The following is a 288358-nucleotide window of genomic DNA, read 5'->3' as shown; positions in this document are numbered from 1 at the left end:
TCTCAGAAAAGACCTATTCAGTTTTAAACTCCCATATAACTGCCGGCTCCAGGTTGACTCAGCTTTCCATCTTCCCAAGGTCGGTAAAATGAGTACCCAGCTTGCTGGGGGGAAAGCGTAGATGACTGGGGAAGGCAATGGCAAACCACCCCATAAAAAGTCTGCCATGAAAACGTTATGAAAGCAACATCACCGCAGAGTCGAAAATGACTGGTGCTTGCACAGGGGACTACCTTTTTTTTTTTATATAACTGATCTGGCTTCCAAACCAGTCCCTTAAGGAAATAATTGGGGATGCCAACTGAAAGAAATAATTTGAGATAATACTTCCTTTGTAAATCATCATTGGCTAGAGTATCGAAGATCATATCCTTCCAGTGTTGATCAAGATAATTTTGCCCAAACCATGACACACATTTAATTACCATATTGTTTTCATTAAATTAGCAGAAACAGTTACTTAATATGCTGCAATAAGGAAGTGCAAACAAATCACAATAAGAAAAGTGAAACTTAATTTCTGAAGAGTAAGTGAAAATATATATCCTATATAGAGCATATCACCCTGAACCAGAAGCTAAGCAGGGTTAGGTCCACTTAGTACTTGGATTGTAGACTGCCTGGGCTGTAATCCTCTTTATATTAAGTGACTCCTTTAAAGAGAACATAGCATTACATATGACTACAATTTCATATTGCTGTATTCATCTTACTTATAAGTATTACCAGCTTCAAACAGCACATTTAAACTGATTTCAAAACAATTCAGTTTTCCTGGCTTCCAACAAAACAACACTGGGAATTTTAGTTGCATTATATCTCTAATAATCAATGTTTAGTATGTCACAAGATGGAAAGATTTTTTCTTCTAAATTTCCCCCAGTATTGTCTGAGGAGGCCCTTGTCTTGTCTCCTATTCTTCAGTTCATCGTGACCTGAAGAACAGAAGGATTCTAGAGTCTTTGCAGCAGTGGCACCCCATCATGGACCTTTCCACTCTGGGAAATTCTACTGGCATCCTGCCTACTGGATTTTAATTAAATCTATTTTTAAAAGGAAGAAGAAGATATTGGATTTATAGCCCATCCTATACTCTGAATCTCAGAGTCTCAGAGTAGTCACAATCTCCTTTACCTCCCCCCCTCCCAACAACAGACACCCTGTGAGGTGGGTGGGGCTGAGAGAGTTCTTACAACAGCTGTCCTACAAGAGCTATGGCTGACCCAAAGCCATTCCAGCAGCTGCAAGTGGAGGAGTGGGGACTCAAACCCCATTCTCCCAGATAAGAGTCCACACACTTAATCACTACACCAAACTGGCTCTCCTACACTTGAAGTCTTTGTGTCTTAGGCCTTGCCCTTGTATGTTGTTTTTATTTGCATATGATATTCTGTTGGGTTTTTTTTAATATTGCACTTTATTAGATTTCGGTGTAAATTACTCAAACACTTTTGTTGTAAAATGGTACATAAATGAATAAATAAAACTATGATCCGATGGTCAGAAGTAGGCTTCCCAATCCCCAGGTCCCAGCGGGGGATCCCCCGTTTTGACAGGCTTCTCCTTGCCCCCCGCCAGCTGGCCGGCGGGGGAAGCCCCGCCCCCACAGTCATTCTGTAGATTTAGAGCTCCTGCAGGTTTAGAAACCTGCAAACAGTTTTTAAAATGTGTGCCTTTAAGGCTGAGCAGGAAGTAGGGAACAGGAAGGGCTTAATGGGAAAGGATCTGTAACAGTTTCCTCAGAGAACGGCCCCTCCCTTTGTTTTGCTTTCGTTTTCAGAGCCAGTAAAGTTCTGCAGGAACAAGACCCAGTAAGTATTTGTGTGTGTGAGAGAGGGAGGGGGCAGGGGATTCCCTGGTTTGGAGGCCCTCAGTGGTGGGATTCAGCAGGTTCGCACCAGTTCTATGGAACCGTTACCTAATGCGCTATCAGTTCTATAGAACCGTTTGTTGGTTGGGCACCCTCGGATCAACGGGGACTTTCCCCTCTAAGTGCCTAAAACTCACCAGTTTCTTTTCCCCACCAGACTGCAAAAAAGCCCAAGCGAACAAGTTAGACGTGCGCCCTGCCAGGAATTGCGTCTCACTCTCTCCAGCCCCTTCCAGCTTCACCACTCCCACGTGTGATTAAAACCCAGGCGCCGAGGAAAAAGCAGCTCAAGCTAACCACTGCGGCGCCTTCTGGGACTCGTAGTCCTTGCGCTCGGTAGCGCAGCAGGCAGGAGGCTCGAAAGACTACCAGACCCGGCAAGCCCCTCGGCAAAGGTCTCCGCTCGCTCGTGCGCGCTCGCGGAGTTAGGAAGCCCCGCCCACTTTCATTCCTGGAAGGATGAGTAGGCGAAGGTCTGTGGGCTGCAAACGCTTGTGGGGGCGTCGGGCTTGTTTGGTTTTTTTGCAAATGGCAGTCAAATTAGGTGACAGATTTTTCTTTTTGCAGAGAGATAAATATTGGAGCGTGTTGCCATGTATGCAAAACAAGGCTTGATAGCCGGGCTTTTCCCCAGCCAACGGTTGATCTGTTCAGATGGGTTCTGTGGCATGCGTTTTGGTGCCCCAACTGTAGTAGCTTTCAGGTGATGGTAAAAAAAAACCTCTGCCTGGACATGTGAGTCCTCCACCCGTGTTTGCTCAAGCTTGTATAACCAGCTTTGGTTGGCACACTGCTTTTTTAGGGAGGCCAGCCTTTTAAGCTCACATTGCCAGAGTGACACTTCGTTCTGCAAAGCCGGGGTGTCAAACATCTGGCCTGGGGGCCGAATCAGGCCCTCGGAGGACTCCTATCAGGCCCCTGAGCAACTGACTGTCATCTGCTTCCTTCTTTCTCCTTTCTGTATAACAGCTTGCTTTGCAAGGCTCTCTCAATTGCACAGGAACTGCAGAGCAAAACTTCTATTTTCTCCATTGGCTGAGGCTCCTCCCTTGGGGAGGAAGGAGGAGGAATAGCTTGCTTTGCCAGGCTCCCTTAATCGCACAGCAGAGATACTGAGTGAAGCCTCTCTTCCTTCTATTTGCTGAGGCTCCCCCCCCCCAGTCCCCTGGGGAAGGAAGGAAAGAGCCAGAGCTTCCTTTGCCCAGTTCCCTGGATCCCGTGGGAGAAATACAAAGAAAGCACCTTTAAGACCAACAAGTGCTAATGCTTTTAGCATGTTTTAAGTTTTTTAGGAAATATATTTGTGTTTGTGTCCTTTATAAAGTTTGTATCTTTGCTACCTAATCTTTAAATAGGAACACACATGGCCCAGCCAGACAAGGTCTCCTTTATGTCAGATTCGGCCCTCATAACAAAATGAGTTTGACACTTCCATAGCAGTCTGTACACTGGTTGTAACGGGCTTGAACCTCCCACCCCCACCCCGCTTCAGGTTCCACTGCAAGATTCTCTGGTTTGATTTTGGTTCTCTGGCTTGACACATTGGTTTGTGGTTCCTCTGGGATTACTGAGTTCTGTAGAAGTTCTGCTGAACTCGCTGTCTGTCAGTGATTCCTACTTGCAGACATGGGGAGGAGGCGGGGTTTGCCCTGGAAGCAGCTTGCAGGGTTTTCTGTCCCCCCCTCCACTGGAAATAACGTTCAGAGACCCATAAAATTGGACTCACTCCTTGGTCCAATCAACTTGAAACTTGGGGGTTATTTAAAGCAGGGGTCCCCAACCCCCAGGCCATGGACCGGTCCCGGTCCGTGGTGTGTTAGCATCCAGGCTGCACAGAGACAGCACTCTTGGCTTCCTGGGTCACAGATCTGGGAAGCTGAGAGCGGTGGGATGGATCAGCGGCGTGTGCTCTCCTCCAAGCCCTGCTTCCCAGGCATAGAGGAGAGCAGGCTTGCTCCACCACCCCTTTTGCCCACCCACACAGCCTCACTCCAAAGACGGTGGTGGACGAAAGAGGCAGTGTGGCCTCACTCTGAGGCTGCCTCCCCTTCCAGGGGAGGTGGCCAGAAGCAGCCCCAGTCTCCCCCGTATTTAAAGACCCCCATGGGGGCAGGGACATGGGAGCAGGGTGGCCTGGGGCAGCAAGAACCCCTGCACCACCCCCCACAGTCCGTGGAAAAATTGTCTGCTACAAAACTGGTCCCTGGTGCCAAAAAGGCTGGGAGCCACTGATTGAAAGGACAGGCACCAGCAGCTTCCCTGCGATTGTGGTGCTTGTGCCTCTAAAAGCCAGTTTGGTGTAGTGGTTAAGTGTGTGGACTCTTATCTGGGAGAACCGGGTTTGATTCCCCACTCCTCCACTTGCACCTGCTGAAATGGTCTTCGGTCAGCCATAGCTCTGGCAGAGGTTGTCCTTGAAAGGGCAGCTGCTGGGAGAGCCCTCTCCAGCCCCACCCACCTCACAGGGTGTTTTTTGTGGGGGAGGAAGGGAAAGGAGATTGTGAGCCCCTCTGAGACTCTTCGGAGTGGAGGGCGGGATATAAATCCAATATCTTCTTCTTCTTCTAAAAACAACTCCCCCGGCCACCTGGAAATCTTTCAAAACAACTGTTCCAGTTCCCCAGCCATTCCCCATACAGAATAATGGTCCTGAAAAAACTGGAAATGGGGGGGGGGACCCTCCAAATCCAATTACCATACAGGTATCTGGAATTCAGGAATATTGGAATTACCAATATATTCCCAGTCCAATATACCTGAACCTGAAAAGGTACTTTTTTGGCACGTCCCACCCAGGACCCTGGGAATTATATTGTTATGGATAGTTGTTGGTATTTATGGCGAGAAAATGGTTGGATCCAACACTGAAGAGGGAAAAAATCAAACATTACTAAGGACATAGGTGTATTAACAGCAGTTAGTGACTAGTTTACCAGGTTTCTATCCTGTTTATCCTTTCTATCAAGAGCCAGTTTGTTGTGGTGGTGAAGTGTGCGGACTCTTGTCTGGAAGAACTGGGTTTTATTCCCCACTCCTCCACTTGCAGCTGCTGGAATGGCCTTGGATCAGCTATAGTTCTTGCAGAGGTTGTCTTTGAAAGAGCAGCTTCTGGAAGAGCTCTCTCAGCTCCACCTACCTCACAGGGAGTCAGTTGTGGGGGAAGAAGATAATGGAAATTGTAAGCCACTCTGAGACTGATTCAGAAAGAAGAGTGGGGTATAAATCTATGGTCTTCTTTTTCTTCTTCTTCTTCTCTTCCTCAAAATTGTTCAAAGCAATTGTTCAAAGTTAGGAGCAATCGTGTTTTATTTAATTGGCCAGAAGAAGAAGCCAAGATTTGTTGCAATCAGAATTCTGGACTGGGAAGACTGAAGGTCAGATTCCTGCAAAACTCACAGGCTGATTTCAATCAGTCACTATCAGTGCAATCCTAAAGGCATTTCCCTATGCAGCCCAGTTGCATAGACCTGTGTGAGAGTCTGAGTTAGATCTCCTAAGGATGGTGCTGTGTCTGTCAGCCCCACCTACTGCACAAGGTTGTGCGGATTTAAAGGGGAAGGCTAGTAAACCATGTATAACATCATGAGTACCTGAAAACAAAGATGGGCTACATCAGGGGTAGGGAAATGGCTGAGAAGTTGAATGCATTTTTTGCCTTCACTGTGGAAGAAGAGAAGTGTTTGCCCGCTCCAGAACCACTAATTTTGGAAGGGGTGTTGAAAGACCTGAGTCAGATTGAGGTGACAAGAGAGGAGGTCCTACAACTGATAGACAAATTAAAAACTAATAAGTCACCAGGTCCGGATGGCATACATCCGAGAGTTCTGAAAGAACTCAAAGTTGAACTTGTTGATCTTCTGACAAAAATATGTAATCTTTCATTGAAATCTGCCTCCGTTCCTGAAAACTGGAAGGTAGCAACTGTCACCCCCATCTTTAAAAAGGGTTCCAGAGGATTTCCGGGAAATTACAGGCCAGTCAGTCTGACTTCAATACCGGGAAAGTTGTTAGAAACTATTATCAAGGACAGAATGAGCAGGCACATTGATGAACACGGGTTATTGAGGAAGACTCAGGATGGGTTCTGTAAGGGAAGATCTTGCCTCACTAACCTGTTACAGTTCTTTGAGGGGGTGGACAAATAGATGTTGTTTACCTTGACTTCCAGAAAGCTTTTGATAAAGTTCCTCATCAAAGGCTCCTTAGAAAGCTTGAGAGTCATGAAGTAAAAGGACAGGTCCTCTTGTGGATCAAAAACTGGCTGAGTAATAGGAAACAGAGAGTGAGTATAAATGGGCAGTCTTCGCAGTGGAGGACGGTAGTGCCTCTCCCCAAAATACCCTCCCAGTTTCAAAAAGATTGGACCAGGGGGTCCAATTCTATGAGCCCCAAAAGAAGGTGCCCTTATCCTTCATTATTTCCTATGAAAGGAAGGCATTGAAAAGGTGTGCCATCCCTTTAAATGTGAGGGCCAGAACTCCCAATATGGAAATATCTTCAATAAATCTTTCTTTAAACATAATCTAGTTGTCTTTACCTCTTTTACTGTTCTTATTGCAGTATTTAATGCGTGAATTATTAAACTACCTTTCGGTATATCTTTTGATATAGTTAAAATGGTCATTAGGACATAGAACCTGTTGTTAATTTATTTGAATCCCACCACTGGACGCCCTCCCCCCGCTTTAGAAAGTGAGGAGGAGGGAAATGTCTACTGGGCACTATTGTTCCCTATGGAGAATGATTCCCATAGGGAATAATGGGGAATTGATCTGCAGGTATTGGGGGCTCTGGGGGGGGCTATTTTTTGAGGTAGAGGCACCAAATTTTCAGTATAGCATCTATTGCCTCTCCCCAAAATACCCCCCAAGTTTCAAAACGATTGGACCAGGGGTTCCAATTCTATGAGCCCCAAAATATGGTGCCCCTATCCTTCATTATTTCCTATGGAAGAAAGGCATTTGAAAAGGTGTGCTGCCCCTTTAAATGTGATCCAGAACTCCCTTGGAATTCAATTATGCTTGTCACACCCTTGTTCCTGGCCCCAATGTCTCCTGGCTCCACCCCCAAAGTCCCCAGATATTTCTTGAATTGGACGTGGCAACCCTAGTCAGAAGACATGGCAGTTAAACTGGTTTCAAGCTGTATCAGAGATACGAGGGAGGGGTCTGAACTCGAGAAAGGGAAATACTGCTAATTGCTGAAGGGAAAGGCACTTGTGATTAGAAGGTAGTGTATTTATCAGGTTAGTCTTACAGTGAGACTTTCATGAAAAGTGCAGGCAAAGCAATTCTGGAAACCTGAGATATAGCATGATAACCCATTGTGTCCCTGATCAAGAGGCATACCTTTGGCCTAAAAAAAAATCTGTAGAACCAGATATGGTTTATGGGGAAAGACATCACATTTACTTGTAGCTTATCCTTAGTTTTCATGCTTGCCATCTGAAATCTACCCCCACCCCCTACCACCACCAACACCCTTTCCAAACAGTACTTTGAGAGTGATGGTTTAGATCAGGGGTGTCAAACTCATTTGTTATGAGGGCCGGATCTGACATAAATCAGACCTTGTCGGGCCAGGCTATGTATGTCGTAAGATGTAATGCCAGGTAGCAGAGATATAAACTTTATAAAGGACATAGACAAACACAATTAAAGATTTTTTTTAAAAAAAAAATTAAAACATGCTTAAAGTATTAATACTCTTGCAATATTGTGATCAGCAACAAAGTAAGCTCCCCCCCCCCCCCACTTCCTCTGCAAGAGAGAAGCCAATGGGAAAAAAAAAATAGAGGCTTTTGTGCAATTGAGAAATCCTGGCAAAGTAGGAAATCCTGCAGAAGGAAGCATGAGGGAGAAGGAAGCAGACTTGCTTGTGGGCCTAATAGGAGCCCCCTGGGAGCCTGAGCCAGCCCCTGGGCTGCAGGTTTGACACCCCTAGTTTAGATTGTCAGATTTAGAATGTAGATACATGATTCCAAATCAATGAAGTCTGGTCCTCAATGCTATCCCACAGTCAAATCCAAAGTCTCCTGAAGTTCTTCCAGATGCACATGTACACAACGTTAAGAGCATCTGAGTACAGATGACACACCTGCCACCTGTTATTTTAATGATGGCACTGGAAAGTGACTTGCCCAACACATAAAGGCCAGTGACTAAGTTCATGGCTGCTTCACTGAAATGTTATTTTAAAGCCCTTCCCATTGTATCTTTATTTGCCACTGGGACAAATTTGCTCAAATATTTTATAGATTCTGGTCAGTGACATAAAAACCCCACCTTCTTTGCAGTCTGCCATTCAGCAAGAATATTTTTGTAAAGAAAGAGATGTGGAAATGTAGGCATTCAAGTGAAAATTCAATCCTTCACAGTACAGAGCTTCTGCGAAGTCTTTTAAATGACCCTTTTTATCATGGTGCCATGTCTTTACCTTTCTGAATAGTGAGACCTAGTAAGAAAAATAGATGTATGTATACAAGTGGTTGAGTAATGTATTACTTATGTGCACTTTGTTCTTTTTGGCAAACTGACCTTATTAAAGGGAAGAAAGCCATACGTTGTGACAAGGAGAGCCTTACTGGAAAGTCTAAATTAGAAGCCGGGCAGATTTTGCTGTTATCTTGTTTCAAATCATGATGAGTGAGAACCATCTTTTCCTCTTTTGAGAGGTGATGAGGCTACAGCAATCTCAGTCCTTTCTTAAGTGAGAAAAAAATAAATAAATGCCAGTATGGATATGAAAAGTAGACACATGCATATACACACATATTCCAGATATAATACGTTGTAGTTTCACTTTAAATACATTCAAATAATCTAACGATGATACAATAATGATAAGGAATGTGCATCCAGACATTAACCATTTTTTATAAAAATCAAATGAAAAACCATTGTTGTTAATGTTGTTAAGATACCCAAACAAGTGTATACATTAATAACATTTGATTTTAGGAGATATTACTTGGATCATGCCATTATTCTGGCACCTGGCTATCTGCTTTAAAGGTCAATGAGATTAGATGGAGGGAAAGAGAAGGCAGTGAGAGTGGAGATAATGGTCTGACTAGGAAATTCTTCTCTTCTTTTCCTCACCACCTGGTCCCAGGGCCACAGCTTAGTCAGCCCAGGTAATTTTTACAGAACGGTAATATCTACCTTCCTACATGCATCTTCCTTCATTCCTTGGATGCTGTCTGTGCTGTGCCTTGATGTGCCTAGATTAATGTACTCCCATACTGCCTGAAATTATCAATAATGGAACTATACTCTTGGGGAGTGCAGGGAGGCATGGTGTCTTGGACATATAAGAAATGACATCTCAGGCACTGTGGAGCTGACTGTGAAGGTCTTAGGGAAGGGGAAAGCTATACATAGTCAGACTTATAAGTTGGACTTCAGAAAGGCAAACTTCAATAAACTTAGAACTATGCTGGGTAAAAACCCATGGTCAGAAATACTTAGGAAGAAGGGGGTCCAGGAGGGGTGGAAGTTTCTTAAAAGCGAAATACTGAAAGCGCAATCACAGATGATTCCTATGAGAAGAAAAAATGGAAAAAGCGTAAAGAAGCCAAGTTGGCTCTATAAACAACTCTCTAAAAACTTGAGAAATAAAAAAGACTCCTTTAGGATTTGGAAGGAGGGCCTTATAACAAAGGATGAATATAAACAAATCACCAGTGCTTGTAGAGAAAAAGTTAGAAAAGCTAAAGCTCAGTATGAGCTTAGGCTGGCCAAAGATGCTAAAAACGACCAAAAAAAGGGTTCTTTTATTATGTTCAGAGTAAGAAAAAGACCAAGGACATGGGAGGCCTGTTGCGAGGGCAGGAAATTGAAATTGTAACAGGTAATGAAGAGAGGGCAGAACTGCTCAATTCCTACTTTTCCTCAGTCTTCTCTTCTGAGGGAAACGGTGCTCAATATGGCAAAAACAGAACATATAAGGGTGGGAAGTTCCAATCTAGGATCAGCATAGGGGTAGTAAATAAACACCTAGTTTCTTTAAATGAAACTAAGTCCTCAGGGGCAGATGAACTGTATCCAAGGGTTCTAAAAGAGCATGCAGATGTAATTTCTGAGCCTCTGGCTATTATTTTGAGACTTCTTGGAGAACAGGAGAGGTGCCAGAAGATTGGAGGCAAGCAAATGTTTTCCCCATCTTCAAGAAGGGGAAAAAAGAGGATCCGGGTAACTACTGACCCGTCAGCTTGATGTCTATACCTGGAAAAGTTTTAGAACAAATCATCAGTCAGTCCTGGAACATTTAGAAAGAATGGATGTGATTACTAAGAACCAGCATGGGTTTCTCAAGAACAAGTAATGTCAGACTAACCTGATCTCTTTTTTTTGGGAAAGTGACTACCTTACTGGATCAGAAGAATGCTGAAAACATCGTTTATCTTTATTTCAGTAAGGCTTTTTATAAGGTTCACATACTATCCTTGTTGACAAATTCGTAAAATGTGGTTTGGATCCTGTTACCATTAGGTGGATCTGTAACTGGTTGACAGATCGCACCCAAAGAGTGGTTGTGAATGGTTCTTCATCCTCTTGGAGAGGAGTGACAAGTGGAGTGCCTCAAGGATCTGGCCTGGGACCTGTTTTGCTCAACATCTTTATAAACAATTTGGTGAAGGAATAGAGGGAATGCTTATTAAATTTGTAGATGATACTAAATTTGGAGGAGTTGCAAACACAGTAGAAGATAGAAACAGGATACAGGAAGACCTTGATAGGCTGGAAAACTGAGCGAAAACCAAGAAAATGAATTTTAACAGGGATAAATGTAAAGTTCTGCATTTGGGTAGGAAAAATCCCATGCATGGTTATAGGATAGAGGAGACTTGTCTTAGCAGTAGTATGTGCAAAAAGGATCTAGGGGTCTTAGTGGATCATACACTGAACATGAGTCAACAGTGTGATGCAGTGGCTAAAAAGGCAAATGCAATTTTGGGCTGTATCAACAGAAGTATAGTGTCCAGATCATGTGAAGTGATGGTATCGCTTTACTTTGCTCTGGTAAGACCTCACCTGGAGTATTGTGTTCAGTTTTGGGCACCACATTTTAAGAAGGATATAGACAAGCTGGAATGGGTCCAGAGGAGGGTGACGAAGATGGTGAGGGGTCTGGAAACTATGAAGAAAAGGTTGAAGGAGCTGGGCATGTTTAGCCTGGAGAGGAGGAAGCTGAGAGGTGATATGATCACCATCTTCAAGTACTTGAAAGGCTGTCATATAGAGGATGGTGTGGGATTGTTTTCTGTGGCCCCAGAAGGTAGGACCAGAAACAATGAGTTGAAATTAAATCGAAAGAGTTTCTGGCTCAGCATTAGGAAGAACTTCCTGACCGCTAGAGCGATTCCTCAGTGGAATAGGCTTCCTCAGAAGGTGGTGGGCTCTCCTTCCTTGGAGGTTTTTAGACAAAGGCTAGATGGCCATTTGACAGCAAAGAAGATCCTGTGAATTTAGGGGGAGGTATTTGTGTGTTTCCTGCATTGTGCAGGGGATTGGACTGGATGACCCTGGAGGTCCCTTCCAACTCTATGATTCTATAAGATGGAAAGTTTTTCATTCATGTTAACCCCTATCTGGATCAACTGCAAGTACTGGTCATAGTAACCCAGCCACCAGCCCTAAACCACAAAGTAAGGGGAGCCGGAAGAGAAGGAAAACCAAAATAACAAATGTATGGGATTAATAACCCATAAAATGAAGATAGCAAACTTTTAAAAAACAAATGAGGAAGTGCACTAACATTTATCAATAGATTTATTCCTAACAGGATATATTGTGACAAAAGTAACAACTGCTCTGTTCAGCTATGACTGACATAAGAAAAATCAAATATATAACATAGATATGAAAGATTATAAGAATAATGGATGCTTAGTATTTGTGAAGACCTTAATATGTGCAAAAACTTCATGGTCTTTTATATCTATATACTATTAGTAACATGTGGCCTTCATCTGTGGATTCCTAAATCCATGGATCAGGGCCACATAGCTGTTGAGCAGATGTTTCTGTAAACTTGGGTGACCCCCTAGGTTTTCAGAAAAAATCTGACTTAAAAATGGAGGGGTTAAATCCCCCCTCCAAATAAAAATGCGCAAGGGGGCCCAGCAGTGGAGGCACAGCAACCAAGGAGCTGCACTGCTCTGGTATTGGTGGCACGGCAGCCTGGACCCAGCAGTAGCAGAGGAGGATGCTGGGTTCAGGAGCAGCATTAGCCTTGGCACTGGGGTATGTGGGAATTTCCCCCAGCTTGCGGTGGCAGAGGACATCAGCAGCTGTGCCAGGCCCATCTGTGGCAGAGGAGGATGCCAGCAGCCATGCCATGCCCAGCAGCAGAGGAGTAGGAGGACTTTGGGCTTTGGAACTGCTCAAGGTCCCCCCTCTGCAAGTCTCCCCTCACTGAGCCAAAGGGGAATCAGCAATGATGGGGAGAGGGATTCCCCCCATGAATATCGCAGGTTCCCATTTAATCCAGTTTCCCATCCAGCCCTTCTTTTTGTCTTCATATAACCTAGCTATGCTTCAGAACATAAATTATAAAATTGAAAAGAAAAGCCGCACCCACCCCCAAACAGCAACATCATGCATTGAAATTGCAGGCATGATGATGTCATACAGAAGTGACATCATCACGCTGGGGACATTGTACAGCAACACTCTGGTATGAGTTTTACTGAAAATACAGATTATCACTGTGTGATGTCCCCAGCATGATTATGTCACATCTGCATGATGTCATCATACTGGCGATGTCACACACAGTGATGTTGCCCTGCCCACCCCACTTCCAGACAGCATGTAGTTTGATAAAGGGCCAAACAACAGGCTACTGTTTTTAAAGAGTGGGGTATGGGTTCTTTGGGAAAAAAAGGAAAGCCTAAGTGGGCTCAGAATGGCACTGGGGGCATCGACCTCCCCCCCCCCCCGCAGTTTTCCTGCATAAAAACTGTGCTGGGGTTTTGTTATTTCACATGGAGCAGCAAAATCCATGAAACAACTTGCCACTTGGTGCAGTTTTCATGCCAGAAAATTACTTGGGGGGGGGGGGGAGGCCGGAGCCTTCTTACCTCCACTATGCAGTTCTGAGTCCATTTGTGTTCCCTCCTTTATTTGGAAGCTATTTCCTGCAGCTGCTGCGTGGTTGCAAAGAGCACAAGTTGTGTCTGGGAAACTGGACAACTCTCTAAAAATAGGAAAACATAGTTTGGCCCTTAGCTACAGTGGCCTGGACTCTCCACCCATAGTTTTGATTCAATTTACAATCTAGTCCTGCCCTTTGCTATGCCAAGAGGTTATTTTAGATGAAGTCAATCAACGGAAGTATATTTCTAATGGCAAGCTCGTGCTATTCATATGTAAAAACACTGCTGGAAGCAAGAAACTCACTGATTTCACTCAGGTTACTCCCACGAGAGATGCTTAGAAGACATCTGGGAAATGAAGATTTCTTCAGGACATGAAAGTTTCATTTCATAATCCTGGTTAATATCCACTAACAAAAGTTTGAGTCCAGTGGCACCTTTAAGACCAATAACACTTTATTCATGGCATAAATTTTTGTGTCAGACAGAGTGTGCTTGCACATGAAAGTTTTTACCATGAATAAAACGTTGCTGGCCTTAGAGCTGCCACTGGATTCAAACTTTGTTCGGTTGCTTCAGACCAACACATCTAGCTACCTCGCCTGAATCTAATACCCATTAATGTCATTGATTCTCCATGAATGCATCTAGTCTTCTTTTCAAGTGATCTAAGCAAGTGGCCATTGCCATGTTTTGTGGCACAGAATGCCACTTACACATTGTGGGATGAAAGACTTTCTTTGCCCTGTATCTGTTGCTCAACTTTTTATTGGTGAGACTGACAGTACAATCCTATGTAGAGTTGCTGCAGTCTAGGCACATTTAGGGTTGCCAGCACTGGGTTTGGGAATACCAGAGATTTGAGGGTGGAGCCAGGGATTATGAGGGGAGGGAGGGGAGGGAACTTTGTAGGGTATTCACTTCCAAGTAAATTTGTTTGGAATGAAGATTCTCAAACACTAACAAACACGAACTTTAATTCAAGTGCTTCGGCCTAATAAGACTGTAAACTAGGTTATAACTCATCTTAAATTCTAAACTTAAAATTAAACAAGTTATGGATTGAGCTGTGGGATAGCATTCAGATGAGGCTGATCTTTTCACTTAATCAACATAAAATGAATGCTAGTAATAGTCAGTTTTATAACTGGTTATTGTTATTATTATTAGTAGTAATTTTATTACTGATTTAATGCAGGTCATTAGCTTTTTTGAAGAGCAGGAAAAATGTTTTAAATAAGTAAATACATTTTTTAAAATTTATCTTCTGTTATGGATGGATTTTAAATATGTACCTTTGTGAGAAAAATACCCCTAATTCCAGAACATCATACTCACTTCGTTGCCAGGGTGCCTGGAGACTCAACACACACACATCTGCCAGGAGAATGTGGGTTTTGTCTACCAAACTGGAAGGGACTTATGAGTACTAACAGCCACAATGTTGCAGCAGCACTCCGTGTCTCTTGAGGAGTGCTAACCAGGAGAACAGATGGTTTCCAGTCGCTCCGTGCGATCCCCATCTCGGACATAGCAGCGGAAGAAGGTGCGCTGCCAGGAACTGTCCAGGCAAGCGGTTTCCAGCCTCAACCATAGAATCCATCTCAGGAGGCTAACTTCACCGGCAGCTATCTTCCTGCAGTACCAGACTCCATCACAGCAAAGCGGGAGGCTCATGTACTCAACAGATGTCACCTATGCATAAAGCCATCAAGCTTATCTTAGGCGTGGATCCTGCCAGATCGCCTAAGCCTTTGTCCAATGGAACTCAAGACAAAGACTGGTGCCAATAGAAGATCGAAGAGGAGGAAGAACATCTTCACCCAGAGCCAAGTTTCTATGTATAGACTGGGTGGTACCTAGGTAGCAATTTGGCCATCGTCACCTTTTTAGATAAGTTTGATAGACTTAAGTACCCCCCACCTTAATAATTTTTCCCATTCTTTCCCTTAATGGTCATCCTGGAGCCTCCCCCTTGGCCCATTGTTACCTGGAAGTCCAATCAGGTAACTAAGGCCAAGTCTGCTCATTGGCTAGCTATGAGCATCCAATCAGGGACCGCCAATTAACTGGCTATTAGCTACTGCATAAGTCCAGCCCTTATGGTCATTGCAGAGCCTCCCCTTTTTTCTGAGGTCATGTACCAGCTGACCACTGTCATCCGCCCCTGTACCTCCCATCCCCTAAGGGCTCAAGGTAGTCCTTAGAACCTGTGGTCCAGCTCCACACAGGTGTGCATCTAGCAGTACCCCAGTTCTGCTGTCTAGATACATCCCCGATTTCTGATCAGTTGAGGGTCCCCTCCCCCTAGTCCTCGTTCGTCGCCATTGGAGCCTTCCTTGAAGACTACGATAGGTAATTATCACCCTGTTTGTCCATCCTTGTGTTATCTCTGAATCTCTCTCTATTTTTCTTAGGACTGTATGTATATTTTTGAGGTTATTATCTTGTACTTGTGTCTATATTTTTCTACAATAAATTTTAATTGTTTTACTTAGTGTCCTTGGCAAATTTAAGCAATAATTTCTGGACATGTATCCTGTATACATAGATTAAAAGATCCTTTTTAAGCCAGGTGCCCACCTGTCAATTCCCCAACCTCGTTTTGAGGGCATTTTGGCTTACACCTTCTTTAAGATGTATCTTCTGCTTATGGATGCTCATGGAATATATTCTTTGAACAGAAAATCTGTCTTGCAAATGAATCCCACACAGTGTTGCTGAAACAGAGCTTATTGCCTTTGCAACATTAGAAATAACTGAAAATATCCTTCCTGTAATATTTTACTGTAGCATAGCATGAAGCCTTATGTGTTGAAGTCTGACATGCTACCACAAAAGGGGGGGGGGCAATCTCTCAGTGATTCATCAATTTAGAAAGTAGTGGTTATAGAGCAGAGTTTCTTGACAAGGATTTGGAAGGAATGTATTACTTTTTCAGGAAACATTTGGGCTTAGATTTTGGATGGGATTTTTAAAAGGTAATACTGCTCTTGGGTACCTACTGATGCAGCTTGGTAAAATTAAGTTTTTTATGCCACCTTAAGCTTTGGCCGAGGCTAATCACTTGTTTTTTAAATAGATACATAAATCTGAAATCCAACTTGAAATAGTCATCTGAAGTATCATGACTCAACTGCTTTAAGGATTAAGTTTTTTATAACCTTTGCTGACTATGTTTTTGAAATCAAATGCTTTTCTGACCACCTTGAAATAAAGTTCTCTCACAATCCTAATATGCTTCTGAAGCGTTAAGGAGGTAGAACCCACAGCAGATGAAGAGGGATGGACAACATCCATCCAAATACTTTTTTTAAAGTAAGACAAATTAGGGTAGTTTTTTTGTTGCCTCATTCAGATTGAAATAACCCAAGAGTGCTGACTGGAGCCCCTTGTAGTTTCACTACTGTTATCATCAAGAATTTCCCCAAATGTCTTGCCTGCCTCCACTAGATGGCAGAAAAGCACTGCCCTGAGATTTCTCTCCTACGGCACTCTGTAAAAGGTTTGCCTTTTTTGATATGTGAACAATGTTTAGTCATATATGGATCACTTTCTGAAAGAGCTCTCCTTCTCATGCCTTATTTTAAAATCAGACACACACAAAAGAGACCTTTTCACCACATACATAAAAAACTGGATTCAATTTGAACTATTAATTAAATACACATTGTTTTACCACCTTACTAGTAAAGGTAGGAAGCTGTGATGTATTTAGCCATATTTTTTTCTCAGTGGCCCATTTTATATATGTACATTGAGATACAAAGATAAACACACATATTCCCATGCCCTCCTACAATGACTATATATTTTTCTCATTAAAATTATGGGGAAAAAATCTATTAGTTTTTTTTTTAAATGACAGTGTAATCCAAATTATAATTTTCAACCTGTTGTTATCCCAGAACAGTTCAGCTAATTTCTCAGAACGTAGGTAGAATTAATTCCATGGTCTACATGGGTATCAACCCATATATTTTGTTTGAAATGGATTGTGAAATGGCTATTTATCATCAAGGACATATGAAGCATAAAGTTTGTTGACAATCTTGCATGTAAAGATGGGTGCAACTGGGCCTTTTGTGAAAGCTCTGTTTGGGAAGCATTTTGCATGATCATGACGAATACCTATGGATATCCCATTACAACCACACTATTCTTTCCAAGTGTCACATTTTAACTTCAAAATTATACTCCCAATCCAAATTTCCAGTTGGAAATTGACAGTAGGGTTCTTAGTATGCTTCTATCACACCCTAAACTGAAACACACTATAGGCTAGAGGTGACAGATTTATCTTTCCAGAATCCTGGACAATGATATTTAGAAAGGATTAATTTGGTCCAATCGAGGTTTATATTCAAAGCATACCTATCAGCTCTTTACCAGTCTCTATCTTTACTTCCACTGTAGGAAAAAATTACCATATTCTTACACATATTATCATTTCCTCATCACAAAAATGTCCATTTAAAAGCTGTTTTGATCTTTTGGATAAGTGCCTTGATTTAAAATAATAGCAAAAAAAAGTAAAATTAAGGCTCTATGCTCAGCAGTGCATGAATGACAAATCTGTTGTAGTTTGGAGTATATTTTAAGAAACTCTTTTTAAACCTCTTAAAGCAAATTTACATATGCTCAGAAAAGATATTACACCCTGGGAAAGTGAGCAGCATAATTTATTTCCCTATGCTACTGATATCGTTGTGTTTATACAGAGACTGCATAATAAATTCTACATTTTTGAACCGGTATCATATGAATTCCTTGAGTCTAAGATTTTTACAGAACATTTCTATATGAGGAGTCTGCATGCAGTTCAGCTCCCATCCATCCCACCTAGGGATTTAAGCTAATTTTCTTGGGTTCAGGTTACAATGGTAAAATCTTGTTAATTTCACCTTATCCCAAAATAAACCATAAAGTGTGTGTGCTCAAGATTTATGACTATTTTTAGGATGTTCTTTAACATTTCTAGTTACATTTCAAAACAAAGAAAACTTCTTACTGGAGCATATTCACATAGGATATGCTGAATTAGACCAATAATCTCTCTGGCTATTATTACAATGTCTGGCACTGACTCCCCAAGTTCTCTGGAAGAGTGACTAATACAGCAAAAAAAGTGGTTTAGAATCAAAGCACTTTGGTGGGTTATTGCCTAAAACCAGAGATGTTAATCACTGCAAAAGTGGTGGTGACTCTGTGACCAACCATCCAACCTGCACCACACTCTTTTATGTCATTTTTCTGTAAGAAATGTTTTGCAAAGGAACAAGTACAAATATACAAGCAAAAATATTTTCTCTAACTATAAATTTGTGCAGAAAGGCTCAAAACTATCCCAAAAGTTACAAGCTTGTGTGCCTAATTTTAGTTTAATGAATCTACAGTAAGCAGTAATGAGATCAACCCAAAACTCTTTTATAAGATTTGTTGAGAGGTAGGACATGCAACAATATTATTCATTTTCTTTAAAAGCATCTTATCATAACTACAATAATGCATACAAACGTTCAATATAAGAGTGCACTTGGGTAGCTTGCCAAGTATCCTGAAAGGATCCATCAGTTACGTTTAGTCCTCTATGTTCCCATAAAACTGAGCAGACCTCCATGGCATGTCCCCCCAGCCTTTAGCATGATCAGAGCTCTCCATTATTACCACATTATTCCCATATTGATGGGAAACTAAAACTGAGTGGAGGCCCAAGGATGGAAAAAAATACATGGCATGTACATGTACAAAGACTTTATGGTGCAACCATGAACAATCAATCTCAAGGATGTTCTATTGTATGCACAAAATTATGAGAGAAATGGGGATGAGATACAGAGGGCTAAGAGTGGGAGCATTCCCTTATTGTAGTAACATTCAGTGACCCCTGGTTTACTTATTTGTCCACATTAGGCAACAAATGTCATCATTTTTGTCAATTTCTGCTAATCAGAGCTTGAAATCTTCCATGTATAAGTCAATGGTAGTAAATCAATGCTTACATAATTTCAGTGTATTTGATATTCATACTGTAATCCCCAGTTTCAATGAGTGTAGTATAAGTAACTAGGAATATATACTTTAAAAATGATTTTTTGGGGGGCTGAGAGGGGATTCAGATCTCAGGGAAGCTTCCATACTGGTATCTTGAGTTTTGAATGCCAAATACTGTTTCAGAATTCCCAAAAATATTGTGTCTGTTATTCCTTATGGAGGACGATTGGAGGGGGGGGGCTGGATTGGCTGTTTTCAAGCAAATTGGGGAGGGACAGTGGCTCAGTGGTAGAGCATCTGCTTGGGAAGCAGAAGGTCCCAGGTTCAATCCCTGGCATCTCCAAAAAAGGGTCCAGGCAAATAGGTGTGAAAAACCTCAGCTTGAGACCCTGGAGAGCCGCTGCCAGTCTGAGAAGACAATACTGACTTTGATGGACCAAGTGTCTGATTCAGTATAAGGCAGCTTCATATGTTCATATGTTCAAATTATATCAAACTTAAAAGGAACATAGTCTGTCCACTAAGACCCCAAGCTTCAAACAAATGACAAGGGGTCCAGTTCTACAGGCCCAGAATAAGAAACTTGTCTCCATTGTCCTATGGGGAAAAATTATATGCTTTCTCTGAGGCAAAAAGACCACTAGCCAAAAACACAAGAGCAACCACTGGCCAATACCAGAAGCCATCCAAGCTAGATGAAAAGAACTCAGAGATAGGAGGTAAACAGTGGGCATCAAGAGGGCACAGCACTGTCTCTTAAACACCCCTTTTGCTCTTAGAATTGGAGACTCACCTTCTTTTCATACATGTAGAGTAATTCCAAGTTAAACATGCAAAACTGACAGATATAATTAGAGCCTTCTGGGGAACTAGTTGCAAGTCTATATTCCCATTTAAACAAACACGTTTCTGTTTTGCAAGATGATTAAGGATAACAAAAGAATTTGAAATTTTAGAAAGTGAGGGGATTTGGAAAGGCTGAGTCAGTTCAGGATAGCTTCTTTCTCTGATGCTTTGAAATGCTTTGGAAGACTGCAAACAGAGATAATCTTAAAACAAAATTCTAAAGGATTGGCCAAGGAAATAATGGGTACTCATAAAATATTATTCTGATGAATTCATCTTGATTAACTTTTTATCCAAGAATGTAGGTCTGTGAAAATGCAGTGGCTTCCATGTAATCGTTTTTAATGTATATTTTATTGCAAATGTAATTGCTGTTTATGCTAAGAAACCGAACTGTGTTTATAAGAAAAAGGCCAAAGGGAGTGGCTCTTAACCCCTTTCTGGATCAGCATGAATAGGTGAAAATGCACTGTAGAATTTGCACCACTGTACCATAGGTTAGTGGATAGCAAAGCACTATTGTGTAGTGCATGTCCATAAGGCAGTGAGGGTTACATGTCTGTAGTGACAAAGCTGGCCTTTGATTAGAAACCACTTTCTCTGTGGCATAATCTACTCAAGAATTTGCCATGCCAACAACTACTTAAAGTGATCTCTCTGTGTGTAAAAGAGCAAAAGTCACTGTTGTAACCCTATAATTCAGTTTTATAATCTGAGATTCAGCATGGAGAGGAATAAGGAATGAAGCTGATTGTATGGGAGGTCACACACAGTAGGCTTCTATGCTCCTCTTGTGAATCCCTATAAAATACATGGATATAGAAATTAGAAATAAAAATCTTTTAGGGGTCAATTTCCTGTATAGCAACAAGTGTATCTTATAGGACTCCCCGGGTCCCAGAGTGTTGTATGCTTAGTGCTCACTCTCTTCAGTACTGTGAGGAAACTGCACTTTGAATCCAAGCTGTAGCATTTGGATTGTAATTCTTTAGCAAAATAAATGATTTTTCATATTCTAAAAGAAAAAAGTGGGCCCCTTTGTTGAAATATTGTGACATGTAGCTGAGTAACTTCATGCAATTTACTCAAGCACATTTACTCAAATCACTAGAGGACCAAGGAGTCCTTGAATCCTGAGAATGTGAGCAGGGTCTCACTGCAGTGTTCTAGCAGCATCTAATCAAGTATCTATTGCATATTCTTTGGAATGTGCAGGGTGTCCAGTGTTGGTTTGTGGACCTGAAGGGGCAGTTGGCAGACTTTCCTCATTGAGTGGTGGACACTTCCACTCTTGCCAGCAGGACCAGCTCTTATCTAGCCACAGTCTTTAGTAACAGAATCCAAGACATCATCAAGAGTCCCCCAACTCTTAGGCATGGCTTTTCAGATCCAGCCTTACTCTTTACCAAACGATTATCTGATTTTTTGGGGGGGAGGGGGGCAGGATAAACAACGGTGTTTCACTTTTGGCAAAGAAGTATCTGATGCCATTTGTTAGTTGAACTAAACAGCTGCATAAAACCAAGATCATATTTGCCTGTGTGCTTTCTTCTGGAGCAAAAGGAATGTTTCCATGAAGCAGTTCCAGAAACAACACATTTTGTTGAACTGGGCAAAATCCTGCAACATATTCCAAAATTTTATATATAGTACAATTCACAGTTAATGAGACATGTAGAAGAGAGAATTAGGGAGGGGGGAAAGAAACTAAATAGGAATAAGTGTTGTGAATACTACCTTCCCCTACTGTGCTGTTGAAAGAAGTTTTAAAAAAAAAAGTGAATGCCTGAAGGAATGCAATTTGCTCCCTATGCAAGATAATAGCAGCTCCCAGAAACTGTGTTACCTTCTAGAAGGCCAATTGTATCAGCAAAAAAAAATCTGCACAACATGAAGGAAGGTCTATTATCCTTTCTCCCATCTGCCTCTCTAAACTGAATTAACAGTAAAATTTGACTAACAACAGCACTTGGTCTCTTATGCCTCAGTCTGAAGCAATCTGCCAATCATTTTTTGTTGAAGGGTACAGAATCTGACGGATTTAAAGCCAGTGTTGGGATGAATGAAACTGAGACCATGGCATGTCTTGCATCCATCATGACAGCAGTGTATGGAGGAAGGCTGTTCTTGCAAACATCAATGAACACTAGTAGAGGCTATATTACTGAGGAGATAATTAGTTGCAAGGAAACAATGCCCTTCCATTACAATGTTGTCTCATTACTTCCAATAAGAAAAACAATTATTTCCCCCTAAATTGTGTTGGCAATGAATAAAGTGACAAATTCAAAATGAATGACTGTGACCTTATACTGGGACAGCATTCCCATGTGTCTATTTGTTTGGAGAGTGGCTATTCTGACCTGAAGCCCTGAAACCCTAATTCCTAAATCTTCACACATGATGTTGATGTGTCCCCAAGTCTGGTAGCACAATGGCTAAACAAATGAACTATGATTGGGGAGCCTGGCTGTGCTGGTTTCATCATCAGATATCCATAGGAAAATCCCTTTCTCCTGATTAGCCTCTATCTTTCTTTTGAAAGTTGGGAATAATTATTTGGGCCTTACTTACTGGCCTGTTTTAATCACAGCAAGGTACAGTATATGTACTCTGAAAGTACTCCATTCATTAATTCATTAATTAATTCATTCAAAACATATTTATGCTGCCTTTTCATCCAATCAGAGTCCACAAAGCAGCACACATTTAAACAAAGATTAAAACATTTGAACAATTAAATAAAATCAATAAAAAACACATATACAAACAACACCAGGACCAGGGAGGAGACTCAATAATCATTATTAGGGCCCATTATGCACTGACATATTCCTCCAAATAATCCCAACAGACAAACCTTTAAACTTGACTTTGGATTTGTGTGCATGCCATATGTACCATGCTTCCCCCCCCCCATTGTATTTATTCTGCAGTCTGTGTATTTATTCAGCATCTACAACCCAAACCTGCATTTTTTGCTTAATTAGGGTGGGAATATAACTTGTGATGTGTGGGGGGTGCAATCCAAGTTTTTTTGTTAAATTTATGTAATTGCCCTGCTTCAGCTATGTAGTAGTGACCAGTACCCATGTTTCATTTAAATTGTTCAGTTCCATGAATGAAACTGACTAGAGTGGCTACTAAGCTCCCTTTTCTTAATGCCAGTGGATTCTCTGTTGTGACATCAGCCACCATGAAAACAGGGAAGGAGTCCACCCGATTATGCTGGTTTTTCCCCACTCCTGGAAAACCATCTTCAAAGCCCTTTCTTATTGCCAAGTTGTAGTGGGAGGTGCCAAGCCAAGGTGGGAGCCCACTGACTAGCAGATCAGGTAGCATATGAAGCATGAGGGGGGGGGGCGGGATCTAATGGGAGGTCTAGTGCAGGAGGGGGTTGAAAGTTGGAAAACCAAGATGATGGGCAGGCACAGCAAGGGCAGTTGATGATACTAAACCAGGGGATTGGGTGCCTAGCGGCATGGAAGTTGAATATCCTAGTGTCCAAATTGCAAAAGGGATCTAATGGGAGGTCTAGCACAAGAGAGGGGTGGAAAGTTGGAAAACCAAGAGGAGGGACATGTGTAACTGCACACATACACACAGATGATACCTCTAGACACACCTTTAAAGCATTTCCTGCCAATGATTTTTTTCATCAATCCAATTAGTGAAAAACTAATTTTGCTCCACTAAGTATGCTTGTTTAAAAAATTAAAAGATGAAAACCTAGGCAATAGTGGAACTTGTACAGTGATGAAGCAGGGAGAACCACTAACATTTTGCTATAAGTAAATACAGTAAATACAGATTGAAGATTCTCCCATTTTAAGAAAAATGCCTAACAGGGGAGGTTGAATGTATGGCCTGGGCCCCCAGGGGCTCCACTCTAGCTAAAGGCCTGAGATGTAGGGGAGAAAAATCCAATGGAATCTGTACGCTTTTGTATTATCATTGGGTTGAAAACAAAGCAAGATGGGATGGAATTGTCACAAAACCACTCTCAAAAGACCTGGGTAAAGAGCAAACCGAAATAGAACTGAGTACTGAAGGAAGGATAAACAATACAGAATGAAAAAAAAAAATCTGACCGATATGCAAGGGGAAAGCAATAGTAATGCAGAACTGCAAAGGAAACCTGAATGACATGCATGGTGAATGCAAGGCAAAACACCAGTGCACGATAGTATCAGTTATGCCAGAGGAAACAAAAAAGTTAAGATTTTTGCACATGCGCTTTACAAAGAAATAGTTAGCAATGTTAACTCTGCCATCTCCATCACTTCTAAGAGAAGGACTAATGGCTAGATTCTGTCTCATTACTACAATGTTCAGAGATGACTGCACACCACTGTCTGTTGTGGATGCCTTTTGCAAAATGTCTTTTACTATTTCCCCAGCTGCTTTTGACAACAAATATGGTGTATTTTTTACATAACTTTCAACTAAATCCAGTAGCTAGTTAAACTGAAGGATTGGATTCAAACATATTCCTACCCTTTCAACAAATATGCATTCATCTTTCATCAGAGCTGGAGCAACATGCTAATAATGTGACATGTCATTGTCTGTACATTTATACTGAGCAGCAGTCACATCCATCTGTCTCTGTGTGTGTCAGTTTGGAGAATATCTATCCTGACCCTTACCCCAAAGGCTATCAAGGTGTCTCAAAGCATAGATCAATAAAAAATATAATAGCGTAATCTTTAAAACTTACCAGGAAATCTCCTTAGGCTGAAGAAAAAGTTCCAGCTGTGCTGATAAGTGTGGGCGGAGACAAGCCAACATCAGCAGCATTTCACAACTTAGAAATTCTAAAGTATCATTAACAGTAAAAGTGCACTAAAATATGATCCAAAATAAAAGCAAAACTGTAAAACAACAGAACAATAAACACATCAATTAAACAGAATAAGATTAAATAATGAACACAAAATATTGATTGTATGAAGCAGTAATCTTATAGAACAGGGTTGTTAGACAAACTGAATGTACTGGGACAAGCTCTCTAGTTCATAATCATTTAAACCAAAAAATGTAAATTTAGGTTCTAAAGTTACACTGAAATGAACAACAGTTACTACCAAATAAATATTCTATTACAAAATGGTTGGCATATTCAGTGGCTTAAACTGTTTTCAGAGATTGTTGTTCAGAACAGGAATGAATAAACAAATCCTAGCATTGTTATTTACGTAATTAGGACATGGCTAAGTTTGCCAGGTCCCCCCTGGGCAGCCAGCAGGGGAATGGGGAGTGGGCTTACCAGGAGCAGGGAGTTTCACTTGGATGTTTCAGTGACAAGCCCACAAGACTTCCAATGTGACCTGGAAGTGACATGGTCATAAACCTAATTCTACCATAGAGACCCCCCCCCAAAAAAAAAAACCTGTGTCACCCCAATGTCCCCAATGTGCCTACATCACTTCTGGGTCATGTTAAGGTCACATAGAAATGTTGCTAAAAAGTTGGGTGCTCTTCCATTTTTTTGAGGTAAGCTCCCCTGCTGGCCAGCTGATTGGTGGTGGAGAGGTGAGGCCTGGGAGCAGAAGACACTACCCCCACTGGGGGAGGTCTGGCATCCTTGTTGCCAAGCAATATTGAGTTATTAAAAAATAAGACTACAACAAATATAAGACATCCTTACATGCTCTTAGTATTCTGGCTCTAGAAAAACACTGCTTGGGCAGCCAAAAACTGATGCTACCTGCTTCCCAGTCCATTTTAATGTCTCTGCAGTGTAAGCCCAAGCACAAAGTACTCTTTGGGAATGTAACAATCTGAAATAATTCTGGAGTTTAAGGAGGCTGCTATGGCTTATCTGTGAGTGACAAATAGTCTTTTGCTCAAATGAATAGTCTCATGAGCAAAGAAACATTCCCACTATACCATATGATAAGACGATAAGACTGGCACATCTTCATTATAATAGAATTGGAGTTCATAGCTTAGTGGTAGAGCACTGTTCAGTTCCTGGCCCAGCCTTTCCTACTAAAGAGTTTTTATGAAGAAGAGCTAGGAATGATTTCTACAAGAGACCTTTGAGACCTCACTGGGCTAGACCAGCCAAATGTTTAACTCCATAGAAGACAACTTCATATGTCCAGAGGTCATTTTGTAGAAAAATAGATGGTGGAGCTCATTAGCAGAACTCATAAGCATATGCAGCCCCCCCCCTCCAGCCAAAAGCAACCCAATGAAAGAAAGGAGAGCCCCAGGCAAGTGAGGCCTGCTTGGGCTGGTTAAAGATCCAAGCAGGCCTCCCTCACCTGGAGCTCTCCTGGGCTACCCCCTCCCCAGTCAAAAGGACAGTAAGCCACCCACCACATAAAATCACATAAGAAGTGGAGAAAGGGTGGCACAAGCTTCTCCAGGGGTTAATGAGGGCTGCTGGGGGCGTGGCAAAACTGATGGCTGACTGGCTGCCTGCGCTCCTAATCCAGGGATTGTTATGCAGCTGCACCTACTATTCAATGGACAAGGTAGGTGGGGAGGGAGAGGGGGAACCCTCAGAAAGATAAGCTCCTTCTGAATCTGAGGCCTGCATATGTCCACATGAAAATTAGAAACACTAGATTAAAAAGTGTAGTTTTAATAGTCTACATGAAGTGTTTATTTACCTTATTAAAGTACTTGTGATATACACTAAGATTTTCTGCCAGTTGTTTCATGTACAATATTTTATCTCCCACTATGAATAGTTTCAGACCAAATAACAGCCTGACTGTGACAAAGTATTTGGACTCTAGCCTTATTAAACAGAGTATTTCAGTTCAAACAAATTTATGGGAAAGGTTTCTCAAGAGATAATGTGTGTGTATACACACAAACACCGTATTTCTCTTCCTACCTACCTACCTACCTACCTACCTACCTACTTATTTGTTTATTTATTTGTTTCCACTCTGCCTTTCTCACATAGATTTACTTTAGCATCATCCTTGGTGATGAACTGTGCTGCTAATTTTTTGAGATGGAAAAATACATAGAACAAGGAAGAGTTCTGCATGGTATGCAAGAGAGGCTTGTTGATGAATGCAAATCTAAGAGTGCCGTGTTGCTTCAAACCGTTACAAGGTCTCTTTTGACATACAAGCAATTCACTTGGGAGAAAATACTCACATTTGAATGCGGCCAATCCAAATGAAATTAACACTAAATTGGTTGTCACACTATGCTGAAGTTAACTACGTAAACATTTACTGTATATAAAGATGAAGTCAGTTTTTAGAAGGCAATAAAATATCATATTAGAGCTGATTTCAATTTCTTTGGTGCTTTTTTAATATGAATGTTTTAAAACTTGTATCAAAATTATTCTCCTCTTTTGCATCTTTTGGAAAGCTGCATTTTAGCTCACCCGTACATTTTGATAGTATCAGTCAGTAATGATAGGTCACATATACTGTAGTTTAATACAACCATAAAGGATACCCCCCATCACAAAGCAGTATCCCATTACATCATTGCTTCACATGCATTCATTCTCTTCAATATTGTTGGCTGTTTCAGGTTAACTACCAAAATTATTTGCCTGAGAAGCAAGATTTAATTGTCTTACAACTACCTCTGTGAAATACAATAGGGATAACAAGTACCCATTGATTATACTATTGGATAGAATAAGGGTCTCTTATTCTTGCATTTCTCATTCATTTTGTCATTGCATTCTCTTTGAAAGAGACCAAATGGGTCCCAGCAGGTGAAATCAAAGAAATGTGAAAGGACCCCTTTGATGAATGACAATAACACAACAGCCCTCCCTGTTCCCTTCATGCTACCCTAAGCACACACACACACAATTTTGGGAGATTATAAAACCTTATTAAAACATGGCCTGTTAGATATTGATTGAGAGAGAGCTAAAGTTAAACCCACAATTGCATGGATCAGAGAAAAGGACTTTCCTCAATGGCCACTAAAGCCAGCTAAGCTTACAAGTTGGGGGGAGGGACCTTCTATAACAACATTTACGTAACTTCAAATCATTATTTGAAAAAAAAGCCTAGATTAACACCAGTATTGACAGTTACCATGCTGTTGGTTACTTGTGGAGATATCAATATACAATAACAGTAAGAGCCTTAGCATACATAACATCTGTAGTAAAGGTCTTGGCCCAAGGGAAATGGAAATAATTCTAATACCTGTTGCTGATTTCAAGACAATAACAATACATGTTTAAAATATAATGCATGAAGGGTTAAAATTAAATTTGAAAGGTAATCCCAGAAACTAGTCTGTTATGACAATATTTGATGTTTTCATGGTGATTTTTGTATTATTCAACCTTCCTGCAAATAATCACTTTATGACAACCATCCAGCCTACCATAATATGTCAGCTTAAGAGAACACTCTATAATAACATTGTGTGTTAATTAACTGTCAGTGGAGGGCTTTTCTTTTTATCACAGTGCAATTCAAATGGTAGCTGGAAATCACATCATTTTTTTTTTAACAAAAAACAAAACCTCCTACATTGCAGTAAAGTCATTGCCAGTCTTCATGGCTGATTCCAGTGTTTCTACATTATGCTCAAACTACATTAGACCATGAAGATCTTTGTCAATGGTTTACATTTGCTTAATCTGAATACTTTGCCTCTGCATTACTCTCTGCCAGAACTCTATCGATGACCATGACTGTTCTCCACCAGAGGCAGATTCTGAATTCAGATACATGGGGTGGGGGAAAATAGTGATTAAAACAATCCATTTCCAAATAGACACTATATTATGCCATGATAATAACTGATGGTTAGATTCAACAAACTGCTGAAGTGATACTTCTCAAATTAACCATTACTGCAGAATGAAATAATTGTCTAGATAATAATGATACTGATATTAATTCTGTTCCTAGTCTGTAAAGATAAGGACTTTTGCTATTTATTATTAATAGACTGATTTAAAGGAACAGCATACACACACACATAATATGGGGGGGGGGGAGTCTTCTTTGGTAGTCAGCAATTCAGTTGTAAAAATTATGAAAATTAAGCAATGTGGTCAGGCATTCAAAGACAAAAAATGTGTCACCTTTCTAATATCTACACTATTTTGATGTCTGAAGGTTTAAAAACTCTCAAATGTTTGCTAATCAAGGAGGTGGGGTCTGTTATCCATACAGAAAATATATTAGGGCTTTTGTTGTTGCTAACATGCAGCATGTTTAAAATATTAGTATCAAAAAACATCTGACAGAAGAAAATTCTGGAAGGATAGAAAATACTGCCGTGATAAAAGAAATCTGATGAGACATGAAAGGGATGCATACAAAGTGAGAGGCTTTTTGAAAGAAAGGACTACAAAAGAAAAGAATTAATTATGTTTTCCCATATGTTTATGACTATATTGATTTTTGATGGATCTATATGCATTTTAGTCTAATAGTTGCTTTGCCTCGGTTTATTTTCCTTTCCCCCTTGATGTCTGTCAGTGTTCACCTTTGATTTCACACAATTCCTGTTGCAATTCTCCCATCCACAATCCAGTGATGCATCTCTATCTCTATGTAATGTATGTCATTAATAAATATTTTGATTATGATTTAAATACCATGTTCGAAACCATTTGTAATCTCATTGGGATCTAAGTGTTGGGGGAAGCACACATATCACAAAGCAGTGCTGTTCAGCTGGGAAGCTTTAAAGCCCATCTAGCTTAAACTGTGGCAAGTAGTGCTCCATGGCAATTTTCTGAGCAAATTCTAAAAAGACAGCATGCCAGCTACAGAGCTTTAATTTTTAAAAATGCCACTCAGGATGAACTGGTTGAATTATAATGCTAATTGTATCTTCATTCAATTTGGCTTTTCAAAGATAAAATACTGCATGTTCAGTTTACATTAAAAATGATCTGGTGGTTTTGCAGCCTCATGTTCTCTAGATGACAATCATTGGCTCAAAAATGCGCTGATTCACCCAAAATTTGCAAAATTTTACCTCACTTCTACCTAAAGATGCCAGCCCAATTACAGTACACCATGGATAAAAGAAGACTTTCTTCTTGTTCATACTTCCTTGTTTAAAAATAGGTTCATGCATACCTTTGTTCCAAATTACATTATGTATGCAATTACATTATGTATACAGTTCTCAACTAATTGAAGATAAGCCGTAACAAACTACTGTACTTGCCCTCATTGCCTACCAATTATCTACAGTGATTATAATTAAGACTAATATTTTTTTCATATCTTAAGAGCTTATGAGCAATCATTTGCTTATGGTTATTTTATTGTTGCTATACATCTTGACATTGTTCTCCAAATATGGTTAAAGTAAAAACAGTCTTTCTCAGATATCAAATTAACCACAAAAGATCATAGAATGAATACATGTTTTATTGACATGTACCATTATAAATGATTTATAATATATTTAAAAACACAAAATTGCTAGTTTACCATGTAACACATTCATGATTTCTTCACCTTTTTTTTAAAAAAATGCTGATTACAGATCATAATATATGTTAGCTAGAGAGGGTATTACTTATCAGTACAAACACATGAATAATAAAGTTCTCTTCTCTTTCAGACAGCCTAGCTGGAGCAGCCTGTTGGATAAAAACAGCTGGAGCAGCCTGTTGGATTGGAGCTGAAGCAGCCTGTTGGATAAAAACCCAAGTACTTGACAGAGTTGTGTATTGGACAACAGTTTTACCAAAGAAAAAGATGTCTGTGTCTAAAGTGCTGTGACTTATTACAACTTATGGTAATGCCAGCAAGGGGCTTTCAAGGCATATGAGAAGCAGACATGGTTTGTCATTGCCTTCCTCTGAAAAGTCTTTCTTGGTGGTCTCCCTTCTCAGTACTGGCCTTGCTCAGCTTCTGAAATCTGATGGTATCAGGCCATACCATACTGCCTTCCCTCCCTCAAGAAAAAGATACTGGTGTAAATGTGCATTTTGCTATTTGAGGTGAGAATTAACAAACCATCCTGAAGAAAATGAAGTCATTGGTCTACAATTGATTCTCATTTATGTGACAGATAAAGCTCACATAAGTGTCCTGAAGTGAACTGGTTGAATCCAGCACAAAATTTCTGCTTGCATTAAAACTCTTGTTCAAGAGGAAATCCAAGAAGAAGACTTGAACAAAGTCAAATGTAACCCCACATACATTTCCACTTGTGCAAGATCTTATACAAACAATTTCTGGGCACCATAAAATATAGGAGTAAAAGTGCTAGTTGTTGCACAGGCTCTTGTGCCAATGGAACTGTGCACTTGGAACATTTATGTTTTTGCCTGCACATCACTAGATCTGTAATGTTTGGTAATGAAACCTGTAATTCCTCTTCCTCACTGAACATGAGTTGACTGTTTTTATAGCCATGGTTCAAGGGGAAGGTAATGTAAATATCAGGGTGTAAATTATCTTATCAGGGTGTAAATTGTGTTAGATTAATGCCCATCTGAATTGATGATCTTGTAGAATATGAAACTACTATTGAAAAGTACAAAATAAGTTCACTAACACAAGTTTGATCAGGATTTCTAATCAAATAGGTCCATAACTGCTGACAGAACATCTTGAGTTTTTTTATATTCATTAACAATATTATTTCACTTTTGATTACACATCTTCTAGTTGTAGGTATTGTATTTAACTCCAGATTAATTAGTTTCTACTAAAGGCTAATTTGCACTTGTGCATGAGAGGGAAATTCTTCCTTATAGGCCAATTAGCATCTTCTCCTATGGAAGAGCTCAAACAAAGAGGTTGTGTTCAAGGTGGCATGCACATTTGTGCATTAAGAAAGAACCTTTCTAACCACAAGGAATAACTCTTGAGAGAGAGATAAATGCTCCACATCTACTATATTGTATCAGCATATATGGATAATTTCCTATTCACTTTTAACCCCTTCTTGCAGTTTGCCTGCAATCCTAAAAATACTGTCCTGGGAGTAAGCCCCAGAGAGCCAGTTTGGCTTAGTGGTTAAGTATGCGGACTCTTATCTGGGAGAACCGGGTTTGATTCCCCACTCCTCCACTTACAGCTGCTGGAATGGCCTTGGGTCAGCCATAGCTATCACAGGAGTTGTCCTTGAAAGGGAAGCTGCTGTGAGAGCCCTCTCAGCCCCACCCCCTCACTGGGTGTCTGTTGTGGAGAGAGAAGATATAGGAGATTGTAAGCCGCTCTGAGTCTCTGATTGAGAGAGAAGGGCGGGATATAAATCTGCAGTCTTCTTCTTAAATAAAATGACTTACTTCTAAGTAGATCTGCTTATGCTTTGAACCCCTTGGCAATTGCTCAGTTATTCCTGCTTATAAGCCTAATTGTTATTTCATCCTCAAGACACTGCAAAAATTCACATCTGTATTACTACTGTTTCATATGTCACATAAGACAGTTTTATCTGGGTCTTCTGTATTGGTCTTCAACATGCAGAATATCATCTCTCGGCTTGGCTTCGCGAACGAAGATTTAAGAAGGGTGCAATAGTCCACGTTTGCTGCAGGCTCGCTGGTGGCTGACAAGACCAATGTGGGACAGGCAGGTCCGGCCACAGCGGCTGCAGGGAAAAGTCTGATTTAGCGTTGGTCCTGTAGCAGTGCGATTCTTCCTCAATCTCCTTTTGTCTTCAAGACCAGCTATGCGTGTGTTCTCAAAGGAAGAGACAGCCTGGTGGATGGTGTGCCTCCATGCTTTGCGATCTGAGGCTAGGTCAGACCACTGGTGATGGTTGATGTGACAGGTGCTAAGGGATTTCTTCAGGGAGTCCTTGTACCTCTTCTTTGGTGCCCCTCTATTTCGATGGCCGGTGGAGAGTTCGCCATACAGGGCAATCTTGGGAAGGCGGTGGTTTTCCATCCTAGAAATATGCCCTGCCCAGCGCAGCTGCGTCTTCAACAGCAGTGCCTCGATGCTGGTAACCTCCGCCCGCTTGAGGACTTCAGTGTTGGTCACAAAGTCACTCCAGTGGATGTTGAGGATGGTGCGAAGGCAGCGCTGATGAAAGCGCTCAAGGAGTCGCAGGTGATGACGGTATAAAACCCACGATTCGGAGCCATAGATGAGGGTTGTCATCACAACCGCTTTGTAAACATTGATCTTTGTGCCTTTTTTCAGATGCTTGTTGCTCCACACTCTTTTGTGCAGTCGGCCAAATGCACGGTTTGCCTTTGCCAGCCTGTTGTCAATCTCCTTGTCGATCTTGGCATCTGAGGAGATGATGCACCCCAGGTAGCTGAACTGCTGGACTGTCTTCAGAACTGATTCACCCACAGTGATGCAGGGAGGGTGATAATCTTCCTGGGGTGCAGGCTGGTGGAGAACTTCTGTCTTCTTCAGACTAACTTCTAGGCCGAATAGCTTGGCAGCCTCTGCAAAGCAGGACGTCATATGCTGCAGAGCTGATACCGAGTGGGAGACGAGTGCAGCATCATCAGCAAACAGTAGCTCTCGGATGAGTTTTTCCATTGTCTTGGAGTGTGCCTTTAGTCGCCTCAGGTTGAACAGGCTGCCATCGGTGCGATAGCGGATGTAGACACCATCGTCCTCATCTAGATCTACTGCGGCTCTTTGAAGCATCATGCTAAAGAAGATCGTAAAGAGAGTTGGCGCGAGAACGCAGCCTTGCTTTACACCTGTGCCTATTGGGAAGGGCTCCGAGAGGTCGTTGCAGTGTCTGACTTGGCCTCGCTGGTCTTCGTGTAGCTGGATGATCATGCTGAGGAACCTTGGGGGACATCCTAAACGTTCCAAGATTTGCCACAGGCCTTTCCTGCTAACGGTATCGAAAGCTTTGGTAAGGTCGACAAAAGTCACATACAGACCCTTGTTCTGTTCCCTGCATTTCTCTTGGAGCTGCCTGAGAACAAATACCATGTCGGTGGTGCTCCTGTTAGCTCTGAAGCCGCACTGGCTCTCTGGGAGGAGTTCTTCTGCAATGGTGGGCACCAGTCTGTTCAGGAGTATTCTGGCAAGGATTTTGCCTGCGATGGAGAGCAGGGTTATCCCCCGGTAGTTGGAGCAGTCTGACTTTTCCCCTTTGTTCTTGTATAGGGTGATGATGATTGCATCGCGAAAGTCCTGTGGTAATTTGCCTTGTTCCCAGCAGGTGACAAGTACTTTGTGAAGTGAGCTATGTAGTACTGTGCCCCCATGCTTCCAGATCTCTGGTGGAATTCCATCAACTCCTGCTGCCTTGCCACTTTTCAGTTGCTTGATGGCTTTAACAGTCTCTTCTAGGGTGGGGATCTCATCCAACTCTGTTTTCACCGGTTGAAGTGGGGTGAGGTGGATTGCTGAATCTTGAACTACGCGGTTGGCACTGAAGAGAACCTGAAAATACTCCGACCACCGGTTCAGTATGGATGCCTTGTCTGTGAGGAGCACTTGGCCGTCTGCACTATGCAAGGGACTCTGAGCCTGATATGATGGACCATATACTGCCTTCAGGGCTTCGTAGAACCCTCTTAAATCACCAGTGTCTGCACACAGCTGGGTTCTCTCTGCAAGCTTGGTCCACCACTCGTTCTGAATGTCTCGAAGCTTGCGCTGGAGGTTGCTACATGCAGCGCGAAAGGTTGCTTTTTTCCCAGGACAGGAGGGCTGAGCAAGATGTGCTTGGTAGGCAGATCTCTTTTTTGCCAGTAATTCTTGGATCTCTTGATTGTTCTCATCAAACCAGTCCTTGTTCTTCCTTGTGGAGAACCCGAGGACTTCTTCAGAGATCTGCAGGACGGTAGTTTTTAGGTGTTCCCAGAGTGCTTCTGGAGAAGGGTCTGTGGGGCAACTGAGGTCCTCAATTCTTGACTGGAGTTTTGCCTGGAAGGCAGCTTTAACTTCGGCTGACTGGAGGCTGCCAACCTGAAACTTCCTCCGAGGGATACCTCCTCTCCTGGGTGTGGGTTTAAAGTGAAGACGGAGATTGCAGCGTACAAGACGATGATCCGTATGACATTCTGCGCTGGGCATTACTCGGGTGTGTAAGACATCTCGAAGGTCTCTCTGGCGCACCAGAATGTAGTCGATAAGGTGCCAATGCTTGGACCGTGGGTGCATCCAGGTTGTCTTCAGACTGTTCTTCTGCTGGAAGATAGTGTTGGTGATGGTGAGCTGGTGCTCCATGCAGAATTCTAGCAGGAGGCGCCCGTTGTCATTGCAGTTGCCAATGCCGTGTTTGCCAAGTACTCCTTTCCAGGCTTCCGAGTCTTTACCTACTCTGGCATTGAAGTCGCCAAGGATGATCACCTTGTCCTCTGTAGGGGTCTTCCGTACGAGGTTGCGTAGATCAGCATAGAACTTGTTCTTTTCTGCAGGATCTGCTTGAAGGGTTGGGGCATACACACTGAAGAGTGTTGCATGCTGCTTGTTTTGAAGTGGGAGGCGCATGGACATGATGCGATCTGAGTGACCTGTTGGAAGGTTTTCGAGTTTGGAGGCAATGGAGTTCCTGACCATGAAGCCAACGCCAGAAAGGCGGCTCTCAGCCTTTGACTTACCCGACCAGTAGAGGGTATAGCCAGCACCGTGTTCTTGAAGACTACCTTCCTCAGGGAAACGGACCTCACTGAGAGCTGCTATGTCGATATTCAACCTGAGAAGTTCGTGGGCAACTAGAGCAGAGCGTCGTTCAGGGCGACCACTGCCTACTGTGTCAAGCATGGTTCTGATGTTCCAACACGCTAGCTTTAGTCTTTGCACACTTTGTGAGGCAGGTGCATGCCTTTTCTTTGTTGTTATTTTTCGACCGCAAGTAAGGATGCCCGTTGACCGCGGCTAGCCAACTGGGGTGGGGGAGACGAGCTTTGTTTAGGCCACCTTTTCTAGGCCCCTCTCCGTGTGGAGCAAGCAGTGCTGTCCCTAGATAAGGCTGCTTGGTCGTTCAGGGTGCTGCCGAAAGATGCTTTCGTCTCCGGGTTAGCATCAGGCGACCAATATCCTGAACCGCCTACATGCAGGATCGGGACTGCGGCTTCCAGTGGCACCTTCCACCTGCCGTTTCGCCCCTTGCCTATCGCTGCAGGACTTGATGCGTTGTGGGTTGTGTGTGTGGATATGCCCTTCAGGCCTGCGCAGAGGAATTTTTTAGGTGAAGCGCAGTGTGCGCGGTACTGGCTCCACCCTTTCACCTGGGGGTCATCTGCCATGGCCCAGTAAGCCGGGACGCCGGCAGTGAGTCCTCCAGGTGGTAGGTGTTACATTAACGAGCTCTATCTGCCCGGGTTTGATGTTAGAGTTTTCCTTCTCTTAGGCTGACGAAGTTGGTGGGCCCAGCCTGCCCATCCGGTTATACCGCCGGACAATTCGGTCGCACCATGACGTAGCAAACTCTGTGAAAACGGGGGGGACCAACGAGAAGGTGTTGCTACGGATGCAGTAATGCAGGAGAGGCCATTGCAGTGACCATCTGCCAGGCATAGCCAGACAGTGACCACGCGGCGTTCACTACACCGGGAGAGGAGAGGCTATGTATTGCGCATGCACTTTCCCTGGGGGGGTAGGATTCCCAGAGGGAGCCCACCCCCCACCCCCAGAATATCATACGAACTATAAAATAAAACAATTTGGAATGTCAGTTATTTCCAAGGAAAGTGTTAAAAGTGAACAGGAAAACATCCTGATATATTCATAAAGTGTCTTTAATTCCTGAAGGGTTTCAGGTTTCCATGAAATATCATCGTGGTGAAATTGTGGAACAAGGTTCATTTAGTTTCTTTTACAGATTTTCATTCAAGCACAAAACAATGATAAATAGCAATTAAACTTGCACTAAAATCATCTGGAAGAGAGTATGCTTTTTTTGAAAACACTATGGCTAATTGCTCACAGGCCTCCACACAGCTGTAATTGTGAGATGGCCCTGGATCCTCACTGGCATTAAAAATTCAGTGGATTTCCAATACGCATCATGATGTAGATGAAATAAGATGCTAATATAGATGACTCTCTCTTGCTTGAAAGTGAATGTTCCTTTTTCCACAAGGTTGTTTGCTCCAGGTTCAAGGATATTGGGAAGAATTTTTCTCCACTTTCCTGTAGCATCATGGCACATTTGTGTACTTTCTGAGGTTTTTACCTACTTTATTATGATGTTTTGGGAAACATTGCAGCAAAAACTGGGTGGCTTGTAAGAAAAAGCCCCCTACTTTTCATACACATGGACATCGTGATCACCAGTATGGTTGCCAGGGTGCCTGGAGTTTTGACTCGCACACATCTGCTCTAAGAAGTGGACTTTGCCCATGGTTTCTAAGGCTTATGTGGATACTATAAGCCTCAACTTTGCAGCAGCATTCTACATCTCTGGATGGGTGTCAGCCAGAACTACAGACGAGTTTCCAGCTGCTCCTTGCGTGCCCAGTCTTGGCCATTGCAGTGAAAGAAGCCACGCCACCATGCACTGTATAGGCGAACAGTTTTCAGTGTGTTTCCATGAACCAAAGGCTAACACCACCAGAATCCATCTTGTTTTCCTGACTCCATTACAGCAAAGCAAGAGACTCACATATCCAACAGATGTCACTCATCCATGAGACCATCAAGCTTATATAGGCATGGACCCTGCCGGATCACCTAAGCCTTTGTCCAATGGAACTAAGGACAAAGACTGGTGCCAAGAGAAGACTGAAGAAGAGGAAGACCATCTTCAGAGAGCCAAGTTCCTTTGTGTAAACCGGGTGTTACCTTAGGTAGCAATTTGGCCATCTATTGTCACCTTTTTAGATAAGTTTAATAGTCTTAAGCACACCTCCACCCAGTAATTTCCCCCATTCTTTTCCCCAACAGTCATCCTGGAGCCTCCCCCATGGCTCATTGTTACCTGGACAGCCAATCAGGTAACTAAGGCCAAGTCCACTCATTGGCTAGCTATGAGTGTCCAATCAGGGGTTGACAATTAACTGGCTATTGGCTACTGCATTAGTCCAGCCCTTATGGTCACTGCAGAGCCTCCCCTTATCTGAGGTCATGTAACAGTTGACCACCTGTCATCCACCCCTATACCTCCCATCCCCTGAGGGTCCAAGGTAGTCTATTTAACCTCTACCCAGCTCCACTCATGTGTGCATCTAGCAGTACCCCAGTTCCGCTGTCTAGATCCATCCCCGATTCCTGATCAGTTTTGGGTCCATTTCCCCCATCCTCTTACGTCACCATTGGAGCCTTCCTGGAAGACTACGATCGGTAATTATCACCCTGTTTGTCCATCCATGTGTTGTCTCTATATCTCTCTCTATTTTTCCTAGGACTGTATGTATGTTTCATGAGCACATTGCCTTGTATGTATGCCTATATTTTTCTGGAATAAATATTAATTGTTTTACTTAATTAAGAGTCCTTGATAAATTTAAGCATTAATTTCTGGACGTGGATCCTGTATACACAGATAAAAGATCCTAATTAAGCCAGGTGCCCACCTGACAATTCCCCATCCTCACTTTGAGGGCATTTTGGCTTACAGGCTGTTGTATGGATAGGAAAGTTTGGATTTTCCCATCCGACCTCTTAGGCAACTATTTCCCATGTCCCTATCTCCATGGTAGCCATTTCCCTGAAGCACCAGGAGAATTTTTTTTTAATTGACAAATTATTTGGCTCTCTGAATCTCAGCTTTCATTTTTAAATAGTCTCTAATGTCTTCTGATGCAGAAATATGAGGGAAAGGGCATATCTCTGCCATGAAAGGGTATAAAGACTTACTTTATATAAAAAAAAATGAAAGCTGGGAATTCAGTGAATGTGACAACCAGATTGCTCCAATATTATACTGACTAAGTTACATATTAGCAAACTTCTTGGGTTACTTTCAAAACAAGTGAGGAACTGGTAATAAATCCACAGCAATTGTAGGATTTGAATGTGCTTTCCAACCTAACATGAGATTCCATCAACGGAGCTGAATGCCAAACTGAACTCTAGGAAGTAACCACTACATTTGTCTGTGAAAGAGGGTGGAATGAGACATAAGCCGATTCTGATTTTTGCAACTTCTCTGTTCCGCTTCTTGAGCTACACCATTACATTAACACAATTTGTGCATTTAATTTTCTCTGTTAAAACTAAAATAAAGTTGATGATGCTTTTATAACACACATTTAATGTGAATGCTAAATTATACACTGTTACATAGAGTTAACATGTTTCACATTGATATATTTTTATTCACTTGTTAAAAGTCCCTCTTCCATGAATATTTGTGACGATGAGGCATTTATCCACCACTCTTACATGCTGGAGAGATGGTTATTCTAGTCAAGAAACCCAATTTCCATATATTACAATTATTTGGGATTGTTACTAATGTATGATAATGTAAGGAAAGTGTAGGCTTTCTTCCTCAATTTCTAGGGAGGAGTTATTTTATATCATTAAGTTACAGTACTCTCACTTTGAACCAAATTCTCTAGATCAGTAAATTTATTGCTGGATGATTATTCAAACAGAAAAGAACAGGGGAAATCCAGCTAGTTTTTCTGCTACATCTAGAAAGCATATTTAACTCCAAAGTGGCCACCATCCTGACATTCACAATGAAATCGTAAACATAATTACACTTTCTAAATCCATTGAAATAAATGGGATTAAAAGGGTGGAATTCTGTTTAGGATTGCACTGTTAGGCCCTAAATTTGGCCTGAAATGTTCTCAGTGGCAAAGCAGTAAATCTCTAAGTGGGTTGGTGCTCCAACCCATAATAGAAACCCTTTTTAAAGCAAAGTGGAATACTTAAATTGACTATAGATAACTATTGAAATATGACAAAGTTAAATAATTAAGAAATAGGAAAAAAACTCAGAGTCCCCTTTCACAAGCTGTTTCAATCGTGTGAGAGGAATACTTGCAGAATATATTCAGGGAAATGTGTTCTACTGTTCTCAAGTTCAACTCATGAACCTAGTGGATTTTTTTCTGCTTATATGAATGAATCAAACCGATCAATGTTATGCCCTTCAAAAAGTCCATCTTACACTCTATGCTGATGAAGAAAGGTGTGAAAGTCAGTTTCTCAGGAGTAAAATCCACAAATGGAGTAAAACTAATGGAAAAGTCTGCTATCCAGAAGACACTAATTTAGATTCCAAAGGATCATCATTGAGAATCTTAACAGGCCAATTTAGTGACTGGCCATTGTGTCTAGGTGGACAACCCCTTTGGTTTGATGCATTTCTCTTGAACATTTTTTTAAAAAAATACATAACATGGAAGCATCTTTCTCGGTGTTTTTCTGTTTCCCACCTCTCTTCCTATTGGGGTTTTCCTTACTTGTCAACAATAAAGGGTCCACAGGAGGTAACAGCACAAGATCTAATCTATTTTAACAGGGTTCTCATTTCTATAATCAGAGGTTTATTTTCACCAAGATGTTTTGTATCCCTTTGTGCTTTCACAACCAAACTTGTGTTCCTTTACCCATTAAATTTTACTCCTTTGGGTTTTTCTTGTTTCTTTATGTATTTTTAAGGGAATGTCATATAGTTTGAGAAAAGATCAAAATAACTTTGACTGGAAGATCTTTTGAGTGGTTGTCAATAGGGACATTTATAACTCAAATGTATGGGAATAATCCCATACATTTCCATTAGAATATCTAAAACAACTAACAATATATAATACATTCAAATTTCAGATAGCAGCATATTTAAGTAAATCAGAACAGAGGAATAGAAACTTCAGCTAGTAAAATGAGGTCCTGAGAGAGACCCAATCCCAAATGCCTTCTAATCTGAATCAACCCCCCCCCCCAATTTTAACCAGTCATTGAAATGGTGAAAAGAAGAGGGTCAGACAAGCCTCTTGAGCAGTGACCTCCATGATATAGATGCAGTAGGAACAAAGACCCTCACCTGCAGAAAGTTGGCTTACTCTCACCATTTTCTGTTTCACTCAGGTTCACTCTCTTGGATGGCTTGGTAATCCTTACTTAATCAAGAACTATAGATGCCATTGAATGGAGATCCCTTCCCACAAACAGACATGAGACCCAAGTATGTGTCTGAACACACAGGAATTCCTGGATCATAAAGAATTTGTAATGCTTTTCTTAATTTTTGAAGGCTGCTGAAGCTATCTCTGAATGCAGTCAAACTATATTATATCCCATGACACAGCTGAATAGATATCAAAAAGTGCATCATGTTTGGTGGCACTGTTTCATCCTTCAATTTAGTTGAATATACGAATCATCTTAGTAGCCATGTCCATGCACCCTTGTTAAATGTGCTTAATCATCTACCAGTTTCAACTTCTGATGAAGTTATTATACTTACACACATTTGGACAAGTGATCTAGACTGTCTGATTCTATCCAATTTCATTTCCATACCAAAAAAACTACTGGCAGCTGGGTACATAAGCTTCTCAAAGGAAACAAAAGGTATATATGGCTGGAAGTAGAACGTCTTGCTTAGCCTCTGAGAACTGTGCACAAAGACTCAAAAAGCTACAGTTGAAAATCACAACACTCCCTTCTCCTCAGCAAGGCTAAAAAAATACAGACTGTAGGAGGGAAATTCACATAATATCTGAAATCTGACAAGGGTCTATTAAAACTGACAAGGATTCTCAGATTCTTGGTCAATTTCAGCTGTGCACAGAAGGGACTCCTCTGGGCTTTGAGGAGACAAAGCTTGTCAATTACTGCTGTTGCAGACTTGGCACAGAAGCTGCTGGAACAATTCAATGAATTTAGAACGTGTGACTTTGCTAAAGATTGCGCTGTAAATAGCACTGAGATGTGCAGAACTGGGTAAGGCTGAGCAAGTAAATACAGAGAGGAAAATAACTTGGGGGGGGGGGGAGTGACACATAAACAAAAAGTCAGAAAATTCACAGGTATCAAAAAATGGAAGAACATCTTTATGTGCCTGGTTCTATGGGACAGAGCAGGAAGAAAATCAGCAGAAAGGGAATAAAATAGGTTTCTCATCGGTTTGCACTAGGAGTAGAATAATGTTAAGTGGCAAGGGGCTGGCACTGACACAGAGGTCTTCTCAAACTCCTAATCAGGTCTACTCAGTGGGGCTTACTCTCAGGAAAGGGCTTGTAGGATTGCACTGTCCTAATTTGTTTGTGGTCCACTTACTGATGGAACCACAGATATATTTAGCATTGTTGGCTACTTTTGTGTAGGCAGACTATTTTATTTGTTCATTCATTCATTATTATTTAGATGGGTATATGATCACCATCTTCAAGTACTTGAAGGGCTGTCGTATAGAGGATGATGCAGAATTGTTCTGTGTTGCCCCAGAAGGTCACACCAGAACCAACAGGTTGAAATTAAATCAAAAGAGTTTTCAGCTAAACATTAGGAAGAACTTCCTGACAAAGCAGTTCCACAGTGGAACAGGTTTCATTGTGAGGTGGCAGGCTCTCCTCCCTTGGAGGTTTTTAAAAGAGGCTAGATGACTATCTAACAGCAATGCTGATTCTGTGTATTAGGCAGATCATGAGAAGGCGGTCAGGAAGGGTTGCATTTGTACTTAGTTCTTGTGGTCCCTTCTTACACACCCAGAGAAATGCTGATTGTCACTTTGGGTCAGTCAACAATTTATCTCCAAGCCAGTTTGGCAGGGGATCCTGGAGGTTTTTGCCATCTTCTGGGCAGAGACCAGGGGTCACAGGGATGTGTGTGTTGGCAGGGGGGGGGGGGATTTGTGAATTCCCTGCAATGTGCAGGAGGTTGGACTAGATAAACCTGGAGGTCCTTTAAACTTTACAGAAAAGGGCAACTAGAATGATTAAAGGGTTGGAACACTATCCCTATGAAGAAAGGTTAAAAAGCTTGGGGCTCCTTAGCTTGGAGAAACGTTGAGTGCGGGGTGACATGATAGAGGTTTACAAGATTATGCATGGGATAGAGAAGGTAGAGAAAGAAGTACTTCCCTCCCTTTCTCACAATACAAGAACTCATGGACATTCAATAAAATTGCTGAGCAGTTGGGTTAGAACAGATAAAAGGAAGTACTTCTTCACCCAAAGGGTGATTAACACATGGGATTCACTGCCACAGGAGGTGGTGGAGGCTACAAGCATAGACAGCTTCAAGAGGGGACTGAATAAGCATATGGAGCAGAGGTCCATCAGTGGCTAATAGCCACAGCATATTGTTGGAACTCTCTGTCTGGGACAGTGATGCTCTGTATTCTTGGTGCTTGTGGGGAGCACAGTGGAAGGATTTCTAGCCCCACTTGTGGACCTCCTGATGGCACTCTTTTTTTGGGCCACTCTGTGACACAGTGTGTTGGACTGAATGGGCCACTGGCCTGATCCAACATGGCTTCTTTTATGTTCTTATTATGTTCTATTATTCTGATTTATTGAGCTTTTATCCTCATCCCTGCACTGTAGGACTCAGGACAGGTTATAACAAAAATAAAGCAATCTGTTAAAACATCATCTGATATTAAAAACAATAACAACATGTGTATGTGTGTGTGTGTATAGAGAGAGAGATTTTTAAAAAGAGCTTTTCCAAATATTTCTTTCCATTTCCCCAGATTTTCCCCATAAAATGAAGAGACTGGGACTACTACTGGCTTCCCCTAGTCTGAATCCATGAGCTATTCTTATTGACATGTTTATAGTTTGTAGTCATTTATAGCATTTCATATCCTGGCTTTCTCCCCAATAGGGACTCAAATTTGACTTACAAAAATACAATTTAAACAAACAAATCAAATAAACAGCATTAAATTTAAATAGAAAAAAAAGTATCCTAAACAACATCCCAGCCTAGTCTTGCATATGGGATTGTCATTCAAGCCTCAGGCTGTGATTGAAGGGCCTTTGGATCTTAAAAAAATCACACTCTGGTGAGTAATTATTTGATATACTTATACCATGGTGCATCTATTTCTCCTATGTAATTGTAGATGTTCTCTAAAAAACAAAGAGAGCCAGTTTGGTGTAGTAGTTAAGAGTGGAAAAGGAAAGGAAAGGTCCCCTGTGCAAGCACCAGTCATTTCCAATTCTGGGGTGACGTTGCTTTCACAACGTTTTCACGGCAGACTTTTTACGGGGTGGTTTGCCATTGCCTTCCCCAGCCATTACACTTTCCCCCAGCAAGCTGGGTACTCATTTTACCAACCTCAGAAGGATGGAAGGCTGAGTCAACCTAAGCCAGCTACCTCAAACCAGCTTCCACTGGGATTGAACTCAGGTCGTGAGCAGAGTTTAGGACTGCAGTACTGCAGCTTCAACACTCTGCGCCATGGGGCTCCTAGTTAAGAGTGACCAGACTCTAATCTGAATAACTGGGTTTGATTCCCTGCTCCTCCACATAAAGCCAGCTGGGTGACCTTGAGTCAGTCACAGTTTTCTTAAAACTCTCTCAGCCCCACCTACCTCACAGGATGTCTATTATGGGGAGAGGAAGGTAGGATTATTGTAAGCCACTCCAAGACTCCTTTGGGTAGTAATGAGGTATAAAACCAACCCTTCTTCTAAATAGAATTTCTACTAATTTTTAGTGGGTAGTTGATTTTTTCCCTTTTATTTAGGGTTGCCAGGCATGGCTGGTGGGAAAGGGAGAGGCAGGAACTGATGGGGGTAGGATGATCATCCCCAATGCAATGAGACAAATTACAGTGTGACTGAAAGTGACATCATCATGGGGGGAGGGGTGTCAATAATATCTCCATTTCACCAGTTTCATCTCACTATCCAGCTGAGTGGTGGCAGGTAGCATCACTTGGGGCGGGGTCAGGTGGAATATCTCCCACAATAAGCAGGAACCTACTTCCACTGCTATTGTTATAGATCCTGGCACTGGGTATACAGAGACAGGCTGCTGAACTTGTAGTTCCTTGGTTCACAGGCCAAAAAAGCAGACTAACACAAAATGCAGATCTGTTTGCGAGGAAATGTGTGGCTATGATTCCACTTGCAGGATTAGGAGAACGAGAAAGCAAGATGAAAAAAACAACAAAAGTATTTGGATGATTTGAATGAGTCACTCCCATCATTTCTTCGTTAATGAACAAACTAGAGTATTGCCTTGAAGCAGCATTAGTAAAGTTGTATTTTATTTTTCTATGGCTGGTCCTTCTCCCAGAGGGTGTGATCCTGAGCTGTTGAAATCAGAGGAGTTTCTGCTCAAGCCACTAATGGGATATGGATTGCACCCTAACTGCTTTTTCTTTTGGACTTAACTTGGACTTTTTGAAGAATAGTATTAATTCTTGTCTCAAGGGCCACTTGCTGAATAATTTCTGCCTTATTAAGATAGTAAGGAGAAGAAGGTAAGCAGGTCTCTAGTTAATGTTGCCCTATTTTTTGTCATTAACAGTGTTTGACACATTCAGATCTTCCCCATACTTCCACATTATTTTCTGTTGCAAAGACTCCTCAGCTTTCAAACTCCTGCTGTTTTCTCTGTTCTGCTAGCTAATTAAACACACAAACCTGTGAGAAAGGCCCAGTTAAATCCTCCTTGCTAACAAAGCAGATTTGTCAGTAGGGTTGATGTCAAATATATTTTGAGATGTCTTTTGAAACTTCTTCATGAGCAAAATGTTTAGCTACGTTTGTGTCATTTGAGGTTTGTGAATTTCAAGGAAGGTGCCAAAGACATGGACAACTATACAGGTTCATAGCAACATCCTAAAGCAATTACTATGCAACAGGGCCTTTTTTGTAGCAGAAACTTCTTTGCATATTGGGCCACACACCCCTATGTAGCCAATCTTCCAACAGTTTACACGGCTCTTGTTACAGGGCCTACTGTAAGCTCTTGGAGTATCAGGGGTGTGTGGCCCAATATGCAGAAGAATTCCTGCTACAAAAAAGCCCTGTGTATAACTATTAATACCAACAAAATAACATGGCACAATGTACACATTTTTGTATTCTTCAGAATGCTTCATCAGGCCAAATGTTCAAAAACCAAAAAGGGGGGGGGGATCTTGTGTCACTCCCATTCATTTTATTGGGGCTTGCTGAGGACTGCAATGGTATATTTATTACTGGAGAATAAGCACCTTCAACTAAACATGTAGTTTAGTCGTACAGTTGAGTCCAACTCTTTGCAACCTCATGGACCAAGTCATGCCAGGCCCTCCTGTCTTCCACCATCCTCCTAAGTCCACTCAAATTCATGTTAGTTACATCAGTAATGCTTCTTTTGCCTTCTGCCTTTCTCAGAATCAGGGTCTTCTCCAGTGAGTGATCCCTTCTCATTTGGTGGCCAAAGTATTTGAGCTTCAGCTTCAACTAAACATACATTAGGCCAAATACCATATTAATTAAGATGTTGAATTTAACTGAATAAAGAAAAGTGCTATGAAAATTATGTTGGAAATATATTCAGAATCATTTTTATCAAAGGGAAAGCTACTCAGAAAATGAAGTTCTGTTTTTGGTCTTAATTTTTTAAAAAGAAATCTACTTAAACAGCTGCTTAAACTCTTAGTTTCATATGCTAAAGAACTGAACACAATGTAATCCAAAGAATATACAAAGCATTAAAATCTGGTGATTCAATTTGATCAAGTGTAGTTACGATCCATTTCTAGTCACATAGTTCTCAAAATGAAAATCTGATCACCACTCATCACTGTATCTTTTAAAAGAGGCCTTTATTGTGTCATAATCTTGAGAACCAGAATGGTGTAGTGCTTAAGAGCAGTGGACTTTAATTTGGAGAACCAGGTTTGATTCACCAGTTTTACACACAAACCCTGCTGGATGACCTTGGACCAGTCACAGTTCTCTCAGAGCTCTCTTAGCCTCACCTACCTCACAAGATGCCTGTTGTGCGAAATAAAGGCCATTGTAAGTAACTTTTGAGACTCCTTAAGATAGAGAAAAGCATGGTATAAAAACCTAGTCTTCTTCAACTGTATGGGAAGGAAAATACAGAATTTTGCTAATTCAAGCTTTTATGATGTATAAGCTGTTATGGGGTGGGGGGAGAGAGATGTGGAATAGTCGCCCTAAGTTGCTGGGATCACCATGAGGTGGTTGTGACTTGACAGCACATATGTACATATATTTATCAGGGCCTTTGCAGTCATTTGTATGCCAAAGGATTTAAATAATCCCCATCTTTCCTATCAGCCTGATAATTTTTCCTGGCTTCTTAGCTTTCTTCTAGCCCATCCCCTTTCTACATGATGGACATTTCAACAGATTGTATCTGGTTTCTTCATTACTCCTATTGCATGGTGGAATGCTAGCAGTACAATCCTAAACAGGGTTACACCCTTCCAAAACCACTGACCTCAATTTAATAGGAGTATTCAAAATTACCCTGTAAATTCCCCTGCTCTCATTCCTCTATATACAGAATTTCTGCCTGGGAAGAGGTGCTACCAAGGTACTCAGCCATCTTTGCACCACTGCAGCTCTTTAGCGCCCCTCCCTTTGTAATCAGTTCTGTACTCCTCCATCCTATACAAATGTCCACCAATTTATTTCAAGAATGGCCAAGGTAGTTATGACTGTGTTGGTAAATATTTATTTAAATATTCCTCCTTGATCTTTCTAACATAAAACTGCAAAGGCTAAAGTTATCCTTACTTTATGGATCATGTAAAACTTTCCACGCCTTACCCCAAGATCATCTCCATCTTATGTTAAAATTATACCAGCTTCCAGGTGGGGGTCTCCCAGAATTACTACATATCCAGACCTCAGAGATTAGATCCCCTGAAGGAAATGGCCACTTCAGGTGTACTCTATGGCACCATACCCAGTGAGCTCACTTCCTCTCCAAACTTCCCTTTCCAAGCACTACCTATGAAAACTCCAGGAAATTTCCAGAGCAAGAATTGGCAAGCCAGTTTTATGTATTGAACCCAGATAGTTCTCATATGCAGGTGAAACTGTAACACTGTTGAAAAGGCTGATTTGTAAGGATGCTGAAATCTCCACATCCTTTTACACCATTCTTCTCTGATTCTAATCTGCGCTTCCAAGTAATTTTTTAAAAAACATGTTGCAAGAACTAACCAATAATTGGTTAATTACTTAATCAGTAATCAGACTTCAACAGAACCATAATATGTCATAGTCCACTACCAATCTGATCCATAGTTCATTTAAAACATACAGCTGCATTAGTTGCTGTATTGGTAGCAGCAATTGGTTACAGATGCATTGGTTGCTGTAATGGTTGCACACTTCATAACAGTTTGCAGCCATGAAGTATCCTGTACTATCAAGAAAATGAAGGTGCATGTGAAGAAGACCTAACAGTACAATATGAGGAACACTCTCCCCATAGAATAGAGCTCATAGGCAGGGAATTTTTTTTGGTTGGGGGGGCAACTTTTTTGTTACGGGGCAATTTAGCACAGCAGAGAGCAGCCCATTATATGTTTGTACAACTGTCATCAGTATACTTCTAAATAATTAAGTCTCAAGTGGTATATCACACAAAAATGTTTCAGATTTATTACAAAGATATTTACATGTAGAACATATTGTGTACTCTAACAAGTAACAACCAACACACATTTTCAAATTGTTCAACTCTGAAGTTTAACATGACATGTTATAAGAAGTAGTATGCAAGCTAAATTGGGTAAAACCACATAAAAAAGCTTTCTCAACAGATGTCCCACAAAGTCCCCCATCAAGTGTTTTGCCAACACACACAACAATGAAGATACTTTTTAGAGGTTTTCTCTTGCATTAACACCAAATGACTTTAATACAGAATATCTGATCCTTCCAACATTGTTTGCATTTACCCTGCAATTATAATGACAAGGGGCTACATATGGACCTTGTCATTATACCTTGGCTATATCCTCTCTGCTTTTCAGCCATCTGTAGTGGAATAAACCCACCATTCTTGCTCCTGTGAGGCATTCTTCTCCTGGCATGGAAACCCTCTTTGAACCCCTGCAGCAGGGCTGCCTCTCAGCAGGAAGCACAAACATTTTTTAAAAGGAAATCAAAGATTCCTATGCAAGAAGCCAGGTACTTAGCCACATCCTTACTTTAAAACAAACTTTTTTTCTTTGCAGACTTTTCTGCGCAACCCTGCAAAGCTGGAACTTTGCTCCTGGCACTGAAATTCAGAGCTGCACTCAGTGAGCCAAGCCAAAAGCAATGACTTGTTGGTTTACGCTCTAAATGTAGCACTGAATAGAGGAGAGAGCTGTAGAGCAGGCACACAAACTAGCCCAACATACACAAAAGGAAGTGCACCTCTACATGCAACACATCCTGAATAAGAGACACACACAATACATACACTGCAATTCGCATCTAACACATTTTTCCTTGGAAGCAGCTCCTGTGCAGCATGCACTCCACAGCAGGCACCTTGCCCTCTGCTGGTGGCCAACTCTCAAGGAAGCCAGCTTGGGCCCCCCTCCTCTACTTCTGCTCACCTAGGTGAAGAAAGACTCCATTGGCAGTGGTGACAGCCTCTCCATGGGCACTTATGCCCTTGCTCTGGCCATGGCCACCTGATGGCTTCCCACTTGTGTGTGCCTGGAGACAACCCCTGGCCAGGCTTTGTCCCTCCATGTGATCACCCATGCCCACCTCCAGCTCTCTTTCCCCACATTTATAAAGTTCTGGCTTGGCTTGTGCCTGGCTGGGAATAGGGTTGCCTGGTCCAATTGAAGAAATATTTGGGGACATTAGGGGTGGAGCCAGGAGACACTAGGGGTGGAGCCAAGAGCAAGGGAGTGACAAGCATAATTGAACTCTAAAGAGGGTCCGACCATCACATTTAAAGTGATCGTGCTCCTTTTACATTCCTTCCCTCCATTTAGAATAATGAAGGACAGGGGTACCTTCTTTTGGAGCTCATAGTATTTGGCCCCCTACTCCAATCTTTTTGAAACTTGGCAAGTGTTTTGAGGAGAGGCACCAGATGCTATGCTGAACATTTGGTGCCTCTACCACAAAAAACCTGCCCCCCCATAACTTTAGATATCCATGGATCAATTTTCCATTATACCCTATGGGAATCAATCTCCATAGGAAATAATGGAGTGCCCCAGCAGACATTTCCCTCCTCCCTCCCACTTTCTGATGACCCTGAAGTGGGGGGAGGACCTCTAAACCAAGTGATCTCCTGCCCCACCTGGGGGGGAAGGAAAAAACCAAAAAGACATGGCTGTTTTGTGCAGGGCACATTTAGGAGGGGGCATCATCCTTGTCAGCCCCCTTGTGGTTATGGGCCACTCCAGATAGAATAGTATTCTTAATAGGCCTACTTAGAATTGCTCTCTAAACCCACTTAAATTTGGTGATGAAACATGTATTTTCTCTATATCAGACACATGGTATGAAGCAGAACAGTTGCCAACACAGGAGCCTGGATTAAAAGATAGTTGTCTTCCCAAACCATGCCAGTTCCTCCTTTCTTGTATTCATATTTAGCACATTGCTAACGGGAAGAAAATTATTGTTTCCTATTAATTTTTGTCCTGGATTTTAAAAAATGCAATTGTTAATTCTTTTCGGCTTATCCCCCCCCCCCTCCCCAAAATCAGTTATAGAAGCTTTGAACAATATAACATTTCAAGTACTTTGGGATGGCTAATGAATTACAGATCTCTTGATTAATGGCACTTGCTCAACATCACATCAGTGGAATATAAAATGTAAAAGAATATATGGTTAGTGGTGAGATAAGGTCCAGTTGCTTCGCCATGACCTCCCCGCCAATTTTGATACAGTAAGCGAACTTGAGGCTCTGAGGACATCTTCTGACTTGATCCTGGATCATTTCACTCCACTTGGGGGAAGTTGACAAAGCTTGGGGGAAGTTGACGAAGTCCTCTGTACTGTGTGTCCCACTACCTGCAGTTTGGATCCATGTCTGTCCTGGCTGGTGCGTGCTTGCCGGGCAGAACTGTGAATCCCATTGCAGGAGATTATCAACAGGTCCTTAACTGAAGGAACCTTTCCCACGCCCCTTAAAGAGGCAGTGGTTCACCCTCTCCTCAAAAAACCATCTTTGTAACCAGACATATTGGCAAACTACCAGCCGATGTCAAACTTGTCTTTTTGGGGTAAAGTCATTGAGAGGGCAGTGGCAGTACAGTTACAGGGGTTTTTGGATGATGATTCCATGTTAGACCCATTTCAGTCTGGCTTCCGTCTTGGTCATGGGATGGAGACGGTACTGGTCACCATCATGGATGATCTTTTGAGACATCTGGATTGGGGTGGCTCGATAGTGCTGTTGTTGTTAGACCTGTCAGCTGCTGACCATCAGCTACTGGCCCGTCGCCTCGTCAATATGGGGATTCAGGGGTCTACTCTTCAATGGCTTACCTCTTTTCTCCAAAGCCAGGGACAAAAGGTGGCAATAGGTGAGCAATCATTCCAGAAACACCCACTTGTATGTGGTGTGCCTCAGGGGGCAGTTCTCTCTCCAATGTTGTTTAACATTTATATGTGCCCCTTTGCTGGGATTGTCCAGATATGTCACCAGTATGTAGATGACACCCAGCTCTATCTATTGATGGGAGGCCAGTCCAGCTGTGCCCTGGAAGATCTGGACCTGGCATTGCAAGCTGTAGTGAAATGGCTCAGGCAGAGTCGACTGAAATTGAATCTAGCAAAGACAGAGGTCCTATGCCTTAGCCGCTGCAGCCTGGGTAGAGAGTGTCACTATTATGTGTAAACAGACAGCTTATAGCATGTGCTGCAAAACAGAAAGTAGATCTGAGGGCTTAGATGATCTACCTGACAGCAGGTGGCTGGCTGCCAGAAGTCTTGCATCAGCCAAGCAGAGTCAGCATGACACAGCAAGTTGCTGATTGGCTGTCCCATGTATAAATGTACAGAGCAACAGTGGTGATTGTGGGTTTATGGAGTTGGAGTGCAGCGGAGCATATTGTCAGTCAGGAGAGTGAGTTGGTGTAAATAAATGTATATAGTGGTTTTACAGCTACTGTGTACAGCCTTCATTCTTGCGTCGCTAAGCGTCACCCTCTGGGTCTCTCTATGCGCATCGACAGGGTTATGGGCCCAGCACGCTTCCGCTGCGCCTAGAACCTGAGACCTGAGAGAGAGGTGGTAAACTGACTTGCTCCAGAGGCTGCCTATGAGGTGAGACCAGCAGTGGCTGAAAGGAGTCTGAGCAGGATGGCTACAGCAACAGCTACAGTGCTGGTGGATAAGCTCACCACTACCAACTATAACACCTGGTCGCTGAGGTTAGAGCATTTCCTGAAGAAAGAGGGGCTTTGGGACTGTGTGTCAGCTCCTCCAGCTAATCCCACAGCAGCAGAGGCCATCAAGGATCAAAAAGCTCTAGCAAACATCATTCTAAGTGTTGCAGACGACCAGCTGGTGCATGTCCGTGGGCACCAGAAAGCAAAGGAGGCTTGGAAAGCTCTCAAGGCTGTGTATGTGCAGAAGTCAGCCGGCACGCTGATATCCCTATGAAGGAGGCTCTACAGGAAACGTATGCTGGCCGGGGAGTCGATGAGGGACCACCTCGATGGTATGTCTAATTGTTTCCAAGACCTTGAAGCAAGAGGGAAGGCCGTGGCTGACGAAGATAAGGTGTACATCTTATTGAGCTCTCTGGACGAGAGATATGACATGCTGGTGTTAGCATTTGAAGGGCAGGATGCTGACAAGCTAACTTTGCCTTATGTGACCGGCAAACTCCTGGCTGAAGAGCAGAGGCAGCTGGAAAGCAAGAGAGAGCAGACTCGAGCCAAGGGAGAAGAGAAGCCGAGGTCTGTCGGGGCTGGTTCCAGCTGGCAAGCCAAGGAGGAGGAAAAAGCCTTCCAGGTGCGGAGGAGGCGCTGCTATCGGTGTAATCAGCTCGGACATTTACAAAGATTTTGTCCTCAGCAGCAACAGAGGAAGAGCCGGCAGCAGTCTTCAAGGACTCCCCAGGTGACTCTAGTAAGAACTGGTCCGGGACTGCAGAGTCAGCCTTGGGTTGTGGATTCTGGGGCTACTCAGATATTCTGCTGCTGTGAAGAGGAGCTTCAAGACTGCAAGCCAGCTGAGCAGAAGACTGTCAGCTTAGCTGATGGGAGACAAGCTAGTGTTCTTTGCCAAGGTGCAGTCTATTTTCCTGGACTTAAACACAGGTTTGAAAATGTGCTATGTGTCCCCGAGCTAGAAACTAACTTGTTAAGTGTCTCTGTTCTAGCAAAAGCTGGGTTTACCGTAGAATTTGATAAGCAGGGCTGTGCAATTTTGAAACAAGGTAAACAGCTGGCTAAAGGCACTCTAAGAGCCAATGTGTATGAGCTCATGCAAAATGTAGGAAAAGCTCATACTGTGTGAAATAGACAGCCACACAACAAGTGCATACATAGGCTGCATAGAAGGCTGGGTCACGCCAGCTACAATACAATAAACAAAACTCTAGAAATACTAGAGGGAGTGAAGGTTGACAAATGCAATGCCTTTTTAGATTGCAATGTATGTAAAGAAGCCAAATCAAGGGCAGTTCCATCGACCAGGAAGAGTGTACGTGTGTCGGAGAGACCACTCCAGTTAATACATGCCGACCTGGTGGGGCCGTATGCACCCAGTGTTTCTAAAAATAGGTTTGGCTTAATTTTGGTTGATGACCACAGCAGGTTTGCGTGGGTATATGCCATTAAACACAAAAGTGATGTCTGTGCCACCTTCAAATACTGGGCAAAGAGAGTGCAGAAACAGTTAAATGCTAAGATTGCCTCAATCCAGACTGACCAGGGGGGTGAGTTCCTGAATAAAGAGTTTGCCAACTATTTGAGGCAAGAAGGCATAGAGCACAGGGTGGCCAATGTTTCCTCCCCGTGGGAGGATGGGATTGTGGAACGGAAAGCTGGAGTACTCCAAGGTATTTGCCATGCTTTGTTGCAAGATAGTGGTCTCAGGCAGGCATATTGGGGTGAAGCCTTAAAGGTGTCCTGTTATATTTTCAACCGTTTATGGACAGAGGCTATAGACGATATACCCTACAGGGTTCTGTATGGGAGAAAGCCATCCCTAGATCACCTAAGGATATTTGGCTCAAAGGCTTGGGTGAACATCCCTCTGGATAAGAGGAGAAAGGGAGGTCCCAAAGCCAGAAAGCTTGTGTTTATAGGGTACCAAAATGGCATGAAGTCCTGGAGGTTTGTGGACAATAATGATTTGATAAGGCTGAGTAGGTCTGCCTCGTTCTGCGAGGATGAAAACTGGTCAAAGATTCATGCCAATGAAATGCCTGGGGAAAATAAGCTGCAACTGTCTCTAGCAAGTGAGGAGGGGCAAAAGCCAGAAAGCTCACTGAAGCAGGAGGAAGACAGTGACAGCAGGGCAGGCAGCAGTCAACAGCAAGAGACTTCTGAGGCTGTAAAAAGGGAGCCGGTTGAGGTCCGAGTCTCTGCAAGGGAAAATAAGGGTGTGCCGCCCAAAAGACATGGTTTTGATACTGATGTTAACTATCTGGGCAAGAGAAATAGTTTGCCAGATGGAAAGCCAAGAGGCTGTGTAAGTGCACCACAGGTACATGTGGATACTTCCTTCACTAGGGAGGAAAATGGTTATACTTGTGTATACGATGACCATCCTAAAACATATCCCAGTGTGTTGGAACTGTTAAATGAGATGTCTCTTGGAGAGGAAGGAGACACCTGAGCAAAGCCTGGAGGAAAGGCTGTAAGCAAGAACTGATTTTAAAAAGTTGCAATGTGCAAATGTAAGGTGCTGGAAAAAGGAATGCTGTAAAATAAAACAAACTTATTGTTTCAAGATGTATGATAAACTATGTAACTAAACTATGTGACTATTGTAAAATTAAACTGGACTGAGATGTAACAATTTCTAAAAAACTGTAAATGTCATGCTATGTGTAAAAGCTGTGTTCTGTAAAAAGTCTGTAAGAAATGTAAATGTCCATCTACATGAAACTCCACGGTAATGTATGTTACTAACAAGTCTGGGAAACAAGCCAGAAAAAAGATAAGGCAAGTACTCAGTCTGGGCAGAGAGCCAACTGAGGAGATATGGTCAGTCTGGGCAGAGTGCTAACTGATAACAATGTGCTTGCAGGTTAATTGGCAAGCGGGGAAAAATGTGTGTGTGTCCAGGAAGAATGGAACTGTGCCGTAACAGTAACTGAACTGTAATGTATATATGGAAAGCTATGTAATCAATATATTGATGGTGAAGTAATCAATATGTATAAGCAATGTTGTAATGGATGGATGTCAGCACCGCTATAACCTGAGGAGGGGTGTCACTATTATGTGTAAACAGACAGCTTATAGCATGTGCTGCAAAACAGAAAGTAGATCTGAGGGCTTAGATGATCTACCTGACAGCAGGTGGCTGGCTGCCAGAAGTCTTGCATCAGCCAAGCAGAGTCAGCATGACATAGCAAGTTGCTGATTGGCTGTCCCATGTATAAATGTACAGAGCAACAGTGGTGATTGTGGGTTTATGGAGTTGGAGTGCAGCGGAGCATATTGTCAGTCAGGAGAGTGAGTTGGTGTAAATAAATGTATATAGTGGTTTTACAGCTACTGTGTACAGCCTTCATTCTTGCGTCGCTAAGCGTCACCCTCTGGGTCTCTCTACGCGCATCGACAGAGAGATCCCTTTGCCAGCCTTTGATGGGACACCACTGGTGCCAACATTGAGGGTCAAGAGCTTAGAGGTGCTCCTGTAGCCTTCATTAACAGTGGAGGCCCAGGTAGCAGCCACTGCCAAATCTGCATTTTTTCATCTTAGGCGGATAAGGCAGTTGGTTCCGTACCTGGAGTGTAACGACTTGGCAACAGTGATCCAGGCAACAGTCACCTCGAGAATAGACTACTGTAATGCCCTCTAAATGGGACTGCCCTTGACTCAACTCCGGAGGCTGCAACTGATGCAAAACACAGCAGCCAGGTTATTATTGGAGCTACCTGTGTGGGAGCACATCCAACCTGTGCTGGAAATGTTACATTGGTTGCCTGTGGCATTCTGGATTTGTTTCAAGGTGCTGGTCATAACCCAAGCCCTATATGGCCTGGGACCTGTCTACCTTTGGGACTGCCTCTCCCCATATGTGCCCCAGAGAGCACTACATTCAGTGTCCCAAAATCTTCTTCAGATTCCTGGACTGAAAGAAGTTTGATTGTCCATTGCTAGAGCCAGAGCATTTTCGACGATAGCCACCGCTCTGTGGAATACCCTCCCCGAATACATCAGGGCCCTGAGGGACCTGCCACAGTTCTGGCGGGCCTGTAAGACCAAACTATTTAAGCTTGCCTTCAATAGTTAAGGGGAGGTAGCAAATGTCCCACAGCACTGACAATCCCACTAGATATTCAGAAACTAGATAAAGATATTCAGAAACATTGATGTGCATCTAGATATAGATATTCAGAAACATTGATGTGCATCTTGGATTTTATGGTTAAAATGTTTGGATTGATTTTATTGTATATTGTTTTTAATATTCTATGTGGTTTTTAACTGTTGTTAGTAGCCCTGAGCCCGTTAGGGGAGGGCGGGATATAAATTTGATTAAATAAATAAATAACTAAATAACTGATGTATTGGACTTGTGTGTTATCTCCAGTGAGACAGGTCAGGCATCATCCAAACACATCTTTTTTATTATCTTCTTTTTCCGTTCCTACAGTGGTATTTTTTTTTAATTTTACAAGCGTAGGCATCTGTCTTGGGCTGGTGCTCCCTATCAGAGTCCTTATCATTCAAGTGGCTTGCTGCAGAGTCTGCTGAAGTGTCAGTCATGAGCACTGACTGTTGCAATCAGTAAACCTCAATCCCCCAGCCTGGCATGCAGCATGGAGGAGGGAATGGAGAGGTGGAACTGGAAAAGCTGAAAGAATATGAGCCATCATCAAACAAGTAAGCAGCAATGGCATATCTATCACAACACCGCTGGTGAATTGCAGTTGATGGAAGACATACTTCACCCAACTGTACTGGAGTTTATGTATTTTACTAACCATATTTCATTGGGTTGAAGTCACCTAGTTTTATGAGACCCCCAGTCTTCCTCCAGTCTGAAATAAATTCCTTCTAAGCTTTATATCGGAGCTTGACAATAGTTTTTGGGCCAAACATACACTCCTGTTCACTGATATTTCTTTCTGTTATTATGGGCCTAAAATGATAGTTGGCTGTTCAATGACAACAGAGGTGAACATAGGACTTACCTGTGCTCTCCTTTGTTTTGTTTGAAAATGTCATTGCTATCTGTGGAGGGGGAAAATAAGGGAGATTATGCTGACTTTCTGCAGACGAATAGCAATTGAGGTCCACCTGGGCTAACTTTTCCCTCTTTCCACAGGTATTTTATCTGGACAGATAATCAGCTTGTTAGGCCTGGCTAAACCTAGATTTGCTCTTTTTTTGTACACTGAATTTATTGCAATCTAGAACTCTTTCTTCTTTGTAAACTGCTTTTCCTCTGGAGAGAACAGTAGCCTAAAAAGACTTAAATAAACAACAATATTATCAGCAGTCAATCATCTCTGCTTTTTCTTCCTCTCCTTGTAGAAAATTGAATCTATGGGGTAGGGGTTACTTCAGCACTGCTAATCTGGGGCTCATATTGAGAAGTTATTCAGTCCATATGTTTGATTAATGGACATCATGAAACTGTAGATGACCATGGACCTGATCTAGAGAAAAAGAGCATATCTAAAAATTGCCATACCAATGGTGGACACTGCCCACTTGAAATGCACCAATTGTTTAGTGACTAGGGTTGTAATTTGAGCTGGATTTCTAACCCAGCAATGAGAATTGTGTTCCCAGTCCAGCATTTATATATCAACTTCTGAGTGTATTAGGTGACTTTTCAAAATGACATTATAAAAACCAAATCACCACCAGTCTCTTACTCCTGCTTTTTCTTTTTTTCTTTTTTTTGTCAAGTCATTAGGGCAACCCTATAAGCTTTTCAAGGCAAAAGCCAAGACAACAGATGGTTTGTCATTGCCTTCCTTTGCGAAGTGACCATGGTAATCCTTGGTTGTCTCCCATCCAAATACTGACTAGGGTCAATCCTAGTTAACTTCCACGATCTGATGAGATTGGGCTAGTCTGGACTATTGTTGCACACCATCTGTGCCAAGAGTTAAGTCCCTCCAGCCCAAATTAAGAGACTCAACAGCCAGAATTCCAAGTGAGTTGATCCAGAGATTCCTTTATTACCACTAGTGGTAGAAGGAAAACCCATATCTCTCTATACCACCATTCCTCCTGTGTTTTTCCTCAAACCCATCTTTAAAAACATAGCATATTTATGCAATTTCTGATAACAAAGTAGATCTCGTTGATTGGTTACAAAGCCTCACTCTTAGACTTTTGTGGTGTCTCATTGGCTTAAAGAAACCTGTCTCTACCTGGGTGAGGTAATTCCTTAGGGAGTTCTTTGTTCCCTACTCCCAATCTCCCATCTTCCTGGCATCCAGCATCCTCCCCGGTTTCTGGTTTGTTCCAGAGAATATTATATATATTATGCTTAGCAAGGACTCTTAATAGAGGCCTTGTTCCATTGTTCCAGACCACTTCAGGCCTGGGATAGAGCAAGATAAAGCATTATGTACTTTTAAAGCAAGCCCTGCAAATATAATACTCTGAAAGTAACAGTTCAAATGCAACAGTAGTGCAAGGTAGTTTAGAGCAAATGAGTTCAGTGATCTGGATTAGTGCAATTCTATTTGGCACTCTGTCCATGCTCTAATGCAGTGTTTCCCATTTGCAGGGTTGTGACCCAGTACTGGACCACGGAAACCTCACTACTGGGTCACAAGAAAAGCCAAAGCTAGCCCCCACCTCTGTGTTGTGCAGAGAGAAGCTAGGCTGCCTCTCCTTCCTTCTCCGCCGCTCCCAGTGTTTGAGAGAAAAGCTAGCATCCACTTGCACTTTAGACCCATGAAATGTTCTTCAAGGTATGAGCTTTCATGTGCCTTGCAGTATGTTCTTTTGGGGAGATTTCTCCGGGAGGCCTGGGTGGCAAAGAAGGGTGTGTGTGTGTTTTTCAGTCGGGAGGGGCGGGGAGTGGGCATTCCAGTAGCTTTTTTTTTTTTTTTTTTACCAAATGACCCCTGGACAGAATTTTTGCTAGATAGGGTCATCTGATGGTGAGGAAGGCTCTTTCTTTCTTTCTTTTTCCATTTCTGTTTGCTCTTTCCTTATTTCTTCAGGCTAGCCGGAGGACTTCCGGGGTGAGGCAGGAGGGCCACCCCGGCGGCTTGTGTCGAGCTTTGAAGATTACAAACTTAAAAGGTGCTAAATAACTTTTCTTGTTAAAAACTGCTTATCTGCTACTCATGGACTGGCTGAGACTCAAGGTTGCTGGCTAATTGAGCTATTGGGTGTTTCAAATAACAAGAAGGAATGTTAATGGGAGAATCGTAGCCGGAGCCTGCTTGAGTCGGTAATCATTAGCAGGGGTCTGCTGAGTCAACAAGGCACGGAGATAAAAAAAAGTTTCTAATTCCCGGACAGCATTTGAAGTTGTATGGAGTGTGTCAAAAGAACATTATAAGCTATTCTACTAAAAGCACATACTGTAAAACTACAGGACTTAAGTGCAGGATTTAAAGTGGCAGAAGTGAATGTGGAAGATTTGCAAGGAAATTAGAGGAGCTTCAGTTCTCTTTGGGTAATAAATGGGGCAGAAGAAAAGACCATACCCTTTTGAAGGAGAGAATGTATCTCCAACACACAAGCAACCTAAGCAATTCAAGCTGGAGGACTTTTTTGCACCAATTAAATTACAAAATAGATTTGAAGTTCTGAAAGTACTGGGAGAGGAAGAGGGAGGAGAAGTTTTCCCTGTGAGCCAGCCCTCTTGTAACCTCAATGAAGCCCAGAATGATAATATGAGCCAGCCCCCTTGTAACTTTAATGAAGCCCAGAATGATAATGTACCTTGCCAACTAAGTGAGAAACAATTAAATAGGCATGCGGAGGGGCTGGAGTTGCTAGCACAACAAACAACTCTGGTGGCAGAAGCCTTGCAGACAATCTTTACTTACTTACGAGAAATAGTATCCTTGTTAAAGAAGGGTGGAGAATATGCAAAAGAAAATAAAGAACAGGCACAGGAGGGGAATAAAGCAGATGCTGCTAAGAAAGGAGGTCTAAGAGGTCTAATAGGTACTAAGACTAAAGCTACTACGACATTAAAGAAACCAAAGGATGTTAAAGAAAACTTATTTTCACTGGTATACAATCCAAAAAGCATTGTTATAAATATTTTCCCATTGCATGGGAGATTCATCGATTGGAGCCCCAAATTGAAGGCAAAAGGACATCTAGCCAACTTACTTGGGATAGCTCCCCCTTTGGTTGACCTCATACAAATGGAAAGACTGCCAGGTCCCATACGATTTGAACGCTTTTTACTTCATTTTAATACAAACAAAATTCCCTCGTACTTGTTTGCTCATGCCAACAGATATGTGGCGCTAGGGATCAGACTACAAAGACATTTTAATAATTCTACAACTTGGAAAATAGTTTCAAAAACAAAAGATGTTGGCACTAAGAAGGACCATAAAAAGCAGTCGCTGGTGGCAGAATTGAAACCTACCAACTCTGTATTAATCTTAGATCAACCAACTCCTTCCAATTTACCCCCTCCATTGATGGAATCTGCGCTGAAGCCCAAAATTGCCTCGACTAACTTAAACAAAGAGGTACCCCCAACAGGAGATATTGGGATCGGTCAGAAAAATCTGGATGCCAGTTGGCAGGAGGAAGAACTCGAGAAACAACTGCTTACAAAATTTATGTTGTTACAAGACTGTGAGCAAGAGTCCTTGATAGACCGTTTTGTACAACTAACATCTACCCTGAAGGGCCTCAGAGGTTCTACGGATTGCAGAGAAATAAAATGAGGGAAGTACTAAGGCCTGTGAGCTGAGCAAGAGTGAAGGTGAAGGGATCCACTCTGCAGAGGAGGCCCATTATTTCCCACTGGAACCAACTGTAATAATTAACAAAGGAAAGCAGAATTCCAACCTGATTGTTGCAGCTGATGATCCCGAAATATGTGAAATAAGGGATGTCACCCATGCTCCGGATGGAGGAAAATGCTCATGACTGTCCTCAATGGGGATCACTAACAAACCTACTGAAATTTTGTCATGGAATGTGGTGGGATGGCTAAGATGTATCCATTCGTACATAGAGGTTCCTTTTTTTCAGAGAGATTTTGATATTATTATATTGCAGAAAACGTGGATGGCAGAAACTCTTTGGTTGGATAGTTATTCCTCCTATAATTTACTGGCAGTTCCAGGAAAGGGCCCAGGGAGGTTAAGGGGAGGCCTGGGTATCTTCATTTCTAATGCCCTTAAGGTTCAATGCATGTTGAAACCCTTGCTGTCCCATTTAGCTATGGCTCTATTGGTGAGGTGGGACAGGGGAAGCCTGATTATCCTTCGCCATTTATCAAATTGTTTGCCATCCTTCAAAATAGGAATAGTTTGAAATAAATACATTATTCTTGGTAAGATATTCATTTTAATTGCAGCTATTCTACCCAGCAATGACAACTTAAGCTTGCTCCATTTTAGCATGTCTCCATCCATTTTACGCCATAACTTCTCATAGTTATTTTTAAACAAGTCAATATTTTTCATTGTAATCTCTACCCCTAGGTACTTTACCTTAGAAGTGACTTCACAGCCCGTTAGTCTCTGTAGTTCTTGTTGCTTATTCATCTGCATGATTTTTCTCTGTTAATACAAAGTCCCACCAACTCCCCATATTCTTGTATTTTGGCTAACAACAAAGGTGTAACTTGTATGGGGTTTTCATTTATAAACATTATATCATCAGCAAAAGCTCTGTATTTGTAAGTAAATCCTTTTATTCTTAGACCTTCTATCTCTTTTTCCTCTTGGATCTGCATCAGTAATATTTCAAGAGTCATTATAAACAACAATGGTGAAAGCGGACAGCCTTGTCTGGTACCTTTGCTGACTTTCATACCTTTGGTAAGGTCTGCATTTATACACAACCTTGCACTTTGTTCAGAGTATATTGCTTTTATCATTCTTATAAAACTTTCTCCCAGCTCCATTTTTTCCATTACTGCAAACATAACTGTGAGGAAAAGACCCCTCTTTCCCCAATATCATAGTCACCAGCATGGTTGCCAGGGCGCCCGGAGAAGTGAGCTCACACACCTTTGGCCAGAGGGTGTGGGCAAAGCCATTCAGGAACTTAAAGGGACTCATGTGTACAAACAGCCTAAGTTTGCAGGCATTCTAAACCGGTATAGAGTGCTTGCCAACGTGCACGGACGTTTCCCCGTCACTGCGTGGGTCCGCCATGGTAGGGAAGAAGCTGCGCCGCCACGGAGCTATCCAGGCGACCGGTGATGAAGCGCTGTACATGGAATCCACTGTGTATCGCTAACACCACTCGTAGCCATCTTCCTGCCAGGCTGGACTTCATTCCTTCATAGTGGAAAGCTCACGTACACACCCTGAGTCACCCTTAGCCCGCAAGCAACCCATTCGCCCCATGAATGGATTAACAGCTCAACTGTTGGTCCTGATTGTCTGGCAATACCCTAAACAATGGTTCCTGCCCAGAAGATGATGGGAAAAGAGGAAGAACATCTCCTGTCTCAACCAAGTCTTTTGTCTATACCGGGGATACCTAGGTCAATATTTGATTCCCTATTGTCACCTTCCCAGATAATCCCATTTAATCTTAAGTACCCAGCCATTCCCATTCTTACCCCAGTCTAACACCCTGGAGCCACCTCAGGCCATGTGGCAACCTGGAAATTTCCAGGTGCCCAGGACTAAGGTGAAGTTCATTGGTCAAAGCAAACACCCAATTAGGTGTCACCAAGGGACTCGCCATTGGCTCTGCTAATGTCCAGCCTTCATGGTCACCACAGAGCCTCCCCTTTCTCCTCCCCGTCACCTCCCATCCCCTAAGGGCTCAGGTGAGTCCTTATAACCTGTGGACTAGCTACCCACAGGTGTGCTTCTATCAGCAACCCACATTCCGCTGCATAGATCCATCCCCGATTCCTGATCAGTTTCGGGTCCTCCCCCATTCCCTCAATTGTTGCCACCGGAGCCTTCCTTGAAGACTACGAGAGGTAATATCGCCCTGTCTGTTTACCCTTATATGTTCCCCTATCAATCTATCTGTGTTTCTTAGGCCTGTGTGAATGTGTGATTGTATTGTATTTTTATCTTGTGTGGAAGAACTATATTTTTCTAAATAAATTACAATTGGTTTTATTAAATTAGAATCCTTTTATTGAGCATCACCCTCTGGATGGTTGAGCCTGGTATATATTGGTAAAAAGATTCCTAGTGAGCCAGGTGCCCACCTAACTAATTCCCCAACCTCGTTTTGAGGGCATTTTGGCTAACATAAAGTCCCAATTTAAATTGTCAAATGCTTTCTTTGCATCTGCAAAGAACAATGCTACTTCTTTTTCTGGATGTCTTTCATAATATTCTACAATATTTACAAGAGTTCTAATATTGTCTCTTATTTGTCTTTTGGGAAGAAACCCTGCTTGATCTTCCTTTATAAAGTTTATCAAAAGTTGTTTAAGCCGTTCTGCCAAGATTCTTGTAAATATTTTATAATCATTATTTAATAGCGAAATAAATCTATAATTTTTTACATTCATGACATCTCTATCTTCCTTGGGTATCAACGAAATAACAGCTTCTTTCCATGTGTTTGGTACATTCCCTCTTATTCTTATCATGTTCATCAACTTCTACAGTTTTGGTATTAGTTCATCTTTAAAAGTTTTAAAATATTTAGCTGTATTTCCATCTGGTCCAGGTGCTTTTCCATTTTCCATTGCATTAATTGCTACTTCAACCTCTAATTTTTCAATCGGATCATTCAAAATTTTTCTCATATTTTCAGTTAAGGGCTCTATTTTTATCTTTTGTAAATACTTATCCATCTTCTCTTTCTTTATTTTAACACCTTTAAACAATTTGGCATAGTACTTAAAAATTCTCTTTTTATTCCCTCTTGGGTAACCACTTCTCTTCCATCTACCACAATTCTGTTAATTATTCTATTTTCTCTCTTTTTCTTCAATTGCCAAGCCAAATACTTTTCCAGTTTATTTGCTCCTGCAAAGCATTTCTGCTGAAGTCTTTTCAAACTCCATTCCACTTCTTTATTTAACAAATGTCTCAATTGAGTTTGTAATATTGTAATTTCCCTTCAAATTTTCTTTTTCCCTGGTCTTTTTCTCAACTCCCCTTCCTTTTTCTTTATTTCATTTTGAATGTCCAACAACTGCTTTTCTTTCATTCTCTTATCTTTATTATTCAAAGTAATCAACACTCCTCTCATTACTGCTTTATAAGCATCCCAGACTGTCTGAAAATCAATATCCTCTTTATCATTTACTTGGAAAAAAGCTTTAGTTTCATTTTCTAGGTATGTCACTGTTTCTTTATTCTGTAGCAAATCTTCATTCAATCTCCATCTTCTCAATTTCTTGGACAATTTTGTAATCCACATTATCGGGTTATGATCAGCCCCAATTTTAGGTAAAATCTCTATCTTTCTTGTTCTATCAAAGACCTAAATCTTTGGTTCCCCACAGCATGTCAATTCTATAAAAAGTTTTGTGTCTTGCTGAAAAAAAAGTATAGTCCCAAATTTCAGGGTTAAATTTCCTCCATATATCTTCCAAATTTTCTTGTTTAACCAATTAAAAAAAAAAGACTTTGGCAATTTTCCTTCTTTACAATTGTTTTTTTTTCCCCTCCAGATCTGTCCAATGAGTTCTTAACTATTCCATTAAAATCTCCCATTATCAAAACTTGGTCATAGGTCAGTTCATCAAGCTGTTGTGTAATGTCTTTAAAAAAAAAACATCCTTTGCACCATTAGGTGCATACAATCCCAATAACAACGGGTTTTTTTCATTTAATATTGTCTCTACTGCAACAAATCTTCCATCTTTATCTTTAAACACTAATTTTGGCTCCAATTCTTGTCTAATATGCAAAACCACTCCCCTTTTCTTCTGTTCAGCTAATGAAAAAAATTCTACTCCCAATTGTATGTTCCATAAAAATTTATAATCCTTTTGTTTAATATGCACTTCTTGCAAACAAATTATATTACAGTTTTGTTTCTTAATCCAATGAAATGTTGCCCTAATTTTTTTTTGATGAATTTAGTCCATTAACATTCCAAGACAATAATTTGTAATCCATCATGGTGCAAATTCTTTATTTTCTTCAAAAAATCTACGCAGCTCCTGAGGATTTGTAATTGTGATTCTCTTCCCCTGGAGTTCAAAGCTCAAACCTTCAGGTATTATCCATCTAAACCTCATTCCATTGTCTCTCAATTTTTCTGTCAACTTTTTATATGTTCTTCTGTCATTTATCACTTGCCTTGGCAGCTCCTTCATGATTCTCACTTTACTGCCTATCACTATCAATGTCTTTTCAAAGTTTTTATTTATGATCCTTCCCACCATTTCCTTTGTCATATATCTTATAACAACATCTCTTGGTAAGTTATTTTTCTTGGCAAAAAGTGAATTCACTCTATACATATAATCATACATGTTTTTAGTATCTTCAGGGTCTAAATATTCTGCAATTATTTTTATTATATATCCTTTTAAATCACCATCCTCCCCTTCAGGTACTCCTCTCAGATGTATCTGGGTCTCCATCAATTTGCAGTCATGGATTGTCACTTTTTCTTGCATTTTCAACAAGGTGGAATCATAAACTTTCATTTTGCCTTCTACCTCCTGCACTTTCTTAGAAGTTTCCTCAGTTTCCTTTCTGAGATCTTCCATGTCTTTTCTAATCTCTGCAATAATATCTTTTTTTGATTTATCTATCATCTCTCTCACCCCTTTCATCCTGCATTTTTGGTCCTGCATTTTTTCCAGTGAAGTAGCCCTTGCACGGGGCTGCTTGTGTTCAGACATTTAAAAACACCAAAAATTTTAATCTCACAAATTTCAAATTTAACTATCAGATTCAAAAAATTAGAGCTTGCTTTTTATAACAAGCCTAATTTCGCCATCCCCTAAGCTTCCTAGACCAAGATATTAATTTTTAAAACTTTAAAACCCTTTAAAAAACCCTGAAATTTTGGACCTCACAAATTTCCAATTCAACTATCAGGTTCAAAAGAGTAGGACTTGCTCTTTATAACAAGCCCAATTTTGCCATCCTCGGAGCTCCCAAAGTCAAGATATTTATTTTTAAAGTTTTTAAACTGCTCCTTGCAATTTTTCCCCCTTTTAAAAACTTCCGAGGACCACACAAATAATATGACCAATAGTATTTATCTTCTTAACCTCTTATCAATTAAATCCAATGATTTTTAATGTCCCGAATTCTTTAAAAAAAATTATTTTTATTTTGGCCTCCCAGCAATGGCCGCCAATGTTTCTCAATGGTATATATTCCTAGGGTAGGTTTTCTTTCCACTACTTCCTGCTTTTGTTGCCACGAAGTCTCATTCACACTGGTAAGGAGATCTCACGATACTTGACGTATTTCCTGTCTTGCTCAGATGTACTGCAGGTCTGTGCCAATATGACGATGGTGCTTTTTCTTCCAAAACTGCAAGTAGACTAAACAATAAATTCCTTTCCACTTTTGAACCGTTTTTAACACTGTCCTTTATATTTATAAAGTCCAAATTTCACCTCTTCCTCCCCTCTTCTTCCAAACTCTCTTAATTTTCCTTTCCCACCTTTTAAATTTGTATCTTTAAGCTGTAAATAGTTCCAGAATGAAAGATAGTCATCTGTACCTTTTCTTCCAATTATCCAAGTTTCCACTGGTCTTGCAAAGCTTTAGATGTTTAGCAATGTCCAAGAAGGTTAGGATCCTGCCGAGTTTATGTCAAATAAATAACTCTGAAAAACTTCTGCAGATGATGAAAATGCAACTCTTCCCAGAGACCCCTCAAAGCCTCAAAGAAGCCCCCCCCCCCAGGACTTCTTTTAAGCCAAGGTAAATCTTCTCAAAGTTTCCAAAGTTTCTTGGACTAATCTCCGACTGAGAAAAGTAGGCAGTAGGCATCAATTTGCCTTCCACTACCCCAAACAGAAGTTCCAGCCTGCTCTCGTTGTGAGAAGCAGCTCAGCTCGACATTTTCCTCCCCCGGAAGTCCTCAACCAAAGAAAAGTATGAAAAATAGCTTTCAAAAGATTTTCTTGAAATCAAGCAAGCTTGGTTGTAGCTTGAGGCAGGGTTCCAGTAGTAGCAGCTGAAGTAAGGGCCTACTAAATGTGTCAGCATATTTTGAGGTAGAGCAGCTGCCAGGGCCCAGTGTGGGTGGTACACAGTGCTGACATTCTTGATGGCAATGGCAACAGCACTCCCAACTGCATATACTGGCCAGGGCTGTTGAGGAAGGGATGTGTAGGTGGTGCAGGCAATTGAACATGGGCATTAGGAGTGCTTGTAAGCTGAAGAAGAATACACAAACAGATAGGTGCATGCAGGTGTGAGAGTGGAAAGAGAGGACCGCCCACGTTCCACCTCCATTTTGGCTCAGCATGAGTTTCAGAGATTTTTCTGAAAATGAATTTACTTCCAAAGAAGAGGTAGGTTTGGGGGAGTGCCCTGGAAATGACATCACAGAAAAGGTGGAATTTTGGTTCAGTGTGCCCCGGAAGTGACAGCATTTGGTCCTTGACACCATAGGAAATGACATGATTCCTGTCTCCCAGCTCTACCCCCAAAGTCTCCTGGCTCCACCCCCAAATTTTAGTGGGCCACAATGGAGAAGTGTAAAAATAATCGGGCCACGGGAAAGAAAAGTTTGGGAAACCCTGCTCTAATGAAAATCTGGATCTGCATCCTACGGCTCCCCCCTTTTGATCAAAATGGAGGGGAGTTAACTACACTCCACTTTCATCAACTCCAGACCTTTCTCTGTGCATATTTCTTTCTCTTCTTCGTACTTTTCCCCTGTGGGGGAAACCTCTGGTAATTGCTTTCAAGCATGATATGAGAAAGGCTATACATCGAATACATTGAATGCAGGTGCAAAAGCATACATGCATGGCAAGCATACATGAGGACAAGTTTGACCCTTGACCCCAGACTTTGGAACCATGCCCAACACTCTCAGTAGGTCCCAAATACTCCTTTACTGGTGGTGCCTCAGTTAACCTCTGTTGCTCTTTCACGTGTGCTTCAAGGGATTTGGGAATGGTCACTTGAGTTTAGACAGTGAACTGCAGTTCAGATAACACTTTCAAACTCCTCACATCCATGATTTGCTCTGAGGAGCAAGCCATCTATGGCCTTTTTGAACTGGCCCTCTCTGCTGTTCTGAGATCTCACCCATGACCACTTATGGCTTTTGAAGTTTCATTTACTCCTGTTATCATCAGGCAAGCTAACCCATTTATGTTTATCCCATTCTGCACTGCCAAGCCTGGCAGCCCAAACAAAGAGACATCTAAGGCCATATATTCGGTATCTGCGAGTACACCGACTCCTGGTAAACAGCTCCCATCAAGGATTGGGCTCCTCTGAGTTCTATCCCCTTTGCATGTTTTCTTCCCCCGCTCCTGTGTGTGTGTTGTTGTTCCCTCTTCCAGGGAATAATCAGTCTAGGAAGCTTTCCAAATATACAAGAACCTTGGTAAACCCTTCCTGGAATGTACCAATCCACATAAGAGAAACTGACCTATAGTCAGTTTTCTGTTTGACTCTGGGGAATAATATACCTTTTTTCCCCATTTCAAATGTCTGTGCTTCCAAACTCAAACACTTCCCTTCTTGGTTTCGTGTTACACCTAATAAAGGCGATAATTTTGGAAAGCCCAATTGTCAGTTCTTGTGAGGGAGGTCCCATCCACTGATAAACAAATTCCGAGCTAAATACCTCTGCAATCTGTTTTGACGGTTCTCTTTTGACCATTTTGGGCTCCCCACAGGCAGGATGAGAAGGCCTCATCTCATAATAAAACATGGTGCATTAAAAAGTTAGTGAGAGTCAGACCTTTTTGCTAGTCCCACCTCATTTGTTCTCATTCTCCATTCTGTCCTCCCCCCAAAAAATACAAATTCCCAAGTGCAAAATTTGCTAAGAATCACAAGGCAACCTACAGTTGCTGCAAAACTCAAGTTTCTGAAGGAACGCCTCATTTTCCTTTTCCTTTTTAACCTTTTCAGATCCCAGTTTTGACCAACCCAAGTGGACCAGGCTGGTCTGCTTCTCCAGTCAACAATCCCTCCTAACTGCTTCATGTAGGATCCCTGCCATGATAGCACTCAAACCTTCTCCCACTCCACGAGCCTCTTGTTCACATGACGGAACCCAATCCCAAGGTGGTGAGCTGGGTTGTGACTCAGTTCATGTTTCCCAAAACACACCTTCCATGAACTTTTCAAACCTTCCCCAATCACCCTGACCCTTCACAAGGACCCACAACTTTCACCCTCCCCACGTTGTTCTGCGATATAGCCTTTCACACAGCTGCACAGTCCTGTGAGTGTTGTGTCTTCTGGACAATTCACACTTGGCATATGGGCAAGGAGTCTTTATCTGGATCAGTTCTTCTTAACTGATCTCCTTCTGGTTTTGCCAAAATGTTCTTCTGGCCAAAATCAGCCTGCAAAATACTGGTAGATACATTCAACTGGTGGCTGCAGGCAGTTAAAGTCAGTAGTGAATGACACTTCAGAGTCTGGGTCCTCTGCATGTCTCATCCGTCTGGTGTTTCCAGCTGGACCTTGCTGGGTGTTGGAGATTGGAACAGTCTAAGGGGCACGCTTTGCAACCACACACCTTCCCTGCTCTTCCTTCCAGAGCTCGACTGTATAGCTACATCTCTTCTTCTGGTGTGCAGGAGACTCTTACAAGTTCATCTCCTTTTAACAGTCACTTGCTTCAGAGGTAGGATAACCACTCCCTGCCTCCTGAGAGTTCATGCAAACTGTGCTGTTTCAGATCAGCAGTGAAACAGTAGACTGAGTAATAGGCTGAGTAATAGGAAGCAGAGAGTGAGTATAAATGGGCAGTCTTCGCAGTGGAGGACGGTAAGCAGTGGGGTGCCGCAGGGCTCGGTACTGGGTCCCATGCTCTTTAACTTGTTCATAAATGATTTAGAGTTGGAAGTGAGCAGTGAAGTGGCCAAGTTTGCGGATGACACTAAATTGTTCAGGGTGGTGAGAACCAGAGAGGATTGTGAGGAACTCCAAAGGGATCTGTTGAGGCTGGGTGAGTGGGCGTCAACGTGGCAGATGCGGTTCAATGTGGCCAAGTGCAAAGTAATGCACATTGGGGCCAAGAATCCCAGCTACCAATACAAGTTGATGGGGTGTGAACTGGCAGAGACTGACCAAGAGAGAGATCTTGGGGTCGTGGTAGATAACTCACTGAAAATGTCAAGACAGTGTGCGTTTGCAATAAAAAAGGCCAACGCCATGCTGGGAATTAGTGGGAAGGGAATTGAAAACAAATCAGCCAGTATCATAATGCCCCTGTATAAATCGATGGTGTGGTCTCATTTGGAGTACTGTGTGCAGTTCTGGTCGCTGCACCTCAAAAAGGATATTATAGCATTGGAGAAAGTCCAGAAAAGGGCAACTAGAATGATTAAAGGGCTGGAACACTTTCCCTATGAAGAAAGGTTGAAACGCTTGGGACTCTTTAGCTTGGAGAAACGTCAACTGTGGGGTGACATGATAGAGGTTTACAAGGTAATGCATGGGATGGAGAAAGTAGAGAAAGAAGTACTTTTCTCCCTTTCTCACAATACAAGAACTCGTGGGCATTCGATGAAATTGCTGAGCAGACAGGTTAAAACGGATAAAAGGAAGTACTTCTTCACCCAAAGGGTGATTAACATGTGGAATACACTGCCACAGGAGGTGGTGGCGGCCACAAGCATAGCCACCTTCAAGAGGGGTTTAGATAAAAATATGGAGCAGAGGTCCATCAGTGGCTATTAGCCACAGTGTGTGTGTATATATAAAATTTTTTGCCACTGTGTGACACAGAGTGTTGGACTGGATGGGCCGTTGGCCTGATCCAACACGGCTTCTCTTATGTTCTTATGTTCTTAGACAACCCAAAGTGACAATGGGAAGTCTTGGAGACTAGTAGTTTTTATACTTGACTTCTAGACTTGACTTTATAGTCCTTTTCCCAGAATAGGATGAAAACTCTCATTTCTGGGACAGGATTGTACAGAATTTACTCCTCTTGCTCACGGCAGTTGCTTGTTGGCTTCCCCCCTTTTTGATACCACTGCTGCTTCTACTGCTGAGGTCAAAGCCTTAAGTTGTAGCAAGGCTTTACCTCCTTCTGCTGGTCTTCTTTGACATGTAGACTTGCTTCCTCGCTTGTCTGCTTTGTCCCCCTCATCTGCTGATAAGGCACAGGATCTCCGATGTCTGCCGTCCGCTTCTTATCCTCGCTCCATGGCCCATCTGCTTCTTTTCCTGGTTCACCTTGACTCTCATCGTCTTCTGGAGCTGTGGTTCTTCTAACCCCGGTGCGATGAATCCACCCATCAGCTGCTGTCATCTGGAATCACAGGCACTTTGGATGTCCTCCTCCAGTTCTCACTTCCTTGTCAGGACCCAATCTTCCCTCCAGAACTCATATACTGGACCCCAGATGATGCCCTGTACAAAGACTGCCCAACAGACACTCTCCCTACCTAACACCTTATCTCTTCCTTTTTTTTATGTTAGCATCCTCCTCTCCTGGGTAGAGGATAGGGTCTCTCATATAAAACCCTTAATAGTGACAACCCCAGCTTGCCCCAGGCTGCTACCATTCTATATGTGAGTGCAATCAACAACAGCTTTGTCCATTTCATGCTAATCTTCCTTAACACAGTCTTTAATGTCCTGTTCAGATGTCTCACTTAGTGCTTCTGGAGGACCTCTGGAAGTAGGGTGTGTCCTGTGATCTGAAATCAAAGTCCTGGTCACTTAAGCAACACATATTCCTTGCAGTTAGGATTATGCACAGGGAACCTTGCACTGGAGTTCCTTTACCCAACCTGTGAGTCAGTCCACAGATACTATTAGGTATTCATACTTTCCAGCCCTTGATAACTCTGTGTCATAGAATCTCAAAAAAAGTCTCTTAGTCCATAGTCTCTGCTCCTGGTACCACTCCATCCATCTTCATCGATTGTCATGTTAGACAAGCTATTTCTGCTTCCTGGTTTAGCCCTGTGTGTAAATGTCCAAAATAGTGTCTCTGCCATATTAGTTCCCCCAAGTATATAGATGCATAAAATATGTATTACCTTTCTCAGGAGGGGACATGTACCTCTTGTCCCAGAAACCATCCTGCTTGATTTTCTTCTGCTCCTTCTCTCTGTGCAGCCTTCTTTCAGGTATGTACCTGTCATGCAATTCTAGTGCCACTTGCTTTGGAAGGGGTGGGGTGCCGATTTTACTGCTCCTCTTTGCTGCTTTATCTGCTCAGTGCATTCTTTGTTCCTCAGGTGTCATCAGGCACTGGTGTTCTTTCACATGGACCACCTTTGGCAACATCACATTCTCTAAAAACAGTTAGAATCTGTCTCTCATGAGCTATTGGTTTCCCATTTGCATTTAGAAGGTCCTTCTCCCTTTCTAGAGTGTCTCACAAGCCATGAACCATCCCAAAGGCATACTTAGAATCTGTATACTTAGAATCTGCTTTTTTGCACTTTGAAGAGCCTTGTTTAAAACAAAAAAATCTCCTCTGCTCCTGCTGAAACTGTCTTTTCTGTCCCTACTATGTAACAGTGTACCTTTAATGAAACTGTTTCCATCAATATAGAGTTCCAAGTCTGCATTCTGGATGGGGATTTAGGTCATGTTACCTCCCGTTGTGTGTTAGGTCTCCCTCTGGCAACAAGGTTCTGTGGGTTGCAGCCTCAAAAGTGATGTCATGAGTCAGCCACTTTGCTGTAAAAGAGATGCTATAGAATTCTAGATAATAAACATTGCAGGCCATGATTTCTCTGCTCTTATCTAGGTTGGGAATCCTTTTCTCTCATGTACAAATAGCTGGATGGTTTCCTGATAAAATTGTCCTTATTGAAATGTTAGAAAAGGCCTAGTTTCCCTTTTCCCCACCATATGCCTGTTGTTAAGTACTATGTATAATCCTGCTTTATTTCACTTTACACTCCTTTAAAGGCATGGAAATCATGTTTCTTTCTACTGAAGGGGGGGTAAGGAGGGGGCAGCCAGAATTTTTTTTTTCTTCTGTCAGTCGGTTTGCAAGCCATCCGTTTCCTCCCCTCTCCATTATCTCCTTTTTTTCCTTCTGTGAAAGTATGTGAAAGTGCAGCCTTATCAGTATCTCCTGGCTGGCTCGCCAGTTATGGATGCCTCTCCCATCCATTTTTTTTTCCTCTCAGTCACTGGAATCCCTCCATGGCGGTGGTAAGTCTGTGGGTATTTGTCTTATAAAAGTCCTAACTGCCTCATGTTGGGGTAAGGGTTCTTAGGTAATGCCATCTGGGCTTAAGATGAGTTGTTTTCCTTCTTTCTTATTTCTGGAAATGTATGGATGCCTAAGTACTTAACAGTTTGTGGATCGCTTATTTCTCTAATTAAGCTCCAATTCAGGCCTAAAAATCACTTTCAGGCTAGTCCTGTAGCTAAGCTGTTTCCACAGGTGTTATGCTATTTACATGAATCTTTAATTAGGGATGACGTGGAGGTCTGTATGTACTATGGCTGCATCTTGAACTGTGAACCATCTATAATTCCCAAATCTAGCAGAGTGCCCCCATTCTGATTTAATTCAAATTCCCAGGAGTTCCCTCTCTGCATCCAGATACTAGGGCGTTCCCCCTTCCCTCTGTAAATCCCTTTTCAATGCTAATTGAATTGTTATTCAAGCTGGAAAACAAGGCCTGCTGGGATGCCTATGGCCTTTTTTCCTCTAGTGACTTCCTTTCACTGAACTGCAAATCTGCCTTCAAAAGTGTTATAGGGCAGTCAGGAGTTAAATCTCATGGTCGCCGTCTGTAGATATTCCTGAACGGACTCCTGTGTATTTGGACACCCACCCCTCTCCTCTCAAGCTTTCTCTATTTGAGTCTGGGGGGGGAGGGGTAATGCATTTCTTTACTGCTGGCAAAACAAGCTGCGTCCGCTGTGTCTACTCTAAGCCTTCTTCATGGTTCAGGACCATTCCTGTCAGGGGAAGGGAGAGGGAGGGGTTTTTGTCTTTCCGTTTACTATACAGGCACTGGTTTGGGGTCTGCTTGAGATATCCTGGAACTCTCTAAGTTGCCTCTCTGAATTGGCCCTTCTTCCCCATCTTCTTGGTCCTGCCAAATTCCCTTTTCTACCCACTCTCTGAGGATTTTCTTTTTCTCTTGTATTTGCCCTCCCACTGCCTTTCCTCCTTAAGCATGTGAGGTGTGCAGGAAAGTCAATGTTTTCTCCCTTTCCTCTTTGGAATTTCTAAAAGCTTTTCTGGGGTGGGGGGTGGGGCGGCTCTGGCTGGATCTGCTATCAAGTGTTCTCCTTGACACTCAAGACTGGCTCAGTGAGCCTTCCTTTGTGTTTATTTGATGGTAGCTGTCCCTAAATGCCTCAGTGTGTGTGATTGAGTTAATGTCAGGTATGTCTTTCCCCCAACTTTTTGAAGCGAGAAAGGCTAGCTTTGGCAGTGTTCCCTCCCACCAGAGTCTTAGAAGTCCAGGTGCCCATAAAGGCATTATTTCTTTGTCTCTTGCCGAGGGGGAGGGAGGGCAGTGAGTGATGTTATTCCCACTTGACCTTCTCTGCTGGCCTCTGCTCTGTTTCTTTCTCGCTTATTTTTTCTTCTGGCAGGATCTGATCTAAGCCTTTTGCACTAGATGAGGTAGCAGCCTTCCCCTCCCTGGAAGAAGGGCTAGCATAACTTTCCATTGATCACTTTCCCTATTTCTGAGAGTCTGTCAACTCTCTCATCTCTGATTTGTTTGTTTGTTTTCTTCAACTCTGCTCTCTTAGCCTGCTTTCTTAACAACATTATACCACATTGTAACATTACTCTGTTTTGGCAACAATCCCTTAATTTTGGTTATCTCATTGAGAATTTCTTCCTCTGGGCCAAATCACTCCTGCCAGCAAGGAGCAAAAGGGCACGTTGCAACAAGTGGAATAAGTTCTCCTCAATGGAATAAATTCTATGGCTCATGCTCCCATTGCTCAGATACCTCCCAGTTAGTCTCAACTGTCACCACCTCCCTTTCTTTTCTGGTTTCTCATCTGTTCTTTAATTACAGCTATCTTCCCTGACAGAAACTTGCAAATGCTCAGATTTCTTACACCTGTGATACCAAATAGCAATTGCTCTTGTACTCACATTAACCATTTATTCTTTTTATTGCTTGACTGGGAGAACCCAAATAATGCTTTTCCCCTCTGCCCAGCCACAGCAGAGACAGGAATTTCACAGAATCTCTCAGTGAAGCAATTTTACCTCTCTTGAGCTCAAGTTACCTTTTAACCATTTAATTATTTTATTGACCCCCCCCCACCCAGGAGAATTCACAGCTTTCCAACAGTGCCAAAAAGACAGACAAGGAAGGGTAGGGGTTTGCAATACCTGGCCATTCAAGGGTGCATTCTATCGGTTCTCTGCCAGGGGCAATTACACTTCTGTGGAACTCTGACTTCGCTGCATAGCCCAATCTCTCTCTCTCTCTCTGCTTTACAGTCCAAAGCGAGACTCCACAGATTAGGATAGGAAAATAGGTCCTGCGTACCAGGGTGCTAAATCCCTCCTAATGAGGAGACCTTGCAGCCTTGGGATCCAGTTCTAAACATCTGACACACAGACAAACAAATTCAACAATTCTCAACCTTCTCTTTCCCATTCTCCTGGGTCCCATTCTCCGGGACTTCTCTTGTCCTTCCTTAGGGTTTTCTCTGGCACCCCTCCCGCCATCTTTTCTGAAGGAGCACTGCCCTGGTCTCTTGCCAATTCAAAAGGGCTTACTAGGGACTTAGGCACTCCCCTTTTCCCAGAAAAGTTACCTGTCAGCCGACTCTTCTTCTTTAATCTCTGGGCCCACTCCTCGGGACCTCTGGCCTGCTTCTGCTGATCCATGGAACCACTGCATGCTGGAGATGAACCAAAGAACTTCAGGGAAGCTGAACTCAGCCTCTTGGTGCCTCTGGGTCCCCAAAGGTTTATTTTCTCCCATCCTGGTAGAGCCTCCTTGGACAGCAGAAGTCTATCGGTTCCATCTGGGTCGCCAATTGTTGCACACACCATCTGTGCCAAGAGTTGAGTCCCTCCAGCCCAAATTAAGAGACTCAACAGCCAGAGTTCCAAGTGAGTTGATCCAGAGATTCCTTTATTACCACTAGTGGCAGGAGGAAAACCTGTATCTCTCTATACCACCATTCCTCCTGCGTTTTTCCTCAAACCCATCTTTACAAAACATAGCATATTTATACAATTTCTGATAACAAAACAGATCTCATTGATTGGTTACAAATCCTCGCTCTTAGCCTTTTGTGGTGTCTTATTGGCTTAAAGAAACCTGTCTCTACCAGGGTGAGGTAATTCCTTAGGGAGGTCTTTGTTCCCTACTCCCAATCTCCCATCTTCCTGGCATCCAGCATCCTCCCCGGTTTCTGGTTTGTTCCAGAGAATGAGTCAGTAAGTACAATCTCTACTGTGTGGGCGAGATGGCCCCTTTCAGACTAGGAGGTCCTTCCTTGAGGCAGGGAGGAATGCTTCCCTTATCAAAGGGTGCTAACAGACCTCTGATAACATTCTCTTGCTAGGGAAATGTGTTTCCTTTCATTATATATATATATATATATATATATATATATATATATATATATATATATATATATATATATATATATATATAGCTTAGCAAGGACTCTTAATAGAGGCCTATTGTCCATTGTTCCAGACCACTTCAGGCCTGGGATAGAGTGAGATAAAGCACTATGTACTTTTAAAGCAAGCCCTGCAAATATAATACTCTGAAAGTAACAGTTCAAATGCAACAGTAGTGCAAGGTAGGTTAGAGCAAATGAGTTCAGTGATCTGGATTAGTGCAATTCCATTTGGCACTATGTCCATGCTCTAATGCAAATCTGAATCTACATCCTACACTATCCATGTCAGGTATACCTGCTTAGAGATTAGGATTTATTTATTTTTTTAAAAAAAATAGAAAATATCTTTTGAACTCTTCCTTCATTATCTACAGGACTCATGCTCTCTTTCACAGATAGTTTACCTTACATTCCTTACATTTCAATTATACCTTATTAGAATTTCTTTGAGATGACTTGGTAAAGATACAGACTAAGCCTGGTATGATAGCAGCAGACCAGGATGTTTAAAACTAGATCTGCCATCTGCCTTATTCACAAAGGGGTAAGTGGTCTGATTTTTAGAGCAACTGTGGTGCATGAACTATATGTGTCATGCCTTCTCCCTGGCATGTCTTCTTATGAGGTGTCTTCCCTTTTTTATTCAGTCATGTTCTGATATGCAGTCAGTCTCTCTCAGAGAAAAGGTAGGTAAGTAACAAGGTAAAGAACTCCATGGAAACTGGAATGAAGGCCAAAACTAGACTTGACCCATAATTGGGTCTTCAGCATTTAAATGTACAAATGGTATTGGCCCCTTCTTCTCTGTCTGGTTTTCTCTTCAAAACAGCCCACTTTTATGGGAAAATATGTGAAGAGGGGCCATAGCTCAATAGTAAAGCATCTGCTTAACATGCAGAAGGTCTCAAGTTCAACCCCTAGCATCTCCAGCTAAAAGGATCAGATGGTAGTTTATATGATAGACCTCCATCTAAGATTTTGGAGAGCCACTGTCAGTATGAATGGGCAATACTGACCTTGATCAATAGTCAAATTCAGTATAAGGCAGCTTCATATGCATTCATGTGAAGGGGGAAGATTTTAAGCTGAACAGCAGCTATAATGTGAAGGGTAGAGCTACTAGCCACTGCCCTTGCTCTTCATCTGTTCAGACTGGCAACATTGCTTTTGATTTTTGTAAAAAAAAATGCATGTCTACATGCCACATTTAAATTGGACCACTGCAATGGAAGAATGAATTCAACAAAAATAAATTTGTATGCTGGCAAATACATAATTCATAAAACATTTAAGACTGTAGGGTGATTGAACCCTACAATTCCACTATGTGCTCAAAAGCGTATACTATTACAAAGCTCGAGTAGTGAAGTTCAAAGAGGCCCTAACTTTTCTAACCCCTAATAGGGCTCTGTACTTCAGTATTAGTGAGCTGCAGTAAAATACTTTGCTAGCTACTGACACAGCTCAGATATGGCAGTAAAGAAATTAGGGTCCAGCTACTTCCAACTACCTACAATGTGGGAGAAAATTGCAAGATGGAGATTCTATTAAAGCCACATTATTTAACAACCCATAATAGCATTTGACAAAAATGAATTATGGCTGTTGCTGCTGGTAAATGGTCTCCTTTTACATGGCACAGGATGGTAGCTGGTTGCACTTTTACAATAGCAACAACAATTTGCTTTAGCAGATAATAGAATAACCTGCGCTAAAAGCATAGTCTGTGCTAAAAATAAAATGCTTGTCATGAGAACAAGCTACAACAACCTGACTGTCCCTTGAACAAGTTATAACATTGTTTTATTTTGTAGTATAGATGGGACCTTGGCTGTATTGTATATCCAGACTTGAAGGTCAAGGTACCATCTGCACAGCACAATAAGACTGTGTTGTAACTGGGTCCCTTGGTACAGCTGTATTTGTAGTGAAGCAGAACCTTCTATACACTGACTGCTACAGATTACATTTGCTCTTTTCTCTTTCTTCATGCACACACGCACACAGACAGACACAGACACACATATAAAGTGTGCCCCGAGGACATCTCTAGAGAATCATGCTTTCTCGTTTTCTGTTAAAGGAAGTGTTTTGATTTAATGACAAAGTCATTGTCAGTCAAAATCAAGAGATCTAAAGAATCACAGTTAACTTTCTGCAAGTAATCAAAAGTGTTTGGAGGGGTTGAGAAAAAGAGCAAGCCCATTTATTCATCTCAGTAGGCATTTGGGGAAGGAGCAAGCCTCAATGCCATTATCTGCAATGTAGCTGGGTGTTATTAGTTTTCTAAGTTTAACGCACCTGATATTTAGTTCTTTGCAAATACAGAAAAGCACGATTGTTTTATCAAGTGTTGGGTGGGGGGGCAGAAGGTTGGCTTTGCAAAAAAAAGGGCATCTGTTTAAAAGAATATATTTCAATTAATCAGCTTTCAGATGGGAATGGACAGCAGGTTCCAAGGGAGGATATATTGTGAAATTACAGCTTGTAATATGATTAGGGATGGGCATGTACTGGCTCTTGAGTTAAAGTTTGTCACAAATTTTGGCCAGTTCATGGTATGTGAAAGAATGTTTGTGAAAGGACACCCAGCACAAACATTTCACAAAGTTTGGTGCTGTTTGTGGGGGTTTGCATTGGTTTGTAAATAATTATAGTTATAGGCAGACTCTCTCTGCTCAATTAAACTGTTTTCAAAACTTCAAGGCAATAGTGTGGGCAGAATTGTCCAGCTTTGGAAACACCAATAGGAGCTCTCCAAAGCTTAACAGGCACTGATGGCTGCCAATAACAGAGTTCCCATTCTTATCTACGGGATTAGAATGTGTGTGTGTGTGTGTGTGTATGCTCGGAAGAGCCCTGTGGCACAGAGTGGTAAAGCTGCAGTACTGCAATCTGAGCTCCCTGCTCACGACCTGAGTTCAATCCCGGCGGAAGCTGGGTTCAGGTAGCCGGCTCCAGGTTGACTTAGCCTTCCATCCTTCCAAGGTCAGTAAAATGAGTACCCAGCTTGCTGTGGAAAGTGTAGATGATTAGGGAAGGCAATGGCAAACCACTCCATAAAAAGTCTGCCGTGAAAACGTTATGAAAGCAGCGTCACCCCAGAGTTGGAAATGACTGGTGCTTGCACAGGAGACTACCTTTACCTTTTATATATATGCTCAGTTCAGCTTCACACCCTCTCATCTGTTGGCTGGTGGCAGTTACACAGAGAGGCTGGCTACTTGTTATAAGCAGACTAGCAGATCAGGTTATCTCCTGATTGTGAACTCCCTGCTGGGGTTTGGGGATGTTAGATGGACTCAGGGCTCTGAGTCATTCCATCTCTCAGCTCATGCCAAGTAGAGGGGGCCAGCTAGTGAGTTCCTCAGCTGAGGATCCACATTTTGATTCTGTTTTCTCTCCCCAGCTGGGGTTTGGAGGTGCTAGGTGGACTCAGGGCTCTGATCCATCCTGTCTCTCTATTCAAGCCAAGCAGAGGGTTCTTCAGCCCACATTTTGATTGTGACTCTTCTCTCCTGCTGGGGTTTGGAGTATTAGGTGGATTCTGAGCCACCTTGTCTTTTGGCTCACACCAGGCACCAAACCCAAGCCAGCCCACTTAGCTACTGGGTGCCTTGGCTGAGGACACAGATTTTATATCCCTCCACCCTTCCTGATTGTGAACCCCTCTGTGCCATATGAGTGAAAGTGGGTACAAAGCATGCTCATCGTGAGGGAAAGACATCTTCCATCCCTGTACCACAGGCTTCTGCCCCCAGGCACCAAACCCATCCTTCCAGCCCACTGAAGCCTGCACAGTCTTGAGCCTCCTTTTCCTATTCTGTCCTAGAGGCTCCCTGCAGAGGCAAAAGAGCTGTTAACACTACCCAGAGATCAACAGTTGCTAACTCTTTTGGAGAAGAGGACTCTCATAGCAGTGAGGTTGCCTGTACATTTGGTGTGTGTAACTTTCAGGGGATCCATTCTATACACTTTTGTACCTGTGACTGACATTTTCCCCAAAAACACTTTCCTGGCTTGACTGAGCCCTGTTGGGTTTGCACTGCCACAGTGGCATAGGTTCTGATGGGCTTGCAAAAATGCCCCCCACCTTCAGTTTCTACTGCTGAGATTCTCTGGGACTTTGGTTGTATTGGGAGCTTTTATTGTCCTTGCTTTTTCCTTTCCTTTCCTTTCTTTTTTTTTTTTTTACTTTTCCTTGCTATTGGAAACAATGAAGAGTGGGGGCACCTTTTTGGGAGGTGTAACTTGTACCCTATAAATCCAATCTATGCATGACTTGGAAGACATGTAGAAGAGAGTCAGCTGGAGGTCTGTTGCCAGTTTGGTATCTACTTTGTACAGGATCTGTTCTATATACTCCTGAATCTGTGCTTGTCATTTCTTCAGAAAGCACTTACCTGGGGGTACCTTCTTTGGGGAGCTGTAGCTTGGACCCTGTTAATTCAATTGTCACCAAATTTGGAGGGCATGTAGAGGAGAGTTCCTGTGAGTTTGGTTTTTCTGTCATGCTTAGGGACATTGTACCGTATCATGAACCTCATGAACTGAAGCAGTTCATTTAGTACCAAAAAGTTCTTGATGGTCTGTGGTTCATGATGCCATTAACCATGAATAAAAATGGACATGAACTGAAAAAACCGTGGCTCATGTTAGTTCAAACTGAACTGGGAGGATCGTTCATGAACTGAACTAGTTCATGGCCCCCTAAAGCCTGTGTAAAGGGATCACAGTTCCTTTAAACAGAGTTTGCAGAAAGCCCAAAAAACAATTGAGCCATGGAGAGTAGCCTGCTCCCCTCTGTTCAGCTGTTTTGAGCTGTCTTGAGCAGTGCCTTTAAACTTTATAGAGACTGTAGAATACAGCCCAAAACAGCTGAGAGGTAGGCAGTACCTTACCACCACTCAACTGTTTTTGTGGCTTTCACAGGAACAGAAAGCAGTGGTTTAAATGAACTTAAATTCCTTTTAACCCCCTGCTTTCTGCTCTATCCACAAAATGCTTCAAAAGGTCATGAAAGTTTGTGACAGTAGACCCATTACAAACTTTAGTTTGCTAACCACAGATAGGGCAAAATTGTGATAAATTTAACTTTGTGGTTCAGTTCATACTAGTCCCTAAGCATGAACCAAACCATGCTTTCCTGATTTATTTCAATCCCTAAATTTGTTGCCTTCAGAAATGTATCCAGCTTGCTTTTTAGGGCTATGTTTTCACAATAGTATTCTGTGAACACAACTCCAGCAATTCACTTCTTTGGTAGTTAGAAAGGTGCTAGATTCTGCTCCATGTACAAGAGAAGCTTCTGTTCTTGCATTCTCCTACAGTTCTAGGAGTTTGAACTGGTACCATAATCATGTTACACACATAACTATCACTCAGTCACCCACAGGTCAACCCAAAGCTCCAAATCACATTTTTACATTTAGAGAGAGCAAAAGGCAGTAATGCTAATTTTCATATGAGTAAGGCAATAATACTACCAAGTCACAATTTGCAGTCCTTCTTTTCTTCTTAGAGTGCATTTGAAAATTAACAGAAAACACAAATTTGAAAGTATGATTGGCTGTGCCCCTTGGTCCCTCCAATCCTGCCTCCCCCCGCCACCCGGAGCGATCACCTTGGCCCTTCCACTTCTGCCTCCCTCCCTCCTGGCAGAATTGGCTGTGTCTCGGCCCTTCCGATCTCGCCTCCCTCCCTCCTGATGCAATCGCCTTGGTTTTTCCGCCTACCTCCCTCCTGGCATGATTGGCTGTGCCTTGGCCCTTCTGCTCCTCACCCTCCCACCTCGCCAAAGCTCCCTGCACCCTGCCCCCAACTTTGCCGCTGCCATGCCCCTCCCCCCCCCAGTGTCAGCAAAGTCAGGGAAGGTGCCGTGGCAGTGAACACACTCAGAGCTGGTGACTCTGAGTTCACCCGCTGTCTCCCCACCCTCGCCAAGGCTTTGCAAACCTCACAAGGTTGGGGGGGGGGGTTTCCCGGCCCTCTCCCACTTTAAAGTGCAAGAGAGCCGAGAATGGGAGGGGGCATGCACTGCATGCAACCTGATGACGTCATTTATGGTGACTTCATCGGGACACGCACATGCGAAAAAAGGGGGGCTAGGGCAGATTTTGGCCTGGGGCACTGTAAAGGCCACTGCCAGGCCTGAGTAAAGGTGGATTTTAGAGAGATGTTTGAAGTAAGGCAGAGCTACATTCCATAGGTAACCTGGGAAGAAATTTCAGCCATAAGAAACAACAAAGGAGAAAGGGTGGAGATGACTAAAGAAGCAGGAAATGCTTGGTGGCTATGTAAGTGTTTTGATTATTTGTTTTGCTGTCAAGTCACAGTTGACTTATGGTAATCCCATAGAGTTTTCAAGACAAGTGATATTCAGATATGCATTGCCATTGCTTGCCTCTGTGTAGCAACTCTGGAGATTCTTGGTAGTCTACCATCCAAATATTAACCAGGATTGACCTTGCTCAGCTTCCAAGATCTGACAAGATCAAGCTAGCTTGAGCTATCCAGGTCAAAGACAGAAATGGAAGAATAAAAGTCATGAGATAGAATGTATTAATAGTAGGTAGAGACATGCAAAGGATCCATGGACAACCTGGAAAACAAGGATAAAGATTTTGTACTAGATGGAGAAAAGCCTTATCATTAGTGTATGGCAGCAGCAAAGCATTATCTCTCACATTTTATTCTGACCTTCCACCAAATTGTTCATCCTCAGTTTTATCCTCACAACAATCATGTCAGTTAGGTAAGGCTGAGAGAGATTGACTGGACAAAGGTAAATGTCGAGAATCATGAATGAGTTAGGATTTGAACCCATGTCTGCCCAGGAGTCCTAGTCTAACTGGTGTGTAATGTTGTTTCAAGATATGAAGCAAATGAAGAAGATGTAAAGCATAAAGAGCTAAGCCACCAACCTGGAATCTAAGATCTAGGCTTCTCCATGGAATCATCTCAAAGGAAAAGTAATTTCAGTTCTGTCTATCTAATATTCTATCTCTATTGCTGGAGTTTAAGAGGGGTTTTAAAAGGGAAAAATGGTTACCTGAGTTGATAAAACTGCCAGTGAAACATGACGTTAAAATTTGTTACATGATTCCTATCAGAAATGTATGCAACTGTTTTAAGGCTAAACAGTTGCTCCAACAACAATTCTGAGAACACAGTTCCAGCAGTTCATCTCTCTGGTACTAAGCCATTAGATTCTGCTCCATCCACTGGAGAAGCTTCCATTCTTTCATCAGGCCAGCCTGGGCACAAATTTGGAAGTGACAGAATTTCTTAAAAAATGAACACCCTAGCGTCACAAATGGGATCTTCCTAATGTATTAACATCTTCTCTGGACTTTAAAAGATTTTTCTCCCTCTGGGCCCTAATCACATCATCCATTCCAAATTTAATTCCTTTAATGCTAAATAATGAACTAGGCCTATGTGAAAAAGAATTTGCAGCCTTTGGTGCTTTACCTTTTGAAACACCTCTTGGAGCTTCACAATGTTCTGTTCTATATCGTGTTCTTAGACTATTTCTACATGCAACAAATCTACAGACCGAGATGTAGCAGGTCAGTTCACTATTTAAAAAAAAACAAACTTCTCCAATTGCTCCAGTTTCCTCAATAGGTTATTACTTAAGAAAATCCATATCTAATCCCCCTTTTTCTTTAATATATTTAATATAACCAAAATGAGCAGCAATTTGTTGTCTCTGAAAACGTTTGGAAAAGATTGTTATTCTCTCTGTGTGTCATAGCAGAATGAAGTGAGGACAGCAAAAGGGGCAGTGAGGGAAGAGAGTGACTCAACGTATAATCTATCTGACAGGAATTTCTACCCAGAAAAGGAAGCAGGTGTCTCAATAAAGTTTTATTCCAGTAGATGCTCCTGTGCACAGCATTCATGATTTTTGGCAGTTGTTGCCTTCTCTCAGTGGTTTGACAAGAACATTCTGTATCCTATTTGCTAGTCACTTTCCCACACTTTGGCTTTATTACCTTTGTACACATGGGCATATGTTTTGCATGATTTTTTTGAAGGCAGGAGCTGCAGACTGGGAAAGGCAGAGCTAAATCCCTCTACCTTGCAATAAGCAATTTGCCTGCAGGTGTATAAAACAACCTCCAGGTGGTGGCTGGAGATCTCCTGGGATCACAACTGATCTCCAGGCAACAGAGATCAGTTTCCATTGAGAAAATGGCCAGTTTAGAAGGTGGACTGTATGTCGTTATATCTTAATGAAGCCCCTCCCCAAACCCACTCTTCCCAGATTCCACCCCCAAATCTCCAGATATTCCCCAAACCAGAGCTGGCAACCCTAATTATTACTTATATCCTCTGGAAGACAGACACTGTGGGAATAGAGGCAATCCAGGTCATCCGCTACTACACACAGTAGACACAATATCTCTAGGCAGAAAGTGTTTGTTGTATCTTGTGGAAGGCAGGCAAGTGGGCTGCTGCATAGGCAATGGAATGAAGATAGGGGCAAACATCTTTCCATAACAGAACAAAACTGAAAAAGATACTAGTGGGCTCCTCCAGAAGACCTGGGTCTTGGCAGCTGCTTCACTTCAGGATATGCTGACACCAGCTTTGATGTACAAGTATGGAGCAAACAGCTGCAAATCAAAGTTTTGCCTGGATTGTACCCATCAATCCAGGCAAAATTGAGGTGCTGTTGGTCAATAATGAAGCCATTCAGGGAATGAGGAGATAGCCTGTTTTGGAAGGGGATGGACTCTCCCTGAAACACCAGGTTTATGGCCAGGGGATGCTGCTGAATCCTGGTCTAAGGATGGAGGTTCAGGTCTCCAATGTAGCATATAAGACTTTTTATCAGCTTCAACTAATATGCCAACGACAACTTTCTTTTGAAAGGCATTTTTTTGACTATGGAGATCCATGCAGTGATCTTATGCAGCTTTGCACACTCCAATGTACTTCATATGATGACTTACTGAAAACTTACATTGGTCAAAATGTGGCAGTCTTGTGGCTAAGGGCTGGATCCATATCACCCCCATGTTGAAAGTTATGTACTTTCTATTTGTTACTGGGCACAATTCAAGCTATATTTAAAGCCCCTAAACAGCTTAGACCCAGGCTACTGGGACTGCCATCTCTCATTCTCCAGCTCAGCAATTAAAGTCATTATCTCATGCCCTGATCTCTGTGTTCAAACATACAGAAGTAAGGCAAGTGGCAACCAGAGATAGGGTCTTCACAGTGCTGATATCTCATCTGTAAAAGCCTTTCTTCTTTAAGCTCACCTGGAGACTTCTCCTTAGAATTTAGATGACAGGCTAAAACATTTGATTCATCCAAGCTTCTAACTAACAAGCATTTTGTTGTTCATCATATTGATCCTGCCTGTTTTCTCCTTTCTGAAGTACATGTTATGCTGCTGTTTTTATTGACTGCTGTTTTTAACACATAGTTGGTTGTACTGTGAAGAAATTACATTTAGTATTTTTTCTTAATAGTTTCATTTATATATATTTCAATGTGGCTATTTGTTGCTTTATTTTTGTTAGTTGCCTCAAGGAGAGAAGGGGTATAAATATGCTTACTCAATTAACAATCAAATGTGCCTACATTCTTCAATCAAGTATGGTAAAGATATTGCTGTGGTTTTTAAGTGGAATTTGCTAGCTAAAAGCTATCATTGCCTGTCATGATGCTGTCTTACCTTATTATTTCATCTCTGAGCCCACTGCTATACTGATATATAGAATGTGTCCAATTGAAACCACTGCCTGTGACATATATGTTATTTGTTTTATTGTATTTTATGGCTTTAGCTTGTAGTTCTTAATTGTTTTAACTTTTGTTGTTATCCACCCTGAGCCTGCTTGCAGGAAAGGAAGGAATACAAATTATCAAAAATAAATAAATAAAAAAACAAGACTATATGCTATTTATTTGAAAACAACTCCTGTGGATATGTATGGAAAGAAATGTTATTCAGACCAGTATTGTGATGAAGTTACAGATTTATCATTAGTTTTTTAGATGAGGTTTATATGGATGTAGCTGAAACTTACCACTTTTAGTTAGTTCTTTTCCATTGTTTTTAGAGCAATGCTAATGAACTGCAATGTATTAGTTCTGCTATAGTAGTTCTCTGGCACACCTATTAATTTCAAGGAAGTCTCAGGATGAGCTTGTCCCCCACCGAATGCACCCTTAGAATTTTAACAGGCAGGAGACCAAAAGCACCAACTTCAAATGGGACATTCAAAAACAAAAGGTTGAAATAAGTTCTTCAGGGCAAACTCCTCAATGGTCCTCCTGACTTCACAGGAAAAGTTTTCAAAAGAAAAACTGACTTTCATTTGCTGAAAAACTTTTCCAGAGCAGTAGAAATCTAGTGCTCAGAACTGGGATGGGATCATTTGGGGTTTCCATTTTTGTAATGAAATAGTCTTCTAGAAATTAGCAAGACACAGATCCTCATCCTCCCTTGGCATTTAAGTAATTGAACCATCTTAAATGTTTCTAATAGAAATGGGTTATAAGGTATGTCATTAAATGTAAGGGTAATTTGTTCAGTTTCTTAAATGTCCCTGAAGGATTTTTATGAGGGGACATTCTCACAGCCTGTGTGAAGAACCAGTTGTCCACAGACCATTCTTTCTTGTAGGTATCAAAAGTGCCCTTTTGAATTAGGGCTGCTTCACACAATGCAGAAAAAGATGCATTTTTGGTATACCCACCACATATCCCAGAGGGAAACTGTAATTTCTAAAGCAGAGATGTGTGATGTTAACATATGGCAAATTTAAGCCTAGTAACTACAACTGGTCAAAGCTCCTTGGTAAAAGTTTGTTACAATATGTTGAAAATGTCTCTCCTTCAAGCTGTACAATTCTCACCAAAGGGGGACGTTCCACAAATCCGTCATATTTACATAAAAACTTGGCCTATTTCTTTTCTGGCTTTGGATCTATATGCTTCTTCATGCTTCTAAACAGTCTCTGGAGTGGATTTTCTGGGCATAGCTTAACTATTTTGTGACTCTTTCTGAATGGTTCCATCTCCCCCTATTCCTGTTTCCACCTTCTCGATAGTTTAAACCTCATTTTAATCTTTTGATTATGATCCAAAGAAGTGAAAATATAATTATAAATGGAATAGAAGCAAGAATTGCTGTGGCAGTTGGGAGACACAGTAAATGAAGTTCTCATTGCGCTTGCGGTTCTCTTCCCAAGTACATAATATTCCTTTGGAGTGTAGCCTGTGGCTGAAGCTTGAGTTAACAGATTGCCTTCTTTTAAATGTTATATCTTATTCTAGAATGTCACATCTTCATAAGGCATAATAGTACCTATAGAAGACATTTAAGAAAAGTACAGGCCTATATATAAGAGATAACCCTGCTCTGGCTAAATTTTTATATTAAGTTTTCTCTCTGAATTGGCTGCACATTTCAGCAAATAAATGAAATCTCTGTTACCATACTTCTGTAACTGCAAGCTAAATGCTGAATGATTTTGCTTGCATATATGTGCATTCAGTGTACCTCTTTATCATTATAGCGTTAAATTCCAGTAGCTGCTACAGGATCTTTCTACCCCAGCTGTGGGGAAACCAGTTAAGAAAGGCATAAAACTCATGGCCGGGTAATATTAATTAAATAAATGACAGACTTGTCACACAAGGCCAACATTTCAGTATTATCTGAGATAAAACAGCATCTTAAACAACATGGGTCATGTAACAGCCAGCCCTAGCACAACCTGCAAACTGCCATCTGTAAAATAAAAGTGTGTGTGTGTGGGGAGGGGGGGAGTTCAGATCACTCAAAGTGTTTTAAAATTAAATAAATTTTAAAATTTAAAATTTCTGTGAAGCCCTACAAGAAAATATTATTTATTTGCTTGTGTCCTCAATATTTTTTCCAGGAATAAGTGGGAAATTCTTGAATGAAATTTTCTTCTGCGTGTCTATTCTGTCAAAGTATTCTTATATTTCTGTCTCATCCTTCCTCCAGGCAGGATTGCACGCACTGCTGTGACAAATAGAAAACTGTGGAATAGTGGGGAAGGAGTTTGTGGAGGATGTGATATCACTTCTTGGTGATTATATAGACTGTCATCTAGAGTGTGAAGACCACTTTTTATCTCCTGCTCATCAGTTCCTTGAGGTGGTAAATTGGTGCTGGGGGCTGGTAGTTTCCAACTTTTCCCTCTCATCCTTTTGCAGTAGTTTGGTCTTAGAGAAAGTGACACAAGATCACTCAATGAACTTCATGGCTCAATGCAGACTTGCACATGTGTCTCTGACATCCTAGTCTGGTGCACTAACAACCCCCTGCCACACTGCACTTTTTCATTGACTATACTGCAGCCATTAGTTTTTCACACTTACATGGATACACACCAGGTCTTCTAAAAGACCCCAGTTATTTGTCCGGGCTTGTGAGTGGACACTTGTAGAAGATATTGCAGCCCATATTATCAATATTGTGGCAACTGGAGGCTTGAGTTCCTGTAAGGCAGAAAGTGGCTAATAAATGTTTTAAATAAATAAATAAGAATATGCAAGAAAGTATCTGCAGTTTAAATCTAAATCAGCCCTGAAAAAAGAAACCACTATTGTCTCAGCTGCAGCTCTCTGTGGACGATTTGTACATTATGATATTGTCCTTACTAACAGGCCTGTTGTATGGTTTCCCTAGGTAATATCTATGAAATACTGCAAACATCGATACATATATGCCTATGACTGCCAGTCACTTCTAGATAGGGTTGCCAAGTCCAATTCAATAAATATCTGGGAACTTTGGAGGTGCAGCCAGGAGACCTTGAGGGTGGAGCAAGGGTGTGACAAACATAATTGAACTCCAAAGCGAGTTCTGCCCATCACATTTAAAGGGACTGCACACCTTTTAAATGCCTTCCCTCCATTGGAAATAATGAAGGATGGGGCACTTTCTTTTGGGGCTCATAGAATTGGACCCCTTGGTCCAATCTTTTTGAGACTTGGAGGGTGTTTTGAAGAGAGGCACCAGATGCTATGCTGAGAATTTGGTGCCACTACCTCAAAAAACACCTCACTGAGCCCCAGATAACCACAGATCAATTATCCATTATACCCAATGGGAATCGGTCTCCATAAGGAATAATGGAGTGCCAAGCAGACATTCCCCCCTCGCCCCCGCTTTCTGATGACCCTGAAGCAAGGGGAGGGCCTCCAAACCGGGGAATTCTCTGCCCCACCTGGGGTTGGGCAACCCTACTTCTAGACCTCCTTAGCTAGGCATGCTATAATATGCTGAGGCCAAGGCCTATCCACATGTATCTATTTTTCAGGGGCAAAGTCTGAGTATTTTTGTGGTACACTAAAGTTATGTCAAGATGCAGTCCAGAACAATCTCCTTGTTAAGGCTATTTTTATACATAATAGAAACGGCTTATTTGTCGAATATGTACATGCTGCAAGCAGCTTCAGCCAAGTCTGGGACCTTACAATATGTTTCTATGTGATCCCCAGATTTTATATATATATATATATAGTATATAACTGAAATAATAATAAATTAGATAGCCCTAAAATTACTGCTACACTTCAGACTCTCATTTTGCAGTGTGGTTCAAAAGCCCACATATTACTTGAACTGGAAAAGTCTTTTCTCACGCCCCCTCCTGACCAAAGCCCCTACAAATAGTTATGTGCTACCTACAGTACTGAACTCCTGCTGTTTTGCTCTTCACCTGTGACCCAGAAGAATCACCACCATCCCTGCTCTCTCTCTATCTCAACAGCAGTAGGTGCACAATTCTGTGCTCTCTGTAATCACTCAAACCACAGGTGTGCATGAGGAGTAGCCAGGGCCAGAAGTAGATTACGTGACAGAATACCAGTAGGTGATTTTAAAAAGCCATCCTCTGCCATAACTTTTTTTTTTGCAAGGTATGCAAAAGCAAAGGAAGTTTGAGCTCTGCTGAAATCTACTTAGTTTCTTTCACAAAAATATTAATTTTCCTCCCATATAGGATTGCCAACCTCCAGGCAAGGCCTAGAGATCTTCTGAATTACATATTCAGATTATCAAGATCAGTTCTTCTAGTAGGGATGCCAGATGCCCTGATTGAGGCAGGGGTCCCCTGACACCAAGCCCTACCCCCAGCTGCCTGTCAGCTGGCTGGCAGGGGGGGATTTACCAGGAGAAAGGAAAAGAGCCTAGGCCTCATTGCTTGCATTGCACAGGAAGTGATTTAATCACACCAATGACATCCGAGTGATGTTCTGGTATTTAGACAAAAACTCTAAGGTAGAAGCCAGTTTTGCCCTAGTATTTTTGCCCAAATACTAGTGCATCATCTGGATATTGTTTGTATGATGACATCACTTCCTGTGTGATGGCAGTGATGAAGCCTAGGTCTTTCTCTTTCTCCTAGGAAGTCCCCCTGTTATATATGTGATCGGTAATGTGTCTATTATATGGAGTTCTTGCCTGGCTCATTGGAGCCTGAAGGACCAAGCTTGGAGACTTAGGAACAATGGGCAGTAGGATCCAAATCCCTGCTGCCCTGCTCCAATCACGGGTCCGCTGCTGATTTGAATGGTCCAATAGGATGCTAGCGCGGGAGCCTGGAATATATATATAGTTGGCCCTGTTGGCCCAGTAGTTAGTCTTCGAGTGCAGCCCTATATTATGTTGGACTAAATAAAGAGCTATGTTCACTGCCACCTCACCTCATCATTGCATGGAACCCACTATATTATAGTTGTGACAAGGATGGGATCCTGGTGAGCAAGCCCAACAACTGGCACCACACCGTGCCTTGCTGCATCCGTATCCAGCTCTGTGCCACACACCACCATTGCTGATGAAATGGCCGCTATGCCAGGAACGATTCCGACGTTTGATATAGCCAAACTTGAGTGATGGGAGACCTGACTGGAGGTACTGGAAAACTACATAGAACACCATGAGGTTGAGGGGCCCAAGAAGAAGGTGCTGCTTAGCTCTTGCAGCATGAACACCTTGGAGTTGGCATAGGGGCTCTTGGCACCTGTCACACTCAAGGCAGCAGCCTTTGATTACATCATCTCAGCCCTCATGACCCACTTTGCACCACAGCCAATGGTCCTGGCATGCCTCTTCGACTTCTTAGAGTGCCTCCAGCAATCCAACAAGTCCATGGGAGACTATGTCACTGCCCTACGCCGGCTGTCACTCTGCTGTGATTTTCCCCAGTTGGACAAGGCTCTGAGGGACTGGTTCATCTTCAGCCTGCAGGACAAGAAGCTTCAGTGGAAGCTGCTTGGTAAATGACACCAACCTTGCCAAAGCCATCAAGGAGGTGACCACGTATGAGAAATCATGGAAGGAGCAAGCGATGCCTCCACACATCAAGCAGCATCCTCATCTTCAGACTCAGAGGACTTGGGGGGAGACGACACTCTCAAGCTCCACCATGCAGCTTCGAAGCGCCAGCTGCCACTTGAGACTGAGACTACGCCTTCCTGGGAGTGTGCCAGCTGTGGGGAGCCACATGACCACCACTCTTGCAAGTTCTGGGACTCCGTCTGCCACCAGTGCAGAAAGAAGGGGCATCTGGCGCACATCTGCCACTCCAAATCAACTCGCCCAGCCCCAGAGAGTGCAACCCAGGCAAGAATGGACAATGTGTTACTGAGAGGCTCTGCCTGATAAAAACGGAGTACCCCAGTGCAAATAAAGAGAGAGGGTCTCCTACGTCTGTTAAACAAAATGGAGTCCGACCAAAGACAGGCCAAGAAAACACTCCATCCAAACAGGTGGAGTGGACCCAATAGAAAGCTTGTTTTGGTTGGTGCCTGAAGTCTGTTTCCCAGCATAGTTTCAACCATTCCCCCCCTCCAGTGCCTTCGCTCAAACGGGATGCATAATAACATGGGAACTGCGGGTAAGTATTACTCTCACTCTGATCTTCTGCTACTTGCCAATTGTCCCTTCCTCCAGTTTATCACCTCTACCTTGCTAACTCCAATCAAATGCATAATTTGATTGATCTTTCCATTAAAGGTCTTTGATCCTTTTTCAAGTGTCAGCCAAAACTGGTAACAAATTATTCAATTGCTCCAAGCTTATCATCCTAGCAAAATTCCCAACATAGCGATTCAAGATAGCCATCAATGGAACATCAAAGCCCATTGGTAGCTAATGACCTCCATCCGTCGAACCCCTATATTGTGTGGGTCAAAAACCCACCTCGGTGTGCATTCTGTAGGGCGCCATTTGCAGTCTGTACTACCCGTTACTCCAGTTATTGGGTCTATAGGGCACTACGCTGGTCGTTCGCGTTCCTCTCCATGTACTTCCCATTGAACAGATGTCTCCTCTTCTGGATCAGGTGAATATTACCCGCTTCAACAACCCTTGAATTCCTCTATTTATAACCTCTATTTTTCTTAGTCTCTTGATTGTTTGTACATAGATCTGTGTGTGTGTAAATTCTTTGTTACACATCTTAAGTAAACACTATAAAATATAATTGCTTGGACTATTCTTGGCTGAAAACCCGAACTCCGTATTATGGAAAGCAAAGATCTTCGCTCCTAAATTCGCTCTACCAAGTCTCTTAGCTAATTTCTCCATTAAAAATAACTTAAAAGCATTGCCTGTAACAAATTGGTGTTTGAACGCAGGCATTTCCTGAACATCTGAATTACACAAGTGCACACGTGTCTTTTGGTGCTAAGAATGTAGAGAGAAGGTTTTCAGCGAAATAGGTCCAGAATTTGGCCGTAAAGATTGATATTAAAACAGTGTAAATTCGTGTGAGTGAGTGGCTCTAGTTGAGCAAATCTGTCTTGTGGGTTGGCTTCCCCTTTCACCTCTTGCGAGGATCTTTAGCAAGACGCCCTGACTATTCCACAAGGATTGAGGTCTGCCCCAATCTGAGAGTATAGTTTGAACACAAGTGGCTAAAGATCCCCAAGTCCTTGGCCACCCCCAAGACCTTCTAAACTAGGCTATTTTGTGGGTGGAAACAGGCTAGGACCTCTGGTTAGGAAAATCTGCACAAACACACATAGGCATATATAAAAGACTGTAAAAGAAACACTATAGCCCCCTTTCCCTGCCCACGGTTTTAAAAGGCAAGAGAAAAGGAAAATCTTGCAATAGCATTGTCCACCTAGGGTCGCTCCCACAAAGGCAAGAGGCCAGAGTGAGCAGCTTGCCCTCTTTTGGTGTTATTAGGGTTAGACATTTTTTTCCCTGGACTGTGGAGACTGGTACCCCTCCCAGCCAAAAAACCTTCCAAGCTCTCTGAATAGTGTTTAGAAATTGCATAGCACGCACCTGAGCTGGCACGCAAGTCGGAACAGTGTGATTGTAGTTGGATATGAAGTTAGATTGTTGCTAGACTGCTTCCCAGGATTCTTCCTCCCCCCTCTCTTCCCAGCACCCGAGCTGATGCACAAGTCAGAAAGGTGTAGTTCCAAGATTGAGAGTTGTTTCCAGATTCCCCACCCCCTTCTCTCGCTCCCTCCTTGGAGCTGACATGAGGTCAGAAAAAGGTGGACCATCCCTTAGAAGCAAGAAGGAAAAGTATTGTTTAGAGCAAAATTTGAAGCTTTGTGAAACCCCTGCTGAAAGTTAGCACGTAGAGTGGAAAAACAGTGGGAAATTTGTGTGAACTGTCTCTCTCGCACCGGGGCTGGCACGGGGCAGAAAAGAGTGGAGTGCGAGACTTTGTAGAGTAGTTTACTGGATTACATTTAAACTAAAGTGTAAAGATAGAGCTGTAGACCTTGGGTTTTGAGAATAAATTGGGTAGAGTCAACCCTGAATATGCCAGTTCTCCCTCCCCTTCAAGCAAACCAGTACAGCCACCCCAGCCAGAACGGAGAATATGGGCCATCTCCAATCCAGGGTCAATACATGCAGCAGCCAAACCCATATAATCCTCATGTTCCTTCAGCCCTGGCACCTCCTCCCCAAGGAATGTATGCACCTCAGCAGCTCCAGCGGTGCCCTTGCCTCCCCCTCCTCCTCCCTCCCTGCCTCAACCAGGTGGAAATACAGGCTTCTGGGAGAAGGAGCACACCCCGGACACCTCTAGCATAAGGAATTATGCATGGAGATGGCTCAAGGATATGGGAGAGGACATGAGCCTATATGTTAAGAAGCCCACCCACATTTTCCTGGCAGCTGCGCAGGAATGGGAAAAGATGCTTGGTATGCAGTGGGCCCATGCAAATGCCCCTTCTGTGGCTGCCATTACCATTTTTTCCCCTCCTCAGCAGCTGTTCCCTAATCTAAGCCAGTATAAATAGGGGTGCCCCGGGTCCCATCCTCTTCCTACTGGAGTCATGGCACGTTTTAAGCCTGACGACTGGGGAAGACCGATGGTACGAGCAGGCATAGGGACCCTGGGGAATATCCAAACCACAGATCTCCTAGTAGACACCGGCCCTGCCTTAAATGTGCTTCACCCAGATCTTGTGGTAGCTGGAAACCCTGCCCATGTGCCTGTGACCCTTTCAGGCTTTGCTGGAGGTTCCCATGCATCCAAACTCTGGGAGAAAATTCCCATTAATGTTGAGGTACTGCATACAAGATTACAAGCTTGTGAGGATGAGGAAGAGCCTGGTATTCTGGGAATGCCTTTTCTGGGAATAAACAAGCTCACTGTAGATTTAGGTAATGGACTGCTGTGGCAGCTGGAAGATGGTCCTCCTCTCATTAATGCCGTGCATAGATGCGCCACCCTTAAGGCACCACTCCCATTGGTGCCTATCACCTCAGACCCATGGACTATCGAGTTTCCCAACATTTGGACTAAGGACAAAGCAGAGTGTGGCTTGGTTAAAAATGTGTACTGATTGAAGGAAGTGATCCCCCACCACAAAAACAGTATAAATACCCGGCTGAGGCCGAAGTCGGGATCACGAAAACAATTGAGGGTCTTTTGAAGTGGGATGTAATTCTCCCCATGCAGTCCATATGTAACTTGCCTGGAGGATGACAATAGACTACAGAGAGGATGACAATAGACTACATGGAGGATGACAATAGACTACAGAGCGCTAAATGTCATCACTCCCGCGGTGGCGCCTGTAGTGGCAAAGTACAATGAGATCCTGGCAGCCATAACGGCAGGGTCAAGGTATTATACCGTTTTGGACGTGGCCAACACGTTTCATTCAATTAGGCTCCATGAATCTTGCTGGTACAAATTTGTCTTTACATTCCGTGGACAACAGTATTCCTTCAAACGGACGCCATAGGGTTTCCATTCCAGCCCTAGAATCTGTCATGCGCATGTAGTTAAGATATGGGAGAACCTAAGCCTCTCCTCATGCGACCACGTGATCAGTTACGTGGACGATATCCTGATCCATTCAGACAAGCAGGAAAAGACACGTGAAATCACGCAGGAAATACTGAACTTATTGCAGGACACTGGCTTCAAGGCTAGCCGAGAGAAAGTGCAACTGGTAAAAACAGAAGTGCAATACCTAGGACTGACACTAGGAGCCAAAGGCAGAACTCCAGATGCACAAAGGGTGGAAGTCATCGCAAAGCTCCCTGCCCCCACCCATTTGCATTAACTAAGAGCTCTGCTAGGAACATTTAATTTCTCGCACGCCTTCATAGAGAATTTTGCCAATAAGGCCCATTCTCTCTATGCACTACTTAAGTAAAGGGCACAGTGGAAATGGGGAAAGGAACAGCAGGTAGCTTTTGCTGACCTCAAGAAAAGCCTTCTACAAGCCCCTGCGCTAGCGCACCCTGACATGACTAAACCATTTTACATTCAATTGGCCACCTCTGAGCAAAGTATCGCTGCCACCCTGAGCCAAAACCAAAATGGGGCTATGAGAGTTGTGGCTTATGCATCCCACAACTTGTCACAGCCAGAGAAACATTTCACCCCTTGCAAGAAGGTATGCTTAGTCCTAGTATGGAGTCTGGAACACTGAGAATTCATTATTGGAGAGCAAAGGTTATAGTACAGACCACACACACCCTGCTGAAGTATATACTGTATGGAAAAATTCAGAATGGGCAGGTCACTAACAGCAGAATTGCACAGTGGACAATAGCCTTGGTAAGCAAAGGCGTCGACTTTCAAAAGGAGTCAAAACAGCCGCCCTCTCCTTATGGCCTAATGATTGTAGGAACAGAACATGAATGCCCTATACCCGAATTTAAAAAGAATACATGGCCTGCGGTGTGGGAAGGATCCCTAGAGGAAGCACTGCAGCAGGGTTTCACATGTTGGTTTTGTGACGGCTCCTCATTACATGTAGAAAGGAGAGCAGTGACTGGATTTGGAGCAATTAGAACCTCGGACGGATATGAGCTTTTAGGCTCCGCACGTCCTCGCTCCAGCCAAGCAGTGGAAATAGAGGCTCTCCGGCAAGTCCTTTTCTTTATCATTTAGAGATCTCCTTAGCAGTATATACAGATTCAGAGTGGGTGGCCAAGATCGCCACCATGTGGCTCCCTAGATGGCTTGAGAACGGCGGGGTGAATTCAGGGGGGAAATCAATACCACACCTGTCGGTGCGGGTGTTAGCAGAGAGAGCTGTGTGATGTGCTCAACGGTGAGCCCCAGGAAAGAAGTGAGCCAAACACCTGCAGCTAGTGCTAAAACAGTGTATTTACAATATATACAGTTCGTGCTCACTAGTGCAGATAAATATACATTAATCACAGGACCAAAGTGCTCCGCCAGCAAGTATACTCTCGAAGAGAGACCTGTGCATTGCAAGCACAGTCCATATATAGTTCTGTCAGCCAATCCTGGCAGTCCACAGTCATGCTGACTCAGCAGGTCCTTTCCACCTGTCTTCAGCCGGCTCAAACTGGCCTGTAGATAAGGTCACTGTGACCTAGCATGCCAGCTAGATTACCTGCTGTCATAACAGAGCTGTCAAACTGTGTTCAGATAGATTCAATTACTGACACACCTCCTAATCTATCGTGCACAGTAAACCCAAACATTGTACACAGTTTTCATACATACTTTTGATAACTGTATATCACATGCAATGTTATGCCATGTTACATTCACATGCTTTTACATTGCTTCCTTAGACAGCAGTATTACACACTTATCCCATTCACAGGTTTACAGTTTCCAATCCAGGAACTCATCACCACTGTCCTGGTCAGCCAGTTCCTTCTGGCGTTTGGCTTCAGCCTCCTTGTTCCGTGCCTCACACTCTGCCACCCAGACCTTCCACGCCTCAGCCTTTTTCCTGAGCGTTTCTTGGAACCCTGGTGGGTCTGGTTTAACTACCAGTGTTACATAAGGCACCTTGTACCTGGCAGGAGGGATACCCTTTGTGGCTCTAGCAGATACTCTGGGTCCTGCACTCGGACCGGGCTCGACTCCTTCAAGCTCACTGCTTGCCACCTCCTGGGCTGGTTCTGCCTCTTGACTCAGAGGTTGCACCTCCTGACTCTGCACCTGAGGCTCTGTGCCAACTTTGGGCTCCCCTTCTCCTGGCCTACTGCTTGCCAGCTCCTGGGCTGGAGATCTGGGCCGTGTTCCAGCACTGTTATCAGTACTTGGCAGCAGTACAAGTTCTCTTTCTGTAGAATGTAATTGAGGCCACCTGGCGTGCTCATTAAATCTGGCAGTTCTACTGAAAGTTAGCTTGGCCCTCTTATCACAAAAGCGATAACACCTAGCTTCTGGCTTGTAGCCCAGAAAAGTTAGGCTCACTGCCCGGCCAGCTCCCTCCCTCCTGTTCTCAGAGGGGATGTCAACCCAAGCCTTCGTCCCAAAGACTCTTAAAAACTTTAAGTCTGGAACCTTATTGTACAGCCTTCTGTAAGGCAAGTCATTCACAGCTTTACACCAAATTCGATTGTGCAAGTACACTGCTGAATACATGGCCTCTGCCCAATAAGAAATTGGCAATTTGGCATCCTCCAACATGCTATACATTAAAGTCTGCAATCCAGCTCCATGCCCATTTTCCAGCCCATTTTCTTGGGGCGTGGCCAGGTTAGCTAATCTGTGGGCAATGCCCTTGTTCGCCAGCCAACGTTTAAACTCATTAGAGAGAAATTCCCCACCGCGGTCGGTCTGAATAGCTTTGATATGCGTATCCAACTCCCTTTCCACCGCTTTTGCCCATTTAGTAAACACCTTGTAAACCTCGGATTTGTGCATCATGGCAAACACCCAGGAATACCTTGTACAGTCATTGGTAGCCACTAGGCAATACCGCCTCCCCGACAGACTCTTTGGCAATGGGCCAATAACATCAAGATGAATGAGCTCTAAGGCACGCTTACTCTCTCTGTTGCTTTGCTTAGCAACTGCACAAGCCCTGCTCTTAGTCTTTTTGCAGACCTGGCAGTCTAAGTAACACCTGCAGGGCTTTACCTTCAGACCTGGCACCAACTGTAGGGTCTTTTTCAATGCGTTAAACCCACAGTGCCCGAGTCTTCTGTGGAACAGATGGATGCATTGGTCAAGCACTGGCACATTTGACACTTGTGCAACCTGGGCACAATGACTTTGAACCACATACACATTCCCATCTCTTTTCCCAGTAGCAAGCAGCTTCCCCCCACCTCCTAGGATTTTACAACAAGCTTTTTCAAACTTTACCTGATAGCCATCATCAATTAGCATGCTTACACTTAGCAAATTTGATCTTAATGAAGGGACACACAAAACATGCTGCAAAGTGCAATCCAAAACAGGAAACTCTACACAGCCAGAACAAGTAACAGCCGCGGTAGAACCGTCAGCTAATCTGACATGACTGAGTTCAGGAATGTCAACATCTCTCAGCAGCTCCTTGTCGCAGCAGAGATGGCTCGTTGCACCAGAGTCTAATATCCAGGCAGACCCGGTACTCTCTCCTGCAGAAGTGACCAGCTGGGCTTCTTCCTCACATCTGCTGGTGGTCCACTGCCCTCGCTGCCTCCGTCCACACCGCTTCCCTTTCTCCGGGCAGATGCGTAAAAGGTGCGAGGATGATCCACAACCAAAGCAATGCCTCACAGACAGTGCAGTCGGCTCCACTTCAGCCTTTGGTTATCTGCCAGCAACACAAGCCGGCTCGTTCTTGGACGCCTTCCCAGACGAGCCGATAGCCACACGCTCCCCAGCCGACACTCCCGGAAAGCTCACAGCTGCAATCCTCTCTTGGAAATCAAGCAGGTGGGCACACACGTACTCCATAGTCAGAGTCGCCACATCAACTGTCTCCAGGGATGTAATCAGGGGAGTAAACTCAGGCGGCAACAAAGACAGCAAAATATACACCCTGTCATCAGGAGCTACAGTTTTGCCCCTGGCTTCAAGCTCAACAAAGCAGTCCGTCAGCTTCTTGATGTGCTGCCTTACACACCCTCCAGCCGGCATTAAAGTGCGGAACATCTTCCTGGTCAAGGCCATTAGGGAGCCTGCAGTGGTACTAATGTAAACCCCACTGAGCGCGTCCCAGGCAGCTTTGGCAGTGTCCTTCCCATGCACATATATCAATTGGTCATCTCCCACTGCTAGCACAACGTTTGCCAGCGCCTTCTCGGCTAACACAGTCTCGGCAGGAGATAACACGGCAGGGGGATTACTTACAAACAGCCATTGCCCTTCACGCTTAAGGTAGTGTTCCATTCGCAGGCTCCACACCGCGTAGTTGGCTGAGGTAAGCTTCTCGACGGCCACTGCAAGCTGCTGCTGAGCCATAATGCCGACTCCTCCACACAGCTGGCTGCCGTTCTCCCTCTGGCTCTCAGAATGAGATAGCTGGTACTTCTTTGTCCTTCAATCGGCGTTCCTCGCCTCCGGCTCCTTCACAACTCTCGGTCAGCTCAACACTCACGTTGCTCCTCCGCGCAGCGGAACCGCCCTGGGCCCATAACCCTATCGGTGCGGGTGTTAGCAGAGAGAGCTGTGTGATGTGCTCAACGGTGAGCCCCAGGAAAGAAGTGAGCCAAACACCTGCAGCTAGTGCTAAAACAGTGTATTTACAATATATACAGTTCGTGCTCACTAGTGCAGATAAATATACATCTTTGTCCCCTGTATTATATCAGTCTATTTCTCCCGTCTCCCTTGGTTTAGAACTCATCCACAGCCTGCTCACTCACCCTCTCTTGAGTCAAGCATTGCAAAAGTTCAAAGAAGCGGGGGAAGATGTCGCACTCACTGTTTTGCATAATGGAGCCCAAATAGCTAAAATCTCTGCCGACATCATTTCTGATGCAAAACATTCTTTGTGGGAGGTATTTCGTGGATGGAGCCCTACAGCCAGGGGCATTCTTAATGTCATGCTGCACGCTATTGTCGTAATCTTAATTTTTCAAATCTTGGTAGTGGGAGCATTCATAACCGTGGTCTGCTGGGTTCATAAGCAAATCAAACGCATTGAAAGCTTCTCATACTCCCCACCCCTGGAACTGCTGCAAACGAGGAAATGATACTGTGGGGAAAATAACCCACCAGTTTCATTCCCCCCTCTTTTTTTTTTTGTATGTTCAAAATCTTTTCTTTACTATATTGGGTGGTTGGGATCCCAACCTGAAGACTGAGCCTTCAACAAAAATGGGGGTCATTGTGATCAACCCAGTGCAGTTTCTGTATTGTAGTGGCTCCACATTATAGAGTTTGTAATCTCTGACCTTCAAGCGGTCTATGTGGAAAACTTAGACTGCTCATATGCATGGCCACACAAGAAAAAGGTCACTAGTTTGACAGGCATTCCCGCTTTCCTGTTGGGCAAGCCCGGGTCAGGATAGACTCACTGGAGGCCATAGCCCCAGATACTGAAATGTTGCTGACACTCAGAACCTACCTTGCAGAGACCTACTTTCATAATAACATGCTAATGTGCATTTGCCTAATGCTGCTACCAATCAATAATGAAACAGCACACCTTCGCATATTTGATATATATGTATTATAACAGTACCTGGTAATAAGGATCACCGCCAGAATAAGCCTGGAACGTATTCCTCATAATGCCTTTAGGCAACTGTTTTACATATGCACAGCCCCTGTAAAAGATGGAGCATGCTCTGAAGAGATAAGGAAAGACACTGAGGGATTGTGGGAGTAAGGTCAGGAGGCTCCATCATGCAAGGAACCTCCAAACCCCTCCTAAAGTCATGTAGATGGAGCTGCACAAAGCACATTTTCTTTTTACAATTTGTTCTCCTGGGAACAAAAGGGGGGAGGAGTGGGCCTTCCCTGGCCTGTTACTGGTTAGGATTTAGTCTGCGTTAGTTGTAGGAGCCCCTATCGAATCGAGACCCACGCAGGCCCTGATCGATGGCGGGGGAAAGTGAAAGAGTGCGGGCTTGCATTGCCGAGACTCAGCCTTACAGTGTTGTCCCTTTTGGTTTATAATGAATATGGGTATGTTGCACCAGCCCCAGAAGAAGGTTGGGGAACTGAGGGAACCTTGTAAAATTGGGGTTAGGAGTTGTGTCTTTCAATGAATAAGATAGGGGTAAATTTCTTGTGCTCTTCCAACAGTGTACCCATGATGCTTTAGTCCATTTTAGCATATTAGGGGCCTCTCGCCCTATCAGAGTTTTCTCCCATGTTTGTGTATTATTGCTGAGCAAGACTCCATGCTGTTCAGGAAGGAGTGCAGCCCAACTTTATTGATGAGCCCTGCAGCCATAAAAACTAGTTTTTCCCTAAAGCTATGCTTTCTCTGAAAATGAGCTAATCTTTGAGTTTGCTTTATGTTTCCAAGTGCCTTTATGCAGAGTCGTGATTGTTCTCCCAGGAACCTGGGGATCTGCATTTGCTCGCTCCCCATACTGATCATGAGGCCTTAATATTGTTTTAAGAGAAAGAGCAATTAGTCACTGGGGCAACCATTTCAAATGCCTGAACCTGAGCCTCTCACCCCAGTGCAAACACAATGCATTATGGAGAAGAGAAAGATGTCTCTGTGCCAACAGGCACAAAGGAATATGTAAAGAATGAAGAACTGTGGGTATAGATAGAAAAAAAAAACTATGTTAGATAGACGAGTGTTATTTTGTAACCTGGGTCAAGGGCAGACTGCCTGCCAGACCCACCATGTATTTAGCCTTTGTATATAATGTGTGCACATTTAGCATTAATGATTTTGATGCTTCTGGTAGACTGATTTAGTAAGCACCCTTTTATTTCTTGTATATAGACTCGCCCTGTCGCATTGTATTTATGCAGAAGTCAGTTTGGTTCACCATTATTATTCAAATGTATCCTCTTATTAGCGCAGATCCAGAAAAGGAAAGTGCCTTTCAGCCCTCCATTTTAATTTGGTATTTTTGGATTTGGTCTCAAGGAAGAAACGAGTTCTCAGAGAGTTGGTGTCCCATTTTTTTGGATGACGTTCCTATCCCTGATACTTTTGCTGTCTCGTTCTCTGTTGTATGTGCCTTTTCTCTGAAAAGTGCAGTTCCCCAATGGCAGCGCTACCTGGCATCATGAATGTGCACTCATCATATCCATGCATAAGCACGACCGCAAAGGGGGGCAATGTTACTGAGAGGCGCTGCCTGATAAAAATGGAGTACCCCAATGCAAATAAAGAGAGAGGGTCTCCTACTTCTGTGAAACAAAATGGAGTCCGACCAAAGACAGGCCAAGAAAACACTCCATCCAAACAGGTGAGTGGACCCAGTAGAAAGCTTGTTTTGGTTGGCACCTGAAGTCTATATCCCAGCATAGTTTCAACCACTCCCTCCTCCAACGCCTCCACCCAAACAGGATGCATAATAACAAGGGAACTGTGGGTAAGTATTACTCTCACTCTGATTTTCTGTTACTTGCCAATTGTTCCTTCCTCCACCCTATCACCACTTTGTCCCTTCCTTCACCCTATCACCACCCTCCACCTTGCTAACTCCAATAATATGCATAATTTGATTGATCTTACCCTTAAAGGTCTTTGATCCCTTTTTGAGTGTCAGCCAAAACCGGTAACAAATTATTCAATTGCTCCAAGCTTATCATCCTAGCAAAATGTGCAAAGTTTCCCAACATAGCAATTCAAGATAGCCATCAATGGAACATCAAAGTCCATTGGTAGCTAATGACCCCCATCCATCGAACTCCTATATAGTGTGGGTCAAAAACCCACCTCGGTGTGCATTCTGTAGGGCGCCATTTGCAGTCTGTACCACCCGTTACTCCTGTAATTGGTTCTATAGGATGCGTTACGCTGGTCATTTGCGTTCCTCTCCATGTACCTCCCATTGAACGGACGTCTCGTCTTCTGGATCAGGTGAATATTACCCGCTTCAATAACCCTTGAATTCCTCTATTTATAACCTCTATTTTTCTTCGTCTCTTGATTGTTTGTGCATAGATGTGTGTGTGTGTAAATTCTTTGCTACATATCCTAAGTAAACACTATAAAATATAATTGCTTGGACTATTCTTGGCTGAAAACCCGAACTTCGTATTATGGAAAGCAAAGATCTTCGCTCCTAAATTTGCTCTACCAAGTCTCTTAGCTAATTTCCCCATTAAAAATAAGAGACTTAAAAGCATTGCCTGTAACAAATGCCATGAAGTCAGCCTCGTTGAGAATATCCACATTCCCACTTTATCTGTTGGACAGGTATGCAAAATTGCCATGCCATCCCCAGATAAACATTAGACAATGGTATTCATCGAGGGCACTCCATGTAAAATGCAGATTGAGTCAGGGGCTACCCATACAATCATCTTGGCCCAGACACTTAAGAAACTGTGCCTGAAGGGGGGACCCAGGTTGCAACCATCCCCCATTGTTGTCCGTGACTTCCAGAAATGGATAATAGGTGTTCTAGGGGCCAGGATGGTCAATGTAAAATACAGGAAACTCTAGGGAACTCTTCGGTTGTTGGTGACCAAGGGGAACCTCAGTAGCTTGTTAAGCCAGGCTTGGTTTGCTCCCTTGAGAATCCGGGTTTTGGGAATCCATCACACACCCACTAGTATGGATTTCCAGAGCACCTGTGTGGAGTTCCCATCGGTATTTGAAGGAACGTATACCGGACCCCCCCATGTCACTACAAATTAACCCCAATGTGCAGCCTATATGGCTGCTGCTGTTGCTGAAATGAGCCTGGCTTGAATAGCTACCTGCTGTACCTCTGAAGTGAGGGGTCAGAGTATCCTCAAAGACAACTCCAAGGGACAGTGGCTAGTGCCTGCCTATGAACCACTTGAACCTCTGTGTGATTAGACACAGATATCAGAAATACACAAAAATATTCAAATGAAAATCCCTCCTTAAAAACACACACAACGCAACCCAGTATGTTTTAACTAACAGATAAAAAACTGGGTTGTGTTGTGTGTGTGTGTTTTTAGAGAGGCTTTTCATTTGAATATTTTTGTGTATTTCTGATATATGTTTCTAATCAAATATATATTTTCACCTATTAACCTCATAGCTAATTAATCACAATTTTTCTTTCTCATTTTAATAGGCACAGATATTATCATAGTTCCTTTTTTTAAAAAAAGAGTCCATATCAGATTTTTCTCTAGTTTGAGAGAAATTGCAGTACTGTTTCTATTCTGCACAGATTGTAGCCCACTGGTTCAAATCAATACATGGAGTTTCAGTTTCAAGGACCAGCTTTCTGGCTCTCATCTCCTTTAGAGTTGCTGTGTCACAATGCTGCAGTGATGAGGAGAAGCTATAACTGGCCTATTTCCCCTTTCAGGGGATGTGTGAACCAAGGGATCCTATGATAGAGCTTTCCCATACCTTCTCTTGGAGTCATTTCATAGAAAAAGAGTTGCTGGAGCTCATTAGCACAACTCATTTGCATAACTCATTTGTATATGACATATCAGCTCAGCATCTACCTTTAAATGCTTCTTGAATTATAATTGTCATAATAAAATCTTAGTCCTATCATACATTCTAAATTAGTTTTTCCTATGTGGCCACAGTGGCATGATGAAGATTTCCATCTGTTTGCTTTATATGTTTTGGGGTTGTTGTTTTTTTCATTTTTGTGGGGGGAAATATTAGAGAGTTTGTCAAATCTTAGAGTTCAGCAAAATTCTCACAGAGGATTTGGACAATGAAGCCCAGAAGCCAGTGGGGAAAGGGGTGCTTAAGAAAGAAAGAGCACAATAAAATTGAGAGGTTCTGGAACTCTGCTTTTGTGAGTTCCTGTCCAAAATGAGGCCTGCTTTCTCTAGTCCCCATATAGTTGCCAACCTCATGGTGGGACCTGGAGTTTTCCTGGAATGACAACTGATCTCCAGACTATGAGGATCAGTTTCCCTGGAGAAAATGGCAACTTTGGTTGGTAAAGTCTAAGGAATCACATCCATATTGAGCTCCCTACCCCCACAACTCCCCAAATTCTGCTACCGAATCTCTAGAATTTCCCATTCTGGGTTGGCAGCCTTAAGTCACCCTGTATCTTGATCTTATATGCCCTTATAATATGCTTTCTGTGAACACGAATATTTTTATATGTCCTGGGTACAGTGCGGACTGTCCAGGGTGTTAGCTTGCCCAATGGCAAGTGGGCCCCTTAAACATTAGACAATATGTTAAAAACGTTAATGTCCTTTTAGTAGCTTGAAAATATAATAGAAGTTCTAATATTATTACTGTAATGCAACTAAAATTTACATTGTATTCAGGGTTACCAGCCTCCAGGTGGGGCCTGGGGATCTCCCTCTATTACAACTGATCTCCCCCGGAGAGAATGCGACCTATATTTACATTTAGTATCTATGGCATACTGCCAGTAATGATCATGATAGTCCTTAAAACAACTCTGTAAGGTTATCAGTTATTATTATCACAGATAGAATCAGGGGTGCCAGTTTCAGAATGGGAAATTCCATGAGATTATGGGGGCACCTGCACATGATGACTATTACCTCGGGAGTCTTGTACAAAGTTTTTATCACCTGTCATTTCAACTGTGCCATTACAATCCTTTATTTTCTAGTCTTTATTATCTGATCCTGGTCAATCTTTGTAGTGGGTCATTCCACAGAACTGTTTTTACCATATGATAACAGTGGCTGCCACAGGTTGTTTAAAGCAACATGATAGATGTTAAATGTAGGCTGGCCCTTTATCTGTGCACACCTTTGCTGGATCAAGACAGACATTTCACATTTTAATGTGCAAAAACAGCAGAAAAAGAAATAGCAGGATGATGGCTGCATGTCAGAAAATGATATAACCATTGGCCTATGACTGACCTGGTATCAAGCATCTAGGATTGAACAATATACTGAAAAGAAAGACATGATAAAAATTATGAGAGCTGTAAAACCTTAAGAGACTTTCATGAACTGGAATGTAGACTTTTATGAGGGAGGGAGGTATAAAATGACATACAATGTGAAAGTGATACCTTGGAGATTCAGGTTAAACTCAAACATAAGTTGCACCCTGAAGGAGCAAATACCTTCCCCTACATTTGCACATATCAATTTTAATTTCTTTAGCTGAGTTCCAGATTGGTAGAATTAACTCCATTCCAATTAGACTTGCCCTTAAAATAAAATGTCCTTGATCTTTGCTAATATTTGTAATGGAATCCAAATCCCCAAGGATAAAGATTTGAGGATTCAGAGGCACGTCTATTTTCATTATTGTATTTACTCTTTATTACTATTTCAGGGAATTAATTCATATATTCAAGCAGCAGCAAATCCTGGAAGACTAAGCCCCACCTACTCCTCATCACCTCCACCCCAATCACTGGTAGGCATTTTAAAATGGCACACAAATTACAAGAGAAATGTGATCAGTAAGTGATGCAGTTGGTCAGGGGGAAGGCTGGAGTCACTGGGCACAATCTAGCGACAATGAGTTGGGATTTTGGGGCCTTTTGCGAATGTGACAGCAAATCAGACTTTGCACTGAGCAAGTCAACAGGGAACAGAAAGCAACCTTGGCAAGCTGGCAGTTAAAATTATTAGGGTGGCTTGGAAAGATGTTGGAGAGCAGGGCATGTTAAAATGACCCAGGAGCAAGCCAAGTCTAGCCAGTCGATAGCATTGAGAATAAGATTGCTTGTTGCCTCCTCTTGCACTGCTACACTGAATCCTATCCATGTGACCTCTAGGGGTAGTACCATGGAGGTAGCCACGCATAGACCCAGCCAGTAACTGTGCTTGAGAATGCACAAGCCTATGCTAAGTTTCAGAGCTTCTGGTCAATGGCTGAGGGCAAGCTGAGAAATCTCTCTACAGCACTGGCAGGACCACTGGGGCTTTCTCCTAGCCACCACCAGCCTTCCAGGAAAGTGGTGCTCCAGGAATTTTCCAGGTAAGTTAAGGGATGATTCCACCCCTGCTGGAGAGATGCCAGGAAATGCTCCGGGCTAGAGACAACAATTGGTGTGTATCAGTATAAAAGATATTCACATATTCCTATGGCAATAATGTAATAATAGTGGTGGTTATGATAATAATAATAATAGGACATATGAAGCTGATGTCAGAACTGAGCACCCCTTGTAAGATTCTACACTATATTGACTGCTTATATGTGTACCAATTAAGATGAGAACCTGAATTTACAATCTGTCTGCTTCTTGGAGCATGGGTGACTGTTTAAGAATCCTAGCTTTTCTCTTAAACCCAGTCTTTTTTTATTCTATAATTGTAATTCATCAAACCTGTACATTACACAGCTTTCACTTGTACTGATGGCCTTATACCATGTATCCAATAAAAGGGCATGAGAGATCAAGGCCTGAGAGACAGGGTGACCTGTTGCTTCCTTCTTACTGCAGAGACCATTGTCATTAATTTTCTGCCCTTTCACCTCTATAGAGGTGTTATATTCACTGGGGACGTGGCTAATCAGTGTCATTTAGTATATATACAGATGATCTATCATTCCTGGCTACAGAACCATCCCTCTTCTTTCTGTTTTCTAAGTATTAGCAGCTAGGGCAATGGCACAAAAAAGGTTACATTGTTAAAAAAAGAAAACATAATGCTGCCTGAGAAATATCTACTTATTTCAACAGCATTTCAGATTCTAGTCAATAGAGAAAATATGTTTTCCCCCAGTTAAATTTTCTATTCATGTTCCCTCCCATCAGATAAACTCTATATCTGAAAAAGACATGTGGATGAATCCTTTCATATATTTTACAGAGGTTATTGACATCCTTTTAAAGTTTGGTGATTGACACTGAAAAACATTGTCACTTACAGTAGTAATGCCAATCTGCATTATGACTACCAGCCCTACCCTTTTTCCAATGAAAAAAATTCGAGTCTATTATATTAGATTACTTGTTGCAGCTTGAAGTAGTTCCAAAGAACATAAAATCTTTAATTTTAATATATTTGCATTGTAAATAATTTACAAAACATGATGTGTGGTTCTGCTTTATTTCTATAGATTTGGTGTTTAATGATTTATTCTGATAATTTGTAAACAGGCTTATTTTGTTTTAGTGTTGTTATTATGTTATATTGTGCTGTTTCTGATTCAAGAAAGGGAAATTGCTGGACAACAAGTTATTACAAAAGTCAGAACAATACCCCCACCCCCAGACTTAACAGGGATATTGATTCCTTCTCTCATTACATATGCTCAACTCATTCAGTCCTTACATATGTATACTTACTAAGAAGGGTTAAACATCTTGTGTATATTAGTGCATTTTTTAATAGTAAATTGGAATAGTGAATGTAATGTAATGCAACGAATACTGGAATATGTTCCTTTGACATAACACAGAACCCCAGCGTCAAAGGAAAGGATGCTGTCAGCTGTCTCCATGCATGAGAAGAGACAATGGTGCATAACAACACAATCTCAATTATTCTTAGCAATTATGAAAGTAGGGTTGCCAACTCTGACTCTGGAAATATCTGGGACTTTGTGGTAGAGCCAGGAAACTTTGGTAGTGGAGCCACGAGCAAGGTTGTGATAAGCATGATTGAAGGGAGTTCTGAAGGATTGTTGTTCAGTCGCACAGTCAAGTCCGACTCTTTGTGACCCCATGGACAAATTAATGCCAGGTCCTCCTGTCTTCTACCATCCTCCAAAGTCTGCTCAAATTCGTATTAGTTACATTAGTAACGCTGTCCAGCCATCTCATCTTTTGCTGCCCCCTTCTTCTTTTGCCTTCTGTCTTTTCCAGCATCAGGATCTTCTCCAGTGAGTGCTTCCTTCTCATTTGGTGGCCAAGGTATTTGAGCTTCAGCTTCAGCATCTGACCTTCCAGGGAACAGTCAAGTTTGATTTCCCTTAGGACAGACTGATTTGATCTTCTTGCAGACCAAGAGACTCCCAAGATTCTTCTCCAGGATTCTTCTGAAGGGAGTTCCTTCTAAATGCCTTCACTCCATTGGAAATAATGGAGGATGGAGGCATTTTCTTTTGGAGAAGAAGAAGACTGCAGACTTATACCCTGCACTTCTCCCTAAATCAGAGACTCAGAGTGGCTTACAACTTCCTATATCTTCTCCCCCCACAACAGACACCCTATGAGGTGGTGGGGCTGAGAGGGCTTTCACAGAAGCTGCCCTTTCAAAGACAACTCCTGCAATAGCTATGGCTAACCCAAGGTCATTCCAGCAGGTGCAAGTGGAGGAGGGGGGAATCAAACCCGGTTCTCTCAGATAAGAGTCCGCACACTTAACCACTTCATCAAACTGGAGCTCATAGAATTGGACCCCCTGGTCAATTTTTTTTTTTGAAACTTGGTTGGCGGGGCAGGGGTGAGAGTCACCAGAAGATATGCTGAAAATTTGGTGCCTCTGTCTCAAAAAGCAGGCCTCCACACAGCTTGATTCTCCATTTACCCTATGGGGACCAGTCTCCATAGGGTGTAATGGAGCACCCAGTGGACATTCTCTCCTGCTTTCTAATAACCTTGAAGTGGGGGGAGGGCCTCCAAGTCAAGGGAACTCCTGCTCCCAACTGGGGATTGGAATGCCTATATAATGAAAGATACTTTTACACATTAGTCTCCTACTTTGACATATTTATTGCTCCACTGGTTCCGCCCCCACCCCCAATCAAATCCAAACATATTGTCACCTATAACCTTAGGTTGCTATTGCTACTTGGTCTTTGCATATGTCAAAACATCTTCATTAAATTGTATGCTAATTTGCTGTTTACCTATGTAAAGGTATCTGCCTATATATATGAAACGTTAGCTTCCTTTTCTCTGTGTCTAAAAAAGAATGCATGCACACGAAAGCTCATACCTTGAGTAAGCTTTTGTTGGTCTTGAAGGTGCCATTGGACTCAAAATCTGTTAATAGAGTTTCCAATGGTTGCTTAAGCTCAGCCTGGCAACCCTATTACCATCATGGCTAGCACCCCTCCTTATTTTATTCCCACAATGGCCCTGTAAGGTAGGTAAGGTTAAGAAAGAAAGTGACCCTAAGACACCTAATGATTTTAATTTGATCCTAGATCGCCCTGAGACCTAGTCTAACACACTACACCCTACTGACTACAGTACAATGGTAAAAAAGATTTTAAATTACAGAGCAGTAGCTGCCATATTAGTCCACTGCAGCCAGTGTTTGGGCTATGAGTACTTTAAAATTAATATATTGTGCCTAAGTGTTCCTAAACCAATGTCTACTCCAAGGCCTGAGGAAACAGAACACTGGCACGGCAGAAAAGCTCAATGGGCAATGGTTCATAAGTGCAACAATTAACTGCAATGTTGCACTGACACACACAATTTAAACAAAAAACTGGGTACATGCAAAGTCACCCAGGTCTCTTCTTTTGCCATGTTTACATCATGTTTAAATCAGATCCTACTTGCATCTTATAAAGTAAGCAAAAAAGTCTGATTGTAGTCTAGGTTTATGGTAATCGGTTGTCTCTCCCAGGCTCTAAGCTCAGTTTATACAGTCCTGTAGACCAGGTGTCCCCAACTCCCGGGCCAGGGACTGGTACCGGGCTGCGGCCTGTTTGTAATGGCCCACACAGCCTCACCCTGTCCTCCGCAGCCTCTCTGCCCCCCACAGCGCCTCCTCCCCCCATTTTCACCATTTTAAGGCCAGAGAAGGGGCAGTGAAGTGCCTTTCAGGCTGACCTCCCCCCTGTGATCAGCTGATCGGCTGGGAAAACCACCGCAGCAGCAGTGAGGGACACTGCCCTTGCCTCCTTCCCGGGGAGGGGGGGGAGAGGTCAGCCTGGAAGGAGCTTAATGACCACTTCCCTGACCTTAAAATGGTGAAAACGGTGTGGGGGGGAGGCGGTAGCAAGGCTAAGCAGGGGGCCAAAGAGGGGGAGGAATATAGATCCAAGTAGGCAGTCGTATTGGTCTGAAGCAGTGGAACAAAGTAGGAGTCAAGTGCACCTTTAAGAGGCAGTGAGGTTGTGCAGGGGGAAGGAGGGAGGAGGAAATGGGGGAAGGAGACTGCGAGGCTGCACAGGGGGGGGGTGGAGGAAGGAGGAAATGGGGAGGAGGAGGCACCGTGAGAAGGGGAGGGGGGAGGCCGAATTGGGTGCCCTCACCCTGCCAGCCCTGGGGCCAAAAAGGTTGGGGACCACTGCTATAGACCAGTTTCCCTATAGTACTGTTGATGGAGTAGGAATCTGTCTGTCTATTATTATTATGTCTATCAGTTTCTAGTCTGCTCTCCCTGCCCAGCAGGCTCAGAGTTCAGTACAACAAATATAAACAGACGATCAATATTGAAAGAGCATAAAAAGAAATAAATAATTAAAACATACAACTTCAGATACTTCATTAACTACCAATAGATGGCGATCTATGACACAATTAACAGATCCCAACCTATGTGTGCCATGGATGGAATAACACATGCAGCTTATCTCTCTTTCCCCTTCACAAAACAATGTTCTTTAGGATTCCAAACTAGGTGGTAGAGGGTGTAAAGGGGCCCTCTTATTTTCTCTTCAGCAATGCAATAGAAATACAATTAGAGGGAAGGGGAGGAGTTTGAAGCCTTAAGTGGCAGATCACTGTTGTTTCTGGCCAGGAAATGGCAACCAGCCCTTTCAACAGCTGAAGTTTTGGAACTAAGCATACACTCGCCAGCCTCCAGGTGGACCCTGGAGATCTCCTGGAGTTCAATTGATCTCCAGATTACAGAGATCAATTCACCTGGAGAAAACGGTTGCTTTGGACTGTGGATTCTATGGCCTCATACCCCACTGAGGTCCTCCCTAGCCTTCATTCTCAAATCTCCAAGAATTTTCCAACTCACACTTAGCAACCCTTGATATGGAGAACATAAATGGGCAAGACAAGATTATCTATAAAACAGTAAAACTGTAAAAGTAAGTGCTTGCATAGCTGCAGTTCAGACTGGGACCACGTAGGAGAGGGGGCAGACAACCTGTCTAACCTTTATTATTATTATTATTATTATTATTATTATTATTATTATTATTATTATTATTATTATTATTATTATTATTATTATTATTATTAATTAGATTTATATCCTGCCCTCCCCACCGAAGCAGGCTCAGGGTGGCTCACAAGGAATGAAATTGTAATAAAACAATCATGATATAATTAAAATATACAACATTAAATATTCAATAAATAACAATTAAAACAATTTGGTGCTGATGCTGTTAATGTCTGATGGTGTTCAGTGCTCTGGGTATCCTTTAGTCAAACGCTAGCCAGAATAGAGCTGTCTTACATGCCTTGCGGAACTGGTAGAGGTCCCGCAAGACTCTAATCTCTTCTGGCAGTTGGTTCCACCAGTAGGGGCCTGCAATCAAGAAGACTCTCTCCCTAGTAGATTTTAGTCTTGCCTCCCTCAGCCCGGGGATTGATAACAGATTTTGTGATCCAGATCTAAGTATTCTCTGAGGAACATTTGGGGAGAGACAGTCCCTAAGGGAAGCAGGTCCTCGACCTTGTAGGGCTTTGTAGGTAATAACCATCACCTTAAAGCAAATCCAGTACAATATTGGCAGCCAGTGCAGTTCCCGTAGCCCTGGCTGTACGTGCTCCTGCATAGAAAGCCCCAATAGCAGCCTGACCACTACATTCTGCACCAGCTGTAGTTTCTGGATTCATGATACGGGCAGCCCCATGTAGAGGGCATTAGAGTAGTCCAGTCTCCAGATGACCATTGCATGGATCACCATTGCCAGGTCACCGCGCTCTAGGAATGGAACTAACTGCCTTACCCTCCTAAGATGAAAAAAACCCTCACTTTTGCTTGTTAGAACAAAGTTCCACAAGTTATAATTAGCATTTTGAAGAGGGAAAAAGACATTGCTTTGCCTGTTTTCCACCAGCAATAGTGTTCTAATCTTCCTCCTCTTTTGCTGGTGGGTGGGTGGTGCATGCAGCCATGAGTGTGGGTGGTAGAATGGAGAAGAATGGGGATCAGCAGCAGTGGGATCTGTGACAAAACCTGGGTCCTGACAGCAACCTAGTCTGATGGTACGCTGACACCATTTGACAGTAGACTTACCAGGCTTGACCTGGCAACCAGTGAGGGGAGGGTGCTTGGGAAGGTGGCTGAGGAAAACCTAGGAACTATCATAAATTCTAGGATTAATCTAGGGTTTTTGATAATTCTGAAAGAGGACTGATCACTTCTGGAATTTTCTTAGAAGTGACATTATGCCATCAGTCCAACAGCATTCCACCGTCCCAAGCAAAAGCAAGAAATAAGAAGTGGAAAAGAGGAATCCACCAAAGGGCTGGCAACCCTAATCATACAAAGCTGCTTTATACTGAGTCAGATCACTGATCTATCTTGTGAACCCCCAGGTTCAGGTCTTTTTTTCTAGCAGGAGCTCCTCTGTATATTAGGCAACGCCTTCCTGATGTAGCCAATCATCCTGGAGCTTACAGTAGGCCCTGTACTAAGAGCCCTCTAAGCTCTTTGAGGATTGCCTACATCAGGGGAGGCATGGCCTAATATTCAGAGGAGCTCCTGCTGGAAAAAGAGCCCCGCCCAGGTTTACAACATGTCCCCCAGAATTATAACATGTCCAGGCTACAGTAATCCGTTCTCCTTTCCCTGGAGAAAATGGTTGATTTGGAAGGTAGACTTTATGGCATCATAACCTGCTGAGGTCCCTCCCCTTTCCAAATCTGGCCCAACTAAAGTTTAAATACTGGATGTGTGGACTTTCAAGCAATGATTTAGGGATAAAACACTGATTAAAATTAAAAATAAGTACCATAAAAGTTCTTTAGGGTTGCCAAGTCTAATTCAAGAAATATCTGGGGACTTTGGGGGTGGAGCCAGGAGACTTTAGGGGTGGAGCCAGGAGACATTGGGGCAGAGCCAGGAGCAAGGGTGTGACAACCATAATTGAACTTCAAGGGAGTTCTGGCCATCACATTTAAAGGGACCACACATCTTTTAAATCCCTTCCCTCCATAGGAAATAATGAAGGATAGGGGCATCTTCTTTTGGGGCTCATAGAATTGGACCGTCTAGTCCAATCTTTTTGGAACTTGGGGGGTATTTTGGGGAGAAGTACTGAATGCTTTGCTGCAAATCTGGTGCCTCAACCTCAAAAAATACGCCCCCCCCAGAGCCCCAGATACCCATGGATCAATTCTCCATTATTTCCTATGAGAATAAGTCTCCATAGGGAATAATAGAGTTCTCTCCCCTCCCCTGTTTTCTCTCTCTCACTCACACACACGCTTAACTGTCTCTGGTGCAAGTGGGCAGCCGTGTTGGTCTGAAGCAGTAGAACAAAGCAGGCGTCTCTGGTGCCTCCAAAACCAGGTCTGGAAAGTACAGGGGCTATGCTGCTCTTTTACACACACACTCACTTGTTGGAAAGGAAAGCAAAATAAACAGAGGGGATGCACTCTCACGTGGTCTGCTGTTGCTAATCCTTCCCCATGAAGTACTTCCTGCTCCAATTTAAAGGCACACACAGATTTTAAAACTATACCTGTTTTCAGGTCCTGCCCAAGATCTAGAGGTACAGGGTGGCTGTGGGGGAGGAGATTCCCTCCCCCCCGCCCAGCTGGCTGGGGAAAGCCTGTAAAACCGGGAATCCCTGGCTGGTATCTTGGGATTGGGAAGCCTAAGGGGAGGGGAAGGGGCAAAGAGAAGCTGCTGCGGTGGGGCTGGGTGGGAGGGGAAGGGAAGGGATGAGGAGAAGCTGATGCGATTGGGGCTGGGTGGGAAGGGAAGGGAAGGGGCGAGGAGAAGCTGCTGCGATTGGGGCTGGGTGGGAAGGGGTGAGGAGATGCTGCTGCAATGTTGCTGGGTGGGAGGGGAAGGGGTGAGGAGAAGCTGCTGCAATGGTGCTGGGTGGGAGGGGAAGGGGCAAGGAGAAGCTGCTGTGATCGGGGCTGGGTGGGAAGGGAAGGGGTGAGGAGACGCTGCTGCAATGGGGCTGGGTGGGAAGAGGATGGAAGGGGCGAGGAGAAGCTGCTGTGAAGGTATTGGGTGGGAGGGGAAGGGAAGGGGCGAGGAGAAGCTGCTGCGATTGGGGCTGGGTGGAAAGGGAAGGGGCAAGGAGACGCTGCTAAGATGGGGCTGGGTGGGAAGGGAAGAGAAGGGGGTGAGGAGAAGCTGCTGCGATTGGGGCTGGGTGGGAAGGGAAGGGGCGAGGATAAGCTGCTGTGATCGGGGCTGGGTGGGAAGGGAAGGGCCACCATTTTTTCCCCTGCTTCCGGATTTTTGCCAAGCGGGGGAGGAGGCTCCAAATCAGGGGGTCCCCTGCCCAGGGTGGGGGATTGGGAAGCCAAATGTTCTTAGATAAAAAAGCCTAGGCATTTTTAATTAGACTGTAATTTTGTGGTTAAGGTTGTTGCAAATATTTACTATATTGAAACATAACAGAAGATAAGTAAATTAAACTGAAGTATGGTTGTGCCAAGAGATCTGAAATGGACCACAGGACTGGACTGCCTGCTGTGGAACTATATCTGCTTAAATACAAGTGATTCAATTGAACTAGGTTGTGAATGAGGCTGTGTGTTTTCTTTGACACTCAGTTGGCACACAGCAGCTGCAAACATTTTCAATAGAATTGGGATGAATTGCCCAATGCATATTCATGACCAGAATTTGTGTGCACCTGATCAAAACAAGAATTCAAATTCACCCAACACCTTTAGCAAAGATTGCAGCTTTAATTTGATGTTGTAAATGTATACTTTACACTTTAGTTCTTGACCACTTTTGTACCTCAGTTTAACTGTTCATCATTTGATGTAGGGTAAATTGCATTCAGCATTTGTTTGCGGAGCAGGTCTGGTGGGCGTTCATAACGGACCAGATAGTCCCAGTAACAGTGTTTCCAAATGGTCATCTTCCTGTACATACAAAAGTGGTCTCCTTTAGACAATGACTAGACTGAGAGTATGTGCTTAGTGTCTAGTTCCAGAGCCAGAATTTATTTGTTTCAGTTTTTGGATTTTCATGGCTGTATCTCAGTTCATCATGTGAACACAAATGAGCATCAGCAGAATAATTGCAAAGGATCCACATCTTATAAGTGCACTGAAATAAATGTTGAGATTATCAATATGACAAACTCTGATTTTATCTCACCCTGTTTACAGCTGCAAGTAGTTGGGGTGGCAGAAGCAGTAGCTTCCAGTTTGGATCACTGTAACTCACACGGCTACCCTTGGGCCTGATCCAGAAACTGCAGCTAGTGCAGAATGCACTGGTGTGCTGGCTGATGTCAATGCCTTTGTGAGTACACATTCAGCCAGTGCTGCACCAGCTGCCAATTGAATATCAAATCCATTTCAAGGTTATGATCTTGAACTTTTAAGCACTATGCAGCCTGGGGACATCATACCTGTTGGGAGCGCCTCTCCCCATTTGAGACCTGGACAGCTTTATGCTCTTCCAACCAACAACTGGTGATCCCCAGCCCAAGGAATGTCTGCTTAGCCTCACCCAGGCCAAGGGCTTTTTTGGCCCTTGTCCAAGTGTGGTGGAACATGATCCCATCCAAGATCAGGGCCTTTTGGGATTAACTACAGTTCTGCAGGGTTTTACAAATGGAGCGCTTTTGCCAGGCTTTTGACTGAGGCATGTTGGATCAGACCAATGGTCCAACCAGTCCAACTCTGTCACACAGTGGCCAAAAAACCAGGTACCATCAGGAAGTCCCCCTGCAGTGGACATTCAACTATTCTGGCCTCCTCTGTGTATGGCTCCTTTTCCAGTGCCCTGCTCTAGATATTATTGGGCACTGGAGTTCTCTGGGGTACCTATATCCACCTGACAGGAGGCACAAGTTTCCTGTTAATGTCTATTGTTGCCATCTGTTGTTTTATTGCTTTATTGTTTTCTGGATTTTATGTTGTAAGCCACTCTGAGCCCACTTGTGGGATAGGCAGGATATTAAAAAAATAACTAAATAATACCTGGAAGTGCCTTTGTTACATGCCTTGACTTAAGTTCCATAGTAGGAAGAAGAAGATGATATTGGATTTATATCCCGCTCTCCACTCCAAATCTCAGTCTCAGAATGGCTCAAAATCTCCTTTATCTTCCTCCCCCACAACAGACACCCTGTGAGGTGGGTGGGGCTGAGAGGACTCTCACAGCAGCTGCCCTTTCAAGGACAACCTCTGCCAGAGCTATGGCTGACCCAAGGCCATTCCAGCAGATGAAAGAGTAGGGAATCAAACCTGGTTCTCCCAGATAAGAGTCTGGGATAAAAGTAATAAAGATAAAAGTAATAAAGAAGTAGCCACAACTTAGATGCATTTGGAAGTAAAAAGAACACTTTCTAAGGCAGGGGTGTCCAAGTCAGAACCCCGGAGGGCTCCTATTAGGCCCCCAAGCAACTGGCTGTTGCCTGTTTCTTCTCTCTTTCTTGCTTCCTTCTGCATCACAGCTTGCTTTGTCAGGCTTGCTCAATCACACAACATAGCTACAGAACAAAGCCTCTGTTTTCTCATGGGCTGAGGCTCCTTCCTTAGGGAGGATGGGGGAGGGATAGTTTACTTTGCCAGGCTCTCTCAATCTCATAGCAGAGCTACTGAGCCAAGCCTCTCTCCCTTTTATTGGCTGAGGCTCCTCCCCCTCCTGGTCCCCTGGGGAAGGAAGGAAAGATCCAGAGCTTCCTTTGCCCAGTTCCCTTCTTTTCCTACAAAGAAAGCACTTTTAAGACCAATGAGTGTTTTAAGTTTTTTAAAAAATCTTTAATTGTGTTTGTGTGTTTTATAAAGTTTATATCTCTACATTTAATGGCATTTCATTTTATGATGCAGCCTGGTCTGACAAGGTCTCATTTATGTCATATCTGGCCAACATAACAAATGAGTTCAACACCCCTGTTCTAAGGTCACACATTCATCTAAAAATGAGGCAATATTTAATGAAGATATAACCTCTTGGGATGTTTACAATTTACAAAGAATGCAAGGGCCATCTATGTAGGCATACAATTTAGTTTCTTTATACATGTGTTGAGTAATGTGTGTACAGCTTTACCTCACATTCATCCAAGCAGTGTCCTTGGCTTTATTTGAAAAGTGAATTTGTACTGGCTGTTCCTCATAAACAGGTGTATACACATTCATACAGGATCTCTATGCATTCACTGTAACATATGAATTGAGCTAGGATCTAAGAGACCCAAGTTTGAATCCCTGCTCTGCCTTAGAAACTTGCTGGGTGACCTTGGACCAATCAAACACTCTCAGCCTGCACTATCTCACAGGGTTGTTGTGAGGATAAACGGGAGAAGGAGAATATAAACTTCTTAAGAGTCCATTGGAAAGAAAAATGGGATATAAATGAAGTAAATAAATAAATACTTTGAATACATTGTGTCACCATCTTCATTTTTCATGTCATCACATCTCTCGGCTTGGCTTCGTGAATGAAGATTTAAGAAGGGTGCAATAGTCCACGTTTGCTGCAGGCTCGCTGGTGGCTGACAAGACCAATGTGGGACAGGCAGGTCCGGCCACAGCGGCTGCAGGGAAAAGTCTGATTTAGGGTTGGTCCTGTAGCAGTGCGATTCTTCCTCAATCTCCTTTTGTCCTCAAGACCAGCTATGCGTGCGTTCTCAAAGGAAGAGACAGCCTGGTGGATGGTGTGCCTCCATTCTTTGTGATCTGAGGCTAGGTCAGACCACTGGTGATGGTTGATGTGACAGGTGCTAAGGGATTTCTTCAAGGAGTCCTTGTACCTCTTCTTTGGTGCCCCTCTATTTCGATGGCCGGTGGAGAGTTTGCCATACAGGGCAATCTTGGGAAGGCGGTGGTTTTCCATCCTAGAAATATGCCCTGCCCAGCGCAGCTGCGTCTTCAACAGCAGTGCCTCGATGCTGGTAACCTCTGCCCGCTTGAGGACTTCAGTGTTGGTCACAAAGTCACTCCAGTGGATGTTGAGGATGGTGCGAAGGCAGCGCTGATGAAAGCGCTCAAGGAGTCGCAGGTGATGACGGTATAAAACCCACGATTCGGAGCCGTAGATGAGGGTTGTCATCACAACCGCTTTGTAAACATTGATCTTTGTGCCTTTTTTCAGATGCTTGTTGCTCCACACTCTTTTGTGCAGTCGGCCAAATGCACGGTTTGCCTTTGCCAGCCTGTTGTCAATCTCCTTGTCGATCTTGGCATCGGAGGAGATGATGCACCCCAGGTAGCTGAACTGCTGGACTGTCTTCAGAACTGATTCACCCACAGTGATGCAGGGAGGGTGATAATCTTCCTGGGGTGCAGGCTGGTGGAGAACTTCTGTCTTCTTCAGACTAACTTCTAGGCCGAATAGCTTGGCAGCCTCTGCAAAGCAGGACGTCATATGCTGCAGAGCTGATACCGAGTGGGAGACGAGTGCAGCATCATCAGCAAACAGTAGCTCTCGGATGAGTTTTTCCATTGTCTTGGAGTGTGCCTTTAGTCGCCTCAGGTTGAACAGGCTGCCATCGGTGCGATAGCGGATGTAGACACCATCGTCTTCATCTAGATCTACTGCGGCTCTTTGAAGCATCATGCTAAAGAAGATCGTAAAGAGAGTTGGCGCGAGAACGCAGCCTTGCTTTACACCTGTGCCTATTGGGAAGGGCTCCGAGAGGTCGTTGCAGTGTCTGACTTGGCCTCGCTGGTCTTCGTGTAGCTGGATGATCATGCTGAGGAACCTTGGGGGACATCCTAAACGTTCCAAGATTTGCCACAGGCCTTTCCTGCTAACGGTATCGAAAGCTTTGGTAAGGTCGACAAAAGTCACATACAGAGCCTTGTTCTGTTCCCTGCATTTATCTTGGAGCTGCCTGAGAACAAATACCATGTCGGTGGTGCTCCTGTTAGCTCTGAAGCCGCACTGGCTCTCTGGGAGGAGTTCTTCTGCAATGGTGGGCACCAGTCTGTTCAGGAGTATTCTGGCAAGGATTTTGCCTGCGATGGAGAGCAGGGTTATCCCCCGGTAGTTGGAGCAGTCATTATGTAATCCTGTCATTACATACAGGATTGCCAAACTGTAACCAAAAAATCTTCCCACTTGTTTTAATTTTCCAAAACAGCAGGAAAGTATACCATCATGTTGCCTGTTAGCTAATTCCTTCTTGCTCTGCATGAACACTACCCTCCCCTGTCTGCTGTGGGGTAAAAGAGTCCTACTTGCAAGCAACAGGAAGTAAGGGGGAACAGTGAACCATGGAGCTAGGTGAAAGATACAGTAGGTTCTGCACCCATCCCTTATGCAAATTTAAGAGAATCAGCATAAGTTATAGGTTACAGTGTGGCGATCCTATACTAAACAAGGAAATAAGAGAATTACTACTGCTTTCTTTTTTTCTAATGGATGATCTGATTTTTTATTTTTATTTTTAAAAAATTTGATTTGGGAATAAATGCAGAGCTGTGTCAGGAAGAAGAGAAGTATGATCATCTGGCTGAAATAAAACACCTAAGGATAATGAAGCTAAAAGCTAATGAAATAAATGACAGCAATAAGATATACATTGAGTGACTGGTCAGCTCTCTCCCTGACATAGACAATTTAATTACATTTCATTATGATCACATCAGCACTTGCTAGGCTATAGTTAGGAGGCTGTCAGTTTCAGCTTAAACTCTTGTTTTTGGTATTTAATATATTGGCCCATTTCAAAATATAAGAAGCTGAAACCTGGCACATTGTTGAAATTGACAGTTAGATGCAATTTCATCTCTTTCTCAAGAAATGGGAGTGGAGTGTGTTGTGTGAGAAAACTAGAGACTGAAACCAGTATTTGGAACAATGAATAAAAATACAACTGGCACAGACTAAGAAACCTCACAATTGTTTTTACTAAACACATTTGGAAAATAAGAACCAGTTTTAAGATAAGCACCACCCCCACTCCTAGTTATGGAACTGTAGTTGGAAGTGCATGCTTCTTTAATCTTTTGTGTGTGTGCCATTTAAAACAGTGAAGGAGGTCTCAACATTTTCACTGTGCTATGAGTACTTTGACGAGTCCTAAAGGTCAAAATTGCCCTGGAAAGGGCCATGCCCCTCTTCCTGTATTTTACTGAAAGAAGCCAAGGTTTGAAAGCCGGCAACATTGTTGTTGTTGCCTAAAACCCCCCATAATACTAATAAGATGTTCATTTTCAAAAGCAACAGGCACTGCTTCTACTATTTTGAGAATGATTAACCCCTCAATGGTGTTTTGTTTTTGTTTGTTTGTTTTTTTAAAAAAAAAATTAAAGATTTTTCTGCAAACCTGGGAGGTTTTTCAGATTCATAGAAGGATTTCTCTTGTCTATGTCTCCAATCTCTGGGTTTTGGTGTAGCATGTTTGGTGTAGTGGTTAAGTGTGCGGACTCTTATCTGGGAGAACCGGGTTTGATTCCCCACTCCTCCACTTGCACCTGCTAGCATGGCCTTGGGTCAGCCATAGCTCTGGCAGAGGTTGTCCTTGAAAGGGCAGCTGCTGTGAGAGCCCTCTCCAGCCCCACCCACCTCACAGGGTGTTTGTTGTGGGGGAGGAAGGTAAAGGAGATTGTGAGCCGCTCTGAGACTCTTCGGAGTGGAGGGCGGGATATAAATCCAATATCTTCTTCTTCTTCTTCTACTAGCCACAGATTAAGCCATATTGAAAATTAGTTATATTGACTGACAAGTGGGGGACCCACAATGACTCACAGCAGACATCTCATTTCCACCTAACCCATCGTTTCCTCTTTCATAGAATCATAGAGTTGGAAGAGACCCCCCCACCCAGGGTCAACTAATCCAACACTTTACCTGAAAGCCCTCATAGCCTCTCCCCCTTTTTTGCTTCTTTCTCTACTTCACATCCACCAGCCTTTATCAGCCGCATCATTCAGGCTTTTCCTCCCTCCCACCCCCTGGCAGCTAGTAAAACCCTGAGTTGCATGGTGTGCCCTGTTGTGGTTCAGGTCCCCATATCTGGGCCCATTTGCTCTGTAAAGTACCCACAATTACTTGTGAGAGCACCTCACTTTCCCATATATTCTCTTCATCACAGTATTTTCCAGTTTCTCTCCTCCTGACAATCCATATGTGCTGTCTCTTTTTCCTGCTTTTTTCTTTCCTTCCATTCATCTGCCAACCTATCTTTTATCTTTCCCCTATCTTCAACTATTTTTAATATTTTTACTTCATTTATACCCCATATTTCTCACAATGGGGTCCCAAAACAGCTTACTTTATTTGCATCCATTTTGTCTTCATAACAACACTGTGAAACAGGTTTGGTTGAGAGCATGTGACTGGTCAAAGGTTGCCTAGTGAGCTTCCACAACAGAGTGGGAATTTGAAACTGGGTTTCCTAGATCCTGGCTTGAAACTCAAACCATTACACCACACTGGGTTTTATTCAGTGGTTGCTATTGAACAGTAGTAAGCAGCCAGACATGGGTGAGTCATAGAAAGTGTGTGGTTACAAGTTGTCCAGAGCTTCTACTGGGCCTAGTCCCAATGAATCTTCCCTCAAAGGCCAGAACAGCCCTGAAAAAGGCCCTGCCCCCTCCCCTTGAAACCAATGCTTGAATTGTAAGCCAAAATGCCCTCAAAACGAGGTTGGGGAATTGTCATGTGGGCACCTGGCTCCCTCAGGATCTTTTTACCTGTGTATACAGGATTAACATGTCCAGAAAAGTAATGCTTAAAATATTAGGGACTCTAATTAAGCAAAACAATTATAATTTATTAAGAAAAATATAGGCTTCCATACAAGGTGAAATACTCATCAAAACACACATTCAGTCCTAGGAAACATAGATAGAGAAATAGGGGAATACATGGGTAGAAAAACAGGGCGATATTTACCTAGCGTAGTCTTCAAGGAAGGCTCCTATGGTGACAAGCAAGGAAGTGGGAGAAGGGACCCGAAACTGATCAGGAATCAGGGATGGATCTATGCAGCGGAAGTTGGGATACTAATAGAAGCACACCTGTGGGTAGCTAGTCCACAGATTATAAGGACTCTCTTGAGCCCTTAGGAGATGGGAGGTATGAGGGAGGAGGAAGGTGGTCAGCTGGTGCGTGACCTCCCAAAAAGGAGAGGTTTCGCAGTGACCATAAGGGCTGGACTACTGCGACAACCAATAGAAAGTTCATTGGTGGCACCAAATTGGGTGCTTGCTCTTGACCAATGAACTTGCCTGGATCCTGGATACCTGAGAGAACTTTTAGGTTGAAATGGACCAGGGGGAGGCTCCAAAGTGACAGTTGGGGAGAATAATAGAGAGATTACTTGGGTGGGGAGATGCTTAGGACTATTGGACTTATCTGAAAGGGTGACAATAGAGAGTCAAATCATGGCCTAGGTAACACCCAATTTGTACAAAGGAACTTGGCTCTGGCTGAAGATGGTCTTCCTCTTCTTCTGTCTTCTCCTGGGCACCAGTCTTTGTCTGGAGAGCCAGTTTGGTGTAGTGGTTAAGTGTGCGGACTCTTATCTGGGAGAACCGGGTTTGATTCCCCACTCCTCCATTTGCACCTGCTAGCATGGCCTTGGGTAAGCCATAGCTCTGGCAGAGGTTGTCCTTGAAAGGGCAGCTGCTGTGAGAGCCCTCTCCAGCCCCACCAACCTCACAGGGTGTCTGTTGTGGGGAGGAAGGTAAAGGAGATTGTGAGACGCTTTGAGACTCTTCGGAGTGGAGGCGGGATATAAATCTAATATTTTCTATCTTCTTCTAGAGTTCTGTTAAACAAAGAAAGTGGCGGTTGGACAATTAACCACTCCTGGGGTGGGTAGGTTGCTTGTAGGCCAAAGGTGACATCTGGTGTGTACGTAAGCCGTCCGCTTCGCTGGAATGGAGTCGAGCCTGGTAGGAAGATGGCTGTGTGGTGTTAGCCCTCCACGGTGGATTCCATGGTCAGAACTTCATAACCATTTGCCTGGATAGCTCCTGGCGGCGCAGTTTCCTTCACTCCAATGCTGGGATGGATGTCATACGGGAATGACGGGAAGCCTTCCATTCTCTTGGTGGGCACTCTTGTACTGGTCTAGAGTGCCTTTGTAGCGTTATGGCTGCTAGTACTGCATAAGTCCCTTTTTCCCTCGGATAGATTTACCCACACTCTCTGGCCAGACGTGTGCGAGTCACTTCTCCAGGTGCTCTGGCAACCAAGCTGGTAATCACGATGTTCTATAAGGGGGGCTTTTCCTCACAGAATGCTGCCTATACTCTCCAGAGATTGGAGACATTGCCTAGCAACAGCTATATAAGGCATTTGTTTCTTAAAGCTATGGGCACTACTTTCATTTGGGAAAGTTTTAAACCCTCCTGTGTAGTTTTTATTGTTTATTTTTTTAGTTTTCGGATTTTTCTACAAAGCTGTGACTTTTATCAGGTTTCTAAAGATCTATCTAGTCTGTTCATGACCATAATTTCTGCATTTTAATATCCACAGATGGGGCAATGTTGAAAATGAGATATACTGATAGCAAGAAATATTTGAAGTTACCTTGGTTTGTAACCAAAATCAATTTAGGGTGGGCAGGGTATAAATCAAATTAAACATAAACAATTTATTGAGGATTCACAGATCTTCTCATTTACCCTTTCCCCAGCAATTCCTTCTTGCCCCAAGAAAACCTATTCCAGTTTTTCAGTATCGTGTGGGGTAATATTCACATGGGTCTGCAGCTGCAATTAGGAAAGGAAAGGGAACAAAATGTCTCCTATCTTCCTCTTCCAGCAGCACAATGAAAGAAGCAGGAAAGACAATTTTGTCTCATTCCCCTTCTTCACTGTAGTTCCTCACACCATTTCCATGTGGATCCCACAGACCCAAGAAACAGCTTTCTTGAGGTCAGAAGGGAATGCTGGGGGAAGGGAAAATATGGCAGATCTACATTCTGCTAATTGACCCTGAATCCAACTCTTTGTGAGAGCATGTCTCTAAGGAGAATAGATATATTCCAAAGTGAGCAGGTCCCAGCACAGGGTCAAGGGAACATTTTCTGAACCTAGGGATAGCTGGCATGATCTGTAAATTGATTATCATGAAGACAAAAATAAAGCAAAATTGTTGATTAAGCTTATGAAAACTTATTTCCTCATATGTCTGTATCCATATGGAGTTTTCAAGTCCCAAGCATTAGACAGAAGAGTTCATGATGAGATGCATAAGAAATCATTTGCTATTATCTCAGAAAACAAACTGGAATATTATTCAGAAGGAATTATTTTATTGATAATGATAATGTGATCTTTGAAATTATACCACAAATTCAAAGCATCCAGCAATATTTAATTTAAATTATTTTCTGACCTAAAATATGTCTAGTAGCACCTGGAAAAGGCTTTTAAATGTGTATTCCAAGAGTATCCTCCTGGTGTTTCTCAAAATAGTTCTTGTGAGATATTCTATCTAAGCATCACCTCAAGAATGTAGCTATAAACTGCAGGTATTAACAGTCAAGCCGACAAGCATGAAAATTACAAAAAGATTAAATGTTCATCTGCACAAGATACTTAGTAGTAGTTGTGGTTTGTCTACCAACAGTTATCATTATGTGGTGTGTAAATGCTCACTCTTTATTTTGCCAATATGCTAATAAAATTAAGACAACAAATCCCTTCACATAAAAAGAACACAAGAACAAATCTTTACACTCTTTTTAAAAAGATGTCTCACATTAACCCATAACACATTATAGCTCCAGCCTGAATGTCAAATTTGTGAACTAGATGGATACATTTATGATTCATGGAACAAAAAGTTATAATTATTCTTTTTGCTTTAAAAAACCCTCAACCTGAGTAAAAACTAGTTTTTTTATACTGCTTCTGATATAATTTTCAGCCCAACTTGTATTGATTACAGGTCTTAATATATATATTTGTGAGGGGGGGAGATACAAAACAAGAGGTGAGGAGAGCCTTGAAACCAAGGTTTTGAGTGGGAAAAAGTGCCCTTTAAAGCTCAAAGTCAGTAGCAGAATAATTGCCACTTAATCATAGCAGAATATTCACCATTTCTTTATCTAGGGCCAGTAACAGGAACATGGAAATTGACATCTTGAAAGAAAAAAAATTCTTTTCAAGCAAATCTCCTTAACCAGCACATCTACTGAGAGAAAAATGAATATGCTGAAAATGATGGCAGTGGTACTAAGCTTTAATGACTGCCTTCTCTCTGACCCTAAACTGGGCCTCTGAAGGTATAGTATTTAATACGGATAGCAGGGACAATGTACCTTCTCACAATTAATAGAAAGTGCTGTTTTGTAATTAAAGGGTGAAGTGGGGCATGATGAACATATGGAAAAGGAGACCCTTAATAAGTGATAGAGCCTTCAAAAGAAATTGCTAATTAGTATGCATTTGATGTGTACTATACCAATTTTAAGACTTTGCCTTGAATAAATTGCTATGTTGGGTGTTCGAAGGAGTGGTGAGATTAGCATTTACAATGGGGGCAATTTTCTGTCTTCTTGACTCTGTTAAATGGAGGAAATAACTTTCAAGACTGAAGCAGTAGTTAACCCATCAATCATTCTCACAGCTGGAAACTGGGGATCCCAAATGCTGAGATGAGTTAATCCGTCAGTTAATAAGTTCATAGTGGCACCATATGGCGCTGGTCCACTCCACATGAGGGCAGGGACAGAACTGTTTACAGAGGCATGCTGCTTTGTCAGGTACCTGTAGTCCAAACAGCTGAATACAAAATCCTTTGTTCCAGAGGATCAATTTACTTTGCACAGAAAAATGACTGAACTGATCAGTCCAGAGCACATAATTGTTGGCTAATCTTGGGGAGTCATATAGAAGGACAAAGCGATGCAGACACTGCTCAGGTTTCCTGTTCAATCCCTGAGGCTCTTTCTTCTGGACATGATAGGCATTGAATAAAGCTGCCACAAGTGAAGACCCAACCTGGCTCCTTAGCTCACCTGGCTTTAAATGTCAATAGTAACAGAAGACCCAGGAAGGTTGTTTTTTAGTGTCTTTAAAACATGGGTGTCTTTATGAGTAAAAAACATCAGGAGGAAAAACTGCCATCTTTTGACTGACTTTATATGTATGTTGTTCAGTCTCACAGTCGAGTCCGACTCTTTGCGACCCCATTGGACAAAGTCACGCCAAGCCCCCCTGTCTTCCACTATATATACACACACACTTTCTATTTAAATATTTTGTTTAAACCATATTTTGTTTAATTCAGAGGATACAGATGCATGCCTTTACAAAGTGGCTCAGACCTCTTAAGCCTTTTATCTTAAATATGGATTCTTCAAGAGACATGTCATGAAAGAAATTTGCAACCTAATGAACTATGCTCTTTTTTTTCTCAGTTGAAGGCCTGGAACCTTGTTAATTGAAAGTACTTAATTTACTGCCATTTAAATAGGACATCTTCTGTCCTAGCACTTCAACTTACTTGGCCTGTTGACAGGACTGTCCCCATAATTCCATTTTAGGGTTGAAACTCCTAAACAGTGTAGTGTACATGGTGCTGTGACAGGCATGTATGTCCTTAAAACTTGTTTCTATAGAAAGCTTTAATGGTCCTGGATAGTTTTTTTTGTTTTTTCTTCTGCTTCTAAGTTCTTTTGGATGGTTCTGCTGTTGAATTATTCTGCATTCTACTGATTTTTAACATATTTAAATTGTCAAATTTTGCTATTTTTTGTGTTAGCTGCCTTGAAAGTTGTTGTGGTATAATACTTTAAATGATTTATTAATGTGGTATGGGGGTCTGGTTACTTTAAAAATTAAAATTCATTGCATCCTTAGACATGCAGAACTTGCCATTTAAAAAAAAATTAGACCAAGACCCATTTAGAGTCTATAACATACTTTCTAATGTGGCATTCTCACTGCGATGTTGGACAGGATTTAATAGGTCCCTTCTACTAATATTCCATTAGAGAACAATGCCTTTATCCAGTAAACAGGGCCTTGCTACCACTCTTCCTAACTACAAGGACCCATCACATTCAACAAGAAGTATGAAATTTCTGAAAATTTTGAAGCCAGGAAAAACAGGAAATTTGAGGAAACATTAAAATATATGGAATGACTATTTTCCTATCATAACTAAAAGTATTTTGTCATTTTAGCAACATAAAATGCATAATTTATTAACTTAACATATTAATTGACATATTTATGCAGTTCAAAGTAAAAATGGGTTAGTTTTTTATAAGCAAAATTCACAAGGCATCCAATACTAACAACAAAGAGATCTGCAAACTGTTGTACTCAGTGCTTTCGCAGAACATTTCATTCACTGGAAAATTTGGAAGAACACCACAAAAAACTTATATCTATATCCAGGGGTCGTTTTGTAGAAATGCAGGTGGTGTAGCTCATCCAGGGATTGTTATGCAGCTGCACCTACTATTCAATGGACAAGGTGGGAAGGAGGAGGTGGAACTCTCAGAAAGGTTCAGGAGCAATGCTCCTGTGAGCTCCTGCTGAATCTGAGGCCTATCTATCTATCTATCTATCTATCTATCTATCTATCTATCTATCTATCTACCCTCAGATATTACTATATGGGTGATAACAGATGGGCATTTTTAGCCGCCCTAGGAATGGAAGGCAGGTGGATCAAAAAAGTGTGTCCACAGGTGCACAGCTGCCTGCCATCCCTGTCATGACTGCAGCCTACTTGGGGCTGGATCAAAGCCACCTCAGAAAGGCACCACTTACAAAGTGGCGCCTAATTTTTGTGGCAGCTTCAAGGTGCTTCCTCAGCCATATGGAAGGCTGGGGAGTAAGTGCCTGGGGAGCGCCCAAGTGGTGCATGAATGCTCTGAAAGCTCCTCCAGAGCACACGCAGCCTGTCCCTGTTTTGGAGGTGGGTCGAGTGCCATCTGGAGCCTTCTGATCCACTTCTTTTCTGACTGGCTTTTTTGATGCTGCCCTTAACCAGCTGTCTGTAATCACTCTATGTTTTGAGCAAATAATGCCTTATCTCATGAAGCATTCCACTCACCTCAATTTAAAAAAAAAAAATCAGTTTTTAATTGTGTTCTCCAAAATTCACATGAGAAAAACTGAAAAAAGTTCTCAAACTTTCATATGATGCAACTTAAGCAGCAAATTTTCTTTAGAAGTATTTCAGAATCTTTTCAGAATTCAGATTTTTTTTTTCATTTGCTCTCAAAATCACTGGAAAAACTGGAAAGTTGGGTTGTCTGATTTTCATGTCATATATTTTGAGTCATTCAAATCTTGCCTTATAAAGTATTTCATTCATTACAGAAGGAAAAAAATCATAGGAATTTTTAAGTGATCCACAAAACATTCCAATTTTGTCATTTTTAAAATTTTGTACTCGAGTGAGTAAAGCCTTGTCTTCTCTTTCAAAAGGGGGGGGGGTGATCCTCAGACTTTCATGCTATACATTTTAAGTTTAAAAAAAGTTAAAAGAATTCCATAAATTCAAAAAGAAACAAAATACTTTATTGGGGAGGCATTTTGCTTCCCAAAATTTCCCATTTGTTGTGTTAGAAAACTTGAAAGTGGTCCTTGTGCAACAGAAAACCAGCTCCTCCCATCCAAATGTTTCCAAGGTTTCTTTTTTCCCTGGACCTTCACACCCCTTTATCTATCCTGCTACTGGAGGTGAACTCAGAATAGAGAAAATAGATAAAGTAATTGCTAGTATAAAAAAGCCACAATCTTATGGATTACAGCAAAAGTTGAATATGGGCAAAACTACCAGAAATGCTACTCAGATACAGTATAGCTAAAACTAACAGGGATGCAGGAGAGTCAAGCCTCTTTCATCTCTGCTGCTTAAGAAAAATATCCCAGAATAGTCAAGGATAACAGCAGCCCCAGAAAATTCATGTCCCAGTTTCCCAAAGCCAAATGCACTTTGAGACACTAGCTGAGGAATGTTTTTCCTCACTGGACTGGTAAGCCCAAATATTCTTTACCAACCACAGTATTGACATATATGACCTGACCTAGCAGACCTTGAAAGGCAACCAAGTCTTAGGGCCCTAAGTGATACTATCCCAAACATCCATGGCAGGGGGGGGAGGGGGGACAGTTCAAAACCAATTTGTTCTGTGAGGTAAAAGATTATGCCTACTCTGACAAGAAGGGAGAGAGATCTGGTACTATGTTGTTAAGAAAGAGTCAAGAGGAGGTGGCACTTCATTCTCATTTTAATGGGACAACCAATATGTCTTTCTCCTTCATGGGCCAACAATAGTCCTCACCCCTTATCCTTAATTCTTCTACTGAGGGGCACAAAAGATGTTGGTTGGACATGGACAATTCTTATTTTTAAAGAATTTACCTGCATCGTTACCATTGATGAGCCTCAGATCTTAGATAAACTTAAGACACTGAGAACATGTGTAGGAGAGATTAAACTGTGCCCCTAACAAATGTGAGCCAAGTAAAGAAATAACTGTTTGGGATCCTATTCTTCTGCTTATTTCACTTGCTCTAAAAATGTAAAAGAAATAAGAAAAGAAAAATTACCTTTAAAAATGCTTGGGGATTCTTACTACTGCTTCAATAGTAGGACCTTTTGAAGGATAGCTTTTATCATTCGGGCAGTTTCCCCATTCTTATTCCCATCCATTCAGTGTTTGGAAGAATGTACTCTTTTGAACAGGCAATTGCTTTTAACTGTCATGAACTCCTCAGCAGGAATGTTTTGGGACAGAGTTTCAGGGCTCCCATTAACCTTTTACAAAAATCATTCAGAGTGAAATAAAGCTCTGTGTTGTAGGAAGAGCAGATACAAGAACAGTATCACTTCTTGATATTGTTGTGGCAGAGGCCAAGTAAAAGCTTCTACTATATGTGCATCTCAGCTGGTATGATGAGCTCTCATGAAAGTGGCATTCTCCAAAATGTATACATTTTAATGTTTATATAGTTTTCCACAGGAAACAAAAGTCCACATATATACTCTGTCTACCAAACAACTGAGTTGGAAATAAGGAATCATTTCTATCTTCCCCTTCCAGATTTTAGGCAATTATGAGACAGCCTTTTGTTTGTTATACTATCTTATTGTATATAGTGCATTAATCTACGGTAATTTTGTAATCCACTTTTATGTATTGCACAGGAACGCAGTTCCAGCTGGCTTGGCATCAGGGGGGTGGCCTAATATGCAAATGAGTTTCTGCTGGGCTTTTTCTACAAAAAAGCACTGGTGGATTGTATGCACTGCACAGCTCTCATTTATTTTTTTGTTTGTTTGACTTGTATTCCACCCTCCCTGCTGAAACAGGCTCAAGGCAGCTTACATTGTGTATTTCACCATTAGACTCAGTAAGAAAGGTGGATCATTAATGAAGTAAATAAATAAAATTAGTAAGGCAGCAAAAGGCAGAGCTCATTTCTAGATCTAACATTCTCTCCCCATAAAATTGGGATGCAATTGTCAGAGACTGTAGCCCTCAGCTAATGATATGTCCCATTTTTTCCTTGGCTGGCATACTTATACAACCAAGAGAATCACATGTTGAAGAGAAAGAGAAACAACAACAAGAGAAATAGGCAAGAATCAGCCAAGACCCTAGAAGTCATTCAGTAATGGAACTACTTAGACTAGAGCATGATCTGGTTGGACTGCTTATTGAATCACTGGAGGTCAGATCTCATCAGAAAAGCCTCTACCAGAAACAGATGTCTCCAGTGTTCTTATCACATGAATAACAGCCCTGGTCCTGCCAAGACAAATTGAAGTATTCTCCTTCTGAGTAGAACTAATAGATATGCAGATAGGAGAAGCCTTGATCTTGGACAGAATGTCCAGGGGTGCGGTCAGACAGAACATTAACCGCAATTCACCCACACCCCCAATGCGGAGTTAAACCGGATGTCCAGACATGCACCTCTGTCAACCGATTTGGAGTCGTCATCATCCCGGCTTGCGCCACATGTATATCAGGATAATTTGACTGCGGACAAAGTCCGGTCCTTTTTTGAAGACCCGCAACAAGGTCGGGTTTTCACAGTGTGGATGTTCAGCACGGGATACAGGTGCAACAGAACACCACCTTTGCCCTAGTGCTCACTATCGTAGTTTGTGTATTCTTCCACTCACCGAACCAAAAGGCATATTCCTCAAATTAATATAAAATTAAATGCCAAGGCATTAAAAGAAAGGAAATGTAACCTTTTCCCAGATGTAAAGAATATAAGAAATGCGTTTCTCTCTTTTTTAAAATCGACTGCACAACGAAGTAGTCCCCCGCCGAAACTTGATTTGAAATCCAGTGGCTGGTTGACGGAACTACTTATTTTCCCGCCTATCGCTCTAAGCACTTTTGTCCGGCTTGCAGAGAACGTTTTGAACACGCTGCACAATATGGCTGGAGTTCGGGGCTTATCATGGAGGAGAGAGGAGGTTTTGGACTTGCTTGCACTCTGGGGGGAAAACAGGGTGCAGAGAGTGCTCAAGCAATCCCACAGAAATATCGACATCTACGAGGAGATTGCGAAGGGGATGGTGGCACGAGGCCACAAGAGGATGGCATTAGAGTGCCACACCAAGACCAAGGCGCTTCGTTTGGAGTATTGAAAAGTCATTGCAGCTAATGCGAAATCGGGATCCAACAAGAAAAGCTGCCCGTACTTCGAGGAGCTTGACGCCATTCTACATAGAGAGGCGGACATTCGCCCGAACCGTGTGACGCAGAGCACTAGACGACAGAGCTCTTGCTCTGGGTTGGAGGGGGGGGCAGGGAGGTGAGCCTCCAGACTCCATTCTTCTGTTCTCCCAGAAGGAAAGCACTACCAGAGAGATGCAGGGTGAGGCTGCAAGAGAAGTTGTCATGTCAGGTAAAAATCGTGACTGTCCCGTCTACCTGTAAGCGTCCCCATGTTGTTTGGGGAGGGGGGTTCTCAAAACAGGATTGGTGGCGGTGAGATTGGGATGGAAAGCCTTATTTTCCCAAGCCTTGGGTGCTCTGGGACATGGGGAATGGGCCTCCCATCCTTCCCTTGTTGCTTCCTTCCTTCCCTTTTATCCTCTCCCTCCCCCTCAATCCCCCCTTCGTGTTTCCCACCCTCCCTCCTCTCTTCCTGTCTCCCTTCCTTTCCCCCTCTCTCCTTCCCTCTAGGCCTGCTGCCCCCCCACCCATGATCACATGCTGATTTATTTCTTTTTCTGCAGGTTCCTCCGGTTCTCCAGCAATGGATGATGTGGAGGCAGAGATCCTGGATAGTGACGCCACGCAGGTGGACTTCCCGGAGAGTTTGGGTGAGTTCAACCTGGTATGATTACTTCTCAGCCACTCTGTTTCTAGGTGTCCTAGTGGTCGAGCTACGTCATGCGCTATGCTATAATGTGTGTTTTGACCAGTGCTTGAAAATTTGGATTCTGCTTTCCATGCTCCTCATCCAACACGTGCGGTGCATGATTAACTCTAAGTGAGAATTGTCTCTCATCACTCCTCCAAGCCTTGGACTAAGGGAGACTTAATTCTCTCTACAGAACACACAATCACACTGGACCTGGTTTGGGTGGATGTGAATGGGAGTGTTGGCACGGGTGAGAGGCTTGTTGAAGGTGAGTTAGCGAGGGTTGCCCTTCCTAAAAGCTTGGTTAAATGTTTGCAGAAAATAGATTGCTCTCTTCCCCTGAGGCCCTCGGGCTGGGGGAGGTTGGGTGGGAGCACTGTGAGACGGGGAATCATCACAGTCTTTAACTATGACCTTTGAGAGGTGATGATTTGGATCGAGACTCTTAAGAACATAAGAACATAAGAGAAGCCATGTTAGATCAGGCCAATGGCCCATCCAGTCCAACATTCTGTGTCACACAGCGGCCAAATATATATATATATATATATATATATATATATATATATATATATATATATATATATATATATATATATATATATATATATATATATATATACATATACACACACACACACACATACACACTGTGGCTAATAGCCACTGATGGACCTCTGCTCCATATTTTTATCTAACCCCCTCTTGAAGGTGGCCATGCTTGTGGCCGCCACCACCTCCTGTGGCAGTGAATTCCACATGTTAATCACCCTTTGGGTGAAGAAGTACTTCCTTTTATCCGTTTTAACCTGTCTGCTCAGCAATTTCATCGAATGCCCACGAGTTCTCGTATTGTGAGAAAGGGAGAAAAGTACTTCTTTCTCTACTTTCTCCATCCCATGCATTATCTTGTAAACCTCTATCATGTCACCCCTCAGTCGACGTTTCTCCAAGCTAAAGAGCCCTAAGCGTTTCAACCTTTCTTCATAGGGAAGGTGTTCCAGCCCTTTAATCATTCTAGTTGCCCTTTTCTGAACTTTCTCCAATGCTATAATATCCTTTTTGAGGTGCGGCGACCAGAACTGCACACAGTACTCCAAATGAGACCGCACCATCGATTTATACAGGGGCATTATGATACTGGCTGATTTGTTTTCAATTCCCTTCCTAATAATTCCCAGCATGGCGTTGGCCTTTTTTATTGCAAACGCACACTGCCTTGACATTTTCAGTGAATTATCTACCACGACCCCAAGATCTCTCTCTTGGTCAGTCTCTGCCAGTTCACACCCCATCAACTTGTATTTGTAGCTGGGATTCTTGGCCCCAATGTGCATTACTATGCACTTGGCCACATTGAACCGCATCTGCCATGTTGACGCCCACTCACCCAGCCTCAACAGATCCCTTTGGAGTTCCTCACAATCCTCTCTGGTTCTCACCACCCTGAACAATTTAGTGTCATCCGCAAATTTGGCCACTTCACTGCTCACTCCCAACTCTAAATCATTTATGAACAAGTTAAAGAGCATGGGACCCAGTACTCTTATCTCGAATTATGGCAGCAAAGCATTGCTGACTGCAACACTGCACTGACTGATTCTGCAAAGGGCATTCATTTCCCAAGACACTCCTCAGAACTCTGCTGCAGCATTTCTAGCTGATGTCTCAATTGCACGTTTCCCTGGGCCAGATATTTCACCCTTGCTCCCTTGTCTTTCCCCTAGCTACTGACGTTTCTGCAACGCTACCAACTACACCTATGAGGGAGAAATCTGCTGTGAATGACAGGAACCCTGACAGTAAGTTTGCAAGTGGAGGAGGTGATCTGACCCTCATTTAAAATTGCTAATCTTGACTCTTTTCTGAGAGAACAGGGTATCTCTGATGGGATAATCCCGGCCCTTGCTGGCACACTTTTTAAAGACTTGCCTAAAAAGTTTCCTTCACCCCTGTCCATGTTATAGAGTCTCTCACACTCAACCTGAGCCGCCCTAAGCCACTTTTGGGAAGGGCGGGATATAAATCCTAAATAAATAAATAAATAAAAACCTTCAGCAACCAAGCTGCAGGTCTTTCTTCCCTTGAACAACTCCATAGCTGGCTATTGGGTTTGGAATAGAGGGAGTTTTGGAGGATTTCTGTTGCCCAAAAGGTGACCATGGGCTAACCAATGAGAAGTCCAATCCTCGTCGCAATTTCAGCCTGTTACTCATGATGCACAATCATTCCATCAACCTTTATTTATGTCTTTCCCCAGTAACTTCCTTTTCATCCCGTGCCCTAGCTCAGTTTCAGTAGTTCTCACTATTTTTCAGGGCAATGTCAGAACCTGCTTTGTGGAGTTCTATGTTTACACCGCAGGTTTAACAGGTAACTGTATCATTTTATCCAACTTCAGATATTCCACCAGGAACAGTAATGTCAGAGCTGACCCCTAGGTTACACGAGGCCATTTTGAGGGCTAGGAGGAAGAAAGTTTTGGTGCTTCAGAAGGTGGGAGAGCACCTCGCGCAGCAGGCCGCTCATGACGAGTTCATGATTGCGTCCTCACGACAGGAGCACCTGGAGGTTCTGGAGGAAATGCGGGCCTCTCGGCAGCAGTAGGGAGCTTCTAGGGAAACCATGGAAGGCTTTATGAAGGCTGCAGTCAACACCATGGGGGACATCTCGAAGACCTTGCTTCCCTTGGTCCAGTTGATAACAGCACGTCAACTGGACTTCAATGGAAATGATGCCACCTTGAACAGGGTGGGTGATGGTGATTTGAGAGGGGCCTCTGTAGGTGATGCTGCCCGAGAGCCAGGGTCCCCTAAGGACTCCAGCATTAATGGCAACAGTCAATGCTCCAGGCGTGCCCCTAAAAGGAAAACCCCCTACACGCCACCAAACTGAAATGTCATGATGATGGCACAGCGGAGGTTGGTTATCAAAAGTCCATTGGCTATAGAGTAATCATGACTCAGTTATTGGCAAAACTATCTTAAGATTCCTCTAATGTCATGCCATGGCAATGTTAATGAGTTGGTGTCGTTTCCCCACAGTTCATGCAGGGTTTGGCCTGAAGTGAAATCCGCGATTGTGCTGGGTTTCTTAAAATAAAGGCTCCTGGATCTGCCATTTCGTAGTGGGCTTTTATTTAAACATCTACATTAAAGTTGTGGTTGTGAGTGGGCACGGGCCCTCACTAAGTCACAGAGATTGAGAACACCACTCTCTATGAAAAGGGGGGGGGGGGGCAGGCCAAGCCAAAGCATGACAAAAACCATACAGAGAACTGTAAATCATTCAGGGAGTGCTTTGAGGACCAACACTGTCTGCCTATGCACTCCTCTTAGAGTAAGGACAACTCGACCAGATATCGGACTTTCCAGATACCCCAGCATAAGGAAATGCCCCTTACAGAAATATAGAGAACCCTTCCCCTCTTTTCTCTTTTCTTAAAACACCGTGCACACACGCACACACACTGTACACGCATCCACACACGTAGAAGACCGTAGAGCTGGGCAGTTAATGGATCAGCTCTGGGCAGCACATCAATTAAGTCATTAAAGCCTGGGCAAGGTTCAGTTTTAAGGCACTCGTTTAAGTTCCGAGGACCCGCTAGGAAAAGCACCACGAACCCTCACCACAGCAAAAATTCTGTTTAACCACATTTGGACTCGCTGGGGGATCCCTCAAGTCATGGACTCAGATTTAGGCTCGCATTTCATTGGGGAGGTAACCAAAGAACTTTGCAAAGCCTTAGGGGTAGAGCAGCGATTCCATATTGCGGGACACCCACAAGCGTCTGGAGCAATCGAACGGATTAACCGGACCATTAAAGAGGCACTGAGTAAAGTAGTTGAGTCAACAGGCAGGGATTGGGATAACAAGCTCCCAATTATCCTCATGGCCACCAGGGGCACCACTGCCATCCACGGCCACACACCGCACATTGTCATGACAGGAAGGAAAATGGTGTTGCCCAAGGCATTCTGGCTTGAAATACAACTTCCGTCTGCCCTAGTGCCAGTGGTAGTGAACGATGCATGGGTGCAAACCTTGGAAGTAGCCAAGCAATTAGGAAAGGCACAGCTCAGCATGGACCAACGGTTAGGCTGGGTCAAGAATCCTCGGGTATGGGATCCCAGACAACAATTCCTCTACAGAAAGTTCTCACAGAACGAGCATTCCTTGGAGGCTAAATGGCAAGGTCCAGTTCCCATAACACAAAGAGTTAGCCCTGCTGTATATCAAGTGGCAATTACGAAGAAAAACGGGGAAACTTGGCACAAATACTTCCATTGCTCACAGTTAAAGGAATGGAAAGGGAACGCTCCCGCCAATGCAGTTCAATCTCAGCAGTCAGAAACTGCGCAGCCAGCCCAGAGAGTGGAAATTAGGCAAATTTCAGTAATGCCTTGCACAGACCTAGTGAACTTCTCCCTAGGAGACACATTCCTGACTTTGGGTGTAACTTGAAGAGTGTAATTGTAAAAAGATTTCTGAGACATATAGGCAACTGCACAGAAATCTAGGGCGGGGGGGTGAAATAGGGAAAACACCACCCTAAAATGCACTCCCAATTTTTTCATTTTTTCCCTTTCTTTTCTTTGTCTTGTCTATCCTGTCAATCTCCTAAAAGCATAGCGACCAAACAGTGGTCTACAGCATAGCTTTGTTGTTCTATCCATAGGTACACACCATGGAAACCAACAAAGGAAAGGTGAGATTGATGCGGTGGGCAATGCATGTGGTATACTGTATGATTGAAGGTATAGCTAACAAAATGGTATCCCCTACTATAATTCCATTCTCTCAATGGCGATGTAAAACCAGTCTGTATCCCAAGGAAGTCCTGCTGTGCAAAGTAATTAAGTCTAGCTACAAAGACAATGACAGCAGACTCCCCGTTAGCAGTTACGACTTTCGTAGTTGTGATGAGGGAAACCCCTAGTGTCACTCCAGCCTCTAAAGGGTTTACAGAGGATATGGGGCCACACTGTGACATAGCCATTGTGTCAACTGCAGTATGGAAGGCAGGGATCCATTTAAAATTATGATATCGATTGGCTCTAGAGAAGAAAAAGAGGTAGCTCTCTCCATAAGCTCGCCCACAGGAGAGATATACCGATGCAATATACCCACATGGAAGGACCAAAATTGGATAGTTACTAAGACAGAACTAGAGAAACAAGGTCCTCCAGACTGGTTTTTAAAAATAGACCTGTGCCATGAGAAGCAGGTGGCAGCCACAAAGCATGCTAAATTGGGAACTTTTAGTACAAACCTTCACTTCAAGGAAGGGAACTATGCATTGACTATAGGAACATCTGCACCCATGCAACTGCAATTTAACCCACTAATACCTAACAATGAGACTCTATTAGACACGAGCTCACATGCAATTGGTTCACATGTAATAAAAAGAGATATACGGGAGCAGGTTCTAATTCAGCCACAGATGTTATTAAAAGAAATTAGGGTTAGCCTTATTGGACTGAGCACCACAGAGAGACTACCGCAATGCACTCCATACTGGGAACCCAGCAAAAAGGGCTGGGAAGCATGGCTTCAATTATGGGTATGAAACACCCACCACAGATCCAAAAGGTCTGTAGGAGACTAGCTAGCGCCAGTCGCTGGGGGAGTGGCAGTATTAGACTCCATGAATATAGAAATTTTGGCCAGCAAATTTGCATATGCCACTTCTTACATTTCCCAGCTGGGCAAACCCGTAAATGATTCCTTTCACACAATATCCGAGGTGCAGCATTCCATCACCTCTATTTTGGTAAATTGGGAAAGACAAATTGAACAAGACTTTGCACTCTTATTAAGAGGCACACAGTCTCTACAGGTTAATATATCTTTGGCACTGGCATGCACTCAAGCACAATCCATGAATGTAGCCATGGCTATGGGAATAATTAGACAGGCAGTGGGAGGACATATTCCTCTAGAGATTAAGCAATTAATTAGACCCAAAATTTCAACCTTAGAACTGGAACTAGAAGTATGGTGGTAAATACCTCTTTCATGGCTGAGTCCCAGGAATTAAGACTTCTCCTTTTATTACCTAATGCAAAAAGTTTCTTTTATGTGCATCCTATCATCCCGCTAGGACTACAAACGGGACCTAACAAAGTCCTGTACTCTCTAGACTCAGATAAATGGGCTAGAAGTAAGAACGGAGAATGGGAAGCAGTAAACTTGCAAGCATGTATGCATAAGGCCAATCTGGGTTTTATATGTGAGGAGCAAGCTTTACAAACACATCACCCCTGCATAACCCCCTTAAGGGACTCCCCGCAGGAATGCCAGTACCAGTTAAAGCATGAAAATGCGTCTGCATTCCTATATCTGGGAAGAGGGTGTGCATGTGTAAGGACATCTTGTAATTACTTGATCCTCAACACATTTCATATCCAGCCCATGCTGCCAGGAATCAATAGATGCTTTTGTAATCTCTCTTCTGTCATGGGATGTGACATTGAATTCACAGTCCCTATTTGGACTAGGGAAGAAATTCTTTTAGCTCCCAGTCTATTCAAAACAATCCAACCAGTTTTTCTTGGGATGGGTCTACAAGCAATACGATCGTTGCTAGCACATCCTCTATTAAGACAAACACTGCAAGAAATCAAGAGAGCTGGAGATACAGCATCCATGGTGATAAAGCATAATGGACAAGAGGTCTCCAACATTATGGCCACAATCAAGGACATGGGAAAACATTTGATCCTTGACGCGCTTCTCGGCTGCAGCCCTACATCTAGTGCAGTCTTAAATGTAATACTACACCCCATTGTGATCATTTTAGCCTTCCAAGTAATTTTCTGCACAGCACTAATTGGCTTAGGGTGCTGGCCACGGAAACAAATCAGGAAAGTAGAACATTTCCAGACAGCATGGAAATACTCTTCCCTGACATAGGAGAAAGTATAATAATTATGTCTTCTCCCCAAAGCTTTTCTTGAAAGTCTATTTTTGGTCTGTGTTTTCTCTAGCTTTTAGTTTTCCTGTCTTTTACTGTAATAAGGAAGGGCTAAAGAGCCCTAGAGTTATGGGTCCGAACCAGAGAGTATGTCAGCAAGAACAAGACAAGCTCCAAAGGCCCAGGCAGTTTAGAAGGTGTTGGATCAAGGAGCCAACACACAACAAACAAACATTTCCAGGAGCTCCAAATCGGCACCTGGACAGATGCTGTTCTGACCCATTGAGCCACCTAGAGTCTGAAGGATTTGACTAAGGAAACAAATCTGACCTTCTAAGCCCTTGGTAATGCAGCCCTTACCTGCACAACTGCAGAAAAGACCAGAGCAGCCATAAGATCCAGCCAGAACAGCGAAAGTAAGCAGTCTTTTTCTGTCAACCCTACTATAGCAACTAGCCGTATGGTCATTAGGAGACAAGAGCTATGTCAGTTCCTTATAGCTATGAATTTTACTTCTTGTTAAAAGAAGTCCCTGGTTTTTTTCCACCCCCGAAATATGTGTCTTGATTGAAATGAAATTACTTGCAGTCTTGCTCCCAGATGGCCGTAGGCTTGAGGCATTTCCATGATCCCACTCTGCACATGCTCAAACCTGAGGCCAGGGCGCAAGGAAAGATGGGAAATGGAGTCCACTCCCATTCACCAATTATTGCAAGTTCAAGGTCTATTTTTTACTGAGTAAAAGGAGGGCTTAAAAGCCCCAGGATGCTGTGACATGAAAACAGGCCTTTCCAGACTCCAGGTACCCTAGCAGTAAGAATTGCTGCATTTAGACTCTGATAGCAACTTTGGAGCACCAGCATCCAGCAAGCAATTCTTTACTGCAGGGTCCAGAGTTGACACCTGGGCAGAAACTGTCTTGGCCCTTTGAGCCGCCCAGTAATCTGGCAGTCAACCCAACTTCTTCCCCAAGCGATCCATGATCCTGAAGTATTAGAGGGATCTGGAGAGGGAAAGAAGTTGCAGCCAAAAGTGCCAACTCAGGGGACCTGGCAGTGAATTTGTTCTGACCCAAAGAGCCATCTGGGAGTGCAACCCTTTCTCACATAACTGCAGAAGGGACCCAGAATGGATATAGGGTACCAAACCAGGAAGCTTGGCGCAGCAACTTTCCGCGACCAGCCCTTGTCTACCAACTAGCTTTCAGATCCGAGCAAGGGTCCTGTAGTGACAGCATTCCCCGTGCAGCAGGTTTTCACGAGGCTATAGGCCCAAAGTGTATACCTCCTTCTTAAAGCAATGTCTGTGTATATGTTTATTTTTGATAAGACTGTCATTTGACCCATGTTCCCAGCACGCCTCGCTTTTGGCTCATTTGCATGACCATACTCTGCTGATGCTCCAACCCGACGCATAGGAACGAGTGAAGCCGGGAAAGAGAGTTCTTTTATTTTGTTTTTTTTTTTCAGATATATTTTTCACCAAAAAGGTTGGGCCGACCAGCAGCCCTAAGGATTAAAAGAGGGCAGGCAGTGACACTTGCCCCCCGGAGCACAGGCGCACCTTCTAAAAGTTCAGCACTTCCAGGGTCTCAAAGGGCCAGAACAGACTCTCCCCAGATGCCAAACTGCAAGGGCACTCAGAGTCTGAATGGCACGCGAGCCCCTGAACGGGGAAGAATGACTAGGCCCACCCTCTCCAAGCAAAGTCAAACTACGCAAGGTTCTAATCAGTTGCAGTGACTACCAATTAATATGTCTTGTTTTATGGGAAGAGGAAAAATTTGCATAGGTCCTCCTCCTCGGACCCTAGTGCACAACCCTTTCCATTGTTTCCTCATAAATCGCCTTACCCACCAGTGGGAAGCAGCATTGAGTGGGAATTATGACATGTGAGGTTAAGGGGTGCCATCTCCCGGGTGGGAGACATGCTCAAAATCTCACCGTCAGACACTATATAGTTGTGAGTCTATTTTTCAACAAGAGAGGTGTGTCAGCGCTAAAAAGGGCCAGCTTTGAGGTAGTTGTGTTGTCCGAACCGAGGAGTGTGAGTCTTATCTGTTGTCACCTTTGTGGTGCATATTTCTCAAAGTGTGCTGTTAATGTCAGCACCGAGTCATCAAGAACAGAAGCAAGAAGGGCGAGCCCCTGCTCTTGCAAACTGGGTTTGGAGCAGTCCACCCCAAGCTTGAGCAACCCCTCTCAAAGGGCCCATGATCCTTTACCCCCATAGGCGGTTAGGTCTATGTGTCACAAGTAACCCCAAAAAGGGAAAGAGCCCCTACCTAAATAGCAGCAGTCCAGCATGACTTGAGGTCCGAAGCAAGTGACCTGTCTAGATCTATGATTATGGTTATGAATATTTTCTGAAATATATGTACCAGCATGCCTTGCATGAAATCATTAGCATTATCCAGCCCACGTTCCAGATATATCTAGTAACACTGGGAATGTCTGCACGTGGACAGGAAGTGTGTAACACTAGACTACAAGGATCCCTCCCCCCTTCCAGCAAAAAAAGTCTGGTTGAGGGACGGACCCAATGTGGGGTGACAGGACAGGTTGAGAAGTGGAATGTTCTATCTTTCACCATGTAAAGGGGGAATCCCCCCCTCCCAGCCAGCGAGGGACTCCAGATAGGCCCTAAAAGAGGGCCCAGCTTTATGGCTGGCCCTCCAGAGCCACAAAGGCTCTAGTTTAAAAAGGAGAAAGTGGCGCACTGAGCTAACTTCCCTGAACCCAGTGCAAGGGGAGAGGCTACCCAGGAAGAGCCATACTCCCTGGTTCGGGCTGTTAACTCAGTGGCTGGTGTCTCCCGGGAAACATGACCTTCCGCAGGAAATAGTGCATGAAGTATGCCAAGCAATGTACTTTTAAATTAGAGTGTATGACCAATCTAATGGAAAATGCAACCCTAGAACTGTAATGTTGAAAGACACTGTACTTATTGTTATGTGTGTGTGAGAAAAATAGGTAAATCACGTACAAGAAAGTATGTACATTTTACCCAGCATCCCTCCGCTTGTAACTGTTTGCATGTATGTATGGGAGCCCCCTTATGATAGGGCATCACTAAGCCATGTGGGCCGAAGACTGAGGGTGGCGGAAAGACTCAATCGGACTCAGAAAACTCCGCTTTGAGCAGGCTCTGCGGAAATTTTGGCTTCAAACCCGGATATTCTTCCCTACAAGGGGGGGTGAGACGACTAAGGGCCTCCGACAGACGTTTTTATATTTCACCCTCATCAGGACTCTTGTTTTCTGAATTGGTACATTGAAGAAGAACCTCTCCAAACCTCTTGGCCATGGAGCGGAAGAAGTCGCACCGCCAGGAGCTGTCCAGGCGAACGGTTTTCAGCACTGATCATGGAATCCACTTATCGAGGGGGGGAGACGAAATAAAAATTAGATAATAGTAAGGAATAGCAATGTATTAGAATAGATATAGAATAAGATATGAATTTAACTTGTAATCTTGGATTTTTATATGAATGTATGCTTTTATACTGTGATCAATCGTGTGCTTTTACCAATCGAATATAGTTGCTTAACTGGTTTAGGTGACAACAATGATTTTTACTATTTTATACTAAGGATTATGAAATTGCAACTGTATGCTTTGAAATACTGTGTGATGTACAATGTTGCCAATGTATGTTACCCCTAGTGTTCAAGGAAAGTTCCTTTGGCCCATTGGAATACTGTATTTTTCTAAATTAATTTTTGAATAGTTTTAGATTAGTGGCTCCAACTTTTGTAGATAGGAGGTACACCCCGGTCAATACTTGGCTCTCCGTAAATGCGCCGCCTGTCAAGAGGATCTTCTATGGACTTTGTTTGTTGTTCAAGACCTTGTCCCCATTTGGTGACGTAGGTCTTGAGGGTGGGAATTGTAAGGAAATGCCCCTTACAGAACATCGTAGTCACCAGCTTGGTTGCCAGTACCCCTGGAGAAGTAACCCTCACCCGTCTGGCCAGAGAGTGTGCGCATACTTAACCAGGCAAAAAAAGGACTTGGACAAGCACTACCAGTTCGAATGCTACTGAAAAGCACTCAACACCAGTAAAAGGGTGCTTTCCTGAAATAGATGTTTTCCCGTCGTCCCACATGACGCCCATCTCGGCCATGAAATGGAAGAAGTTGCGCCGCCAGGAGCTGTCCAGGCGAACGGTTTTCAGCACTGATCATGGAATCCACCATGGAAGGCTAACGCCACTTGCAGCTATCTTCCCGCCAGACCAGACTCCATCACAATGAAGCGAAGGACTCACGTACCCACCAAATGTCACCTTTGTACACAGTAACCACCCCACCCTGGGCAAGAACAACTATCCAACCGCCACTCTCTTTGTCTCATGGAACTCAAGGCAAAGACTAACATCAGGAGAAGACTAAAAAAGAGGAAGAACTTCTTTGGCCAGAGCCAAGTTCCTTTGTGTAAACCAGGTGTCACCTAGGCAATAATTCGAATCCCTATTGTCACCCTTTTGGTAGTATAAAGTACATCCCCACCCAGTGACTTCCCCCCTATTCTTCTCCCCAACAGTCATTTTGGAGCCACCCCCAGAACCATTTCATCTGGGCTGTTCCACCAGGGTTCCACAGATCTATCCTGTGCATTGGTCAGTCACAGGCACCCAATTAGGTGCCACCAATTAACTTGCTATTGGCTACTGCAGAAGTCCAGCCCTTATGGTCACTGCAGAGCCTCCCCATTCTCCTTCCCCAGACTTCATTGGCAGCATTGCCTGTGAGTAGAAAGCTGAGCCAAAGGGAACATTGACAGACTCAAGGAATGCATTTTCATTGGGAAAGAGGAAATCAACGACCACCACGGTCAGGATGACAGTGCAAATGGTGGCTTGAGAGCTCCTAGGATTAGATTAGATTGGCTGGTAAAGAGGTAGTAGACAGCTTAAGGGTCCACATTGACAGGGGGGAAAGGGAGGTTTGTGGACTCTGGGACACAATAAATTGGCAATACAGGAAATTTAAAACCTCCAAGGACACATTGAAACGTGCAAAGTGAGATTGCAAGCTGAGTCAAAATATTAACTTATTTTAATAAACACTTGTAAGACCTGGGGATTGGGATAAGTGAGCATTGGGGAAGGATCACAACACCAAAGAAAAACTGAAAACCAATATTGGTGACAGGCATGCCTCACCCACTTGTAGCTCATAGGTCACAATGACGTTGGGACGCTGGGCGGCACGGCACATCCATAGGTGTTCAGTGTCAACTCCATGAAGCCACGATCCATGCTGTATTGCAAGGCATGTCAAGGCGCGTGCCTACGCACACACTAAAATGTGCGGTTAGCGCTGCATGTACAGCACGACCCATCTCAAGCTGCCGCTCATCCACATGGTCATCCACTCCTTCATCATCATCCTGAACTACCACTGGAGGGGTGTCTTCTGGGAGCATCACAGCATCATGGCCTCTTGTGTCACAGAGGTTGTGTAAGATGACACAGGAGGCCACTATAGCATTGACATTGCTAATGTCCACGGGGATCTCCGAGTTCAGGCAACACCATCGTGCCTTCAACCTTCCGAAGGCACGTTCCACGACATTTCTGCACTTGTTATGCGCCGCGTTGTACCTAGCCTGCTCTGGTGTCAGGTGCCCAGTGTAAGGCATCATTAGCCAACATCTCAGAGGGTAGGCTGCGTCAGCCAGGATCAGAGGAGGAACCTGCACATTCTGGATTGTCACCGTGGGATTGCCAGAAACCCAATCACCAGAATCCATCAGGTCTATCAGGTTGGAGCACCGTAGAACATAGGCATCATGGCACTTGCCACTGTAACCTATCACCACATCCGTGAAGCGACCGGTGTGGTCCACTGTACCCTTAAGAAGAATGGAGTAGAAACGTTTTGAGTTGATGTAGTCGTCTGCGAGTCCGGGCGGGGCGCGGATTGGTATATGACACCCATCCATGGCACCTACACAATTTGGGAAACCCACTGTCGCGAAAGCTTACATAATCTGTGGGGGAAAAACCGTTGTGAGCTACCAGAGGCCGCCCAACACCCAAAGCCTTCCCCGTCCTCAAAAGGAGATCCTTTTATCATCGATCAGGAAGAAACAACTCTCCCCCAAGCTCAATGTAAATGTGAGGTTTGACTATCCCACACATTGCACATGGCCATCATGATGGGAGTGCTGGAGCACATGTTTCTGGAAGATCACTTTGATAGGTGGCCAACACAAGGGAGACATCTGTGGACTAATTTTTACAAGAAATGGACCTACACTCACCGTCACGCCATCAAAACCATGAGGGCTGCGAAACCTCTCCTCTCATTGTTTTAGCGTTTCGGCCAACCATCATTATGATACTCTGTGTGCTATGTGTTGCACCATCTCCCTAATAACCCTTCCCAACATCTCCCAAACAACATGACCCATGGCACACCCGATCGTGAGAACCAAGGTAGACTGCATGGTTAAGCAGATCCTCCTCCATAGCCTGTGTGACCTCTTGCACTATGCCTGCCAACGTCGAGCGAGCCAGGCCAAATTGGTTTCCCACCAGCCTGTAGTTTGTGGTGTTGGCCAGCCACTAGATCGCAATAGCAACCCTTTTCTCAACAGGGACTGGCTGCCACTTGCACATAGTCTGCCGCTCCAATCTTGGTCTCAGGCAGCGGACCAGCCACGCAAATGTTCCCCTGCAAACAACACATGGAATTTAGTTTCCGCGGGTTCAACATTGAGCATGTTCGAATGGATCTGTGGCCCACTCAAGCATTTTTAAATGAGATCCCTGATGATGGCATCTCGCCGTTCCCCTCACACCAGTCATTAAGCACGTGGTGGTGATCCACCTTTCCCCATACATGTGCAGTTCTTTCACGAAACTGAAACCATCATATCTTGCCTCCCAATTAGCACTGTCAACCCCGAGGTCAGGGCAGGGGATACCCACCCTTTAGAGAGCAGGTGGGGGGAATGTTTGATGGCCAACACATCATTCGCCATGAAAAAAGACTCCCAGGGTTTACACTGGATAAATCACCCTTGGGAACCTGTGTGGGGGAGACATGAACTGGGGGCAGCTGATCTTTAGCATGCCAGGAATTGACTCCTTCAAGACCAGTCACGAAGCTTGAAGAACATCTGCCTCTGGAGTAAACCTGTAGGTTCCACGAAGGAAAGAAACGCATCCATCATTTTCACAACTGGAGGGAAGGCTTAAAAAAGGAGTGCAGTGGCTTACATTGTGATGGCCATAGGTCCCATGGAAGATCATTCATACCAGCATTCACCAGCACCCATTCTCCTTTCCTAGCATCTCTCTTGTAGCTTGAAGGACTTTCCAGGTAGCATAGGCCACTGTAAGGGTAGACCTTTATCCCATGACATCAGTGGCTCCTCCACAGCCCATCCTTCCAGAAATTATATTAAATGCTTTCTCACACCCCAGCGTGAATCGTCGTGTTGTGTGCTTTCTGGTTTCTCTGCAGCCGTGCAGCACTGCAAAGACAGGTCCCTTTCATTGGACATCAGTGCACAGCTGAGCGTCAGCACTGAGTCCACCGGGATGGAGTAGGACATTGGGAGCAGACCAACCCTGGGGTGGTGGAGTAATCCTTTAATGCATGCAGCATCACGATACTCTGAAACATTGGGGATGGAATCATAACTGTGGGGACCCAAGGAAAGGGCACTGATAGTGCTTGTCAATTTCGAGTGGTCAACTGTTACCACATTTACCTGGACATCCTAAAGTTGAGTATCCACTGCTCATCCTCCCACACATGTGTTGCAAAGACACGCCACCACTCCGTGGACCATGGGTAGGTCCACCATCTCCGGTGATATGTCAGCGCTGCGAGTCGGCATATGTTAGCAATGTTGGCGCTACGACGTTGGGCGAGCTGCCTAAGCCGTCTATGCCGCCTTCGTAGGCAGCCGCAGGCAGTCGATAACCTCACTCTCTTGGCACTCGCTGGCTCATCCAGACCATCGTATACAGACAGCATAGGGGTGAAAATCACAGACAACGTCTCGGCCAACAGACTGAGCACAGTAGCCAAGATTTTCATCTCCATCTTTCAAATTTAGGCGAGAAGCCTGGACAGCTATGTGGAGCACGAGGTAGAAGGCAGGAACCAGTGGAGTGATATATAGAGTTGGAAGACCGACCAATCAAAAGGTCTGCAAAAGGCATTTTGAGCGATATCAGCGCACATCTTAGTGAGCGGTTCATCTGCGACGTCACTCCCTGGGGATTGATTCCTGCACATGCTCGGAAGGAAAACCCGACACACAATCCGACATGTGATCGCTGAAAAGTGGGACACTGCTGCGATGCAATCTAATCCAACAGTGTGGGCGCACAACCCCCACGGCATTGATGCGCGGCAAAGCTTTTTGAGTGATCGATCAACTGCTTTTCACTAACGGGACCAACCCTTTATGCGATCATTGGTGTGAACGCTGCCACGGTGGATTTTTCTGCCCTGGTCCAGAAAAAGGCTCTTCCGTCTTGCTTTAAGTGGTACGTCTGACTGCACCCCAGGAGTAGGAAAGCAGAATTCAAATCAGAGAAGGAGGGCAGTAAGTTTCTTGTGTTGTCAGAACATCCAAAACAGCAAAAGAATTATTCAAATGAAGGAGGGGTGTGGCATCTCTGTCTTGAAGTGTCTGTGGTAGAATAGCAACACTGGGATTCTTTGCCCATTCCAGACTGTCATTCTTTTCCATTTTTTCCTGGATCTTTATTTTCAAGGCCAAAAGACATTGGCTACATGTTTGGATTTTCTTTGCTAATGGGCCAAATTTTGGAATTCTTTGTGTAATTGGGGAAATTTGGGGATGCTCTGGGATTGGACATTTATTAGAATGTACCCTACCAGATTCTAATATTGGAGAAAATGTTAGAATCTGAGCTGCCATTGAAAGATTGTGAACTTTTGTTTGTGTGAGATGTTAATGAGGAGCCTAGGAGAGATAATCAGGTAGTCTGAATGTAAATGTAGATGCTATTGAGCCAGAAGATAGGTTAGATAGTCCTAATTAAATCAAAGAAAACAAACAAACAATTATACATTTGATTGAAAATTTCTGGATGAGTCCACACTGTAATAAGAAAGAGAGAGTTAAGTATTAATGGGCCAGGAGATGAGTAGAGGGAATATTTCAATTAATAATCTTAATATAGTTTTTAAGGTGAATTTTTGACTCTTAGAACCCATAACTAATGCAAGTAGAGAGCTTCTGGAAATGTTGCATGTATGTGTTTAGCTCCTAGTGATCTGATTTTCTCAAAATAAATGTATGTTTTATCATTTGCTCTAATTTTCTTCTGGATTTTAAAGTTTATACCTTCTTGTGTGCTTAAATAATCTGTTGTGTAATCAGGGATGGCCAATGGTAGCTCTCCAGATGTTTTTGCCTACAACTCCTATCAGCCCCAGCCAGCGTGGCCAATGGCTGGGGCTGATGGGAGTTGTAGGCAAAAAACATCTGGAGAGCTACTGTTGGCCACCCCTGCATATGTTATCATCTATACATATTTTGCGTAGGAGAAACTGAGGTACCTGTAAATGCCTAGAAGGAAGAGACAGACATATTAGTTATTAACAGTTTGCGGATGAGTGGTAGTGGTGAAAATGACATGTGTCATTTCAGTGAGTTTTTAAAATTTTAGCAGGAAAATATCTGGCAATGTAATGTTAAGATAACTCTTACAATAGAGGTAGGTAATCCATGGAGTTCTGAAAATGCCTAAAGCGTCAAGCTACAGCAAAAAAAATTTATATCAAATAAAATATATTTATTATATGTGTACACAATGATAATTAAAACACGAAGCTTGAATATCAGCCTACACTAAGTGAAAACTTTACATAAGATGTAATAATTTCCTATACAAAGTTGATGAAAATATTAAATGCATTTCAATGGTCAAGTACATAAGAACATAATTTTTTAAAAAACAGACAAGAACATAGTATTTAAAAACAGATCTGGAAAATAAACAATATAAATTAATCATAACCAGGTGATGATATTTCATATTTTGTGTAGTTAGATGTAGTTAGATACAGCAGTCTATGGATCCTTTCACATGGTAACTGTATTCCCACATAGATCATCAATAGATATAATCTGGTATAAAGTTTCAAGTATTTCTGGATGTGTGTGTTATTAACTAGGATTTCATTTGTTAGTTCATGGCACCCACATCCAGAAATACTTGAAACCTTATACCAGATTATAATATAACTGGATGATCAATGGATATTCAGTAAAAGAGTCTATTCTGTGCATGCACATGGAAGCTTATACCCAGAATTCAACTTCATTGGTCTTAAAGGTGCCACTGGACTCAAACTTTGTTCTATTGCTTTAGACCAGGGTTTCCCAAACTTTTTTCTCCTGTGGCCCAGTTATTTTTATACTTCTCCTTCATGGCCCACAAAAATTTGGGGGTGGAGCCAGGAGACAGGAATTATGACATTTCCTGTGGTGTCAAGGACCAAATGCTGTCATTTCCGGGGCACACTGAACCAAAACTCCACCTTTTCCTGTGATATCACTTCCAGGGCACTTCCCCAAACCTGCCTCTTCTTTGGAAGTAGATTCATTTTCAGAAAAATCTCTCTGAAACTCATGCTGAGCCAAAATGGGGGTGGAAAGTGGGTGGTCTTCTCTTTTCACCCCCACATTTGCTTGCACCTATCTGTTTGTGTATTCTTCTCCAGCTTGCAAGCACTCCTAATGCCTGCACCACCTACATAGCCCTTCCTCAATAGCACTGGCCAGTGTATGCAGTTGAGAGTGCTGTTGCCATTGCCATCGCCATAAGGAATGCCAGCACTGTGTACCGCCCACACTGTCAGAACTTGTGACTTTCTCTCTCTCTGCATTGACCAAACTGACTCCATGCTGTAACCTGATACTAACACAGAGCCCATAGCCTGAGCAATTAACCCTGGGCCTCATAGCTATGCCAAATATTTAGGGCTCCAGGACGGGCGACAGATAGTCTCTGTTCAACATCCACAGGTGCCCTTTTGAAGACAGGCCGTTTGGCCTTCACCACGGGGAGGCATCCTCCCTTCTGATAACGAAGCCTGGGAAAGGAGACACTTGTCTGTTACCCGTGTGAATGATAGCTTTATTGTACTTCACTGATGGCATAAAATGTAACCAACTGCCAGGACTCGGCATTACTGTTATCTTGTAGCTCTAGCACTGTAGTTCTTCAATAAAGATCCGTACCTTGTAACAAGTATTGGAATCGTCTGAAGTTCGTTCCAGTTCTGACACACACTGGACCCTGGCAGTTGCTCTACCTCAAAATATGCTGACACATTTAGTAGGCCCTTCCTACTGATGCTACTACTGGAACCCTGCCTCAAGCTGCAACCAAGCTTGCTTCATTTCAAGAAGAACTGTTGACTGCTATTTTTCATACTTTCCTTTGGTTGAAACACTGGGAAATTACTGTGAAAGGTAGCAGAGAATTGTACTGCAATTAATGAATTAATTTCCAGTTATATGAAGTTCATACAAGCTTTTCTGCAGTTATCCCGAAAAGGATAATTATGAGGGGCTTGCAGCATTTTACTGGCTGGGTTTACCATTCCTTTAAAAGCAACCTGTTGTGCAAATACTTAGCCAATGAACTACTTTCATCCTTTTTAATAGCTACAGGAGGAGTTTAATTTTGGTGTCAGACAGCTGTTAAAAGCAGGACCAGTAAAATGGTGCCAAATTCATAGTACCATCTCTTCCAGTGCTGTTGAGATATACCGCAGTAATCTCCAATAAACTCTTTCTGCCCCACACCTCTTACTCTCACTCATTCACACAGAAATCTCATAGAAGGCCACCTGGCTACAACTGGGGGTGCCAACTTTTCATTGGCAGAGCCCCTCTGCCTGCAATGACAGTATGATGAACAGAAAAGTTTCATCCAGCAAAAAAAGAAAGAAAGAAAGAAAGAAAGAAAGAAAGAAAGAAAGAAAGAAAGAAAGAAAGAAAGAGCGGGGGGGGAGGGAAAAAAGCCTTCCTCACCATCAGATGACCTCAGCCAGCAAAAATTCTACCTAGGGGTCATTTGGTAAAAAAAACCAGCTACTCGAATGCCTACTCCCTGCCCCTCCCGGCTGAAAAAAACACACACACCCTTCTTTGCCGCCCAGGCCTCCCGGGGAAATCTCCCCAAAAGAATATACTGCGAGACACATGAAAGCTCATACCTTGAAGAATACTTCATGGGTCTAAAGTGGCAATGGATGCCACCTTTTCTCTCAAACACTGGGAGCGGGGGAGAAGGAAGGAGAGGCAGCCCAGCTCCTCTCTGTACAACACAGAGATGGGGTGGGGCTAGCTTTGCTGGGGGCGGGGCTAGCTTTGGCTTTTCTTGTGACCTGGTAGTGAGGCTTCCATGGCCCGGTACTGGGTCATGACCCTGCAATAGGGTTTCCAAGTCCAATCCCAGAAATATCTGGGGACTTTGGAGATGGAGCCAGGAGACTTTGGGGGTGGAGCCAGGAGACACTGGGGTGGATCTAGGGGGGAGGGGGGAAACGGCGCCGGGGAGCGTGGCGAGTCGCCCTGTCTCAGAGCGGGCAACGCCGCTGTGCGGCTGCTGCCTCTTCTTCGCTCGCCGTGGCTGCTCCTCCAAGATGGGCTCAGGCTGAGCCCATCTCGGAGGAGCAGCTGCGGTGGGGTGAGGGGGGTGGCAGCGGCGCGGCGGCCTCACCCGCTCCGCCTCTGGGGTGGAATCGGAAGGGGGGGTGGAGGTGGGCCCGGGGCATGGCGAGCCACGATTCTGGGTCCTAGAAGGGCCTGGATTCGCGGCTCTCCATGCTCCTGGCCTGCCTCGCCCTCCCCTTCTCTGGTTTTGCCTGCGCTGCTGCCGCCTCTTGGCTGATCCTCTGAGATGGGCTCAGCCTGGGCCCATCTCGGAGGAGCAGCTGCGGTGGGCAGGGAGGGGGCGGCAGTGGCGCGACACAGCGGCCTCGCCTGCTCCAGGATCGGGTGGCTCGCCATGCTCCCCGGCGCCGTTTCCCTCCTCCCCCCGCTTCCATTTTTTTGGGGAGCGGGGGAAGAGGCTGGAAATCCTGGGGTCCCCCGCCAGGGCGGGAGAGTTGGGAAGCCTACCCTGCAAACAGGAAACACTGCTTAGACCAATACAGAATCTATTTGAAGACTTGTGAAACAAATCCTTGGCATCAGTTTGAATGATCAAGAAGCAGCCTTATCTGTTGAGATTTCAATAGGTAAACTGAAACTTTTGACAATTTCTAACACATATGGGTATAAATATTACAGAGAGAAACCATTCCAGAGATATGTATTCAGAAGGAAGGATGAAAGGTCATTGCCTGAATGATATTTAAGGTATATTACACCAATGTCAGTGAATTTTAGTAAGTTTAGTTTGGGCAGTGGCTTAAAGGGGAAGCCACGATGATCTGTGGGATTTCTGAAAAATGGTGGGATATAAATTAATACATAAACCACACTTTAAATCACATTCTTCTAATGATACAAAATAGATTATACCATTTGGGTTGGTTCCTTAGAGCTATTCAGTTGCACAGTGCTTAGCAACAAGTGACCTGTTAAATGATGACAAATCCTTTGGCTAGTGGCTTTAGACCTTCGACCTTGTGACATTAGGCTGTATCCAAGGAGCAGTCTGGTGACAGGAATGCAATAAACTGTTTGTAATCTCATGTTCTGAAAAGAAATTACATCAAAGCCAGCTGTTACACCACTTGTCATTAACGGCTGACAACATGTTAGCTAAACTAGAACCATTATATTTTGAAATGCTGTTTCCTCCCAACTATTAAAGGCCCATCTTTGTACTCCTGACAGAACAAAAGCCATTCCACATAAATGTGTCTCTTTTCCATTCAATTTTGCAGCACTGTGCTGCTTCACACTTTTATTTTCTTAATATGATAACTGGTATTATACTAAGTGGTTTGATACCACTGGAGGATATAATCTTCAGCTGTTCAAGCCTAACATACATATATTTGGACATCTTGCATATTGCTCATCCCTACTGTTTGCCAGTGGCACACTGTAATCTAGAAGGTATGGGCTTTGTTTGTCAAGACAATAACTCTTTCCTGTGAGTAAGCCCCATTGAATAATCTGAGTAGGATTTTGAATAGACTTATTTAGGATTGCTGTCTGTAGTATTTGGAATTGTGCCTAGTTTCAGCACTTTTGCTTTGATAGTTTCAGCACTTTTGCTTTGATAGTTTCAGCACTTTTATTGTTTAAAACAATTTTAATATGATTTTATCCCCCCCCCCTTCTTCTGAGAATAATAAAATTCATACTTGGTTGTGAGGAAAAAAACATAACATTGTAATTACCAGCCTGGTTGCCAGAGCAACTGGAGAAGTGACTCACACACGTCTGGCCAGAGAGTGTGAGCACACCTATCCAGGGGCAAAAGGGACTTATGCAGTACAAGCAGCCATAACGCTACAAAGGCACTCAAGACCGGTACAAGAGTGCCCACCAGGAGAACAGAAGACCTCCCGTCGTTCCATATGACGTCTATCCAAGCTATGGGACGGAGGAGACTGCACTGCCAGGAGCTATCCAGGTTTTGAAGCACTGACCACAGAATCCACCGTGGAGGGCTAACACCACACACAGACATCTTCCTACCAGGCTTGACTCCATTCCATTGAAGCGGACGGCTCATGTACACACCAGATGTCACCTGTGCCTGCACTCAACCTACCCCAGAAGTGGTTAATCATCCAACCGCCACTTGCTTTGTTTGACGAACCTCAAGACAAAGACTAGTGCCAAGGAGAAGACAGAAGAAGAGGAAGACCATCTTCAGCCAGAGCCAAGTTCCTTTGTACAAACTGGGTGTTACCTGGGCCATGATTTGACTCTCTATTGTCACCCTTTTAGATAAGTCTAATAGTCCTAAGTATCTCCCCGCCCAAGTAATCTCTCTATTCTTCTTCCCAACTGTCATTTTGGAGCCTCCCCTTGGTCCATTTTAACCTGAAAGTTCACTAAGGTATTCAGGATCCAAGCAAGTCCATTGGTCAAGAGCAAGCACCCAATTAGGTGCCACCAATGAACTTTCTATTGGTTGTCGCAGTAGTCCAGCCCTTATGGTCACTGCGACACCTCCCCTTTTTGGGAGGTCACGCACCAGCTGACCACCTTCCTCCTCCCTCGTACCTCCCATCCCCTAAGGGCTCAAGAGAGTCCTTATAATCTGTGGACTAGCTACCCACAGGTATGCTTTTATCAGTATCCCAACTTCTGCTGCATAGATCCATCCCCGATTCCTGATCAGTTTCGGGTCCTTTCTCCCACTTCCTCACTCGTTGCCATTGAAGCCTTCCTTGAAGACTACGATCGGTAAATATCACCCTGTTTGTCTACCCATGTGTTCCCCTATCTCTCTATCTATGTTTCCTAGGACTGAATGTGTGATCTTATGAGTATTTTTATCTTGTATGGAAGCCTATATTTTTCTGAATAAATTTTAACTGTTTTACTTAATTAGAGTTCCTAATATTTTTAAGCATTACTTTCTGGACGTGGAATCCTGTATACACAGGTAAAAAGATCCTGACTAAGCCAGGTGCCCACCTGACAATTCCCCAACCTCGTTTTGAGGGCATTTTGGCTTACATGGTTTCCAATTTTTCCCCAAATTGGAAAATTTTAAATTGTTCAAAACCACTGTATGCTAAACTAATGCAGGATAAGGTATTTTTACACAAATGAAGAGAATTTTTTTCCAGTACCTGGCATCCATCATTCTCAAGTAAATATGCTGTTAATTCTCATTGTTATTGCTCTTGAAGAAGAAAAGAAAAGTGCTCACAGGATCCAGTGGTATCCTAATGTAAGAAGAGTCCTGTCAGGCTAGATCAACTTTCTCATGTAATGTCAAAAGGGAAGCTAGGCTTTAAATAGTTATGCAAGGGAGTCTTCTAGTAGGAACAGATTAACTCACCATATTCCAGACTTTGTTCTGAACTATGGATACAGCAAAGACTGTTTATGGGTACATATGTTTTTCCTTCAGTAATCACATAAGCAGTCAACTACTTGAGATGGAGGGAAAGAGCATTTGGTTTAGAATATAAGAACATAAGAGAAGCCATGTTGGATCAGGCCAATGGCCCATCTAGTCCAACACTCTGTGTCACACAGTGGCCAAATAAAACCCCAAGTGCCATCAGGGGGTTCACAAGTGGGTGTAGAAGCCCTTCCACTTTGCCCTCTCTCCCACCAAGCATCAAGAATACAGAGCATCGCTGCCCCAGACAGCACCGATAATATACTGTGGCTAATAGCCACTGATGGACCTCTGCTCCATATTTTTATCCAATCCCCTCTTGAAGCTGGCTATACAGGGGCATTATGATACTGGCTGATTTGTTTTCAATTCTCTTCTAATAATTCCCAGCATGGCATTGGCTTTATTTATTGCAATCGCACACTGTCTCGACATTTTCAGTGAGTTATCTACCACAACCTCAAGATCTCTCTCTTGGTCAGTCTCTGCCAGTTCACACCTCATCGACTTGTATTTGTAGCTGGGATTCTTGGCCCCAGTGTCCATTACTTTGCACTTGGCCACAGTGAACCTCATCTGCCACGTTGATGCCCACTCACCCAGCCTCAACAGATCCCTTTGAAGTGCCACACAATCCTTTCTGCTTCTCACCACCCTGAACAATTTAGTGTCATCTGTAAACTTGGTAACTTCACTGCTTACTTCCAACTCCAAATCATTAATGAATAAGTTAAAGAGCATGGGACCCAGTACTCTGCGGCCTCCCACTGCTTACCATCCTCCACTGCAAAGACTGCCCATTTATACTCACTCTCTGCTTCCTATTAATTAGCCAGTTTTTGATCCACAAGAGGACCTGTCCTTTTACTCCATGACTCTTGAGCTTACTAAGGAGCCTTTGATGAGGAACTTTATCAAAAGCTTTCTGGAAGTCAAGGTAAACAACATCTATTGGGTCTCCTTTGTCCGTACGTTTGTTCACCCCCTCAAAGAAATGTAACAGGTTAGTGAGGCAAGATCTTCCCTTACAGAACCCGTGCTGAGTCTTCCTCAATAACTTGTGTTCATCAATGTGCGTGCTCATTCTGTCCTTGATAATGGTTTCTACCAACTTTATCGGTATTGAAGTCAGACTGACTGGCCTGTAATTTCCCAGATCTCCTCTGGAACCCTTTTTAAAGATGGGGGTGACATTTGCTATCTTCCAGAGAAACGGAGGCAGATTTCAATGAAAGATTACATATTTTTGTCAGGAGATCCACAAGTTCAACTTTGAGTTCTTTCAGAACTCTTGGATGTATGCCATCCGGACCTGGTGACTTATTAGTTTTTAATTCGTCTATCAGTTTTAGGACCTCCTCTTTTGTCACCTCAATCTGACTCAGGTCTTTCAGCACCCCTTCCAAAATTAGTGGTTCTGGAGCGGGCAAACACTTCTCATCTTCCACAGTGAAGATGGAGGGAAAAAATGCATTCAACTTCTCAGCCATTTCCCTGTCCTCCTTCAGTAATCCTTTTACTCCTTGGTCATCCAAGGGCCCTACTGCCTCCCTGGCTGGTTTCCTGCTTCTAATATATTTGAAGAAATTTTATTGTTGGTCTTTATGTTTTTTGCAAAATGCTCCTCATAGTCCCTTTTTGCCAACCTGATCACAGTCTTACATTTGATTTGCCACAGCCTGTGTTCCCTTTTATTAATCTCACTTGGACTAGCTTTCCACCACTTAAAGGAATCCTTCTTACCTTTTACAGCTTCCATTACTTTGTTTGTTAACCATGCAGGCCTTTTCTTATACCTGTTTGTGCTTTTCCATCCGGACCTGGTGACTTATTAGTTTTTAATTCATCTATCAGTTGTATATATTTTATTTCAGCTTCTAGGATTGTAGTTTTAAATAGCCTCCAAGCTTCCCCAAGGGTTTTGACTGCATTTACTTTTCCTTTTAGTTTCCTCTTCACATGCCTCCTCATTTCAGAGAATTTATCCCTTTTAAAGTTAAATGTGGTTGTGCTGGTCTTTTGGGGCAACTCCCTATTTATACAAATGGTGAAATCAATAACGTTATGGTCATTGCTCCCAAGCAGTGCGATCACTTTTACATCTCTCACCAAGTCTTGGGCATTACTTAGGACCAGGATCCAGGATCGCCCCACCCCTGGTAGGTTCTGTGACCATCTGCTCCATAGCACAGTCATTGAGAGCATCTAGAAACTCAATCTCTTTCTCTCGACCAGAACACATATTGACCCAATCAATCTGCGGGTAGTTAAAATCACCTATCATGACATGATTTTTGATTATACATGATTTACAACACTGTGTTTGAGAAACTGAATACTGAGAACTGAAGGGGAATTCTAGAAGGCGTGTGGATAGGATGGATGTGGGTACTTATTCATGGAGCTAGGAAGACAAGAGAAGATTGAAGGAGGTGGTGGGTTTAGGAGCTGGAGAAGCAGGACTGGAGAATGCTGTGGCCTGAAATGGATGTTCAGAGATTAGGAAGAGGGGAAGGAGAAGTCCACTTCTATTTATGCCTGATTCTTGAGGGGATGGCATTGCTTGGAATGAAAATATCATGATAGCATACAATAGTCCCTACTCCTGCTCTGGCGTACAACATAAAAAGAAGGTGCACTGTGCTCCAATTTTTAACAGCAAAGCAGGTAACATCATTCTGCTCCCATCCCCTGCTGATTAAAACCTTCACTGAACAGAGTATTCACAGATCTCACAGAGAGTCAGTGTGGCGAGGTGGTCTCTAATCTGAAGAACCAGGTTTGAGTCCCCATGAAGCCTGCTGGGTGACCTTAGGCCAGTCATAGTTATCTCTGAACTCTTTCAGCCCCACCTACCTTAAAAGGTATCTGTTGTGAAGAGAGGAAGGGAAGAGATTTTAAGCTGCTTTGAGACTCCTTAAATAGAGAAAAGTGGGGTATAAAAGCCAACTCCTCCTTCTCTTCATTTTCTGTACTCTAAGGCCAGAGAAATCATGTTCTTCGATGAGATTCAAAGTAGAAGGAAGTATATTGAACTGACAATTTGTAATTAATATAATTCACATAAATTTGCTTATTTTTTTCTCTAATACTAATCCTTTGAGATAAGTTAGACTGAAAGAGTGACTGCTTCAGTATCAGGGAGGTTAATGCCCAAGCATGGATATGAGCCATGCCATCTTATTCCAACTACAACACACAAAGCACTATATTATGTTGACTGTACACACAAACACTAATGTGGAACGGTACGATATGGCCCCATCTTGCTAAAAGGTAAGCAAGGTCAGTACTTGGATAGATGACCATCAGTAAAAACTCTGTGGAGGAAAGCAATGGCAAACCACCTCTGCTTCTCACTTGCCTTGAAAGCCTTTTGCTAGGGTTGCCAGAACTTGTTTGTGATTTGAAGACACTTACATACAGAGAGAGAGAGAGATTATAAAATTTATTTTCAAGGGGTTTTTGATCAGACCAGAAGACAGGGGTTCAATGAACACCTTGAACTATGACAGAAATATCTATTCTACACATTTCTAAAGATTAACAAATATCAGGTCCATCTCATTAGCAAAGCTCCTTTCTGATATCATAATGTCTAGTCTTTCAGTGTATTACTTAAGTGTTACGGATTTCTCCTAAAAGTAAGTTGCCAACAATTTAAAAAATCTTAAAGTGTATCCTCTTATTTATACATTGACACATGGAAGGGTTTAACAAGAAGTCCAAATATTATCTCACTTGGCAAGTAGGAAGACAACCCATTTTATTTTCCTTTTAAGCTTTTCTGATAACTATATCTGTATCTATAAGAGCATCACACAGAGCAGAGGTAACAGAACATTCATAAGAATGCGGCTCCCATCCAGAGGCAGGCTGAATAGCCTTGAATCTGGGGGCCATTTTGCCTCCTCGCAAGAAGGAGGAGCAGGCAGGGCATCATTGGGGGTGGGGCGGAGCAGGCACGCCCTAATGGCTGGCTCTGCTCCCGCCTCTCATTCTTCGCCTCGTGCTTGGGGAAAGCAGAGTTAGGCGCCATAGCTCTTTCCTGGCACAAGGCCTGTGGCTCCGCGTTCGGATGGCTCACCTCTCCTCCTGATGTGGCTGCTTGTTAGCGCTTCAGCTGGAGAAGCATCGGAGACCAAGAGTGTCGGCAGCAGCGTTTTGATGCGGCAATTTGTCGCTGGTCGCGGCGTTTTCAGCCCTTGTTGTTAATGTAATAAATAAAGAAAGTGGCCCTTTAGTTACCAAAGCCCTCATGTCCATCTCTTCCTTCCGTCTGTGGGGGCAATAAACAAGCCTCTTCTCAGAGATACTATTCACTTGGGAACCAGAAACATTACATGGCTGGATAGACAGACCTATAGAAGATTGATGATGATGAAGATTGATGATGATGATGATGATAGATAGATAGATAGATAGATAGATAGATAGATAGATAGATAGATAGATAGATAGATAGATAGATAGATCTGAGGCTAGGTCAGACCCCTGGTGATGGTTAATGCAACAGGTACCAAGGGATTTCTTCAAGAAGTCCTTGTACCTCTTCTTTGGTGCCCCTCTATTTCGATGGCCGGTGGAATGTTCGCCATACAGGGCAATCTTGGGAAGGAAGTGGTTTTCCATCCTGGAGATATGCCCTGCCCAGCGCAGCTGTGTCTTCAACAGCAATGCCTCGATGCTTGTAACCTCCGCCCGCTTGAGGACTTCAGTGTTGGTCACAAAGTCCTGCCAACAGGTCACTCAGATCGCTTCATGTCTATGCGCCTCCCACTTCAAAACAAGCAGCACGCAACACTCTTCAGTGTGCATGCCCCAACCCTTCAAGCAGATTCTGCAGAAAAGAACAAGTTCTATGCTGATCTATGCTACCTCGTACGGAAGACCCCTACAAAGGACAAGGTGATCATCCTTGGTGACTTCAATGCCAGAGTAGGTAAAGACTCGGAAGCCTGGAAAGGAGTACTTGGCAAACACGGCATTGGCAACTGCAATGATAACGGGTGCCTCCTGCTAGAATTCTGCATGGAGCATCAGCTCACCATTACCAACACTATCTTCCAGCAGAAGAACAGTCTGAAGACAACCCTCATCACTATGAAACTTTACTTTTTGTTTATATTCTATTTGGTCTCTCTGTATACTCATTTACAGTTTTCATGCGTGTGATGATGCTTCATCTCCCAGCCAAGGATCACTGTTGTTGTGATGTGGGTTTCTCTGCTTTGGATTTTCTATTAGAGGTTGAGAATTCAGCCCCTTACCTGCAGCCAGACTAAGTCTGCAGCAGGGGGGCTGTCTTTGCCTGATCGGAAGGAGAAAGAGCAGAAGAATGGGCTGCTAGAGCAGCAGCTTCCAGGGTGGGGAGGAGCCAGCCGGGATCAACTGACTTCCTTCTTCTCAGTTCTGCCTCCTGGCTTATGAATGCTATTTTGCAGCCAGTATTTTAACCTGAGCCAGCAGATCTCTCTGAGTAAGGCACAGAAAAATCTACTTTTGTGCATGGTTGTTTGTGGATCCAATCCATAGAATCCAAATTGGCCAAGGGGACATCTATATTTTCACAGGCTGAGACACTCCCATTTGATTTTAAAAGGATGTTAATTAGTTCCAATGACTATTTGCAAGAAGGTAGGGAAAGTTATAAGAAAAATATGGGTATCTGCAAGGTCCCAACTCTGTTTTGCATCCATAGTTAACATGATTCTCATAAATCACTTTGTCTAGTCACATTCTGCCCATGCTAATATGGACAAAATAACATTTTCTGCTGCACTTAATCAATACAACATCCAAATCTCTCTCACACATACATTTTTGAATTTATTTTATGAATTACCTTGCAAAGCATTCATGGTCTTCAGTACTAAAATAAACTTGATTTGCTTGCCATAAACACTTATTCCTGATGATAAAAGATTAGTAGGTGGTATGGCAATCTGTTTGTTGCATTTGCCTAACAAAGGAGAGGGGAAGCAAATTTTTAGATACAGTTTTGTCAGGAATGTGACTGCCAGTTGCATAGAACTCACCTAGTGTTTTGACAGTTCTATGAAGACTCTCACAACGTCTCCTTTATGGTAATATCTCCCATTAATTAATAGGTATTCTCTTCTCAGTTTTGATAGATCCATGAAAGTTGTTAACACAACACAGAGATTCACAGTTGCCCAGGTACATGTTTTCTGTGTTATATGCTTTGTGGTTAAGAAATATTGTCTAAAAGAAGACAAGAATTTAATGCAGAATGCTGGAAAGAAAAGGCATGTAATTAGAGTTTTCTCACAGAAAGCAACAACCCTGGTTTACAATACATTGTACTGTTTCTCCCAAGCTTGTTAGAAATGTTGCATGTTCCAGCTGCCTCATTTATTTCAACTGAAGGACAAAATGTGAGGAAGTCCTTGCAGGTGCAAGAGTTCCATGACTGCATCATGGCTCTTGCAAACACAGGAAATCAGGTTGCTGAAATGTATTTGCATGTACATTTTAAAGCAGTGCCTTTGCTGTAGTTCTATACTCATTAGCTCATTAAAATAGTGTTTCCACTCTTAGTTTCCACTATGAGTTCCCTTTCCCTCTATTGCTGTTTGCTATTGGTAAAAACATGGATATAAGAATACCCAAAATATGTATATTGTTTTAATTTTTTTAGGGTTCAGAATGGCTAACAAATCAACAGGTTCTCTATCCTCCAGGAGTTCACAACTATTATTGGAAATTCAAGCAATAATGTGTAGCATTTGATGTTCATGGAAACAGAACCTTTAATCACCTTTAATTTATTGAAGTCCTTTTGGGTGGACCAAACCCACATACATTTTGCAGCATCTGTCTGTGTGGGTAGTGCTGTCATGTCACAGCCAACTTATGAAGACCCCAGCAAGGGGTTTTCAAGGCAAGTGAAAGTCAGAGGTAGGTTGCCATTGTCTTCCTCTGCAGAATTGTCCTTGGTGGTCTCCCTCCCAAGTATCATCCCCACTCTTCTACCAAGATCTGATGAGATCAGGCTATACCATGCTGCCTTCCCTCCCACAATTCATAGTGAGTTCATATATTCTTCCAGTCTTTCAGTGTTTCCTACCTTGACTTCTAGATGGCAAGAAAGATACAAAGTTACTGTCATGTGAGAAAAGACATTATGTCCTCCTGGTGACTCTCTGTTCGCAACTTTGTGCTCCCATTGTATCTCATCAGGCTGGACTGCTTGGTCCTGCTTCCCATACCATTAGGTTGTGCTCTGCCTTGTTTGCTTTCCCATCTTGTACTAGTATAGGCTGCTTCTTCAATTCCTGACTGTTATGTATGTGGACTCAAGGGAAGACTTTGGTGTTTCTGCCTGGCTCATGGGAGTCATGCGGACTGAGCTTGGGGACATGGGAACAAAGAGCTGTAGGATTCAACCCCCCACAGCCCAGGACCAATCACAAGCCCCCACCGGTTCGAATGACCCAATAATGTGCTTGCGTGGGAACCCAGAGATGTATATAAGTTCGGCCCGTGGGCCCCAACACCAGTCTTGATTGTAACCTTACTATGTGATTCCTATTAAAGAGCTTGTACCACTCATTCCGAGACTCTGCCATGCTTAGAACCCAGTATAATATAGTGGTGACAAAGGTGGGATCTGGATGAGCGAGGTCCAGGGTAACCTGGCACCTCCAAGCGCACCAAGCTCCAGCACTGTCGCACAACAGGCACCGCTGCCCAGCCTGATCATGGCTCCCGCGTCTGGATTGCAAAACTCCATTCTGGAGTTTAAGAACATAAGAGAAGCCATGTTGGATCAGGCCAACGGCCCATCCAGTCCAACACTCTGTGTCACACAGTGGCAAAAAAATTTTATACACACACACACACACACACACTGTGGCTAATAGCCACTGATGGACCTCTGCTTCATATTTTTATCTAAACCCCTCTTGAAGGTGGCTATACTTGTGGCCGCCACCACCTTCTGTGGCAGTGAATTCCACATGTTAATCACCCTTTGGGTGAAGAAGTACTTCCTTTTATCCGTTTTAACCTGTCTGCTCAGCAATTTCATTGAATGCCCACAAGTTCTTGTATTGTGAGAAAGGGAGAAAAGTACTTCTTTCTCTACTTTCTCCATCCCATGCATTATCTTGTAAACCTCTATCATGTCACCCCGCAGTCGACGTTTCTCCAAGGTAAAGAGTCCCAAGCGTTTCAACCTTTCTTCAAAGGGAAAGTGCTTCAGCCCTTTAATCATTCTAGTTGCCCTTCTCTGGACTTTCTCCAATGCTATAATATCCTTTTTGAGGTGTGGCGACCAGAACTGCACACAGTACTCCAAATGAGACCACACAATCGATTTATACAGGGGCATTATGATACTGGCTGATTTGTTTTCAATTCCCTTCCTAATAATTCCCAGCATGGCGTTGGCCTTTTTTTTACTGCAAACGCACACTGTCTTGACATTTTCAGTGAGTTATCTACCACGACCCCAAGATCTCTCTCTTGGTCAGTCTCTGCCAGTTCACACCCCATCAACTTGTATTTGTAGCTGGGATTCTTGGCCCCAATGTGCATTACTTTGCACTTGGTGACATTGAACTGCATCTGCCACGTCGACGCCCACTCACCCAGCCTCAACAGATCCCTTTGGAGTTCCTCACAATCCTCTCTGGTTCTCACCACCCTGAACAATTTAGTGTCATCTGCAAACTTGGCCACTTCACTGCTCACTCCCAACTCTAAATCATTTATGAACAAGTTAAAGAGCATGGGACCCAGCACCAAGTCCTGCAGCACCCCACTGCTTACCGTCCTTCACTGCGAAGACTGCCCATTTATACTCACTCTCTGCTTCCTATTACTCAGCCAGTTTTTGATCCACAAGAGGACCTGTCCTTTTACTCCATGACTCTCAAGCTTTCTAAGGAGCCTTTGTTGAGGAACTTTATCAAAAGCTTTCTGGAAGTCAAGGTAAACATCTATCGGGTCTCCTTTGTCCACATGTTTGTTCACCCCCTCAAAGAAATGTAACAGGTTAGTGAGGCAAGATCCTCCCTTACAGAACCCATGCTGATTCTTCCTCAATAACTCGTGTTCATCTATGTGCCTACTCATTCTGTGCTTCATAATGGTTTCTACCAACTTTCCCAGTATTGAGGTCAGACTGACTGGCCTGTAATTTCCCAGATCTCCTCTGGAACCCTTTTTAAAGATGGGGGTGACATTTGCTACCTTCCAGTCCTCAGGAACGGAGGCAGATTTCAATGAAAGATTACAGATTTTTGTTAGAAGATCCACAAGTTCAACTTTGAGTTCTTTCAGAACTCTTGGATGTATGCCATCCGGACCCGGTGACTTATTAGTTTTTAATTTGTCTATCAGTTGTAGGACCTCCTGTTTTGTCACCTCAATCTGACTCAGGTCTTTCAACACCCCTTCCAAAATTAGTGGTTCTGGGGCGGGCAAAAAGTTCTCGTCTTCCACAGTGAAGACGGAGGCAAAAAATTCATTTAGCTTCTCAGCCATTTGCCTATCCTCCTTCAGTAATCCTTTTACCCCATGGTCATCCAAGGGCCCCACTGCCTCCCTGGCTGGTTTCCTACTTCTAATATATTTGAAGAAATGTTTATTGTTGGTCTTTATGTTTTTTGCAATATGCTCCTCATAGTCCCTTTTTGCCTGCCTGATCACAGTCTTGCATTTGATTTGCCACAGCCTGTGTTCCCTTTTACTAATCTCACTTGGACTGGTTTTCCACTGCTTAAAGGAGTCCATCTTACCTTTTACAGCTTCCATTACTTTGTTTGTTAACCATGCAGGCCTTTTCTTATGCCTGTTTGTGCCTTTCCTAACTTGTGGTATGTATTTTATCTGAGCTTCTAGGATTATAGTTTTAAATAGTGTCCAAGCTTCCCCAAGGGTTTTGACCGTATGTACCTTTCCTTTCAGTTTCCTCCTCACATGCCTCCTCATCTCAGTGTATTTACCCCTTTTAAAGTTAAACGTGGTTGTGGCCGTCTTTTTGGATAACTCCCTATTTATACAAACAGTGAAATCAATAACATTATGGTCACTGCTCCCAAGCGGCGCAATCACTTTTACATCTCTCACCAAGTCTTGGGCATTACTTAGGACCAAATCCAGGATCGCCCCACCCTTGTAGGTTCTGAGACCATCTGCTCCATAGCACAGTCATTGAGAGCCTCAAGAAACTCAATCTCTTTCTCTCGACCAGAACACATATTGACCCAATCAATCTGCGGGTAGTTAAAGTCACCTATTACGACACAGTTTTTATGTTTAGCAGCTATCTTTAAGCCTTCCATCATATTATAATCGTCCTCTCTCTTTTGATTTTTTTTTTGTTATTTATACTTTATTAAGTTTTTCATAAAGCATATCACAGACGTTCATTCCGTCGAACGAACGGAGGCACTAATCCAACACCTTGTGCACCGCCACCATATATTCTCCTAATCTAAACTGCCTGAACTGATCGAGTTAATTAGATGCCGGCATGCCAGTTCCCCATTCCGAGAGCCCCCGGGTAAACAAGTCCCAGATCTCAAAATGCAGAGCTTTAAACATTAGATGCTTCTAGAAAAGCCGACCAAATCTCTTCAAATTGTTGTTGTTGACATTGCCGGCGATATGCTATCCTTTCTTGCACAGCCAAAGCATACATTCCCTCAAGCCAAGTAGTAATCGTGCCGGTGAAGCCTTCACGCCACTGCAGCAGGATAAGCCGCTTCGCAATCATTTCGCACGTGCCGCCCATCTTCGCTGCCAACGAGTCAGTGACCAGGTCGTTGGGAAATAATTCAGTAATATCTGCATGGCAGAAATAGACTGGTCAATGTTAAGTACCTTTTGCATCCATCGAGCAATCCCATCCCAGAAATATTTTAACATCAGGCATTTCCACAGCATATGAACCAGGCCCGCCTCTGAGCGTAGACACCGCCAACAAGCCGAAGATTCAGCCAAATTGTGTTTATACAGACGAAGAGGAGTCCAATAAATCCTGAACAAAAGCTTTTGTTGAATTAAAATCAAACGAAGATCTTTCGAACAATGGCGGAGACCACTACAGATAGCTGCCCATTGAAAAGGGTAAATAGGGCAGTTGATTTCCTCGCTCCATTGACAACGCAAGTCTTCCATAGAGTATTGCACATCTTTTTTCAGGCATAAATATAAAACACGGACTGGCTTATTTTGTTCAATTGCATGTTCTAGGGTCTGCAGGAGAGGTGGAGCATCCGGAACCGCCAAGGCGTCTATGCCAAAAGAAGTAGACAGTGAATGCTTCAGTTGCTGGAATTGCAGCCATTGGTTAGCTGGTAACCCAAAGACACTTTGTAAATCCTCAAAAGAGAGAAATGCGTCCTCATTGCTGTCTTTAAGCTGATTGAGAGTTAAGAGACCCCTCTGCGCCCACGACTTCCAAATCACCGGCCGTCCCCCTATCTTCACTTCAGGGTTGCCCCATAGGGTCATCCGACTATGTGTGTAATTGTCAAATCCGTAAGTGTCACCCAAATATTGCCATGTTTGTCTTGTCGCCCGAATCGATGGAAGAAGCGACTCTCCCTGATAGTATGTTGATCCAAGCGCGTTCCATGTCGACAAAGGAGTAAGAACAGCAGTTTCCAGGTTCATCCAGGGAGACTCGACAAAATGTTTAAGTGGGGCCCATCGCTGAATACCAGCCAGCAAATATGCCCGATGGTATAGGCATAAGTTTGGCAAGCCAAATCCACCTCGGTCAAATGGTAACTGTAAGCGTGCCCACGACAGCCGAGGGGGTTTCCCCTCCCACAGGAAATTCGCTAATATTGAGTTGATTTTTCGAAACCACTTCTGCGGTATATATTGATGGATACCACGCAACACGTAAAAAAACCGGGGATAGATAATCATCTTCAGAGCATTTATTTTACCCCAAAGCGACAAGGGGATAGCGGACCATCGCTCTAGTTCCGGCTGTATTTTCCCTATTACTTTGTTTAAATTTAACGATATTAGCATCTCAGGCTGTTTAGGAATAAGAATGCCCAAATACATAATAAAAGCCTCCTGAACTGAGAACTGCCCAATATCTCCCGTCAATGCCACTTCGCCCCCGATCTGTAAAATTTCTGATTTTTGCCAATTAATTTTATAACCGGACAACCTACCGAAATAGTTTGCCAGTTGAATAATCACCGGTATCGATATTTCCGGCTGCGTAATGGTGAGCATGGCATCGTCGGCATATAACAAAATCTTAAATGTCTGTGATTGGTGACACATGCCATGGATATTGTCGTTTAATCGAACTGCTCTGGCAAATGGCTCCAAACAAAGATCAAAGAGAAGAGGGGATAGCGGGCACCCCTGTCTGGTACCGCACCGCAGATTAATTGATGCCGAAAGGTGGCCATTCACCCGCACCCTTGACGTAGCAGACTTGTAGATCAGGCACGTCCAATGAAGAAAATCTTTTGGGAAACCCATATATTTCAATACCATCTGCAAGAAAGATCTGTCAACCCGATCGAAGGCCTTCTCTGCATCTAAGGAAATAAGGAGGGCGACGTCATCTTTCTGAGCATGGATCGCGGCCAAATCCGTGATGAGCCGAATATTGTCTGCACCAGAACGTCCTTGGATAAAACCAGTTTGGGAAGGGTCAACCACCGAGGCGATGACCTTTTGAAGACGCTTAGCCAATATTGCCGTCAAGATCTTATTGTCAATATTTAAAAGTGATATAGGGCGATAACTGGCGCAGAGATGTGGGTCTTTCCCAGGCTTAGGAATTAAAGTAATCCAGGCTTCATTAAAGTAGCATGATGGCATACCCTGATCAAAAATCGCTTGGTATGTGGCCAACAACTTCGGAGCAAGTTTATCTGCAAACCGGATATACCACATCGGAGAAAACCCGTCAGGGCCCGGCGAAGAAATAGCTTTAAGTCCGTGAATCGCCTCCTTCACTTCCTCAAGTCTCAGTGGAGCCCCCAGTAGTTCTTTTGCTTCCTCACACAACTGTGGAAGACCCAGGGAACACAAAAAAGATTCTTGAACTGACGGGTCCACCGAAGTATGTCCTTGATATAAGGTCTGGTAGAATTGACGGAAGCATTCAGCAATCCCGGCAGAAGAGACGTGAGGTTTATCATATTGATCCACAATTTGAGCGATCCATCTCTGCTCTTGCAGGGCTTTAAGCTTGGATGCCAGAACCCTACCTTGTCTCTCTCCGGATTCCCATTGCTGTTGTTTGACACGTGCATAAGCAAGTTCAACCTTGTTTGACCTGAGCATATTGAGCTGAAAATTTATTTGTTGAATCTGCCTAAATTGCGCCTCTGAAGGGCTTTGGAACTGTGCATCCCATAGGGCCCGGAGTCTGGACTCAAGATTCGCCTCAGTGCGGTGTTTTTCCTTTTGTTTTGCAGCAGAATAGGCAATTATTATTCCCCTTATCGTTGTTTTAAAAGCCTCCCATACGGTCAAATAATGTTGAACAGAACCCTCATTAGTGGCGAAAAAGTGTTGAATTTCTGTTTCCATTTGTGCACAAAAAGCCTCATCGTTTACTAAGGAGTTATTAAAATACCACGATGGGGACTTATCTATGTGTAGCAAGTTGTCCACTTCCATGAGCACCATGTGATGGTCAGAAAGAGTGGAGGGGCAAATTGCCGATGAGCGCACACATCGAAGTATAGATTTAGACACCAATAAGTAATCCAATCTTGCAAGGGTCTGGTGGATGTGAGAGCAGAAGGTGTAGGCTTTCAAGTCTTTGTGTTGCTCCCTCCATACATCCACCAACCCAAATTCCTTCATCAGGGCCAATACGGCCGATCGTGATCTCAAAGATCGTTCAGTCGCACCCGTGCGATCCATCTTGCCATCCAGAGTAGTATTGAAATCACAGCCTAAAATAATGTTGTCATAGTTCAGGTTCTCAAGTATAGCAGCCACTTTATTAAAAGTATGAGGATTGTCATTATTTGAGCCATAGATATTAATCAGGGCCGTCCTCACCCCCTGGGCTTCCCCTAACAGCACAATGTAGCAACCTTGGGGATCGGGGAACTCCGAGATCTTTGCCCACCTCAGCTTGGCCCGGATAATTATGGCTATGCCACGAGCATTTCGTTCAAAGCCTGCCAAAAACACCTGGTCACCACGGTACTTTGCCAACCGACCGGCTTCATCTTCGAGGATGTGGGTCTCTTGCAGCATGACAATATCAGCGACTCGTATCTCGCTTGCGCCAAGGATCATGGCTCTTTTTTGGGGGTCACGGAGGCCACGGGCGTTAAATGTCAAAACCTTAAATGGCATCCTGCACCTTGATCCGGGGGGGACCCAGCCGGGGGTTGACAGCCAGGCATCAAATAGTAAATAAAAACAGGCATGTTACACCCTGCAGTGAGACCCACCACAAAATACGCTCCAAACCCCAAGGAGCATATGACCCCCACCCAAACTTCCTGGCTTCCAATTGGTCACAGAGTACTTAGCAGAGCCCGAGCGGCATAAGCCTGCACTTGCTACATGGCTACATTGGGTGCAAACTCCAAACACAGGGGGAAAGAAAATAAATAAATAAGTAAATAAATGAGGTAAAACACACTGGAATCTATATAGCTATACGCATAAATTATGGCCATGTCCAAAGCCACTATGTCGCATATGTCTCACCCTTACATGCAGATGCCTAATCAAACAATAGATCAATCGAGACCCTATTCCCCAGTCCACCCAACAGAAGCACACACCCCCGCCCCCCCAGACTGTTTGTTAAAATAATGCAAATCTGACACCACACTGAATACAGCTCAGCCTCAGTATAACCAATATACAGTGCATTGGTGAGTGAATACTTTGTAGGTCAGTCTAAACAATAATACATGCACTAATAATAACTTTGCCAGAGTAGCTGCGGTGATCCATTACGTGCCAGTTATCTTAATGCAGTCAAAGTTTATTAGGCAAAGGGGTATAGAAGAGAGAGAGAGAGAAAAAAAAAGACTCTCTCCAAAGGGGGGGGGGAAATCTGGGTAATGAATCAAGGCGGCACGGGGGTTTCCCAGAAAAGAAGGCATTTATCTATGAGTAATAAATTAGAGGGCAAACAAACCCAGCCTTCTCGAAAAAGTAGATTGCATTGGGTTGAAACAGTCTGAGGGAAGAGAACCAAATCGTCAGAGCCCCCTTGCAACCAAAAAAAGAGGGGAAAAAAATGTTGAGCGAATAGTAATAGATTAAAGCGACCATCCAGTGTGTTCTCCTTCTTCCTCCCTTTCCTTTCTTTTGCAGCAGCACACATCTAAGGCCCAAACATAATTAAGTCTCCATAGACCTTCCATTCCCTCCCTGTGGCCTTGATGAGTTCACAACAGTTGATAGTTATAAAGTTCTCAGGAATTCTTCCACACTCTGAGGGGAGTAGAATGTTTTACGCTTCCCATGCTGAATCACGACCATGGTTGCAGGGAACAGGACAAAAGCTTCTAAATTCAGCTGCTTAGCCAGGTCTTTTGCGGTTTTATATGCCCTTCTCCTCTGAATTAAAGATAGAGGATAATCAGGATATAAGGCAAGACGTGCTGTACTCCCTTGCCAAGTTATTCCACTCCTCATTGAAATGTCCCGAAACTGTTTCAAAACAAAGTCTCGAGTAGTAGCACGGGCAAAGGAAATCAAGAGAGTAATTCTTGTTAGCCCCTGCTGTCCTGGTCTGGCCATACGAAGAACATCAGCAATGTCTAGAGCAAAATCCTCAGGGAGTTGGAGTGTCTGCCGAAAAAAGCCAGCCACAAAGGAAATCAGCTCAGAGGGGGATTGAGCCGGCAAGTCTGTCAAACCCACCAGCCGTAAGTTACGACGACGCATTTCAGCCTCTAAGGTGTCTAATTTCTCTCGCAATGCCTGCACCTCTCCCACTGTCTCTTTAAGAACAGCATCTTGCTGGGCTACTGATTGTTCAACTGCGACAATTTTGCCTTCACAAAGCTGAATTTTATTTAAAGCTTCATTTGTGGCCTTTTGCATCTGTTCGAACTGCAAAGTCAATTGCTGTAACTGTTGGGATAGTTGAGTTGGGAGAGACTCTAAAACTTGCAGCTTGTCCAAACGAACCGACAGCTGATGCAAATTGCCCGCGAGGGCGTCAATCTTTCCCTCTAGTTTCTCCATGGGGGGTCTTCCTGACGGCCCCTCTGCCAACGCAGGCACGTCCCCACTCAAGGAATCTTCCTCCTCCGCCCCCTTTCTCCCCCGTGTATCTTTCTTTCTTTTCTGCTGAAGTTTGGGAGACATAAATCTTCAGTTAAGCAATTAAGGGGGGGGAGGGAAGCAAGATAGAAGCCTTCCACCTTCTCTTAACTCTACGTGAGAGCGGCAAAGTCTGGCAGGGTAAAGCAGGACCTCACAGGCTTCCCCGAAGGCAGCTGCACTGTTCCACTGATGAGAAAAAAAAATAAAATAAAATAAAAAAGCACTCTTATCTGCTCAAATAGCCAGAAGTTGCAACTGTCGCTCGGAGCTCAAGTTACACACGTCTGCTCACAGCATCCCTCGTGACCGGAAGCCTCTCTCTCTTTTGATTTAGTGGGCGATAACAAACACCCATAGTTAAATTTCCTTTTGGGCCCTCTATTTCAACCCAAAGCATTTCTAAAAGTGAATCTAATTCTCTGACCTCAGTCTTACTGGACCGTATATCCTCTCTGACATACAGAGCTACCCCACCTCCAACCCTTCCCTCCCTATCCTTCCGATATAGCTTATATCCAGGAATCACCATGTCCCACTGATTCTCCTCATTCCACCAAGTTTCTGAAATTCCCACAATGTCTATGTTTTCTCCCAACACTAAACATTCCAATTCACCAATTTTACTTTGAACACTTCTAGCATTTGCATATAAACATCTATAATTTCCCAGGCAAGCTAGGCCCGCCACCTTCCTCCTGCCGCCTCGAGACTCTGGCAGACAGTCTATACTGTTTGTCTCCTTCACAGTGGACAACTCCGGTTCGTTACCCGGTAGAAAAATAGCAGCTAACCCTTCATCTCTTTGAGACGAGTCCTCCCGAACCAGAGACATTTCATCTCCTGTCGGCTTTCCCCCAAGATTTAGTTTAAAAACTGCTCTGCCACCTTTTTGATTTTAAGCGCCAGCAGCCTGGTTCCATCTGGGGACAAGTGGAGACCATCTCTTTTGTACAGCTCCCGCTTCTTCCAGAAAGCATCCCAGTGCCTAACAAACTTAAACCCTTCCTCTTTACACCATCGTCTCATCCACACATTGAGACTTCTAATTTGTGCCTGTCTCTCCTGCCCTGCATGTGGAACAGGTAGCACTTCTGAGAAGGCTACCTTGGAGGTCCTGGCCTTAAGTCTCCCACCTAGCAGCCTAAATTTTTCCTCCAGGACCTCACGACTGCATTTCCCCACATCGTTGGTGCCAACATGCACCACGACCACAGGCTCCTCCCCAACACTGTCTATCAGCCTATCTACTACATGCGTAATGTCCGCTACCTTCGCACCAGGCAGGCAAGTCACCATACGGTCAGTACGCAGTTTCGCCACCCAGCTGTCTACTTGCCTAAGGATCGAATCACCAATTACCAAAACCCCCCCTCTCCCCCTGCTCAGGGATGGTTCCTTGGCACGAAAGGATTTCCGCTCACCAACCGAAGAAGAGGTCCCTTCTGAGGGCGCATTCCCCTTATTCTCAGCATGGTGCCCTGTTCCCTCTCGACCCTCACGCTCTCTGGCAGCAACGGGGCTGCTATGTTCAGAGCGGGGCTCATCTTATACACCCCCGAGAGTCTTCCCCAAGTGCCTAAATGACCGTCTCTGCTTCTCCAGGGCAGTCACCTCGGCCTCAAGGGTACGAACTCATTCCCTGAGGACCAGGAGCTCTTTGCATCGAGCACACAAGACTTCTGTCCTTTGGGTAGATAGTCATACATGTGACACTTTGACATGTGACAGTTTGACATGAAACAGCCCAAGGCCTGGAAAGCCTTGGTCAAAAGACTCATGGCACAGCAAATCAAGGATGATGAACACGAAATCAAGAAGGCCATCCTGCTGAGCAACTGCGGCATCGTCACGCTACAGCTAGTGGAGGGCCTGGTCATGCCAGAGATACTCGATGCGTCTTCCTTCAACAAGATCATCAAGGTGCTGACCGGCCATTTCATCCCAAAGCCTACTCTCCTCACCCGGAAGCTACAGTTCCTCGACAGCTTCCAGGAGCCGAACAAGACTGTAGTGACATTCCTAGCCCACCTGCAAGACTTGGGCAAGAAGGCAGAGTACGGCGCACAATTGGAGGACAATCTGCTGGTGAAGTTCATTCACGGCCTCAAGGACAGGAAGGCACGTCGGAAAATCGTGACGGAATCCAAGCTGACCTTGGAGAAGGCCCTACAAATAGCCACTGCCGCCGAGGATGCACACAAAAAGAAAGACCGCCGCCCAGGGACCAACGCCCACCAGCTGCGACCGGCTGCAGAATCAGACAATTCAGACAGGGATGACACCCTCAAGCTGTACCAGGCGACCCAACAAAAACCTAGACCACAAGCAACAGAATCGATCACCCCAAAGACCTGCGCCAGCTGTGAGGACCCACACGAGCAGCGCACGTGCAAGTTCAGGAGCACGACCTGCCATACATGCGGGAAGGCCAGGCACATAGCTCAGGTGTGCCGATCGGTGATGTTGCAGCAAAGAAAACTTCAGCGCCAACAGAATGGCCACCGCCAGGAGGTCGCACTAGTGGATGACATCCAGGCACTCACCACTTCAGGGACCCAGGTATGCCAGTTGCCCATTCCCTCCCCAGATAAATACTACATGACTGTGTTCATGGAAGGCAAGCGCTGCAAAATGGAGGTAGACTCTGGGGCGAACCAGATAGTCATTTCAGCCCACACATTCAGGAAGATGTGCCCTGGGGGGGGGGAGCTCAGTTAAAACCAACCTCATTCCTTGTCCTGGATTTTCAAAAGCGGGAGGTTGCAGTCCAGGGAGTGGGCCTGGTCCACATTAGGTACGGAAAGTTCAAGGGCGAGCTTCCCCTCATCATGGTGGAAGGAGATCTGTGCAGCCTTCTAGGTCGGTCCTGGTTCCAGGCACTGGGCATCCGAGTGACGGGGATCCATTGCACCCCCATTCAAAGGGACTTTCAAAGGTTGTGCGAAGAGTTCCCCGCAGTTTTTGACAGAACTCTGGGGACATACAGCGGGACCCCTGTTGCCTTACAACTAGACCCTGATGTGCAGCCCATACGGCTGAAGGCCAGATGGGTGCCACTAGCTCTCAGGTTCAAGATCGAAGAGGAGCTTGACCACCTCGTGGCCCAAGGGGTTCTGGAACCAGTCGCTAATGCAAAGTGGGAGACTCCCATAGTAACCCCGATCAAACCCAATGGCAGCATACGCATCTGTGCTGACTATAAATGCACGATAAATAAGGCATTGCAATGCCATGCATACCCCATTTCTGGTGGTGAGCCACATGTTAGCATCCCTAGTGAGAGCAAAAATCTTTGGGAAACTGGATTTTGCACAAGCGTACCAACAGCTGCCTGTGGACACAGCCACAGCAGAAGAGCAAACTATTGTAACACACCGGGGGGACTTCAAAGTTAAATGCTTGCAGTTCAGGATCAACGTGGCTTTGGGACTGCTTCAGAACTTAATGGATTCCCTTCTTAAAGGCATCCCCAGGGTACAGCCATTCTTCGACGATGTGCTGATTGCGGCAGCCACCAAAGACGAATTCGGCGACCACCTCCAAATGGTGTTATAGCATTTTGAGGGGGCAGGGTTAAAGGTAAAACAGGAAAAAATGTGTATTAGGGGTGCCCACCATATATTTTCTGGGGTATATGGTGGACGCCAGCGGCATTCATCTGGCCCAGGACAAAATAAAGGCCATTTGTGATGCGCCGGCTCCCACTAACAAGGCTAAGTTACAATCATTCTTGGAAATTCTCAATTTCTACCATGCCTTCCTTCCCCACAAGGGAGCAAAGCCCTTACACAGACTGCTGGACAAAAGGGCACCATAGGTTTGGGGTCGTTGGCAAGCCTCCGCTTTCCAGGAGATAAGACATTTTGACTTCTAATAGCTTGCTGGAGCACTTTGACGAGCGGCTACCCATCATGCTCGCATGAGGCACATTGCCTTACAGGGCTGGCGCCGTGTTGGTCCACAGGCTGCTGGATGGGCGCGAGGTCCCGGTAGTCTATTATTCAAGGACCTTACAAAAACTGGAGCGAAACTACGCACAAATAGACAAAGAGGGCCTCGCTATCGTGGCAGGGGTAAAAAAATTCCACGATTACCTTTATGGCCAGCCCTTCACTATCTTGATGGATCACAAGCCCCTGCTGGGCCTGTTCTCCCCCGACTAACAAACGCCTCAAATGCTTTCACCGCAGGTGTTTAGGTGGTCCATCTTCCTGACAGGTTATATGTATGAGTTTAAGTACCACCCTGGGAAAGCGATGGGTCATGCTGATGCTCTGAGCCACCTGCTGCTGCCCTCCATGGACCCAGACCTGACCCCAGCGTTCCGGATCATGTCACTGGAAGCTCTCCCGGACCGCCCGGTGCACGCGAAGGACAATGCCTGCTGCTCTTCCAAGGACAAAACTTTCTCCTGAGTTCTGAACTGCGGGTGGAGGGGGTGGCCAGAAGGATGGGTGGGCTCGGAATTCTCTGTGTCTGCGTCTGCGTCTCACTGGGATGAACTGTCTGTGCATAAAGGGTGTCTGTTGTGGAGAAGTAGGGTGATAGCGCCCTTGGTACTGCGGCAGCGAGTCCTAACAGCGCTGCATGAAACCCATCCGGGAATTGTACGCATGAAGGTGTTGGCACGCAGTTATGTATGGTGGCCAGGAATTGACAATGCCATTGTATCCTGGGTGGCCCAATGTCAGCTATGCCAGGAGACTCGTCCAGTGCCGCCCCGCACCCCGGCCCAACAGTGGGAGTCCACTCGCAACCCCTGGTCCCACCTGCACCTTGATTTCATGGGGCCCTTTCAGGGGTATATATAACCCTGGGAACCCAGAGATGTATATAAGTTCAGCCCGTGTGCCCCAACACCAGTCTTGAATATAACCTTACTATGTGATTCCTATTAAAGATCTTGTACCACTCATTCCGAGACTCTGCCATGCTTAGAACCCACTATACTATACTGACTTATGATCAGTCTATCTCATTAACACAATTCCTCTGCTTCTCTCATTGCCTGTGCTTAACTGTCTGCCTTCCTTGAGCAAGAGTCTAACTGGATAAGAGCACATGGTGCAGGCATCTTGATGAAGGCAAGTGGGTTTGCTCAGCACTTGGATGGGAACCTGGCATACCACCTTGTACCATAATAAAAAAGCAGAATATAAATAAAGGACTTTTAAGACATATCAGATCCCTATTAATGTACACCACAAACAGCACATCTTAATATTGCAGCTAGGGTGAGAGAATTGTAGTTCGTTGTACTTTTTCTGAATAGTCAGGAAGCTTTCCCCAGCTGTAAAATACTTGGGGTACACTTGCAAAATGAACCAAGGAAAATCACTATTGATTCATCAAACATCAAGTCAATGAGAAACATCATTTGAGCTGCTGTTTTGGTCGTTACAAAATGGGGGATTTTTTATGGCTTATCTGAAATCAATACTTGTATATACAGATATATATAATATGTATTTATTGTAATTAAGAATAACTTACAGTTATGTGCTCAATTTTTGATATATGGGCTGCAATCCTAATGAGACTTTCCTGGACATAACTCCCACAAAATAACATGGGACTTACGGTATTTCTGAATAGATCTGCTGAGTAGATGGAGAGACAGTTTGGTGTAGTGGTTAAGAGTGCAGACTCTTATCTGGGAGAACCGGGTTTGATTCCCCACTCCTCCACTTGTACCTGCTGGAATGGCCTTGGGTCAGCCATAGCTCTGGCAGAGGTTATCCTTGAAAGGGCAGCTGATGTGAGAGCCCTCTCCAGCCCCACCTACCTCACAGGGTGTCTGTTGTGGGGGAGGAAGGTAAAGGAGATTGTGAGCCGCTCTGAGACTCTTCGGAGTGGAGGGTGGGATATAAATCCAATATCTTCTATCTTCTTCTTCTTCTGCTGCTTAAGATTGCTCCCATAGTGTGGTGTGTTGCATTATCTTGTGAACATGATAGAGGAGGAATAATATCCAGACAGCTCTAGCTTATGATGATCAAGTGTAGCAAGAAACACTTCCTCACACACTGCACAATGTATACCTAAAGGCTTTCCACCTGTTACTGAGGAAGCAGCAAAGGTAGTCCAGGGCTGTAGTTTGATTTGCCAGTGCTTACACTGATAAATCACTGAACTGATATTGATTTGGAAATGACAACTGTTTGCATAATTATTTTGACAATGGTATAACACCTGTTTAACCTGCACATTTTGAATCATATATATTTTTTAAATTCCAGCACTGTTTTCCAGTGGACTCTGATCTTGGAAATGCTCTCTTGAATTTTATGACATTCTAGTTATGTTGCAATCCTTAACTGAGATTTTTCAGCCTGAGTTTTCCTTGAAAAGCAACACAATGGGAAATGGTTTCTAAGAGACAACCAGTAAGCTGCCCAGCTAGTAAAAGAATCAGGAAACTGCCTAGAAGAGATAGGAATCTAATTTAAATTCAGCAAAGAAATGTCAGTAAGAAGTTTACCTTGTTCCAAAGAACCTGCAAGTAAATGAAAGAGAATGCCTCTACTACAATGTGAAGAAAATTTGGTCAAAGAGGCAACATTGCATAGACAAAGCTTTACACTTAGACTACTTGTTCATCTCTTTTTTAAAGCTCCTACTAACAAATTATGTGAGCACAATTGAGTCCCTGTCCTTTTTATCATTAGAGAGAAAAGGTCAGTCACCTTTGACACAGCATGAGCAGCTGAGTGAATGACACTAGATGAAACAAAGAAAAAGACAGAGACAGCAGAGCACAACCTAAAAACAACTCAGAACTAGATGGACTCCAAGTGCAAGATGTTGTTCAAAGGCTCCCAGAAGTGTAACAATTGGCTGCATCTTGTCCATATTTCTGAATGTGACCATCAGTGAGACCAGTGTATGGAGATGATTGTATACTCATCTGCTCTGACACCTGAAGGAGTCATAATAACACCTCTCAAAAGAAGCATTTTTTAAAAGAAAATTCCATTGGCTTGTCAGCTGCAAAATTAGGAACTTTCAACAGTTCTGTCAATCTGATTCTTATGCAGTTATGCTTAAGATAGCAAGAGCCTCATTCCATGGCAGTGAAAATAGCACTAAGGAAAACTGTACACAGTATGACATCTATCCTGTGAAAGTTCAGTGTAAGATCACCTATGGCAGATTTGAGCATGCAATCAGTAAAACCACAGGCAATATCTGAACAGGGAATTGCTAGGGATGATGATACCTATCCTGTTTCTTTGGCTTATTCAGGATATTGGGTTAGATTCAGAGATGTATGAGCAGGAAGCATGCAGAGTCACATATCTTTTCTATCTGCCCCTTTTCTCCAAAACATTTTTCTACCAGCAGTATTTCTGTGGCTGCAACAGAAATTTGGGTAATTTTGCTCAGATTCCCCCTTCACTCCATCCCCTGAGCAGCATGCCTTTTTGTCCACATAGGTCCTGCAAACCCCACCATCAGCTTTCGGAGCTCTCAAGGGTTTCTCAAGAACAAGTCATGTCAATCTAACCTTATCTCTTTTTTTAAAAAGTAACCACTTAATGTATCAGGGGAATGCTATAGACATCATTTATCTTGATTTCAGTAAGGTTTTTGATAAGGTTCCACATCTATTCTTGTTGACAAGTTGGTAAAATGTAGTTTGGATCCTGTTACTGTTAGGTGGATCTGTAACTGGCTGACAGATTGCACCCCAAAGAGTGCTTGTGAATGGCTCCTCAACCCCTTGGAGAGGAGTGACTAGTGGAGTGCCTCAAGGATCTGTCCTGGGACCTGTTTTGTTCAACATCTTTATAAATAATTTGGATGAAGGAATAGAGAAAACTATTATTAAATTTGCAGATGATACTAAATTGGGAGGGGTGAAAATACAGTAGAAGACAGAAACAGGATACAGGATGACCTTGGCAGACTGGAAAACTGAGTTAAAACCAATAAAATGAATTTTAACAGGAATAAATGTAAAGTTCTGCATTTAGGTAAGAAAAATCCAGTGTATAGTTATAGAATGGGGGAGACTTGTCTTGGCAGTAGTCTGTGTGAAAAGGATCTAGGGATCTTAGTGGACCATAAGCTGAACATGAGTCTACAGTGTGATGTGGTAGCTAAAAAGGCAAATACAATATTGGGCTGTATTAACAGAAGAATTATAGTGTCCAGATAACATGAAGTGATGGTATCGCTTTTCTCTGCTCTGGTAAGACCTCACATGGAATATTGTGTTCAGTTTGGGGCACCACATTTTAAGAAGGATATAGGCAAGTTGGAACAGGTCCAGAGGAGGTTGACAAAGATTGTGAGGGGTCTGGAGATCAAGTTTTATGAAGGAAAGTTGAAGGAGCTGAGTATGTTTAGCCTGGAGAGGAGGCAGCTGAGAGGTGATATGATCACCATCTTCAGGTACTTGAAGGGCTGTCATATAAAGGATGGTGCAGAATTGTTTTCTGTTGCCCCAGAAGGTAGGACCAGAGCTGACGGGTTGAAATTAAATCAGAAGAGTTTCCAGCTCAACATTAGAAAGAACTTCCTGACAGAGTGGTTCCCCAGAGGAACAGGCTTCCTCGGGAGGTGGTAGGATCTCCTTCCTTGGAGGTTTTTAAACAGGCTAGATAGCCATCTGACAGCGTTGTGGATCCTGTGAATTTTAGGAGGAGGTATTTGTAAATTTCCTGCATTTTATACTACAATCAAGATCAGCTTCATTAGATTCCATTAAATTAGTTCAATGTGAAATCAGGGAGAAGTAAAACACCAGCTTGGGTTCCTAAAGAAGTTAATATGACAAAATAATGATAGAATTGCCATTTTAAAAACTGTTAGCATGAAATGACTGGAAGTGATACATTTTCTTAATGTGAATAAATATTTCATTATATATTCTATTTAATAAAGACTGGACTGACATGAAAGTTTGCTTCACATGTCCTAATAACAGGATTAAGACTGAATCATGTCATTGTTGCAGATGACCATACTTATACATAATTAATACATGTAAATCTTGGATAAACTAATGCATATCATTAGTGATGCATATGCAGAAACAGCTGGTAAGATGGGGTGGGAACTGCTATTGATACTTTATGGCATAATCACACAAAACCCGTTGTGAAATTTTTTAAATGGGGGAACATTCACAATTTTTTTCATTAAGGATTTCTGCAGTTACCTAGTTTCCATACTGTGACACCTATATCAAAATCTCAAAGAAAGCAGCTTTATTTCTACAAGCGTCTACAAGATGCATCTGATGTCATGAGGCATAAAAAAGGAATGAGAGAACTTATGGAACCTATGTGATGTATAAACAGTATAAACAGTGGGTCTATAGAAATAAATGCATTGAATGAGAAAATGTTCAATCTGTTTTAATGAAGTATCGTCCGGCTTAATAAAATTTTGCCAAAGAGGGTGTGAGAAACATAGCCAGGGCTTTTTTTTAGCAGGAATGCACAGGAACGCAGTTCTGGCTGGTTTGGTGTCAGGGAGTGTGGCCTAATATGTAAATTAATCCCTGCTGGGCTTTTTATACCAAAAAGCCCTGAATATAGCCAACATAGAATTAGGTTGTAGGGTACAATCCTATGCAGTGTTTGAAGACAGTTGGGTTTATACCCAAACAAATGAATAAAATCAGTCAGCACTGCAATACAGTCTCAAGCTTTGTTTTCCTGAACAAATCTCCCTTGCCTTGATTCAGTTTAGGTCTGGAAAACCACTTATTGTGTTCTGACCACATTATATAATTTCAGGTCTGTCATGCTACCAATGACAGGATCCAAACACTTCCCCTCAGCCACTCTGCCACCATCATGTGATGTGAAAGTAAGGGGGTAGCTAGAGCAGCAGGAATATAAAGACCTGAGCAAAACATTATGAGTTAGTCCTAATCTTTGCTGGAGTTTGGTCTTGGATCATAATGAGTTCAGAGGCATGAACTCTTAAAATTGATTTTATAATCATGAATATTACAAAGTTTGGTGCTATCCCTAGAACCTGTTTCTGACATCAAGGTCATAACCAGCTAGATGGGACAGCTATGTTTCTGTGTAGGCTTTCAAAGATATATACAGAAATTTCCTAATTGTGAAGGCTGGCGACCATTTAAGAAGAGGTAGCATGATGCATAGTTTGACAGAGTGGTGTCTGCCCCACCCTTCTACTGATACACTTAACCCAAGTGGTTATATGCCATTCTTGCATATAAGAACGCATGAACACAGGATTTAAAAAGTTAATTACTTTTACTCACTACTGGAGATAAGAAAAATATGGAGGTTCAATGAAGATGATTAAAACTATTTACAGTTAATACACAGCTTTTACTGGGCACATTGAAGTATAACATTTAGATGTTAACTCTTGGGTGCCCAAAAACAGTCAACAGCCCTTGACTGCACTTTTGAGGTGAATAGTGGCTTTCCCTCAACCTCAGGATCCTTGCAATGTAAATGTGAGCTCCTCTCGCTACAAAGCATCAGACAGTTCCTCTCTGAAACTGGAGCCTGAGACTTCAGTCTCTACCTCAAGCATTCACAATCCCCAGCATCTTCAGTTAAAAAGATCAGGTGGTGTAATGCAAAAGACCTCTGCCTGGGACCCTGAAGAGCCTCTGTAGGTCTAAGCAGACAATACTGACATTGATGGACCAGTAGTCTGATAAATTATAAGGCAGCTTCATGTGTACACCTCTGTAAACACAAACCCTCTTCTCAAATATTCACTGATTTAGCCTTCTTGCACTCAAAACTGACTCTGATTTAGCCTTCTTGTACTCAAGACTGACTATATAGTCTCCAGAGACAGATCTTCTTCCAAACAACACTCTGGATATGCAATCCCTATCTGACCTGAGCTGACAGTGTAAAAGCTTTTTTCTCTCACAGTTCCACTTTCCATCTGGCTTCTTCTGCTATCCATGGACCTTGACTAGTTGTTAGCTGCTCTTCAAGCACACCAAACAGGCATATAGGGCACTGACTGACAGAAAAGGCAGGCCTCTGTTTAAGAACATAAGAGAAGCCATGTTAGATCAGGCCAATGGCCCATCCAGTCCAACACTGTATCACACAGTGGCAAAAAAAATTATATACACACACACACTGTGGCTAATAGCCACTGATGGACCTCTGCTCCATATTTTTATCTAAACCCCTCTTGAAGCTGGCTATGCTTGTGGCTGCCACCACCTTCTGTGGCAGTGAATTCCACATGTTAATCACCCTTTGGGTGAAGAAGTACTTCCTTTTATCCGTTTTAACCTGTCTGCTCAGCAATTTCATCGAATGCCCACGAGTTCTTGCATTGTGAGAAAGGGAGAAAAGTACTTCTTGATGAACACGGGTTATTGAGGAAGACTCAGCATGGGTTCTGTAAGGGAAGATCTTGCCTCACTAACCTGTTACATTTCTTTGAAGGGGTGAACAAACATGTGGACAAAGGAGACCCGATAGATGTTGTTTACCTTGACTTCCAGAAAGCTTTTGATAAAGTTCCTCATCAAAGGCTCCTTAGAAAGTTTGAGAGTCATGGAGTAAAAGGACAGGTCGTCTTGTGGATCAAAAACTGGCTGAGTAATAGGAAGCAGAGAGTGAGTATAAATGGGCAGTCTTCGCAGTGGAGGATGGTAAGCAGTGGCGTGCCGCAGGGCTTGGTACTGGGTCCCATGCTCTTTAACTTGTTCATAAATGATTTAGAGTTGGGAGTGAGCAGTGAAGTGGCCAAGTTTGCGGATGACACTAAATTGTTCAGGGTGGTGAGAACCAGAGAGGATTGTGAGGAACTCCAAAGGGATCTGTTGAGGCTGGGTGAGTGGGCATCAACGTGGCAGATGCGGTTCAAAGTGGCCAAGTGCAAAGTAATGCACATTGGGGCCAAGAATCCCAGCTACAAATACAAGTTGATGGGGTGTGAACTGGCAGAGACTGACCAAGAGAGAGATCTTGGGGTCGTGGTAGATAACTCACTGAAAATGTCAAGACAGTGTGCGTTTGCAATAAAAAAGGCCAATGCCATGTTGGGAATTATTAGGAAGGGAATTGAAAACAAATCAGCCAGTATCATAATGCCCCTGTATAAATCGATGGTGCAGTCTCATTTGGAGTACTGTGTGCAGTTCTGGTCACCGCACCTCAAAAAGGATATTATAGCATTGGAAAAAGTCCAGAAAAGGGCAACTAGAATGATTATAGGGCTGGAACACTTTCCCTATGAAGAAAGGTTGAAACGCTTGGGACTCTTTAGCTTGGTGAAACGTCGACTGCGGGGTGACATGATGGAGGTTTACAAGATAATGCATGGGATGGAGAAAGTAGAGAAAGAAGTACTTTTCTCCCTTTCTCACAATACAAGAACTCGTGGGCATTCAATGAAATTGCTGAGCAGACAGGTTAAAACGGATAAAAGGAAGTACTTCTTCACCCAAAGGGTGATTAACATGTGGAATTCACTGCCACAGGAGGTGGTGGTGGCCACAAGCATAGCCAGCTTCAAGAGGGGTTTAGATAAAAATATGAAGCAGAGGTCCATCAGTGGCTATTAGCCACAGTGTGTGTGTGTGTGTATGTTAGATCAGGCCAATGGCCCATCCAGTCCAACACTCTGTGTCACACAGTGGCAAAAAAATTTGCCACTGTGTGACACAGAGTATTGGACTGGATGGGCCATTGACCTGATCTAACATGGCTTCTCTTATGAGAGATCTCTGACAAAAACTGCTGTTGAGAGGAACAGCTCTGTGAGAACTTGTGACTGCCTTAGGGTCACATCAGCATGTGCATGTAGAGGAGTGGAAACTCAAACCTGATTCTCCTAGATAAGCACTACACCAAACTAACCACTACATCAAACTGGCTCACAAACTGGAAACTGTATAATAGGAGAAGTTATAAGCAAAGAAATATATTATCTTTTCCTATGCCTTATTGGTCCTTGCAAAAAGAGCCATTGTGTACACCTCTGTAAGCACAAACCCTCTTGCCCCCCCAGTCGGAAAGAAGAGGCAGACACAAGTGTTGGGTTTTAAACCGGGCCGCTTTATTAAGAATTAACAACTGTAACTGGCAGGGGGGGGGGTAAAACCAAACCAGACAAGCCCTGGGGTCAACACCTGGACCCCGCCTTGTCGAAAGGGCGAGCCACCCTGCCCCCAGCACAAACCCGCCGTATTCGGGTTGTAACTGAGCGGCCAGGCCTCCAGCCATCACCAACCGGGCTGGCATCAATCCCCATGGAAAGATCCACCCAGGTGAGGCTCCCTGTGATCTGCATCACCGTACTGAGCCGTGTAGCCCATCTACGGTTCCTGCAGACCACCGCACCGACGGTGCTAGGCCATAGGTGCTCCCCTGGGAAACCCCGTGGCCAAACCTCATCCAGCCACCGCCAATGCCAAGCCTCTGCTTAGGCATTAGCGCCCCAACGGGTGGCCCAGAGCCAGCCGCACCCCCTGCCGAATTTCATCCAAAAAGGCCCGGTTGCCCAAATCAGATAAATGAACACCATCCGGCCGATACAGGTCGGCTTGATCGACCCGTATGGCCGGATGCGGGAGGAAAATTCCCAATCCCCCCTCCATGGCCTTCTGAATGGCCCTATTGGCCTTACGTCTGGCCCGTTCGATTCCACCCGGCAAAATGGCGTACCTCCAAACCCTACGCGGCAAAATTGCCGACCACACCAGTAGAACCCCAGGCCACCTGCGCCGAATTTCGCGGAGGTCAGCCAAAGCCTGCTGGGAAAGGGCCTTCCCACGCAGCAACCCCAAGTCGTTCCCTCCCAAGTGAACGACCAGAATGTGTGGAGGTAACGCCTTCCGCTCCCTGAACAAAAGTGACATGATCCCGGGCCAGCGCAGCCCCTGATGACCCAGCCATTCCACAGTAGCCCACGCACTGAGGCCAAGCTGGGTGCCCACAGGAGACCGTCTGGCGAAGTGGGCCGCCCAGAAAACCATGCTGTGCCCGCAGATGAGAACACGCCTTCTCTCACCACGAGCCACAGCACCTGAAAGAACAAACAACTGTCAGCATAACATACATAATGCAAACAACCAACCCCCCCCCACCTACCTACTAGGTGACCAGGGGGCGCACATAAGACTTATAAGCCGCCGACCGCCAACGGCCGATATGCCGGATGGCAGAGGGCGTGTAGCCCATAGAAGCAGCTGTGGAGGCCGCCCCGATCCGGAAGGAATGCGTCCCAAATTTGATGCCAGCGAGACCCAAGCGAACTAGGGCCTTGCTTGTGACCGACCAGAACTGATATTTGGTAAGAGGGGAGCCATCATCATGCCTAAGAAAAGGACCTTGGACCTTGCCCCTGAGCTGGGCGTACCGACGAACAGCCCTGACCGGACATAATTCCTGCGATGCACACATGCCGATCGTGATGATGGTCCCCCTCTGCCTCTGATCAGTCTTGGACCGGCGAATCGTCAGAACTAGCTGGCTATTAGTAATCTTTACATCTCCGGATTGGAGCGCCCTCCCAAAAGTGTCAGCCTTTGACTGCACTACCAGCTCACTTACGCGCAGGGCCCCAAAGAAGGCCAACAGTGAGGCAGCGTGGAACAATGCAGCCTCAAATGGGGAAGAGCAAACACTGGGCCATCCCCCAAACAAACCACTGAGGACGGACGGGGAGATAGGCTGTCTGTCATCTACCTGCCGTACCCGCTCCCGCGCCCAGCCCTCCAGCATCTTCTTAACTCTAAAGTCCCCCGTGAACTCCGGGAGGCCGCGGGCCTTGCTGTCAAAGGCCAATGCCGCCAAATGTCCCCTTATAGTTTTTAACCCCAAGCCTCTTTCCTTTTGGTGCACGCAAAATTGCATGATGTGCGCCACCGGAATCGGCCAACAATCCGGGAGTGCAACCGCACTCCTGAACTCACCAAACTGAGCGGTCGCTCTGGCATATGCCCTCCTTGTACTAGGGGCTAGCGCCAACTGAATGGCCCTACCGGCTTCCTTCTCCCAAGCCTCCAGAGTTCTGTGGGCATTTCCGCCGGACATGGATCTGCCTCTGGGGCCAACTGCCGAAAACGTTCCATCTGTTGGCGAGACAGAGCATCCGCCACACCATTGCATACGCCCGGTACGTGCCTAGCCAGGAATAAAACATTCAACCGGAGGCAACGCAGGGTAAAAAACCTGACCAAATTCATGACCGCGGCCGATTTAGAAGTCAAGGAATTGATAACATGTACTACAGCCATGTTATCGCACCAAAACAGGACTGAATGGTTGGCAAGCTGCTCACCCCAAAGGCAAACGGCCACTAAGATGGGGAAAAATTCCAGAAACGTAAGATCTCTACAAAGCCCGCTATCCAACCATTCAGCGGGCCATTGCTCAGCACACCAATGGCCCCTAAAGTATACTCCAAATCCACTGGCACCGGACGCGTCCGAAGAAATCTGAAGCTCAGCTTCAATCCTCAGGTCCTCCCTCCAGAACGAAACACCGTTGAAGGATTCCAGAAACTCCTCCCAAACCTCCAGGTCCGCTCTCATTCCAGCATTGACTCGGGCCCTATGGTGGGGGAGGCGCAGCCGGCCCATGGCATCGCAAAAGCGCCGCAGAAAGGCCCTGCCGGGGGCCACCACTTTGCAAGCAAAGTTAAGGTGGCCCACTACCTGCTGCAGTTCTAACAGGGAAACCTTCCGCTGCCCCTTCAAAGCGGCCAACTGTTTCTTAAGGTCAGAGACCTTATCCTCCGGTAACCGTGATGTCTGCTGAAGAGTATCCAGCTCAATACCTAAAAAGGTAAGGACCGTGCTGGGACCCTCGGTTTTCTCGTGCGCCAGAGGCACGCCAAGTTCGAGAGCTAATTCCTGGAAGGAGCTTAACAACCTGGCGCACTGACCAGATCCTGCTGGACCGACGAAAAGATAGTCGTCCAGGTAATGCGCCGTGTCGTTAACCCCCGTCCTATCCCTGAGCGCCCATTCCAAAAAGGAACTGAATCGTTCAAACGCGGCACAGGAAATGGAGCAGCCCATCGGCAAGGCCCGGTCCATATAGAATTTCCCTTCAAATGAAAAACCCAATAACTCAAAGTCATCGGGGTGGACAGGCAAGAGGCGAAATGCCGACTTAATGTCGCATTTTGCCAACTCAGCCCCAACCCCGCAGCCGCGAACTACTTTGACCGCTTGGTCAAAGGAAGTATAGTGCACCGAACAAAGCTCCTCAGGGATAGCGTCGTTCACCGAAGCTCCCCTAGGATAAGACAGGTGGTGAATAATCCGATACTCGCCCGCTGCCTTCTTGGGCACCACCCCCAACAGGGATACCCTCAATGTGGGGACCGGCGGTGCCTCCAAGGGTCCAAGGACCCTGCCTTCCTGACATTCTTTGGCAATTTTATCCCGGACCACATGTTCAAGCCCAACAACCGATCTTAGGTTGGGAGCCAAAAAGGGGGCCCTAAGCCCCCTGTAAGGAATCCGAAACCCCAGAGTAAACCCATCCTGCAAATATACAGCATCAGCCCTACACGGGTATGCAGCCAACAACCTACTGAGAGCCGGAAGGCGGATGGGGCTGGGCCCCTTTTCCAGGTGGCTGCGGACCACCGCCGCTGCCACCGGGGCACCTGCCGCCCCCTCCAGGCTTTGATCTACTACAGGCCGACAACGCGTGGGCCCCACTGAACAGCGGGCATTCGTGACGGAATTTACAGGGCTTCCGGGGGCACACGCCCTTGGAAGCAAACTCCCAGCACACCAACGGGGTTTGAACCGGCTGGCCCGCGGAAACGCGGGCACCTGCGGTAGTCTGTTGTTACTGCGATCTCTGTACCAAATGGCCACTATCGGACCTATCTCCAGCATTTGGTTTTGCCGGGGCCATCAGCTGTAACCACAGCTGCTGATTTATTTGGTCCCACGGCATTCCAGGATTGACAGCGGCCCTCATCCGGAAGGCTTCGTCGTATTGCAGCCATGCTGCACCGACGAAGTCCGTATAGGCCCTATAAACTATGTCAATGTACTGAAAGAGGGCCGCTGCCCTAGCCGGCTGTGCTCTTGCTATAACACCGGCATAGATCAGAAATCCGGGCAACCAGTTTGCCCAAGCCCTATCGACCTTCCTGCGTTTTAGCTTTTCCTTCTCCCTGTCGTCGAGCTCGTCCTTACTTTTCTTCTCGAGCTCTCTAAACAGGAGACTAAACACATCCACATACTCCCCGCGGAGAATTTTCTCACGCGTGGCCGCCGTCAAATGGTCCCCCAACGGCAAGGAAGTACCGCCATAAGGGAGAGCGTGAAAGGGGATACTAGCATAGGGGTTCGGGGGATAGAACCACCCGCCCCCTTGAGCAGCGGGCCATACCCCCTGCAATTGTGCCCACTGCTGACCACCCCAAGGCAAAATGCCAGGTGTGGGCAGGGGAGGGGGGGCTGCTGGAGGCGCCACAGCGCCCACCTGCTGACCAATAGGGGCAAGAACCGCACTGGAAAGCAAACCGGGTGTATGCAAACCCCAAGCCCACGGCTGGGCGGGGCCCAACTGCTCACTGGCTCCAACCAACCCGAGCCCCCACCCCCCCACTCGCCCCCTGCGGTTGGGGGGTCGGCTGAATGGGACCCCAAGGCCATCCTTGAACAGGCAGAATAAAGGGCTTACCACCATCACCCGGTAGGACGCCCGAACCTCCAGGGGGCTGCGGCCCCCCACTGCCAGATGCACCGTCGCCCGATGGCATGCCCGATGGGCCCTCGCCGGGGTCCTCCTCTTGATCAGGTTCCAGCAGCGCTTCAGGCTCAGAAGGCCCACCCTGCAAAGCAGACAGCCGTGCGAGCAACTCTGACTCGAAAGTCAGCCGCGCCGACCGGCCGGTGGCACGGCGACGCCCCTCCCAAATGGGGGCACCCCTGGCAACACGATCCTGTTCGAGGGCATCCAAATGACTCATAATAGCGAGTCGGACCCGCTCGCTCTGACCCTGCTCCTCGGCTGGGGCTCCTTGCTGGCCCCGCCCCCGGGGTGGGCGGGCGGGCTGCTTGCCCTTGGACTTGCCCTGTCCTTTCTTCGGTGCCATTTATACTGTGAAAAACAAATAACAAAGGCTGGTGCACACCGGCCACCCAAAAGCCCCTCTCAGCCCCACCCACCTCCACTAATGTGAGGGAAATGGAGACGTAGTTAAAGGGTTAGGACCCAGACTACCAGGCCACAAACCCAGGAGCAGGCACCACCCGGCACACTCCCAAACCCCCAGGGGAGGGAGGGGGGGTGTTGAGAGAGAGAGGGGGGGTTTGAAACGAGCCCCAGCACCAGGCAGTTAAGTAAGGTAGCCAGGCACGATGCGCCCCAAAGAAAGAAAACAGGGGGGGGGTGCTTCACAACCCCCCCAAACAAGCGAATCAGTGGCCCACTCACCCTCCGTGAGGGAAAAAATTAAGCACCTTGGTGGCCTGGAGACCCCCGGGGGAAGGCTGCTGCTTAATAATGGCCAGTCGCCTGCGCACCCAAGAACCAGCGGCCGCTGCGCGCTGCCCTGATTCGGGCGAAAACAAGGGAATGCCCGACAAAATGCCCCCAGGCTCGGCGCCCACGAGGCGCCTCAACGAAGGAATCGCCGCGCCGACCCGATCCGTCCCGGCCACCCCCGAGCCCCCGGGCCTTAGCCCCGCCGCTTGACTCAGCCTCGCAAGTGTCTCGCCGCGCGAAGCCCACGCCGTGCCGAACAGCTGATTCCAAGGCCACCGCTGCTACCAAGCCGCCCGCGCCGCGCGCCTAGGCCGTCCCTCGCTGTCCAGGCCTCGACCCCGCTGCAGCTCCTACGCAGTGGCTCTCTCACAGAGAGCCGATCCCAAACTGCGTAGGAGAGCGGGAGCCGGGGCTTATATAGCCCCAGCTCCGCCCTGGGCAGACACCCGTATGTCGGGTGATGTTGCTGCCCCTCCCTCCTTCCGCGGAGGCAAAAACGGCCCCCAGCCTAATAGCCAGCACGCTGGCTCGGCTGGGAAGGGGCCGGACCTTCTCAACACATGTTCACATGAGTTCAACATAATCTACTCTAACATACATCAATGTGAAAATAAAGAGTAACACAAAATTAATACAGGTGGGTATCCATATTGGTCTGAAGCACTAGAACAAAGTTTGAGTCCAAAAGGCACCCTTAAAAGCAACAAAGTTTAATTCTGGGTGTAAGCTTTTGTGTCCATGCACACTTCATCGGATATAACAGAATTAAACTGGACTCAAATTTTGTACAAAATTAATTGCATGTATCTTGAATTAAATGTGTGATGTTTGTTTTGTATAGTTAAAAGTGAACTGAACTCTGGCTGATCATCTACTTAGTGATGGTAAGTTTGGCAGGGTGCTCAGGAAGATAGCTTAAATTGGTGATTGACATGTGGTTACATGTATACCATGTACGGGCTAAAAAGTGTTCTGTGGGCACCACTATACTTAGCTAATGCACAAAGGGGACCCATGAACTTTTTAAAATCGTGCCACCTTTTGGCTGGTCTTTGGGGTCCAGCTTTCTTTTCACCTCCACCACCCCTGCTGCCACGACCACTACTTCCCTTTAAGTTTTCTTCTCAACATGATTTCTTGTGACACAATGCATGGAACCCCCAGAGGCCTTTGAAATATCACAAAAGGTAGTAAGACCATCTTGTCATGGTGTGAAAGGTATCTGTGGTGTGTTTCTGGCCTTCTGGGCACCCTGTGACAGATGACCAAATGACTTGTACAAGGTGCTCTTTGGGGCAGGAGCAGCCCTTCTATCAACTCTTCCTCTTCCTGTCGGAAAATAGGATGCAACTGGAAGCACTGTGTTCTTTGTCTGCACCATGGCGTTCAGACTCATTTTCTACCTACTTCAGCGATAAAAAAAAATAGGCTGGATCTAAAAGAACCTTAGTAGCTACCATAAAAGCTGCAATGACAGGAAAGAAATCAAAGCTGTAAGAGCAAAGTCAGGTGAAAAGGGAAATGCCAGAGGCAGGATTCCAAGTCCTAGTTTCTCAGTTTTTTAAAATAATAAATCAAATGCTGGTGTTGTATTTTTGAGAGAATCACTTTCAGTGACTATGGGGAACACATATTTACACTCAACCCCACTTCAACAATATCTTTTTTTTTTTAAGGATCACTGTTCATAATTCTGATTGGAAGCTAAAAGTAATTTACTCAAGAATAGCCATAGTAACAATACTCCCCAAATTTGGTTTATGGACCATGGTGTATCAGGAAAGTTAGTGGGAGATTCCAGAATTTTTTTAAATAATGCATATTGTCTTTATGTATGCAGGACACACACAAAAAATTCTGTTAGATTTAGAGGGGCAAAATATAATTGTTCAATCATCATCCAATCCTCAGGCAGATCTAAAGGGTACATAGAACATTCACAAAAATAGAGGCGTGGTGTCCTGCATCACTTTGTCGATGTGCACTGGATGAAAAAGTATTTTAAAGAGCAATGGTACGTCTTTGGGATCATAAGAAGTCAATCCTGGTTCCAGCTATATCTCAATTTGCAGTGTTTACTAATCAACCTTGGTTTCTGCCCCTGGTAAAGAACCATGTGCCTTTGATGAATGGAAACAAGTTGGTATCACTCGTCTAGCAGATTTGGCACTTAATGGCAGATTGGTAGCAGTCTTATTTTGACAGACACATAGGACTTGATGTTCCTTGGTTTACAACTGAAAAATATGATCTGGCAAGTAATGATGTTTTTCACAGACTGCTAACTAGCTTTGAATCAGTTTTATCTACCTTCTCTTCCATCACAGGATTATTGGCTAAAATGTACAACATTTTGTTAGCTACCAATAGTACTCATTTGTTATGATGTCAAAGAGCATGGAAAGAAGATCTTAATAAAAATATCTCCCTTAATACTTGGCAGAATGTTTGGAACTCTCCTGTACATTTTTCTCCTGTATTCAATATCTGCTTTCAGTTTTTTAAATTTATGGCAGTTTGGTATTATTCCCCCAGAAAATTTTATCTGATTAACCCACAACTAAGCCCACTTTGCTGGAAGAACTGCAGTTTTGTAGGTACTTACCTTCACTGCTGGTGGGAATACCCTGTCATCCAGTGTTTTTGGCAGGATATAAATGTAACAAAATTTTATAATTACCTCACAGAACTTACCCATGTCTCCTGATTTTCTTCTTTTAAACATATGAGAAGACCTACCTTCAAATGTCCTCCACTGGGAGTTAATCCAGATTTTTTTAGCTACAGCACATTTAGCTATTGCTTCATCTTGGAAATTATCATCTGCTACTACATGGCAAAACTGGTTTGATAAAATTTGGGATCAGTTTGTAATGTGGAAGATTTCAATGACTGTAGATAGAAATATCCTCTTTACAGTGGGATTTCCCTCACTGAAATATTTTCTTTCAATTGTCTGTTAATATCTCTTTAGGATCACATTTGAAATTTGTTTTTTAGTATAAATATTACTTCTCTTGTTCTTGATATTGTATGATGATATTTTTATATGTTTATAATCTGTGTTATATATGAAATTTTAATAAAAGTTATTTATTGTTTTTTTAAAAAATCAGTACGCTGTACTAATACATATGCACTCTGTGCATAGACACTCTGTGTTTGATTGGGAACCTTGGGAAAGTAAGTGCATAAGCTCTGTGCTGACTACATATAGGTGGGAATGGGGGCCTTTTTGCTAGGATCCCACTTCTGCCTATAAATACATTCATTGTACATAATATATTGTGTACATAGAGCTATTGTTTTAACCATTTTTGTTACTGACCCTGAGTTCTATTGTGTAGGGGAGGGATGGCTAGAAACCAAATAAATAAATATATAAACAGGCATAACTCTTTAGTGTAATTTTCATATTTCAGAGGTAGAAAGAGTGAATCCCAGTCTAGACATGCATACTTGCAAAAATTCCCTTTGTAGGGACACGTAGGGTTTCATCTGAACTAAGTAACTCACATATAATTGGTTTTATTGTTGTTCTAATTATGTGTGGTTTGAGGGGGTTACCACCATTTCTACTCAATGTTGCTTGATTTCCTTCTTCACTACAGCCCATGTCTCACATGAATTTTGTCCATTCACATCCAATAATTTCTGAAACCAGCCTTTTGGTGCTCTAAAGGGCCACCTTCATTCACTTTCATCAGCAGAAAAGCTGGTAGGATGTGTTGGAAATATGTATCTGTTCTGTGTGTCCTTTGCAATGTTCTAAAGTTCCAGACATTATAGGGTTAACACTGTGCCTGATTCCCTATTGTCTGCATGACCTGGGAAGAAGATACTAACTGCTGTCAATCAAGGTCTAGAAGCAGGAAAACCTGTTTTTTCTGTTTGGTCAGTTAGTCAGGTGACTTCCTTTGTTCAGGCAGAGAGTTCAAGAAGGAGGAGGAAGTAGTCTCCATTAAGCATGTGGTTTTCAATGTGTTAGCATGTAGTTCTTTAGTGTTTGTTGTTTTATTTCCCAGTACCCTTTCCCTGTTGAAATAAATGTTTTTGTTTTTTCATGTTAAATGCCTCTCAATGCTTATTTGATCCAATGATCCATCGCACTGCTTGAGATAAAGAAATAGAATTTCAAACAGAATTCCCTAACAAAATTTATAGCAGAGCAGATGGTTCTTGGTTTTTGCCATCAAGCTGGTAGCTTATAGCATGGACTTTTTTGAACTCTAAATGTTTTTTTAAAAATCTGGGTCGCTTTTGAGAGCATTTAGAAAACTATAGGCAAAAGGCTGCTATGCTGTGCAGACAAGCCTCAATTTTAAAATGATGCCTTAAATGAGCTTTGAATTCAGATTGTCTCAATCTGGAAACATTGCTACTTTTTTCTTAAAACCTCAGATGTGCTAGAAAGAGAATTTTTGGAGCTTTTAACCCTTTTTCTGTGGATTACGTCGGAGACTTTGGAAGAGCCTTGCAGTAACCACTTGCGCACATTCAGCCGCCTTTTCTCTGCAGTGAGGAAGGAACAATCTTTAACCCTGCCCTGCCTGATTGCTGCGAAAAATGTTGAACCCAGAGAGAGGAGTCACCGAATCTTCTGTTTCCACGTATTCAGGAACAGACACTGCAAATCTTGGTTTTGGTACTGTGAGTAACCTACCAGTGATAGAATTTAGTACCCTGAAGTTAACTAAGAATAATTTCTCATTCTGGCTCTCACTCCTAACGCAAAGACTTGAGATTTATGGAGCTGAATGAGTTTTGTCTGAAAATCCCCCTGAGAATGAGCAACAAAAATCAAATTTTAAATGGCTGTATGGTTTTGCAAAAATTCTCATTTTAGAATTTCTTGAAGCATATGAAATTCCTGAATTGCACACTCTTAAAAATGCAAAACAAATGCCTTGAATGCCTTAAAGATAAATATAACAAAACTCCCATAAGCACTATTCATGATTTAAAGGGCAAAAAAGGGGAGAATGTGACTAAATGTTTGAAGGAACTTATGTGCATGCAATCCAAACTACAGGAGCTTGGTGAGGCTATTGCAGAATGAGACTTAATCTCAACTATTTTGAAAGCTCTACCCAGTACTTACAAACCAATTAAGATGAATTTGAGACTACAAAAAAGATTTGAGTCTGGAAGGCCTGTTAAATGCTATCGAGGAGGAAGCAGCCTCCAGACCTGGGGAAAAGAACACTGGACAAAGGAATAGCAATTTTAAAGCACATGTTGTGCTTTAAAATGAGGGAACACGGGTGCCATCTCATGGCCATAGAAATAATAGCGGCCAGAAAATTTTAAATTAGATATTTTCCAATCCACATGGCCCAGGTGGGAACAAAGAAAAGAACAGAGAAAGTACCATTCATGTTAATAATGTGAATTTTATTGGTGAAAGAGGAAGATTTTTGATTGATAGTGGATCTTATATGCATAGTTGTCGATATAAGGGCATGTTTTCAGAGTTGGATGAAAGTCAGGGACCTGAAATTATAGGTGCCAACCAGAAACCCTTACAAGTTTGTGGTGTGGGTGAGATCAAAATGAAATTGCTTACCACTGATAGAGATTTAATGCCAGTAAGACTGAGAAATGTAGCTTATGCACCTGAATCAATTGAGAATTTACTTTCAAGCCAAGTGCTTATAAGAAATAATTATGCTGTATATCTTGATGAAGGAGATGATGGTGAAATTATTCAGAAGAATTCTGGAATTAGTTTTAAACTGGATGAAAGAAATGGAGCTCATTATATTATGTACTTAAATGAAAGGTCAGATGCTGTTGATGTAGAGGAAAAAACCGTTTGCCAGACTGAAGGCAGAAAGTGTGACCATAGGAAATGTGTTTATGCTTGGCATATAAAGTTAGCACACAGAAGCATGCAGAGTGTTGAGAAGTTGCTAAAGGATTCTGGACTTGATGTTGTGCATTGTGTTAAATCCAAGGAAAGATATTATGTTTGTCTGAGAGCAAAAGGAACTGCACCTTGCTTCAGTGGAAAAAGCAGTGTGCATAATGAAAGGTTTTTGGAAACAATATTCAGTGATGTTGTTGGGCCTATAAAAGCTTTGATTGGGAGAAATAAATTTTTCTCAGTGTCCACAGAAGCAAAGACAAAATATAGCACTGTCTATTTGCTCAAATCAAAATATGAGACTCTTGATAAATTTAAAGAATATGTTGCTATGGTTAAAAACAGATTTGGGCGTGCACCTCAAAGCTTGCTGACAGTTGGAGGTGGTGATTACTGAAATACTGAGTTTAAGAAATTTCTGAAAGCAGAAGGTATTGAACACAAAGTAACTGTCCCATACACTCCACAGCAGAATGGGAGTGCAGAAAGACTTAATCATGTGTTACAGGAAATGACCAGAGCAATGCTCATGCATTCTGGATTAACTAAAGGCCTGTTGGCTGAAGCTGTAAATACAGCAGTGTATATTCACAATAGAATACCTTCCAAAGTAATAGGAATTACTTCGTTCCAGGCTTGGTTCAGCAAGAAGCCAGAACTTAAGCACATTAAAACTTTTGGAGCAACAGCCTATGCATATGTTCCTAGAGAAAATAGAAGGAAGCTTGATGCAAGGACTGAGATTGAATTCATAGTAGGATGTTCCTCAGTGGGAAAAGGCTACAGTCTATGATCCAAAGCTGAAAAAGACCAAACATTGTAATGTTGTGTTTGTGGATGACAGTGATTTGCCTAGAGCACCCTGTGTACCTGAATCTGATCCTGAGGTTACTGATGATGTTTCTGAAGATTGGTGCACCTGGTTACCTGTAGTGACCACCGGTGAACTGGCAGGTCTACCTTCTAAAGACACTACTGAACCAGAAGGGGAAACGGGGACCACACTGCAGAGAGCAACAGAACCTCCACTCATTTTAAGACAATCAGAAAGGAGCATAAAAGGGCAACCACCACAGAAATATGGATTCTGTGACACTGTGAGATCTATAGAGATTGTGAAACCTAAAGAGGAACCCAAGAGCTGGAAACAAGTGTGTGATTTACCTAATGAAGAAAAGGAGAAATGGATTCAAGCAATGGAACAAGAGTTGCTATCCATTTATGAAAATGATGTATGGACTCTTACAAAGCTACCTGCAGGAAGAAAGCCTGTTGGATACAAATGGGTCTACAAAATAAAGTACAAAGATGATGAAACTATAGACGTGTACAAAACAAGACTAATAGCCAAAGGCTATGCACAAGAATTTGGAACTGATTTTTCAGAGACTTTTGCACCAGTTATCAATAGTGCTACATTTAAAACACTACTGAGTGTGGCATCATTTAGAAATATGCTTGTAGAGCACCTAGACATTAAGACACTGTTTCTTAATGGTGAGTTATCAGAGGAAATCTATATGGAAATACCTGAAGGTTTCCAAATCCCTGACAAAGAGAACTGTTTTCAAACTCAACAAAGAACTGTATGGTTTGAAACAAGCCACAAAAAGCTGGTATGACAAAATAACTGGACTACTACAGCAACCAGGATTTGAACAAGTGAAAGCTGAACTCTGCGTGTACACTAGACTTAAAGATGGAGAATATCAATACATTCTGGTTTACGTTGATGATTTGGTTGTGAGCTGCAAGAACAAAGAGGATATTAAAGACATTGTTGAAAAGCTGAACAAAGAGATTGAAGTCAAAAGACTTGGAGATATTAAACTCTATCTAGGAATACAGACTGACAGACTCGAGGATGGAACCTTTCAACTGTGCCAAAGATGAAAGATTATGGACTTTATAGAATCTCTTGGCATAAGAACATAAGAGAAGCCATGTTAGATCAGGCCAATGGCCCATCCAGTCCAACATTCTGTGTCACACAGCGGCCAAATATATATATATATATATATATATATATATATATATATATATATATATATATATATATATATATATATATATATATATATATATATATATATATATATATATACACACACACACACACACACTGTGGCTAATAGCCACTGATGGACCTCTGCTCCATATTTTTATCTAACCCCTTCTTGAAGATGGCTATGCTTGTGGACGCCACCACCTCCTGTGGCAGTGAATTCCACATGTTAATCACCCTTTGGGTGAAGAAGTACTTCCTTTTGAGACAGGCATGAGAGACTGTAAAGAATCTAAGATACCTCTTGAACCTGCATACCTGAGAGCTCAGGGTAATCAACCACTCAAAGACATTGGAGAATACAGAGAAGCTATAAGAAAACTCCTGTACCTCAGTAAAACTACCAGACCTGATATTACAACTGCTGTTGGAATATTGAGCAGAAAAGTAAGTTCGCCTAATCACCATGGTTGGAATGCAGTAAAGAAACTTAAATGCCAGATACTTAAAATGGACTATGGACTTAAGATTGATCATTGAACCTTCTGAGAATCCCAGACTAGTTGGACACATGGATGCCAACTATGCAGAAGAATCGTGCAATTACAGATCAACCAGCGGATACTTGTTCTTCTATGGAAATGGACTTGTAGAATGGACTAGCAGAAAACAGACTATAGTGGCATAATCTACAGCAGAAGCTGTGTGTCAGCAGCCAGTGCCTGCAGTGAACTTGAATGGAATTTTCATCTGCTGAAAGACTTCAAGATAAAAGAGCCTGTACCTATTGTAACGTTTGAAGATAATCAAGCTTGTATTGCTATATGTAAAGGGGAAAGTAGAACAGTCAGAAGTAGATCTATTAGTATTAAATGTGAGCTAGTGAAAGATCTACTGAAGGGGCATGAGAGACTGTAAATAATAATAATAATAATAATAATAATAATAATAATAACAATAATAATAATAATAATAGATTTTATTTATATCCCACCCTCCCTGCCTAGGCGGCTCAGGGCGGCTAACAACATTTCACACGATTAACATATATAGATAAAACTTTAAATTACAATTAAAAAGAAATTAAACATAAAAACCAGTTGATTAAGTTAGGATACATAATTCAAATTACATTAAATATATCTGGCAGCAATAAAATTGTTTGGCGCTGGTTCTGCCAGTTTAGATAGTTCCGTGATCGTATTATAGATGGCGGTTCTTTATTCTTAGCAACTCAGCAGTCGATATCAGCATAGGCTTGTCTGAAAAGGGCGGTCTTGCAGGCCCTGCGGAACTGGTCAAGGTTCCGCAGGGCCCACACTTCCTCCGGAAGTTGGTTCCACAGTGCCAGAACCGCGGCTGAAAAGGCCCGTGTTCTGGTGTTTTGAAGTTTGACCTCTCTCGGCCCAGGGATGGTCACTTTATTTTTACCCATTGACCTCAGTGTCCTCTGGGGAGAGACGGTCCCTTAGGTAGGCTGGTCCTCGGCCATATAGGGCTTTAAAGGTAATAACCAACACTTTGTACTGGACTCGGTAGGTAATTGGCATCCAGTGCAGTTCGCGCAGCCCCGGCCGTATGTGCTCCCATTTCGAGAGCCCCAATAGTAGCCTGGCCGACGCGTTCTGCACCAGCTGCAACTTCCGGGTCCGGCACAGAGGTAGCCCCAAGTAGAGGGCATTACAGTAGTCCAATCTTGAGGTGACCATTGCATGGATCACTGTTGTGAGGTCGCGGCGTTCCAGAAAGGGGGCCAACTGCCTCGCCCGCTTCAGGTGGAAGAATGCTGACTTGGCAGTGGCTGCTATCTGGGCCTCCATTGATAATGAAGGCTCCAGTAAAACGCCCAACCTGGAGCACTGGTTTCAATGGTGCGCCGTCGAAGGTTGGGAGAGCTATTTCCCCTCCTAGAGCGCCACGACCCACACAAAGGACCTGTGGTAAAGAGCCTGTACCTATTGTAACGTTTGAAGATAATCAAGCTTGTATTGCTATATGTAAAGGGGAAAGTAGAACAGTCAGAAGTAGATCTATTGGTATTAAATGTGAGCTAGTGAAAGATCTACTGAAGGGGCTGATTAACATAGAATATTGTTGTACAGGAGCTATGGTAGCTGATATACTTGCTAAGCTAGATTTGAATGTTGGCTAGATTTGAATGTTTACGTGAAATGATGAATCTAGTTGATGTGAATGCTACAGTGAATAATGAGTAATGACTATTGAATGTATAATGATTTTGACATTAGACATTGAGAAGGGGTGTTGGAAATATGTATCTGTTCTGTATGTCCTTTGCAATGTTCTAAAGTTCCAGTCATTATAGGGTAAACACTGTGCCTGATTCCTTATTGGCTGCATGACCTGGGAACAAGATACTGACTGCTGTCAATCAAGGTCTAAAAGCGGGAAAACCTGTTTTGTCTGTTTGGTCAGTTAGTCAGGTGACTTCCTTTATTCAGGCAGAGAATTCAAGAAGAAGGAGGAAGTAGTCTCCATTAAGCATGTGGTTCTCAATGTGTTAGCACGTAGTTCTTTAGTGTTTGTTGTTTTATCTCCCAGTACCCTTTCCCTGTAGAAATAAATATGTTTTTGCTTTTTCATGTTAAATGCCTCTCAATGCTTATTTGATCTAGTGATCCATCGCACTGTTTGAAATAAAGAAATAGAATTTCAAACAGAATTCCCTAACAGGACATAACCCAATATCTACCAGGGATGTCAAACATACAGCCTGGGAGCCACAATCAGCCCATCCAAGGCTCTTATTTGGCCCTCAGGCAATTGGTTTGAGAGAGGGAAAGCATGAGGATGATCTGGGGGACCAAGCAGGTGCACATGCTGAGGTGTGTGTGCTTGAAGCAGTCAAGAAATAGAAAGGAAATGGCTAGGCAGTGGGGCTAAGAGGCTGAGGTAAAATAGTGGGGGGATGGCAGTGAAGGAGAGAAAGTGGAGGTGTGGTAATTTTTCCCCCTCTGACCTCCTCCAACCACAGCCCAGCAACTGAACATATGAACATACGAAGCTGCCTTATACTGAATCAGACCCTCAGTCCATCAAAGTCAGTATTATCTTCTCAGGCTGGCAGCGGCTCTCCAGGGTCTCAAGCTGAGGTTTTTCACACCTATTTGCCTGGACCCTTTTTAGTTGGAGATGCCAGGGATTGAACCTGGGACCTTCTACATACCAAGCAGATGTTCTACCACCGAGCCACCATCCCTCCTCTATTGGTGAACCCGCTACATGGTTAGCAGAGCCAAGCAGCTGGAGCTGCCACTGCTGCACCAAGTGGCAACTGTGAGGGGTGCTGCTGAGAGCAGGTGCATGGGAAAACAATTTTCTGATGGAGGAATGGGGCCAGCAGGGGAGAGAGAAGGAGGAAGGCTGGCACATAGATTGGGAACCAACTGGGCCATTTTGTGTGTGCTGCTATGAGGAGAAAGATGTCCCAGCCTTGGAAGTGAGAGGAAGAGTGAAAGGGGAACGGGGACACCACTATTGCTGCATGTCCGAACACCCATGGAACTGGGAGGCAGAGCAAGTATCAGGGGGATGAGAAATGGTGACCTCCTCTCCACCTGCTCTCAGCATGAACGAAAAGGGGTCATGGGAGGACAAAAGGCACTCCTTGGAGGTTTTGGAAACAGCTCTTTCATCAGGCATTTTCCTTCAGCCCTGCTGTTTCTGTAAGAAATGCAGGAGGAATGAGAACTGGGTGTGGGGGCTCTGAGCAAGCCAAGTTCAGACCCTCCCCTCCTCTTGAGCCAGGACCCTGTTGTTTGGGTCACCTGGGGCTGTTGTTTGGGTCACCTGGGGCTCACAGGCTGGGTGGGAGGTGCAGGTGGAGGGAGAATCCTCAGTGGTAGGAGGGGGAAGCAAGGAAACAAAGAGCAAGATACACTGTAGCTGGGTGTATGGGGGTGATGAAAAACTACCTTATTTATTTATCTCCTAAAACTGATTATCTATCTGTCTGTCTGTTCGTCTGTCCATCTATCTATCCCTCCATCCCATCTTCCCATCTTCCCATCCTCCCATCTTTCCATTTTTCCATCTTTCCAATCTATCCTCTGTCTATCAACTAATTTGTATGGAAATGTAAGATACTCTCCCTTTTATGGTATCCCTTACGAAAAAACTAATCTTCCATATGATTAAATGCATGTATTGGGACTTTTGTGGGTTTCCCAGTAAATTAATTCCTTTAACTCCTAGGAATCAATTGCAATTAAATGGGTTTGCCTGTTTCATTTATAAACCTTATATTCACGACCTGCCATTACATTTTATGGCACATATGGTCCAACAAAGTGACATTTGTATCAGATCTGGCCCTCATAACAAATGAGTTTGACATTTCTGCCCCTTCCATGGAGAATGTTTTGTAAAAGGCAAACATTGAAATTAATTTTAAAGATTGAGCAATGACACTGGGTACCTAGACCTATACCATCAGCTACAATGACATAAGCACCACCAACTTCCACCAACTTAAATCCAACTTAAGACCCTCCCCTCCTCTTGAGCCAGGACCCTGTTGTTTGGGTCACCTGGGGCTGGTTTCTCAGTCTGGACCAGCTCACAGGCTGGGTGGGAGGTGCAGGTGGAGGGAGAATCCTCAGTGGTAGGAGGGGGAAGCAAGGAAACAAAGAGCAAGATACACTGTAGCTGTATCTTGCCAGCTGATTTTTCCCAGAATATCTGCACATGTTTAAAGGATTCTCCTTGGCTCCTCAGAACATAATGTCTCATTTTGCTGTTCATGGTGCCCTGTGAAGCTTCAGTTACTTACTGTTCCCCAACTGAGCATCAACACTGTCCTTGCAAGAGTGCTTCTAGTCCAGCAAAGCAATTTCAATTCAGTGACTGGTGCATTAGTAGAGAATATGAAATCCTAGTCTTAAAAATATTTTAGAAGATTAATTCTTTGTACTTTTGGCAACCAAGCTCTACTCACAGCTGACCACAAATATCAAAAGTCTCCCTTCTGGCAAACTGAACAGTATTATGGCATAAAGAAACATTGCAACAGACTTGATTTCTACAGACTAGATTGCAGTCAGTGTGCCAGAATCAATACGGGTTTCTGAGCCAAGACTGAAAACCTTGGTAACAAGAAGTGTTGGAACCCCAATGGTCTGTTTTCCTTACTTTTGGAATTATTCTCCAGACTGATGACATTTCTCTTTAGGAATCAAAGCATTGCCTCTAAGACAGATGGTAAGAGTCTAGTGACTATTAATAATGTTAATGAAAAAATGATGTCTGTTTCCTCTGTGTAATTAGCACAAATACACACTTAGCCCCAACAGCTGACAGAACTTGATTCTTGATAAGACTCTTCAGTACTCATGAATCTCATTGGTGAACCTTTGTGGAGCTTGTTAATAATTCCTTAAAAAAAATGCCAATATTGTTTCTTGTTTCCCAAGTTAGTTCTATAGTACAGATGGAAACAGTAAAGCTCTGTCACAACTCATAAGTGCACAGCAGTTCATGTAAAAATCTCAAGTGTAGATCTCAAGCTGTTCCAGTAAACAAAGTAAAGCAAGATACCAAAATCTATCATTTTTTAAGTTCTCCAAGGCAGGTCTCCTGTTATCAGTGTGTAGGGGGAATGGAGGGGAAATTTGGCTTTTTCACAGAAACCACTCAATGAATTGACATTTTCACTGAGCTATCTACTACCACCCCAAGATCCCTTTCTTGGTCTGTAATTGTCAGCTCAAATCCCATCAGTGTGTACTGTGTATGTAAAAGTTAAGAACATAAGAGAAGCCATGTTGGATCAAGCCAATGGCTCATCCAGTCCAACACTCTGGCCAAAAAATCAGGTGCCATCAGGAGATCCACCAGTGGGGTCAGGACACTAGAAGCCCTCCCACTGTCCCCCCCCCCCAAGCACCAAGAATACAGAGCATCACTTCCCCCAGACAGAGAGTTCCATCTATGCCTTGTGGCTAATAGCCACTGATGGACCTCTGCATCATGGTTTATCCAATCCCCTCTTGAAGCCATCTTTGCACATAGCTGCCACCACCTCCTATGGCAGTGAATTCCATGTGTTAGATAGATAGATAAATTTATTGTCATTGTTCTCCACAAAAAGAGAGCAACGAAATGAGGTGCTCTTCCACAAACATACCAACACATCAAACACACATATTCATATTCATACCATTTAAATACATCTAAAACCATTAAAACCATTAAAACCATTTAAATACATCTAAAACAGATAAACATTCATAAAACCATTAAAACCATTTAAATACATCTAAAACAGATAATCCTTCATAACCCTGCATTTAACCTAACCACAGCACTTGGATAGAAACTGTCCTTAAATCTGTTTGTCCTAGCCTTCAACACTCTATATCGTCTACCTGACGGTAAGATCTCAAATAGCAAATGGCCCAGATGTGAAGGGTCCCTTAGGATCATTTGTATCTTCCTTTTACATCTCATATTATACAGATCCACCAATGAGGGGAGAGAACATCCGCAAATCTTTTGTGCTCTTCTCGTCACTCTTTGGAGCACCCTTCTCTCTGCTTCCGTGCAGCTCCCAAACCACGCGCAGAGGCAATAAGATAAAATGCTCTCAATGGAACTACGATAAAAGGCAACCAGCAGACTCCCTGACAGTTGTAGTGATCTTAAGAGTCTTAAGTAGTATAGTCGTTGCTGGGCCTTTTTCTCTAGAGCTAAAGTATTTGCCCCCCATGTTAGATCTTGTTTCATGGTAATTCCCAGAAACTTCCATTCTGTCACCTGTTCTACCATAACACCATCAATAAACAACGGCTGGATGTCCAAACTACTCTTCCTGTAATCCACTATAATTTCCTTCGTCTTATTTATATTAAAAATAAGATTATTTACTTTACACCAAAGGGACAGCTGTTGAACTTCCCTCCTATACGCAGACTCATCATCCTCAGAGATGAGCCCTACCAACGTTGTATCATCTGCGTACTTAATGATTTTGTTACTCAGACTGCTAGAAACACAATCAGACGTGTAAATAGTGAAAAGAAGTGGACTCACTCTGGGTGAAGAAGTATTTCTTTTTATCCATTCTAACCTGACTGCTCAGCAATTTCATTGAGTGCCCATGAGTTCTAATATTGTGAGGAAGGGAGAAAAGTACTTCTTTCTTTACCTTCTGTATCCCATGCATAATCTTGTCAACCTCTATCATGTTACCCCTCATTTGTCATTTCTCCAAGATAAAGAGCCCCAAGTGATTTAACTTTTCTTCATAGTGAAAGTGTTCCAACCCTTTAATCACTCCAGTTGCCATTTTTTTCTGCACTTTCTCCAATGCTATAATATCTTTTTTTGAGATGTGGTGACCCGAATTGTACACAGTATTTCAAGTGAGGCCACACCATCAATTTATACAAGGGGATTATGATACTGGCTGATTTGTTTTCAATTCCCTTCCTAATAATCCCCAGCATAGTATTGGCCTTTTTTTATTGCAGTCGCATGCTGTCATGAGCTTTTCAGTGAGCAATCTACTATGACTCCAAGATCTCTCTTTTGATCAGTCTCTGCCAGTTCACACCCCATCAACTTGTATTTATAGGTAGGATTCTTGGCCCCAATGTGCGTTACTTTGCACTTGGCTGTGTTGAACCTCATTTGCCATGTTGGTGCCCACTCGCCCATCCTGAGGTATTAAAAGAATTCTTTATTGTTGGTCTTGATGCTTTTAGAGATACATTCTCAAAATCAGTTTTTGTATCCCTAGGTTTCCACATTCATTTGAGCAAGTTTGGGTTCTCCTTTGAGCAAGTTTGGGTTCATTCTTGTTTACCTTGTTTGGACAAGCCTTCCAATTTCTGAAGGAAGCCTTTTTCACTTGCTTGTTAGCCAGGCTGGTGACCTCTTGGATTTTGTACTATTTTTCCTGACCTGTTGAATACATTCTAACTGAGAGGTTTTGAGTAACTCTCAAGACTTTTCAAGAGATTTGACCTTCTTCACTGTTCTTTTCAACTTGCTTTTTACAGAATTCACATTTAGAAGAAGAAGAGATGGATTTTACCCCATCCTTCACTTGGAGTCTCAGAGTAGTTTACAATCTCCCTCCCTTCCTCTCCCCACAACAGACATGCTGTGAAGCAGGTGAGGCTGAGAGAACTCTGAGAGAACTGCTCTTGAGAGAACAGCAGTGGGAACTGTGATTGGTCCAACAACTCTTACTGTAGAAAAGTTTTCCCTAATATCCAACCTTCCCACCCTTAATTTAAACCCATTATTATGAGTCCTCTCCTCTACAGGACAGCTCCCTGCCCTCCTCTGATAGCAATTCAAATACTTAAAGAGAGCAATCACATGCCCCCTCAACCTCGTCTTCTCCAGACTGAATATCCCCAAGTCCCTCAGCCTTTCATCAGAGGGTTTGGTTTCCAGGCCCCAGATCATTCTCAGCACTCTCCTCTGCACCTGCTCCATTCTGTCCATATCTTTCTTGAAGTGAGGCCTCTAGAACTGCACGCAATACTCCAGGTGTGGACTGACTAATGCAGTGTACAGTGGGACTATAACATCTTGCAATTTGGATGTTATGCCCCTGTTGATACAGAGCAACTGACCACTCCTTTGGCGGCTTCAGAAGTGGATGAAAATTTAGCTATTAGCTGTGATACATTTGCAAAGTCCTTTTCAGATAAAGTCTTCCTTCTTTGCCAAATCTTGCCTGCCAGATTTGGAATAAGTAGAAATCTTGGGGCCTTGTGTATGCAATATGGTCCATTTTTGGAGTCCTTCGATCCTATCTCCCATGTGGATGTTGACAGGGTTCTATTGGCTGTGTGGCCTGTTATGTGTTCCTTGGATCCCTGCCCTTCCTGATGGGTGAAGCCTCCAGGGAAGTGGTAGGGGGAGCATTGAGAGGCATTGTAAATTTCTCACTCTCACAGGGCTCTTTCATTTGTTCGGTGGTGACACCCCTCCTTAAAAAGTAATTGTTAGATTATAGAGACGTAGCCAATTACCACCCAGTATCTACCATTTCTGGAAAAGGTGATAAAGCAAGCAGTAGTTGAACAGCTCCAGGAATTCCTGGATGAGACATCTGCCCTAGATCCCTTCCAATCCAGCTTCCAGCCAGGGGCTGAGACAACTCTGATTACAGCTTGTTGCAGGTGGGATGGTGCAACTGATCCTGTTGGATCTGTCTCTTGTCTTTGACACAGTAGACCCTTTGGTTCTGGTCAATCACCTAGCCTCCCTAGTGTGAGGAGTATGGGTGTCCTCATTCCTCCATGGTCTGTCCCAGAGGGTAATCATGGGTGGAGAGAGGTTGTCACCACAGGCCCTGACCTGTAGAGTTTTGCAGGGGTTGATTCTCTCTCCAATGTTATTTAACAATATGCACCCTCTAACAGAGATTGTATGGAGGTTTGGAGTGGGGTGTCATCAATATGCAGATGAACCAACTCTATCTCTTATTTAAGGAATAACCAATAGCCAGAATTCTGGTCTTGGCTTCCTCCCTGGATGCATTGGTGGAATGGCTGGTGAGAATTGGTTGAAGCTAAATCCATCTAAGATAGAGATTAGGTGGCCACCTATACTTATGCTTGATGGGGCCATCTTTCTACAGTTGATTCCATCAGGAATTTGGATATATGCAGGGCTTTTTTTGAAGCAGGAACTCCTTTGCATATTAGGCTACACACCCCTGATGTAGCCAATCCTTCTGGAGCTTACAGTAGGCCCTGTTCTAAGAGCCCTGTAAGTTCTTGGAGGACTGGCTACATCAGGGGTGTGTGGCCTAATATGCAAAGGAGTTCCTGCTACAAAAAAAAATCCTGGATATACAGCGTGATTCTTTATCACCATGCACAAACATGTGACCTCAGTGACAAAGACTGTGTTTTACCAAGTATGCTGGGCCCACTAACTGGCTCCATACCTGTCTTGGGAGGACTTTACCATGGTAATTCACTCAATAGTCAACTTGTGACTGGACTACTTTAACATGCTTTATACAGTGCTAATTTGAAGACATTTCAGAAGCTGCAAGTGGTCCAGAACACAGCTGCCGGATTGCTGGCAGGAATGTCCTGGTCAGTGCATATAACCCTTATCCTACAACAGCACACTGGCTCCCAATTAATTTTTAGTGCTAATTCAAAGTACTGGCACTTACCATTAAAGCCCTAAATGGCTGGGACCCTCATACCTTCAGGACTGCCTCTCCCAGCATGATCCTCCCTGTCATCTCCTATCTTCATCACAACATTTCCTGGTCCATGAATCGCCTGTCTTGTGTCAGTAGTGTTCCCCATTCTGTGGAACCAGCTGCTCAGTGTGTGCTCCCTAAGTCTCACAGGGCATGCAAGGCTGCTCTTTTCCAGGCAGCCTTTGGGTGATCCATCAGGCAGCTGGTATGCTTCAGTTGTGTTTTCATCATCCATACATCCTACCCTGTGTTTAATGGGGATAGATTTTAACCGTTTTATATTTTTAAGATTATTTATTGTTGTATTTTATAAGCTGTTAGCTATCCCAAGTCCCATTCAGGGAAGATATAGATTTGATAAATAAATAAATAAATCTAACTCTAAATAACTCATATGAGTTGTGAAATCAATTGTATTTCTGTTTGAACAGGAATTTATCTTGATGACATAAGAATGATGAATCTAGCCTTGTCAGGGAAGCCTTAGCAACCAAAATCAATGCAGCTGGGCTCAGAAGGGAAGTAACCAAGCCTCTCTCGGCTTATTCTGGTATGGCATTCTATACTATAATGGTTAGGATATCAGACATGACAAGGAGGTTGGAGAAAGACTCCTTGGAGGACAACTGGATCCATCCCACTACAAAGGCCACCAGATATGACTCCATAATGACATCACTTAAGGCAAAGGAAATTAACTGAGGGAAAATAAGATCATTGTAAATATTTTTTTCAAAGTGTGCCAATAAATAGAAAAGCACATGGAATTGGCCACCCAAACAATGTGTAGTTTCACCTTGGATCTAGTTCTGAGGTGTGTGTGTGTTTCTTTCTCCATTCCCAGTCTTCTTTACTTTATTCTTACAAGCTTTATGTACTTTTTTTCTTACAATCAACCCAGAGACTCATCAGATCAAGTACTAGTGACCTAAAACTGAAGAGGCACAACTTGTCCACAGTTGTCTCCTGAGCTGCTTCTCCCAGTTGCCACAAAGGATTCATTGTGCTGATCTCCTAAGAACAGAGTCGAAACAGACAAAATAGAATCCTAGGTCATATTTGATTTATATGTTACAGAGTATACAGACTGGGTCTCAGATTCTCAGTGTAACATTCAGAAGTGAGTTTTAGCTCATGTGTACCCACATAAGTAGCAACCATTTCATATTGGGTGAATTACATACATGGAGAAGGGTCTTTATCCTTCCCCCAGAACCATTTTTCATGACCCAAAATGGTGGGTGGGGGCTATTTAGGTCATTTGGGAAACTCGTGTGCATTGCAGGTTTCCCCAGGGGGCCAAATAGTGCCCCAGGGGCCATTTCAGATATGTAAAATGTTGTGGGGGGGGGGAAGCTGAAGCCTTTTCTTCACACATGACATAGTCCTAATCTGAATCAGTCACTCATGCATGCAACTCACATGTGACTGCTATGTAGGCTGGAAGCCCAAGACCCATTCTCCACAATGTGTGATTCATTCCTTAAGCCTTTCAGGTAAAGCAGCCCATTTACTCCTTTTATCCCTTCAACTGAAGAAGATCTATAGGCTTCCTATATAATCACACATTAAACAGGACAAACAATATGGTTGTGGTCAATACTACATGGTATACTACAGTATACTATTGCTTCCTTTTCTGCTCCCTCTCTCTCTATCTCCAATACACCTAAAATATGTTTTTGAATTTGCTCCCTCCCTATCTACTTAAGTGTATTACCAGTGAATGGAAGAGTATAACCACACAAGGGATTAATCCTCCAGAGATTAAGCAGAGATGTTTCATCAAGAAAGAAGATGGGTGCACTGATTGGAGTGGAGTGGAAAATAGCACGGTTGAGTATAAACACTCAGTTCCCAAAAAGATCAGTAAGAGAATTCTGCCCAAGGAGGAAGCTTCCAAAGTGCTGGGTAATTGCACATTAATACACATCCAATGCTTGCTGTAAAGAAGTTAGTATAAATTGAGAAGATCTCATGGTTTAATATTTTAAATTTTGTTTTAAACATTTATGTTCCTCTTCTAGCTACCCAACTCTATCTTGAATCAGCTGCAAACAGATGTAAACTGGAACACTGTTTCCTGACAGCTGTAAAATAGCAATACTCTTTAATAACTACTCTATCTCAAGATCTCAAAAGCACTTTTCAAACACACAGTATGAAGTGGGGCTCCCAACACTGCTTTTGTGTAGATCCTCCGCAGTGAATTCCATTCATTGTATCTATGTACATAAAAACAAGTTCCCAACATTCTGCCATCCTCCCACATTCTACATACTCTAGGGTGCCCTTTGAATGTACTTCCAGCCATGTGAGAGCCACTCTTCTGTGAGTCATTCCTATGCAGCTTACAGTAATGCTTGAATAATGCAACCATTTGGATAGAGCCAACTGCTGAGTCTTTCCCATGAAGTTGGCACTGTCAGTTGGGTGCCAATTCCATCGGTTTAAACCATGCAATTGATCTCTGCCCACCTGGTTATGTCATTCAGAGGAAGCTCTGAACAACGTGCGATTGACTCATGGGTAAGTATCTTTCAGGCAGTAAAAAGTTACAGCTATATATCTATTACATTTTTGTTCTGCACTTTCCCCCAAAGTACAATTTTTTCCTTTCCCTAGAAGGTGCTGGGTTCAGACAGAGTGACTGGCTCAAGATCATCCAGGGAGCTTCACAGCTGAGGGGTTTTTCAACCCAGGTCTTGCCAGTCCTAGTCTAACCACTATACCAACCAGCTCTCAATCTAAAAGATACCTTGTATGAAAAACAAAGAGAACTTTGCAAAGTGATTTAGGCACTAAGGACAGAAAGTGGAACTCCAGCCCCAGCAGTAACCCAAGATCATTCCTTGTGTTTGTAACTATAGTGAATGACTGCCATTTGCTTCTCCTGGGGCAAGAAAAATGCATTTGGGAACATTGCTGTGATAGCAGGAAAACCCACTCAATACCCTGAAACTGTGGACTGATCATCAGTGACAAAGTTATACAGGTCAACAATGAGAAGGGAAGACACTGCATACCGAGGAAACCTTGTCATTTACAAACCCTCCCTTAATACATCTTGCCTGTCATAATGCTTGGCATTTTGCTGGCAGATATATAATAGTAAAGCACCAAGATATTAATAATATCCATGACATTAAGGCACCACCCCAGTGCAGATATTTCTTCCAGATGTGGGAATCCTCTACCTACTGTGACGGCATCCTGCATGCCTTACAATGGAAGGAAGCCTGCAATGCTTGCATTTGTATAATAACTCAGAACACCCTGAACTTCTTGTACAGTCCTAAGAAAGGACACAATAATAAGGTAGCCTAAAAGCATTCAATCTTAGAACCGATGTTAAAGGAAGACTACAACCTTGCCTATGTGTCTAATGCCCCTACTCCCCCCCCCTCTTCCTTGGTAAGTATTAAGATCAACAGAGAAGTGTAAATCTCTTTAGAATTTCCCTTATGAAACATCCTGTCCCCTCATCCCTTCATGGTCTCTGACTCTGTTTGTAATGTAAACACCTCTGGTTACTGTCTCTGGAGACAGGTTTATTATACTTTTCCCAGGTTTAACAAAAGCATATTACCTTCAGGGTGCTAGTTAGATGGTATCAGCCACCAGGTATGTGTATCAGCCACATACACAGGATATGTTGCAAAAAGGGTGCAATTACACTTCATGATAAGATTTTGGTAACCTCTGATCAAAGATGAGAAGATTCTCAGTCTTTTGTTCAAACCCTTCACACCTACACCCCAGAATACTATCCCCAAACATATAAAAAGAGGTACCCATACCATAGTTCTGCATGTTACTCCTACCTAGAGTCTCACTCCCTACCTAGAGTCTCACTCCCAAACTCAAAGTCTGGGCCCCCTTTTCCTAGATATGCTGGCCGTTCATGATCTTACAAGGACCTCTGCACATCTATATGGTAAATATTATCCCAAATCATTTTATGTCTCTGTATTCCTCCATTTATCTATAGCCTTGCTTGTATGACTGTTATTCAATTCATTGTTTTGTGTGAACGCTTTCACATTTATTCAATCTCTCAGCAAATCGATTCTCTTTTACTATGGGTCTTGATTATTTTAAAGAGTTTTTCCTCTTGAAATTAGCCCTGGTAAACATGTGAAAAAGATACTGTCAGTTACATCCCTTTTGCCATCTTAGTCTATTAGCTAATTTCTCATCACAATTAAGAGAGGCATTTAGGGTAACACTACCAGATGTCTCTCATTCTCTTTATAGATGGGGGCAGTTCATTTTCTATAGAGTCAGTTTTCCCCTAAAAGTGAGTTCATGAAGTAAGAGCTCCATCTACATGGTGTTCTGAAACAGGGAGGCAGATGATCCATCAGCATCTAGTCAGGACCACATGAATAAAACAGTTTTTAGATTAATTATCTCTTGGTAGCTAATACTGCTCTACAAGAGCAACTGTTAAGACTGAAGTGAAAACAAATTATGTGAAGTGCAGTGTAATTGGCAAGATTCAGGAAACTTTCCGTACACCTCACAAAAAGTTAAGGACTTGGTGAAACATTCCCTGGTGTAATACTTAGGAGTATACATAAAACTTTCCTTAAAAGTAGGCAATGCCTGCAGTAAGCAATTTCCTTGGATTCCACTCTAGCTGAAATACCTTTTGCTATCATCCCACTTCCTGGTACCTCAAAGATTTCAGTGGGGAGCTTTCTTGCTGAAGTAGGAGTGCATTTGGTGTATTCCCCATTGACAGAAAGGGTTTAGGGAATTCTATGTCTAGAAAGTTAGAGGAGTCTCCAACAGAATTACAAGGATTCAAGTTTTTCATTTGCAATACTTCTAGCATTTAACAAGACCTTGAAGTAAAGACTATTAGATTTCCCTACCCTGTGCAAAAGCAATACATCAGATGTAACCACGTCCTGCTTTGCAATAGTTTGCTTCTGTTTTAAAAGCATTGATGTGGATGTTTAAAATATATCAAGTAATTACTATGCAAATGAACTACAGCCAGTGCTCTTTTTCTTCTGGAAGCTATGTCAAGCCCAGGAGATGCATGTTGTAGAACTGTGACATAAACCTTCAAAAGGCAGTACAACATGTAGGGAAACCCAAGTATTGCAGAAAGTACAGTTGTTGCCCCTGTAACATAGCCAAACGGACTATCTTGCACACCAGCACTCTTCAGCCATTTCAGATACCATCAGTTCAATTCTCCAGTGCAAACACAGCCTGGTAAAGAGCTATGTAATAATCATTTTATATCAGCATCACCAAAGGCAAAAGACTGAGAAGCTTTAGAAAAAGATCTTTTTCTCTTCTTAAATAATTAAATTTCTAAAAGCAATAAAAACTTTACTGCATCAGATAAGGAATTGGCAGTCCATTAAGTTCCTTTGGGCTCTCATCTTGGCTCTGAACCATAGAACCTGAGAAAGTTAGATTCAGAAAAGCACCTGGATTCCCTTTTATCACCCTCCTAAAGGCAGGATTGTTTTTCCTAGATTCTGGTGCTTTTTCTCGCTCATTTAACTGAAATATAGAGCTTTCAACATTTGCCTGAGAGAATTATCACAACCAGAGACACATACCTGTTATGAACTAAGGTTGGTATTTATGCTAAATTTGCCTTTTCAGAATTGTATTCCTCAGATATTACATGAATATTGTTATGCTGACTTTATAATATTTTTTATTCTATGTTACATCTTCTTCTCATAGTTTCCTCAAGTAGCTCATGCTGGTATACTTAGTTCTCCCTTCCCCATTTTTTTCTAACAACTTGTGTGGTAGGCTGGTGGGGAGGGAAAGAGAGAGAGAACACAACTGACCTAAACCATTAAATGACAACAACAAAAAAAGGCTCCTGGAGTCTGTGGATTCGGCCAGTAATAAGACCTGTACATCAAAACCTTATCCACTGTGTTTATCTTGATAAAGAGATGCATTACATACCTGCATGAATATCAGCATACTCGTAATAAATAAGTAGTGTGACTCATTCCAGGGCAAGGAGTTACAACACTGGCCTATAAAGAGATTTTAAAATATACAATCAAGTTCCTCTTCTTTTGTCAAAATTCTGAAACACAGAATGGAAATTTCAAAGTGGGCAAGAAGACTATGAACATACAGATAAAATTGTTACCTTGTTGTCATACTCTATTAGCCATGTTCATGTCAGTCTCATATTGTGTTAGTCATGGTATTCACTAATCTGATATGAAAATTGCCGAAACAATTGCACAGTCATGTCTTATTAGGGAAATCAAACACTAAATACCTATGATATTAATGCAACACAGAGAAAATGGCTGGTCTCTGAAAAGATGCCAATATATAATCTAAGAAATGTTCGTATTGATTTACCACACTTACTTTTATTCATCCCAAAGAAGAAAGAAATTGTTGAACCTTTTGCCAAGGGCTGCCTAATTATAAAGTAATGCCTTTGCTTGAAAAACTTATATTTTCAAGAAATAGCTCTTTACTATCAGCCCTTTGTTTGACACTTATTTCTAGTTAAATGGATTTTGTTACTTTTGATGTCTTTGTTTTTATGCTGTTTAGGAATACATTGCAGCTCTTTTGCTGTCACTGATTGTATTCTTTAGTATTTTATTGCATAGTGGTATCTCTTGTTTCACTTGAGTTTTAATAGTTTTTAACAGGACTTTTTTTCTGGAAAAAGAGGTGCTGGAAGAGGGGAGTGAAGGAGAAACACACAGATGCCCTTCATGAACTTTAAAACAGCTTTTGAGAATTTTGTTGCCACAAAGAGTTTCCAGAACTTCATTTCACCATATTCCCCCAGGAAAAAAAGTTCTGGTTTTTAATCTGATTGTTACAAGCAGCGGCAGAAGTTACAACATTATCGGGAGGGGCAGAGAGAGCCAATTAGGTATAATGCTAGCATATCTTCAAAATATGCTGGCATATCTCCAAGATGTGCTGATGGAGTGCCCCAACAGTGCTGAGCCTTGGCCATGTGCCAGTATAACAATGCCATGGACAATACCAGCACAAGTCAACACACTGGCAGGGAAAGGGCATGGCAAGACTTATTCAACTTCCTAAAGCACCCCAGCCCAGGAATGTCCCCCCTTCAGTGGAAAGTTATGCCATCAAAAACCATAAGGTACGCACAGGTTTCCATACAGTGGGACAAGCCAAGTGCCCCCCCCCCATATACAGGCACAGGTCTGCTAACAAGTCCCAGCAGAGCACAGGATGGTGACTACAGCAGCAGCTCATCACCTGCCCTAGCAGCCCAAACCCCTCACCTACAACCAAGCACAGTCTCCCAGCACTACATAAACTCAAGCCAGGATGCCCATGATTCAGCATGCGGCACAGAACTCTGTCTCAGAAGTTTCTGCTGTGCATGCTTACAGAACATAGCATTGCACTCTGGTGGCAGGAGAGGTATGGAGAGGGCACTTAGCACCAAAGAGCACTTAGTGCTAACACCCAAAAGGGAGAGCAGTGTCCATGCTGTGTGTCTAATGTGTCTAATTTCAGAACCCTTGCAGGTGCACCACTCTCAAACCAAAGGAGTGACCATTCACTGACAGGTGATTGGGGCAGGAATCCAGCTGCCCTCATCCAAGATTCCACATCTGTCTCCCTTGGCATAAGCCTAGGCACTGTCTCTACTATGCCAGCTCTCACATATGAGGCTAGCAATGTGAGCATATGGGGCCAACCCAAGTCATGCCCCATGTTATGGAATGGATCATATACCCTGGGAAAGGTACTTTGGGGGTGCTGTCTATATTGGTAGTTTTTAGTGGGTATTTGTGTTGGTCTGCAGCAGAAGAGCAGTAGCAATCTGAGTTCAGTAGCAATATTTCAACAATATTTCAAAGGTGTGAGATTTCAAAAGTCAGAGCTCTCTTTGTTGTTGGGAGGCAGGGATGCTGACAGCCCCGTACTGAGGTGTAAGCAGATTTCTTTGCCTGGGCACCCTGTCCCACCCCCACCCCCCCCAGTGGGGGACAGGACACAACTGGGGTTTGGAGTGCCTGGCAGCTGCTCTACAATGCTTTATGGGTCAGCTAGCCAAACACCAGATGTGTCACAGAAGGGTGAATGGGGGTGAGTGAGAGTCCTGTAAGAGGCAGTAGAGTGCAGCAAGAGTTGGCTTATCCTACAGTAAAGGTCTGGCCAGAAGGACATTGGCTGGGGAGAGGCTGGTTGTTAGGAGCAGTCAATGCACTGCCACTGTAATAAATAATAATAAACAAATAAATAAACTGGAGGGTTAGAGGAATCACCAAATGTGAGGAAGGAGGGGACTCCAGGCTGACTCCACAGCTGGGAGGAGACTTAACAGTGGGTGTGGAGAGAAGGTGGGCAACACAGGGGACAAGGAGGAGGAGGAGGTGGTAGTGGAGGAGATTTATACCCCGCCCTTCACTATTCGAAGGAATCTCAGAGTGGCTTACAATCTCCTTTCCCTTCCCCTACCCACAACAGTCACCCTGTGAGGTAGGTGGGACTGAGACAGCTCTCCCAGAACTGTTCTTGAGCAGAACAGCTTTGAGAGAACTTGTGGCTCACCCAGGGTCATATCAGCAGGTGCATTTGGAGGAGTGGTGAATGAAACCCAGTTCTCCCAAATAAGAATCCATGCACTTAACCACTACACCAAACAGGGGGGTGCAAGCATGAAGGCCGCACTTTGACTGCTAGTCAGTCTCTTGCCACAGAAGGAGTGGGTATCCTGTCCATCACACCACCTTTCCCCTGTGGGCACAGGGGAACTATTGGGAGTGCACTGTTGCTCAGTCTTTCCTCCCCCTGTTGTAGGGGAGATGGCATTGAGATGCAGTGGCCAGACTGGCAGATAGTGATTGGCTGGGCCTATGTGTGCCACTCACAAGGTCATCGTCAGCTGCTATTATCTAAATGGTGGCTGTTGCCAGGGTTGCTATGGACTCTGGCATGCTTGTTATGCCATCTGTGACTTGAGGAGGGATACAAGTTGTTATTTCTTTCTGTGGATCATCCATAGCCCTGATTTTGTGTTGGGAGTTGGCCACCACTCCTACAGCAGTCCTGAGGATTGCACTGCCCAAGAATGTAGTATCCCTCGCCCATCTCCCCAAATAGAATGTAGTATAGATTTCAAAAAAAGAAAACAAGCACTATACCTGGTAGTGCACATCTGATGTAGCACAACATAAGACTGATTGATAAAATGACAGTTACCTCCACACACACCTTTCTTCCCTGTTAATTTATGAGCTCACCCAAATTCTAACTAGATAAAAACTTCCTTCCCCTTTCTCTGCTCCCTTTTCTCTCTTCAGTCTCTGATTTGCCCTGCTTTCCAACTGGCTTCAAGGTATGCTAAAGTCACTGAGCATACAAAGAACTTTCAAAAAAGCTTCCAGTCCTGATAGCATATACGCAAAGGTTCTTAGGGAATTTAAATGTGAAATAGTGAATCTGCTAATCAGTATATGTGACATCACTAAAATCAACCACTCCACCAGAAGCCTGGGGAGTACCAAACGTTACACAATTTTTTTAAAAGGGGACAAGGAGGAAGCCAGGAAATTACAGGCCAGTTAACCTAACAGCTTTCCCAGGCAAATTAGTAGAACCTGTAAGAAAACATTATGAAGAATTATTAAGGACATAAAGGAACAAAAGCCTTCTGAGGAAAAATCAGCATGGCTTCTGCGAGGGCTTTTTTTGTAGCAGGAACTTCTTTGTATATTAGGCCACATACCCCCGATGTAGCCAATCCTCCAAGAGGTTACAGGGCTCTTAATACAGGGTCTACTGTAAGCTCCAGGAGGATTGGCTACATCAGGGGGGTGTAACCTAATATGCAAAGGAGTTCCTGCTACAAAAAAAGCCCTGGTTTCTGCAATGGGAAAGGGAACAAGCATGTGTATAATGGTGACCTAATAGACATTATATACTTGAACTTTCAGAAGTCTTTTGTTGAGATATTTCACCAAAGACTCCTGATTAAGCTTAGTCATGGTATAAGAGGATAGGATTGCAAACTGCTTAAAAACTGGAACTGCTATAGTAGCAAAGTTTGCAAACAGCATAAGATTACTGAACACACATGAAAATGCCTTATAGTGAATCAGACCATCAGTCCCACTACAGTCAGTCCCACTATGGTCACTACAGCAGCTCTCCAGGGTTTCAGCTAAAGGTCTTTTAAATCACTTACTGCCAGATTCTTTTAACTGGAAGTGTCAGGGATTGAACCTGAATCCTCTTCATGCAAAGCAGAAGCTTGTCCATTGACCTGTAGCTCCTATTTAGGATGGTGAAAACCAAGGCTGATTGTGAAGAGCTCCGGGAGGTTCTCTACAAATTGTGTAAGTGGTCAACAATGTGAAAAATGAAGTTCAATGTAGGAAACTGTAAAATGGAAAATATTGGAAAAAGAAATTCCACTTTAATACTCACTAGCAGGATCTGAACTTGCTGAGAACTGAGAGGGAAAGAGACCTTGGAGTCACAGTGGATAGCTCAATGAAAATGTCAACCCATTGTGCCACATTAGAGAAAAAGGCAAACTCTATTCTGGGGATTATAAGAGGAAAAGGGTTGGAATTAAAACTGCCAATATTATAATGCCTGGTTTAGATCTATGATGCTGCTTTATTGGAACTAGGGAAAAGGTCCATTGTGAAGAAAAATACAAAAGGCTCTAGAAAGGCCCCCCACCCTTGCTGTCTTCCCACCCATCAAAGTGAAGGTATTTACTCCCACCCACCTCAAGTGGAGCTGATCTCTGCCATCTAGAGAGCAGTTGTAATTCTGAGTGATCTCTAGCCCTCACTTGGTGACTGGCAACAGTGGTTCCGCAGGAGGAAATGGCATTGTGCCTGTCTGAGGTTCCACCTTCTCTAGGCTCCACCCCTTAAATCTCCAAGAATTTCCTAACCTGGGGTTGACAACCCTATCTCCTTCCCTTTATCTGTCCCTCTTACTTCAGCTTTCCATTGCTGTCCCTCACCCTGCAGCCTCTAAATCAGAAACGGACAGTCTTTCTTCACAGTGGTGGTGGGGACTAAAGCAGCTTACATCATTCCCCCCTCCCCACTTTGATCTGAACAACAACCCCGTGAGGCAGGTTAGGCTGGAAGTCTGTGACTGGTCTGAAATCACCCAATCAGCTTCCACAGCAAGAACCTATGTCTGGTGGACCCCACTTTGAAGCCCTAACTTCTATACCCTCCTCAAACTCCACCATAGAATCTCCAGGAATTTCCCACCAACCTGGAACTGGCAGCCATAGTCAGGACTGGCCCCAATGAGTTCTGCCTCAGAAGCCTTTAGTGATACCTTTCAGAACAGCAGTCTGTATGTGATAACATTGTTGGTCTTAAGCACAGGACTTCAAACTCTCTCTGTGTCTCACTTTCCCTCCCTCTCTCTAGTCTGTTGCCACAGGATGCCATTTTTTCCCCTTTTCCAGAGGATAGGGAGGAGTCCTCAGCCAATCAAGGGAAGCCTTTCTCTGGCTGTTTCCCTCCTCCTCCCTCCCTCAGCCAGTTGAGGGCAGGGTTTCTTTTTATCCTCTGTGAAGCAATGTGACAAGCAGCTCAGCCAATGGGAGAGTAGGGAGAGCTAGAAACTGCCAGAACTAAGGTTGGTTGCCTTTTACTGAAATAATCAGCTTTGCTGGCTAGCAACAGCCACTCAGGCAGGAGAGAGGAGCAGAATCAACCAATGGCACTCAAGCAGAGCCAGCACATGGGAGTAGGTGGGATAGGCAGCCACCTTGAGTACACCACTGGGTGCCCCCTCTTTCTCTTGAGTGGAGCCAGTGCCCGGCACTTGCATAACACTCTCCTTGCAAGAAGCACGGTACGCAAGCATCATAGATAGATAGATAATTTAGATAGATAATTTTATTTATATCCCGCCCTCCCCGCCGGAGCAGGCTCAGGGCGGGGAGCCTCCCCAACCCTGATCAGGCTTTCTGCGATGCGAGAAACTTGAGAGCAGGGCAGGCACTTGTGTACCACCCTCCTTGCAAGGAGCACAGTATGCAAACACACTGTTTTAGTGGTGCCCGGCCACTTTTGGATTGAAAGTTGCCAAGGGGCACCTTCGCATTGTGCTCATCAGTGCAATGGGAAAGTGCAACTCGGTTGCTTTCAAACCGAAAGCGGCTGGGCACCGCTAAAACAGTGCGTTCTTCGGAGACTTCCATGGACACCTCCGAAGAGCATACTGCAGGGGAAAGTAGTGGCACAGTGGCACTCTTGTGCACCGCCCATCGCTCCCTCATCCCCCACTCACCACCCTGGGTGATGATGTCACTTTTGGTGATGTCATCATATTTCACGTGAGCAATTATTCCTTCCAAGAGAACTGGCCCTTGAGCAGGAGAACCCCTAGTGCTGGGGCTGCATGCAAGTACTCTTGATTGATAGTTTGACGGGCTAAAAGTTGATGCACCACAGTCCCACCCAGTTGCAACCAATCAGGTTGCTCAGTTTTGCCAGGACAAAAGAACTTTCATTATTTTATAGGTATGGTATGCTGTTCTGGACACTATCTCAAAAAGGACATTGCAGAGCTAGAAAAAGTACAGAAGAGGGCAATCAAGATGATTAGGGGGTTGGAGCACTTTTCTTGTGAGGAAAGTCTGAAGAGTTTGGGACTTTTTAATATAGAAAAGCGATGACTAAGTGGGCAATGTGATAGAGGTTGATAAAACTGAATTGGTATACAAAATAGACAGATAACTTTTTCTTCCTCAGCCAAAGTACTAGAACTCAATGAAGCTAATGGGCAGTAGATCCAAAAAGAAGGACAAAATAAAATTCTTCTTTACTCAACAAGAATCTAAAATGCAAAATTCCCTGCCAGGGGATGTAATGATGGTTAAAGACTTTAAAAGGGAATTAGACAGATTTGTGGAAAGAGGTCTATCACCAGCTACTAGCCATGGTGACTAAAGTGTGTTAACCTCCGAATTAGGATTGTCAACCTCCAGAACCTGGAGATCTCCCATTTTTACAACTGATCTCCAGCTGACAAGTTCCCCTGGAGAAAATGGCTGCTTTGAAGGGACCACTGCTCTGATGATCCACGAAGGATCTTCTTATGTAATGATGACAATGGGTTAGTGGGAAAAATCCAGGTCTGAGCCACTTTTCTGAGCACTTTTACTGCCTGAGCAATAACCAGAACATAAAGAGTAAAGGGTACCTGAGGTTGTAGTTTGGCTCCAGCAGCTTTCATTAGGAGGCCAGTGTTTGCTGGAAACCACTTTGCCACAACATCAGCTCCATCCCAACAGAAAGGAAGGGTTAAAAGACTTCCTCACTAAGAAAAGTGCTTAGTTCTCTTGGCCCATTCTTAAACACCCAGGGAAATGCTGTTTGCCACTTTGGGGTCAGGCAGCAATTTTTCTCCAGGCCAGTTTGGCCAGGGATCCTGGAGAGTTGTGGGATGCATGTAGTCTTCTGGGCTTGAAGCAGGGGTCGCTGTGGAGGGGAGGGGACTACTTGTGAATTTCCTGTATTGTGGGTTGGACTGGATGACCCTGGAGGTCCCTTCCAACTCTATGATTCTAAGAAAAGCAAAAGGAAATAGAACAGCAGAAGGGATGAGGGAAGTGAAGAAGAAAATGAAAGATTCTCCCATAGACTTAGCCAGGGAAACACACACTCTCCAGGTACCTTCCACATCCAGAGCATCTCTCTAGCACTCCAAATACAATCAGTTTTACAGAATCTTATGGAATCTGTATATTTCATAATATGCTTAAGGAAGCTGGCTCCAGTTGCTTTCTCCTATCAAAGGCCCTGTTTCTGCAAAGAAGTCAGGTGGTAACTAAACAAAACAAAACAATATACATGAAAATCTATATACAGTTTTTGGATCTCTTTCAATATTGTAATTCTTTAAGAACTTAATGTTATCCTATTTTTTTTTAAAGTTGTTGTATCAAAGAAAAAAATGTGTACCCAGACTTCAGACATTACAAAATTACACTACTGAAAAAGCCAAAAAAAAAAAAAAAGCTCAGCTGCATGTTTCTTCTGTGTCTAGTTTTATGCTAATTTTTCAACATGTTGTTTTATAGCTTTAGAGAAAGATGGGGAAAATATAAATCCAAATCTAAATAAGTACTGAATGCCATCCAGTCAAAATTAAATCTCTTAAATTCAGTACATTTCACTAGGAGAGTGCTAAATACGTGGTTAACTCTCCCACAGAAATCGGTAACATTTAAAATTGTTTAACTCAAGCCCATACAAAACTGACCTATGCTTCTCTAGTTATGCACTTGTATAAATCTGTCATCTATTTCTACCTGTGCAAAGAGTGAAAAGGGAATACAAATTAAATCTGAAAACGAAAGTGGTACTGTTCTCAAAAGTTTATTTTCTTCTCCATCTTTTCCTTCAGGATATTCATTTTAAACTCTGGTAGATTTCCTTTGAAGATTATTTTCAATATAAGGAGGTTAAATTTTCATATTTGTTTTAACATAACATTTTGTACATACAGATAATCTGTCTTGCATACAAATGAAATTATCTAGGGTTTACAGTACGATTATGATGATTGCATTGGAGGGCTTGGTTCAAGAAGTCTAGCACTGACACAAATTATTTTATGAAAAAATAAAGTTCTCCATTGGCACTTAATGCCATCTGAAGAAGGGAATGGTTTAAAATTAACTGCCAAACAGAAATAATCTTAGCTCAAATTTTGAATATATTTCAGAAAGGGATGAGCTGACTAATCCGATTTTTGGGGGTACAGCAAGTAGTTTAACATCTTTTCTTACTTGAAATTGAGTTGCCTTCTTTAAAATGCGATATTCATTTCAGTAACATTAAAATATTAGGAGGCTTGCTATTGTCTAGCCTAAATCTGCAGGATATTTATCCTGTGTCCAGGTGTTGAACACCAGTAATTAAGCTGCCATGTGCCACCTTTCATTGCTTGAGTTTAGTAGAGAATTTTAATATTTAATATTTTCTCCACAGCCATTAAAGCATTGATCACCCAACATACTCTGCATTATCAATCAACTAATGACTTGACCCAAGTTCCATTATACCTCTTACCTAAAACTAGAGAGATTATTTAAGATTGAACAACAACCCATGTGAAGCCTTTCTGATCCAGGTTGGACTATGATGGATGCATTTTCCAGACTTTCCTGACTGGACCAGGGCAGTGTGTGTGCACGGGCAAATCCACAAAGCCAACCAGTGTGGATGCTTTTATAGCACCCCCTTCTCAGATGTATTCAGAGATCATTCTCTTTCTAACAGAGACTAGAAATGCTTGTGGTCTGATCTGACAATTGAGCCAAAAGCAAGTGAAAATTGATTCCCTCACAACACATTAATTTTTAAGCAGTTTTAAGTACTTTAAAGTGTCTTTCTTATATAAAATGTGTTTCCATTAGACACCTAAAACCTTGTTTACAAATATTGTTCTATGAATAATGGCTATAAGACTAAGTTGCATCCCACCAATGAAAGGCTTTCAGAACTGGGCAAACAGGAACATATTTTTTGAAGTTGCTATCACATGGATAATTTTTCCATGGAGAAGTAATGTCATAAAAGGTTCTCCCAAGATGACTACTACTTCATTACATGATTGTTTATACAGCAAATACTGAAAGAAATCAGTGTTCATGAAGCTAAAATTAGCGGTAGATGCTCCACGCTTATAAGTTTTGTTTAATCAGTGGTGGTTGTGATGGTAATCAAAATTAGCCAACAGAGCATGCAACCACACATTTCTGCCAGTGAGTTTTGTGGTTAAGTTTTCCAGAGCTTAGTGATGAGTAGAGAAAGTCCCTTCTTATTCAGGCTCCCATAAGCCTCTGGCCAGGTAGGATGGGAAGTTGTTTTCTATGACTCTATAATTTGGCTGGACTTCAATAGCAGAAATTTTCACATTTTGAAATACCATCCATGATATCATACCTTCTTATCCCGCTTTTATCTTGGGATTAAGATATGGGGATGTCAAATTAGAATAAAGGGTGGGGGGATTCAGTGTTAACCAATGATAATAAATTGAAGCTTGTTGAAAAGCATCAGTTTTGATGCAATAAAATGTTTAAATGTGTCCACAACAAAAATCCTGTCACTCACAATATTTTTCTTGATTTCATAAAAAAAAATTAACAGGGGGAAAGGATATTTTAAGAAAACAACTGAAATGCATGCAATCAATTTATTCAAAATTCTCAATGCCAGGAAATTACCATTTAAAAGACCGTAGGCTGTCTTCTCCACTTTCACACAGGATTTGACTAAGAAAAAAATGGCTTGCCTTAAATACACTCAGTCATAGATTCATTGTCATCTAAACAAATTGTGGGACAAGTTCAAAACAAAACTGCTTTGTTCCAACTGGGAAATCACTTAGTGTTTACAAATACAGCTTAAATGTTAAATAAAATGTTAGCTGTTTTAAAGTGTGTGTGTGTGTGTGTATATATATATATATATATACACACACACACACACACATATATATATATACACACACACACACACACACACACACACATATATATATATATATATATATATATATATATATATATATATATATATATATATATATATATATATATATATATATATAAAACTCCCAGCCTTTTTCTTGACAGATTTGGTATCTTTTTTCAAGTTTTTTTTTCTTTAAAGGAAGGAGGGAAATTAAGAGGTTATGAATATTGACACAGAAGACAGCTTTTATTTACCTAAGTCTTGTTTACATAAAAGCTCTTCATAGGCTACCCCCTAAGTCTACAGGTCCTAAACCAATGTCAGGGAGCTGTCTGGGTATTTTTTCCCACGTCTTGGGCCACTATTCCACTAACAATAGAGGCCCATTAACGTTTGGCCCTTCAAGTTAGTACAGCCCAAGCCTCAGTTTCAGGACGTCTGCCCAATATGTAAAATAATGGAATGAATGGATTCCTTGGAAACAACGATAACAAGACCTGGCTGAGCTAACTCTGACAGCATGTGGTAATTTTCCAGCCCGCTGACCCTGCAAAGAGAGCCTGAACACAATGCTTCGACTGCAGGCCAGGCTGGCCTGAATAGCTGCAAACAAGTGCAGAATATCTGATGATGTCATACATACAATTTGACAGATGGGACAGGATTTCTTCTTCTTTTTTAAAAACATACACAAGTCCAACTTAACTATTTTGTTTTGCATTTGTTGTTCTATCCCTTAAACATCCTGAAAAATAGCCCAATCACATATGTGATCTAGAGAGCAAGTAGTTGTGTCAGTTTTTGATAGGGTGAATGAAGGAAGGAGAGCTGTTGTGGGCTGAAAGAAATACCTCTGGGTTTTTTGTTTTGTTTTGTTTAACTAGAAACTGCTTTTGGAATTTTGTTCTCCTTCTGTGTAGTAGAAAAGTACAGCAACTGTGCCTATCAGGAAAGCAGAGTTACCTAAGCAAAGGCTTTAGGATCTGAGAAATAAACGATACTAGACCAAGAGACTGGAAGTGGTTAGAGCATTCTGTTTGTTTTCTTCCTATACAATTCTGAGTAAGAAGATGAGATTAACGTCTGCCTGCAGATCTTTGCTAATGCATACAAGTTGCAAAACTAATGTGGATGAGTGTGATGTCCAAAAAGAAGAAAGCAGGAGGGGTAATAGTAGTAAGTATAGTGGCAGAAGAATGAGGAAGAAGATTGTAGTAGATGAAGCTTCTCATTTTTTCTCTGCTGGCTCAGTGGTAGAGTACATGCTTTGTCTGCAGAAGGTCCCAGGTTCAGTTCCTGATAACTCCTGTTTAGAAGGATTTTGACTAGCAGATGTTGGGAAAGATCTTATTGTCTTTGAGGCCCTGAAGAGTTGCCCTTAGTCAGAATAGAAAATACAATTCTACATGGACCATAAATCTAACACAGTATTAAGACAGCTTCATGCATTCTTATGTTCAGCATTGCCTAAACTGACTAGACTGTAAAGTATTGCTATACCTTCCCTTGTTTTCTGTGAAATGACCAGAAATATAGTGCAAAACAGAAATAGGCATTTGGCCTGGAACTTTGTGGGTCTCCACAGAATAAACTATAAAGTAGCTACCATATAAACTTTTCTTATATAGAATAAGAGGTAGAACATCAGAAAGCTGTGTGGAGAAAAGAATGATTCTACAGCACAAGAAATTATCTCAGTGCACAGAAATTACAATAATAATTTCAGAGGGATAGACGTATTAGCCTGTAGCAAAATGAAACAGGAGGAGTGCAATGGGACCTAATACACTAACAAAATATAGTCTACAAAGTTTGTGTCCAGTGGCACCATTAAGACCAATGACGTTTTATTCAAGGTATAAGCTTTCATGTGCATACACACTTCAGATAAGGTATAAGAAAGCTTATACCTTGAATAAGAAACTGAAGTGTGCTTGCACATGAAAGCTAATACCTTGAATAAAACTTCATTGATCTTAAAGGTGCCACAGGACTCAAATTTCATTCTGCTGCTTCAGACCAATACAGTTACCCACCTGATTCTAAATTTAGTCTAGTAATAACTTCCATGTGTCAGAGCTCAGTTCATCAGATGAATGCAGCATCCCTTCATTAAACAGAAGTATTAACTGCAAGATACATTGAATATTCTCACTCAAATAAAGCCTTCAGGCACCAGAGCTGGCCAACTGAATGTCTATGTTAAAAATCCAGCCCAAACAACTCCACCTGGCTTGCTTAAGAGGTATGTGATTTTGTGCAATGCTCTTTTGTATTGTTTGTAGTACGTACTGCTTCATTGCCTTCATTGACCCAATTTGGTGTAGTGGTTAAGTGTGAGGACTCTTATCTGGGAGAACCGGGTTTGATTCCCCACTCCTCCACTTGCACCTGCTAGCATGGCCTTGGGTCAGCCAGAGCTCTGGCAGAGGTTGTTCTTAAAAGGGCAGCTGCTGTGAGAGCCTTCTCCAGCCCCACCCACCTTACAGGGTGTCTGTTGTGGGGGAGGAAGGTAAAGGAGATTGTGAGCTGCTCTGAGACTCTTTGAAGTGGAGGGCGGGATAAAATCCAATATCTTCTATCTTCTTCTTCTTCTAAATCTCAAGGAGAAAGATGGGCTCTAAAGCAAATAAATAAAATTAGTCAGAAAATGTGGACTGATGGAGAAGAAATGTGAGCAGCCTTCTAGAAAATAGTTGTCTAGTGTTGTCAACTAGCTTGTTGCCATTTTAACACATCGGTTGTACTCAGGCTGACCTGACTTTTGCTCTTTGCAAGTATGGTATCTTTACAAGTATCTTTCTTCTGGTAGCTGGGAAATTTAAGGTGTGTATAGAAAAATCAGCCTTGCTGTTTTATACATACACAGCTGCATTTTTTTTTAAAATTAGGTATAGTAGTTAAAATTGCCAATATATACTGGTATTAATTTTATAGAAATTAATAGGAAAAACAAGCTAAAACCCCTAAGGATGCAGTCACATATGTTTTAAAAAATAGTGGGGGGTGCGGTTTGTCAGGTGCTATTACTACAGGAGCCAACTTGCTAATGCAGGCTGAAGTTCTAGCAGATAAACATGTGAAGGTTGGATAGCAGCCTGGCAGTGTTTGTTTGTTTGTTCCTACATGGTCCATACGCAGGATAGATGCCTTTGTCCGAATTATGAAATTATCCTGACAACATTAATGTCAGCAAAGAGTAATGTGACTAAAGAGATAGGACTTCAGAATTTTATCCAATCCAGATTTAAAGCTCCAGTAGTCAAAAAGCTTCATTTTCATCTTCCTTTTATGATCTTGTTTTAAGCTGGGTAAAACTCATACCTCTGCCACATTGGCTGATGGAGGAAAAAGTGACATCTCTTCATTCAAGGACAGAATGGCAAAAATAGATGAAATAAATACTTATTTTCTAGGTATGAAAACCATTTTGCTGGAACCCTGAGTCTTTAGAGAAGGTATAATCATCAGAGATGGCTCTCTTAAAGCTGTTAATGTATAAAGAGTCCCCTGCTGTGTGTTACAAGGATGTAATTTTCATCTTGGGGTTCCTCTGACTAAACAGCTCAACTTAGCTCTTTGGTTTGTGACATCAGAGAAATCCTCAGTGAAATTATAGCCTTGGGAATACCCCATGGCTGCTTTTATTTCAACTAAAGATTTTTGGACAACTTACATATCACAAAAGAGGAAGTTAACAGTAAGCAGTAAAAATACTGTAATGTTTATTTAATGTACCAGATTTCCTACTCTGGATATAAAATTAAAGGAAAATCTCAAGACCAGAGTTTTTAAAGGAACAATCATGCAGGTTTTTTTGTTTTGTGTGCACAGCTGGGTCAGCTTTTTCCCTTCAAATAGTATTCATTATGTGCTATTCATACAGTCTGCCTCAAATCAGCTGCAGAATACAGTGACCCAGGAATAGGTCATAAGTGATTGTGATAGAATTCTCTCCTCTGCTTCACTAGCATGTAGATATGAGTAGGCTGCCAATTATGGGTACACTCTATCCCAAACTTCCATTCAAGAAGCTAACACTAAGTAAACCAATGCAAATGCGGGAAGCTGGATCCTGTAGATTCATCTCACTAATGGTGGCACTTTTGTCCCTACAAGCAGACTTCCCCTGATGCACCTGTTTGTGTAATGGACCTGTGAGATGCGACCCATTGTTCCGCATTTTCAGGCATGATTGATGCCTGCCCACTTCATGTACCACAAAGGAAGAAAACTGATTCCCGCCCCCCTTTATGTAGGATTACAGCCTATTTCATAATATTGATATCTTGTCCAAAATAAATATAACAGTTTCCCCAAATCTGAACAATAGAGACCAAATGTATGTGGCTGTTTTAAGTTAGCATTCATGAGAAATTAAATCCCACTGGTCAAGCACCGAAATCTCTTATAAATCTCCAATTACATGTTTGCTGCATGGGATGGATTGGCAGTGCAATCCTAAACAAAGGTACATTGATTTCAGTGGATTTAGAAGCGTGTCAGTCTGCTTAGGACTGCATGGTTGATCAGTTGCTTGTGCCCCTTACTACAAAGTTGTTGACCTCACTTGACTTTGATGATGTTTTCAGACAGGAAAATTTCTCTCTGTGCAGAAATATTTGAACAGAAACTGTTACAAAGGGGAAATTAGGGTGAAACACAGGAAATGCGGCTCCCATCCAGAGGCAGGCTGCACAGCCTTGCGTTTGGGGGCCGTTTTGCCTCCTCACAAGGAGGAGGAGCGGGCAGGGTAACATCAGGAGTGGGGGCGGAGCAGGCATGCCCTAAGGGCGGGCTCTGCTCCCTCCTCTCATTCTTCGTCTTATGCTCGGGGGAGGCAGAGCTCAGCTTGTGTGCTCTTTCCCTGAATGACGCCTATTGCCAGTCACCGCGACTTTTTCAGGCCGCAGTGGTTTGCATGTCGGCTCTGCTGCGGCTGCTTGTAGCGAGTCGTGGTGGTCTTCAGGAGGGAGTCCAGGAGCATCTTTGGGAGTGTCTTTTGACACAGCAGTTTGTCGCTGGCTGCGGCATTGGATCTGTATATATTACAGTTCGTCGTTCCAAGACCGATCAACTGCAACGGGGGGATACTATTAGTTTGGGTTCCTGTTCTGACATCGAGCTCTGTCTCATAGCGGCTTTAATGCACTACATAGCTGCTCATGGTTTGGGTACCGGTCTGTTGTTCCGTCACGGGGACTGCAGTCCCCTGACGAAGCATCAGTTTTGGACAGTGACGTGCAAGGCCCTTGCTATGCTGGGCCTGTCGGGAGTTAAGTTCACCCATTCCTTCCGTATAGGAGCAGCATCTACTGCTGCTGCCCTGAGGTACTCCCCGCCTTCCATTCAGAAGCTAGGTAGGTGGCATTCCTCGGCCTATAAGGGCTATGTTCACCCTCTTGCATGGCAGTAACTGGCATCACATTATTAGGGGGCTATGTTATTCATTGTTTCTTCTTTCTCAGGTGCTGTGGTCCGTGGAGAGAGACGACGCATCCTCATATGCAGACACAGCTTCATGTTTTGGGCTGCCCATCAGGCCAGGAGGGCTTTGGCCAGGTCACAGCTGGGGCTCAGCAAGTGGGCCACCATTGAATGGTGTGGACGGCAGGGGTCTCCATTGGTCGGGCCTGTTGCCCTTATTGTTTGAAGATGTTCACGTTTTGCCACCACATACTGTGGTGATACATTTGGGTGGTAACGATTTAGGCCTACTCAAGGGAAAAGCCCTTGTGTTGCAGGCCAAAGATGACTTTAGAGTCATCAAGAGGCATTGGCCGCAGGCTTTGATTATGTGGTCGGCCATGATCCCACGTCAGGTATGGCATTGAGCATGGGACCCACGGGTGATTGAGAGAGCTCGCCGCAAAGCCAATTTAGAACTTTAAAAAGCCCTCGAGGGGGGTTTGGGCCACTTTCTTCCTCACACTGGGATCTGGGCTGATTGTGTGGATTTATACAGGAACGATGGCATCCATCTTTCGAATAAGGGTAATGACATCTTTTTGGAGGATTTGAAACTAGGGCTTAAGGAAGTGTTGGGCGTTTAATGGGCGCAGCTGCCTAAGCAGAGGCTTGACATTGCGGTGGCTGGGTTTTTGCCTAAACTTCCATTATGCAACTCGGTAAGCACCTGTAGCACCCCAGTTTTGGGGCACGGGGTCTCGCTAAATCATTCCTGGACCATGTGGGCTGGTTGAGTGATACAGTGGACTGCCTTGGGTTTGCATGGATTCATTCGCCCATTAGCCGTGCAGATGGGGGTTGGAACTCCACGGCATAACCTTTGCTAGGCCAGCTGGGTACGAGCCATGCATTTTGGCTATACCTAGGGGAAGGGTAGCTCACCTGTTATGCGGCAGGGGAGGGGTATTTCGTCCCCTGGCCCTGCCGTGCTGCTGGTTATGTTTATAGCCCTTGTGTTAATGTAATAAAGAAAAAAGTGGCCTTTAGTTACCCAAACCCTTGTGTCTGTCTCTTCCTTCCGTCTGGGGGGGCAAATGTCCATTTAACTTACAAACCTTTGCATACAATAAGCCTATTTTGGTGGCTGGATTGTTCTTAGATTGCCAGGTTTAAAAAGTGACAGGTCCACTGTGCCAGTATTTTAGAGCTCTGCATTCTTAGGGCTAACTCTGTTGGCATAGGTGTAGCAGATATAGGAGAGATTTCTCTCTCCCCATCCAGCGACTTTATACATTTCCAATAACCAAACTGTCACATTTTCTACACAAAATTAGTTTAGAACTCACAAAAGCAAGAGAATGTATGCTGAGCCAGCAAATATCAGAGCTGCAATAATCATTGCCCATTACAGATATCACCGTGGATTATTCATGCTGCTATTAGCTGGAGAGGTACAACACCTGAATAATTAGATATATAATTGCATATTCAAATAACTTGACTTCTGTTTTAGATTAGAAGACATGCTGGTTTCAAGATAGGAAATTATGTTAGAACTTGCTCTTTCTTTCTCTCTGACACTCTGACTGCATATGTATATGCTGATAATCTCACTTTCCTCCATTGGAGAGAAATGTTTTTTTTAAAAAAAAAACACGTTTTTATCATTCTTCGGAAGGATGCTTATGCTGCATTTCTGTACCTCATGACAGGCAATGCCTCCTTGTACAGAATTTTGTCTGAATAGCCATTGAAAGAAAGCAAAAGTGTTTTTCTCCCAAAATGAAAGCCAAGTCAGATGAAACTTCGTATCTGAAGATCCCAGCATTTTTAAAAAAAACCCTGACCTATCAGCTGCTTGGGGGTTGGGAAAATGGCATGAGGATGAGGGGATGCTCAAACTTTCCCCTTATATTATTTTCCTCACCTAAAATAGCTTCAGGGAATCCCCCCAAAAGGCAAACATATTGAGTACAGATGTGTATGTATTGTCAAGTTACTTCCAATTTATGGTGATCATATGAATTAATGACCTTCAAAATGACCTTATCGTTAACAGACTTGCAAACTGAGTATAGGTACAGGAACCTAATGCAAAAAAAAAGGGGGGGGAGCTCCCATGGTGATTTTAGATTGGGGAAATAATTCAAGGGGGAAGCTTAAACCTACCTGCCTTTACACCATAGCCCTAACCTGAAATGGGCCACAAACCCAATAACTGAGCTTTAGAATATGCTGAGACTTTGGACATAAAATGCCATTGTTTCATCTGATTTGACCCTCTCAAGGTTTACTCTGTGAGTCTCATATAAAAGTCTATAGAGACAGGAAAAGAACTTGAGAAACTCCAGAGGTTTCTCGTTAGAGACATATCAGATCATTTTAGTAATCTGTGTGAACAAGTGTGAAAGGCCCAGATTGAGTATGATAGTTTTCAACATCACGTGGGACAGTGGCTGTAAAATGGATTTACCAGCATCGCTCCTCAAGAAAGCTGATTGACTCAGGTAAAATTCTGTTAGTGTATTAAGTGATCAGAAATTTTTGTGCAAATGCCAGTTCAGCTTGTGTCCTCCTGCTGGTAATGATCATCAGAGCCAAATGTTTAATAAGCTGTTCAGCTATATTCAAACAGTTCCAGTTAACTGAACTGTACAAAGACAATGTATATACCAATGCATGTTGCTTTGCTATAGCTGTCTCTGTTCCACATCTAACACCACTACCACCGCCAATTATTAAAAGATACTAATTTTAAAAGAAAGAGAATACTTTATTAATTCCACATAGCCCACCCTATCAGATTTTGAGGTGAAATTTACTACCTATGTGCCCCTGTATGCTTTATTCAGCATCACTCAGTGTCTGTTAATGGCTGCTAAAGAATTTCTTTCCCTACCCCCTGCCCACAAAAGTCATTTTTTTCCAGACATTTATACTACCAAAAGAGCCTTGGGGCTTCTTACAGGACAATATTCCTGGAAAGGAAGACACCCACTCATGCAAATTGTATTTCTGGAAAAAACTATCATTCCCTAGAGTTTCTCTAATTGGCTGCCTACCCAAGTATGACCATGCTATAACCCTATAGTACAAGTGGCTACAGCACACCCACAAAGGTTCTTAAGTCCAGTCCAGCTTTAAGCAACACAAGAGAGCTCAGAAAAGGTAAAGGTAAAGGTAGTCCCCTGTGCAAGCCAGTCATTTCTGGCTCTGGGGTAACATTGAAAACTCTCTGCAAATAGGGAAATCTCACAGCAAACAAATAAGAGGAGGTCAAAGTTTCTCCCTGTTGTGCTGGGTTTTTTTTACTTGCAAGGAAGTTTTTTTTTAAAGCAAAAAGAACATTCAAAGCACCACCTGCAGACTGAAACCATCCACCTCATTCTTCCACATGTGTGAAGCAGGCATCAGCTTGGTGCCATTGGCTCACTCTGCTGTCCTAACAATGCTGAAGCAGAAACACCCATGGCTGGGCCTTAATAGAGCCAGAAAGTGTACTTCCCAGTACTTTCTCTCCACCTGCCACATGCAATACTGCTGAAGATAAATGAGAGGTGCCAGCAACTAGCCCTTTTTACTGCATAGGGAAAAACCATGTTTTCCCCAGGTTTCAGAAAGAGCAGGGGTAAACACTGAAAAATCAGGACAGCAAGGAATTTCCAAGGAAGCTATGTGGAAACAAGAGGGGGGAAATGGTAACAAAGGGAAAGGAAACTGGAATATTAAGGCTGCCTGGAAAACACCAAAATGGCATCTCATCATGAATCATGCACTTCCATACTTTACCATGAAACAGATATAAAGGCCTGCTATGCACAGGTGTTTCCTCTCACTTTCACTGTGCTTGACCATTGGGTTTTCTTTGTAGTTCTGCATTGATTTTGCTCCCTTCAGCACTTAGTTCACTTTCTGGTCACTGTTTCTCTAGGTTTTCTGAGAGTGCTTTTGTGCTGATTTTTCTCTTGTTTTGCTTATAAGCCAAAAGTAATTCAAAAGCCTACAGAATCCCTTGGATTCCCCCCACCCTTTCCCACCCCCTTGAATGTCACTCCCCCACCCACATCAAGGTTGTTCTGACCACTCTGTACCTTCTGCCATCCTCTTTCCTTCAACAATATACAAGCTCCATTTCCCCCTAATTGTTTTAATTTTTTTTACAAGTGGCATGAATCTAGCAATATGAGATTATCGGTAATCTTGGATCACTGAATAAAAATAATAATAAAATGACTGGGCAGAGTTTGAAAGGAGCTGCAGAAAGTTTAGTTCCCTGCTGGTATTGACTTGAAAGGAGAATCAGAGTGAAGGCAAGTGACAGTGTCCCTAGTGCAAAAAAAAAGGGGGGGAGAGATTTCAATGCTACATGCAAACAAAATAAAGGGAGGGGGTTATTAGCATAGATGAAATTGATATAAGATGTAAAGAGAGACAGACACTGGGGTGGGAAACCTAAAGCTTTGAAAGCATCTTTCCTTTTCATGCTTTAGTGAATAAAGTTGGGGTGGGGTGGAAGACCATTTTGGCAGTCTCCAGAAGCCTAACATTAAAATGGCATCTGAGCCACATGGGCCTTCTGCAAACCACCAAACTTAAGAATCACTTGAGACTGATCCATTTGGAGGACAGAGTGCAATCAGCACAGAAAAGGCTTTTTAAAAGTAGCAAGACCACTACCAGTGTTTACAATCAAATTAGACAATCACAAAGAGAAAACCACACAAATTTGCAAGGAAGGGCAGGAAATTAACATTACTATGCAACCGTGATAGGGCATCAGAAAAATTACTTTCCATTTTTTTCAATTTAGTGTCACAAAACTAAAAAAAAAAAAAGCTCCCCAGAGCTTCTGAAAGAGGATTCCTCTCCATACAAATTACAGCCCTGTGCAAAGCATGATGGGGTTACAGCCGACTTTGCAGAGGCACACACATGTGCACACATGTTGCTAATGATCACAGCTTGCAATGCCAGTGTCAGTGGGTTCTACCATGCATTCTGTACACTCAAGATGTTTCCCCATATTATGAGATTGTGTGATTCTTTCCTATTTTTCTCAGTAGCTGATAACACAGCAGAGACTCCCCTAATGTTTAACAATATGGGAAATAGGGCTTCCCAGCTGCTTGTCAATTTTAAAAAAAGTCTTGTCAATTTCAACGTTAGTTCTCTCTCCCCCCCCTCCCCCCCTCACTTTTCCTGCATTCCTTTCTGTTTCCTTTCATTTAAATGAAAGGCACTTGCTGGAAGCTACTCCACAGTTGCAATAGGGCAACTGCATTTTTTTTAAGTTGGACACCATCATTTAACATCACAATTAATGTTCCACCCTGATTTAGAAAAGTGGTTTTTTAAAAAGCAAAAACAAAATGTAGCTGCAGAATAAGTGCATTGGAGGAGAAAGAATGGTGCATAAGGTGGGCACAGAATCTCAAGTCAAGATTAAAGGCTTACTGCTCTGAAAATCTACAGTAAGATGTGTGTGCATAAGGGGCCAAAGGAGAAGTGATAAGGAAAGAAGAATCTAGCAGGTTGTTGTTCCCTTTCTCTGTACATGCAGGACTTCATTGAGTAAAAAATAAAACATATGTCCTGCTATTCCAATGAACTTTGCTTCCCCATATATACATATTGTGTGTGCGCGCATCTCTGTGTGTGTGTCTGGAGAGAGAGGGGGGCGAATCTCCCTGCGGTTCCCACAAACATTTGGTTTTTGACTGTTTACTTTTCTATTTAGAACAAATTTGGTAGATTGTCAGTACAATCCTAAACAGAGTTATGCCCTTCTAAATCCACTGAAGTCAATTAGGCTTAGAAGGGCATAACTGTTCTTAGAATTGTTTTGTGAGTCATAGCAGCCTTTATAATGGTGCCCAATAATTTGAGATGTGACTTCAAATATTCAGTATAACACTGGAGTCTTAGTGCAGATAATAGTTTCGTCTCAAGAAAAAACAAAAAACTTTATTTCACCCCCTTTCTTTCTTTCCCAGATATACTTGAATCCAAAGGAATTCCAAGCTGCCCTCATAAATGCCCATGAAGTTCTGTTTTATAGCCTCTCATATAACTCTTTACATGACTGTTTAATTTTCTATTTAGAACAAATTAACTGTTGCATGCTCTAATAAGCACAAAAAGAAAGCCAGATCCTGTCCGGAAATATGTGGAGGTTACTCAGAGGTTTCCCAGATTGATGGTTTCACTTGGTGGATGACCTTAAAATGAACTTTGACTAAACTTTGCTCTTTGTGTACTTGGCAGTTTACATTTGGAAAGTCTTGGTTATCTACAACCCAGCATATTCAGCTTGTGAGACTCCTGCCTTCAGTAGGTTGGAGCATCACCATGCTTTTGAAAACCAGAACGTCTGTTCATTTCAAGAATAACACAATAGCTATTTCAGCTCTCATTTCCAAATTTGTTTCATTTAATTAATTACATGAAGTCATTTAGTATACATATTTCTCTGTCTTTCTAAAAAATTATATAGAGATTTTTAATAATGATTTTAAAACCTTTTTTAAATATTTTAAAAAACCTTACTGAATGGTTATTCTTTTTTAAGTGATAAGAGTCAAAGTTAATAAAACAAAATTCAGGTACCTGCCACCCTGCATAATGCAGCCAAGTCTGATTTCAGAAGCTAAGCAGAGTCAGCCCTTGTCAGTATTTGGAAGGGAGAGCAACAGGGTATACCAGGGTTGTGATGCAGGGGCAGCCAATGGCAAACCACCTCTGATTGTCTCTGGCCTTGAAAACCCCACCACTTATGGGGTCACCATAAATCAAGTGTGACTTGATGACAAAACAAAACAAAAGTAAAACCTACCTTCCATTTTTGCAGGGTTTTTTAAAAAAAAGAATTTTAGGCCAAACTAAGCCTGCTTCAATGCTACAAATCTAAAACTGAACAGGCAGTCCCTCTAAAGTATCACTGTCATAATCCACTGCTATGCTGGCATGCCAGTATGGTTTCTAAAATACAGCATTTATGTTTATTGTGGCCAAATAGAGTCTAAGGAAAGATCAACATCTGTTATTACAGCCGTTCCCCTGCCGCATCTTTCTAGGGGCAGGAATACTTCTTCCTTGGCCTTGTAATGAGCCCCATGAAGAAGCAAACAGCAAAAGACAGAATATCTAGGAAGCAGGAGTAAAGAACTAACCATCACATACCTTAGGGTCTCCTTCTATCACCATAGATGATTTAGTTGCTTATTTTAACTTTGATTTTAGAACTTCTTGTTGTTGGGGGGGTTTACTGTAAACTGCCTTGGGAGCTGTTATGACTGAAAGACAGTCTTTCATTATAGAAAATAAGTAAATCTAAGCAAGAGATCAGGACTCAGTATTATTTGAGGGTGGGGGGATGTATGTGTGGAACTATGAGAATGGGTCCAGGCAGCTGTTCAGGCCACAATAAATAGCTGGTAAGTTGTCTTGGTAGATCACAGTTTATGCAGCAGTTTTGATAAGGTTGTGGTTTAGTGGTAGAGCAGAAGCAAATCCTTACCCACATCCCTTCTCCCACAGCAGTCCCTTTTGATCCACAAAAAGCTGACACTAGATCTGGGAGACCCACATAGGAAAAAAAAGATTCACATGACGTGGAGCTGTAGTGAAGAGGAAGCACTGCATGAAATCAGCCTTCTCTTCTTTTACCTCAGCTGGCCCTCTAACAGCAGAATAAATTCTTCTGGTGAAAAAGTCAGAAGGGGCAATTTGAAACCCTACCAATTTTACATAGCTTTTTGTCCATGAGGGCTGACCAACCCCTAGTATCTGGCTCCAAAGGTTGAAAAAAGGGTACTGGGGGAGGGGGAATGCGGGAACTATACATGTCTGTAAGCACCTTCCACCCACACTTTTTGGGATCCAACCCTATTTCTGAAAACCTTTATAGCTGCTGTTTTGAGCATTCTCATGTGTTACACAATGAGGTGGTAAGCTGAGACAGAAGATTGCTGGAGTGCACCAGTTCAAATGGCTGCACCTTGGTGGGGCCTGATACAGGCTTATAAACCCAGACAGAAGAACTGAAACAGTAGAGAAAGCCCTCAGGATGGTGTGGCTAGGAACGAATGCTATGGAGAGGGGCAGGTTGACAATGTGGCTACTGTTCACAGAGATAGTATTCCCCAGGTCTCCAGAGGGCCTAAGATTGTCAAGGAGAGAGTGGTGTTAGGCCTAGATTTGGGAAGGGTCATGGCTCAATGGTAGACTGCCATGCAGAAGGTCTCAGGTTTCATTACTGGCATCTCCAGATAAAAAGATCAATTTGCTGCATGTATCCCTTCTGGCCCAGAGTACTTCTGCCTCTCCTAAACTGTTCTTTAAAAACCATCCTGTTCTCCTTCCATGTTGTTATGGGATTGGGGTAGCAATAAATCTGATCTTCCTTTGAGGCAACAGATCATAGCTTAAGCTTAACTTCAATTGCCCACATCTTTAAAGGGTTCAGTAATAATGCGTTCTTCAAAGGAGAGAGAAATTATATTTAAAAATAATATGCAGCTTAGCATTCTTAAAACATGGGATTTCCTCATTACTAAAGAAAGTTTTGTGGATCCTGAAAGCAAATTTCCCTTACCTATGAAGAAGATCAGTTTTCAGCAAGACATGTAAATTAATCATATAATCCTCAGGGTTTATCTAGAAACCTTTTGTGTCCCAATTGCATTGATTAATAGTTTGAGAAGAAATTTTTTGAGAACACACTGACAGGTGGTAGATTTTGTCTGTACACAACCATCTCCCTTTAGGGAAAAATATTCTCACAAACAACAGATGGGTGGTACAATCAAGACAAGCCCATGACTGGAGCTGCACTATAATCAGAAAGAGGAGGTGACTTTTTTGTTTTAATTTAAGAGCACTATGATAAACGGATCAAATCCATAGGGGAAAGCCTGTGGTGGCATTGGCGTAAGAATTACAGCATGTCATTCAATCTAGCAGCCATTGTAAACTGGAACTTTAGCCAGCCAGTAAGACATATTAATTATCCGAAAGAAGGCAGAACAAATGTTGAGTACTTAATTCAGGTAGTCCTTGGAAATTAGGTACATTTGTTTTTTAAAGAAGGTACAAAAGCAGGTGTGGCACATGACCCTCCAGACCAAATGACTAGGTGATAACTGCTTATAAATTCCAACTGGATGAAAAGCTATGACTGAAGGGGGAAAGGATGAGTTTAAAAAAAAAAACCTAGACAAACATTTCATTTAGCATTTTGCTGACTCCATCATCATCCATAGTATGTCATTCTGCTACCACCCAGACTTCCATTCAATGGTTTGTTTAAGCTCAAAGTGGGAAAGTAACTAACACAAATACATTCATTGTCCATGCTCTAATAGAATTAAGATTCAGAAAACACTCACTGCATTTCAATGAGATGTGATACACACTACGGGTGTTGTTTGGTTGTCCTCTCCCCCTCCCAGCAGCTCCTAAGAACAGTAAAAGAGAAAGACTAGAATTTTTAAGCTCATAAATACAAAGTACTCTGTTTAAAAACTGTTCAGATTTTGACACACACAAACAAATGCCAGGAAACATGCAGTGGAAGCTGGCAATTTGATCGCTACCATTTCTATTGTAGAATGAGACAGAGAGGGAGAGCTAAAACATCATATCACTGAGAGCTGCATGGATGCATTCGACCCACCAGACTGAAGCAGCTATTGAGTCAATATTGTATAGATTTTTCAAATGCATGGCATTCACCCAACAGACAAAGCATGGCCATTCCACCCACCCCCCGCAACACTGGGCAGATTATTTAGAAGGGCAATTTATAATGTCTTTGATTGAAAATGTACATTGTTGGGCAGCCACCTCCATGCAGACTTAGAGGAACATAAAATGTGGGCCGCATACAACATGTCCAGAACTGAGAATAACAAACTGGGCATAAAAGAAGGCCACATTAGGAGTCTTAGAATAGATTCACTATACAGAAGATCAAAATAAGAAAAGTGGATAAAAGAAGATTTCATGGAAAGCAACAACTTAGAACTACAACCATATGCCATTGATATTGCTGTACTGCATTCTGGCAGAAGGTTACATACATTTCTCAAACTTCACTCAGTGCAAAATCTGGAATGCTGAAGATTTCAATTTTTCAGTTTTAATTTAAAAAAAAAGTATTCTAGTTCACAAAATAGCAGAACAATAATCACTGTGTTTTTATGAAGGAAAAATGTAAACTTTCAGTTCCATGAGTCAACTGGATCTATTTCTTTGCAAACATCTCTTGTGGTACATCTTCTAACCCCCCTTGAAGCGCACTGAGGACTGGAGATGTAAACTGGCATGAAGGTGGCTGATGTAGAAATGGGCTTGTCTTTGTGCATGAGATTGGCTTGGGCAATGCCTTCAGTGCATTACAGTGCAGTATTTCTATAACAAGGTGAGGGGACAGGAAATGACAGTGATCTTACACTGATATGTGCAATTAGAACAAATCACACAAATTACCAAAACATGATAATCTGGGAATTTCTGGCAGGTAATGTAGCAGTGTAGGGTGTCTCAAAGATGTCTCATTCCCATCTCTACAAGGCCCTGTTATTATGCGTTTAGGGACATGACCATATTGAGAAATGTTAGGGTGAACTATCAAAATTAAATATGTTTCCTATATTCCTATAATATATTAACACAAGTTGAAATTGTTGTTCTACATTTTAGAATTTGAATATTAATTCTGCCTCAGGAGATCAAATGAATTCCACTCGGACCACTTGTGAAGAAATCACAGAGAAGAGCCAAACCTTAGATCAGTACTGGTCTACTATGAACCTAAAAAAGCTTTCCCCAGTCATTTACTGAGAAATCAAAGAGCAACTGGCATGCCCAGTTGACTATCTCATGAATGATAATAATAGCACTAATGACAGTTTAACATAAACTATGTTGGTATTAAAATATGATGATGACAGTATAGTGATAGTGGCAATAATTCTTATGATTCACAAATTAGCATCTGAAATGACTAATTCCCAAGAATATTTAAATGTTTGTTGCAGATCAACATTTTAATTAGCATACATTGTTCCACAAGACAATTGGCATTAATTGAATATTTTATTCTTACATAGCTAAAAAGGTGGAAGTTCAAATATTCCTTATGTGATTATTTTAATGGATCAGATCATAATTTAAAAAATATATATATTTGTTTCAGAAGTTAGAAGGAAAAAAGCAGTAATGAAAGTTGTGCAATTTAAACAACAGTCTCTTTGGCATAGATAACAAGCAATACCTGTCCATCTTATCAGTCAATGAAAAGCATAATAAAAACTTGAAATATTAAATATAAGAACAAGTCTTATTAAGGAAGAATTTGCAAAGCTTCTGAAAATTCTGAAAATTGCTAAATATGGACAAGAAACAAAAGTTTAAGGAGACAGAAATAGAATCAGAATTCTAAATGAAGCTTTTTAGTGACTTGCACTCTAGTTGTTGCCAGATCCGGGTGGAAACTCCTGGAGATTTGGGAATGGAGCCTAGGGAAGACTAGGATCTCAGTGAAGTACAATGCCAAAGAGTCCATCCTTCAAAGCGTGCATTTTCTCCAGAGGAACTGATCTCTGTAATCTGGAAATCAACTGTAATTCCTGGGGGTTCCTAATTCCCACCTGGAGGCTGACATCCCTATTGCAGAAACAAACAGTGCGGTCACACTTACATTAAATCCATCAGCAACCCATCTTTAAAGCGCCGTTATTTCGTATGTCAGATAATCCGCCGCATCCTGTTTCCCGATCAGACAGCATGGAGTTCCGATGGCGTGCCGTGTTGATCCCGTCCCCTGCTCGATCACACAGCGCCCTCCCGGAACTTCTTTCAGATGGCGGCAATCCGCATTAGCGCAGGCGCAGTGCTGGGCGCTAACAGGAGGGTTTGCGGGGTTTCCGGCTATTAAACCTCTTTTTTTTTGTTTCCCCGCTGCTCTATCGATATATCGATATATCGTTGTGTCGAAATGGAATTTTTGAGCTCTTGCTTGGTGGCCGTCCGGTCGCCGCCGCGCTCCGACACCTCCGCGTCTCCCGGCACGTAGGGAGGGATCGGCGGGTGGGCGCCCCCCAGCAGCCTGGGCCGGAGGCTGGAACACATCCCCATGGTGGCGGCCAAAGGTTCTCACGTTCCCCGGGCCGGACACGCGACTCGCACGGACACCCGGCTAGAAGGGAGGAGGGGGACGTGATGTTGCAAACTGCTGTTTAGAAAAGCGCACGTGAAACATAACATCGATGACAGGGAGGAGGAGAAGTGAAGGAAGGTCGCCGCGCCTCTCGGTCCCCCTTTGGAGAAGACTCTGCAGCCGGAGGCAGGAGCGCGGGGTGGTCGCTGCCAGCCCAGGGAAGTCCCGGCCCTCCCCGAGGGCGGCTTTTAAAGTGAAACCATCTCCTCCTCGGAGCGGCCAAAGCTGCCCGCTTTCCTTGGGCTCCGAGAGAATCGTCTTCCTCCCTTCCATATTTCGATATATCGATATATCGCTATTACGCAATAAACTAAAATATTTTTTTTTTAAAAAGGCCGGGCTTGCACGTTTCAGAAGGCCCCCCCCCTTCCTTTGATGGCGCAGTGATATGCATTTGCTTGTGGCGGGAAGCTGGAAGCGGGAAGCGCTGTTGCAACTCAGCAACGATTGCCCGTCCAGACGCTCCAGAGCGCCCAGGAAGCGCTCAGGAAACGTCTTGTTCCGGATTAAAAGCAGTGGCAAATTAATCCGCGAGCAAGGCGCATCAGCGTGGGACGGGCACGGGCTAAGCACGCTTCACAGATGTGCATGTGTGAACGTCCCGGTAAAATCCGACATACATGCGGGCTCAACTCATGCCTGTAGCGGGGTTTTTTGGACGTCTGACCGCACCCAAAGAGAACTATTCTAATAGCCAGTGCAAAGAAAAAGAAAACAACAACGCAAAAGGAGGAACAAAAGATATGTTCCACAAGATCAAAAAAATTCATACCATGGATAGGAATGTTGAAAATCAACATGGAAATACATTATCTGATCAGGACAAAATGAAGATGGAAACAATACACTGAAGAACTAGGCAGAGGAGAGGAAAGGATGGCACATTCCTTCAAATAAGAATCTTTTGATGAAAAAACTGCCATTTTAGAAAGTGAAGTGAAAATGGCTCTCAATCCAAATGAGGGAAACAAATCACCAGGAGTGGATTGGATATTATGTCTTTATATCTGTGGGTCTAGAGAATATTTAAGATTTATTCCTCAGGTGAAAGCTGCTCTCAAAGCAATTTGGGGAAACAAATCACCCAGAATAGGTATGATATCAATAGAGGCACAGAAACAGAGGTCATCAAAATCTTAACAAGAATATGCAAACAGTGCATATGCAATAGGAAACAATTGTCCACAAACTGGAAACAATCTACATTATACATTCAAAAACGGGAGACATCAAAGACTGCAGTAACTCAAACCATCACATTAATTTTTCATAAAAGCAAAATGATGCTTAAAATCTTACAATGCTCTTACTATATATGGAATGAGGAATTCCAGATGTTCAGATTGTATTCAGAAAAGAAAAGGCACTGGAGATCATATGGCTACTGGAGCATATGAGAGAATTTCAGAAGAAAATACATTTGTGTTTTCCAGATTACAGCAAAGCTTTCAGCTGTATGCACCATGCAAAGCTGTGGCTGGTTTTCAAAGAAATGGATGTACTTAACTTGTATTCAAGATAAGAGGCTACTGTTAGGACAGAATATGCAAAAACAGAAAGAGTTCTAGTTGGCAAAGGTGATAGAGAAGGATGTATATTATCTCCTTTTTCTGTTCAATCCATATGCAGAACATAATAAGGAAACTGGATTAGATTTAGATGAAGGTAGAGTGAAAACTGAAATGTACATTGAACATATGAACATATGAAGCTGCCTTATACTGAATCAGACACTTGGTCCATCAAAGTCAGTATTGTCTTCTCAGACTGGCAGCGGCTCTCCAGGGTCTCAAGCTGAGGTTTTTCACACCTATTTGCCTGGACCCTTTTTTGGAGATGCCGGGGATTGAACCTGGGACCTTCTGCTTCCCAAGCAGATGCTCTACCACTGAGCCACCGTCCCTCCCCAACTTAACTATTAACTATTGGAGATATGCACATGATTCTACATTACTGGCAGAAAGTAGGAAAGACATGAAATGACTACTGATTAAGGTTAAAATGTAAAAAAAAAAATTACAACTGAACCTTAAGAAGACAACGGTAATTTTAGATTGTATATAACTTCAAAGGACATTGAAAAAGCAGATAAAAATTACAAAGGAAAATGCTGGACCTGTCATGACATAGATGGAACCTTCTTTCATATGTGGTGGACGTAAAAAAGCAAAAAGATTCTGGAAAGAAATACACCAACAATGCAGAATATATTAAAGTTTAAATTCTCAACAGAAGCTAAAAGCTTGCTATTTGGTGTTCTGGTAAACAAAATTTCAGGATTTTTTAGAAGAGATATTCCAATACATGGTGACAGTGGCTAGAAATATTTACACAGAAAAATAGAAATTAGATTATAGAATCATAGAATTGGAAAGTGCCTTCAGGGTCATCTAATCCAACCCCCTGCACAATGCAGGAAATGCAGATGTCTGTCCACATTCCGAAGAATGGGAAAATAAACTTGCTGAATATGCAATAATGGCAAAATTAATAACCTACTTGAGAAACAGGTCTATTATGAAATTTGAGAAGAGAGGAGTGTGTATTATGTGTGTAGCAGGAGATAAATAGAGAATGAAAAAGTGTCTAAAATATTATATCCAAACATAATGAAATAGAAGTAGAATTAAAATATTTTAAAAATGTAACATCCAAATGGGTTTTTAAATAGATTTAAGAAAAAAGAAGACAAAGATAATGACTACTGAAGAATCACACATCTTTAAGAGTGATGATCAAGAATTTGGAACTGTAAATATGTTCTATTCCTTGGTTTAATCATCAACAAAAAAGGGAGACTGCAACCAACAAATCAGAAGGAGATACTGACTGAGAAGGGCAGCCATGAAGAAGCTAGAAAAGATCCTTGTCACTGGAGATCAAGATAATTCAAGCTGTGGTATTCCCCATTACTATGTATGGATGTAAGAATTGTACAATGAAGAAAGCTGACAAGACGCCCAGTGGGAGAGAGTGTGAACTACAGTCCATCCTACAGTTGAGTTACTAGGGCGACGGCCCCACGGCTGGGGGAAACGGGGAGGGCTAGTACCTCCCTGGATCCCTAGGGCTGTGTGGAGGTTGCCTTGGGTCCTCAGACCCTCCCCCCTCCCCAATAAGAACGTCAATACTAGCAACAATAAGAACTATGCAGCTATACCACCTAAGAATAAGAACAAGACTAAGAACTAATTTCCACCTCCTCTGCTGCCTTGCACCTTTTCAGACATTACCGCACTTTAAACTTTCAGAATTTTTATAACATAAGAAGAAGAACTTGCACTTTGGCACTCTGCACTTTATCACTCCGTATTCTGTACACAGCAGCACTTTATTTTCTGAGTTATTGTCATCATCAGTCAACGAGCTGGTGTCCACCACAGAAGATGACTGGTCTGGGGATTCCGGTGCTCCTGGGGAGGGGAAGGTATGACGGTGGGAGCAGGCAGACTTACAAGCGAAGGAGGCCGAGACATGAGAGTGCTCGACCACCTTCCAGCCTGCGTCCCATCCCGACGGTGACAGGTAGTGGGACCAGGCGAATTTACTCGCCTCTGACACTGGTGTTATGCAATGCCAGGTCCATTAACAATAAGACCGTTGTTTTTTGGGACTTCCTGCTGGAGCAGGACGTGGACCTGGCATGCGTGACCAAGACCTGGGTGCGAGATGGGGAGATCGTGCTCTCTCCCAGATGACCCCCCCAGGTTACTCGGTCTTCCACCAGTCCCGGACTAGCGGGCAGGGGGGAGGAGTGGCACTATTCATACAAGAGGCTTACTCCTTTAGGGCTCTCCCGGCCCCGGAGATTCCGGGCATTGAATGTGCCGGCCTGAAGTGGGACGTTGGGGAGGGGTTGGCGATCTGGCTGGTGTACCGACCGCCTAACGCACCGGCCGGCGCCTTACCATCCCTGGTGGAGGCTGTGGCGGGCTGGGCGTTGGAGTGCCCAAGGCTATTGGTCTTGGGTGACTTCAATGTCCATGCCGACGACGCGGACTCCAGCCAGGCAATGGATCTAGTGTCATCCATGGCGACTAGGGTGACCATAATGTCTGAAGGCCAGCCAGGGACACCTGGGGGGGGGGGAGGTAGGGGTGCGCGCGCGCGAAGCGTGCGCGCCGTCGGAAACAGGAAGTGACGTCACTTCCGGTGACGTCACTTCCGGTGGTGTCATGCCACCGCCGGAAGCAGGAAGTGACACCACTTCCTGTGACATCATTTCCCCCGCGTCACCTGCCGGAAACGGGAAGTGACATCACTTCCTCTGACATCACTTCCCCCAAATGACATCATTTCCCCCAAATGCCACTGCCGGAAACAGGAAGTGACTTCACAGCACTTCCTGTGACGTCCCCAAAAATCCCCCAAATATCACCGCCGGAAACAATTTTGTTCTCAAATCCTGTATATACTTCATCAGTATATGGGATAAGGCACTTTCTCAACTGTGCTGCATAATGCAGCCTATTTATTTTGTCCTGTTTGCTCTGTTGGCTCTATCTGCGCCACCTTCATCACTTTCGGGGTGTGGATCCCCCAGTGGGGTGCTCTCCCGACTCCCTCCGCCGGCTGTTTCTGATAGCCCTGCGCCCCCTCTTTCATTTGATATGTGTCCCGTGCGGGTGCCACCCTCCCGCCGGGAGATGCCGCAAAATGAGCCCCCTTGAGGCTTATGGCGGCAGGGCTCGGGGGAAGCGAGCTAGACTGCTGTTCTTTTGAGGGGTTATAGAGTGTTTCGAGCCCATCCCTGTGGCATCGGTCTCATCGTTGTGGGACCCAGGGGGCCGGCGCAGCGGCCCGCCGAAGCAGCCTGTCACTAATAACACAGGTCGAGATGCAGGACAGGAACCCGGAAGTGACCGACAGGCTGCTTCAGCAGGCCGCTGCGCCGGCCCCCTGGGCCCCACAATGATGGGACCGATGCCACAGGGACGGGCTCGAAACACTCTATAACCCCTCAAAAGAACAGCAGTCTAGCTCGCTTCCCCCGAGCCCTGCCGCCATAAGCCTCAAGGGGGCTCATTTTGCGGCATCTCCCGGCGGGAGGGTGGCACCCGCACGGGACACATATCAAATGAAAGAGGGAGCGCAGGGCTATCAGAAACAGCCGGCGGAGGGAGTCGGGAGACCACTCCACTGGGGGATCCACACCCCGAAAGTGATGAAGGTGGCGCAGATAGAGCCAACAGAGCCAACAGGACAAAATAAATAGGCTGCATTATGCAGCACAGTTGAGAAAGTGCCTTATCCCATATACTGATGAAGTAAATACAGGATCTGAGAACAAAATTGCACTAGAAGACACAAACACAAAGCTCCCTTACACTGAATCAGTGCTTGGGTCCACCAAAGTCAGTATTGTCACATAAGAGAAGCCCTGTTGGATCAGGCCAGTGGCCCATCCAGTCCAACACTCTGCGTCACATAAGAACATAAGAGAAGCCCTGTTGGATCAGGCCAGTGGCCCATCCAGTCCAACACTCTGTGTCACACTTAAGAACATAAGAGAAGCCCTGTTGGATCAGGCCAGTGGCCCATCCAGTCCAACACTCTGCGTCACATAAGAACATAAGAGAAGCCCTGTTGGATCAGGCCAGTGGCCCATCCAGTCCAACACTCTGCATCACATAAGAACATAAGAGAAGCCCTGTTGGATCAGGCCAGTGGCCCATCCAGTCCAACTCTCTGCGTCACATAAGAACATAAGAGAAGCCCTGTTGGATCAGGCCAGTGGCCCATCCAGTCCAACACTCTGTGTCACATAAGAACATAAGAGAAGCCCTGTTGGATCAGGCCAGTGGCCCATCCAGTCCAACACTCTGTGTCACACTTAAGAACATAAGAGAAGCCCTGTTGGATCAGGCCAGTGGCCCATCCAGTCCAACACTCTGTGTCACACTTAAGAACATAAGAGAAGCCCTGTTGGATCAGGCCAGTGGCCCATCCAGTCCAACACTCTGCGTCACATAAGAACATAAGAGAAGCCCTGTTGGATCAGGCCAGTGGCCCATCCAGTCCAACACTCTGCGTCACATAAGAACATAAGAGAAGCCCTGTTGGATCAGGCCAGTGGCCCATCCAGTCCAACACTCTGTGTCACATAAGAACATAAGGAAGGAAGGAAGGAAGGAAGGAAGGAAGGAAGGAAGGAAGGAAGGAAGGAAGGAAGGAAGGAAGGAAGGAAGGAAGGAAGGAAGGAAGGAGGAAGGAAGGAAGGAAGGAGGGAAGGAAGAAAGGAAGGAGGGAGGGAAGAAAGGAAGGCAAACCCCCAACCGCCAGCCCCCCCCCGCTTTCGGCCCCCTTACCTACGGCGGCGGCGAGTCCAGCGGCGGCGGCAGCGGCGGCGAGTCCGGCGGCGGCGGCGGAGAGGCCTTTCCGATGCCCTCCCGGGCCTCCGCCAGCACGGGGGGGGGGGGTGGTAGAGGCCGGGGAAGCGTCGGAAAGGCCCGCGGGGGTCGCTGGAGGGCCTCAAGCGACCCCCGCGGGCCTTTCCGACGCCCTCCCGGGCGGAGGAGGACGGGGGGTGGGGGTTTCGAGCCCCGGGGAAGCGTCGGAAAGGCCCGCGGGGGTCGCTGGAGGGCCTCCAGCGACCCCCGCGGGCCTTTCCGAAGCCCTCCCGGGGGAGGAGGACGGGGGGTGGGGGTTTCGAGCCCCGGGGAAGCGTCGGAAAGGCCCGCGGGGGTCGCTGGAGGGCCTCCAGCGACCCCCGCGGGCCTTTCCGAAGCCCTCCCGGGGGAGGAGGACGGGGGGTGGGGGTTGAGAGCCCCGGGGAAGCGTCGGAAAGGCCCGCGGGGGTCGCTGGAGGGCCTCCAGCGACCCCCGCGGGCCTTTCCGACGCCCTCCCGGGGGAGGAGGACGGGGGGTGGGGGTTGAGAGCCCCGGGGAAGCGTCGGAAAGGCCCGCGGGGGTCGCTGGAGGGCCTCCAGCGACCCCCGCGGGCCTTTCCGAAGCCCTCCCGGGGGAGGAGGACGGGGGGTGGGGGTTTCGAGCCCCGGGGAAGCGTCGGAAAGGCCCGCGGGGGTCGCTGGAGGGCCTCCAGCGACCCCCGCGGGCCTTTCCGACGCCCTCCCGGGGGAGGAGGACGGGGGGTGGGGGTTGAGAGCCCCGGGGAAGCGTCGGAAAGGCCCGCGGGGGTCGCTGGAGGCCCTCCAGCGACCCCCGCGGGCCTTTCCGAAGCCCTCCCGGGGGAGGAGGACGGGGGGTGGGGGTTGAGAGCCCCGGGGAAGCGTCGGAAAGGCCCGCGGGGGTCGCTGGAGGGCCTCCAGCGACCCCCGCGGGCCTTTCCGAAGCCCTCCCGGGGGAGGAGGACGGGGGGTGGGGGTTGAGAGCCCCGGGGAAGCGTCGGAAAGGCCCGCGGGGGTCGCTGGAGGGCCTCCAGCGACCCCCGCGGGCCTTTCCGACGCCCTCCCGGGGGAGGAGGACGGGGGGTGGGGGTTGAGAGCCCCGGGGAAGCGTCGGAAAGGCCCGCGGGGGTCGCTGGAGGGCCTCCAGCGACCCCCGCGGGCCTTTCCGACGCCCTCCCGGGGGAGGAGGACGGGGGGTGGGGGTTGAGAGCCCCGGGGAAGCGTCGGAAAGGCCCGCGGGGGTCGCTGGAGGCCCTCCAGCGACCCCCGCGGGCCTTTCCGAAGCCCTCCCGGGGGAGGAGGACGGGGGGTGGGGGTTGAGAGCCCCGGGGAAGCGTCGGAAAGGCCCGCGGGGGTCGCTGGAGGGCCTCCAGCGACCCCCGCGGGCCTTTCCGACGCCCTCCCGGGAGAGGAGGACGGGGGGTGGGGGTTGAGAGCCCCGGGGAAGCGTCGGAAAGGCCCGCGGGGGTCGCTGGAGGCCCTCCAGCGACCCCCGCGGGCCTTTCCGAAGCCCTCCCGGGGGAGGAGGACGGGGGGTGGGGGTTGAGAGCCCCGGGGAAGCGTCGGAAAGGCCCGCGGGGGTCGCTGGAGGCCCTCCAGCGACCCCCGCGGGCCTTTCCGAAGCCCTCCCGGGGGAGGAGGACGGGGGGTGGGGGTTGAGAGCCCCGGGGAAGCGTCGGAAAGGCCCGCGGGGGTCGCTGGAGGCCCTCCAGCGACCCCCGCGGGCCTTTCCGAAGCCCTCCCGGGGGAGGAGGACGGGGGGTGGGGGTTGAGAGCCCTGGGGAAGCGTCGGAAAGGCCCGCGGGGGTCGCTGGAGGCCCTCCAGCGACCCCCGCGGGCCTTTCCGAAGCCCTCCCGGGGGAGGAGGACGGGGGGTGGGGGTTGAGAGCCCCGGGGAAGCGTCGGAAAGGCCCGCGGGGGTCGCTGGAGGGCCTCCAGCGACCCCCGCGGGCCTTTCCGAAGCCCTCCCGGGGGAGGAGGACGGGGGGTGGGGGTTGAGAGCCCCGGGGAAGCGTCGGAAAGGCCCGCGGGGGTCGCTGGAGGGCCTCCAGCGACCCCCGCGGGCCTTTCCGACGCCCTCCCGGGGGAGGAGGACGGGGGGTGGGGGTTGAGAGCCCCGGGGAAGCGTCGGAAAGGCCCGCGGGGGTCGCTGGAGGCCCTCCAGCGACCCCCGCGGGCCTTTCCGAAGCCCTCCCGGGGGAGGAGGACGGGGGGTGGGGGTTGAGAGCCCCGGGGAAGCGTCGGAAAGGCCCGCGGGGGTCGCTGGAGGGCCTCCAGCGACCCCCGCGGGCCTTTCCGAAGCCCTCCCGGGGGAGGAGGACGGGGGGTGGGGGTTGAGAGCCCCGGGGAAGCGTCGGAAAGGCCCGCGGGGGTCGCTGGAGGGCCTCCAGCGACCCCCGCGGGCCTTTCCGACGCCCTCCCGGGGGAGGAGGACGGGGGGTGGGGGTTGAGAGCCCCGGGGAAGCCTCGGAAAGGCCCGCGGGGGTCGCTGGAGGGCCTCCAGCGACCCCCGCGGGCCTTTCCGACGCCCTCCCGGGCCTCCGCCGCCACCGCCGGGCCCCGTGCGCGGGCGGGAAAGGCGGCGAGTGAGGGAGGGAGCGTCCCTGCGCGTGCGCAGGGCGATCTGCGCACGCGCAGGGTCGCTCCCTCCCTCCCTCGCCGCCTTCCCCGCCCGGGCGCGCGGCCCCCGGCTCTCTGGCTGGCTAAACCGGGACCTCTTAATGGTCCCGGTATACCCAGCCCGGGAGCCGTGAATTGGGGGCCAGAACCGTGAAAGTCCCGGGAGACCGGGACGGTCTGGCCACCCTAATGGCGACACTAGGACTCTCCCAGGTTGTTACAACGCCCACTCATCAGGCGGGACACGTGTTAGACCTGGTCTTCGCGGCAGGAGTATTGGTGAACGATATTGCAATGGAAGCAGTGCCATGGTCGGATCACTTTGCCCTCAAGGCTCGTATGGATGTGTCACTCCAAACCTGTTTAGGCAGAGAGCGTATTTTGGCTCACCTGCGGAACTTGATGGACAGCCCTGCGGGATACCTGGCCCAATGGCGATTCCCTGGACAGTCTGGTAGAGTCCTGGAACGATGGACTCTCCAGGGCCATCGAAGGGATCACACCTAGGCGCCCTCTGCGCCCCCGCCTTAAACCGTCGCCCTGGTTTAACCAGGATCTGCGGCAATTGAAGCGGGGTCTCAGACGACTGGAGAGGCAATGGCGGTGTACTTGAGACGAAGTGACCCGAACATCTTATAGAGAGAGTTTGAAGACCTATGAGATGGCAATCAAATCCGCAAAGAAAACATACTTTGCGGCTAAGATTGCGTCCACAACTTCGCGCCCGGCACAATTGTTCAATATAATTCGAGATCTTACAACGCTGCCACAAGGCAGACCAAATTCTATTGAATTGGAGATAGGCTGTGAGGCTTTTGCGAAATATTTTGCGGATAAGATCGCATCACTCCGCCTCGACCTCCCCATCAATTTTGAGACAGTTAGCGTAACCGAGGCCCCGAGCATGTCTTCGGATCATATTCTGGATGGTTTTAGCCCCCTCAGCCTGGAGGAAGTTGACAGGATTCTCTTATCTGCCCACCCAACAACTTGTAAATTGGACCCATGCCCTTCCTGGCTTATTAAATCCTGCCAGAGGGATCTCAGATATCCTGTACGGGATATCATAAATAGATCCCTGATGGAAGGGCTTTTTCCAGCGCCGCTTAAAGAGGCTGTGGTCCGTCCCCTCCTAAAAAAACCATCTCTAGACCCGGCCCAATTGGCACACTATAGGCCGGTCTCAAATTTGCCCTTTTTGGGCAAACGTATTGAGAGGGCAGTGGCGAGGCAGCTACAGACTTTCCTGGAGGACGCTTCCGTCCTTGACCCACTTCAGTCCGGCTTTCACCCGGGCCATGGGACGGAGACGGTGTTGGTTGCCCTGGTAGATGACCTTCAACGGCATCTGGACCGGGGTGGCTCGGCAGTGCTGATGTTGTTGGACCTATCGGCGGCGTTCGATACGGTCGACTATCGGTTACTGACTTGCCGCCTTGCCGACGCGGGGATTCAGGGACTGGCCTTGCAGTGGCTTTCCTCTTTCCTTGAAGGTCGGGGACAAAGGGTCACGATTGGGGGGGGAATTATCCCGGAGGCGCACACTTGATTGTGGAGTGCCCCAGGGAGCGGTTCTCTCCCCGATGTTATTTAACATCTATATGCGACCCCTTGCCCAGATTGCCCTAAGGTATGGGCTGGGGTGTCACCAGTATGCTGATGACACCCAGCTTTATCTGCTTATGGACGGCCAGCCGGTCTGTGCCCCAGAAAATCTGGATCGGGCACTACAGGCCGTGGCTGAGTGGCTCAGACTGAGTGGACTGAGATTAAATCCTGCGAAGACAGAGGTCCTTTGCTTGGGTCGTCGGGGACCAGGGGGGCGGGGAAATCCCCTTGCCAGCTTTTGACGGTGTGCCGCTGACGGCGGCGGATAGGGTCAAGAGCCTGGGGGTGCTATTGGAGCCTTCCCTAAAGATGGAGGCCCAGATAGCAACCACTGCCAAGTCTGCATTTTTTCATCTTAGGCGGGCAAGGCAGTTGGCTCCCTTCCTGGATCGCGACGACCTAGCAACAGTGATCCATGCTACGGTCACCTCGAGGTTGGACTACTGCAATGCCCTCTACATGGGGCTGCCCCTGTGCCGAACTCGGAAATTGCAGCTGGTGCAGAATGCCGCGGCCCGGCTGTTATTGGGCCTCCCAAGATGGGGGCACATTCGGCCGGGTCTTCGGGCTCTGCACTGGCTTCCAATAACATACCGAGTCCGGTACAAGGTGCTGGTCATTACCTTTAAAGCCCTATATGGCCTGGGACCTGCCTACCTGAAGGACCGTCTCTCCCCACATGTTCCCCAGAGAGTACTGAGGTCGGGAACTCAGAACCTTCTCACCATCCCCGGGCCTAAAGAAGTCTGTCTTAAGACAACCAGAGACAGGGCCTTTTCCATAATGGCCCCTACATGGTGGAACCAGCTGCCGGAGGAGGTGAGGGCCCTGCGGGACCTTACTCAGTTCCACAGGGCCTGCAAGACAACCCTCTTCCGGCTAGCCTACACCTGACTGGGAAATAAATGTAGCTTATTAAACTCCTGTTAATTATATTGCTGATGTTAAGGTTTTAAGGTTTTTTAGGTTTTAAATGTTTTGACTTTTAAATGCTTATATATGTAAATGTCAATTTAAATTCTGTTTTATTGTTTGTTGTGAGCCGCCCTGAGCCATTTTTATGGGAAGGGCGGGATACAAATCATAGAATGAATGAATGAATGAATGAATGAATGAATGAATGAATAAATAAATAAATGAATAAATGAATGAATAAATAAATAAATAAATAAATAACAATTGATTAAATTGAATCGAGGTGTTTGAGGAGTCTTTTATGGATACCATGGACCACCAAAAAGACAAATAAATGGGTTCTGAATCAAATCAAGCTTGAACAATCTCTACAATCTATAATTATTAAACTGAGGTAATCACACTTTGGTTATATTATGAGAAGACTCACTGGAAAAGACAATAATGCTAGGAAAAGTTGACAGCAGTAGTAAAAGAGGAAAAGCTATCATGAGAGGGATTCACAAAACAAAGGAAGTCACAGCCTTCAGTTTGCAAGATCTGAGCAAAGCTGCTAATGGTAGCATATTCTGGATGTCATTAATTCATTGGGTTATATCGCCAATATTTTAGAAAATGTCAACGTATACAGATAGGGATAATAGGAAGATGTCTATTTAAACTTTCTAAAAACCTTTGACAAAGCCTTTTGGCAAATTTAGCAACCACAAAAAAGATGGGTCATCTTATTGATTGGTTCCTGGTTACAGAACAAAATGCAGAAGAATCTATAATTGGAACAAGGTGGTATTTCATTTATTTACACATTATCAAACAAGATAACATTTTATTTATTTACATATTATCAGGAGTCAGAGGCAGCAAAAAGTTTGTAGACAACATCAAATTATTCAGGGACTGGTTAGTAAAAACTCAAAGCAAGCTATGAGTATTGGTATGCCTGAAAACCAACAGGACCCATTAATCTCTGGGAGGAGGCCATTCAGTAAGGTCTACCACCCCTACAGGGAGGAGGCATCAGGCTTCAGCAGATAATGATCTGATAGACAAAGGCTGAAGCCTTATAATATCTTCTGGGGTTTTTTTTTAATTTAAATTTTCTTTTATTTGAAAGTTTAGAAAACAATAAAATGCATAAAATTTACACAGAAGGTAGGAAGGTAGATATTCCGTTACCATTTAAATCATATCAGAATCACAACAATAAAGGGTATAATTTAGATAATCTTAATTACCGGTATATAGCGGCTTTCTAGGAATTATGTCCAAAGTTGCCAAATACTCTTTGCCATTATGAAGTGCTCCCATACTCTTATCTTCTGTTCTTATAAGGGACTGGATAATATATGGAGCTTCAAAAAGGGACTGGATAATACATGGAGCAGAGGCCCCTCAGGGCCTATTAGCCACAAGATGTAGACTATATCTGGGGCAGTTATGCTTTGTACTCTTGGTACTTGGTAGGCAACAGTGGGAGGGCTTCTGGAGTTCTGGTCCCACTGGCAGACCGCCTGATGGCACCTGGGTTTTGGCCACTATCTGACACAAAATGTTGGACTGGATGGACTATTGGCCTGAGGAAATTCTGTCCTTAAGAGCTGTCCAAACTGGAAGAATGGCTTCAAAATGGCAAATGTAGTCCACTGTAATAAAAACAATGCACATGGGGGTGGGGGGAGGATCTAACCACATATAGACTGACTGGTTTTAAAGTGGCAGGGTGAACTGGGTAACTCACAGTAGTCATCAGAAGCTAAGCAGGGTCAGCTCTGGTTAGTACTTAGATGAGAGGAAGCCTAATGTTGCTACACAGAGGCAGACAATGGCAAACCACCTATCATTGGAAATTTTATAATCACCATAAGTTAGCTGTGACTTGATAGCACTTTCCCTCCACCAAGTTTATTGGTGCCTGGGTGCATATAGAGTAGATAGATGGATTTAGTGCATTGGGGTCCTATAGAGATGCTCTGATTTGAAGTTAGGTTTGGCTTTGAGTGCCCCAGGATTTGGGCCCTCTGTTCCAATTTTTTTTTTTTTTTTGCCTTGTGGGTTTTGTGTGGGACAGTCCTCTGAAGCCGCACAGTAGTTTTTGGGGCTCTCCCTGAAACCCCCTGCACCCCAGAGCCACTTTTCCCACAATAATTACAGTTGGGGAAGTGGTTAATTGTTTTTTTCTCACCATTGGGAACAGTGTTCCTTTTGGGGTGCCCACAGATAGCTGCAGTCTTTTTGTGCCATGGGGGTTGCATGCGGGGGAGTCCCCTGAAGCTGCCCTGCAGTTTTGGGGCCTCTCCCTCAAACCCCCTTCTGGCTAGAGCCACTTTTCCCACAGCAATTATAGTGGAAGGAAAAAGGAAAGGTCCCCTGTGCAAGCACGTCGTTTCCGACTCTGGTGTGATGTTGCTTTCACAACATTTTCACAGCAGACTTTTTTACGGGGTGGTTTGCCATTGCCTTCCCCAGTATTTTACACTTTCCCTCCAACAAGTTGAGTACTCATTTTACCAACCTCGAAAGAATGGAAGGCTGAGTCAACCTTGGGCTGGCTACCTGAATCCAGCTTCTGCTGGAATTGAACTCAGGTCGTGAGCAGAGAGTTCAGACCACAGTTCTGCAGTACTGCTGCTTTACCACTCTGCACCACGGGGCCACAATTATAGTGGAGGAAGTGGCTAATTGGGCCTTTCCCAGCATTGGTAGCAATGGGCCTTTTGGGGAACCCACAGACAGAAACCCCCTGGCCCAATCATTTTGGGACTTTGGGGTTTTGTAGGGGAAAGTCCCCTGCAGGTTCCTTGCAGTTTGGGGTGCTCTCCTTCAAACCCCCTGTCACCCAGCAGCCTTTGATTATGCCCAATGTTGTCATTGAGTTCAGGGGCCCATAGGGTATAATGCTGGGATGGGGCACCCTCTTTGGGTGCCCCTGGAATGGGACCCCTTGGCCCAATTTTTGGGGGACTTGGAGGTTTTGTGGGGGAGAGTCCCCTGCAGGTTCTCTGAAAATTTAGGAGCTCTCCCTCAAACCCCCTCCTCTCCAGGCAGCTTCCAATGTATGCTATGTTGCCATTGAGTTCAATGGCCCACAGGGTATAATGGGGCTGTATATTCAGGAATAGCCGTATATCTCCCGTATATTCAGCTATTTCCAAATACTAGTATACGGAAATATATGGTATTCTGAATATTTTTGCCCCCATATTTTCCCAAATCCAAATATTTCCAATTTTTTTTTTTTTTGCACATCCCTAGTGGCAACATGTAAGAGTCCCGTGGCACAGTGTGGTAAAGCTACAGTACTGCAGTCGGAGCCCTCTGCTCATGACCTGAGTTCGATCCCAGCGGAAGCTGGTTCAGGTAGCCAGCTCAAGGTTGACTCTGCCTTCCATCCCTCCGAGGTTGGTAAAATGAGTACCCAGCTTGTTGGGGGAAAGTGTAGATGAATGGGGAAGGCAATGGCAAACCACCACATAAAAAAATCTGCCGTGAAAATGTGAAAGCAGCGTCACCCCAGAGCTGAAAACAACTGGTGCTTGCACAGGGGACTACCTTTACCATTTAGTGGCAAACAGACCCAATCAAGTCTCCTTGGAATCAATGTCCTCAGGTCTGTGTAGTGAGACTTGAGAGCAAGCGCTAACAGCAAGGAACTGGAACACAGGCTTACACCTAGTGAACTGATTGATCCAGCAAGGTAGTGCTTCCTAGCCTCAGCCTAAATAGACTAGAAAGCAATCAGGCTCAGCTGCCCTGGTGGCAGGTATTGATTCCTGAGGCTGCACTGTGATATGGCCAAGATCCTGCAAAGAATTATTGCTCTCACTTTCTGGCTCTGGGATGGGGTTGCATGCAGCCAATCAAACACTTGATCTCTTTTAGGCCAGCTCAGCCCTGGCTTTCTGCCGTTGCCATTCCTGCAGAGTGAAAGCATCCCCTGGGGGGCTATTGGCTTGGGTTTCCCTCCTGCCCAGTGGTAGTCTGGTGACCATTTCAGGGGCTAGTGGCAAGGACTCTCTTCACAGGCTCAGGCAGGGTGACCACTGGTACTGCTAAACCATTCCCAAAAGATGCCTCAGTGGTGCCATACCTTCCCTGATCCCTAAGCCAACAGTCTTGGCTCTTCAGGCTTCTCTGCTGAAGACTGTCTGAATAACTGGACTGATCAGAGGGGATCATGGCATATAATAAATCAAATCTCTCTTCTTAATTTTGCATCTTGCTGAATGTATACATTTGTTTTGAATGCTAACCAGGGTTCACCTTTGTCTCTGTCTTTGTGTGTGTGTGTGTGTGTGTGTTTTGTCCGTTTTCTTTATTGCACATGAGGATTTGAATATCTCCTACATATGTGGTCCTCTGTATCAGAAAGAAAGTTTCCTGGAAAGTGAAAGAAGGCTTGTTTTGCTAGAAACAGGACCTGGAAGTGTTTAAAGGAGCAGAGTTTTTATAATAACAACATAAGAGAAGCCATGTTGGATCAAGCCAATGGCCCATCCAGTCCAACACTCTGTGTCACACAGTGGCCAATATATGTGTGTGGGTGTGTATATATATACACATACTTACATACACACACAAACACACACACATATATATAATAGCCACTGATGGACCTCTGCTCCATATTTTTATCCAACCCCCTCTTAAAGCTGGCTATGCTTGTCGTCGCCACCACCTCCTGTGGCAGTGAATTCCACATGTTAATCACCCTTTGGGTGAAGAAGTACTTCCTTTTATCCGTTTTAACCTGACTGCTCAGCAATTTCATTGAATGCCCACGAGTTCTTGTATTGTGAGAAAGGGAGAAAAGTACTTCTTTCTCTACTTTCTCCATCCCATGCATAATTTTGTAAACCTCTATCATGTCATCCTGCAGTCAACGTTTCTCCAAGTTAAAGAGCCCCAAGCATTTTAACCTTTCTTCATAGGGAAAGTGTTCCTAACCTTTAATCATTCTAGTTGCCCTTTTCTGCACTTTTCCCAATGCTATAATATCCTTTTTGAGGTGCGGTGGCCAGAATTGTACACAATATTCCAAATGAGACCGCACCATCGATTTATACAGAGGCATTATGATTTGTTTTCAATTCCCTTCCTAATAATTCCCAGTATGGCATTGGCCTTTTTTATTGCACATTGTCTTGACATTTTCAGTAAGTTATCTACCACGACCCCAAGATCTCTCTCTTGGTCAATCTCTGCCAGTTCATACCCCATCAACTTGTATTTGTAGCTGGGATTTTTGGCCCCAATGTGCATTACTTTGCACTTGGCCACATTGAACCTCATCTGCCACATTGATGCCCACTCACCCAGCCTCAACAGATCCCTTTGGAGTGCCTCACAATCCTCTCTGGTTCTCACCACCCTGCAAACTTGGCCACTTCACTTCTTACGCCCAACTCCAGATCATTAATGAACAAGTTAAAGAGCATGGGACCCAGTACTGAGCCCTGTGGCACTCCACTGCTTACCATCCTCCACTGTGAAGACTGCCCATTTATACTCACTCTCTGCTTCCTATTAATTAGCCAGTTTTTGATCCACAAGAGGACCTGTCCTTTTACTCCATGACTCTCGATGGTTGGTTGCACCAGATAATGGTTGGTTACACCAGAGCCGACTGAAGTTAAATCCATCTAATATGGAAATTCTGTATTTGGATTGGGGGAGGGCAGGAAATGCAATCAGGCTCCCACCCCTCGATGGTACTCAGTTAGTGCTCTCGACAGAGGTGAAGAGCTTGGGGGTATTCCTGGAAAACTCTATCTATGGAGGCCCAGGTTGCCAGCTCTGCAAGGGCCGCCTTTTTCCATCTTAGGCAGGCCCGACAGTTTGTCCCCTACCTCACCCCCCATGATCTAGCCACAGTGATGCATGCAACGGTCACCTCCAGATTGGACTATTGTAACTCTGTCTATGTGGGGCTACCCTTGATCCTGCTGTGGAAACTCCAGCGGGTGCAGAATGCTGCAGCCCAGTTATTAGCATTGAGGCCTATATGGGCACGGATGCATCCGGTGCTGCATGAACAGCACTGGCTATCCCTGGAGTACTGGTTCCATTTCAAGGTGTTGGTCCTTACCTTTAAGGCCCTTTACGGCCTGGGGCCTGCATATCTCTGGGACCACCTCTCCCCATACGAGCCTCTCCCCTGTGGGCACTGAGGTCTGCTGCACATCTTCTTGTGATCCCTGCTCCTCAGGATGCCCGACAGGCTTCAACAAGGTCCAGGGCCTTTTCAGTTCCGTGGAATGTGCTCCCACTGGAGATCCAGGCCCTGCAAGACATCCAAATTTAGCAGGGTCTCTCTTAGAGAGCTCTTCCACCAGGCTTTTAATTGATCCAGTGGGTGTCCCCTGAAGTCATCACTTTCCCCAGCACCTTATCAGCACCTTACCATCTAGTTGCTAAAGTTATGTTGGATACTATTTTGCTAATTCTGTGATTCTGAAATTTTACAGATTTTGTAATGTGATATTGTCTAGTCTGGATGTGGTTTATTTAATGTTTCTTTAAGTTTTTTAATGTTGTAAGCTGCCCAGAGCCTGCTTGCAGGATAGGGTGGGGTATAAATTGAAAAATTAAATTAAATAATCAGCAGTGAACGTTGGGGTTGAGTAGAGGGAAATGAAAGTTACTGGGTTCTAGAACTTCTTTGTTGGTGAACATTTTTTACAGCCAAACAATAACACCTCTGATCAGCAATCCCTGTGATTCTAGCTTTAATACTAACTGGAGCTGATTGTGGTAAAAACTCAAGATGGTGGTACATAACTGAACTGTCCTGCAATTAATAGAATTTTCTGGGTAATTTCTCATCTGCAAGTTTGAAAAGATAAGATTTTTGGAAGCTAAAATTTAAAAATGTGGGGCCTGTTCTAGCCTTTTCATCACATATGGTAAGGCACACTCAGCCTTACCGTAATCCCAGCTCTTGCATGACTGTAAGAGAGGATGGATTGCTGTAAGAGACCCCCCCCATGTACAGACAGGACAACACACTTGGAAGGAGGAGGAGGAGATGCAGCAGGGCCTGGGTAGTTTCCTTAGTCTGGAAATTATTTGCAAAAGCTGCTAGTTGTGAATATGACTGAAAATACATTTCCACTTAATAAAATCGGACTGAGCAAGTATTATGACAGTGAGGTGTCCTATTAAATTGTACAACAATAAGCTGATGCCAGCGGCCATTCACTTACCAGCCCATACCATTTGCTACAAGAATGCTATGCTAGGTGAAAGAAATAAAATCTTGACACTGACACATAAATCTAAAATGGGATTTTTTTTTTTTAGGTTTGAAAATCTTATTCCTGTTGAGCTACAACCCTGATCTACTTTGGCATTGCAAAGCATTCATGACTGCTGTCAAGGCAAAAATGAAATTGATGTCACTGAACTTGGTGTTGTAGTTGCTTGCCTTCAAGCACGGCCGATTACAACACAGGTTGGCTGTGGAGGTTATTGTTATTATAAATGTTCGGGTTTCAGACAAGACACAAAATGAAAGCTCAAGAGCGCAGCAAGCAATTATGGATCTTCAGGATGTGTACTCAAATGCCTCTTCAAAGGATCAAATGGCTCTAGATAAGCAAAATTGCTGGAGTTTATAAACTTCCGTTTATAAGCTAATATTAGAGTGCAAGCAATGACTGGTGCCACCTACTGCTGCAGTATGCATTTCAGCAAGCCAGCAGCTATAATGAGGATAGAGAGCGGAAACAATGAAGATAATGGTGGAGGTATTTATAACAGAAGAGGTCCAGGTAACCTAAACCATAAAGGATCATTCTGCCTAGTCATTTCATTCTTCCATGGACTATGAAGTTACATAATGCAGTAGCAAAACTGCCTCCACAAATCCTTTTGGCTAGCACTGAAAAGTGTTAGTTAAAAGAAAACAAACCATGCATTACATTTCAATGTTTCAAGCAATAAGTCCCAAATTGACAAGCATGACCCATGAACTATAAGAATACTTCTAGTGTTCTGCAGATTGACGAGATATCAGACCATCGCCATAACATTTGCTGTTCCTGGCTTTATAAAATAATGCCACAGGTGACTGATTTATGGAACAAAGCTTACTTAATCCTGTGTAATATACTATAACTGGTTTCAAAATGGCTGCTACTAAATTCTGAGCAGGAGTTTCCTGGAACTGCCCCTTTCCATGCATAAACTCACAGGTTCCTGTCATCATTATAACTTCTGTTATTTTTCTAACAATTAAAGAAAACAGTTAATGTGGAACTATGTCCATCAGTCAGCCTTTTGAAAACTGATAGTCATCTGATTAATCTTGTCCAGTAAATAAATGTCCGGCTGTAACACAGCACACAAAGGGCTTTGATGCAGGGGAAGAAAAATGAAAATATTACTTTGGAAAGCTCAGTGTTGGTACAGATTGCAGAAGCCTAACAAAATTCTGGAGATCTGTAATGTTTGTTTTGAGATTTAGGATGATTCTCTGGCTGTAATAATAAAACCCCTGCCTGCTCTTTACTTGCTTGCACATAAATTCAGATAACATCCAAAAGCTGCCAAATCAGCTTTCAAAACCTGAAAAGACAGAAATATTGCAGAAATTTCCACATCCATCTTTCAAGAAATTTCCATACAAGAGACTGGAATAATCACAGTCAGGCATAAGGGAAAGAAAGCTTGGCATAACAAAACATTACAAGTTCAGAGCCAAATCCACAGGAGTGACACCAAATTAAACAACCCAAGCTGTGCAGGTGAAAATAGGTGAGGGCAAGGGAGAGTCCTGTGCTTCAAAATGAAACAATACTATCTAGCAAAAAGATCTACTGAAATGCATAGAATCTGCAGGACAGCAAAGCCAGTGGGATGCACACCCAAACTTTAGCATTGGCCCCATTTGAATGCACATTACAATCAATAGTGACAAACTGATCTGTCCATATTCAGCATATGAAGGAATTCTTGAGAGAAGTTAGGTACCACATGATGTGACATAGCAATCAGGTGACCAAATACACACATAGACACACACACATGCTCTATTTAATCTTGATCCTGTTATAGTTTGTTTTAATTGCTCTATTGTTTATGGTTCTATGACATGTTGTAAGCCGCCCTGAGCCTGCTTGTGGGGTATGGCAAGATATAAATCACAAATAAGAGAGAGATAACAGAGCACATTGTGCCAGGGGAAGGGGAATCAAAGCTGGGCAAGTTAGGTTATGATAGTGGTCATGTTTCAATAGCAGAGCCAATCACACCTGGTCTATAGAAGGCCCAAGTTTATTCCATGGCACATCTGGTTAAGAGATCTCAGGTTGCAGGTGTTGGGAATGACTTTTTGTTACACTTAGGATTACTGAGCATTCCTTAAGAACATAAGAGAAGCCATGTTGGATCAGACCAATGGCCCATCCAGTCCAACACTCTGTGTCACACAGTGGCCAAAAAAATCCAGGTGCCATCAGAAGGTCCACCAGTGGGGCCAGGACACTAGGAGCCCTCCCACTGTTGCCCCCTCAAACACCAAGAATACAGAGCATCACTGCCCCAGACAGAGAGTTCCATCAATATGCTGTGGTTAATAGCCACTGATGGACCTCTGCTCCATATATTTATCCAATGCCCTCTTGAAGCTGTCTATGCTGGCAGCCATTACCACCTCCTGTGGCAGTGAATTCCATGTGTTAATCACCCTTTGGGAGAAGAAATACTTCCTTTTATCAATTCTAACTCAATTGCTCAGCAATTTCATTAAATGTCCATGAGTTCTTGTATTGTGAGAAGGAGAAAAGTACTTCTTTCTCTACCTTCTCTATCCCATGCATAATCTTGTAAACCTCTATCATGTCACACATCAGCCAACGTTTCTCCAAGCTAAAGAGCCCCAAGTGTTTTAACCTTTCTTCATAGGGAAAGTGTTCCAACCCTTTAATCATTCTAGTTGCCCTTTTCTGCACTTTTTCCAATGCAAAGCAAAGCAAAGCAAATTTTTATTTTTATATCCCGCCCTCCCCCGCCAGAAGGCGGGCTCAGGGCGGCTCACAGACATGACAAGCATGATTTGGTTAAAATAGACAGCAATAGTTTAAATAATACAATTACATGAATTAATAAAGTTTAAAAATATAAAAATAAGAGAATAGGAGATTAAAAGATATAAAAATATAAAGTAGGTAGAAATAGGTGCTATATTTCTGTCGGTCATAGTTTACATATTATCATACATCAGTTCCAATTTCAACATAAAGTGGCTAAAATTACAATAGTTAGTCAGTTTGGTCAGGTCCTGTTCCAAATGAGAGCTGAAAAAGATGGGTTTTGCAAGCCCTGCGGAACTGATTCAGATCCCGCAGGGCTCGCACCATCTCTGGGAGTTGGTTCCACCAACGAGGGGCCATTAGTGAGAAGGCTTGCTCCCGGGTTATCTTGAGTCTGGCCTCTTTTGGCCCAGGGATTTGTAGAAGGTTTTGGGAGCTGGATCTTAGTGCTCTCTGGGGAATATATGGGGAGAGGCGGTCCCGTAGGTAGGCAGGTCCTCGGCCATATAGGGCTTTAAAGGTGATAACCAGCACCTTATAGCGAACACGGTAGACAACCGGCAGCCAATGCAGATCCCGCAGCACAGGCTGCACGTGTTCCCATCTAGGTAGTCCCGCTAGCAGCCTGGCCGCCGCATTCTGCACTACCTGGAGTCTCCGCGTTCGACACAAGGGCAGCCCCATGTAGAGGGCATTGCAGTAGTCTAATCTTGAGGTGACCGTTGCGTGGATCACAGTTGCTAGGTCGTCGCGTTCCAAGAAGGGAGCCAACTGCCTCGCCCTTTTAAGATGAAAGAAGGCGGATCTTGCGGTGGCGGCTATCTGGGCCTCCATTGATAGCGAGGATTCCAGTAGCACCCCCAAGCTCTTGACCCTGCGCACTGGTATCAGTGGCGCACCGTCAAAAGCCGGCAGAATGATCTCCCCTCCCGGTCCGTCCCGGCCCACGCAAAGGACCTCAGTCTTCGTTGGATTCAGCTTCAGCCCACTCAGCCTGAGCCAGTCAGCCACGGCCTGTAACGCCCGGTCCAAATTTATAGGGACATCGCCAGTCCGGCCTTCCATCAATAGATAGAGCTGGGTGTCATCAGCGTACTGATGACAACCGAGCCCATACCTCCGCGCAATCTGGGCAAGGGGGCGCATAAAGATATTAAACAATATCGGGGAGAGAACTGCTCCCTGAGGCACCCCACAGTGCAGAGGGTGTCTCTGAGACAGCTTCCCTCCAACTGCCACCCTTTGTCCCCGATTTTCGAGGAAGGAGGAGAGCCACTGTAAGGCTAGCCCCCGAATTCCTGCGTCGGCGAGGCGGCAGGCCAGCAGCCGGTGGTCGACGATGTCGAACGCCGCCGACAGGTCGAGCAGCAGCAATACTGCCGAGCCACCCCGATCCAGTTGCCGCCGGAGGTCATCTATGAGGGCGACCAAGACTGTTTCCGTCCCATGGCCCGGGCGAAAGCCGGACTGGCATGGGTCCAAGGTGGAAGCGTCCTCCAGAAAGCTCTGCAGCTGCAACGCCACAGCCCTCTCAATAATTTTGCCCAGAAAGGGCAAATTTGAGAAAGGGCTATAATATCTTTTTTGAGATGCAGTGACTAGGGATGTGCAAAAAAAAAATTCGGTAGTACACGGATTCGGAAGTATACGGGGGGGGGGGGGGAATACGGAATCCCGTATATTTCTGAATTCCGTAGTCGGAATAGCCACATATACGGTAGATGCGCGGCTATTTCCGAATATACGGCCCCATAATACCCTATGGGCCATTGAAATCAATGGCAAATAGGGTATATTTGAAGCCACCTGGAGGGGAGGGGGTTTGAGGGAGAGCCCCCAAATTTGCAGGGGACCTGCAGGGGAACTCTCCCCTACAAAATCCCCAAGTCCCAAAAAGATTGGGCCAGGGGGTCCAATTCCTGGGGCACCCAAAGCCAAACCTAACTTCACACCAGAGGATCTCTATAGGACCCAAATGCACTATATAGTATATACATCTATCTGCTCTATGAACCCTGCCACACAAAACACAATCTGCAGCAAATCCAGATGCCAGCTCTCCAGCCCTGCCTTAAAGAACATGGGGAGAGCTGGCCAAGCACAACAAGCTTGCTGGCTCTGGGTCTCTCACCCAGGTGCCAGCTTCCCTGCCACAGAACACACAATCTACAGATGCCAGCTCTCCAGCCCTGCCCCAAACAACATGGGGAGAGCTGGCCAAGCACAACAAGCCTGCTGGTTCTGGGTCTCTCACCTAGGTGCCAGCTTCTCCCCCAAAAAAAACCAGAACCAGGAAAAGGGACAACAGGAGAAGGCCAAGAAACTCAACTGTTAAAAAAGTGACCTTTTCACCAATAAGAATTCTCAGGCCAAATCAGTCAACAACCCCCCCCCCAAAAAAAAAACCCAGAACCAGGAAAAGGGGGACAACAGGACAGGAGGATGCAAAACCTGCAGCAATAGAGAATAGATCCAAACAGAAGGCCAACACAAACGCAACTGTTAAAAAAGTGGCCTTTTAAACAATGAAAATTAGGCCAAACAGCACCCCCCCCCCCAAGAACCAGAACCAGAAGAGAAAAGGAACAACAGCAGCACAACACAGCAGCAACAAATCAAACAGAATCCTTTTAAAACAGTAAAAAACTTAACTTTTAACAATACGGGAACTTTACCAACACCCCCCCCCCAAAAAAAAACCCCTTCACCCTAACCCCAAGAAATCCAAGCCACCCAAATCAGGAAAAGTAAAAGGACACTGCAAGGACATTTCAAGTCCTCTCACTAAAGTAAGATATGGGCAAATTGACAAAAAAAAACCCACCCCGGGCCCCCTCCCCCAGCAGAACCACCTAACCCCAAATAAGCTACCCACCACCCAAATCTGGATAAGTAAAGGGACTCTGAGTCTTAAAAAGTCCTTTTACTCGGCTCCCGCATAATGGACCCCAATTGGATTCGGCTGTATGTGATTCCGTATACAGCCGAATCAGGGGTGATTCGTTGGTTGATTCGGTTCAGCTGAACCGAATGCACACCCATAGCGGTGACTAGAACTGTACACAGAACTCCAAATGAGGCTGCACCATTGCTGGGGGGAAAGTGTAGATGACTGGGGAAGTCAATTGCAAATCACCCTGTAAAAAGTCTGCCGTGAAAACGTCATGATGCGACGTCACCCCAGAGTCGGAAATGACTGGTGCTTGCATAGGGGACTACCTTTACCTTTTATTATGATACTGGCTAATTTGTTTTCAATTCCCTTCCTAATAATTCCCAGCATTGTGTTGGCCTTTCTTATTGCAGTTGCACATTGACTCGACATTTTCAATGCATTATCTACCACAACCCCAAGATCTTTCTCTTGGTCAGTCCCCGCCAGTTCACACCCCATCAACTTGTATTTAGTTAGGATTTTTGGTCTCAATGTGTATTACTTTACACTTGGACACGTTGAACCACATTTGCCACGTTGATGCCCACTCGCCCAGCCTCAATAGATCCCTTTGGAGTGCTTCACAATCCTCTGGTTCTCACCACCCTGAATAATTTAGTGTCATCCACAAACTTAGCCACTTAACTCTTACTCCCAACTCCAAATCATTAATGAACAAGTTAAAAAGCATTGGACCCAGTACCGAGCCCTGCGATACCCCACTGCTTACCACCCTCAACTCCAAAAATTGGCCATTTATACTCACTCTCTCCTTCCAAAAGAAGGGAACTCACAGTTATTTTAACATGAGTTCTGTATGATCAGACAACAAGTACAGTGGCTTCCAAACAGGACAACTTTGTAGTTACTGCAAAAATGACAAAGAAAGAACTCTGTTTAGCATACTGTACATCCCAGATTCTTTAGTTAGTTAACCCTTTCATAACATTTCATTATGTCTTCTCTGCTTGAGACCCTAGAAAGCAGCTGCCAATCTGAGTAAACAGTGGTGAGTCAGATGGACTGATAGCCTGAATAGAGAAAGGGCAACTTCATATGTATACTGTTGGTAGAACAGTTTTCTCTGGAACTGAATTTGGTGCAAGGTTGTGATTTTCTTTTTTATGGTGCACAGCATATACAACCTTGTCTATAAGCAACAATGAACAATAATGCCCTTCAATATACAATGAAATTTAACAAAATAAAATCCACACTACCTCTCCGTCCACAGCATAAGGCTTTTATTCTTTGTGCTGGGGTTTAGATGCATTCCAGCCACTTTCAGGCTTGACTTCCAGATTTATGATGCTCTTGCTGGGAAAATTCTGTATCTTGTACATTCTTGAAGTCTTAATGCTGACATTTCTGTTGCTCTGGTGGAAGGTAGCTGTTTTGTAGGTCATGATCACACATGGTGAGCCAGCCCACCACACTAATACCCCATAGAGAGTGTCTAAGATGAGGTTTAAAACCATCAATTTGATTTGCTATTTGGCAGACAGCCCATGAAGAGAGTGTGCTGAAATGGTTTTTACCACTAGAAGGTCAACAGCTTCATACCTAGCTGTGGGGAATTACAATAATCAAGATGAGGTCATAAATGCATAGATCAACATTGCTAAGCCCAAACCCAGCAGGAGAGAAACTACCTTCTGCCTGAAGCAGGAAATCCTTTTGTGTTTTCATGTCTGTTCCTGACATGTACCAAGCTGTGCAGGAGAGCTGGTCTCTGCAAAACCCAGGTGGGCATAGACAATTAAACTAGGCACCAGAGAAATCAGAGACACCCAGACAGAGAGGCAGAGGACTGTGGATGAAGTGGTTCTGATTCTTTCTTTAGTCTTGTAGTTAAGAGACAGTGAAATACTGTGCAGAGTTACTCCTGCCTAAATCCAAAGGACTGGAGTAATTCTGCTTAGGTTTATGCTGCAAAGGACTGAAAAAACACCTAATGTGTTTAGTCACCACTGTTAAAATTTATTTCTTTTATGAAACATTTTGTTTTAGAACTATGCATTCTAAGACAGTGCTCTGTTCACATGGTTGTCTTGGGACAGGAATTTGTTTATTTAAGCATGACAGTAACATAGTTCAATGGGCATTTCTATTCTAGTAATTCATGGAGAGGTTTTCATTCCCCCCCGCCCCTAAAAATGAAGTGGCAAGGACAGTATAAGGAAGAGGACATAAACCCCAAGTAACTGGACCTCTTTCAAGGTTTAGATACTTGACCAGGATAGCAATGATATCATATCTCTGACTTAGGTACTTCCAAGTACTTGAATAACTGGTGCAAGCAGATCCAGGCTGGAACTGAACATACTGTACATTTTATTGAGTAGTGTATGTTTAGGGGTCAACAAGCATGTCATTTTATACTTCTTATGTTTCTTATGCTCTGTTACTCCTTCACACAGTGGAGTAACAGAGCAACTCAAGGTGGCCTCAAGGTGATCTAGGTAAACCCAGAAGAGCTATGCAGGCCAAACTTTATGTGAAGCTGGGAGATGTATGATATATCTGATATGTGTCTATTTAAGGAACTTCAGGTGCAAGGGCTCTGAATTTGCTTCTATGGTAGAGCTCAGGAATATGTTGCTTAACCCTTTCACTACAAGCCATTTTTACGATCAAAACTGCTCCCCTCCAGCTGCTTTCCTACCCAAGGAGAAGCTTGGCCCTGAGGATCAACCCTATCTAAAACAGGATGCATGTCCCTTGCACTTTAAAAAAATGATACACTGAAATAACCTTTTTAAATGCTAAATTCTGTCGTGATCAATTGTGCAAGTCTATTGGTATATATTTGCATATTTGGCATAATATATTAGTTCTGTGATTCATGGGCTGATGCTGCTATGTAAGCCTCCTAAATCCTGCTCAATCTGATTTCCCCCTGGCTTCTGAAATCAGGGACAAAATCTGAAAGAAAGCTAAAATTTTCTGAAAGCTAAAATCTTTGCCTGTTGCTAAGTTATACACTTGCCATATATTTCCAGAACACTGCAGAAGGGACACAGGCCTGTATAAACAGTATTGAGGGAAGCATCCTGATTAATATATTCTGCACATTCAACCAAATCAAGTAAACCAACAATCACTCCAAACAGAACTGCTCCATTGCTATGCTGAGATTTTCTCTACAGTGGCACAGGCATACAAACATAGACAAGGATTTCAAGAAAATGTAGCATGCCCACATTTGCATGTCTGATATTTTATTCTAGTACAAATCAAGGAACAAAATGCTCTATTAAAAGCTACACATCCTGAAAAAGAACACCATGCCTGTATCGCTGTCATAATTGAAGTCACAACTCTATGTGGGTATAAACGGAACTCAAGTTAAAAGTAAACTAAACACTGTACCATTCTTGGCTGTATCATTCTTGTGCTCAGTCCTCAAAATCTACTAAGATCTGGATTTGTCAAGTCTAGATGCAGAAAAAGTAATAGTTCAAAGAGATCCAGAAAACAGATAGGGCGTTGAGCTCTCTGAAGTCAACGGACCACATTTGCTGTTCTCTACATTCTTTTGAATGGACTTTGTGGTATCCTGAGGCATTGATCCACAACTGGGTACGCGCAGATTGCCCTCATTTGTTTTCCCCTTTCTCTATTGCAAGTTATTAATTAAAATTATGTATTTTGTTTAATTTAATGCCAGAACATACAGATTAAAGAAGCCATTCTGGACTTTTTTGAGTAATCATCAGCCTCACTGTATCACCTGGAATTCTGATTAACTTCTGACCTAAAAGTCAAACTGGCTTCAAGGTTAGGTAAACTACATTTTAACTAACACAATAATAACTGCATTTATCTGTATTCTTAAAGCAAATATATAGTTTTAGGTCATATTTGTATTTAAACCATTTTATTAAAGAGATAGCAATACACCAATATGTGCTTCATATGTCCAAATTCTTGCAATACTTGCTGGCTCTCTTAACATTTTTGTCAAAACTTAAAACCTCTGGAATGTTAGTTAAGTCATTTCACATAATCTCTGTGCTAAAAACCTCAGTATGACATGAATGTCACAGAATCTCTTCCATTTTTCTTCTATTTTTTCCTCTGTGTGTGTGCATGCGTGCACACATGTATCTTTCCTAAACTTCAATGAAGACTATTTTTTTCCACACAAAAGAAAGAAATATATGTTTTATGAACTTCTGCCCTCAAGATTTCTTGAAAATTCAGACTGTGACAGTCTAATTCAAACCTACATCCCATTGCCTCAGCAACAGAAGCCTGCTAGTGCATAGGTCAGTTGACTGTAGCTTTAACAAGAACATTTTTGCTATGGGTGGTATAGATTTCATTCTTATTTGTACTTTAACACAATCCCCCTCCCAAGTGTTTCTTTTTTTTCTTATCGTGTGCTGCTTTCAGTTTCAAAACTTGCCTGGAAGAGCTAGTGTGCAGGACCCCTGCTTTCTAAAACACTCTGAATCTTGCAAGGCCAAAGGAATTCTTCTTCTATCAGAATGGAGTTGATTTCAGAGTGAAGGCTATCCTTTGGCCATTTGCCAGAAAGAATGTACATTGTGTTTGTGCTTTTCCATCACCATCGCCTTCCTAGGATCACCATAATATGCTAGACCAGCAATAATGCCAGGCATCAAGTAGCAACAGGCTTAATGAAAAGGGTCCCCTTCTCTTCTTTCTCTTCTTGCTACACAGCAGAAGCCCTGGCCATTTAGATACCATCCTGGGATACACCTATTTAGTACACTTTTATTATCAACATGCTTAAACAGAAACCTATAAAAAAAATTAAGTCTGAAAGTTGAACTGTACTGGAGGAAAAGGAGATGGAGCAGATTGTCAGAATGCCAAAATGCTTCTTAACAAATCACACTCATCTCCATTTGAGTTGCTGGTGGATGTAAAAAAGCTCAACAAATATTTAAAGAGTTTCTTTCAAAGGGAATTTGCCTTTGCAAGTTGCCTGCAAATTTAAGGACAGGGTTGCTTTTATGACACACAGACATTCAGAATGTGGAATTCACGGATGTATCTTTAAACAAGTACCTTCAGTCATGAAATCAGACTAAAAGCTGATCCATACAACTGTGTTTATCACATTATTACAAGGAACCAGTCACTTATTAGGGCTCTTACATGGGATGATGGGTATATAAACGAACAGATTTCTGCCTTGCCAAGTACCACATTAAATATATGAATTAGTCACTAAGGGTTTTTTAAAAACAAACAAACTTCATTTTTAAAGCAGTTAGTGAATCCCTTTCCCCCTCAGGTAGAGAGATTACTCAACCAGAGTATGTAATACACTCTGATACAGCTGGGATTCTTGGGTGTGGTAGTAAACTCTGACAAATGGGAGTATCTGATCAAACTAAGTGCAGGGAGGGGTGGACAGCAGCTTGCAGGCTAAAGAGAGATCCTGCCTGGATAATAGCATGGGTGGATATGGGACAACATCAGAACCTAAAATCATTCCTAGCCCAAGCAGCATGAGAGGCTGAAGAATTCAAATATCTATCATGATTGACACAGAGAGAAATTGGATCCTGTTGTTAAGGGATGGAGGCTGTTGAGGACAGGGCAGAATTTTTGCCACAAAATAAATTCTGTGACCTTGTAAAGATAAGAAATGAAATCAATGAACAAGTTTGTGAAAATTTCCTTCTAGTGCGGCAGAAAAATATGGGTATGTGTGAATAAAAAATTCATGATACTTTCAAATTTCGGGCTGGGGGGGATTTTCCCCCATAATTGCTTATGTCTATGTAGAACATAATTGGTTCAAGATTCATATCTGTGTGGTTTTTTGAGTTATGATGATTCAGGACCATTACTTTCAATGGGGAATATGTTAGAAAATTTGGAGTAGGGATGGGCATGAATCAAAGAATGAACTGCTACTCATGCTTAAAATGGCTAATTTGTGGTTTGTTCCAAACTGACTTGGCTGATCCTGCTGAACTTGAACACAAACACAAAACAGCTTTTTTTCTTGGTGTGTTGTTTGGTTCATCTTTGCTTTATTTTTGCAGACAACCTGGCCACTGCTCTTCTCATCAGTTTCCAGTGATAGTGACTAGAAGCAGTAGCTTCGCTCTCCCCATCAGCCTGCTTTTCTACTCATTTCCAGTAACACTGAGTAGACCCCATAGTTCCACTCTCTCCAGCAGCCTGCACTTCTAGTCAGTTTCCAGTGAAATTGACAAGAAGTACAGGGGCCAGGAAGAGCAGAGCTGTTGTGTCTAGTCAGTTCCCAAGCTTCCTGGGAACTGACTGACTGACTGAAGCTGCAGGGTGGCTTCCCTTTCTTTCCCTGGCTCCTAGAAGAGCAGTCTACCGGGGGCACCTGCTTTGGGGACCATTTTCATGTTCTGTGTCCATCTCTAGTCTGGGACAGTTGTTTATGAAGAAAATGGCAGCAAATTTGTCTAGATAGGCCTCCCTCTAATCTAAAGAACTACCAAGTATAAAGTGAATTGGACAGATAAAGTTGATAATAATAATAATAATTTTGTAATTTATATCCCGCACTCCCCACCGATAGAGATGTTCTATCAGGCCTATGGTTAAGGACTACCATGGATTTCCATCAAGCCTAGCTCCTTCCTTCCTTCTCCCCTCATGAGGAAAAGCACTCTAAATTGTGTGCCTCATGTGCCATCTGTAAATTTTTATTTTAAATTGTTAAACTTATTTTAATTCTTTTAATTTTTTTTTTTAAATTACCCAACTATGAATATTGTTACTGGAAATTTTCTACCCAGAGCCCTGGGTATATAGTCAAAATGAATAAATAAATAAAATGACAGGTTTCAAGCAAATTGAACCAAGGATACAAGTCTATGAACAAGGTGCCCCCAGCTATCTTAGTTGCAGGGTAAGAAGAGATCCCATAAAGGAGTAAGTGAAGATAAAGGCAGCTGTTTGCAACTTGTCCCCAAATGTGATTGGTTGGAAGCATGCTGTACACCCGCCTTGCAAGGATACCACTGGAAAAGAGAAATGCCATCAACTGGGATATCAGTAGAATCGAAGAAAAAACACAAGCACATATCACATTACTGATAAGCAATTGGATTTGGGAGGGGATTGACAATTCCCAAAAATCCCAGATTTGTATTCCCATTCTTGAAAATAATTGTAACAACCTGAGGTAGTAATTGCTATGTATATCTTCAGCTCAGGAAGTTTGTAATGCACACCCTTAGAGGAGACCCCTCTGAATGTTTTTTTGTCACAACAGATACAGACTAGTGCGGAGATTTCTCTGGCCAATGGAAACTTGGTTAGTGACGGAAGTAATCTACTTTGTATCATTGCTGCTCCCTTCCCTTGTGCAACACCTGAAAAGCTGCTCTAGATCAGGGGTGACCAATGGTAGCTCTCCAGATGTTTTTTGCCTACAATTCCCATCAGCCCCAGCCAGCATGGCCAATGACTGGAGCTGATGGGAGTTGCAGGCAAAAAACATCTGGAGAGCTACCATTGGCTATCCCTGCTCTAGATCATTGAGAAAGCCTTGGGAAACAGATGCAGTACATGACGCTGTGATATTAAAAAATAAGTGGAAAGTCCACATTGACAAAGTAAGAAGAATTCACTCAAGAGCCTTTCAAAACTCTCAAATGCAGTTTTGCAGAATGTGTAGAAGAGACAGGGTCTATAAATTTGTTCTAGTTCTAATTCATTGGCTCCAACCCATTGTTCTTCAGTACATAATCCTCACAAATAGGCCCATGAGGTAGGTTAAACTGGTAAGTGGTGATTGGCTCAATTGAGCAGAGATGTGTACCTAGTCCAAGAGGCTACCCTTTAGTCTGTTAACCAGCAGCTCTTCTCTTTCATTTGGCTTTAGCTTCATCGTCTTCACCTGACCATAGACTCCAGACATGCTAGATACTCCTACTTGCTTAGTTAAAAGACCTGAAGAATCCGTCAAGGTTGTTTTTTTAATGCAAGAGCAAGGATATTTTAAGAGGGGGGGGATATTTAAGAGAGTACATTTTTGCATATGTGTTTGTTAGTTGATCCAGAAAGACATGGTATTCAAAATGCTGCACATCTAGGAATAAACAATTAAAAATGCAGCTTGATTTGCTTTTTTAAAAAGTAAAATTTAACTAGTTGTCTGATTTGTGCTTATTTGTGGTATTTAACTGATCCCTTGTGCATCATTCTGGTATAGCAAAAACTCCCCACTGGCATACTGAACTGAATACAATCCTGAACCTAGGCTGCAAGCAAGTGCTGGCTTACCCCAGTGAAAAGAGCATTCCTTGTCACTGAGATCAGCAGTTTATGTCTTGCAGTGCATCACACAGAGTAGGATACTTTGCTTTCTTTGCTTTAATATTCTGTGTCTTCTGTGTTTTCCCCTTTGTTCCTCCCAAATTAAATTAAATTATCAAGATTTAAAATCAAACTCTACACAGTGTTGATCAAAACCCAAGCTTGGAAGAATGTCAAAAGTATATGCATTGAAGGGGAGGGAGCAGGAAACAGGTATGGCCCACAAACCTATTAACTACAAGTGTGCAACAACAACAAAATCGATATTTTTCAGATCCAGATATCTTGGAGCAAAAATGTTTTGTATTCCTGGTTTCACAGGTTTCCAATACTGATTTTGATACTTGGATCTCTTCCCCGCTCCGCTCCCCCGCCTAGGTTTCTAATCTTTTTCAGCTCTGTTATTTCCTAAGGGAAATCTTTCTCAGGGATTGTGGAGGTATTTTAAAGGTGCAGGGGAGCTGCTGGTCCTTTAAATAACCACAAAATCTCAGATCCAATTCTACGGTCCCCTAAACAAGATGCCCCCTTGTTCTTCTCCCATTGTTTCTACGGAGGAAAACAGTGGGGAAATGTAAAACCTGAGAATCTCCCCATAGAAAACACTTTTGAAGGCTATGGCTCAGCCGAGCAAATGTAAAATATGAGAATCAGAACCAATGTAAAACTTGAGAATCTCAATGTAAACTGTAAGAATCTATCCCCCCAAACCCTGTAAACTTTATCTAACACAAACCAACCTCAGAAAATATTTGTGTGTGTTTTTTTAAAAAAAATTGAAACTGGTAGAATCTGTCAGACACTAGAAAACTTTATTGTTACGATATGATGCTTTACTGTTATGATATGATGCTGTGCTCAAACTGCTGTGAGCTGCTTGACCTAACTGACTCCATTTTCTAACATTTGCTACTAACCTCAAAATAGAAACCTTGCATATCAAAGTAGAAATGAAGCTGTTATTAACCCCTCTGTGAGTTCCTGTCCTTGGTACTAACAAAGGCAACAATCTTTTGAAGATAAAATGCCTCAGGGGCAGCTAGGAGCTGTTCCTGTGAGAAAGGGAACCACAATGAGATAAGGGAGAACTAACGTGTGAAATGTATCACCATACTGTAGGAATGCAGTCTTGTTTAGAAAAGCCTTTGATGTACTCCTAGTTAAAATATCTATGCTCCAAGGGAAGGGCATCATTTCCAATGTATCCATGCTCAGAACCTTTGGATTATCAAATAAAGTCTTAACATTGTAACCAATGGAAGCCTGCTTACTTTGAAGTTCCACTGTCTGACAGAATCCTACCTACATGAGCCTAGAAACCTGACAGTAAGACCCAGGAGACATAGAAACATAGGATTTAAAAGGTTGGTGAAGAAAAAAATAGTCCTGGGAGTCTGGGAATGCTGGCTCTCAATATTCCCAGTTAATCCCAAATATTTCTGGGATTTTGGGTGAGCCATTTTTCAGTATCCAAAAAATTCTGGATATGTTTATGAGACCCAGATATATCTGAAAAATACTGATAGGACATTTTTTATAAATATTTATTCAGCTCAGTTATACTTGAGCACACATCTCTACTATTAACAAAATATGGTCTATGCAGGACATTTTTTTAATATGGTTTTTAACAACGTGAATAAATAAATAACATTGTTCCCTACTGTTTAACATCTTTGCTGAGGATTGCTTTCCCCCATCCTGTCTCATGTTCCTTATAAAGCCAGAGTCTGGCCAGAGGTACAAGATGAGGGGCAAACTCCTATTTTCAGAAAGGGATTCTAAAGAACTGAGAAAAATTGAGATGACCAGAGATGAAGTTCTAGACCTATTGGGGAAATTAAAAAACTGATGAGTCTCCAGATCCTTATGACATACACTGAAGCAGAGGTTTTTTTGTAGCAGAGGTTTTTATGTAGCAGGAACTCCTTTGAATATTAGGCCATACACCCCTGATGCAGCCAATCCTCCAAGAGTTTACAGGGCTCTTAGTGCAGGGCTTACTATAAGCTCCAGGGGGGTTGGCTATATCAGGGGGTTGTGGCCTAGTATGCAAATAATAATAATAATAATAATAATAATAATAATAATAATAATAATAATATTTTATTTTTATATCCCGCCCTCCCCGCTAGGCGGGCTCAGGGCGGCTAACAGACATGGGAGTCCCATGATTCACATTAAACAATATAACAGACATGGGAGTCCCATGATTCACATTAAACATAGCAATTTAAGCATTAATTACAAATAAGTTATTTAAAATACATAAAACATATAAAATAGGTGCTAAAATGATATAGTCCTGATGTATATAAGATGGCTAAGTATCTGTTCGTTCGTTAATCAGGTTCTGTCTCAAATACCACAAGATGTCTCAAATGCCAACTGAAAAAGAAATGTTTTGCAAGCCCTGCGGAATTGGTTCAGGTCCCGCAGGGCTCGCACCATCTCTGGAAGGTCATTCCACCAACGAGGGGCTATCACCGAGAAGGCCTGCTCCCTAGTGGCCTTCAACCTAACTTCTTTTGGCCCAGGGATTGTTAATAAATTCTGGGAACCAGATCTCAGTGCTCTCCGGGGTACATATGGGGAGAGGCGGTCCTTTAGGTAGGCAGGTCCTCGGCCATATAGGGCTTTAAAGGTAATAACCAGCACCTTATAGCGAACACGGTAGACAACCGGCAGCCAGTGCAGATTGCGCAGCCCAGGCCGTGCAGGCTCCCACCGTGGTAGTCCCTCCAACAGCCTGGCCGCCGCGTTCTGGACTACCTGGAGTCTCCGTGTTCGGTACAAGGGCAGCCCCATGTAGAGGGCATTGCAGTAGTCTAACCTCGAAGTGACCGTTGCGTGGATCACAGTTGCTAGGCGACGCGCTCCAGGAAGGGAGCCAACTGCCTCGCCCTCTTAAGATGAGTTCCTACAAAAAAGCCCTGTACTGAAGAGTTCTCAAATCTCTCTGCATCAGTTGATCCTAAATGCCTTACAAATGCAGATTATTGAATATTAAACCATTTAGCTTCATAGATCACTGGTAGTTCTGTGTTCATAAAACAACACTTTGCCAAAAGTTCCACTTTTTATTTCTTGCCCTTCTCAGTCCTGACCTCAGGTTCAGCAGATCCTCCCTGTCTATAAGGGACAGAGGGGTCTGCCACCCCGTCAGTCAGAAAGACCAGAGAGTATTATTAATTCCACTAAACTTTTGATTTAGCGGATTGCTAGCACTCCCCATTTGTTGCAAGAACATTTTGAACTCAACATATTTGCTGCAGTGTGAAAATGTGCTGCCAAACAGAATCTCACAGTCCCAGCTTGAAACTTGCAGTACACTGCAAGGCTCTTGCCACCCAGAAAAAAGCTAAGCAAGCCACTTCGATGTGGCAAAAGCCAAGGAAGGTTCAATTATTGCTGAAAAGAATAGAAGTGATTAATGGTGCATTTTGCCTCAAACCTTTGCAAGGACGATGCTACATTGTTGGTAATGTGAATGTACCGTACTTTACCATTTCTCTGTATGCTCTGGTAAGAAGTTGCTAGGTTACATAGAGCATCAAAAATTCAGGGAACAATGTACTTATATCTTTCTTTCTCTCTCTTTTTTTGATGGTGGGAAAAATAATAAAATAGGTATTGACATAAAATACAGTGTGGCACTGAAGTAATTTTGCAGTGAAGAGATGAGAGGAAAGAGGCCTTTCATCTCAGTGACAGCACTTTGCTTCTTGTTGTGACTTACCGAGGGCAAAGGCAGGACAGCACTCCAGGATGTCAGTCTGAAGGAGAATGCTTGCAGCACCTGTACCCTGGCAACTGCGGCTTGAGTCGGGCACTCCAAACAGCAGAATGGCTGCTGTCCTGAGTGACAGCAACTGGTCCAGCAGAAGCCCATGATGGGGTCCAAAGAGTCAATCCTTTCATGCTGCAAAACAAATCTGACAGATCAAGAGGAGGATCCTGGCCTGTTGGCACTGTGACTCCAGCTTCATTATTCTTATTACCATCATTCTGCTCATAGATAATGTTATAATTTACAGTCAGGCATTGTGCAGCTAAGATGATTGATGTCAGTTGGGGCATGAATAATTATTTCAGTAACTTTAATAATGGATCTTCAGTGAAACACAGCATGAGGGGGCTCTCTCACAAGAGGAGCCTTTGATTCTCTATAGAAGACGATAAACTGAACTCCTAGAAACATGCAGTGAATGGCCACAATCCAACAGAGCTTTCTGGGGACTGTAGATTTCAATTCTATACACATTAAAGTTGGAAGCAAGGCCTATAGAGCTCAGTGGTATTTGCTTTTAAGTTAGCATGCATAGGAGTGGAATGCATGCAAAGCTAATGTCTGTGTTGGAGTACAGTTGATGTTTCTCTGGCACCATCAGATCTTGGTCAGTTATACCACTAGGAGTGTCATCTTAAGCAGAGTTACAGCCTTCTGAAGGGTTTGATTCTGATGCTTAGGACTACCCTGTCTTATATCCCACCTGTTAAAGACACAGGGCAATCCAGTTGGTTTATCAGTGTGCCAGCCCTCCTGCAAGCCAGTGAGAATGGGGGAGCATGAAAGGAAATTAGTGCATGAAGCAGTGAATGCAGAAACAGACAAGAAGGCAAGCAACAGTATTTTGGAATTACTGTTCTTGGCATGATAGCCAGCAAACTCTAAAATGCTGTCCAATGACATTTTTCTTCCACCTTGTTCCCTGAAGCTCAGGCTGGCAAAGTTCTCCCCTTTTCCACTTTAGTAAAAACAAGCGAACAAGCCCTCCAACATACTCTCCAATCATCAGCTCCTTATGGCAACAAAAATGTTCAGAGCCAATGCTCCCTCTAAGCTATGGAGTCTTGTGAGCAAAAATTCTACTTTGTGAGCTACTGGCATTACAGTTGTGAGCTACTGCATAACTTAGTTTGCTCTGGGGATGTTTTTCCTGAGCTAAGACAAAAATGTGTGAGCTGGAGGCTAAAAAGCCTGTGAGCTAGTTCACACTAACCCAGCTTAGTGGGAACACTGTTCAGAACTAATATGAACATACACTCCAGCCAATATGACCACAGTCCAGCACTTAAGGTAAGCACACTTAGATCTGTTGAGGCTGAGGCAAAGCTGACTCTGGGTTGGATCCAGAGAGCTTCAAATGGAGTTCCTTTGGCAAAATCTGCTTTTCCCATCTTGCCTTCCTCTTGCAGGCCCTTGAATTTTCTACAACTCAAGGGATGGGAATCATGGATATTCCTCTCCTCAGCATATGTGGAAGTGCCTCATACTTGCACAATGGACTACTTGGGAACCAACTCTTGGTATTTAATTGTTTGCATTAAATTGTTATTTAACTCACTGAAAATGTCAAAACAGTGTGTGACTGCAATAAAGAAGGCCAACACCATGCTGGGAATTATTAGGAAGGGAATTGAAAACAAATCAGCCAGTATCATAATGCCCCTGTAAAAAACGATGGTGCGGTCTCATTTGGAGTACTGTGTGCAATTCTGGTCACTGCACCTCAAAAAGGATATGATAGTATTGGAAAAAGTGCAGAAAAGGGCAACTAGAATGATTAAAGGTTTGGAACATTTTCCCTATGAAGAAAGCTTAAAACGCTTGGGGCTCTTTAGCTTGGAGTAACGTTGACTGCGGGGTGACATGATAGAGGTTTACAAGATTATGCATGGGATGGAGAAAGTAGAAAAAGAAGTACTTTTCTCCCTTTCTCACAATACAAGAACTCATGGGCATTCAATGAAATTGCTGAGCAGTCAGGTTAAAATGGATAGAAGAAAGTACTTCTTAGTTTAGTTTAGTTTATTTGTAATTTGTATCCCGCCCTTCCCACCAGGTGGCTCAGGGCGGCTTACAGCATATAAAATCTAACATAAGAATATAAAAATTTAAACATTTCACACAATTTACATAGTTAAAACATTAAAAACATACAGCAATCTTATAAAAACTACACTCAATTTCAAGTTTCAAGTGCCGGTTAGTTGTAAGCCAGCCGGAAGAGGACTGTCTTACAGGCCCTGCGGAATTGAGCGAGATCCCGCAGGGCCCTTACCTCTTCCGGCAGCTTGTTCCACCAGGAGGGGGCCATTACGGAGAAGGCCCTATCCCTAGTAGATTTCAAACGGGCTTCCTTTGTCCCGAGGACAACAAGGAGATTTTGAGTTCCCGATTCAGTACTCTCTGGGGAACATGTGGGGAGAGACGGTCCCTCAGGTAGGCAGGTCCCAGGCCATATAGGGCTCTAAAGGTAATCACCAGCACCTTGTACCAAACTCGATAAAGTATTGGCAGCCAGTGCAGAACCCGAAGTCCCGGCTGAATGTGCTCCCGTCTTGGGAGCCCCAGTAACAACCGGGCGGCGGTGTTCTGCACCAACTGCAATTTCCGGGTTTGGCACAGGGGCAGCCCCATGTAGAGGGCATTGCAGTAGTCCAACCTTGAGGTGACCGTTGCAAGGATCACCGTTGCTAGATCATCATGCTCCAGGAAGGGAGCCAGCTGCCTTGCCCGCCTAAAATGGAAAAATGCGGACTTGGCAGTGGCTGCTATCTGGGCCTCCATCGTTAAGGAAGGCTCCAGTAGTACCCCCAAGCTCTTGACCCTATGCGTCGCAATCAGCGGTGCACCATCAAAAACTGGCAGGGGGATTTCCCTTCCCGGACCCCGACGACCAAAGCAAAGGACCTCTGTCTTCGCCGGATTTAGCCTCAGCCCGCTCACTCTGAGCCACCCAGCCACGGCCTGTAATGCCCAAAGGGTGATTAACATGTGGAATTCACTGCCACAGGAGGTGGTGGTGGCTACAAGCATAGTCAGCTTCAAGAGGGGGTTAGATAAAAATATGGAGCAGAGGTCCATCAGTGGCTATTAGCCACAGTGTATTTATATATGGGCTACCGTGTGACACAGAGTGTTGGACTGGATGGGCCATTGGCCTGATCCAACATGGCTTCTCTTATGTTCTTATGTTATTGACATGTATAATGATTAGATTATGCATTTGAATACCACCATCAACGACATCTCATGGAGCTTTAAACCATTCTTACAGAAGTAATATAACATTTTTTCCTCATTTGGAAAAGTGTGATCAGAGTGGACTCTACAAGGATACTGAATCTCATAAAGAAAACAGGAAAGTTAATGTTTTAATCACAATCATTGTAGTGTACATTACTTAGGAAACCAGTCAGTAGACAGTTCTATTCTCATTCTAAAACTGTTATTAGAGAATATAGGCCAATCTAACAACTATAACTTACAAGGGATATCTGTTAACATTCAGCAAAATTAATGAGAAGTCTACTTAAGTAGATGAGTGAGCTGCCTTGAACCACAAGGAAAGTTAGGCATAAATGCTTTAATTAAGAAATGAATAAAATGTTAAAACTAAAAATTGTCTGAGTTCCTTCCTTCCCTTTTAAATGCTACTGAAAATCTAGCACAAGCCATGGGAAGGAACCTCTTCATTTTATTCCTAAAAGCTGCAATATCCCAGCAAAATAACATACAACAGTCTGGTGAAAGTACTGAGTCAACCGTGTTCTAAAACATGTCTTTATTTGCCAATTTAGTAGTAGCCCGGCTTCAAGATGTCATCATTTCACTGCTAAAATACAGGATAAATGGTGGATGCTTTGTTAGTAGTGCAAATACTTAGCCCATGCAAAAACAAAACAAGTCTACGTTCTTAAACAGGAAAACCACATTCTGTGAGCAAACCAAATTATGCACATTGAATTTATCTGCATAATTTACCATGCATCATAAAGAAGTTCACCAATAAATTATTGTAAATGTTGAAATTATCTTTTTTTTTAACTAAGGAGTCAAGGGAAGAATGGATTGAGGGGACAATCACAGGGAAATTTGTAGACATGTCTCCCAAGATGATTAGATACATTTTTGTAAAGAAAAATGGAAGTTGAGGTTTTTGGAAGATTGAATTTTACACCAGATATATTTTCCCAGTGGCTATTAGCCACAACATAGTGTTGGAACTCTCTGTCTGGGGCAATGATGCTCTGTATTCTTGGTGCTTGGGGGGGGGGCACAGTGGGAGGGCTTCTAGTGTCCTGGTCCCACTGATGAACCTCCTGGTAGTGCCTGGGGTTTTTTGGCCACTATGTGACACAGAGTGTTGGACTGGATGAGCCATTGGCATGATCCAACATGGCTTCTCTTTTATGTTCTTATGTTTCCCCCAGTGCTATAAACCTAGGAATAATAATAATAATAATAGTTTTTTATTATTATTATTATTTTTACATTTATATTCCACCCTCCCCACAAGCAGGCTCAGGGTGGATTACAGACAAATAGTTAAACCATTCAGCTTCACAATAATACACAGATTAATAAGTAGTTAAAACACATTAAAACAAAATAATTTAAAAACAAACTGCACCATTTGTTATGTGCATTCTTCCAAAACTGGTGCCAGTGGACTCTGAAGCCATGTGATCTGGGCCATGTGAAGTGGTGTCTTCAGCAGGGGGGGAGGCAACTTCATTGGATGTCCATCGCCTTATCTAAAGGCATATGAATAAACATTACAAATAAGCCAACAAGCTGCTCAGGATAGCCTGTCTTAAAAAATAAGTGTTGTATGTATCATTTTTTTTCTCCCTTGAATTCACATTTTTCATATAAGGAAACAGTAAGCCTGGGAGCCCTGGAGAAAGGACCTCCCACATACGCATACCGTTGGACTGTCCAAGATAATCCTCCTGGCATGGAAACCTTTTCCTACTGTTAGAGAAGCAGAAGACAAGATGAGCAGATCAGTCCCACCATAACTAACCCAATAACTAACTGAGGTAATGGGGGGAAATGAGCACACAAATGACCAGATCACTGTTTGCAGTTGCTGTATTGCAACAAATGTGGTTTGACATTTTCTGCCATACCCTCCTTTGGCTGGTGTCTACAAAATCTTAGTAATCACCAATATGAAGGTTTAGCAATTAGGAACATGAAGTCTTAATAATTAATGACATAGATTAGTAGTACAGATGATCACCCAAACACATGGGGAATGTTTTATCACAATTCCCACGTGGTTAAGTGATCATGTGTACTACTAAACTACGTATGTTTCATTATGTTGATTAAAGAAGATGTTTCCCAACATATAGAAATCTTGGGTTAGAATTTGCTTCCTTGCTTTTCTCATGTGCATTCAGCTTCTCCATAACAAGTATGGTTTTCATACTTTGCAAGCAGATTTTATGAGACGCTTATTCAGATTCTGTGTAATGAGTGTTGTTTGCATACTTTGCAAAGAGATTTTATAAGGCACTTATCATTTGTCTTTGAAATCTTTTTAACTAAAAACCATGTCTTGATATCTTTGTGTGTTCTTTAAGCAGGGGATTGAATGGATTGTGTGTCTACATACTTATTTTTTATAGTTATGTGTAAAGTGAATCTTTGGGTGGATTTGTTTTTTCAAGTCTGTTTGTTTCATGTTAGACAGGTAGTACATGTGTACACAATGTAAGAAAACCATTCTTGAAAGCTAAAATTTTATTGTTTAAAGAACACACAGTGAGAATGTGTGGCTAATTTTAATCACACCAAAGGAGGGCTTGCTTTTACCTCCTAGCCAGCTGGTTACTTCTGTAAACAAAGACTCAGGAAGCAGTGACAAAACACTGTCCCAGGGTTCAGGTTAAAGTCTTCTCTCCATAGAAACAGAATGAGTCAGTAACTAGGGGTAGAGCTACAAAACGTTAGAAAATGAGCCATGGTCATCAGTGCTAACGAACTTTAGCACAAAGGTAAGCATTTCCCAACTGGTAAACTGACCAATATCTTATTTTCCCCACAGGTTTTTGTTGTTGTTGTTTGTTATATGTGTGTCTGAATCAACAAATAAGCCAACAAACTGCTCAGGAATGCTCAATGATCCCTCTACTCAGATAATTTGTTTGCAAATTGTAAGAAGTACCCTTGTTCAACTGGGGGTAAAAATCTCAGGCTTTCAAAATTGGATCACAAATGCTTTGTGCATGTGCACTGCCATGATGCATTCCCAATTCCTGCCCCTCATTAATATGTTAAAAAAATTATAAAAGAAGTATGTTGATCATACTTGGATAGAGCTTCTGTTGATCCTCCTGGGATGGTGGCGAGGAACTGACATAGCTTGCCTCTCTAGTTTTCCAGCCTTGCCTTTTTTGCCTCCCTGCCTGACTCCAAATGCCAGGGGAGTCCATGTATGAACTAGATCATATTTGCACATTCTCACACTGCTTCCTCTTTTCTCCTTTGGAACACCCTCCCACAAGCCATCAGGGCCCTGCGGGACTTATCGTAGTTCTGCAGGGCCTGCAAGACTGAACTGTTTTGGATAGTATATAACATCTAATGGGAGAGGGCTGCCACCACATCTGGATCCATTGCGCTAGTGCTAACTGCCTAGGATCTGTGTGCATGAGAAAAGAAATATTACATGATCCGCCTGAAGTAGTACCATTGCAATTTATCTGATTGTTTTATTGTTTTAATATTGCTTTTGTTTACTGTCTATTTTAAGCTGTTAGCTGCCTTGAGTCTGTATAGAATGGGCGGGACATAAATATAACGTAAATTAAAAAAAAATTAAAAATCCAATATGTTCCATGCATACCTCAACATGATGAATGCTGCTGACCGGTAGATGCCACCAACTACAAAGGTGCAAAGGCAACATGTGCCTTCTCACAAGTGAGTTTAAAAGATTCACAACTTGTACAGCTGAGATAACATGATTCAAGAAAGCCAGCACATTGTGAGCAGCATGGCCAGCTACTATAAAGAATGTTGCTACTGCACAGGGGCAAAAGTACTCAGACTGTTGCCCGTTTTAAATTGCAAGCAAGCTACTTAAGTGCTCAGATGAGGCATTCAACTTCTCATTGGACAGGCATTAATCTGACACAGTAAGATCTGGTCCCAAGTACCAGTTTTGGCAACACTGAAGCATCCCTGGCACGACTGCAATCTGCCCTAATTTCAATTGAAACCAATAGTCCTAAACCATCATAAGTACCATAGAAGTTTCTCAGACCAAGGATCACAACAGCAATGATACAAGGAGGACCATCATTGGCTCCTGCCAGCACTTCAAAAGAATAATCGCTACCAGAGATTACTCTGACTGGCAACCATGCTACAGTGTTTTACAAGATGAAGCTGCCCCTCCATGCTGATCTTAGTCCCCATGGGGGTAAAGGAGATAAATGTAAATCCTTTTCTGAAGAGTCTAGGTTGTTTCCCCATTCAGTTTGGGGAACACATCAGTTTCAGTTAGCAAAACTCCATGGAGCTGGTGGAAAGGTTCAGTCCCTTCTCTGCCCTGGATCCTGTAGCCTTGATTTGAATTGGGACTTCACGCTATAAGCCTTTAAAAATTCTTGAGGAATCCAGCCAAGAATCTTCCAGTATCTTGTTAGTTTAGTAAGAGAACAAATTCTGAGAAACACCAGATTGGGGGGCTGGGTGGTTTCCCATGCCACTATCTCCCACCTACAGAATATAGATTTTCATTCCCCAGTTTTATATTCTCATATTATATCCTGACAGTTGAGTTTCCTGGTTTATGAGGTAGGGAACCAATCAGCAGCAAATACCAAAACCGTCAGAAACCAAATTGTTTTTCTCATATACACAGAACTGTGTTCCTATCACAAGCATAGTACAGGACAGCCATCTTGATA

Source organism: Heteronotia binoei, chromosome 4 (genome assembly GCF_032191835.1).
Source record: "Heteronotia binoei isolate CCM8104 ecotype False Entrance Well chromosome 4, APGP_CSIRO_Hbin_v1, whole genome shotgun sequence".
Classification (NCBI taxonomy): Eukaryota; Metazoa; Chordata; class Lepidosauria; order Squamata; family Gekkonidae; genus Heteronotia; species Heteronotia binoei.
This window is presented reverse-complemented; position numbering follows the sequence as displayed.